This window comes from Aulonocara stuartgranti (genome assembly GCF_965226115.1).
Source record: "Aulonocara stuartgranti genome assembly, chromosome: 2".
NCBI classification, from domain to species: domain Eukaryota; kingdom Metazoa; phylum Chordata; class Actinopteri; order Cichliformes; family Cichlidae; genus Aulonocara; species Aulonocara stuartgranti.
Window position 1 is genome coordinate 26,850,455 of NC_138940.1, and position 221,885 is coordinate 27,072,339.

The 221,885-nt window shown below is 41.1% G+C and overlaps 13 protein-coding genes across 24 annotated transcripts; 7 read left to right on the forward strand and 6 right to left on the reverse strand.

The window, feature by feature from the left end:
* The first annotated feature begins 17,169 nt into the window (after positions 1-17,169).
* atoh1b (atonal bHLH transcription factor 1b) lies at positions 17,170-18,425 on the forward strand. The gene has a single exon (XM_082558237.1). The coding sequence runs from the start codon at positions 17,626-17,628 to the stop codon at positions 18,409-18,411; it is 786 nt and encodes a 261-aa protein (XP_082414363.1). The 5' UTR covers positions 17,170-17,625; the 3' UTR covers positions 18,412-18,425.
* Positions 18,426-18,447: 22 nt separating this feature from the next.
* Positions 18,448-24,471, reverse strand: dok3 (docking protein 3). The gene is made up of 5 exons (XM_082558228.1): positions 24,125-24,471; positions 22,938-23,240; positions 22,553-22,643; positions 20,569-20,756; positions 18,448-20,174 (listed from the first exon to the last, which is right to left on the reverse strand). Exons 1-5 carry the CDS (start codon positions 24,179-24,181, stop codon positions 19,302-19,304), a joined length of 1,512 nt encoding a protein of 503 aa, XP_082414354.1. The 5' UTR covers positions 24,182-24,471; the 3' UTR covers positions 18,448-19,301.
* Positions 24,472-24,541: 70 nt separating this feature from the next.
* On the reverse strand, positions 24,542-33,040 carry ddx41 (DEAD (Asp-Glu-Ala-Asp) box polypeptide 41). Its single transcript, XM_082558215.1, has 17 exons — positions 32,840-33,040; positions 31,111-31,206; positions 30,741-30,891; positions 30,558-30,632; positions 30,374-30,434; positions 30,149-30,285; positions 29,981-30,053; positions 29,747-29,900; positions 28,181-28,317; positions 27,742-27,904; positions 27,125-27,256; positions 26,942-27,013; positions 26,756-26,852; positions 25,665-25,814; positions 25,496-25,567; positions 25,051-25,161; positions 24,542-24,906 (listed from the first exon to the last, which is right to left on the reverse strand). The coding sequence occupies exons 1-17, from the start codon at positions 32,864-32,866 to the stop codon at positions 24,770-24,772; spliced, it is 1,845 nt and encodes a 614-aa protein (XP_082414341.1). The 5' UTR covers positions 32,867-33,040; the 3' UTR covers positions 24,542-24,769.
* Positions 33,041-34,401: 1,361 nt separating this feature from the next.
* fam193b (family with sequence similarity 193 member B) lies at positions 34,402-47,368 on the reverse strand. Its single transcript, XM_082558203.1, has 10 exons — positions 46,532-47,368; positions 44,335-44,613; positions 42,064-42,250; positions 39,315-39,533; positions 38,497-38,908; positions 38,216-38,399; positions 37,873-38,100; positions 35,077-36,136; positions 34,913-34,988; positions 34,402-34,782 (listed from the first exon to the last, which is right to left on the reverse strand). The coding sequence occupies exons 1-10, from the start codon at positions 46,688-46,690 to the stop codon at positions 34,686-34,688; spliced, it is 2,901 nt and encodes a 966-aa protein (XP_082414329.1). The 5' UTR covers positions 46,691-47,368; the 3' UTR covers positions 34,402-34,685.
* Positions 47,369-47,755: 387 nt separating this feature from the next.
* Positions 47,756-51,819, forward strand: mxd3 (MAX dimerization protein 3). The gene is made up of 6 exons (XM_082558251.1): positions 47,756-48,106; positions 48,783-48,882; positions 49,054-49,083; positions 49,210-49,324; positions 49,835-50,000; positions 50,163-51,819. The coding sequence occupies exons 1-6, from the start codon at positions 48,037-48,039 to the stop codon at positions 50,273-50,275; spliced, it is 594 nt and encodes a 197-aa protein (XP_082414377.1). The 5' UTR covers positions 47,756-48,036; the 3' UTR covers positions 50,276-51,819.
* A 102-nt stretch (positions 51,820-51,921) lies between these two features.
* prelid1a (PRELI domain containing 1a) lies at positions 51,922-56,959 on the reverse strand. The gene is made up of 6 exons (XM_082507072.1): positions 56,832-56,959; positions 56,193-56,301; positions 54,472-54,697; positions 54,263-54,376; positions 53,899-53,977; positions 51,922-52,782 (listed from the first exon to the last, which is right to left on the reverse strand). Exons 2-6 carry the CDS (start codon positions 56,282-56,284, stop codon positions 52,661-52,663), a joined length of 633 nt encoding a protein of 210 aa, XP_082363198.1. The 5' UTR covers positions 56,285-56,301; positions 56,832-56,959; the 3' UTR covers positions 51,922-52,660.
* A 611-nt stretch (positions 56,960-57,570) lies between these two features.
* On the reverse strand, positions 57,571-74,843 carry npy7r (neuropeptide Y receptor Y7). Of its 3 annotated transcripts, none has more exons than XM_082508172.1 (2): positions 74,793-74,843; positions 57,571-59,788 (listed from the first exon to the last, which is right to left on the reverse strand). In XM_082508172.1, coding segments are annotated over exons 1-2 (1,152 nt in total). In that variant the 5' UTR covers positions 74,795-74,843; the 3' UTR covers positions 57,571-58,638. The 3 variants fall into 3 exon arrangements, with proteins under 3 accessions (XP_082364298.1, XP_082364299.1, XP_082364300.1); XM_082508173.1 differs by lacking the exon at positions 74,793-74,843 and adding an exon at positions 62,425-62,502; XM_082508174.1 differs by lacking the exon at positions 74,793-74,843 and adding an exon at positions 62,342-62,427.
* Positions 66,075-72,218, forward strand: trim105 (tripartite motif containing 105). Of its 6 annotated transcripts, none has more exons than XM_082508122.1 (8): positions 66,075-66,184; positions 66,272-66,515; positions 66,654-66,973; positions 69,647-69,742; positions 70,184-70,417; positions 70,557-70,570; positions 70,706-70,821; positions 71,046-72,218. In XM_082508122.1, the coding sequence occupies exons 3-8, from the start codon at positions 66,683-66,685 to the stop codon at positions 71,603-71,605; spliced, it is 1,311 nt and encodes a 436-aa protein (XP_082364248.1). In that variant the 5' UTR covers positions 66,075-66,184; positions 66,272-66,515; positions 66,654-66,682; the 3' UTR covers positions 71,606-72,218. The 6 variants fall into 6 exon arrangements, with proteins under 6 accessions (XP_082364248.1, XP_082364252.1, XP_082364247.1 ...); XM_082508121.1 differs by having other exon boundaries at positions 66,076-66,184; positions 66,628-66,973; XM_082508124.1 differs by having other exon boundaries at positions 66,076-66,184; positions 66,272-66,422; positions 66,628-66,973.
* A 1,989-nt stretch (positions 74,844-76,832) lies between the features above and the next one.
* On the forward strand, positions 76,833-129,647 carry flt4 (fms related receptor tyrosine kinase 4). Of its 2 annotated transcripts, none has more exons than XM_082508097.1 (30): positions 76,833-77,273; positions 98,601-98,697; positions 100,028-100,302; positions 101,990-102,111; positions 102,218-102,389; positions 104,973-105,112; positions 105,191-105,362; positions 107,072-107,189; positions 107,327-107,511; positions 107,777-107,942; positions 112,583-112,718; positions 113,251-113,359; positions 115,380-115,739; positions 116,380-116,526; positions 117,966-118,097; positions 118,601-118,707; positions 120,970-121,105; positions 121,563-121,667; positions 121,876-121,989; positions 122,737-122,825; positions 123,081-123,240; positions 123,336-123,430; positions 126,295-126,417; positions 126,564-126,675; positions 126,889-126,988; positions 127,223-127,328; positions 127,416-127,540; positions 127,822-127,942; positions 128,113-128,198; positions 129,054-129,647. In XM_082508097.1, exons 1-30 carry the CDS (start codon positions 77,216-77,218, stop codon positions 129,271-129,273), a joined length of 4,188 nt encoding a protein of 1,395 aa, XP_082364223.1. In that variant the 5' UTR covers positions 76,833-77,215; the 3' UTR covers positions 129,274-129,647. The 2 variants fall into 2 exon arrangements, with proteins under 2 accessions (XP_082364223.1, XP_082364224.1); XM_082508098.1 differs by lacking the exon at positions 76,833-77,273 and adding an exon at positions 82,210-82,274.
* An 861-nt stretch (positions 129,648-130,508) lies between these two features.
* Positions 130,509-151,653, reverse strand: ergic1 (endoplasmic reticulum-golgi intermediate compartment 1). The gene is made up of 10 exons (XM_082553676.1): positions 151,491-151,653; positions 145,072-145,133; positions 139,567-139,639; positions 139,020-139,114; positions 136,053-136,177; positions 135,372-135,476; positions 135,209-135,269; positions 133,866-133,966; positions 133,015-133,137; positions 130,509-131,581 (listed from the first exon to the last, which is right to left on the reverse strand). Exons 1-10 carry the CDS (start codon positions 151,508-151,510, stop codon positions 131,474-131,476), a joined length of 873 nt encoding a protein of 290 aa, XP_082409802.1. The 5' UTR covers positions 151,511-151,653; the 3' UTR covers positions 130,509-131,473.
* Positions 151,654-156,223: 4,570 nt separating this feature from the next.
* On the forward strand, positions 156,224-159,571 carry dusp1 (dual specificity phosphatase 1). Its single transcript, XM_082510299.1, has 4 exons — positions 156,224-156,939; positions 157,170-157,315; positions 157,435-157,654; positions 158,326-159,571. The coding sequence occupies exons 1-4, from the start codon at positions 156,531-156,533 to the stop codon at positions 158,679-158,681; spliced, it is 1,131 nt and encodes a 376-aa protein (XP_082366425.1). The 5' UTR covers positions 156,224-156,530; the 3' UTR covers positions 158,682-159,571.
* Positions 159,572-169,406: 9,835 nt separating this feature from the next.
* Positions 169,407-197,516, forward strand: neurl1b (neuralized E3 ubiquitin protein ligase 1B). Of its 4 annotated transcripts, none has more exons than XM_082550488.1 (6): positions 169,407-170,074; positions 190,138-190,382; positions 190,476-190,809; positions 192,466-193,206; positions 196,113-196,238; positions 196,629-197,516. In XM_082550488.1, the coding sequence occupies exons 1-6, from the start codon at positions 169,978-169,980 to the stop codon at positions 196,874-196,876; spliced, it is 1,791 nt and encodes a 596-aa protein (XP_082406614.1). In that variant the 5' UTR covers positions 169,407-169,977; the 3' UTR covers positions 196,877-197,516. The 4 variants fall into 4 exon arrangements, with proteins under 4 accessions (XP_082406614.1, XP_082406613.1, XP_082406615.1 ...); XM_082550487.1 differs by having other exon boundaries at positions 169,408-170,074; positions 190,135-190,382; XM_082550489.1 differs by lacking the exon at positions 169,407-170,074 and adding an exon at positions 186,089-186,433 and having other exon boundaries at positions 190,135-190,382.
* A 7,050-nt stretch (positions 197,517-204,566) lies between these two features.
* LOC309718493 (melatonin receptor type 1B-like) lies at positions 204,567-213,268 on the forward strand. The gene is made up of 2 exons (XM_082553796.1): positions 204,567-205,485; positions 211,912-213,268. The coding sequence occupies exons 1-2, from the start codon at positions 205,293-205,295 to the stop codon at positions 212,775-212,777; spliced, it is 1,059 nt and encodes a 352-aa protein (XP_082409922.1). The 5' UTR covers positions 204,567-205,292; the 3' UTR covers positions 212,778-213,268.
* The last annotated feature ends 8,617 nt before the right edge of the window (positions 213,269-221,885 follow it).

The window sequence follows — 221,885 nt, forward strand, 5'->3', positions numbered from 1 at the left end:
TGCACTGATTGTACGACACCTCCTAAATAGGTGTGAACACATATTTCATGTAGCAACACATGGCAGGGCTTTATTTGCGTTCAAACTCTGTTGTCGAGGATCTCTCTCACACCTGACTGCTCCGTCTTATCCCAAATGAGCAAACGACAACATCTGGAGGCTTACAGAAAGGAAAAGCTCTGAGGACAAAGAGAAAGACAGAACAAACCCTCCTCCACACACACACACACACGTGCATGTACAAATACATGGGTAAAACACGCCCGAGGCCATTAAATGATAAAGCCCTCCCAGTGTGAAATAACGCACACATCGCAAAACACATCACCATCACAGTGCAAAAAGAAAGTTTTCAGTTGCTCCTATATTAAGCTCACGATCGTGCTCAGAGCAAAAGCGAAATCCTTTAGTAAGAATCACTTTCAGACAGACAAGATATTATACTGCATGACTACTCAGACAGCATTATGCAGAGACAGGGGGCCGCTATGACACCTCCTTTCATTCTGAGCAAACTGTTGAGAAACACAAACAATGTTTATGGTTCAAAGCCCAGGCAAATAGAAAGGCAGAGTGCTTTGTCTTTTAAGTGCACTGCAATTGGACTTCAAACCTGTTCAAATAAATAGGTCTTTAAAATATCATCTGCTCATGGTGCTGTATACAAAGAAGCAATATGTTATCTGTCTAGACTGTAGAGGTGGAAATTACAAATTACATTTCTGATTCAATTTATGCACCGCTTAAATCATGGTTCAAATGCACTTCAAACTGCATACATCAGTCAGCGAACGCCTCGACGCTCACACAGCCTGACATTCAGAGCTGAGTCTGACTGGCTCCAGGTTAGTAGTACGATAGCCTGTTCAGTTCAGCTCACCTCAAAAACGAGTGCGTACCAGCTTGTTGTTTTTGACAGCATTTTCAGACTTTTGTTTATTTGGCTTTTGTGGTCTTTAAAACAGCTTTGAATGAGGCACCGACGTCACTGCTGAGCTGACAACAGCAATCACGCTCGTCAGCAAAGAGCTCCGCTGCTAAAAGCTACTAATTCAAGAGACAGTGGTGATTCAGTATACTCAGTTCACTTTTCAACTGAGATATTTTACATCTATGCATTTGAGAGCTCTGCTTTGTATCACCTATGAGTGATGAGATGGGATGGGATGTACCAGTGATGTGTCGACACATTGGGGCTACATTTCAGATAGTGGTCTTGTTAAAATTGATGAAATTATCAACACAGAAAAGTGCTATCAGATTTTGATCCACCATGCAATGCTATCTGTAAAGCATCTGATGGGCAAGGCTTCATTTTTCAGTATGACATTGATCTCAAACACATTGCCAGTGCAGTAAAAGTATAGCTGAATAGAAAAACACACAGTCGAACACTTTCATGCCATGGAACTCAATGATATTGAGTGTGGGATCATCTTGACAGAGAAAAAGAGGCAGTCAACATGCAAAGAAGTGCTTTGAATGTCCTTCAAGAAGCCTGCAGAACTATTTTTGACGACTACCTAAAGAAATTACAAAAAGGAGCTTGCCTAAGTGAGTGCAGGCTGTGTTGAAGAATAAAGGTAGTCATACTATAGAGTATTAATTTGTTTTTTCTGTTATATGCTGTATTGTATGTTTCAAGAAATCACTATATATGTCTTGATGCATGCTCAATCATCCAGGTAAGTGAATCTCCAAAAGTTGATTCTGTTCATCTGGATGTAGTGTTTTGTGGGTGAAACGTTTTGTCACTCATCCAAGTGACTTCTTCAGTCTCAGCTGACTGCAGGTTTCCCCAATCTTATAAACAGTACATTTGCATAATGACTGAAACCAGCCCACTGAAGGAACAATGGGCCGGGAGGTCAGTTCCTTAATCTTAATCTCTTTGGAGAAATCACTATATACATTTACCACTTTGCTAGCTAAATATAAAAAAATAAAAGGTGGCTAAAGATCTTTGCACATCTCTGGAAAATTTCAGTTTTTACCAAAATATAACAAATTGCAATGTGTTTAATTTAGGCTAAATAATGATGCAACTCTGGGTCTTTAGCAGCCAGGAGTAAACAGCTTGTGAAAATGCATGAATAGTTTTTTAGGTATAAGTGAAGTAAACTTTCCCACTAGTATTCATTCTGACAGGAGTCTGTAAGAAAGTAATGGTTTGGCAGGAAACACGAAAAAATGTTTGCTCAGTCCTTGGTGTCACGCACTCGGTGCCCCTGTAAGCATCATTGTGTTTGGTTGTCAGACAGACTTAACATTGTGAAAGGGTGGATTTTTAATCCAAAGCATGCACACTATTCTAAACCCAAACTGAAACTTTTGTTATATAAACTTTGCCAAACAGCAGCTAAAAATATAAAGTGAAAAGTAAAAAAAAAAGATAATGAAAGAAAAGAACTGAAAACTATCCCAAAGTCCTGTCCTCTGGGTGAAATTCACGTTGTGATTTTTATATATTTGTCAAGGGGAGCAGTAACCTGCAAACTGAAAAATGATGCTAACAAGCAGCCAGAGTATTAACTCCCAAGGTGTTTTGACCGAGTGTCAGTATGTAATGAGATGGAAATTTAACAGTTTCTTAGTGTGCTATGTCCAAAAGGACACTATGCAATTTTTTTTATATTTTATGTTGTATTTGAATAAAACAAACAAAATACTATGTGCCAATTGCTAGGCTAATGCTAATTCTGTTTTCCTGCTTCTTACTACTTCGTACTAAGCTAACAACTTTTCATAACCTGCTAACACCTTAATGGAAACGCACTGGGCTGCTGATGTTCTCATAAACTCTCAAGAAATTCACCAAAATATTGAAGTGTGGTTTTAAACTGTCACGTGACAGGCTAATTATTATTATGCTGTATGACTTGGATCGTAGGCCCCAAAGTTAGGGCCTGTCACTTACTGTAGCATAAATGTTTATGGTTGCCTTTCACCTAAATGCCATGTAGACTCAGTTTATTTATATCTTGATCATTCCATGCATGTTTGTGTGTGTGACAGAGAGAGAAAGAGAGAGTGAGAGCTAGCTAGCATGATGACAGCCAATTAATTCAGCTCTTGGGGACTCTGCGAGGAGAAACAGTGACTCGCGGGTTGCATTAGTCATGCAGCATGGCAGCGCTGGCATCAGGGAGCTCTCGTACACTTTAAAGGTGACTCTGTGTGTGCCCACATTTTTGTTTGCCTCTTGTGCTATCCTGTCATACCTCCCTCACCCATGGGGGCCCAGCATGAAACAGCTTCACGACTTAAGGATAGCGTCGGAGGCGCTGAGTGCATCCTGAGAAGCTGAGTGTCAAACCTCTAACAAAGCATTTAACAAGCACAACAGTGCACACTGCTAACAGCTCGTTCAAAGACTATGCCAGAGTTTACCCCCTACAAGCACACAAACAAACATCTTTATTATAGCTGACTTAAGCTTGAGTCCAAAGGGATGTAAGGGAAGTTTTTGTTTTGTTTTGTTTTTTTAAAAGAGGTGCAGTGCAGCTACAGTGAAGTGATGTACTGATCCATATGAAGTGAAGTGGCTCACAGAGTTCAATATGAGTGATTAAATACTCAAGTATATGCTCACTGTACACCGAACAGCAAGGACATTTATGAAAGAATTTACATTGAGAGTACATATTCTTAGATGTGAGAACATGAAGGACACACAAAGACACACACTTTACTATGCTCATTGAAGACATTTTTTACTCACTATTGATCAATGCTGACCATGAGCAGCCTGTGTAACAGCTTGAGATTTTGTATTTTAATGCCACAGCAGGTTATACTAGATTTATATCGTTAACTTTGCAGATTTCAGTTTGCGTAGCACCTGAGCATCTGCTTTCTTTACTCAAAGGTTAAGAGAGACGTAGAATAGACAGCTTTGGTCTAAATGTAGGCGAGGAAACGCTTCAGTATTAAGTTAGAGACTGTCAGGTTAGTTTACCTTAGTTTTTGTAATATTCAATTACACAAGATGTTATTGAAAATAAGATATCATTGAAATTTGATTGGAAGCCTGAGGGAATGAAGTTGGGTGTGTTACTGTCTTGCCGTGATTATATTAATTAAAGTTTTAAGGCTGTTAAAAGAAATTGCACACTTATTAACTAGAACAACTTCAAACCACTCCCTATCAAGTATTGACAATATATTTTTTTAAATGATTTCATAAATGTTTTATAAGTTTAAGCTAATTCCTTTATTAAAATTTCATGTGTGCAATAATCTGGGTACATATCCTGTATGTAAAAGATGGACGTAGCTTATACCTGCATTCTTTCCAATTGCCAGCAGGGGGTTACTTAAAAAAAAGAGAGAGAGAAATCATACTTCTAAGCTGATTTGTAAGTTCAGTTCTGTTCCTGTGATTGAGTGTGTAGTCGAGATCAAGGTGTCAAACATAAGGCCCAGGGGCCAGAATTGGACAGGCAAAGACTTTAATCCGGCCCAGTGAGTTTGGCATTCCTGTTCTAGATCCTAGGTAACCAATATTTTGACCGATCCAGACCCAGATGACATTTTTTATGGACCCGGAGCCATTACTAGATTTTGATGGACCCTTTCCATTATGCTCGGTGCAACTTGTCTCATAAGGTTAAGGCTACGGTGAGGTTATTTGAATTTCTTTGTCTTTCTGATAGCCAGTGTGCATACACAGACTAATGGCGTGCATGGTAACTCATGCTATGTGATTCAGAGCAAATTCAGTCTAACTGGTCCTCCATACATTTTAATTGAATACCCCTGGTCCAGAGTGTATGGTGTCAGTTTCTAGTTGTTAGCTGTGGTTAATAAATCATGATGCTCATTTAGTAAAGCATTAAGTAGGTTATGCTTTAGAGAGGACCTACTTTGCAACTTTGCTGTGACTGTCCAGGCATTAGACTTATTAACAACTTTTGCAATATTTACAACAGCATTACTGATACATGATTAGAACACGAGAATGCAATAGCTTTCTAACTGACTGACAGGCATACTAATATATAGGTGTTATACCTGTTAGAAACCACATTCAGTGTTCTTGTATCACAGCCATTATCCATTCAGTTATAAATAGCGTTATCATTAATGCTATGTATATATACTCCTCTTTGTCAAATGACTGGTAAAATGGCAAGTTTGTAACCTCCTATAGTCCCAAACTATGTTAAACAACAGCAGGGCCACACAAAACAGCAACTCGAACAGTTGTCCTCTGCAATAACTGATCTTTAATGTTTAAAAACCCTTTGTTAATTTAGTTTCATCCCTCAGGTGATACCAAGCAGTTGTGAGTGCAAAGTAAAGTGTAATTTTGAGTATAGTGAAGCCTGCAGCTCGGTGATCACATTCTGGAGGTTGAAGACAGGATGTCTCCATGAGAAACAGATGATGACGAGAGCCGTAGGTGGTTGGTGTGCTGCCTCAGTCAGTGCTCTGCTTACAAAGGGCCATTAGCCAAGGTCTGTAGCTGACAGATGAAGGCCCCCCTACGGTGCAGGACCACGCTGTGATTTACAATCTTTATATTTAACCAGAGAGAGATTAATTATCACCAGCAAATTGACAGGACCAGGAAGACGAGGGAGGTTTTTGACTGACATTGCCATTCCTCACAGCACTTCATGCCAGAGGTCATTGCTCCTGACCTTGGGATGCCAGGCATATTGGGCACCCTGCCTCCTTTCAGCAGCACCTTCTTATGCATTTTTTTACTTTGACAACCATCATTTTTGCTTTGCAGGCACGCCGCTCACCCCCGGATGAGCTTATGGCCCCACAATGGTTGTCAAAATAAAGGGAAAATTAACTGTCGAGCAGAATTCTCTCATATTTTTCATCGTGGACACTTTTTTGTAGACTTGTAGTCAAGCATGTGTGGGGGAATGAGTGAGTGAGCGAGTGCGAGGGAAAACAAGCCTTGCCCAAAGCAAGAAAACAAAAGAGCCATGGTTCCACTCTGTGTTTCCACTCTCCTGGTTTACTGATGCCCTGCAGATGTCCTGAGCCACTTTTTATTTCCTTAAGTATTGAGTCCAGTGTGAGAGGGGGGTGGGAAAGTGGATTCTGGTGTGTTTTTGATGTGTTTGTGTTGCTATCTAGTGCATTATCCATTGTGGAAGGGATGGGCTTGGCTAGGTCATTTCTTTGTAGCATATACAACAGGGTGCTAAATCAATTTACCTCTCCAGGGACAATAAATATCATGTGTTTAAAAGTCTGTATCGATAAGATAAGATAAGATGAGATAAGATAAGATAAGATAAGATAAGATAAGATAACTCTTTATTGTCATTGCACAGTCATACATAGTACAGTAGTACAATGAAATTGGAAAACTGTGTTACGTCGGCACTACATATAACACAACACGACACGATATGACACATCACAACGCAACAAACAACACAACACAGTATATTAACTTAGTATAAAAAAGAAGAATAAGTGTATGTGTATTGCACACTATTGGGGGCTAAATGCATGCTAAGACCAAGCATCAAGCTCTAGGATGAAGGTGGCCAGTTGGCGTTGGCTTTAAAGTCCCCATATATTCCCTTGTTAAAACAGTACACTGTACAACTGTACAAAGGTGATTGTGATATTGGAGTCATGGAGCTGGATTTCTCAATCAGTGCGTCTTAAGCATACTAAATGCAATTATCTTTCTGATACAGACAATGCAAGCAGTTACTAGTTCTGATGAGCAAAATTTGAGTATTTTATTTAGTTACGTAGCAGTAATTACAATATATCTTTGTCTGTGTGATACAACTACTAAGTCTACACTCTGCCAAACAGTTAGTTCATAACATTGTACTCCATCCTCCTGTCTAAATATGGTCGCTTCTCTTTCCAAGAAAACAGCGTGGCGGGAGCCAGTAACATTAACACTGAAGCTTTAAAACAGGGCAGCTGGTGGGGGCTATATCCACATTTTATATTCATGTTTCCCATGTGACATCATGTTCACATTGCTCAAGAGTATTCTGTGATGTAGGCTGTAACATAACGTATTGACACACCTTTTAATACTGTACTCACACATTGTATAGATAAAAGGCATTGCTGCTTTTCACAGTGCCTATATTGTGCTACGCTGATGGCTGCAGAAATCATCAAGGACAGAAAGAGAATCTTTCTTTTTATCACTTTTGTCCTGATTTGGATTGAAGATGTTGGTTTGCAGTAGATAATCAGTGAACATTTCATTGGAGGTAAGCATTTTGCAGAATATTAACCCGCTCCAGGATCCCTTGCTGCATCTATGACATCCTTGGTCATAGATTTTTGCTATTATATTCTTGTAATTGCTTTGGTCGCTAGCAGACTGCCAGTAGGTTGCATGTTGGATGTTAACTTGTCTGCAAACACTTGCTAACTGCTAACCCAGCTGTAACTTAAAAACTGAAAAACATTCACCTTCAAATTAAATTTTGTGTCCCAGCGCTGCAGCCAACATGTTTCAAAATGCACAGCAGAGGCAAATGGTCTCTGTTACCAGAAAGTTACTGACCTGTGTGACTGAGGCTTTAGCAATCGATTTCACAGCAACTGCAATCAATCTCTAGCCACTACTCACCAACCATGTTTTTCCCTTATGACCAATGGTTGCCGATTTAACCTGTATGTACATGTGTGTATAATGCTGAACAGCTAGTGAGACATGAATGGCGCCAAATTCCTAAGAAGCAAAAAAAACCTCCTGTTTTTCCTTGCTTTTCCGATCTTCCTAGTGAAATTCCTACTGAACTTGGTAGTGATGTAACTCCCGTGTTATGGCTTCCAGGGTAACTGCAACATGGCATGCGTGCCTGGGGGCAGCATTACACATCCAAAACAGTGGATGGCCACATGACTAGAAAACGTGTGCGATCGTGGCTCAAGAGTTGGGAGTTCGACTTGTAATCGGAAGGTTGCCGGTTTGAGCCCTGGCTTGGACAGTCTCTGTCGTTGTGTCCTTGGGCAAGACACTTCACCCGTTGCCTACTGGTGGTGGTCAGACGGCCCGGTGGCACCAGTACGCCCCAGGGGGCTGTGGCTACAATGCAGCCACACCAGTGTGTGAATGGGTAAAGCGCTATACAAATACCATTTTGAAAAATTGAGACTTTTTCTTTTCATCTCACCCAGTAGACTGTTATAATTAATCACATTTTTTGTTTGATTTCATCACAGTATCAAGTGGGACAAATTTTGGGAAAATAAGTCAGAGTACTTGACACGTGGGGATTCACTCTTGTCTCGAGTTAGATGAGATGATTGATAGCCCTCTCAACTCTGTTCATAAGATACGAAGCAGATGGTTATCTTAGTCTAGCACTGCAATCGGGGAGAAGCAACACGCAAGGCTCTCTAAGAAAATTTACCTACCAGTACTTTAAAGACGCTCCATAATTTACAAGTTATATCCAAGAGGGTTTCCTAAATGCCAAACTGTTGCTTTAAAGGGCAACTCTAAAACAGGCAAAGCTCTGAAATGTGTTGAAGAAATATAATAGGCTTCAGAACAAGGCAAGAATTTGTGCATAAGGCACAGAGTGTGAGTTTACTGGTTTCTCGCTACATTTTCAGCATTTGGTTTGTTTTCAGCCACGCTGGCAGAGAGAAATATATTTAGAGAATCAAATTTCATTTCTGTTAGTGACTTCAGTCGACACAGAGGCATGTTAGTCAGCACTTAACACCAGTTTTCTCTCCCCACCTATCAGTTTACCTTGTGCCTCCAGCTGAGTAAATCATACAAATGAAATCTGGCTTATTATCTATCACAAATGTGGATGCAGCAAGATTCTGACACATAAATCCCCCTTTGAAGGTTAATAAAAACACACACGCAACTTTGCAACCTCTCTGACGATAAATAAATAAATAAATAAAACTAAAAGCACAGTGCAGCACACCAGAAAACTGATTCACAGCTGATATCAGATGGTTATTCAGTCTTTGAGGGGTGGAGGGGGGAGAAAGTTGTTCATGCTTTCAAATGATTAAGCTATCAGAGGAATAACAGATGCTTTACACCTCTCATCCCCTATAACAGCTCTCACCTCCTCCCAGCTACAAACTCCAGCTCCTGCAAGTCTCCCTCTGTTTCTCTCTTGCTCACCCCTCACCTTTGCCTTGCCAGTCTCATCCATCTCTGCACTCACCTATGGCACTTCCTCATGTTGCATTCACTTGCACTTTTGCCGAATGAGAATCACAATGAAGGACAAGGTGCTAATGATTTCCACTCACTTTAAGCCTCTGGCATGCAGGAAATATATTCCCTGGGTAAATCCTGAGATTTATGACATCAACATTTTATCTTCTTTTAAGTGCGGGGATGACCAAGAAGAGGGCAGGGATGGACACTGAATGCCATGCAGGAACCATGACCACCTTTGCTAATCCTTTGGCACCCCCACCAGCTTGCATTACAGATGGAAGTCACAGGCGGATTATGACTGCAAATCAGCTCTACTCGCTTTAAGAAGCCATACGCCCTCAGCCGTCTCATTTCTCTCTCTCTCTCGCTCACTCTCTTTACCACCCTTAAATCACACCCACCCCCATCTGAAGTTAGTGCTCTAAAGGGAGAGATCTCACCAACCCCGAGTGTCAGCATGGGAACAATTAGCAGGCAGGTGCAGAAAATTGCTCTTTTCATAATGACGGATATTTATACATAACCCCTCGCAGAGGTGGACACGCTGCTTCTTTGTTACCCAGGCTGATTGTCCAAGGCTCCTTCTCTTTCAACCTCCTCTCACTTCCTTTCCTTTCCTTTTTTTCAGCCATTCATAAAATACAAGCACCCATAAGTCAAAGTGACAAACATCAACATAAAGGCAGCTGCTGCGAAATCTGACATCCGCTCAGATGTCAGTTAAGACTGAGACATCCGTGACTCTCGATCCAATTACGTTAATCAGCCGTGGAAAATCCATACTGAAAGTTGATGAACAATCTCGCGCGATTGTAAATGAAGTTGGTTGTGGCTGTCACTATCCGTCTAATGAAATAATCTCGTTGAACTGACCCCCTGACGGTGATCATGACAGACGTAATCATCAGTTTTGTGCCTTATTGTGCCTTACTCCTCACATCACGGGGACGGGGAAGATGCGATTTCCAAAACAGTGCATTGACGCCGAAGACACTAAAGGTCACCGTGCGTTCTTGAAGGATCACTCATTGAAAACAGCCTTGTTTGATTCTGCGATGATCAGATGACTTCATAACAGCTCCCACTTTGTGCCAGGAGTTTAATTCAGCCCGCAAGGTCAAAGGGGTCAGTGGACAAAGTGTTGCTCATCTTAACTGACTAGCAGCCTCGTGCTGCTGTGCTCTGCTCGGCTCTACACGCAGAGCGCTACTGCTCTCTACTGACAGCTGCACATCACTTGCCTGATGGAGTGATGCTTTCTTATTGAGATCTACCACGTCCCTGAAAAAAATAATAAAAAAGAAAAGAGTACTGGTAAACATGATTCTGTTTCTGTGTTTCACTCTGGAGAAAGGTTTGAAGGATCTTTTTTCCCCCCCAAGCTTTAGAGTAACATGTACTAAGGATATGATCGCATCCCTTCATAGCCTATATCATGATGGATGTAATCCCAAGTGAACTGAGTAGGGCTTTATTATTACACGATACACATCTCTATCCTCACAGTAAATAGCTTTCTGATTGCAAACCATCGCTGAAGCCTCCAGAGATATCCCCTTCTCAGACAACTGCCTATCTCTTACAGGATTTATGTCTGGCAGGCGGCTGGTAAATAACCCTATCAGCACTTAAAGGCTCATTTAGCTTGAGGAGTGTGTAATGGTGTTTATATAATCAGCATCTTTGTTTCTGAGACTGAACAATGAAAAGCCCTTATTTGATTTGAGTGCCATCGTGACTGCCTCTGGCATGTATATCGTGTTGTCTCCATCTGGTGGTAACTGGTGGAAACACACGAATGTGGGGTGTTTTTTCCACTCTCATAAATGTTTTATATTATTAACACATAGCGATTGCAACTATGTGTGTTGTTCACCTAAGATTTTTACATTAACTGTCAAATAACCCATCTGTTCATGTTTGCAATCCTAGAATTCAGTATAGCATGGCCAGAGGGTAGAAAAGAATCCCTCAAATCCCATAAAATAACCAAAACAAGCAGGGGAGACATTTTTGACACAGTACCATTAAATCTGACATATAATTCAAATGCTGCAAGAACTGCATGATGAAAAATTCAAGTTCATATGTGACCTGAAAAATAAAAATATCTGATGTAATGTAATGCAATACAATACACGAGCCACACAATAAATAATATTTTCCTTAAAACCTGTCACTTTTTTTTAGACTGTGTGCATGTGTGTGTTTGTGTGTGTGTGTGAGTGTGTGTGCGTTTTCTGGTAGCTTTCAAATCTGAAGGTGGCATGAAAACCCTTTGCTAGGGTAAAAATTAAAAATTGTTATCATGAAAATGAAAACTAGGTTACTAATTCCTGGTTCCATTGGTTTTTTTAAATCCTAAATATGTTTTCAATGCACTAATTAAAATCAATAACTTTCATAAGGACCCAGTGCTACTTTTGGCAACCACCAAAGTCCTTAATGATAAAAAAATAAGTTGGGACAGTAGAGGTTTTAGTTCACTCGTGTGCTTGTCCGCCCATCAAAACATCATATAATGGTATTATTAAAAGCACAATAGCCTGAGCATCCATTACACACTATAAGTGTCTATCTACTGCTGACAGCTTTCAGAGTCCCTGATGCTCAAGTGTCTGGAAGCCTTTCTTCTTCTTTTGATGGACTGGGTCTTTACAGCCCACTCGGCGTTCGCCTATCTGCCATATGGCGTGCTGGTACATGAAAAGAGTGCACTCAAACACTGCATTTTCAACCCATCATACATGAAGCAAAACACTAACGAGAACCCATTAAAGCAACTCTCCCTTTTTTTTTAAAGATTTATTAAACAATGAAAGTTTTAAAGATGGATTCATCACTAATGAGAGCACACAGCATCACAAGGTGGCAAGAGTGGAAAAATAGGCCTGTGCAAACAGAAACCAAGGTTTTATTTAAATAATATATAGATTTACCAGTAAAATGTATTTATTTTAAATACTTTACTGCTTAAATGTCTCTCATTTTCTTTATTTTTGCTTCTTGGAAGCCAACGTTTCTTGTCATTTTTAATGTGGTCTGTGAGCAGTAGTTCGCCAAGCTTTCTGAAGGGCTTTTTTTAAAGCCACTTAACGCTGAATTGTATCATTCAAGTATATAAAAAAAAGCACATAAATCAGTGGATGACACATAACAGATAATTTAGCAAAGAACTCATTTTAAAATGTGTCTTTAGGCCTGTTGTGAAAACACATAATTTGTTCCTCCTTTAGCTGAATCTACAAAGAAATGCCAACAATAACTCAGTCTGACAGAAATAAAGTACTACTTTTGCACCAACAAGGTGATTTCCAGAGAAATCCTGATATAGCTCAGCACGGTGTGCAGTGTGTCCTTAACAAAGGTTGAGAAAACTAGACAAGCGGAGATCGAAGTGGTGGGCCTAAAAAACAAAACACCTACAGCAAATGAACAGGATCTAAAAGTCAAGTTTTTAAGAAATAGGAAGAAAAAAACAGCATAATCATTTTCAGTTATTGATTGGCTTCCCCAGAGGCTGGGCCTCAACTTCAGCATGACAGAAACCCAAAACACCAGTGTGCCAGTGAACTAAAACCTTTTCCTGAAGACAACCTAAAGAAAATACAAGAAAGCTTGATTAACATAATAATAATAAAGGAAGTCATACCAAATACTGACTTTAACGCTTGTTACAGTCACACACAGTCATATCTATCTATCTATATATATAGATAGAGAGATATAATCATAGGTTAGTAGGGTGGGTGTGATATAGAAATAGTCTTGTAATTTAGTCTTTTAGGGTTTTTTTGGTATTACTTTCAGTCACTGCTCTCATCTATTTCAGTGACAGTACCAAAGCAAATTAGAAACTAAAACTTTTAATGGTGTAAGAAGTAAATAAAAATTTTTTTTACTGCTTCGGTGTGATCTACAGGATTACAGAATGAGAATAAGTGTGCAAATGAGTAATCAAAGTAGGCTAGAAAACACGTGACACGTGTCTTCAGGAAGGTATCCGGTAACACCTGTGATCAGTGGTGCAGGGCTGACTCCAAACCTCGTACTTAAACCGCACCCTGCAGTGACTTTGTCTCAGGTATCGCGACATTTTCTTCCAATTCAATAAGGAACAATTGAGGTCTTCTCGCGATGACAGGGGCGACCACTCAAGTATATTGTTCCTAAATTAGCAGGTATTAAACACAAAGCCCTAATAGTGCTACTGTACGGAGAAAAAGTCTTCTCTCATTATTACTGTCCTTCTCAGAGTTCATCAATTAGCCTTTTGCCACAGATAGCACTGACTTAATGAACCGTTACTTTAACTAGAATATTACTTCCATTTTCCCAAATTAATGAGGCCACTAATTGTCCTAATTTGCGCCTGAAACCCGGGCATTACGGTTTCTCTCTTTGCTCACTAGAACCACCTCCGTAGCTCGGGGTGTGAGAGGATAATTACAGACCAGACTCCGCCGAACATCAAGAGGTTCACTGTTCCTGGTGCACGAGAAAAAAAAAATGAAACAGTCTTTTGTTCAGAAATTAACAGGTCTTTAATTAAAACACAAGGCGAAACGACGGCACACTTTATAGAGCATTCATCCCCACTGAATGCTGGCGACGAGGAAGGAAATCCAACAGCTGAGCTACAGTTTACTAGTGTGGCTGTTTGCATGTTGCTAGGCAACCGTAAAGCACGCTCAACACAGGGTTAGATGCGATTCAGTGGGTGGAGCAAAACAAAGGGGACGCCTGGATAGTAAACAGGAATTCAAAGGCATGCATCAAAAGCACATTTATATGTGTTGATTGTTATTTATTTGTTTATTAAGAACATATTACAATCAGAACTGTGGTTATTATTTTATTATCTTTGTTGGGTCATAATTTCCGGATAATTGCTGGTATTCTGTAATACTAATTCTACTGTAATAATTTGGTGTGTTAGGCAAATAGTTGGGAGGTGAAGTGCACTTTGTCATTTTAGTAAATGGTTTGTTTATTTTTGCACAGAGAGAGAGAGAGACAGATCTAATTTCCTTTATTGTCACCTACCCAGGTATTATTGTATTTGTTTCCAGGAAACAAGAAAATGCATCGTTAAAGTAGAGAGTCATATTTATATGTGAACTTAGTTCACATATAAATATGGTTCACACCTCATTTAAAAAGCCTTAAAAATAGTTTTAAAGATCGGTCGGGGTCACAGTCACCCAACAGTAACAACTGAGAAGATGAGGGCATCCCCAGTGATATCACCATTAGTGTAAATAATTTTAACTATGGCATTTGACTTATTTGTCAGCATTATAAGAATAACCCACACATAAAAAAAAATCCCCAGTCTTTACAAAGTTCAGTTACCAGCAAACACGAACCGGTCAAAGGGCACTTGTACCTTCCACTTGCAATCACCTACAAGTGTAACAACTTAGGTGGTTAGTGCTAATTAAACAGCAGCTATGGGAAAGATGTGCTGACTCAGGTGGAATCTGCTGTTGGTTGGCTGGTTGAGTTTAGGTTGTGGATGATTCAAGGATAAGGAGTAATCGCTGGGATATGTACCAGGGCTACATCACCACCTAACTTTGTTTGTTATTCACTGTTTGCAAAGCAATAAGTGTGCGCAGATAGATCCAAATATCGATAGCGTCGATACCTGTTCCGCTATTGATGTTGGATAGCAACATGATCAATGTTTATTTCTGTCCTCTAAGTTCAATATGATGTCTTAAATGTGTTAAATATTTTTCTCGGAAATGATGACAACACCTGAAGCATGCCCTATAAAAAATGTGTGAAATTTTTCTTTATTGTCTTTCATGTCTATTTTAGTTGTAGTTTATAGCACATTTTAAATAGAAAAAGCTGACCAAAGGTGCTTTAAAGACAAACACATTTATGCCTCTTTTTCCCTAGTACCTACTTGGCTTGACTCAACTCAGTTTGTAGAGTTTTCCATTATGTGGTAGCACCTGGTACCAAGTACTTGTTTAGTACCTGCTCAGCCTGGGTTCCGAGAAAAGTGAGTCAATCTAAAAATGTGCCATCAACATATTGCATGCCACCCATTGAGCAGTCAACAGCATCACTTGACAAGTTAAGAGCAACCGCCTCAGAAAAAACAAAACCACCGTTTTTGAAACCCGGCAACGAGGGAAATGGCTACACAAAAAATGAACACCGTGATCCCCTTATTCTGACAAAAACCATAGACCAAGCAGCACCATCGCCTCCTCATTCTCCATTGTTGTTTTGTGTTTGTGTCACATTAAAATGACATTGTGGAACTTTCGGTCACATTGCACACTCAGTTGTAATGGAAAACAACCAAACCGAGTCAAGTGGATACTAGTAGAATAGAGATAGGTCTCCAAAAACCCCAGTATTAAAATCCACGAAAAGCTGAAAGGTGTGTTTTATCAAGTATTGTGGAAAGTAAAAATCACGATGAATTAGTGGTCATTAGAATGTGGTCAGATGTGTTTTAAAAATCACGATGGTCATCTCATAACACATGACACTGCTCTCCCCTACATACACTGGCTTTACAGGTTAAAAGTAATGGTGTTGGTATCGGTATGGGTAATACTGGCCCTGTGTTTACTTGATATGGGAACATAGCACTACAAAGCAGCAATAGCCACAATGGCCATGAACTGCATTGTGAAATTGCTGAGGAATTTTTTGCAAAACACTTTTGTGCAATTTGAGGTTCATGTTTTTTGCATTGTGCATTTTCAGCAGGAAACAGTTACAGAGTTGATTTGTTTAGTTTAGTCAGGGTCATTGCATCATTTAGTCACAGTGATGTACAGTGGCCTAACACCACTCAAGAAGAACGCATTCAAGTAAAGATAAAGTAAGGCCCCCCTCCCTTCATTCTCGCCTGTCTCCTACAGAAGGTCGCTGCAAGTTGACCTTAGAAATGTTCCTCACACCTCCTCGGCCTCCACTGCCACTCCCCCCCTCACGCCCCGCACCAGATGGGAAGTGTAGCTGCATTTTTTTAAAGCCTGCACGCAGGGTTGCGGGCTGTTGCGCTGGCACTGGGGCTAAAGGAATGAAATATTCATGTAGCCCCCCCCAGCCCTCTTTAAATAGAAGAAAAAAAAAAAGAATGGACATCCCGGGACGAAGAACGTGCCGATTTATTCAAGTAAGACCAGGCCTCATTAAACTGCTGGCGGCGGGGCAGGTCACGGTGATTTTCTTCACTACTACTCGACCCCGAAAGAGAGAGAGAGAGAGAGAGATCGCTGAATGCAAAATTTGTCCCAGTCACTCCTCACTACAACATCTCAGATCTCTCAGCGGACAGGTCCGTCACCGGTGCTGAAGTTGTTTCTCCGCCGTAATTGATGCCCTAATGAATGATTAGCTCTCATGTCAGAGTCAGAGCTCAGTGAGCGCCGTGGGCAGCATATGGGAGACGTGGGTGACACCGTCTCGGAGGTGCGTGGCTTGTGAGCGGTGCCAAGGGACACCAGCTGATAGGCACAGGCCAGGGGCCACGTGACCCTGAGCAAAAATTTGTAGCCTAATTTATCTTCTTCCTTCGAGGCTGGGTCTGAAAGGGGAAAAATCTTAATCTTGTAACGACAACAACGGCAAAAAAATAACAGCAATAAATAATAAATGACGGAGTGTTTTTCTTTTCTTTCCAACTTTTCTTAATGGTTCATAAATCGCCTTCAGACAACTTATCAGTTATTGCGCCTCAGCTATAGGTGTGTCTCGATCCTTGTCTCACACCTGTTAGTTTTATTATTCTTCTGCAAATAATGAATGATTGGGCGCCTTTTACTGTTTGTTTGAGAACAAACTTGGACGTTTGTTTTCCACAACCACAGCTCTCAGCGGGTCAGAACCAATCACGAGTCGGTTACTGCGCTCGTGAGAAAGAGGCCGAAATGCATTTTCCATGGAAAGGATGATGATGACTTTATAGAAAAACACATACTTACTATAGAAATATGACTAACACACTTGTGTAATTAAAAAGAAGACAAACGTTTTCCCATACAAGCTCGCGTTTATTAATATAGACACATAATATAGACTATAACTTAATTTATTACATAATCATTCATTCTCTATACATTTTCATTCATGAGTAGGGTGAGCTTCGTTAGGTAGAGCATAGGTCGGCTATTGCACGCTCTTAAATGATTAATACTCGTCTCCTTTTAGGGATAACAAGGTCGTGATTGAGTTACAATGCACAATAGGAGAAAAAGTCGAGCTTTGTCTAATTGTTCTTTGACAGACAGGGTCAGAGGGGATTGTGCGATTGGCTGCTGCCTCCTGAGGCTACAGTGCTGTCAGGGCTGTTTGCGGGCTGGGAGTGACACCAAGGTGACTACAGGGGAGGCTGTATAAATTGTAGGCGCAGCGCAAACCACTCCAGAGACTCTGGCACCGGCTGAAGCGAAAGTGCGACCTTTATATCCTGCCGTGCACGACCACATCAGGACACTGCAGTGATGGCTGCAAAAGCAGAACTTTCGAGCTGGTCGGAGTACCCAGAGGACTTCACTCTGCTGCAGCAGCATCACCAGCAGCAGCACAACCTGGCCCACATCAGCTCCAAAGCCTGGATTTCCTCCACTTCAATCCGTGCGCTCTCAATTAGGGACGCGCACGCGGCTGCAGAGGCAGCGGGCATCTCGCGGGAGAAACTTGTGCCAGTGACCGAATTCACTGACCGCGTTACCACCAAAGGCATGACAGAGACAGACCCTGCTAAGGCGCCAGATGGATGCAAGACGAGCCACTTCGGCCCTCAGAGACACAGGCGCGTGGCGGCCAACGCCAGGGAGAGGAGGAGGATGCACGGGTTGAACAAAGCGTTTGACGAGCTCAGGAGTGTCATCCCCTCCCTGGAAAACGAGAAAAAGTTATCCAAATACGACACCCTCCAGATGGCGCAGATTTACATCACAGAGCTGTCTGAGCTCCTGGCCGGCGTGGTTCACCCAGAGTGCAGGAGTCCTCGTCCAGGCTCTGGAGACAAGACCTCCAGGAGGAGCCTGATTCACTCTCTGCTGCCAGCAGCCGCTGCACAGTCCCCGAAACCTCTGACCGGAGAGCAGCGAGACCCCTCCGCATCTATCGGTCATCTGATTTTACTTGGACCTACATCTGACATGGAATCAAATAAATCAGGCACTTGTTCCAGCAGCAGCGATGGGGAATATTCACATCTCAGTGACGCAGAGGAGGGTCAAAGCGGGAAACAGTGGCAGAAAGTCAGTGCCACTGACTTTTAACTTGTTTGGAGCTCTTTACAAGGCAGAAGATATCAGCTGACCAGCAGAGACGCTCTCAAAGTCCTGTTTTTAATAATAGTTGAGATTCTGCACTACCTGTACAGGTAAAAGTACAGGTAAAACTCAGAAAAACCTGCTTGGATGTGATGGACTCTTGCAGGCCCTTTTTATGCACTTTATACTCTGAACCATTACTAGACACATTTCCAGTTTCATTAGTGACATTTGTCAAATAAAACAAACAAAAACAATAAACAAGTATTTTTCTATTTATGTATAGCGTATTTTATGATGGCTCTTTTGGTACAATAAAGATATACTTAACATAAGAGTGTGCTTTTTAAGTGGTTTTTATATGGATATTGTCAGAAAACACATGCAGTAATTACAGCAAAACACAATGTGGGTTATTGGTTTTTCCACTCTGTTTTACAGATACTGACAGTTGATGTGACAAATCCCTCCTCACTCTGCTTAAGAAACCAAACTGATTCCAGAGAGGATGATAATGAAGATGATGTGTAGCGCATCAAACATAACAAGGCGAGGTCGTTTGTTTTCTCTCCCAGCTTTCCCATTATGAAACGGTGCGGGCAAATGCTCGCCCACCTTCTCAGTTAATGTCACATTAAAGGTATTCGCCTAGCATTCCCGCAGAAGAAAACAAAATAAATCTCTCTTTTTGGCAACAGCATTTGCAGATTAAAAAGTATTCCAGATGCATCTTTCATATAACAAGCTGCAAAAACAATCAAACACTTGTGAGCCAGAATGCCTAACTGCATGTTCCCAGTGGAGGGGATTTTATAGAAGTAAAGAAACTAATTGTGTTTTATGACAATTTATCACAGATAAAATTGTCCTGTCTAGTCTGTCTGTTAACTGATAGTCTACTGAGAAAATGTGAGGCTGCTTGCTCCGTAGGGAAGAGGAGGCTGGAACTTTGCCAAGTCCTTAGAAATGATTTCTGCCAGCCTGTGTTTAAAACTGCCAGGCACCTCTGAGGGGGTAACTTGAGCAGAGGAGCTATTGGCCTCCTCAGTCTCATTCAAATCGTCTTCATCGTAGTCTGCTTGTGTATTGTATTCTGGCTGGAAGGAGTTATTCACAGGGAGCGCATGCTGGTTTTGGGGTTTGGCTAAGGAGTAAGCGGATGATAAGGGAGGAGGTGGGGGTACAGGCAATGGTAAGGGGGGATAGGAAGGCTCCTGCTGAAGATTTGTCAGAGAATTGACTTTTTTTATCCCTGAATAAATGCAATCTGAATTATCTGCCTCGGCTTTTCTCATCAAAGGAGGCGTGCCTCTCGGTAAGTTGCAGTAAATGCTGTCCTCAATATTGTTATCCAGATTTAGAGCCTCCAGGGAATAGCACCATTCCTGCTCATCCTCATCCTCAGATTCCTCTGCCACAGCCTCGTTGCTGCCCAAGAGAGGAGGCTTGAGTGATAGCTGTTTTATCTGCTGCACAGGGTCGTCATAAATGGGGTAATCGCCGGTAAGCTTGTCCTCTGTGTCGGCTGAAACATCTGGAAAACTGTAGATGGAAGGGTCGACGAAAGAGTGAGCTGTGGCAGGCGGGGGAGCAGGAAACGGGTCAATTAGTGATCTTCTGTTGGCACTGGGAGGCTGCACTGCTGTATTCCTCTCCACTGTGCACTGCTTAGATATAGTCTGAAAGATCTGGGGACCATGCTGGGTCAGAAACATGAACACGCCTTGTCCCGACTTGCAGCGACGGCCTGCTTCGATGCTGAATCCCCCCTGCAATCACAGCCAAAGATCCTCATGTTAGGAAATACATTTGCCATTTTATAAAATATGCAATACTTCAGCTTTGAATTAAATTTTTTTTTGCAGCAGCAGCAGAATAAACAAACGAGTAGCAGCATGTTAATTAGTGAGCTTTAGAGATTTTGCTGCCTTTGAACAAAGCCAGAGTAGCTGTTTTCCTCCGTTTCTGGGCTAACAAGCTGCTGGCTGTCGCTTCATATTTAGAGTACAAACAGAGTGGTAGTAATTTTTTTCTTCCAACTCTTGGCACAAAAGTCAATGAGTGTGTTTTACAAAGCTTTTCCCTTTGAGAAATTCTAAATAAACCCACTGGAATACCTGGTTTATCATCAGCATAGGGACTGCACAACATCTAGTGCTTTACCTCAATCTGACCAAATTTGCGTAGGAGCTTGTATGGCCAGTCGAAGATGATGTAACGAGTTCTCATGTCCAGCAGCTCTATTGCCTCCCCTTCTATGGAGACCAGGTACTTCCCAGACAGCTTGCACCTCTTGGACGCCTCTGTGCTCTGGATGGTTACTTGGTACTGGTTTGGAGGAAGCGTCAGCTCTAAAGACAGGAACACATGACATCACACAAGGGTTAGTGTTTCGCAACTACACACAAAGGGTTGGGTTTTTTTTTCCCCACAAGAGGTCTGAGCAGCACAGGAAATAAATGCACACCAAATACTTTTTAATTTTGAAAAATCTGATTTAAAATTGCTTGCCTTCTACTAATCTCTCTGTGAGGCTGGCTTTTCTGGATTGTTGAGAAGTGTAATCCATTAGGAAATGAAGAGAAATGCATTTGTATAAGTCAGAGCTTGCTGACGCTGATACATTCTGGCTTTCATGTTTGAATAAATTAGCGGCTGTAGCGCCCGCTCCCATATATATAGGGGATTTCTGCTGATGTCTTGAATTTATGATGCTGTGAAATATTTCCATCCATTTTCTTCTCTGCTTATCCTACTGAAATATCTCTTTTTTATTATAATATACTCACAGGTTTAGGCTTATTAATGGGGAATTTACAAGTAATAATAATAAATCAAATTATCGCCCATTATATCCTTTGGTTGTGGAAGCACTTCAGTCACCAAGTTACCTGCTGACGTCAGCTGAGTAATTTTGCTACAGTGTTGGAAACCGGAAGAAACGTCACTGATCAGAGAGTCAGACAGACTGTTAAAGGATTTGTTTGAAGGTGATCTATCGTTAGTGCTTGTAAAATCTGTGGGAAGGCAAAAACACTGGGTAAAGCGGGCTGCCTTTGAAACAGGAAGTTGGTCTTAAGCTGTGGTTTTGCTTACGATGAACCCTTGTGGTGCATTTTTTAACCTGTCTGAGGTATATTTGAGGGCTGTACAGTGATGCTGAGCTTGGTGGGGGGGACGCAAACGTATTCATCATTTTTAGAACATAACTGCCCTCGCAGGGGTTGTTTATCTTTTCATTTATATCACTTCCTGCTTAAAAAAAAAAACAAAAAAAAAAAAACCCCAACCCTGCAAGTACCTTCCTCAAAACATGCGATAAAGTGGCACAGGTCGTTAAGTTTTGTAAGCTCATTAAAGCCTTTGATAGTTTAATGTGAGCTAGTACACCGCAATAAAACCCTGATAAAGAAACGGCTGGCCATATTTATAACTGGGGAGTAAGTCGAAGTATTTTTGTAATGTAACTTTTCAAATCTATTAGCAGTGTAGCAAAAATGGGCTAAAATGAAACACCAGTAAAATGCAAGCTGATTGCTGGAGGAGGTTGGCGTTGACGAAGGAGTCAAACACCATACTTTTAGCTCTATAGTTATGCTTATTATTGGGGAATTTGGAAGTAATAGCAACAAATGTAATTTTTAGCTATTATATCCTGACTTTGAAACTAGGTTTCTCAAAACATGTGATAAAGTGGCATAGGTGTGTTATTTTAATTAAAATAGACCCTTTCACAACAATAACCTTGAGTTAATATTACTTGTATCAGAAATTCTGGCAACGTGTTCCTGTGTGCAAATAACATTACTATGGACACCTGATTGCTTCTCTGTGCCATGCTCCTGGATGTAAATAGCCACACTGGCTCTTCCAACCTGGGTGTGAATAGTAAATTAGTAAAATAAAGAAAAGTCTAAAATAGTTCCTTGTATATTCGGGGGGGGAAATTACACCAACCTTCCCCTTTTTCTTACCTCATCTTCTAAGACTAGTAGTTTTCACGCACTCTCTTATTAACCAGTACACAGAGTTCAACAGGTGTGTGTAGGACGAATAGACAAGCTACAGAAATAAGACCTGCACATTTTTATTTGTTTTCGATTTCTTGTGCCTGATCCCTAATCATGTGTAGACGTGCTTGCATTACCGCTTTTCCAAGATGCGTAAAGATCATTGTCCGCCATGGTCAAGCCATTATCTTGCTCAAAATCCCCTTTGTCTGATTCTCCAGGATCCTTCTGTAAACAGTGGCATGGTAAACATTACATGGAGTGTACAAGTACCTCTTATCACTGTTTTATGGCTTTAAAGTGGTAAGATGCAAGAAGGTACATAGCTTGTGCAAGCACAAGAATTAGAGAAGTAAAAGGGACAGAAGTTACAGATACTGCATTAACTTCCTTATTATGCTACTTGTCTCTGGATGTGGGCAGAGTCTGTCCTTACTGACCTTTCCCAAAAATTAAAACCTAACCAGTGACATAAAAGGAAAGGTCATATTTGTACTGTTCAGGATTGGAGATGTGTGATACCTGGAAGGCTAGATGACAGAGGGCATTCACCCAGTCCTGGCTTGATGTGGAGGCTAAGATGTAGGTTGACTGTGTGGTGTTTAGGTAGAAGGCTGTGCAGCCAGCCGGGCAAGACTCCTTTGGTGCAAACGTGACACTGAGACAGTCAATTAGACGCACGACTTTTCTTTCTGGTGTTTTCTGCCGGCACATCCTTTTCTGCTCGGTAACACAGCTGCTGTCAGCTAGAGCATAGAACTCCAATCGGCCAACCCCCTGAGAGCTGGGTTTATAAAGCACCATCCACATTTTCCGCCATGTTTTCTGATGAAATGATAAAAAGTGACTATTAATAAGTGGGAGGTAATAAGATATTAAGCAAGAATGGCATCTTTCCTTTGTGGCTACCAAGTGGCTACACACACACACACACACACACACACACACACACATATATATATATATATATATATATATATATATATATATATATACATACATACATACATACATATATATATATATATATATATATATATATATATATATATATATATATATATATATATGTGTGTATCATTATTTACTATCTGTAGGAGATCTTAAGTAGAAATGGTCCTCTGTCCATCACAGGTTACTTTCACAGAACAAATGAGCCGCTGTTCAGTGATGCCAGGATGTTCACAAACCACAGCCTGACATATACAAAACAGCTGTAAGACTTAAATACTATGATACACAGGTATAGTAAGTTTTGGTTATTGATATTTAACGCTGTTTAGTATATAAAAGAACAAATATAAGATCTTTACTACTTTATCCACATATCCACGCATGACTTTTTAAACATTCAACAGATTTAGCTTCACACTCGCCTTTCTCTTACTTAATGTAGCGGAAGGATTATTCATTTTCATGTAGGTTAATGTTCCTGTGACTCTACTGCTGCCAAACTGGGTTAAAGGATGAAATACTCACACTGATCTGAGTGCATGAGCGTTCGGTTATACACTAAAGTTTTAGACTTTCATGAAATACTAAAAATGATTTTGAGATACAGCTATTGGTTATGTCAGCGTTTAACAAATTAAATGGGACTAAACATTTCCATTAGATTTACTACTAGAGTCACTAACGCCTTTTGATCAACTAGCAGGTAAGAAACAAGTCGATATATTCCACATGTGATGAATGCCTATAAAACTTACTTTTCCAAATTTGACAGCTTGAAGGTACAGCATTCCCTCTTTGAAGATGACCTCCATGCTTGTGAGCGCTGACTGTGAAAACCTGTAGTCTCTTACACCAGTCGCTGCTCTGTGGCCAAGATGAAACTGCCAACGAAGTTAAAATTAGGTTCCTTTGGCCACAAGAATAAATGTTTCCTTTACGTCACTAACAGCCTTTATTTTCTTGCATACTTTGGTGTGTGATAAAGTATCTCTCTGATCTGCGTTTTAGCTGTTGCAAAAGAAAGGACATGAGTTGTGTGCTGCTGTTGTCTTGTGTCAACTTCCCTTTGCATTTGTCTATATCTTGTAGCAACTTCCTCACCATACCACACTTAAGCCACACCTGTCACTTTTTCCAGAAGACACAGACAAAAGAAATGTACACAAAAGAAAAACAAGAACAAATATAGTGGTTTTATTTACAGAGCTGCAGAAATCTATGCTACAAAGTGAGAAAACTGACGGAAAGGCGAAGCAATCGGTCATCTCATCTACAATGTTGGGAGGGTTATAATATCCACTTCCTTTCTTCGGTGATGTGACACATTGCTGTACAGTTTCCTCAGAAATGCTTTCAAGTTTTGTTCAGCACTGGAGAATCTTGCCCCTAATGAAAGACTCTTAGAAGTCCATTGAGCTATGAGCCAGGTAGTCTTTCCTTCCAATGTTGGTGACCTGCTTGGTCTGCATGGCCTCCAGCTTGGGACAGTCTGTAATACGATGACCAAGACCACCACAGAATGTACATCCTCTCTCGCCTGAAGAAAGAAAGAAGAATCTGATGTAAGGAAAGGATTGTAAAGAATGCAACTGGCTTCAGTCATATCACACGAGGCAGTCAATATTCAAAAAGAAACCAAAAAACATGATTAAGAAGTAGCTATTGAGGTGGGACAACTCGCCTCCGATGTCCAGCATGGTCTCGTCTCCGGTCTGGAGTACCTGGAGGACTGGAGGAACTTTCTGCTTGGCTTCAACAAGCAGAGCTTTCAGATCCATCAGAACGGATTCATCTATAAACAAACACATAGACTGGTTAAATTTTAACTGTACTTAAACACTGATCCACCTAACTAAATTTATTACAATAAGTTATTTCCCATTAAAAAGCCGGCACCACTTCAGCTATGCCATGCCTGTATGAGTAAATTACCATGTTTAAAACCATACAGTGGTGTTTCAAAGACATCCAGTATCTGTAATTACTGGACAAACCTTAACGACGTTACTTTTTTACTTTGGTCAGCGACATAAATAGAGCATGGCTTACACTGGCTAGCATTCTCAGAGAGGTTACTCTCCCTCCTTAGTAATCAATCTAATTTTATCTTTAGGTTGTGTCCTTACCGCAGCCTTTATTGATGAAAGTTGTGGCAATTCCAGTTTTGCCCGATCGTCCAGTTCTTCCTATTCTATGGACTGAAACGGGAAAATTTTGTCAAATCAGCCTGAGAAATTTTAGAAGAACTAACAAATACGTGATGAAGGTAAAGCCATATGCATATTATTCTCTTACCATAGTTTTCTATCTCTTCTGGCATGTCATAGTTCACTACATGCTGAATAGCTGGGAAATCCAGACCCTTGGAGGCAACATCAGTGGCCACTAACACATCTTTTTTTCCTTCTTTGAATGCTTCAATGGCTTTTGTTCTTTCCTCTTGATCTGGAAAAATACAGAAATTTATCTCAATAAAAACAACATTTTCTAAGAAGCAGAAACAATTCTGCATCACCGGAACCCATGAAGCAGAAACCATGAAGGTGACATTTGCAAGAAAGATGGCATCTAGTGGTGATGATGAGCAACTACAAAACAACAAAGATATGGCTTTGCACATACTAAATACATTTACCAGCCACTTGATTAGGTACACCTGGCAGAATTTCAATGCAGTCAGGCATGCAGACATGGCCAAAATTACTTGCTGAATTTCAAACTGAGCATTATGTAAATGACTTTCCGCATGAGATACTTACTGGTACCGAAAGTGCTGACTTACTGGGATTTTCTCACACAACCATCTTTAGGGTTTACAGAGAATGCTGCCATCCTGCCTTATATCAACGATTCAGGCTAATGGTGGTTGCACATAGAGACACAATTTGGGCCCCTTAGTGCCAACTGAACACTATTTAAACACCACAGCCTACCTAAATATTCCTGCTGACCAAGTCTTTCCCTTTAAGACCACAATATATCCACCTTCTACTTGCTGCTTCAAGCAGGATAAACCTCCAGGTTGCAAAGCTCAGATTATCTCAAGCTGGTTTCTTGAACATAACAGTGAGTTCACTGAACTCAAATGGCCCCCACAGTCACCAGATCGCAATCCAACAGAGCACCTTTGAGGTGTGGTAGTACAGGGGAGTCACATCATGGATGTGCAGCCGACATATCCGCAGTAATTGTGTGATGCTATTGCAATCACGTCAATATGGACCAGAGTCTTTGAGGGATGTTTCCAGTAGCTTGTTGAAGTTGCCATAAAGAATTAAGGCAGCTCTGAAGGAAAAAGGTTCCAAGGTTTCATGGTACTAGCAAGGTGCACATAATGAACTGGCACTCTGACAATGATTTAAATGAAATATTTAGACTCTGCATACCTTTTCCACCATGTATGGCCACTGCCTCTACTCCTTTAAGCAGCAGATACTCATGGATGGCATCTACATCCGCCTTTTTCTCAGCAAATATCAGCACCTGTCAGAATGAAAAAGGACTTGTGACGTGTTGCTTTAATTCTTTATAAGAACTCTTTATAAAAGTGTCAAACACGTGAAAGTACGAACTGGAGGAGATGTTTTCTGGAGACACTCTAAGAGGTACACCATCTTAGCCTCTTCTTTGACGTACTCCACTTCCTGCACACACATAAAAATATTTATTTCATTAATATTTTTACATATGCATTTGGAAGGCAAACCATATCTGTGACTGAGACAAACGACTATTTTAGTGAAAGATAAAGTCACCTGGATGACATCCAAGCTGGCAGCTCCTGCTCTGCCCACGTTAATAGTAATGGGTTTGACCAGTGCACTCTTGGCAAAGTTCTGGATTTTCTTGGGCATAGTGGCACTGAAAAGCAGGGTTTGTCTTTGACCCTAGATTAGGAAACAAACAGAAAGCAAATGTTTTCATGAAAAAATTGGCATGAAAATAAAAAATCCAGCATCAACTGGAAGAAATATTTCTTTGCAACTGCTAGTAGAGCTTATATTATGAAGAAATGTATTACCTCTGAAAGTACTATGACTACCTGGAAACTGATGTCTCAAAAGCAGTTAAAGTCAGACTGAATAGAGAACTTTAGTGAGTGCAGTAACAACAAAAAGCCTATTGTACTCTGCCAAGGTGTGGATTTGTGAAACAAGAAAAAAGGAATTTATTGTTATGTTTGAGAGAAGCAGAGGAATCTCAGTTCTCTAGTGTAATAAACATTATGCTGTCTGGCCTTGGTAGGCTGGCTTTGTAAAGCTACTTATCTGGTGAAGGATAGAGCAAGCACAACACAGAAAAATGGATGAGGAAAAACTACTGCAATAGTGCTGTAACATTTAAAAGCTAGAGCCATGAAGGACTGCCTCACCTTGAAGTAAGAGAAGATGGTTCGGATGTCTTCTTCAAAACCCATATCTATCATCCTGTCAGCTTCATCCAAAGCCAAGTAGCGACAGATGTCCAGACCCACCATCTTCTTCTGCAGCAAGTCCATCAATCTTCCAGGTGTAGCAACCATCATATGGACGCCGCTTTAACCAAGACAGAGTTGGAGAGAAAATTAGTCCACAACATCACATGACATTTTGGCTTTTTAAAGTGTAGTAGTGTAGTACTATCAGTGTTTAGGTAGTAATGCTTTTGAGCTTTATGCATGCTGTACGTTAAAGCACTGATTCAGGAACACGTCACTTTTTTTGTTCCTCGCTGAACGTTAGGGCTGAATCGTGCAATTTTTTGCTTGACACTGAAATGGGAATTCTGGTTGAAATCCAGATTTTTTTCACAACACCTTCAGCTGTACTTACTGTTTTACTACCTCCATCTGCTCCTTGACAGACATTCCTCCGATGCAGAGGGCTGTGCGCAGCTGAGGAGCTCCCTCCTCCTCCAGCAGCTTGCAGTAATACTCTATGATGCCATGTGTCTGCCTCGCCAGCTCTCGCTGCAATAACACACCGGGTTATAAAACACACATACAGGATTCAGGAGTCAGAGGGATGAGAAAAACAGAGGTTCTCAAAGCTAATGTCATCTTTTCCAAAGGGCACGAAAAATTCACAGTGCATGAATATTTGAAAAGGCTTTGTTTCCTCTATTTAGATCATAGTATGCTACAACTGCCCATAATTAACAGTATTGGTAATTACCTATATTATTTTTTTATGTTACATTTTATGTTACAGTGGAACCCCGACTTACGAATACCTCATTTAACGAAAAATTCAAGTTACAAAGGCACTTAACGGCAATATTTCTGCCCGTGTTACGGCAAAATGCCTGTGTAACAAAATCCGTTGGCTCTAATTGGCTGAGCCCAGAATACCCACAATGCCTTCCGAATCATGTGACAACCCCCTTGGCTTTCGTACTTGCGCTTCGCTGTTCCACTTGAACGATGTATTGTTGTTGCAGTTAGCAATTAGCCTATAGCCCATCGTTCACTCAAAAGGTGCGATGGGTGCTTCGACTTACGAAAATTTTCGACTTACGAAAGACCCTCGGGAACGAATTAATTTCGCAAGTCGGGGTTCCACTGTATCATTTATTAATTTGGCAGTATGCACAAGTTCATTAATCAAAATGATATTTATACAGCTAATATATAATTATTGTTAATGATCAATTTCCAAATTTTAAGTTTTACAAAAAAGCAGAAACATTAGTAAACTACTTGTTTTGTTTTTTTAAATTGAGATGCCAATTGTAGTGTTTTCTTACATTCCTGCACAGAAAAATTAATTTTGTGGTTCAATGTTTTTCTTTGTCCAGTTTCTCAAATTTTTCAAGGATGTATTTTACATCATGCCGAGATATGTCAGGTTTTTCGCTAATAGCTCTTTCGGAATCACCTCATTGGTGCAAAAATATAATTTTTATGAATGTCAAACTGTCATCTTTGGGAGTTATTTGCAGGCACTGTTTTATTTGTATTGAATTAAACCTGCCTACGACAGTAAGCACTATCTTCAGCTATAGTTTAGCTAAGGTTTCTTTTTAGTAGCAAGGCCTCTGGAAAGAGACTTTGCTGCTGAAATATACACTTTGAGTATTTGATTTTGAGGAGATAGCACTCCTAGAGTACAAACATGAAAGTGGCCCCACATGAGGCCATTTTCTCTGAGATTTCACCCTGAAGCCCAGAACAGCACAATGAAGGTGAACATTTTTTAATGTCCATTAATCAACATCTTGAACTCTATTTTTAAAAATATATATTATTAGTAGGTAATTTTAGTAAAAGTAATAGTTTTGGTCTAAAAACCATGAATGTGCATCAGTGGTACATTTTAAGAAACGAAGGAATACATTTATCAGATATTTAAATTTATGTGAAATGACCGATATAAATGTGCTGATTATGTTTTTCTTACTGAAGGACAGATGATAAGTCCATACGGTCCCTCTCTCTTAAAGAAAGGCAGTCTTTTCTCTTGCTCCAGCGCGAACATGATGATCGGCAGAGTGAAGACCAAAGTCTTTCCTGATCCAGTGAAGGCGATTCCAATCATGTCTCTACCTGAAAGACTACAGACAAACAGGGTTCCTTTAAATGTACTTAAAAAATAGAATTTACATTACAGCCTTTGTATTCTATTTATACATACACTGTTGGGATTCCTTGTATTTGAATTGGTGTTGGGTGGATGATTCCCTTCTTTTTCAAACCTTTCAGAATTGCTGCAGGAAAAACAAACACAGATTTGTTGTCAGTTGATGATCACTGTGAACCATGAGTCAGTGTTTTTGATGTACTGGGCAGAGTCCGCTGTCACCTGGTGGAAGCTTCATCTCTCTGAAGCTTTTGATAGGAGCTGGAATGCCGTCGCCATCAACCAGGATGTGAAATTTCTTCCTGACGCGCTCATGTCTGGTGTCTGGCATATTCAGGATGTAGCGTGGTGCTTTCCAGCTATACAATATATTTGGGACGAAAGAATATTAAAAAAGAAACTACAAAGAGAAACTGACTACATGGAATTCTGTGATAAGGAGCTTACCTTGTTTTTATAGGATCATCATATATGATACCTTTGGCCATTTCCTTCACAGACATCAGAGCTGGCAGAAGAAGAGAGATGAACGTTGCCAAAAGAACTTGTGCAAATTCAGATAGTTTACCACACTTTTCCCATGCCTACCAACATCTAATTCAAGAAGGCTAAACAGAAACCATTAGTTTACCTCTGCCCTCTGCAACACTCTCCAGGATCTTCTCCTCCTCTTTCAGCTGCTTCTCTTTGGCTGATTCCTTCCGAGCTGTAGGTATAAAAATAAAAACAAGTTAAGGTCATAAAAAACTTAAAAACTGAATAGTTAAACACAGAAGTATCAGACCACAGAATGGGTCTACTTTGAACTAGATACCTTCTGCCTTTTCCTTGAGGTGTTGATGCTGGTCGAGGAGACTAATATGGGAGCGTGGACCAAGAGCCTCATCTTCATCCCTCTGTTCCTCCCCACTGTCCTTCTGTTCTTCATCCACCGCTTTCCCTCGCAAGCGCAACATCTTTTGTAGCTATAAGTCAGAAAAGTTATAAATGTATTTAATTTTGATACATGTCACATTTTTAGAAGTTTCATTTATTAGAAAAAAAACTGCAGTCAATGTGGATCAACCAGATCTAGTCAATTTCTCCAATCTACTCAATAAGGTCAATGTTTTCCCACTATGAAAACAAGAGTTGGCAGTTACTACCTGCATAAAACTCAATCAGAACAATGTTCAGTAACTCACCATTTGCTGTTTTCTGATTTTGACTGGAACATATGGAACGTAGTCGTCATCCTCCGATCCTTCTGAGCCAGTCCTTTCATCCTCGTCATGGGATCTCTGTGAAAATATATATACATATGCTAATTTACATGTTATCAGCTACACAGCTGCCTTAGTGTGTCTCTGTTATTCTCTAAGAGATATTGGCTCTCCACAGATACAACCAGGACCTTTGAATAAAACTTCTGCCACACAGAACATTATGGAGCACAAACCTGATGATATAAAAGCAGTCTGATGATGGTAGACTATTGATAGCATCCAAATAACAACCACGCTCTTATTTCATAAAATTATATTTACTGAACATCAATAGACACTCAAATCATATGCTTGCGACTAGTACATGTATGTCAGCGGTGTTGGGTACAAGGCATTATTGTAAGCATATTGTATCACACTACTATACTAACCTACTAACAACTTTTTAAACAACAACAACACATTAATGTGCTTGTGTTTGCGTGTCTCTGTAAGCAGATGAGCAGCAGCATTCTGAGCCACTTGTAAACGTGACGGTGAAACCTGGTCGATAAAAACATAAAGTGCATTACTATAATCAAAGCAAGTGGTCACTAATCCATATTACACTCTCGTTAAGCCACAGAGATAAAAGTCAGGATGTGGGAACAATTTAACATCTTTTTCTTCCCTACAATAGACCGATTTCACTTCCCGTAGGGAGAAGGAAAAAGGTGTAGAAGTCTACAACTTTACAGAAGTGGAAATGTGAACATTGTTTTTATTTTATTTCACAAAAGGACAGGAGCACGATGGTAATCTTGCATCAACTGCATTATACTGCTATCACAACACTTGCAAACATCTGCACAGCTAGCATGCTAACATGAAGCTAGAAGAGAACCCAGAGTGATGTCTTGATGCATGCTAAGTCATCCAGGAATCCCAGAAAGATGATTCAGATGAACAGAATAAACTTTCTGGCAACTCAGAGTTATGTTAAAGTGGAGTGTCAGCTGATCCCAGCTCAGCAGCCAGAACCTGATCGTCAACAGGTAACAAAGGCAGTGATGAGCAGTCATGCTTTGTAGCATCCATTTCTACATGCATCTACAGTAGAAGTCTCTTTCTTATTGTTGAATCATGAAGACTGAACTTAACTGAAGCGAGGCCTACAGTTCAGCCACACCTAGGAAGGTTCTCCACCAAGCTTTCTCCGTTTCACTATAATGCCTCTCACTGCGGCTGGCTCTAGTAACCCTTTTCAGACTGTTGGACGTCAGTGACTTTCTCTACATCATAGCATGATGCATTTCTTGTTTTCTTGCCCCAAAAGCTCGTTACTAATCATAATTATTAAAGAATGAAATCTAATTTTTAAAATATTTTCAAGTTTTATCCTAATTTTACATCCACAGGGCCACATTTATGCTGTCTCTTACTATAACCACTTGATATCGCATACGTCAACTTTACGTCTTTATAGTAAATGTTTTAGCACTGCATCATGGCTAATGCTAATAGTAGCGATTTAATAAAAACGATTGTACAGAATTAATATGAACCGTCTGTTATTCAACCACTTTAATTTGCTTCTATTAAGGTTGCCAAGTGAGCTCGACTCCAACAGATAGCAAAACGACTCGAAGATTAGGTTAAAGCTAGCTAATGTTACCGTTAGCTAACCCTGGTTAGCGTAGCATCTTTAAAGTATGGCTGTTTAACTTACCTTTTGAGGTCGGTTTTCGGTCTCCATTTTATTTAAGAATAACCTAACGTCCCTTTAAATGCCTTTGCTTCGAAGTTTTTCGGGAAAATACGAAAGCATACAATTTAACAAAAGTATCTAATCCGCATGTTTACACAGTACGCAGAGGAGAGGAAGCCTTGATACCGGACGGAGGGCTGGAAGGGTCAAAACTTAGCGAGCAATTTCCCAATCACGAAGCGCTTCAAGTAAATGCAGTAAAAGAGAAATGTAAAAAGCAAACACCACACTTTTTGTCAAAACTGTATTGTTTTTAATCTTTCCGAACGAAAGATTTTTCACAGTATCAAAAGTGATTTTTTTTCTTAAAAAAAAGAAGAAACAAGCCAACATACACTTGGCTATTACTGGTATAGTATAAATCTACATTCGAAACATTAAGATAATCTTCTCTAATTGAATATAACCTGGAAAGCATCAGAGATATTATATTAAAACAAAATCTCAGCACAGATTCAGGAAAAAAACAAAACATCATTCATTTCAATGAAAGCCATCAGCTAAAACATTGATACTGATGTGAAACTCAAGGCCGGTGTCAAAACCAAAGGTCTCCTTTGTGATATTTGCCATTGTAACATAGATCAAGATTGGGGTCTCACTGGGTTAGCTGAGGTGGAGGGTGCCATCGAGGTCACAGTAAAGGGAAAGTGAGTAATATGGTTGGAAAATGCATCCCAGACAGAGCCCATGACTAGGGCTCAAGTGGGCAAAAATTATTCATTCAGTATGTACAACAAACAAGGTTTTTTGTTCCAGTGGCAGAATGAACATTTCACACTGGTGTACTGTTACTGCTGGGATTCAGAAGGGTAAAAAAGTGTTTGAGAAACCGTGTTCAAGGGTGTCCTTTTAAAGATATACACATACAGAATGTATACTGGATATCACTTATAAGAGATAATTGTTCAAGACTAACATCACAGGAGGACTGACACTGAAGCGACAGACACTGAATTTTGGGACAGTGTTTAGATTTTTCTTTCATGCACGTCATGCATGGGGATGTATCTGCAGGGATACTTAACTGGATTTGTTTTTTGGATGTATTCTGTTGGCCAAATAATACATTTAACAGAAATGTATTTTAAAACATTTTAGTGTTGCTGGTGTACCAACTGCCAAACATTCATTTCATAATAAAACAGGTTGGCAGAAAAATCATGCATTGTCACTTTTCGGTAATTGATTTTCTTTAAAATGAACATTAAACATTATTCCAATTCAAAACTGTGAGCAACCAGCAGAGGTACTGCGGCTTCTCTGCAAGTAATATAATGTAACTGTCTCCTCTGCTCCAAGAAGAGAAGACTGGTACGAGTGTTTATAAGACACATGGCCTCTAGTGTCTATTTCGACTGGTGGAGTGGATTGGAAAATAGAAATGTAGGACGTAATGGATGAGCACCAAATTCAATCAAGTGGAATTCAGACGTTTAACGACGTTAAAATGTCTCAGATTTGTGATAAAAAACATTTATTTAATGTACGGTTGCTGATTACATACTACATACTTAAGCACATGGATGCAGTTGATTCAACAGACTTTTTTTTTTTCCACTTTTGCATCTCTTACTTAGTGAACATTGCAAATAGTAGCAGAGGGTAGAGTTGGCTTTGAGTATGATCCCTGGCTTTGTTAGCCACACGTTTCAGTCTTCTGAATGGAGAGTATGATTTTGAACCAGGGTCCCTTGGCTTAGTATGGAAGAGAAGAAAACTGGGAATGAGAGATGGCCTTGGGCCAAATAGGGCTCTACCGAAAGAGTTTGTGGTGGGAAGTTTTTTTTTCTGGCACTCGTTCAAGTTATTGAGCTGCATTGGAAGAAACCTTTTTGAGGCTAAAGTTGGACCAATTCACTGCGACCTTCTGGCGAGTTTGCTTTGCAGAATCCAGGCAAAACCTACAGGGAACAAAAGACAAACAAGAGAGGGGAAAAGGTCATGTAAATATAACAGCTGAGCTAAAATATATAAACCCCCCCCTCCCCCAAAAAACTCCACGTATCTGGACATTTATTGTGATGAGCTTACCGTTTGAAATATTCCACTTCCCGATCGATCTCATCCATTTCTGTTGGATCCACATCTTTAGGGAGAAATACATCATCTACAGTATAAACATAAAGAATTGAACATCAAGATAATTTAAAAAAACAGTAGTGATTAAGCATGCAATTACAGTTACTTTTCCATACCAATTGCACTGTTGGATTTTTCACCCTTGTTCTTGCTCTTCTTATTTTTCCCCTTGGACTGTTGCTGTTGTCCATTCGCTGGAATAGCGGGTTGTGTTTTGCTCTCTGAATCCTGCTCACACCGGCCTCCTCGTGTCTCTGGGTCGCTTTTCCCCCTTTGTGCACTCAAGGGGCCACCGTTTGCTCCATTTGTTGCATATTTGGATGGTCTGCCCTCTTCAGATTTCTTAGGCCCATTTTTCTGGTGGTCTGCGATAAGCTGGGGCTGTTTGTTTCCAGACTTTGAGCCACTAGATGCCGTTTCTTTAGACTCATTGGTTTTCTGTGCCTCGTTACCAGAGCCGGCTTTGGTTGGTTTGTTGGAATTTTGCTCTGACGCAGACTGTTCCTGTCTCTGCTTTTTATTCTTTTTTGACTTTGCACCATTGCTCCCAACAGTTGTGTTCTTAAGATCAGAGGCGTCCTCTTTTGATTTAGCTGTCGCTTGAGCTGGCACCTGTGGTAAATTGTCAGATCCAGTGGAAGTGCATCTTTCTGGTGAGCGAACTCTTATGAGCTTAGAGAGACTAGGGGTACTGTGCAACCGCTGGATGTCCTTTGTAGTTGCACTAACCCCTGATGCAGTGGTGGTGCTGGTGGTGCTATTAGAAGATGAGACAATGTTTGTGTCCTCCCATCCGTTAACCAGGTCCAGGTGGCTTTTAAAGGTTCCCAGCGAAAGAGGAGAGAGGTCAAGGTCTATCTGCTGCAAGTCAGAGGAACCATTCAGATGGGACAGTAAATGGTTTCCCTCCAACGTGGCTGCTTTCTTTGGGAAGTCATTGACATCCAGATTGAGGTCGTACATACTAAACGATGCCCGGATTGAGTCTTTGATGGTGTTTTTAATCTCTTCTAGCCGACTTGTGAGAAAACTATTAACGCGTTCAAGTTCCAGCTGAGGCCAGTCTAGCAACCGACTGGCTTCAGAACCATCAGGGATGGGCTCGTCGATAGGCTCAGATGGATTGGAGTGGGGGTCACTGCCTGCAGCGCCCGTGTTGCCCTGCTGAGCTTTTTCCTACAACAGACATGGTACAGGTAAGAAAGTGAAAACGGTACCCACATAGACACTAGGACTCTGTACTGAACACTTGCATAAAGTTAAAATATATACCCTAAAGGACTTTGTTGATACTGACCAAAATGTATCTAAAGGACTGAGTATTAGAAAATACCCAAGCCTGAAATCAAATATCTGTAATCTGTTATTATATTGTCACTTACAGTTGCAAGAATACTTAATTACTCAGAGGCGGTCTTATCTCACCCAAGTCACAACAACAGAAAAACATATTCTGACAAAACTAACCACACAAAAAGCAGTAGTGTTTATGTCTTCATAGAAGACGCTGAGTAATTCTCAGTTCAGTCTGAAAAAAAGTCAATGGACCTTTGTGCTAATGAGTTCTTGAAAAGATAAGACTCAACGGTTCTAATTAAGGAGGGGAGATTGTAAGCATGGGTTGTACAAGTGCCACTAATGGTAAATAAAGGCATACAAAGTCTGGTTATCAACCACAGTGACCTTTTAACAAGACCTTAACCTCCTAGGACCTGGCGTCCACATATGTGGACATCACATTTTGGGTTATGTAGACCCAAATACTCAATTTTGCTCTACAAGGGCCTGATATCCACTTACGAGAACATTATACTGCCACTGTTCTATCGAAATTTTAAACAAATATCCTCATATGTGGCTCTCATTTTTCTTAGAAACAAAAATCAGGTTAAAAAAATCTGGTAATTCTTTGTTTTTACATTCATCAGGTCCCAATCAGCCCAAATATCAAAGAGAAATTAAAAATGCATGCTGTGGAAGAGTTCGGGCCTTAGGAGGGAAAAGGAAGAATTACAGTAATGTACAATGCTAGAAAAGGCTAAAAACTATATCTAGAGTTTTGCTGGAGTTACTCAATCAACAGTAAGGGCAACAAACAGAGGAAAAGCAGACCATTCTCTGACATTTAGGAGAGGTTAAGCAATACAACAAGACAATGAAACATTGTGCATATTTATATAAACCAACGAATGGTTGAAAAAGAAGACAGTTTTTTGGAAGAAATCAGAGTCCTCAAATGAACCCTGCTGAGATGGTGCATGTTCAATTAATATGTCCCAGAAATAATGAAAGTTTGGTAGCAAGGGACAGTCCAAAATCTACCTCATCATTCCCTGCTCCACAAAACAAGTACATTGTGTGGATTTAGTTTAATCAAACTGATTTTGTCTATTGACTGAGAGAAGGATCAGACCACATTTTATGAATATGCAAAGATCCTGGTCATTTCAAAATTTTTAGCTGCAGTGTCTCATCTAAATTTAAAATATTTTCAATAAATCAAACTGTCTTTGATGCTATCTAAGAGGAAATTTTCCATCATTTGCTTCTCCATCAATTTGCACTTACTTCTTTGCAATGTGCTTTTCATCACTTCTTCCTCCCACATATAATTAATGAGGCCCACCTACCCATGAGATTACACAGGATTAGCATGTAACTAATCCAGAGTAAGTGTTTGCAGATTTCTCCTGCTGTTTGCACTGAAATCTCATCTGAAGTCTATTATTGAGCTGCTAGTGTCTAGTTAACCTTTCCTATTCAATAAGAGGAAATGTTATTGACATGGGTCTAATAGATTCCATGTTAAATATTAAAGTTCGCCAAATAATCTCAGCTTTAGACGTAAATAAACATGACTGAACTATAACTGAAAAACAGAAAACAACACACATTCAATAAAATTACCACACCTTTTTCTTTTGTTTGTGTCGAGCCCTTTTGGCAGCCTTGGCACTGTTGACAGGTTTGGGCTCAGAACTGTTTATAAAGTCTAGCAGCTCGTCCACGTCCCGGTTGTCGATGGCACCAGCCACTGTCAGTTCTGAATCTTGGCGCTGCTCCTCTTTACGCCGTGTCAGTCGTGAGCGAAGCTTCTCTCGGATCTCGGCGTAGTTTCGGCTGGTCGGTGCAGCTGGAGGCTGTGAGCAAATAATATTTCACAATACTGAGCTCTTCTCACAGAGTCACATTTGATGAATGAAAAAGCATACCTCTTTGTTAGTAAAACTTTTAAAGTGGTCGATCAAACCGTACCGCATTGTGTCCAAAGAACTCGCAGTAGCAGCAGTCGCAGTACTTCCCGTCTTTCTGATTTGTGGAAGAAGAGGCGCAGGAGCTCCTCTCAGAGCTGCTGTCTTCATCCTCACCCTCCTCCAGCTCAGACGAAGGGTGGCATAACGTCCCATTAGTCACCTTGTGCCCCTTACATGCTTGATCCCTACAAAAAAGAATGATAAACCCTTAGGATATAATTGTTCTCTGAATAAACACAGCTAAATAAGTGACAAAAAACAAGGCTGATTATTAAAACTCACCTGCATGCCCCAGGTGTTACATGACCTACATTGGAGGTGGCTACTGTTCCCGGATTGTGCCCATTACAGGAGTGGTTACAACCCACGACAGACGTGCCCAGTTTGCTGTGTTGTGCGTTCACAGCGGGAATGTGGGAGTTTTTGCACGGGCTGGGTTTATGGACAGATGTTGGGCTATCTGGGCTCAGAGAATTGATTTTGGCTGCGGGGCCGTGGAGGTTTGGTACCAGAGGGGAGAATGGCGCGTGCGCTGCGACGCCAGTGCCACAGGAGGAGGTCACGTGGCCGTGCTGCCCAGAGTTCGGCTTTGCGGGTAGGAGAGAGGAATGCTGGGAAGACAGGCCGGTGGGACTGTTGGGGGGTACCGATAAGTCTGTATGTTGATGGTGGTCACTGGGGTGGAAGGCTTCACCTGGACAATAACAAACCATGAATATGAATGAGTCACAGGTCACACATACAGAATCATCTCTTTCTAAAGTACATCAGTTAATTTTCAGGTCCACTAATCTTTTGACTGTAAGCTAAAGTATCCTATTAAAGTTCACTTCAAAGATGAGCTCAGAGCAAAATACAACTACAGGCTTGCAAAGTCTGAAAGAACAGTTACTGTGTTTTCTACAGTAATATATAATTAGGTGTTTCTATTAAAGGACAAAAATAAAGAAACAATTAAAATAAAAATATCTTGTTAAACCTAAATCATTCGCCTATTATACACTCTTAACTTTAATGCTGCACATTTTGATTTGAAACTTGAGTTTTCTTCTTTGCTGGCTTTAATAAAAGCTCCTGAACTCATTGAAGAATAAAATTACCTGGTGGCGTTGGTCGACGGCACATGGTCTTGAAGTGCTTGGGAGTGGTCTTACAAAGGTCTGCTGAGGTAGAGAGTGCGTTCCCAGCAGAGGATCCACTGGAATTCTGGGCTGATGGGTGACTGTAGGGACATACTTTGTTCCCTGACGTTTTAGCCGATTTCCCTGGCGCTTCATTAAGTCCTCTTTTCTCATGACAGGTTGAAACTCCTGTTATACCTGCAGACATTTAAAAAAGACCGTTACAAATAAAGGGGAACAGTGCTTTTAACTTTCACCATGGGTAAATATGAATTTACCGCCTATGAGCAGTTTGTGTTTTAAAAAAATAACTCTCTTTTCTTTGGAGACATGTTTTGACATTAAAAAGGAAAACAGCTATGTAAAACATTTTCAGTCCCGAAGCATAAATCCCTTTCTGCTAGCTAAAATAACATCAAGACAGCACTAAATTTTAATAATTTATTTAACATGCTTATTTCTGCTGTGCAAAACTGACTGCACCTATTACTGGTAATCACACACACTTGCCAGGAGAAGTTACAAATCCGCGTAACATAATGCCTGCCTAAACATTTTTTGCTATATACAGCGAAATATAATTGGGATGCCAATTAGGATGCGGGTAGTGTATTTCACAGCTAAACACCTCTCCTACAGCTTCATTCTTTCTTAATTAATTTAAGAAAAACATACCAGTCTATTTTAGAAGGAAACAGCCGCCTTCACAAAGGGCATGGATCATTTAACTAGTCTTTCACTTACTCCTCTTTAAATGCCATTTGGTGCCATGAACCATCCAAATATTTAACTAGAAATTCAATCACATTTACGCAGCAGGGAAAGGGTTTTGAAGGGAGCAAAGAAAAGTGAGAAATCAGACAAAAACAAAGTCATCTTAGTTGTTTGTCAGGTCTAAGTAATAAATCACAGCCTAATGATCCATTCCCACTGAATGCATCATTCATCATGTGAAATGGGAACTTTAAAAACAGTTAATGAGACTTCCTGTGAATTGTGCATAACTCGCAGCGTTAGAACTTTAAAATTGAGGATTAATCCAGTTGGGAAGCGAGGCTGACTCTCAAAGTTTGTTAATGTCAATATAACTGAATAAACATTAAAGTCTGTGGCTTGTGTCACGTGCACAAGTCTCTGCACGTGCCTCCTTGGATTTTTATACATGGTTATACATGAGAAACTTGCTGTTCAGCGCTGTTCACTGTTGCATTACTGTGACGTTACACTTCACCAAGCTCTTGCGCAATGGGGAATTGTGGAGTTTCTGTCTGTTATTCTGAAGTCTTGCCCTTACTAAGGAATTAAAAATAAATAAATAAATAAACTGAAATGAATGAAATATTTGTTCCTGCTAATCATCATAAACCCAGTTCACAGTATGAAACTCTTTTATTTATCCTGTTGTTTAAACAATTTAGTTAACACACTTGTACTGTGTTTGAAAATTAGTATCATTAAACAGTTTCTTACAATTAAGTAAGATTTATCCAATCAAAAATCGCCATGCACCTTCCTCTCTTGATTTCTTATATTCAGATTTGGGGATTTTTTTGTGTAAAAATATAAATGCAATATTTCCTAACTAAATATTTTGCATTCTTCTCGGGAACAGAAATGTAAAAACTGTATAAAGCCTGATTAATAACTTGTGTTTCATTCTGTTTATACACTTGAGTTAAAATGCTATACAATGCATATTTCTACTTTGAAATAAAACAGGCAAGGTGCTTGCAAGTGTGTAAGTGCTAATGAAATGAAGTAAAAATGAGCTATGATGGATGTTTGCGTTCCATTAAAAGCAAAATAAAAAATGTTATGGGAGCCAAGCAGCGTGGTCTACCTGTCATGTTTCGCTGATGCGCGATGATGCATTAACCCATGACGACATGTTCCAGGATTAACACTTGAGTTTTGGACTGTGAGGTCTAATAATAAATGCTTCTTTCTGACTAATCAATATGATTAAACTGAACTCGAGTTTTGCCAGCATAACTCTTTCACTTTGGATTTTTGACTGATGCTGATATAACATTACTATAATATTACAACCAAAAGATGTAAGTAATTCCTTAAAAAGAAAACTATATACTTTGCACATAATAGATGAAATCCCTAAGAATGAGCCATTCCTCTGACATGTGGCCTGAATACCTGCACATGTATCGATGAAGTGTGTCTTCCAACTGCTTTTTTTACAAACGTATTTATAACTTTCTATTCATTTACTTTGCTTTAGCTGTTGTTAATCCCACCATCAGTCTTTCCTACTGCTGAGCCATCGAGCTGTATAACCCTGTTTTCATTCCATACATCTTTCCTCTCTCTTGTTGTTACACAAACTAAATAGTACCCATGATTTCCTTCTCAACATTGTATAAATGATGACCTTCACAGGCAACTGTATTTTAAAAACAATTTCACAGTCTTTACATTTTTTAACATTAAAACATTACTGCACGTCCTATAATGCTGACTTTTAATGAGTGTAATCTTTTACATCGTGCATTTAAGTTCTTCTATGATCATTTCGATTAACAGCTGAACAAAGTGACCTAAAATGAACCTCACACACAGTACTGCTAAAACAGCCAAGGAACTAAATCTAACCAAAATTCTGTCCATTTGCCAAAACTGAAGCTTGCAACACAGCCTGAAATTCAGGATGGTGATGTTTTCAGCGTTTATTGTCAGTCGCTGCATGCTTTTCTTTTACTCTGTGACGACAGACCTTGTTGTGAGTGTGAAGAAGTGCTGTGGTTGCAGTGTTCCCCTCCGTTGGTGTGGGCAGAGTTCCAGAGACCCGACAGTTTGTGAGCCGACAGGAAAGAACTCGGGTCCCAGTCCACAGTACTTTGCTCTGGGTAACCGTTCCCACAGCTCTGGGACTTACAGGAGGAAGAGTGTGACAACGGTACCTAAATAAATAAACAAACAAAAAGAAAACACCCCAGTATAAATCATGTGGCTGCAAACAGTGTCTTGCAGTTTGGTAGCAGCTGCAACTAACTTGCAGATAAGCAATGAAAATCATTTTACTTGCGTGTTTTGCTTTAATACTTAAGAAAAAAAAAACACATATTAAAGAATGCTTTAAGTCACCATAAGTCACTTTTTTGCAACTCTGCCTGCTGTTCTCATTTTGAAACTTTTAACATTTAACCCACATGTCAGCAAAACGTCATGACCACGACACTCATCAGCAGTCCAGCTGAAGTATTGTGATATATTAAGTTTAAAAAAATGCTTTCCATGTAAATTATTTACAAAAATAACTAACAAAGAAAGCTTATTGGCTGCTTCTGTCTTACATATGCAGCAGAGATTACAGAAAAACCAAAGCAGACAATTACTTTCCTTCATTGCAGGCTTGTTTCTGTCACATTAGGAAAAAAACACCAGAAGAATCATTGACCTTGGTAGACCTTGTGCTCTCAAAGTGCCTTTCTGATCACAGTTATGGTTAGAGGTTCATATAAACTCATCCTAGACATGAATTACATGGTAATTCTGGGGTTTTTAATGACTTATTTGAACTGTTCTTTTGCCAGGATGTAATTGGGTGCATAAACAATAACTTCGTGCACAGCTTTAATTTATTTTGAAATTTTCTCTAATCCACACATGGTCAAATTATACATACAGTCACTTAAATCTTTTAAGGAGTGAATGCTGAAGCTTCTACAATGTGTTTTAGCTTGACAAGGCCATGGCTTATTAATTTCTCGTTAGTAATCACTAATCACAGTTGACTACAACTTTACCTTTGTCAGAATAAGAAGGATTTGTTCAACAAAACTCAGAACAATGGGAAAGTCCAAAGAACTCAATGAAAATCTAAAGCAGACAATTTTAGATTTACACCTCATGCCTATGATGAGTGTACGTAAAATTCTAATCACAATTTATATATCTAGCAGATATGAACAAAATTTTTTAAATATGAATGGGGGGGGGAAGCACCCTTAGTATCTGTCTCCTGAACTGCAGAGTGCAAAGCTGGGTTTCCAGCAGAGAAGTTGTTAGACCAACTGCTGCTGCAGGGTTAACGGAGCATAATCCACCTGCAAAACTGCATATTGGTTGGCAAAGCTGGAACAGCTGTGTGGTGTAGATGCGTGCTTCACACTGCTGCAGGTGCAAGAAAGGATAAAAGTGACTGGTTTAGCCTACATAATGAGGGAATATAAGTGGGTGGATATCAGCTAAATGGTCTCAAGCCATAAAAATTTCTTGTTTGTTTTTTTTTTTTACTTGTTAAAGGTTGTTTAGTTCTACCTGGAGTTTCAGACTGTTTTATATGTGTACAAAACTGTTAACAGTAACAGCAGGCAAGTTAGGTTAGGTCTGTTTTGTTTTGGAACAGATCAACAGTAAGGATGCCATAAAGGTGACAACCAAACGCAAGTCAGAAAGATCGATTTAACACTTGGTGTCCCATTTGGGAATACTTGGGATTTTGGTCTGTAGAAGACCAAGACTGTGGAACCTTAACTGTCCTGACTGATTAACAAATAATCCAGAGATAAAAGCTTCACGTCATAGTTTCCTAATGGTTTTATTATCTTCACAACTCATTCTGAGGAAAAGATCCTTGTTGTTCCATGTTACTGAAAGCAGAGCTCTCTCAGAACCTCAAAGGTTCATTCAGTAAAACTTAATCTAATAATTATACTTGCTTATTTTGTCAGTTGTAGGTATTTAGATCTTTAGTAACAGGTTTATTTGTGGTATTGGTTTGCCCTCTTGTGGTCATGATGTAATATTTAAATAGTTCCAACCTGTGTGGCTCTTTTGAGCAAATAAGTGACCTCTGGCACCTTTTGACAGCCCTAACAGCAAAGGTGAGATTTAGAGAGATTTATTTTGCAGAAACAGTGTTGATGACTAATAATGAGGTAACCTCAGTAGGATAAAGAAACATAGTTTAACTAAACATTAGTAAACAGAGGCTTTGAAAAGTACTCAGACATGTGACCCAGATCAGTCCTGTTTTATTTACCGGTGTTGGCTGCTCCTGTGTGCTCCGCTTCTCCTCCTCTTCTACACTCCTGCAGCAGCTCTGACAGATCCACAGAGGCACCTCTCCCAGCAGGGACTGAGATAGTGAGGGCACAGCATCAGCGAGCTTACGCCCTGGCGCCTCCCGCAATAAAGCTTGGGAGAGCGCAGGCACGGCGTTGGCCAGCTTCGTTCCATGGCCCCCGGGAAGCCCGTTCACAGAACTCGCTCCCCAGTCCTTAAATTCACGATGGCACAGGAGACAGCAGGTGTGCATAGGCTAGGCAGAAAAAGAGAGAAGAAAGCGTTCCATATATAAGATGTGTTGACTGATTGATGCATATAATCGCAACAGATATCACAGACTAAAACATATATTAATTAAGCTCATAATACTGTGCACGCAATACATACCAAAGTGCTAAAAAGCAATGACAAAGATCAAATTATTTCCTCGCTGGACCTTTTGCAAGCATTGTGTGACAGAACCATCATAAGAAAAAACAAAACAAACAAAAAGCAAAAAGTAACACCACAAAAACAAATAAAAATAACAATAACAAATAAATGTAATTTAACCATCATGTTAACTTTAACACATAGTAAAATTATGTAGTAGATTCACTCTCTGCAATGCTCCACGCTTAATCAATCAAGGTTTGTGCCCTAGATCAAAGCCTGAAAAGCAAACTGATTATGCTTGTAATTCATGGTTTAGGGGGAAACGATTCAAAACACATTCAGTCAGCTCAAAATTAAACTGCATCCTTAACGATCAATGTCAAGAAACTTTGGTGTTTTGGTGATTTTTCTAGATAAATGTTTAAATGTTCAATGAGGGTGGATTACCTATCTTTAACCCTTGTGTATAACATTCACAACCATTCTCTCACCATTACAGTAGGGGGATATTTCATTCAATACTCTTGCACCCACAGTCCCTAGACTTTGATTTAGATGAGGGAAAAGTTCTCCTTAACAGGAAAAAGCAGGTGAGAAAAAACTAAAGATCAATTGGAATAATATGTCTTTTGCAAAAGGGACAAACATCTAGAATACCAGATTACAAACATATTAGAAATATAAGCCAGAGCTAAGCAACTTTCAGGAGACATCAAAACATGTGCTTATATGACTGTAGAAGTGCTGTGTTGCCAGTTTGAAGGTACAGTTGGCTATATCCTATATAGTGTGGTACCTTAAGAAATCATGAATAGAGCTTCTCCATAACAGTTTACATAAAAATGAACATTCACTGTTATGCTAGGACTTAGTTCGATTATTTTTGGTACAGTACTAAAAAGCTCTATGGAAAAAAGCTGATCGATCCGTTTAGGGGCTTAAGTTTGCGTTATAAAAATGTAATTAACAGGTCCCAGCTGCAGCGGACAGGTTGCAGGTTATAAAGCTCAGGCCAGGTGTAATATCAGCTGGTTGTTAATAAGACAGTTTTCCAGCCTGCAGATGGATAAATTTTATTTATTTATTTTAAGCGGTTACCCTCAACATCAAAGACACTTCTGATTCAGCTAAGCATCATTAGCTCACAAGTTAACTGCTTATACTGAAACTTTTTTACATTAGCTCCTGTTACAGATTGATACTTGATTCTGGTACGACAAAAAACTAATAGGAACTAGTCTGACAGCTCCCCTAATTGATAACCCGTTATGTTTCAAGTTTTTAAGCTAATTAACTGGTTGATTAGCTAGTAGCTGGTTAGCCTCTGCTGGCTGAGTAGGTCCTGTGGAGGGGATCAAGTGCAGGCAGCAAGCACGTTTGCAGCACGCTAGCTGAAGATGATAGCTTGGCTAACGTTAGCTGGGCGGATGAAGTCTTGTAAGCGATGGAAATGGGACGACCCTGCCCGAGGTACAATGTCACCTGTCCGGTATAAGGGACTGGCTGCAATGGTGATCACAGTGCCTAAAAATGCGTCTGGTGGGAACTATTCTACTCGGTAAGTTGAGCTTAATATTTATTTAATTACAATTCACACGACATAAAGGTATACATACATCGCTGCTAAATTACAACTAAAATAGCTTCCCACCAAGAAGCGGGTGCATATAATTGCACCTCTCCATGATTGAGCTGATAGAATAGAAGCACAATGGAGGATGCTTGGATTAGCTGAGTAGTGCTAGCTAGGCTAGCTAGCCTATTTTAAAGGCAGCGTTTGGCTCGCAGCTAGCTACCTGGTTCGCCTTGGTAGTGGGAAGCCTATCCAGCCCAGCATCTCCGCCGCCACCGCCAGCTGCATCGCCGGGAGAGACGGGGCTCTTCGGAGCGGTCTGCTGTCCAGGCACAAGCTCCTTCTGGGCGACCCCTTGCTGCTTGCTTTTCTTCCTTGCCATTACGACCTTGTTTATAGTACGCTTTGACCAAGTTTGCACCAGTTTCGGTGATTTTAAGAGCACACTTTCGTTTCTTCTCGGACCTCAAAATGTTCTCTATCTCCTCCAGTCAAGACAACAGTCAATATGGCGGAGGACTCGCACACTCAGGAGTTCAAAGGTTAAACATACTGCTGGCAAAGAGGCTTCACTCCCGCATGGAGTATGCGGCTGCAAGCATATTCTCGCGGTGAAGCCAGGGGCCGCCATATTTAGTTAGGCAAACGTCTCCTCCCACTTTCCATTGGTATATATAATGTTTATTGAATTTTTTATTATTTATTGTCTTTATTGAGCAAACTGTAACACGTTTGAGTGTTTTCTATCCTTAAACATTTTGTTATCGAAATAAAATGTTTAGACTTGAGCTGTTTTTAGACGTTGAGGGAGACAGTGAAACTGAAATATATGAACTGAAATAAATGTGTAAGAGTTGGTTTGGTAACGGGAGCTACCTCACAAACAATCATCTTGTTGTGAAATGTTATCATTGACAATGTCGATAAACAAAATTAGAAAAATAGTGCCGTGTGAAAGACTTTTTTTTCAATAAACTTTATGGAAGGACAGGGACCAATCAGTGTTAGGTGCTTTCAGTGCTTTCGGAAATATTTTGATGGAGGTATAACACAGATATTGTTTGTTATATATAAAGAGTACAATTATAGCATTATTTCTTGGTTTATCATTTGCATAGCATAGGATTTTACATAAATGCTAACATAACATTAGACATATGGCGCATTCTAGGTTGCAAACAACGATTGTACAGATTCCACCAAAACCCAGAATTCCCTGGATTAAATGAGCAAATTTGCCATAAACGACTTTTAGAAAAACAAACAGACAAAAACACCACTACTTAGCAATGCAAGTTGAACATGAAGGGAAATATGAAAAATAATTTGAACAGAACAAAAAGCGCTGACGCTATCCTGCTGACCATTATTTTTCTGAAGTTCAACTTTGACCCTAATAAAAAGACTTTTCAGAAGAAAAGCATATTGATTTGGATGAATCGATAGATAGTGTGGGGCATGTGGCGTGATAAGTTTAATGATAATATCCGAGTGGTTAGAGAATTTAGTCAAAATATTACGTAGAACGGTATAACCTGGAATGTTTATACACAATTTATTGAAAATGTCCGAGTTTGCGTGGGGCTCCTGAACGCACCACCGGTTTAGCGTTGTGTGGATTGAGGACGTAGCTCAGACACTGCTTCATCCACTTCGGGCTCTTGACGCTTGTACCACAGTAGCTTGTTTACCTGCTGCCGTTTCATTTGAGCAAAAAAAACCAAAACAATGGAAGGACAAGTGTGCAACATCCAGGTGCTTCTTCGGGCTGCCGAGTTTCTGGAGAGAAGAGAGCGGGGTAAGTGCTTTATGTCAACTGTCAGCCTAGAGAGGGGAGTTGATTGGTTATTGTTAAAACAACGATGAATCCACAATAAACCGGCGGCAAGTATGCACCTACACATAACGTAGAAACATCATACCGTGCAGCTGTTTAAGATTTAACCTGGATTCTAGGTGCAAGGTTATTTTTGGGCGGTGTTTTGCCATTTGACTCTGACCTACATATCGGTCGCATCTTTGTACTCAAAGGCGCCAATCTGGACCAGTTTGAAAATGAATCCGGGCGCCGCTGAGCGTTCGCTCCGGTGAATGAAAGGGGGGGGGATGAGGAAAGCCTATAAAGTATAACTTTTATTCATTGCTTACTAGCTGTAGACGCTATCCCGACTCCTTTTTTACGCGTGAGGTTGTAAGGCTGGTTGGATAAAAGCGAACAGATAGTGGATGATGGCGCCAAAAGCAAAACGTCCAGCTGATGACAACGGTAGACTGCGTTCAGCCTCCTTTTCTCCCACCTCCCCCACAGCACGGATAGTATATCACACTTTAATTACGCCGTAATAAAAGTTGATTTGTCCCACCGGCATTCGCACATGTTAATATGAGGGCACCTTTAACGTCGCAGCCAGTGTGCACTGTGATTTTGCCGGCGATTGTTGTGTAACACAGCTGTGATGCGTCTCCCTGCGCAGAGGCAGAACATGGGTATGCTTCCGTCTTGCCTCTCAGTCCAGCTCAGTTCGACAGGAGAAGCAAGCAGAAGAGCAAGAAGATATCTGCTGGTGGCAATAGGTGAATGCATTACATAACAAATAACTGACGACAGGGTGTGGCTCGGTCTGACTTTCAGTTTTGATAAGGCACCCTTTCAACCTTGAATACCTCTCACGCAGTAGCTGCTGAGTAGGAGTGCACTGTTGTGAATGTTTGACCAAACTGTCTGTTTGTTTACTTTGTTTGCAGGTCTGTTCATAATGAGCTGGAGAAAAACAGGTAATGGGCTTTTCTTCGTAATGCTACAGTAAAAGTTCATGTGTGTCAGATCAAGAGATTAAAAAAACCCCAAAAAGAGGGAAGTGTGGATTTGCAGCTTCACTTCTTTCTCATTGTGCTTTGCAGACGGGCACAGCTGAGGCACTGCCTGGAGCAGCTGAAGAAGCAGGTCCCACTGTCATCGGACTCGATGAGGAACACCACTCTGAACCTGCTGAGACGAGCCCAGCTTCACATAAAGGTGCGAGATGTCTGAATTTGCATTGAATCTGACTCGAGTTTGGTTTACTTGTCATCCCAGCCATGTTTAAAATGTGGTGCTTTTCTCAGGGACACAATACGTGTTAAAGGGAGACCGCACAAGACAAAACAGAGAACAATGCTGAATCATGAAGTGGGGTAACACTGTGGTGTGGTGGTTAGCACTGCTGCCTCACAGCAAGAATATCCTGTGTTTAAATCCAGCCTCTCTGTGTGCAGTTTGCATGTTCTCCCTCTGTCTATGTGCTCTCTGCGGGTAGTTCGATTTACTCCCAAAGTCCAAAGACATGCATGTAATTGGTGTTTCTAAAGTTAAGCATTTAAATTAGTCAAGAACATTAAATATTCTGAATATATATGAATACTGTGTGTATAGAAAGTGGCTTGTTTTGTGCATTTTACAGAGCTTTTAGCAATCTCAATTTTTGCTTTTGCCTGTACTGTTTATCCTTTCTTCATTGCTCTGCTCCTGCACCTTTTTCCCGTTCAGAAGCTGCAGGAGCAGGATGAGCGTGCAGAGCAGCTGAAGGATCGTCTGCGCTGGGAGCAGCAAGAGCTGCGGGTTCGGCTGGAGCAGCTGCAGAGGGGCACGGAGAGGATGAGGAACGACAGCCAGGGGTCAACCATGTCCTCCGAGAGGTCGGACTCAGACAGAGGTAAGCCCCTCGGGTTTTTTTTATTTCACGTTCAAATTATTTCAGTCCTATTAGGAGCTGGCTGTCTCCTCAAAGGCAAATTGCAAGTTCAAGCTTAATGTGACGAGCGAAGTTTGCCGTATTTCTGCTGACGGATCGGATCTGTGCTCGGGTTTGTTGCAGAGGACGTTGAGGTTGATGTGGAGAGCATTGTGTTTGTGGACTCTGATGGACTGAGCATTACGCACACCGGCGCGGACCACTGTTACTCCAGCCTGGAAAAGGCCTGGCTATGACGGCAGTACACGAGTGGTAACTGGTTTATTGTCACCGGACGGACAGGAAGAGGAGGAAAAACATTCCAAAAACAAAGGATGGGGGAGAATGGAAGAAGATGTTACTGTACAACTGAACATTTTTTTGGCATTCTCTTGTCAGCACACGTCGGACAAAAAGCTAAAAGCCAACCTTTGGTTATGAAAGAGAAGTGTCCATTTGCACTGAATAGCAGTAAAATTCACTGGGCCGTGTCGTCACCAAACACATACTCGTGTGTTCTAGCATCAGTCATTAATGCTATTTTCCCCCAAAGCCATGAGGTGTCAAACTTCGTATCATTCATGCAGCTCTAATAATTCATTTTTTTAAGGGCTTTTAAAATTCAGATAAGGGCTTTTATTCTAAACTTTTAACTTATTCTTTACTACAGAATGTCTGTACTGAATTCTGCCTTAAATCAGATCTGGTTTAGTATACTATTCAGCTTTTACCTAGCACTAAGCTTATATCTCAGTATGCCACGTTTAGCATGCACTTAAACATTAATCTTGCTATGTCGGGGTTTTTTGTGTTTGTGTCCTATTGTATATCTAAGTGCAGTCATATACTTTGCTCCTTTTTATTCTATTGCACATAATTTCCAAATGTTGCACTTGTTTTGTCTCAAAAAGATTTGAAAGCAGCAAACAGAAGCAGGTCATATTTGCACATCGACATCAGGAAAATTCAGTAACATTGCCAAATATGAATTAGTTCACAATTTAAGAACTTAAAACTGTGAGAGGAGCACTTGGGAGCTGCTCACCGAGGCCTAATGGCAGTTTTATTCACTGCTAATGTTTCCTAGAAGTCTTTCCTACCTTCACTTGTGCATTTATCAATTAAATTGTTAATTATACACATAACAAATTCACCAGTCAGGTAGGCAGTTTGTACTTTTAATGATTATGTAGTTAATGCTGTATTACATATTCATTTCTGTGTATTCAATAGGGGTCGACCTATATTTTTTTAGTTTCAAAGACACCGATAACAGATATTTGAAACTTTTAGATAAACCTAACACTTTGCTGAAATGCCTCTGGGCAAGCTATGGCTACATAAACTGTTAATTTGTTTTAGTAAATTGCATCAATGTAAAAAAACAAAAAAAAAAAGGTGCATTGTTCGATTTTTCAGTGTAATTGGGAAAAATCGCCGTGCTTGTAGTCATAGAAACACATAACATCGCAGTGTTTATTGCAACTTCTGCCGCTTCAGCATGGAAACACAGCTTTGCAGCAGGTGCCGGGAGCTGCTCCAAGCTTGCAGCTGCACTACTGTATAACATTGGTGTTGATGGGCTGTTATTTACAGTTTATCTTCAAAGGCCTTGAAACTCTGAACACTGGTCGACCCCTAGTATTTAATAACTTAAGGTGCTTTCTACCCCCTCAATTCACTTTTGTATATGCAAGAGGCCTTATTACTTTATCCGTCTCTCCACCCAGTAATATTATGTAGCATTTTTTTACTGATGTAAGCTTCCTTTTTTTTAATGAATAAATATTTTCTGTATTTATTTGCTGTTGTGTTTGTTATTAGTCATTTTAGAGGTAAAAATCCATTCACCCCTAACTCGAGCAGGGCTGGCGCACAGACATACACTTGACAGACAGCAAAGTGATTAGAAAGACAAAGTCAATTTATTGACAAGCTGATAAAGGACACATTTTTGCATGGGTTGCATCACCAGAGCTTAGATGAATGTACAGTTCAAGGTAGCTTTTGTGCCTTTTTTTTTTTTTTTTTAAATGCACAATCACAATTCAAGTTTTCAGAGGTTTCTTCTTGAGCAATGACACCAACTGTACCAAACTCTTCAGTCCAACTTGAGGCAAGGAGATGATCAGCTGCAGTAATGCGATTTAAGTGTTGTAGAGCGAACTAAACCAGCAACTGTATGCAAGATTAAATAAAACCAATCATAAACGAGAATGCCTTAATCACAAATTCGGTGTGACCTTATCTACTGGAGCTTTAAAGACAACGTGACTTGCTTTAGACGAGGCATACTCAAAGGAACGGAGTTTAAAAAAAACAAACAAAAAACAAGACAATGGGCACGACTGGAGCAAAGGTCGAACAACAGCTTCAATCATTTTATGGCAGCGCCAGTAATAACCAACCATTCCTGTCTAAGACCTGCATCTCTGGTAAATACTGAGGTGATGTGGCGTAGATACGCTCGGCAATATATTTATAGTGCGGCATGTAGAGGGAGGCAGGAACAGGCTGTTTAACCCAGCTCAGGTCTTTTATGGTCCACCCACCATTTCAGTTGGATGCGCCCTCACAGAGGTGTCTAACCATGACTGGGATCGGTGAGTTCTGCTGCAGAATCACTTTATTTGTGTAGCTTGTCACACGTATTGCTTCTTCTGGGCATGCGAGGCGAGGTCTTTGGCTTTCTCTTTAGCAGCCAGCGCCGTCTCTCTCGCCCTCTCTGTAGCCGTCTCCGCTAAAGTTCTCGATGGAGTTTCACCTACACGGGGACAAAACACAGCTCTTCATTGGATTCATCCAGGTTTTCGTGCCTAAGCAGCTAACACTTCCAATTATTACTATAATCAGTTTTCCAGATTCATGAAAAAAGCAACAGTCACCTTATTTTAGAAGAATATGCAGTTCCATGCACGAATTACTGATGTTATTATATTATGCTGCTCAGAAAAAAATGAATAAATAAAAAGGGAGACACTTGATCACCACAGTTTAACACAGAGTCAGTTAAACTTAAGAGATATCCATCTGTCCTATTAGGAAGCATCAACCACTGACTCCATTTAACCTGCTTTGGGATAAATAAAAGCGACAACAGGTAAAGTGGGAGGCAAAGAGAAGGCAACCATCAAAAAGAGAATACTTCTGCAAGACGATGACCACAGACCATTGTTCTCACCTTTCCCCCAACTGATTTTTCTCTAACTTTACGTTTTCTTTGTGTCACTAGTCACTACTGATACAATAGCTGCAATCCATTCAGCATATACAGGTAGTTCAGTTCCTCCAGTATTCCAGCCATACATGCCATTGCAAGAAGGGTTGCTGTGTCTCCCAGGGCCATCCACCCCAGTAGCAGCCCCACTATGTGACTCTGTGTGAGGGGGAACATGTGGAGGGCTGCCAGAGCCCTAAAGAATGAGCTCCAGAGGGCTACACGTGTTAACCTCGATGCTTCCATCAGAAACAGACTCCATGAAAATGGCATAAAGTCCCAGTGTCTTTAAGTGGGACCTGTGCCAGCAGAACAATGCTATACAGCCTCCGATAGTGCCAATTCTCTTCAAAGGACGCAAACTGACACGGAGTCCATGTGACAAGCATAAAGGTGTCTGGAGATGCTGGGAAGCACTATGTCGCCTGCCGCTCACAATTCTAGTGTTCTCCAGGAAATGCCACTCCAGCAGCACAGTGTTGGTGTGTGAGCACAAATCCTGCTAAAGGACGTTGGGCTCCAATCCTCATGTGTTACACTGAGGCGATCAAGTGTTCCCTTAATTTTTTTGAGCAGTTTGAACCGATTTGGAAAACCCATATTAGCATCAGCCACAAACTTACAATAGGAATAAAATGGGAATAAGAACCAAGAATAATTTACCTTGCATTTTGGCAAGCACATACTCGAAGCCTTTCATGGTTTTTGTCACACCGGTCTTGAATCTTGCGAGCCCAAATTCCTGGAAGGTGAAAAACAAAGTTATAAAAGATGCATGAGGCATAACAACACATGACTCACATCCTCATATATGGGCTGTCAACAACTACTGTAATTCTCTGTCATAAGTCATTTACTACTTCAGGTCCTGGCCGACAGCTTCAGCTGCTCAGCTGTTGCATCTTAACACTGTATTATGTTTCTAAATACAGAACAAATGCAAGGTGGGCGAGTGTTACTCTCGGTCACCCCCGACTACTTTCCCTCAGCTGTTATGTAGCGCAGCACTCTGCTTTACTCCACTGACCTGAATAGCTCTAGAGAGCCCGTAGACATTGGAGGAGACCCAAGCTTCTCTCTTAATCTCGGTCCAGCTGCCATTCTCAGGGTTAATTCTGTAGTGACACCGCTCTTCTACAGACTGTCAGCGAGAAAAAACAAAAGCAAAATGAGCCAAAGGTGCCACTTTGTGCACTGCTGATGAATGCTGCTTAAGGCACACAAACGCCAATGTACCATTAGGCGAGCGTGGCTGATGTTCCACGTGAGCGTGGTCATGGTCCTTTTCTGAGGGTCCACGATGGAGTCCTCGATGATGTACGCCGAGCTGGCCATGTGCTTTGGAAGGTAGCGCTCCATCCAGCGAGGGGCACGGCTAGTTTTGGTCAAAAGACGCCTGGAAATGAGGCAGTTGGTTGGGGTAACCTCTCGGAAAATTATATCTTCAGTCAAGACATGGTTACTGTGAAAGAAGAAGAAGAAGGACGGATGGATTATGATGACGTGAAACCTGGATTATTTAGGTTTATGATCCTGAAAAATCTCTATTTTTGCTTCAGTTCAATAAGAATTTACCGTTTTTAATCCACACAACAGTTCAAAATTGAAATATATTACATTTAAACATTCTATGAAACAGTGACAAACACAGAAATACTAAACTAGACACTGTATTTTTAGCTTGACAAGAACTATTAAGCTTCAATTAAATGGACAAACTGATGATTCAATTAAAAGCACAACTAACATTTGCTTTCACACTCATTGTGACTTGATTACGGTGATTTTTTTCCCCCTTTATTACCCGAATGGTAGTTCGGCTGGTAAAAATGGCAGAATGATGAAGAAACTGAGCTATTTAGAAACTGCTTGGTCCCCTAAAGTATTATTATTATTATTTTTATCTCCATTAAATTTTTTATGCGAACAATCTTCAGCAGAAAATTGGCAAAATAAAGTCAAAACTATGCGTTTCCTGAAAATGACTTTCCAGGATCTTCCACTTAACCATCTCAGTAGGTGAATGCTAAAATGTAATCTAATCATGTTGTTCTTGTAATGTAAAACTAAAAAGAGATGTAAAAAGAATCTTGTTCACTGAAGTAACAACAACAAAAATGTTCTTAATAATAAAAATAAATAGACTTTAGATAAAAACAAAAATGAACCAAGTGGAAAAAATGCCGTGGGAATACACAAACCGTCCTATGAATCAGCAGAACAAGCACGAGGAAGTGTTGGTGAATACTCTTACCGAGTCTGGGAGATATACCTGACTGTAAGTCACATGACTTCTCTGAGCGTTGCGTTTGTAAAACATAATGTCTCAAAAGTTGTCTCATAAGAAACTAAAGTGAAACAAAATTCATTGATCATCACACCATGACAGTCTCACATTTATGCTAAAAAAAAAAATGCTTAAACTGGAGTGTTTACTGAACATTTGGATACATAAAATGTGTTTTTAATTTTATCTTTTTCTTTTCTATATCGCTATATCGGTTTGTTTATCTTAAACAAAAACATATGAAGGGGAAGTTTAAAAAAAAAAAAAAAAAAAAAAAAAAAAAATCACACTGATGATGTCGCATTCTCAAAACACTTGGCATTTAAGCGTAAAGATTAGGAAAACTATGATAATGCAGACTATATTCCATCCCTGTGTCTTTGTCTCCTTTTTTCTCCCTTCCCCCAACTAGCATGGCAGAGGAGTCTGGACCTGTTAGTCTCTTCCTGTTAAAATGGAGTTCTTCCACCCCACAGTCATCTAGTGCTTACAGAAAGAGGCGATCAGCTGGGTTTGGGACGTTGACTCTAAAATTGTAGGCTCTTCACATTGCAAGGTGACTTTTTGTTGCCTTATTGGGTGCAGTTTACAGTCCATTAAAAAAATATTACAGGCTATAATAAAGATGTTTGATACGAATGCGTATCCACACATAAACCCCTCACCTCACCTGTAAGGGTTGGGATATCGTTGCCAGAAAGCAACACAGACTTGGTCCCAGGTGTTTTTTAGCAGACCTGCACAGCAGAAATATTTCACCATTGTTCCCTTGGTTTACCCTGCAAACACACAGAACAAACAGCGTGATAGTTAGCCAGATGTGTTCAGATAATTTTCAGATGCCACATCAGGACGAAGCCGTAAATAGCGGTGTCAATGTGATAAAACAACTCAGCGATGACAACCCTTATGTTCCAAAATAAATCCAAGCCATTGGTATTTTCAGCTACAACAACAGGTGTCAAGTTCAATAAACACCTGAAGGTGAACACTATAGCGTTACCTTTAACACCTTTTTACCTCACAACTCCAGCTGTGTCCAACTGTGTCTCGTCGCGTGACTGACAACAAACAATGTAAGCCTCATTAAGACCGCAGACTGTGACATATTTCAACAACGAGAGGCCTAACGTGAGATAAAACACTGCTATCCTGTTTTATCACGTCCGCACTCTTTAGCTTCCCCTTTAGCATAGCCTAGCATGAGGCAAGCCACATGAATGAATGGCACAGCGTACCCCAGAACATTCTACTACTGACATTCAATAAGCACATTTTTTAGGGTCAGCTCAGATGAAAAGGCGATTACCTGCACGGCGATACCATTTACAAAATGAGAATTTGCATTTTACGCTCCCATCGGGAAGAATTTCACCGCGGATAAAGTCCGAAAATCATGTCAAACGTAACTGGAGCAAAAAAGGAAGGTCAAACGAGACGCTATATCCGGTTAGGTGGGGCGTGTGCAACGCCTGCTTGGGACACTAGAGGGCAGCAGGTGACCGCGCAAGACACTACAGAAGAGTCTCAAAACTTTCTGTCTGAACTTTATAATGACGTGTGAGGGGGAATTTTAATGTAACTCTGTCAGCTCTCAACAACTGGAACTGGCATCTTTAGGACTCCCTGAACAAATATGCATCCCAGAATCCCAAATAATGTGTTCCTGTTTAAAAAAGAAGTGTCCACACGTCCACCGTAATGGTGTGTGATGCAATGGATACAAGCTGAGTGCTGTTCTGCTGGTTGCACTGATAGCACTCACAGCTCTCATAATAATTTAGAGGACTAAAAAGGGATATAGGTCAAACAAGGGAATAAAACAGCAATGTGGGTGTCAGGAGCCAGTAATGCCAGAGCAATAGGCATTTTCTCTGCTGTATAATGAATCACAATGTGTAGGCCATATACAAATGCTTCACTGGAATCACTTGACCCACTTATTTTTTTTTCTTTTTTAAAATAAACAAAAAAATATGTGAAAGACTCATAAACGTGTGACTTGTACTAAAAAAGATCTCCTATTCACCTCTTTTAATTTTCACATGGATATTTCATCAGTCGGGCTTACCATACATGTGTGGAGTCCCTGCATGCTGCCAATGTTCAGTACATTTTCAAACTATGTCACAGAAGAATATAACAGCCATTTACTTGACTTACTTATATTTATCCAAACCTGGATCTCTTTATTTGACAAGGACATGCAAAACATAGTTTCTCCCCATAGTCAGATCAGGTCCAGGATTTGCATGTGTAATAGGGGCTCATTATGTCTACCAAGAGGTGCTGCGGTTGATTAATATTCCTGTTCATTAAACAGTCAACAAAGGGCACTTTATCAGCACTGCAATAAATGTAGAATCACACATTCTGACTTCTTCCAAAAGCGTTTCTTATTTCTAAGAAATCTGCGAAGCAGCTGGCTGCATTCTGTGCTAAAGACATCAATAATACACTGCTCTCGCTCTCGCTCTACAGAGTCCCATTCCTCTGGAAACAGGGTCCTGCTGCTTCATCCAATCAGGAACAGCTGGTTGCCAGGTGAGGACAATTAACTTCCTGTTTGGACAGTAATATATCGATCGCCTCCTCTGGATTCCTTGAACTAGGGTTGAATGTTACGCTGCCAGAACACTTATAATTAATCCAGAATGTAGCAGTTGGATTAATTAGCTGAAAACCATCCAGATATTTTTTGAGCAGACATCAAGTAGAAAAAACAAAACAGGTGTGAAAAATGAAACTGTCACTGTCACAGTAATAACAGTCTTCCCTTAAGACTGTGTCATAAATTTGGACATGACAAACGAAAGAGAGCTCCTCATTTTACACGAGAACACATTATACACTGTACCTAGTTAAATAACACCTAAGTAAACACCTTAAACACATTTCTTAATAGTTGTTTTTACTAGTGCTGTTAGCAAAGGAAAAAGAACTTCACATGAAGCAATTTGCATGCAAAGCTTTGGGTCTTCTCCAGTGACACAGATACTCAAGATCAAACCATTAAAGTTAAAAAAAAGGCTACTTTTTGAAAGACAAACTCCAACGGAGCAGAGGGGCGCGCATACGTTCATATACTACAGATGCCTTGAAACGTGCAAATCAAGTCACACAGCAGTGGGAGGGTGTCCGCCGTTACGGCCGTTCAGAGTCATCCTCCTCAAGGAGCGAGTCCTGAATGAGCCTTCCAGGTGGAAAGTATCCGGCTTGTCTTCGCACCGGAACACCATGAGGAAGCCATTCCTGTAGTTTTTATTCATCCATCCGTACAGGAGAGGGTTGGTAAAAGTTGAACACATAGCCACAATGTGGAACACGGTGTATATTAGTTTATACTCCTCGAGCCTGAGCACCAGGTCCAGGTCGATGGCCAGCTGAAAGGCATGGAAGGGCAGCCAGCAGATGGCAAACACCACCACCACAAGCGCCAGCATCTTTGTGGTCTTTTTGCGGCGGTTGATGCTGTCATTGCGGCTTGATGGGCTGATGTGATTTCTCAGTTTGACCCAGATGCAGATGTAGGCGTAACTGATGATGGCTAGAGGAATGATATACTGCAGGAGGAGCATTGAGAGGCTGAAGATGAGCCCATCCCTGCTGGTTACTTGGGGCCACTTTTCAGTGCAGACGGGAAAGCGCTGGTTGATCGACGGGATCTCTTCGTAGCGGAACTCTCTGAAGATGGCGAGGGGTGCTGCCAGGACAGCAGACACAGTCCAGGTGAATGCCATGATGAGGAAGCTCGAGTGCCACGTGAGCCGCATTCCGAGGTGGAACACAATGCAGCGATAGCGCTCCAGAGCTATGACAGTCATGGTGAGGATGGATACGTGCACACTCAGAGCCTGGGCAAAGGGCACCATGTGGCACAACACAGCCCCAAATGTCCACTCTTCTAGAAGAGTGTAAACCAGCGTGAAGGGCAAACAGAAGGTGTTCACGAGAAGGTCTGCCAGGGCCAGGTTAGCTATGAAGAAGTTGGTGACTGTTCGCATGTTTCTGTAGCGAACTATCATGTAGATGACGAGAGCATTGCCCAGCAGCCCCAGCAGGATGATAAGCGAGTAAGCTGTGATCAGGCTGATCTGGACTCCAAGGTGCTTGATGATGTCAGTGTGGTATCCAGGCTGGTGCAAGCCCATGCTGTCGTTAAGCAGAAACAAGGGATCGGTTTCTCCAGCCTCGTCTTCTCCCGTGCTGTTGGATATGTCCGGTGGGCTCATTTTGGAAGATGCTAGATCAAGGCTGACTTTACACCTGAGCAGAGAAAATAGAAAATAACTGTTTAAGAGAATATCCCATCAGAGGTTTCTCATCACGCCTGATCAACATTTCTTGAACTCTTACCTCCAGGATGTACATCAATTAAGCCCTCACAGACTTCTCATGCACACTGGCGTTTACACACCACTCTGTATTTAAATATTAGTTATTATTCATCTCTGTCTCTCTTCCAAGGCATGTTTTTTGCCCTGTCTTTCTCCCCTCACCACAAAGCGGTAACGGCTCCCTGAGTCTGGTTCTGCTGAGATATTGTCCTCTTATAAGGGAGTTTTTCCTTCCCACTGTCAAAAAGTGCTTTCTCAGAGGGGGTTGTCTGGCTGCTGGGGTTTTTCTGTATTATTGTAGACTCTTTACCTTACAATGCTAAGAATTTTCTAAATAAAATAAGTCAAATTGAATTGGATACTGGCAGTACAACTATGGGAATCTGAACATTAGAGCTCTTTGATCAAGTGTCGAGGTGTGTTACTCTTCTATCCATTTGTTTCGTGTCTTTTATACGCTGTAATACCTTCTGTCACTCACAGAAGTGAACTGCAGACATTCCTGTCAGTGTATTAGGACAGACAAGTGGCATTATTAGTGATGCATTGTACTTCAAACCATGTTTTTTATTTTCAGGGTGTTTTCCATGCTCTGCACTGCAAGAGAGCTAAAATCCAACTTTCTTAAAAAACATGGCTCCACAGTTATTTCTTTGTTCCCTTTACATCACCTGCAAATACCACTCTGATATTAAAGAGATGTAGTGTTTAACCAAAAGATAATGAAACAATTTAGTAGATATGAGACGCCTCTAATTCGTACGGCCTCATTATTAGAACACTTGTCCACGACTGTGTTGAGGAGGTAGATGTTCTGAAAAAGTAAGAAAATTAAACATGAATTTTAATGAATAGATCGACAGTTAGAATCAACTGAAGAACAGCTTGCTTTGTAGCAGCTTCTTGAAAGCCCTATGCAAAAATAGAACCAGATATCACGAGCTATTTACTGTGGAATATTGTCTGGGCTGTGCAAAAGAAAACACAAAAAACCCCTCTAAGAGACATGAAAACCTGTACTATTAGAAAGAATAAAGAAAACATGATGGAGGAAGCAGTGAGATCAAGAGTGAGCCAGTTCAAAGCTGCATCATTAGAGTTGCAGGCAGGTTGCATGCATAGTCTGAATCTTATAAAGGGAACATTGTGTTTTTGTGCTTAACATTAAACAACCTTTCATAAGTAAAAATATTCTGTAGTTCATCATCTAGTCATTTATGGCAGTTTACCTGTGTACAGCCAAGAGCCGCTGCTGAGTGCAGACAGTGCATGTTGTAATGACATGTATAACTACAGCTGCAGCTTGGCTCTTAAAGGATAAAAGCCAAGTCTCATCCTTATTAGGCAAATGCATGTAAATTGCATTATGTTATGTTAACCACAGTAAGATGCTTTGAGGAAATCCATTTCCTAGGGATTCTCAATCATAAAACCTGGACCTGCCCTTATGGGCCTGATTAAGCTTTGCAATTTTTATTGATTTTTATTTTTATTTTTATTTTTTTTTGTGGCCATCACTTAATGCTTAAAGTTTTCTGAGACAAACCAGGTCACCCTTTAGTGAGAGGTCATGTCTTTGGTGACAGACACTCCTTGATTTCTCGGGGGATCCAGCCTATTTCCTGAGAACCACTAGAAAGACTATCTTTCACTGACATCATCGCTTTTTCCACGATTTTACTAAAACAGTAAAACAGTGAAGCCAATGGCATTTGGAAGTATTGTGTTCTCGCCCATAATGTTACGGTTAAACTAAAGGTATTGCATTGCAGATGTGTCGTGTCTCCAAGCTCCTGCACAATTCCCTGATATTTGAAACCATTCATACGTGTCGGTTCCTTGAAATATTAGCGGTGAAGAGAAAACAGAGACTCTTAGGACATCGGACAAAATAATCTATAGTTGACTGATTTGTAAGATGCCTCGAAATCCATATGTAGGGATCACCGAAGATGTGATCATGGTGCTACAACAGGTGTTGCAGTGCCAGTAACCCGAGGAACATGAAAACCCTGCCTTAACCTGCCTGGTACACACCGCTGCACCAGGCAGGTTAAGCCATGCACTTTATAAACCATTATTTACCCTTTTTTGTTCAATGATAGGAACCTTGTGCCACTACACCTGCTCGATCAAACATCCTCAGCACAACCTGATTCAATTCAAGCTAACTCTACATATTACTACCAAATAATAACGAGGCGATTTATTTCTAATTGAGTGTGCATCGGTGCGTAATTTGTGCCAATTTGTTCAACTTACTCAGCAGTGCGCATTCAAACATCTCCAACTGAGCTCTGAGAGATTAGTTAACCGACTTGACAGGTGCAAAACGTCTCTCTCCAACGCAAAGAGTCTCAGGTACGCAGTCTGGACTCTTTTCATCCAGCACGTTTTCTTTTATCCAAATTACGCACATTTCATAGTTCTATCAGCTACAGGTTACGCTGTCACAAAAGAGCAGAGAAATCATGTCTTGCACCTCAAAGGGGGAGTCCATGTATGTCCCACAACTATAGCTTCGCAATATCCATTTTAAGTCTATCCACACATTAATCGACTCACCTGTCCCCCTATATCTCCTTTGTGCAAACGTGTCTTCACCGGAGAGTGTCATGAAACAAGTGGGAAAAAATCTCGAAGCTCCTCCCAGCGTGCAGCGCCTGGTGCGCATCTTGTGGCTCGACTGTTTTGTGTGTTCCTGTCAGGTTTACAGGGTGCAGTGTAAGCCTCCACATCTGTGCCAGCCTGCCAGAGACAGAGACTGGAGATCTGCGCAGGGTTTGCGCTTTGCAAATCACATCACACTTTTTTTTGTAATGTTTTCATTTATTTTATTTACTTTCACCAGGCAAAGAAATCAAATAAAACACCATAAAGCATCCTTTAAAGTGCCAAAGCACACTCAGTCTACGTCACTGGGTTTTCCAAATTCATCTCCATTTGTTATTTCATTTATTTCCTGCCAAGTATTCCGTTTTTCCCCTCCTCGAAGCTTTGCCCTTGTTCATGTGTACAATATTTGATGAACTTTGGAACAAAACATGGCTTTAAAGCAGATAATATTAAATGGCTGTATATTTGATTCTCGGGATCACTGTCTCAACTGATCTAATTTCTTTAATGAAAAACATTTAAAGTGCAGCTTAACGCAATTTTCGTGTTGCTTTGCAGAGAGCCATTGTTAAGCTAACTGTCATATTGAGTTGATTAGCCCGGAAAACAATACAAGACAACAAGGAGCCTCTCGTGGGCTTTTTTCCCCTGTGAGCTCCCACGATACCTAAAATAGATTAAAGTTCATGCTGATGGCACAGAAAGTCACTAAACTGTAGTCCCTTTGACCCTGCAGTGTCGTGGGAGATGTCAGTCAATAGTTTAGTATTCAGAGTGTGTCATTTACCTGGATTATTTTCTATTGGGAGGGGCGCGGGGGGGGGGAGGGGGGGATGGTGACTTTATTGTGCCTGGAGCAATTCCCTCTGTAACAAGATGACAGTAAATAGTCATCTGGGACAAAAATTACTTTTTGTTTTGATTTGGCCAGTTTTTGAGGAACTTCAAAAGCAAAGTGAAACGCAAAAAGCAACAAAGATCACAAGGTCCCTAGAAATAAATGGGATTAAAAGACTTTAAAAATGCCCTGAATTTATTTTTTTTACTGTACTTTCAACCTACATGATTGTTTGAAAGGAATTCACCTGATCAGAATCTTAATAGGATCCTTGAACCTCTTTGGTTTTAGTTTGTGGCAGAATAATTTGATGCACCAATTATCTCAGCACCGGAGATTATACTTGATTGGCTCTTTCTCTTTCTCTCTTCCACTTCTTTTGCTTCCAATTAAAAGAGCCATCCACCAGCCTCCCCATGCCTGGGTCACTCAGCCAGTGTTGAGAGTTTTCTCAGGCTGCTGTGTCATTGATTCACCTGGAAGGGCTCAAATTAATCTTCATAAAAGTGGTTAGTGAGCTATTTGGGACTGAGAATGGTTGAGATTCACTTCTTGTCTCTAGCTCACAAACTGTGGGTGTCCTCGCAACTTGTTTGTCTGTCTTTCTGTGTAATTAACCCAAGCTAAGAAATCCCTTTTGTGCTTTTTTCCCCCTTTTCCTTTTGTTATTTCCTACCGGGGATACACACTTGACAGATGGTAACCGTACAATGCGGATTAGACCATTTAGTCATTTGATTTTAGATATTGATTTTAAAGGATACTTTCCTTTTGAAGCTTGCAGATTGGATTCCTCAGAGAAATATTTGTGTGGGATGTTCCAGTCGTTCCTGCTGGTGAACATTTCTTTTATAAAGGACTTGGTCACCATGTCCAAGAAGGCAGAAGTGGTCCTGTATCTCCCCTATTAAACTGAAATTTAATAGCCACATTCCTTGCAAGCACGCCTGGAGCTAACATTAATGACACCGAGGTCGTATCCTTGGTAATGTTTCAGAGAGTTTGGAGGTTTTTAGCAACTTGTGACAGACTGTAGATTTTTGCAATAGTGGATATCAAGCAAATTTCATTATAATTCCACAAACCATCCACTCATTTTACACACTGAGTTCAGTTCACTTATCGCAGCGAGTAATGTAAAATCTTTTGTATAACGTCTTTTGTGGCTCCGGAGGAACCTTTCAGAAATCTAAACAAATAGCTATCTACGGAATCTAAGGAGCTTGGAAAGAAAAGTGACCGGACTTCTATAACTTTCTTGAAGACGTTTCACCTCTCATGCAAGAAGCTTTTTCAGTTCTAACACCAACTGATGGAGAGTCCCAGGTGTTTAAGCCCTAGTGGAAGTTGTCTCTTAAGAGGACCCTCTTAAGGCACAACTCCCACTAGGGTGAAACGTGGGCAAAACTGTTATGGGGGCCTGACCTTTACATGAGACTAGAGTCCAATCCTATTTTATTAGATGTTTGCTTTACTACTATTCATGGAGATTTAATAGTCATTTATAAGGGATTTGTTCCATCAGAATTATATCTGATGGAGGATGAATGGACAAATATATCTGTGCAAATGACCTAGAAATAACACACTTTAATCTATTTTTTACAGTAAAAGTAAAAAGATGCAACTTGACTGTCTTTTCGGAATCAATATTAGATCCAGTATTCTTAGTCTTAGTCTTAGTCCTTCCCTGCGTTTGCAACAGACATTGGAGGAAGTGAAAAAGGTAGATTGAAAATAAATATTGGTCGACTGGCAAAGGTGCTGGAGACATTCCTCTGAGATTTTGGTCAATATTGACATGATAGCATCCCAATTGCTGCAGATTTGTCTGGTACACATCCATGACGTAAATCTCTCTTTCCACCCCAACCCAAAGGTGAGCTGTCGGACTGAGATGTGCTGAATGTGGAAGCCATTTGAATACAGAGACCCCATTCAAGAAACCACTTTGAGCTAATTTGAGAGTTTCACTGGAAACGGCTTTCAGAAGATGGGTACACTGTGATCATAAAATGATGGATATGGTTATCAACAACAATCAAGCAGGTGTGGTGTATAAATCATGATCTGGTACTTAAAGGGCCCAATGTTTGCCGAGAAAATATCACCAACAGTACCCTGAACATTTGATACAAGCAAGGATGGAGCCATGCTTTTATGTGGTTTTCCATATTCTAACCATGCTTGCCTAATGTACCAGCAAAATCAAGACTCATCAGAATCTTTCTGATCTTTTATTGCCCATTTCTGGGGCGTCTGTGTGAATTCTAGCCTGAATTTCCTGTTAAGTGGTCATTTGAGTTAATATTACTTTCCTATCAGCTTTATGCAGTGTGGTTATTCTTCTCCGACCTTTAGTATCGACAAAACCCAGAAAACTGCAACTCACTGCATATTTTCAGTTTTTCAGACCATTTTCTGTAAACCCTAGACATGGTTTTGTAGGAAATTCCCAGTCAATCAGCAGATCTGTCTGGCACCAATACCCATTTCTCAATGAAATCCCCTTTCTTCCCCATTCTGATGCTTACTTTGAACTTCAGCAGGTCGCCTTGACCTTGTCTGTATGCCTATAAATGCACTGAATTGCTGCCACGTGATTGGCTGATTAGATATTTGTATTAATGAGCAGTTGAACGTGTGTACCTAATAAAATGACCAGTTAGTGTATATCGAAAATTGCTGACAAAACTCGTTGCCATCTGCTGTTCACCGTCAAACACACTGACCAATCAAACGCGGGCTTGTGGCGCGCGCATGCGCAGAATATAAGTATTTGTTCCCAAACAGTAGCAGCAGCAGGGAGTAGAGAGCAGAGGGGCGAACTTTGACGTATTCGGTTTTGAATTTCTCCGAACAACAGACCACGTAAGTTCATCAAAGTATTCATTATGTGACGATTATAGTCACTTTATTGAAGTTCCGAAATGTCTTTTGTTTCTTATTGTTTTGTAGAGGCTGCTACACGTAGCTAAACGCTAACTGGCTCCAGGCAGTTAAGAGCAAACACGCTACCTGAGTAAACACTGCCTTCACAATACAAATCACAAGCTAGCTCGCAAGCCCCGTGATATAGCACCTGATTTCTACTGCTGAGCACCATCAAGTAGGTGCTTAGTGCTAGTATTAAGATGTTTGCACTGCTTTGTTATCAGTGATGGACTTCAGACTGTAGCTGCACACTCTGCTGTGTTTGAAGGTGAACTATTTGTTTTTCCTTTCATTTGTTGGCAGCTGACAGAAAAATCGAAGCTATCTCCTTGTAAAGTATTTGCAGAAGTGGATTGGTAATCTTTTCTGTTTGCCTTCAGACGTTTTGCTTTCACTTCCTGTGAAGGGATCTCAAAGAGGACAGCACCCTTCATCATGGCTGCTGCTGCTGCTGCTGCTGTTCAGTCCACCAGAGGCAGTCTGAGAGAGGACCTGACATGTGCCATATGCTGTGATCTGTTCCGAGAGCCTGTCATGTTGGCCTGCATGCACCATTTCTGCAAATCTTGCATATCCAGGTACTGGAGAGGAACGCAGGGGCCTGTCACCTGCCCACAATGCCGCAAGGAGTTCAGCTCCAAGCAGTTTCAAACTAACTACCTTGTGGCAGCCATGGTGGAGAAGGTCCGTGCCACTACCTCGGATGCTTACACCAAGAACCTAGAGGTTTGTATTTCAGTCTCACTTCATGTTTAACTGTCGTGCTGGCGGTTTTCCAGACAGTTTCTTTGGGTCAGCAAGAAATAAAGTCTTCTGCGATGTTATACAAATAACCTTGTGCTCTTAAGTAGACCGATCAATAGTAATTGACCAGCAAGTAACATCTGGGTTCAATACAGTTATAATTCATGCTTCAGTCCGCGTCCACGTTTGTTTTATTGTTGTTCTGCACTCAGCCTACCTTATTTGAATTTCTCAGACCAAAGTTCACTCTTCACTCACCCTTATGATACTTTGTATAACAGGTTATGCAACTTAAGCACAGCAGAGGCATTAATATACACTGACAGAATAATAAAAACACTTGTAAGGTTTTTTGTTTGTTTGTTTTGCTGGTTTTAGCACAGACAAAAAAATCCTTTTCCACTTTTCCTAAGAGAACAGATAAGAAATTGATCTGTCGAGCAAATATAAGGCTCGAGGCCTCAGCTGGTTTCTTTCACTTAACATAAAAAGTACAGGTACTTCTAAGGATTCCCGATTGACAAATTAACTTGTCAACTTGTCCCCCTTCTTTTTTTTTGTTGCTTTTGTTTTTTGGAAACCATACAAAATATAAAAAGCTAAAGTAACAAACCACAGACCACGGCAGCATCAGCCACTGGTTTGTAAAGTCACCTGAATTTTAGAATGTATTTATTTAATTATTTTTTTAGGCCAAAAGACACCACATGTGAACAAACTACTTGATTACTAAATTATCGGCTGTGTGCCTGTGTCGGCTGCGTAGGTCCATTGCGTGCAAATGGAGCGCAGGCCTCCCTTGAGCTGTTACACCAGCTAACAGCATAATAACCCATAATATTGGTAAGATAACATAAAATAAAAATAAAATAAAAAATGGATCATGACCAACAACACAAACATGGTTGAGAACTCCAGCTCAGTGATTCCAATTAGGTAATGCGGCTCACACCCTTTATAATTCTGACTTTACATACCTTAACATGTGTTTCAGGCTATAAACATTTAAGCCAGTTTTTTTCCATAATAATGATCCCATTTCATATTAGTTTGAACTTCAGCTTAATCTAAGCTTTATCACTATTATTAGCCAATGTCAGCTATTTGCTGATTGATGACTATCAGCATTAATAACAGCTGATTTATCTGATTTTTAAATCACAAAATATCAGTATTGGTCTTAAAAACCTATATTGGGTTGGCTCTAATTAAGATGGCACAGTCATGTTTGCAGTAAAAATACCTGTTTTTGTCAGTTCAGTCTGAAGCAGAGCAGTCAAAAAATTTATAATGTAGCTTATATTTAACAAAAAAGGACATTTTGGCTTCAGTGTATGTTACTACTGTCTTCATCCTTGGCTGTACATTCTTTAGCTTTCCTGGAAGTCTAGTAGTCGGTACCAGTACCAGCATAATTACCTGATTCTTAAAACTCAATTCAATTCAAATTAAAAAAGAAAAACACAGACGTTACCCTAATCCTTTGACTCAGTGTCATTTCAGAATGACACGAAAATGTTACCAATATATTTGGTTACCAGAAGTGTTAGCATGGTTGCTAAGTATCCTGCTAACGTCACAAGCTCAAGCATTTAACTTTAGACACAGTTGATTTCACAACAGCAATGCTGTTGTGAAATATGAATGTAAGCATATGTAGATGTCTATCTTTTAGCCTCTTCTCTGAAGCATTTCCACACTTGGTGTAAAAGTCAAGATAGCATCGTTTGCATATCCATCCATCCATTCGCTTCCGCTTATCCTTTTCAGGGTCGCGGGGGGCGCTGGAGCCTATCCCAGCTGTCATAGGGCGAAAGGCGGGGTACACCCTGGACAGGTCGCCAGTCTGTCGCAGGGCCAACACATAGAGACAGACAACCATTCACACTCACATTCACTCGCACATTCACACCTAGTGACAATTTAGATTAATCAATCAATTAACCTATCCCCACAAGCTGTGGGGGACGTTTGCATATCATCTTTTAAAAATGTAGTTCCAACCCTTGGTCATCTACCTCAAGTGCTTCCGTACTCGACTCTTACTACTTTTCTTCGCAAGTCGGGCTGGCACTATTACTGCAACTGCACTAGCCGCCATCTTTGGTGTTGTAGTTTGTAGTTATGCATCCCCATGTTGGTACATACTCTGCAAAAAATGAGTAGTATTCCAGATTTTGCTATTGGGGTTTTTTGTGTAAAGTTTTTTTTTCTTCTTCTGATGACATCACTAGTCCAAACTTTAGACAGGTGTATTTTCGCAGCTTTTATGTTACATATGCAAGTGGATTAAGAACATAATAAAACACAATCAAAATGCTTTTCCATAATGTGGGACCTTTTAAAATGTTGTGTTCTTCCTAGGCTGTGTTTTGTGCTGTAGTTGTACTAGATTCCGTTAGATTGTAATGTATTATGATGTTTCCTCCTCAATACATGCAGAATATAAGAAAAACCTCTGAATGTGATGCAGATCAACTCAACAACAGCACAAAAGCAAAGTTCTCAGATGGGCCTGTGTCTTGAATAGCGTTTACTTCTTGTCGTTAATTATTCCCCCCTTTACCGTTATCGAGTTCCTTCATTCTCTGCATAGTCTCTTTTCTTTAGTGTTCCTATCCCCCACGCTGATTAGATTTGCATACCACTTTGCAGAAACAACTGAAGGAGGCTTTGGAGAGCCACCGCCTGAGGAAGCAGGACTTCATCAACAGCATTCACAGAGACAAAGAAAAGATGAATATTATAAAGGTACGCTCATGTGGGAATCCAAAGGAATGGCAACACTTAAGAAATAAGAACAAGCACGGCCGTCTCTAATGGCTGTTTACAGCATGTTAATGTGCATATTTAGTGGTGCAGAACATGACAAACTGTGCAAAAGCAGGAGCGACGGAAACAAAATGACAAAGTAAGGCAGACAGATGTGGGATAAGAGCTTAAATTTTAGCCGCACACGCTGGGCTGAGATGATGAAAAGGAAATCGTTTCCTTCTTTATGCAGTACTTGTCAGACACATGGAGCTTTTATGCTAATTGTGACTTCATTCCCATCTGTTTGTATCTCTGGAGATGTGTGTTGTTCCGCAAGCTTTTTAGAGCTTTAAGCAAGCAAGCCACGTGTTCGGTAAACGCGTGGCACGACACGGAGAGTCCCGCTCTTATAACGTTAATCATCCCTCTCCCTCGTAGAGTGTCGCGGCAGATCTCCAGGCGCGTGTCAAAAGTGAGTTCCAAGCTCTCCATCAGATCCTGCACGATGAGGAAGCCTGTACGCTGGAGCAGCTGAGGAGGGAGCAGGAGGAGGAGCTGGTGAAAGTCCAGCACCACCTGGAGGTCACGGAGCAGGCAGCGAAGGAGCTGGAGGACAATATAAAAGCGCTGCAGGAGGCCAGCACTGCCACCCAGGACATCGTACTGACTGAGGTGGGAATTGAAAATGATGTGACCCTATTTATATTATTGTCTGATATTATAAAATCATCTAATTGGGAATTAATTATTTTTCACGAACCCGTTTCAAACAAGCTGTTAACGTGACTTTTTTTTTTTTCCTTCTCATTAGCTCCCAGCACTGAGGTGAGCGTGCATTTCCGTGTTGTGACCAATTAATTGCTCGTGACAGTTTTTGCGCACATTGTGCTCATGTGACATTTACAGTAATTTACGCTGAGAGCAAATGATCCGAACTCTGTGTTCTTTTTGTTTGCACAGACCATGTGCGCAGGTGGATATCGCCCCGGAGTTTGATATAAATGCTTTCAGTAACAAATACCTGGCTCCCTTACAATACATCACATGGAGGAGGATGTTCAAATCTTTGAAACCAGGTAATTTCCCCCCGATGCTTCATTACACACAAAATGACTGGAGCTGAAAACTGGTTCTGAGTCAATAATGGGAGTAATTAAGGGAAAATGAGTGTAGTGTTATGATAAGCTATTGAGGTGGAAACAGGAGTGGCACCATTATCATGCTGTAAAAGGGTTGTTTTGGAGTTTTGTGCGTTAAAAATCTGTCATTTTATCTCCCAATGAATTGTTTCACCCCATAGGTCCCTCCCTGTTAACGTTTGACGTCGATACAGCACACCCGAGCATTCAAGTCTCGAGAGACAAAACCGTAGCGGTCGAATCTAACGTCATGACCCACCACGTGAACCACAACAAGCGCTTCCTTCAGTGCGTCAACATTCTGGCTGCCCAGGGCTTCCAATCGGGTCGACACTACTGGGAGGTAGAAGTGGGCACCAGCCCTAAGTGGGACCTGGGAGTGGCCTTGGAGAATGTCAACAGGCACGCTCGGATCAAGCTGAGCCCGGAAAGCGGCTACTGGACCTTGCGGCTGCGCAACGGGAACGAGTACTCGGTGGGGAAGCAGCCGTGGGAGAGGCTGCGGGTCAGATCTTCCCCGCAGAGGCTCGGGGTTTTCTTGGACTGCGACGAGAGGAGGGTCTCCTTCTACAACGCCGACGACATGAGTCTGCTCTACTCGTTCGCCAACGGGCCGAGGGGCAAGGTGTTCCCCTTCTTTAGCCCGTGCATTACAGACAGCCGCCACAAACCTCAGCCCATAAAGCTCCTCCACTACCCTCCTGCCGCTCTGTCCGGCTGATATCGCTGCAATCAATCAATGCTTTCTCACACAACACGGTTATCAGCCATTATTTGAATGAGCGTGACGTAAACATTCTTTTCACAAATTCTGACTTGATTTTGCCAGATGCTGTTTTCTATCTTAAAAGCTTTAAAATGTTCAGAAAATTGTCTTACTCATCAAAGTAAAAAAAAAAATCCACTTTGTAGTAATCATCGTGCCAAGGCTTATGCACCAATTAGCTTAAATGCAGTATTAAAACGCTGTGCTCTAGCTTAGATGCATCAAATTACATTAATGGCATACTCAGTCTTCAACACATAATGTTTAATAGATGTAGATAAATGACTTTTGCTATGATAATTGGAATAATTGCCAGGTTAGACTCTTTAGACTGACTTGTAAAATCACCAAATTCAGTCAGGGTGAGGTTATTATGCACTTTATTACAAGATTTTGTATGTGATTGTGTAGGAAATAGAAAGGACTCAATCTGTTTATTCGTTTCTATTCATTATGTATGTGTCTAATTTTGAAGCCATGTATCATGAGTTTAATTTTCTTAGTAATTTCCTTTCGTCGTGTATAAAGTGCTTACGCAAATAAACCGAATCACTTTTTCTTCCTCAAACACTGCCTTTGATTCTTTTCTACAACGCCACACGCTGTGGAAGTGCAAACCCAACACAACTTGAAACGATCAAGGATGCTATTAAACATCATCAAAGCAAAGTTCGCAACTGCACACTGCAACTGATGTGAATCCAAAGCTATCCTAACAGGAGACACAGTGGAGGGTTGCTGACTCGCCTGCACCGGAATTTTTTATTTTAATTTTTTTTCTTTAAACGCGTGAGCCATCGCTGACACTTCCACAGCGAAAACAGGCGGGCTTTTGGTTATCTTTGCAAACACACGACAGCACCGACGTCCTGTTTCCTCCCGCCAGGTGAAAGGTCAGATAAACAGAGTGACAGTGGGGTTGCCTGTGGGTCTCCTGGACAGGCCTCAGGGGGCTGCTGAAGCAGGATGCTGCTGCCTGCGCCTCCTGATTGGGGAAAGTGGCACAATAAACTAGACCGGTGGGGGAACTGTTTTTCTGCACAGCAGCTACACGGAATATGCATTCATCATGCTTTTATCACACACTTTCTTTTATGTATGTGTTCAGATTTAGCAAAATTGCCGTAAATTATGAAGTAAACCTTTTACATTCTTGTTTTTCTCTTCTTTACAGGTCATTCTGTTTGACTCTGTGGAACACATTTGTGCCTTTTGGGTGTGATATACATCTATATACTACAAGATGTTTCTTATTGTAATTAAAACATGTTAAGCAATGTAATGGTAATAGAGCTAAACAGTGGCCAGTCTGTTTAATGGGACGCTCAGCTCTACAGAGCCTTTGGGTATCCTATGTAGCTCAAAGTGACACTATTTAATATTTTATTATTAAAACTTGAGAAATGCAATTATGCAAAAAGTCATTACTTCTAGCTTTCCTCGCCATTTCCTCTTAAATCTGCTTCAGTTTTAGTTTTGTGAAAAAGGAAGTACACCCTCTGGAAATTATTGACCTTTTTAACATATTCAGTTGCAACTGAATAACAGTGGTGTAAAAAGTCAAAACATATTAATATTAATAAGTCCTTTTCATAACAACTTGAACTATCTAACCTCTGCTGTTCTCTTAGCTGTTCAAATCTGTTCATATCGACATGCCAACATCTAAAGAGCTCTCCAAGGTCTTCAGGGAAAAAATTTGATTGTGAATGCCCTCGAGCAGCGAGGGATTCAAAAATAATTTGAAATAAATCATTCCACTGTAAGAAAAATCTTCCACAAGTGGCGTAGCTTTCAAATAGCTGCCAGTTTCTGCGTCAATGACCACTCCAAAAAAGGAAAAAGAACAGGAGAAAAAAAAAGGGAACACCGACATTGATGGGAAGTAAAGCAGAATCTGAAAGTACTGTAACTCTTTCTAGTTGTTTGGTGTCAAAGGGCATTCACGAGAAAGACTACAGAAATTTGACCTTGGATTTACTGTCTAAAAGGAAGATTAAACCAAAGCGACAATTTGATAAAGGGAGACAAAGGGAAAGAAAGATGTGACCTGGACACTCAAATCAAAGATAAGAAGTGCTCAGTCACAGTAACAACAGGGATGTTTGGCGCAGACCAAAGAAGAACTTTATCCCCATCATGGTGGAAACGTTTACGCCTACTTCTTATATTTACTTAAATAGAAGCACTAAAACCACATGATGAAATCAATCTGTTACAAATAAAAGTCTGAATTTAAAATCTCACTTAAGTATTGTTAGTTAATGAGAGCAGACCCCTAAATATAAATAATCTCCCTCAAGCAGGATTATACTGCTGTATTAAAAACTATTTTCTTATAGTTTTCAATGATTAATCTGCTGGTTGTATGTGATATATGGTTGTGATACATGTAGTCAAGTAAAGAGTGGAGAAGTAGAAAGTGGTATAAATACTAAACACTAAAGTCAAATTTCTATTAGAGCACATCTATCAGCTGTTTTCCTTTATTTACCAGATTTAGGTTGGGTGTCACAGGGCAAGAAGCAAAGTATACGCTGGAGAAGGCTACAGAGGTGACACAGAGACTCAGACCACCACACCTACGGCCAATTTTGGACTGTGGGAGGAAGACACATAATAGACACAGGTGGGAGAACATGCAAACTCCACACAGCCATTGCACCACAGTGCCATCTTAAATAAATATATCCAACATTAGCTGCATACCTTCCATGTCTCCTCATAAAGAACGGGAATGATTATGGAGTGGCTAAGTCAAGAGAAAGTGTAGATAGGCCGTGGCAGATTGCTGCCCCTCCCTGAGCCTGGTTCTGCTGGACCGTTCTTCCTGTTGAAAGGCAGTTTTTCCTTCTCACTGTCGCCAAGTTCTTTGTCATAAGGGCTTGTCTGATCGTTGCTTAATATAAGCGCCAAATCACAAGTATTGATAAGATGAAACTAAATTGAATGATTTGGGGAGGTCTATGCATGAGCCTGTGTGATTTGTATCAAGTTGTCTACAAGAAGTTTCAGCAAAGAAGGATAAAAGCTGCAAATAAACAAATCTGAGATTGAGATTCAAACTTAAGTTTGGATCTGCCTTGAGCTGTGAGAGTTGTCTTGTCCCACTGCTATCCTGATTACATAGCAAATAACTTACATGCAAACCGCGCTGCTCCTACAGTCAGGAGGGCACCGTAACTCGGCATGATCTACAAATGCTAAGAATGGTGGCTACCACAATCAAAAGAAACCCAAAGGAACTCTGCTGAACTGTAACAGCTTCTTCAAAGTAGCTTGGCAAAAGTGCAGTGTAGCGTGGAGGCCCATGGGCATGAACTTCGGCGAAAGAGCGAGAGGGTTGCACGCTTGCTCCACATCCTTCCTATGATAGTAGTTGTAGAGCTGTAATCTGTTTCCTGACCTGAGGATGGGCCGGATGGAGTGCTGGCACTTCAAGGACGAGTCCTTGAGCCCTCGGTTGTCTCTCAGGGGTCGGACGAATTATAAACTGAAACCTTTTCATCTGACACAGCAGAGGCGATTGTGCCATCCTGCGTAAAGCCTATTGTTTGCTATCGCTGTTGCCTGAATGGCTTATGTGTGCGGATTTCTTATTGAGTTGGCTGTTCAAGTGTTTTTCATTTGTTTATGACATTATCTGTTTTATATTCGTAATGAGATTTAGTAACTCCCTGGACAGCGCTTTGTTAGGCTATCATCACAATTTAGTGTGTTTATTTTTCTGTGAAGCCGAAGGCTCTGCCGGCCTGAAACCGAGGGAACATTTTAATTACAACCATTCAATCACAACATTGTGTTTTAAGGTCAGAGAGGTGGATTGCCGTAAGGGCTCCGGAGTGGAAACGCATGCCCACAATAACAAACAATAATCCTTTGACTCCCTGTTATTCAGCTCTCTCCCTGAGGTCAGGCTCTTCATAGCTGAGGAATCACACCATGTTCATATCAAGGAAAAATATTATTTCTCATATGTCTCATCAACAGCTGCTGCTTAATGTGTGGACTGTTCTAAAGGCACAGCAAGGGAGGAGTCCGGAGACACTTTAATGCTGTAATGGATTTCCAAGTGGCGAAGCAGCACATTATTATATATATCTCACTGGACTTGCGCTGATTATTCTGCACTTTCCATACGATGTTTGTCTGACCACCGCAAAGGTGACCCTGACAGTTCACAGATAAAGCACACACCTGCACCCGAAGGCCCATCTCTGTGCGTGCGCATGATTACACAAGCGCACACCCCCTTCTGCCCTCTCTGACTTATGGTACACAGGTTTTCAATTTTCCAAATCCCTCCCTGTACGATAAAACGGGACTGATAGCGGCTCGCTACGGGCATGTTGTGCTCCTAGTACATGACTTTTATTCACACTCTGAGGACTCCCCGAGGAGGATGGATGAGTGGGTGGTGGGGGTTAACAGGATTTGGTCAAGTCTGGAAGAAACTCTGTGCAGTTTAGTCTTGGAGGCATCATTACTTACATCTGACCCGTTGGATGAGTTATTACGGAGACTTAATAGAGAGGCACTCCCTCAGCTTATGTTTGTTTAACGTGAGGAAGAATTTGTGTCCAGAAGCATGCCAGAAGAGATCTTTCCTTTACATCAAATTAACAACCAGCATTTGACCTAAACACATAAAACTGCATTGACAGTTTGGTGTCAGAAGGATTTAAAAACATTTTTGAAATTTGAGCCTATTTTTGATACATCAAAAATACCATTCCTTCTTACATTCTTATATTTGTCTGCAGGCTGCCTCTGTTGCTTTATCTCGCAGTGGCATTTGTTTCCTTCCTGTGGTGACTACAGTGCTCCCGTGGTGGCTTTGTAAGAATTTCTGATGGTATTAGGATTACCTGCTAAGCTATTTAGGTGTCAGGACGACTTTAAATGCTTTGGGAAAAATCCATGACAGAAAATCAATGCCAAACGGTTCTGCAGCAACGCAACAAATGGGAAAACCCACAGCTCCAATATTGCAGTGCTCTTATTGCACGTTTTTATTATCCTCCACAGTTATTATCCGCAGTTCTAAAAGTCTTTAATACAGCGGGATGAAACGCAAGACTTTGCAGGAAGGAACTTTGTCATGGATGTTTGGCTGACCCTCCACACCCCACCTCCCTAGCCCGTACACACCACCTCACACGCTCACACCCCTCTCCAGCTTGTTTTATGAACTGGGTGGGTGGATGTGGATGCGCTCCCGTCACGAGCAAAGGAAAGGGAAATCGTTGAAAATCCCATTCAGTGCCTTATGCATCCTTTTAAACTAAACGAGGGGGGAAATTGTGTGTGTGGTGTGTGTGTGCTTTTCCTTTTCCTCAGCACTTCGGCTATGTCCTCTCTGCGCAAAGCAGCCCACAGACAGACAGCGTTCACCTGAGTTTCCCCCCCTTAACCCCACCCAAGGACCTTCATTGAAACCAGCTTCTCCACTAAGAGCCTGTTAAAACCAACCTGTCCTTTTTCTTTTATTCTTCTAAAAAAAAAAAATTTAAAGAGAGAGAAACTCAGCTCAAGCTTGTGCACTTCTGGACCGGAGATCTGGAGATGAAGACAGACTTTATGCTGTTCTGTCGGACTTGGATTGGACTAGCATACGCCTCAGGTGAGGAGACATCTCATAACGCAATGAGTCACGGTGGAAGTTTTGAGCGCAACTTTATTTAAACGAAAAACAAAGTGAGGTGTTGCACTCTAGGTTTACACCGGCTTTCCTCTGCTGTGAGGTGGATTGAGCTTTTAATTTAAGTTGCTTTAAGTTTTACTCGAGGTTTGAACGAAGCCAGGTGGATGTTAATTGTGCGCATTTGTGCGTAGGGGCTACTTCCCGTGTTATCAGCGTGTTATTAGCTGCAAAGTTTATGCGTAAAAACTTTAACCCACTTTTAATCAGTCCTTTTGACAAACACTAAGAGTGCACATCTTTTGGTAGAGTGTAAGACTCAACAAGTCTACATGCAGATAGGCACTAGGGGGAGGCATGTTGTTGTTCTGTTTGATGAAGATGTAGCTGTTAATCGATGGTGCCTTAATCTCAGGAGATACAAAAACACCAGAGGATTCAGCTGAGCTGACTTTTAGTGACTTTGCATCAGTTGTGTGTGTAGAGCTCACTGGGCTCCCATATGTCGCTGAGGGTCCAGAGCTTTTCTCTGCAATCTTCTGGTTTTTGGTTTTTTTTTTGTGGCAAGCAAAAAGCTCTGCCTGCACATGTCTTCCATTGTCACTTGTGTGTCTTAAAGTCAAACAAGTTCAGCCAGGCTGTGTCTAAATAATCTAAAGCACGCTGGTCCTCTATGCACGGTTTAAATTAGATGTATGAAACATCTACAGCCGAGAATGCTCGCAGCTTTCCGTAAATGACTGCATGTGGATGTGGATGAGCTGTGCCGGTTGGGTCACATGAATCCACTGAGAACAAGAACCAAACCCGAGTTTTCATTCCCATCAAAAAAAATGTGACCTTTGAATTTTTAAAGCTCTGTATAATGTTTTTCTCATCTTACGAGCCTACTCTGCAGGGTGTTCATCCATACAGAGGCCCTCTGCTTCTCAACTGGTACAGAAAGCATAAAAATGAAACAGAATGTTGAAGAACTAACCTGGAGGCATTTTTCAAGTCTCACAGTGGGAACTTACGGGATTGATTGACACTCTGAAGCGGAGAGGTGGGAGAAAGATGGCAGTTTGAAGCTCAGAATTGCTGCTTTTTGAAATCACTTCAGACTGGAATCAAGTCAAGCGTCATGTTATGCTCAGCTGCTTTATATAGGATCCAGACTTGCTGAGGGCTAAATATGGTCTTGAGGTGTTGGAGATGTGGAGTTAAAGCAAAGTGTTTCTTGTCTTTTTTTCCCACTCGTGAAACAGCATCCAAGACAGAAACATCAGAGATCTTTGTCTGTGTCTGCCTCACTTATAAAATCTCTCATCAAATAAATTCAACAAAACAAAGTCTTGTGTTTAAAGATTATGCACGTCTTTGGCCTGAGGGATTTTCTTAACCCTCCTAACCCCACACTTCCCAGATTTCTTTCTTTCTCAAATGCGTGACATTAAAAAGCCATTTCTGAGTTTGATGTAACTGTAACTAGATCACAGACTTGCCCTTATTATGATCAGAGGGAGAGATTAAAGGTGAGTCCATTGTAGACCCGCCAGCCCAGAAGTCATTGTCATAAGATGGGGAGAGCAGATAATCTACGCAGCAGCTGCATTTAAAAAAGCTCCTGCCCGAGTCATTTTGTCCCATCTTGCTTTCACGCTCTGCCTCTAGTTTGAATTACAGCAGTGCAAAGACATTCATCAAAGAAATTCTGTCTTATTTAAGAAAGACATCACGGGGGAAACTTCTGCTGCTGTTTGACAGCGTTGGAATGAATAGCGAGTCACTGATTCCTTCATTCTCCCCTCATAATTTCCTTCATTTTGTTGCGCCGTAAGTGGCTTTTTAAACCCTTTCCAGTCAAAATGAGCCACATATGAGAAAAAAGAGAGAAAACAAAAAAAGAAAACCTGAGCTCCTGAGCCAAATGATCTTTGGCTTGCTCTCTGTCTTGGGTGCACAGTGTTGATATTGCTTTTAGCAGAGTGTTTTCTGTACGCATACCTCTGCTTGATCAGATCATCCCAGAAATCTGACTCTCAACTTTGGGTATTATTAGGGCCCGAGCACTGAGAGTGCGAAGGCCCTATTGTATCTGCTCCGTTTCTTATTATTATTATTATTATTATTATTATTATTATTATTCACCCCAAACAAGGGCCTTTTTGAGGGCCTAAACATGCTCAAAAACTCATGAAATTTTGCACACATGCCAGGTCTGGTGAAAAATTTTGTATTTTAATGGTTTTACATATGAGCACTGGGAAATGGCTCTACAGCGCCACCTATGCCTTGTTAAATGCAGCCCTACGACCACATCGTTTGAGCTACATGTATGAAATTTGGCACACATGTGTATCATGCCAAGACGAACAAAAAAGTCTGTGGGCCCATTGACGCAAACCCAACAGGAAGTCCGCCATTTGGAAGAGAAGGTGACATTTTGGCTCTAATTTTGCCATTTCCATGCCTCGAACTTTAACGAACTCCTCCTTGGGATTTGGTCCTATAAGCTTCAAATTTGGACAGTGTCAACTACACCCTTGTGCCATGTTAAATTGCGGAGCTTTTGAGTTTTCACAATACTATGAGGCCGTGGCGCCATGGCGAATTTCGATGACTCGCCATGAAAATCTTATTGCCTCTCATTTTGTCATACATTTTCTGACCTTGACCAAAGTGAACACATATGATAAGGCTCCACCCCTGAACATATTTCAACTGCCATATTTGACATCAAGGACAGCGCCACCTAGTGGGAACAGGAAATGTCATGTTTTACACTTTGGGGTACAGTATAGTGATGGGTGACATCTGCAGCCTCAAATTTCTCCAGGAAAGCCTTAAGGAGTTGGTCTTGGGTTACAGTGAAAACTGTGAGTTTTCGCGAAAGGGTGTGACCCCAGCAGCATGGCGAACTTTGATGTCACGCCATGAAGAAACAAATTAGTATAACTCAATGAAATCCAGTCTGATCAGTACCAGACTTTACAGGCATGATGTCAGACGCGCCCTGAACAGATTGATGTGCCCATTGTCGGTAATACGGACAGCGCCACCTAGTGGCAACAGGAAATGTCATGGCTTTAATTTTGTTGTACTGATTTTCACAGGTTCATCGTGGCCACCTCAAAAGCGGTGAATGTCACCATCAGTCCCTCGTGATGCTTCAGTGCAAAAATTGTGACTTTAAACTGAACGGCGCACCCTGGTGGCAACGCTGTTCACGATGAAAGATGAAGTGGCTTTTGAGGGTCTTGGAAAGTTTATAGAGGCTTGAAATTTGGCACACACCTCCAATGTGACGAAGGCTTTGTTGTTATGTGATCATTTTCATTGAATATCCCAAAATGGCTCCACAGCGCCCCCTACAAAATTTCAAAACATCAGCCCCTGCTCTGTGTTTCATCTATGAGTCTGACACTTGGTAAGCTTGTGTAAGATATCAAGATGTACAAAAAAGTCTCTTGGAGCAATATCCCAAATCCAACAGGAAGTCAGCCATTTTAAAATTAATGTGTAATTTTGATGACATTTTCCCCCCTTTTCAGGCCTCATACTTTGACGAACTCCTCCAAGGGATTTCATCATATTGAAGCATTCTTCAGTGTGTAGAATCTAAAGACCTTTGTGATGTTAAATTGCGAAGCTTTTTCCGTTCAGGGAAACGGGGTGGTCATGGCGGCACGTAGAGTTTCAATCACTCGCAAAAAGCAGTAATCTGCTGTCACTAAAAAACAAATGTCCAATCTCTCCCAAAGGTCGCAGGTGTGATGAGACTCGAGCTTGGAAATGTTTGTTATGCTATTTGTCAATAATGGTTAGAGCGCCACCTAGTGGCATGACTATAATCCTGGTTGAATAAGATGAAATGTTAGCTGGTGATTAAAAGCATGAAATCCATCAATGTGACATCACATCGGACGTGCCGGTTTGAGGTGTTGGCAGTGGCTCGACGTGCCGGGGGTGCGAGGGCCCTCATAACGCTGCTTGCAGCTTTAATTCTAGTTGTACCCTTATAGAGGTTGAGTTGTTTTAGCTAACAATACCCCCTCCTGGTTCTCAGTGCTGATCTCAGGATTCAACCTCAGGACTCTGCGGTCCATGGTGTCCGTTCTTGAATATCTTGTTCTGTCAGCTACAGAGCCTCCTCTGAGAGGAATGCTGCTGCTGCAGTAAAGTCCAAATAAATAAGGAGTCCAGTGGCTCACTCATCGCTGGCATGGAGCAGTGAGGCCCCCTGGGCATTTGGGGCTCTGGTCACTCACTTTCTCATTATGCTAAAGCGCAAATACCCCAAATACAGCTAGAACTGAGAGATAAGCTCTTTCAACACCAGGAATCTGAATCAGAGGCCAAATATGTGTCCAAGTTGGTGTTAGACAGTTGATGGAAACCATCTGTGGTATTTTTGTTTTCAAATATCTGACCCCTGCATGTTTTCAATGCCCAGTTTCCAGAGGTGTGGACTCGAGTCACATGACTTGGACTCGAGTCAGACTCGAGTCATTAATTTTATGACTTTAGACTTGACTTGAAAAAATGTTCTAAGACTTGTGACTTGACTTGGACTTTTACACCAATGACTTGGGACTTGAATTGGACTTGAACCGGTTTACTTGAAAAGACTTGATATTTTACCCCAAATATAAAATTTAACATGCATATTATATAGAGATTGAAAATGTGACGTCATTCACGGGTAGAACCGCAAAGGATTCTGGGAACTCGTGGCAAGCGGTACTAGCGCATGCAGGCTTTCAATTAAAATCAGTTATACAGCGATAAAAAGAAACACAAAAATGTCAAGAAGCTGTTGTATTATTAACTGCAATAGCCGGTCGCATGACAGCCACGGGAAGCCGACGGGTAAAGAGATCAGTTGTTATCGGATTACGACGTTGAGGAGAAATTGTTCATGTTTCCGAAGTAACAAAGACGCGACTGGATTGCAGCCATTCAAAGGTCAAATATAACGTCCCAGAACACTCCAGCTCACAGGTTAGTCTGCTCCAAGCATTTACACGAAGGTCAGTATTTTTTAATAGTTAATACGTCATTTTCATAACATAATTGGTGATATAGGTTACAAGCAAGAACAGAAATTGTCGCGCTATGCTCCTTTGTTTATTGTGCATAAATAGTGAATTGTCCTGACACAATATTGCGTTTCGCTTCTGTTATTATGGTACATTGACAAAAACATATACTTTTATTCACAGGATAAAACAGGTTGTTTTGTATCACTAATTGCCCAGTACGATTACAGCATACAATGTTGTTGTCACTGCTACATTTCTGTGATGGGTACCAGAAATTATTTCCACTACTAATTAATTACCGTTGAGCTCAAATGTCCTATTAATAAACGGTTAAGGAATGTGTATTTATGACGACAATTTGTGAGACTGGTAAACTTATGATACGTACGATGGTCTTTCGTTCTACACGGTGCATTTCAAGGTCCTGCACCCATCCGGCGGTAAACTGTACCTGGGCTTGTTGCAGTGACCGGAAGTTACTAAACTTCATGAGTGTATGCACTCACTCCAAGAACCGTATGATTATAAATATGCATATAAATATGCTAAGATGAGATAGCTGACTTCATCTAACTAGCAAATGTTGTCCAGGCTACGTTGGTGATACAGTTTTTTTTTATGTGTATGATATTTTTGTCATGCGATTTTAAAGCCGGTCCTACAACCGCATCTAAGAATAACATGCAGCTTATCTCAGAACTGTCGGTGAAAATTATTCTTGCAGCTAGGTTTAATTGAGCTGCATTTTAAAGAGGTGCAATTTCACAATTTGTGTATATTTTCTAAGTTCACTATTTTGTCATGTGTTGAGAAAAACACAGATTTAAAAATTACATGGTCTAATATTTACATTTAGCATAACTGCAACATTATTTTTTCGTTTGTTTTTTTTAAAGACTCGAAAGGACTTGAAATTCAAAGTTTCAGACTTGTGACTTGACTCGGACTTTTACACCAGTGACTTGAGACTCGACTCTGACTTGCCTGACATTACTTGAGACTTGACTTGAGACTTGAGGATAAAGACTTGAGACTTACTTGAGACTTGCAAAACAATGACTTGGTCCCACCTCTGCCAGTTTCTAGTCATGCTAGTTGCATTGCTTTGCAGTATCCAGTGGCCACCATTCTGGTCCCAATGTAAACATCTAAATAACTAAAGAGAACCATTAACTTTTGGAGAGGCGCCACTTTTCTATTCAACTATTTTGTCTCTTTGTTGATATTTTTGAATTTCATTCGTTATCTTCTCTTGGATCAGCTGTCATAGCACAAAATCCCAAGAGCTCTGGTGATACCCCGACATTTCTAATACCACCTTAAGAGTGACGTTAGTGGTTTTGGAGGCAACATCTCACTAACAACCGATCACAACCGATCGGGATGCCATGAGATTTGATAAAAGCTCCGTCTCTGTGAAGATGAGCTTTAGTCACTTCAGCGATCCCCACATGCTTTTCATGTAAAAATATAGTATAGTAATGCTGCTGTGAGATAATACAATGACCAGCCTCACCACCCATTTTGAATGTTATTAGCCACTTTTGAATTTTTCCCTTTTACTCTGTATGTGGTGCACATCTTCATTATTAATTGGACATTTGCACACATGGGGGCGACTATCGGGGGTGGCAAAAATGATTTTCTTAAGGGCCCACATGAAAACCTGGGCCAATAAGCTGAACTCAGTTTAGCTCAGTGTTAATGTTATCTTTTTACAAGTTTATTGGTGTAGCCCTCCACAACAATACCAGTTTCTCATGAAGCCCAGTTGGGAAAATGAATAGCCCACTCCCACGTGGCTCATGAAGTAGTTTGATCGCCTGTCCTCCAATGTGACAGGGGATTAATGGGGGATTTATACCTCTATTTTAAATTTACACCACAGGTGGGTCATAATCGTAGACCCCTTTGAAACCCTACAGCACTACTTATGCCACAACCTGATGTCCAGCTCAATGGAAGAGTAACTGAGGGAACTAAGGGAATCATAATCGCTGCCTTAACATAAGGACTCACGTTTCATCAAATTCCTGGAGGGAGATTGCAGAACGGAAATCAAAAATTGGAACGGACGTGAGGAAAATGACAAGGAAGTGGAAAAAAGTTGAGAGACAAATATGTTTGCCTCCAAAAAAAATAAAATAAAAACAATTTTAAAACCCATCAAAAACCAAAACTAACCACAACAAAGAGCGGGGGCCCGGGAGGAATAAAACATCCCAGTATTTTATTTGTTTCTATTGTGGCTGGCATATAAAACACCGGAACACAATCACAAGGAAACTAACATATCACACACGCACAAGGATGAGTGCTGGCAACAGCATTGGCCATTTACGTAGGTTATGTCGTAGGCTGTCCAAAGATTCACTGCACAAGTCTAAATCAGCCGTGGGAAGGGCCTTGAAGGTGGGGGTGCTGAATTAGGCAGGCAGGCAGGCAGGCGACGGGGTACTAGAGTCTAAGGTATAAAATTATATTATATTATATATATTGCAATTATTGCTTAATTATAATATTAAACTGCTCATCAGCAGCTCATAATAAGCCAAAAGTTGCCTTCATCTGGGTGCAGGTTATAAACCTCCAAATTTACACTCAGAAATTAATTTTACCCTTGAGGCACACTCCTGTTCAGAGTCTGAGCATATTTAGCTGGTTATGGGCAAAGCCTCTGAGTAAGTCAGAGTCATGTTAGCAGGGGGTCAAAGTTCACAAAGGTTTAGTGGACAGTTGGAATGTGTTCTGATAACAAGCAGACTAGTTTTTTAACTTGTTTCTTACGTTTTAAAAAACGTCTGTGCTGCTATATCTCTATGGTGCAACTAGCGTGTGTTGCTAACTTTTGGAACTATCGTGAGACTCCATGATCCGCCATTGCTGTAAGAAAGAGAAAGGCCCATTGGACCTTTTTCTTCTTTGTGGTACGGACTCTTCCATTCAGTGGCTCTGGTGATGTCTGCCTTTTGCAACAGGGGGCGCCCTAGCATCCGCAGCACCCCTGCTGCCTACAGTCTTGGCTGTGAGTGTGTTTGGGCAAAATATTGAACCCCAAAATGCCCAAAAGCGTTTATCAGTGTGTATGTTTGAGAGATAAGCATGCTTCATATGTTGTATAAAGCACTACATGAATGTCTGTGAATGTATAAATGTGGCATGGAGATGTTAATAATACTATAAAAACACTTAAATGTCAATCCATTTACGAGATGGGAAAAGACTTTGCCATTCCAGCTTCCAAATTGCCAATAGAGTTTTAGTTCAGTTGTTTGCAGGCATAAAAAAAGGTCATTAACATATTAAAATGTATTTAAACAAACAACAAACCCAAATACATACACAAATAGGCCCACACGGACAATCTAAGGAGCAGTCTACAGCATTCAGTCTGCAGTCTGTAGGCAAGGGACGAGATTTTTGGTACCAGAAGCTTTCTCTGGTTTTAAAGTACTTGTCATTTCTACATGTAGCTGTAATCGTCACATGTGCATGCAGAGACCGACAGATGGAACAGGAATATGAATCAGCCATCTGGTGTCCACTGTCCGGACATCCTGATACATTGGAAGCCCAAAAATATTGGCTGTTGCTCCCAGAGTCAGCTAGCTGATGGGTTAACAGATTGCCTTGATAAGAGGGAGGTTGTGACCCACTTCGTAGCTAAATAATTGCTACAAAGCCACAGGTGATGTCAAAACAGTTCAAAAAGAAAATTAATCAGTACTTTCATCATGTTGCACTCAGTTGGTGATGTATAAACTGACAGATAATTGTGTGTTAACAATCAAAAAAGAGAAAAATCAGCCTTTGTCTTGTTGTATGAATGGTTCCATTGACCCACCACAAGAAAATAATGGTTATTCTTGGTTATTCGGCCCTTATTGTAGCACCTTTTCAAAATCAATAGAGTTGTCGTATGAAAAAGAGAAGTTATACAAATGGCCATGAAGGGATTTTTCAGAACCATATCTCCATGGTCATTTCAGTGTCCCTGCTGTGCAAATGAAATGTTTCAGTGGGCTCTATTTTCTTTGCACTCTTTAAAAAAAAAAATCTCACCACACTTTGAATAATTACTGTGCAGAGGAGGTTTCACCTATTGATTTTCCTCCTGTCTCTCATGTTCACCCAGGCCTGAGTTTCATGTTGCAGTCCATCACAAGGACAGCATTTTAGCGACGCTTTGATGGCTGAATACTTGAACTGTGAGTCTCTGAGTGTACAGAGCCACCCATGGAGGGTGAAGAGCTTATACAACTGCACGAGTGAGTGCTGTGTCACTGCCGTTGTTAATCGACATTAAAAAGAAAAACAATTGTGAGGAGTCGTGCACAATCTGTCGTGTCAGCTGGGTGTCATTCTACGGGGCGACAGGTTGATGATCAAATGAGAGAGTCCAGAATAATCAGGGGGTTTCAGTTCACAGCTACAAATGTGTTGACTTCACAAATTGTCATGACACGCTAATGCAAAAGTAATTGCATGGGATCCAACAGCCATACGAGGCAGTGACGACATTTATTGTAAGTTATGTTGTGAGGTGCAGGAGGAAAATTCTTCCTTTGTGGCATCCGTGGCCTGATACCTCTAAAGGCAGAGACCGGCTCCTCGGACGCAGTGCCTGTATCGCAGTTATATTACAGCACTCCAAAGTGCCTCTGTTGCTTAGAGACAAACATAATTTGGAGCCCTCGTAATTCTAGCTAGAGTCGCCATCGCTATTACTTTCAAACTGCTGCTCAGGCTCGGGCAGCTGTGTGGGTTTAGGGTTGTGACTTGTCCGTGTAGCATATTATTGGTCACTCAGAGTACTTGCTGTGCATTGGAGGTCACTTGAGGTTCATGGGAAAGGGTCTATTGGCAAAGCCTGAGGAAATTGCCAGCTTCCCTCCCTTTAGGCACTCAGCACAATAATTGCTGACCCAGTACTCCCTACTTTGCCCTTCTTTTCTCCGGCATCTTAAGCTGCCGCGGTGATTTAGTTTGCCGGGAGATCTGACACGACAGCAGCAGAGACTTGTTTATGGCCCGAGTCTGCACGAATCAGGTAACGAGCACAGCAATGAAGCTCCTTAACATTTGGCTTCTAAAGAGGCACAGCGTGATTTTTATGAGCATGCAAGCCATCACAGCAGGGCTGGATTGTGCTAATCTTTGGCACTAATGTTGGCATTCTTTCTTTTTGTACATCTAGTTGTAAAAGGAACATTTTAGATTCTTCCACACAAAATCATCATTGCCAGAAACAGGGGCAGAGCATTTACCAGAATGTACTTGCTTCCCTTCTCAGTGGAGGAAGCAATATCTCAGTTATAATAATGATGACAAGCCAAAAAAAAAAAAAAAAAAAAAAAAGAGTCACTGCTGCAAAGGAAGAGTTGAGCTGTCCGGTGTGCCTGTGTGGCAGGTACAGGAAGGTTTAGTCAGGGTCAGAGGTTTTAAACATAGGAAGCTGGCCCAGATGGCTTGCCGTGGCATCCTTATGTTTGCAGCCCTCCTCTGGCAGGATGTTGGAAAGGCTTTTTCTCCCCCAGCAGTGGAGAGGACAGGGATGTGGTGGATGTCATCCACCTATGTAGTAACAATGAAATCAAAGCCAGGCTGCCAGTCAGCCAGTCGCCTGGATTTGGCCCGGCCTTGTGTCCAGATGACAGAGGAAGCTGGGAGAGAGAGGGAGAGAGGGAAGCGTGTCAGAGCCCGTGGCTGACTGACTTCACATCCAAAGTGCAGGTCTGCTCCGTGGCCTGCTTGGCCTCCCGTCCTTCGGCAGATATATGGTGCTATTTCAGAGCCCTCTAGCCTTGGACCTCAGCCAGTAACACAGTAACAGTGTAGCTGCATCCTCAAGCTGCTCTTAATTTTAACCCTCGCCACCAAAAAAAGTTGAAACATTTTGTACATTCTTTTCATGTGTGTTTCGCTTTCCTTTTTTTATTACTGTAATTAAATCTAAACTGAATTTCCATTGGAACTTTGCTCATGGATATTTTATATAACCACACAGCGACTCCGCACACGCCTTACCATAATCATTATATCTGTGAAAGACTTTATTTTTAAATTCCCTTGAGTCACTCCTGTGTGCTAAAACTAAGAGTCTGACAAGTTATTTGTTTGCAAATGGTTCCTCTTTTCCTGTTCCTGTCATGTGACTGATCAGAAACAAAACTACAGAGGGGAGAGGAAAACGCTGACGGCAAAATCATCTTTAGTGTCCATGAAAACGGGAAGCGGGAGACGCGTGAATATGATAAAGAAAACAGGAAATTTGCTCGCAGTGAAAAACACCGCTCTGCTTTTCACACGAGCGCCCTGTGTCGCTCCTGAGGAGAGAGAGCGAAAGAGAGAAGGGCTCATCTTCACGCCTACTCGCCTTTGATGCCCACGAATCCCGCTTGCCTTGCATCCGCCTGATTCTCAGAGAAGCTTTACATTTTTAACTGGCTTAAAGTGCCCTATGGCACTGAAGCTTTCTCTCTGTGTGTGATTTATCTAGTCAGCAGGTGTCCTTCACAGACTATAGGAAGCCCACATTCAGTATTGCGTAAATGTGACAAAAACTCCCAATGTGAGCCATGCAGAGAGGTCAGCAAATAAAATGTGAGTGCGCATATCAAGAGGCTTTTAAATGGGTTAAAAATCCAGTGTGTATGAATCACCGTAGGTCCACTAACTTCAGCAGTTCTGCAGTTCATCTTGCAAACGTAGTACATTTGGATGTAATGTTGCCCCTGGAACTTTGATTATCTGGAAATTCTTCTTGTTTTCTGCACGAGAAAGAGAAATCACACTGATGTACTGCTTCTGTTGAGCTCCCAGCCATCAGTAGGGGAAACACAAATGGGAACAAGAGATTTGAAACACACATTTTTTTGATTTATGGATTTCTGCTGTGCGCACAGGTTTCCTCTTAATAAAAGGGAATTTTTCCCCCCGTTGTTGCTATAATCAAAGGAAGCCGTGCAGTAGGCTTCTCTCTGAAATATTGTGAGAGAGCTTGACCTTATTATGTCAAGTGCCCCCTGAAATGACATCTGTTGTGATTTGGCATAATGCAAATAAGATTACATTGAGCTGAATGATATGGGTGAAAATCAGGCTGGAAATGCGAAGGCAGGAAACAATTGGACCTGGCTGGCTCTAGCATGCTGTGCATTCAAGCATGCATATGATTTTGCTGTTCTAATGTAAACCAAGCCTAATAAGCTTTGCTGTGCATCTGCAAGTGTCCCAAATAAATTAAACTTTTCCAGCATTATTAAGATCCTTTTTCTTTGTATTCAAAGCTGGAAATTGCTGCAAAACACTGGGATGCAGACGTTTTATGGCCCGTTAGGCATTCTGAGTCTTTCGAATTAATAAAATGCTGTTTACAGATTTTATTTGACAGGAAACCAGTTGCACTTCTTTCCTCCCTGTCAACCATTTAGGAGGCTGGCACATCAAAGCGAGGCCCAATGGCACTTGTGGAGTAAACAGACACAGTTGTCCTTGCAAGTGTTTGACTTCTGGCACAGAGCTCACATATATACATCTGGGACTTCCATCTTGTAGAAAATCAGAGGGGCCTGCTTTGGGAAGTCATCCGGCCGGTGTAACCATATCCCTTTATATGGCTGATGTCAAACATGGATGGAACTTTTTTTGCTTTTTTAATATTTTTTTTATGCCTATTATTTCTTCTCTTTTACAAATCTTTTAAACTAATCTAAGAATGGGTTTTCACAAAACAAGAGAGAAATTCTATTTTCTCAAGAGAAATGTTAGGTTTCTTTACAAGGACATGTTGAGTGAGCTGCTTCTCTGTTACAAAGCCATGTCAAATGACTGTCAGTGAGGAGGTTAAATCTTCTGCAAGTCTTGAAGACAGAATTTAATTATTTTTGACAAGCCCTGGTGATCAGAGTGTCAGATACCGAGAAGTCGGTGAGCCGAATCACAAGGTTTCTAAAGTCATCGAGTCGCTGTCACTTCAGCTGCTTCAGACATAAAGGAGGCTCGGAATTAGCCTGTCTCTATGAGAGCATGTAAACACAACACTTAAGTGCCTGAAGTCATTTATAAATCTAATGTTATGTGTTTATATCATGTGTAATCATTAGATAACAGAATCCAGCATGAAATTACTGTGATATTTGTTGGTCGAGGCTAATCTCCCGAAGCTGCTGCTTATCTCTGCACCACCAGCTGGAATGCATGGGAAAGAGGGGAACCAGGCTTGAAATATTTTTCTGGCTCTCTGTCCGTGTTCACATTTGTAAGGTGCTTGTAAATGGGCCAATCACCACTCATTTTGCTGTTTCAGGCCAGGGAGTCATTCCGAATAGGGTTTCGACATACAATCATCTGCGAAAATGATTTATACCAATGATTTGGCACGATCCAACACATTTTCCAGCAAACCTACTAAAGTGTACATCGCTGTTAACCATTCTCTATATGTCTGTATTTAATTTTGTATGCCTGTGTGGGCGGCTGCGGTTTGGGAGGGAGTGCACATTGTTCACTAATTGGAAGGTCAGCGGTTCAATCTCCAGTTTCTGTAGCAGTTAGAAAAAAAGTGTTAACATGTGTGTTATTGTGTTTTACATTTAAAATATACACGCACTGGCCTCTTCATCAGTTACGATGTGTTAGTGCTGGTTGGTCCCGAGTGTTCCCTGAATTCAAGAAGGTGCTGGAAACATTCCTCGGAGATTTTTGAAAGCATCACACAGTCGATGCAGATTTGTCAGCTGCACATCCATGAAGTGAATCTTCTGCTCCAACACATCCCAAAGGTGGTCTGTTGGATTGAGATCTGCTGACTGTGGAGGCCACTCGAGTACACTGAACTAACTGTCAGGGCAGGTTGGATCCACGCTTTCATGTTGTTTATTCCAAATTCTGACCCCAAATCAGACCAGGCAATGTTTTTCAAATCTTCTACTGTCTAATTTTGGTGAGCCTGTGTGAATAGTAGCCTCAGCTGCTTATTTTTAGTTGACAGGAGTGGGCGCATGGTGTGGTCTTCTAGCCCATCTGCTTTAAAGTACAACGTGCTGTGCATTCAGAGATGCTCTTCTGCATAATTTGGCTATAATGAGTTCCTGTTGCCATCCTATCAGCTTGAAGCAGTCTGGTTATTCTCCTTTGACCTCTGATATCAACAAAGAATTTTTGCAGAGAAAACTGCCTCTCTCTCTCTGTATTTTCTTTTTTTTCAGACTCCGTAAACCCTTAAGATGGTTGCTGGGAAAATCCCAGTAGGTCAGTAGTTTCTTAAATACTCAGACCAGCCCCACATCTCACTTAAATGGCCTTTCTTCTCCATTCGGATGCTCAGTTTGAAGTTAATCAGGTCCATGTCTGCATGCATAAATGTATTTCGTTGCTGCCAACTGATTGGCTAATTTGATAATTGCATTAACGAGCAGCTGAACTTGTGTACAAGTAGTTGGACTTTATGAAGCTCCAGGTGTTCATCAGCTAATGTGACTTCATGTTAAATTTGGAGATGAGTTAGCTGATCTGTAACTTGAACACCACATTTGCCTGACCTTTTTTTTGTCAGTTACACTGACATTATCAAGCAATGCAATGTGCCCTGTATTAGTTGCTGTATTACAACGCAATGACACAGGACATAAAAGACTGTGTGTCTCACACAAATGATGAGAAATCAGTGGCTGCATTTAATGTCAGCAAATGCATTATACATAAGCCATGACTTAAAAAAGAAGTGGCCAGAAACAATTTAAAACTAATTTAAACTGTCGCCCAGGTGCTAACACCAGTTAAATAAAAGCAAATTAAAGACAAACTAGACATAACTGAGACACTCATTTTTCTTTAGGAAGCTTGAAGCCTTGTGTACTGAAGGATAACTCAGATTACTCACTGTCCACCCACCGACTGTCCTCCAGCTGAAGCTCTTGTTCAGGAACACAGCCCTTGCAATACACGGTGACCATTAACCTTTCTGTTCTTCACAGTTTAAGGCATACCCAGATAAATGAGTGATTGTCATTGCAGTCTGCCATGAAAAGCAGCATGTAAGCTCAAACCAGGAAAAAGTGTTTATTATCATGACAAGACACGTTATCAGCCCCAAACTTTCAGGATCCGATGTGTTCGGTTTACTTTGGCATTCGCCTCGTGTGTTTTTAATTGTATTTGACAGAGTGCAAGCAAACACTAATGGGATTATATATATGTGCTGAAACGCTTTGTGCAGCTGATGGAGTGACAGGTCTCCATATCTGGGGTTTCGCGGTTTGGAAAGAGAGCGTATACATTTTGAAGCACATCCATATGGAAGATATTGACATCTGGCACAAAAATTTGCCATCGCTGTTAAACACGGGGTGAAAGAAACAGCAGCCTCTGCACTAACATGGATGAGAGTCACCTACAGTATATACTCCCTTCCGCCACTCATCAATCAGCAGAGAGGTCAGCGGTGCTTCGACCTGCAGTCATGCGAAACCCAGCACAAAATAAGTTCCGACTCCTTCAGCAGATGCGAGATAGCCACTTAGGATGACGAGTGATACACAAGAAATCCAAATTATCGAGTTGGTGCACGTTATTTTCAGACTGCCGCTTCAGAGGTGCTGAGCTCAGCAAACATCGGCGTATATGACATTAATTCTGTCAGTTTGAATGATCTGTGATTTCTGGGAGCTTTTAGCTCAACTCCGTGTGGGTGTGATGCTGCTTTTCCCTTTCCTGTGACACACACACATCTACTGCACGCTGTAGCTTTTGTTTTTAAAAAAAATCCACAGCTGAGGTGTTCACGGTAATGGTAAATGTTTGTGTTGTAGCTTCCCCTCCTTCAACAACCTACACCTCCAACAGCTTGGCATTTTATCTCTCAGGCATGCCAGTCATTAATGACATTTCAAAAGTGATGTAAAATCTGCGTGTGGCTTGCCAGTGTGTGATCTCCCAACAGATTTTTCTCAGGGAAGCATCCATCACCGAGACTCATCTACAAAGGGGATTTAGGACCCAGTTCATCACTCAGTCTGCACGTCTAACAGCTGTCACCATATGTCAGCCTGCGTGCAGGATTCTTACATATTATATATTGTTTGTATGTCAACTGTATCTCTAGAGTCAGAGATCGATATCATTTTAGTCCAACACTATTGTACAGATTGCTGTAATGAAGGTGGTTCAATTTGTGGGGAATAATTAAAAAATGGCAGAAATGAATAAAGTCAGATGTGTGGGTGGCAGAGTGTGCGCTGTTCACTGCCACCTCTTTGATATTATTTCTGTGGCGGATCTGCTTAGTGAATTAATTTGTCATTTGTACTTTCTTTTATTGTTTTTGATGCAAAATCTCTTTAACAATAGCTCTTTAAAAAAGTTTATGCACCTAAGTGGTGCTTAAAGGGATGTAAACAGTAGACTTCATTGTCCAAGTGTGACATTTTGTGCACCCGGTCATCCATACTGACCTCCTTCTGGACATAACACCACCTCTACCTTTAATTTTTTTAGAACAGCTACTACTCACAGAGGCATGAGAGGCCATGTTCAGAAAAATGCACGTCTATAAAGCATTTTTTTCTAAGTGGTGGTAACAATTTTTGGTATCAGAAATTAGCATTTTTTTTTATGCCGCTCTGATTAGCACCAATTCACAACAACAGTCAGCTTAAGGTGGTTTATATTCTAAGGTAAAGACTGAACAATATTAGATAGAAACCCCAACAATCAGATGACCCCCTATGAGTAAGAACTTGGAGACAGTGGGAAGGAAAACCTCACTTTAAACAGGAAGAAACCTCCTGCAGAAACAGGCTAGTTTAGGGGTGGAGCTGGGAGTGAGGGGAAAGCTCTGCCTCCCATTCTACTTTTATAAACTCTAGGAACCACAAGTAAGCCTGACGTCTGAAAGAAAAGTGCTCTGTTAGGATAACAAGGTACCGTGAGGTCCTTATGAATACGATATGGCCCAATTCTTCAAAATTATGTATTTGAGGACAAAAGACAGTGAATGAAAGTTTGTGGCAGGAAAGATAACAAAGAGCTGACAAACATAAAAGTGATCCAAAGTGCTGAAAGGCACAGTTGGCAATTTTCGCAAATTCGTCACAATAAATGATTCATATCTTTGTGCACATTTTACTAGCACACATCATTTAATCTACTGTTGACATAAAATGCTGATGCGAACATTAAGGTGATCAATAAAGAAAATAAAGTTTATTTCTATTCTAAAGCTACCTCATTATTTTTTCAGTCATTTGAATGTAAAAATTCATGAACTTGATGAAATATTGTAGGTCTCCCATTACACTCTGCATCCAGGTCTGTGAATGGAAAGGTGTGGGTGGTCCAGAGCTTTGCTGGAGCTATCTGCCGTCCTTAAAAAATGAGCAAAGAATCTTCGAGATGATCTTTTTCTCCTGGTGCCTGTGGGAAGGAAATCCACGCATCTTAAAATAGAAATTTGGACTTGTCCTGACAGGAATTTCCTTTCTCACTTTCCCCTGGCCTCTGTGTGTGCAATTTTCACAGCCCGCTGTTTGGCTTTGCAGCATCTCAAACGGTGATGGGACTGAATCTGGTGGCAAGTTCACATGACAGCAGAGACAATACGTTGGGGGAGTCTCTGCTATTCCTCCGAGGCAAAGTAAAGATCTCGGAAAAAAGGAAGGAAGGAAGATCCTGCTGGGCACCAAACTGGGAATGATTTATGGACTGCCACCGACTCCCACTGCAGCCTTCAGCATGTTTGTTTTTGTTGAGAATGCCAATATTAGCTCTGAATAATTCACTAATGTCAGTTTTAACATCTGTGAGAAGATGTCGGTGACAGTTTTACTGTTAACAGTTATTATCTCCTGCAGCAATAAATCAGGATAAGTTAAAGGGGATTATTTTAGCTCTCTTTTTTTAGTGGAATAATAACATAATACAACTTTCAAATTTATAGGGGAGATGTTTCTTTGCTTTCTTGGCCAAACTACAGATAACTGCTGAGGCTGAGGTAGCCGTTTATCTAAAGTTAGCATAAAGACTGGAACCGGTGGGAAACAGCTAGCTTGGCTCTGAGTAATCTGCCACCTACATGTCAAAAGCAGCTCACTGCAAATATACAAAACATAACCAAAAATAGAAACACTGCAAATAAGACAGGCTATAATAAAAACCTGGACACATCTGGGGCATTGTTTTATTGTAATTTTTGCCTATTTTTACCGTGCTTTGCGACACAGGAAGTTACAGCATACTTCTGCCTGTTAGTCAAGCATCAGATGTTTCAGCTATTATTGCAGATTTCTTCCGTTAGTCCACTTTGTTTCTGAGCTTTATTGTATTTTGTGTATTTGCAGCTCGCTAGGCAGCCTCAGTTTTCGCCTTTGTGATAAGCTCAGTTAACCGCCTGTTGATTGCAGCTGCATGTAGATGTGAGACTGGCGTGGATTTTCTTATCTAAGTCACAGCAAGAAAGCAAATCAGCATATTTTTCGAAATCGCTTATGATTTCTTTAAGAAATTATCATTTGAAGTTTTTAAATCTTTGCAGTTTTGAAAGGAAGCTGGGCTTACATTGTAAAAATGAAAAATTTACATATGAATAAATTGGCTCTGTGATGCTCCCTGGGCGGCGGGACATGTAGGAGGAACGAGGCTGGTGTTTAAGATTCGCAGCTGTACAGATCTCTGACTTTTGATTGGCAGCAGGTCATGACTGGCTGCTGTGAAACCATTGCTGGGCACTTCAGCTGCTGTTGCCTAGACCTAGAAGATGTGTGAGTCAGTAATATAAAATGCGCATATGCAGCTCCATTGTACAAATGTTTTGACCCCAGATAGATTTGTGTGCTTATAAAAGAAAGTATACTGATCCAATATATGAAAGGTATTTGTATAGCCTTTCAGCTGCTTGCATAACTCTATTTGTGCATTTGTCCTGCTGAATTTGTAGCTTTGTTCACATCTAACAAAAAATGATCAGTCTCTAGTTTTTACGACTTTTTCATTTTAATGGAAAAAGGCACAATATCAACTAAAAAATTCAGAAAAAAAAACACATACCTGAAAATTGTAAATTGATTTGCTTATTATTGAGTGAAATAAGCATTTTACCCCCTACAACCCAGCCAAAACTCTGGCTCCCACAGATTGGTTGTGTGCCCATGTGACACGCAGATTAAAACCAGTCAATGAATCAATCAATTACAAATACTCCTGATCGCAACTCATCATGTGGACATGTGTGCTACATGTCCACAGAATCCATTTCTTCCATTCCAACCTCTCCACCACCAAGGGTGAGACCAAAGAACTGTCAAAAGACGTCAGGGACAATCTGTAGACCTGCACAAGGCTGGAATGGGCTACAAGACCATCAGCAGTAAGCTTGGTGAGAAGGTGACAGTGCCTCATGGCATTGAAGATGATCAGGAGAAAAGCTGTGGGTCAGTCCAAAACTATACGGGAGGAACTAGTTAATGATCTGAGGGCAGTTGGGACCACAGTGGCCAAGGACACTACTGGTAACATAATATGCCGTAATGGACTGAAATTTTGCAGGTCTCCCTACTCAAGTCTTGGGTGAGAGAAGCGGCCCAAAATCCCAACCACAAGAAGCATATTACCACTGTGGTTGCCAACAGAAGTTTCTTCACCAAGTACCACTTCATGTTTTGCTTAAAGATCAAATACCAATTTCACTCAATGCCTTGCAAATCACTTTCTAACTTTCAAGTAAGGTGTTTTTCTGGATTTTTAGATGATATTCTGTTTCTCTTCATTAAAATGAAACTACCATAAAAATTGGAGGTAGTTCATTTCTTTGGAAGTGAGGAAACTTACAAATCCAATAGGGGATAATATACGATTCTTGCTGTTCAACAGTCCTGGGTCTTCAGTGTTGTATCGTTTGTTTCATAATGGGACAAAATATTTTGAGATGGTGAAAGATCTGGCCTTCAGGCAGATCAGTTCAGAAACTGGACTCTTTTGCTATAAAGCCAAGTTGTTGTAATAGCTGCAATATGCAGTTAAGTATTGTTTCATGCAAGGCCTTTCTTAAAAAAGACACGATGGATGGGAGCACATGTTGCTCTGAAACTTGTATTACCTTTCAGAATTGATGGTCCCTTTCCAGATGTGTAAGATACATTGGCACTAATGCACCCTCATACCATCATAGATGCCATATCCATGTTTTCCAAAAAGAATTCCACATTTAAATTTTTCTGAACACAGATCAGTTTTCCACAAGCTAATTTCAAATGTCCTCAGTCCATTTTAAATGAGCTTAACCCCTTAGAAAGTGTTTCAGGATTGTGTTCGCATATAGCTTGTCTTTGGATGATGGAGCTTTTACCTGCTTTTATGGATGGCACGGTCAACAGTTTTCACAGATAGTGGTTTCTGGAAGTGTCCTTCAGCCTATGCAATGACTTCCACAACAGAGACATGTCTGTTTTCAAGGCAGTGGCACCTGAGGGTGTGAAGATCTTAGATTTCAATACTGATTTTCAGCCTCGTCTCTTGTGCAGAGGAAATTTTGAGAATAAAAATCATTGCTTTGTTTTTATTTACATTTTACATATGGAGTGCAGGGGTTTTTATATTGTAGTCTACTGTTTATTATGCTTATCCATGCATATTTTCTCAGTTTGTTTTGATGTTTGTGCATCGCTTTGTAACAAAGTGCCTTGAAGCACACTATGTATTTATTTATTCAGTCTGATGTGGGAAAATGGTCATGATTTGTTTTGTAAATGCTCAGAAAGCCTCTCCACTACCGCACAGCCACTCAGTCCCTGCAATAGCACAGTGTGTGTTTTCATCTCTAATGATATCCAGGTGGAGCATAAGTCATGGTGACACTTTTATATATGATCGACTGTAGGTGCAGAGTCTGACTAAGCGCTAATAGCACCCTGAGGGGACTCTACTATGGTAATGACATTCTAGGCCAGCTATATTAACCAAGCACCGATGAGTGAAGTGAATGCATTTGTAATAAATCAAGGGCAAATGGTTTGTGTGGCTGTTTCAGAGGCGGAGGTAAAGAGATCACACCAGCATTGCCTCACGAGCGAGCTGTAATTTCTCTATCTGGGTGTTTTTCAGCATCAGGGACCAGTTCCTTTAGCCGCAGATTGCCTTACAGCTTGTAAATGTAATAACCACTGTGTCAGATTTCAGATTCCCGATGTGTTTCAGAGATTTGACAGCTTACCAGCAGCTCTGTCAAAAACACTAGGTCTTGACTGACCTGTGTAACATGATTCTAATGCAGTTGGCTTGTTCATTCCCGCAGGTCTGGTGATAGGCTATTCTATGACTCCACCCGTCCTCGACAGCCCCAAAGACGAACTAGTGATTGCAGCCCACACAACACTCACTCTTACATGCAGGTATGTGTGTCTTCTCGTTTTGGACTGACTACATGCACTTGTGCATGACAAACTGTGTGTTTTTTCAGGAAATTACAAAAAATCATCATTGATAGATTAAAAAAAATGTGTTACTTGCAATCAACAAATGAGAAAAATACATTTCGACTCTGCTACAGTTCATTTTTCAGAAAAAGTTACCAGTTTTATTGCATCTTTCGTGAACAAAGGATCTGGACACTCATGCATTGCTAATAGTTTTCATAGCATTTTATACGTCTTACATTTGTGATGCAAACTGTCAGTTTAAATAAGAAAAGTCTGCACTTGTTTTACTCTGCTTTTTCTAAACCATATAAACAATGGGCCATGTCTTATAAGAAAGAGATTTTTTTTGTTCTAAAGCAAAGCCAGATCCGATTTAAACTGAGCCTCTGTCATATATGAATCAACTCATGATAATGATCCTATATCCCTATAAAATCTCAGCTGTGCTGTCTGCTGCCCCAAGCAGTCCCTCCTTTAACCATTTTGTTTTTGTGGTGAACAAAAAAAAAGAAGAAGAAGAAAAGCTGTCTTTGCTAAAGCTGATATTATTTTTGGTCTTTTCCAGATTATTTCTCAGATAAATGTTTTCATCTTTAAAAAAAATAAACCTCCCATAAGGGAAAATTATTCACTGAGGCTGTAAAATACTTAAATTATCATCTGTCATGTTTGTGTCATTTCCAGCCATCACATTTTGGCACCATGTGCACATTTCTGTCATTGCTGTTTAGTGGAGCAAGGTGATGAAAGCATAGCTATCGGTTTTCAGGCAGCAATTATGGTTGCAATCGTAATGCCTCTGGGTTAACATAACTGAATTTATGTGACAAAGCTCAAAGCAAACAAGGATGTACAGATGCTCTGGAAAATTTATAGCACTACAAGTGCAAAATGCACACTCACAGTCACACAAACACTGTCGTTTTTTTACTTAACATGTAACAAAAATGTAATAATAATGTCTTTATTTAGCACAGAGTATTTTGACTGATAAGCAGAAAGAAAGTTTTATGCAATCGAATAATTAACATCACTAATAAACAATCTAAGAACAGGTAGATGTCAGCTAATGCATATCTGCATATTGTCTGCTTGGAAATGAAGAGAGACTTTATGACATTGGATACTTTGGTAAAATGGAATCATGTAAAAAAAAGAAAAAACTAAAGGACCTAGGAGTGTACCTTGTGGTACACCACAAGTAATGTGACAATCTGAGTGTTAATTCCAATAATACAACTTTTCATTTTAAGTACTAAGATTAAATCTGTTCCGTGTCCTTTGACTTTTCACATCTCTTCAGGGGATCTAATACTCTGGCCTGGGCCTGGCCTGATCAGACTCTGGTTGGACGAGACCTAACCCAGCGTCACTCCCAGCTGGAGACCACCTCAGCCCCCGGGCAGAGGGTGGCCTTAGTCAGCGAGTGTCCGGGGAAGTTGGAATTGCCGTACTGCAAGAAGCTTGTCCTGAATGGGGCACAGGCCAAAGACACGGGGTACTACCGCTGCTCATATAAGGATGCCAAGGCCATCATTGAAGGCACCACTGCCACCAGCATTTATGTCTTTGTCATGGGTGAGTCACACAAGCCTGCAAATGTGCTAAAATTTCATCCCCTTGCTTGATCTGGTCCGCAGCTCTTTGGCTTGGCTATGTGGAACCTTTAGTCCTTATTTCTGTTTTCTTTGGTAGCCATCCTGTGGAAGCAGATCTCCTGTTTTGAATATTACTCTAATATCAAAGCAGACGCTCTGTTACTAGAAGTGGAAATTGTTGAGTTTGCCTCGGTCACACCCTGGAAGTTGGCAGGATTCAGATATTAGCCATGCAAAGCTTTTGATAAAGACAGGAATGGGAAGCTAATTAAAGCATTAATGCGCTATTTGTTTTTCGTAATATCGAAATGAATAACATATCAAAGAACACCAATGAAATGTGTTTCGCTATCAGTATTTTTTTGCCATATACAAGTTTCAGACTAGCTCATAGTTTGAACTTTAGAACTCAGGACTTGTCCCTAAGGGTTGTCTCTTTACTTTTCCTCGCTCCGTGTGCTGAGGGAGAGGAGGCACATGGAGAGACAGATGATTGTCATGGCGGGGAATCCTGCTGACCAGTCCACTCATGTGAAACGCCTGTTTATCCCCTCAGACAAGGTGCCAAAACAGTTTCCACAGATCTATCCGGGGGGCTGATCATAAGCAGATGGAATTGCAGCCATAAATTAGACCCAGTGTGTTGAAGGATAAAGGGGACACATGTGGATTCAATTAGACGGGCAGATGTCAGCCTTTTACTCCTTCAGGGCTCTAACGCTATGCTCTAAACGCGCATATGAGTGCAGACGTTGATCTGAATACATGAATATACTGTATTTTTACATGTGTAGAATAATGCAAAGCACACAAACACCTGCTCAGCCTGCTCTGCAACCTGTCCTCGCCTCAAGTAGCAGATCTCTTCCTGCAGTCTGATACCTACGGGTGATTTATTGAGAAGACGTTAAAGTGCGAAACGCTGTCTATTATTTCTGTTGCTTGTGTGTGTGTATTCAGTCCACTGCAGGGCAGAAATATAAGCCTCTTGATATGACTTTTTGTTTGGCCTTGCAGAAGCTTAAAGTGATAGGTTTGAGTTGTGCAGAAAAAACAAGAAGTATGGAAATAACTGAAGGCTTATCATGCAAAACAAGACGTAAGAAGAAAAGCTCGGATGTCATATAACATATTTGCTGCTGCTCAAACATCGCCGGTACTGACAGCAAAGCGGGAGAGATAAAGGTTTTTATAATAACATAATCTCTTGCTGAGGGAATATTAGCTTTTATGGTGATAAGAGCTGCAGTGTAAATTGCCAAAACAATTGCTGCGATGCCTCCCAAAGTCCTGAGCATCGGTAGCTGCAGCAACAAAAAAGGGAAGTATCAAGGTGTTAAGAATGAAACACAGTGGAGAGATATTTTCCATCACCAGAGAGCCTGAGGTGAAATTGTAACACTGTTTAGAGGATGATTAAACCTCTTGGCTGTCTGTCTCTCAGTTGATGTGTAATAGAGGTCCTTACCGCTATTTGCTAGGCGGGGACAGACTGAGCTGTTGGTAATCATGATAAACTACACATGAGGTGTGTCCTTGGGGGTCATTATCAGGATGGGGGAGATCTGGCTGGCCATACATGAAGTTAACTCAGTAATAGCTGCCATTACCCCAGCTGCTATCGGGGTTAACCTCCCTGCTCCCTGTCTCTCTCTGTCTGCATCCAGACCCAGAGCAGCCCTTCCTCAACAGCGGCAGCGTGCAGACCATTTTCATCAAGAGCCATTCCACGGATGTAATAGTGCCATGCCTGGTCACAGTGCCTGATCTGAATGTCACCCTGAAAACGGTTTGTGCCCAAAACATATTTCTCACACTCTGTTCCTCCAGTTAAAGTTTTCAGCTGGTGCTTAAATTGATGATTTTAACAGCAGCAATCATTTTTGTGCATTTAGATGTGGTACAATCCCTGGCCACTGGAGAAGGAGAGGCTGAGATGGGACAACAAGCGGGGCTGGTCCATTCCCAAAAACATCATAGACAAGGAACCTCTCCTGATGCTTTTTTGTGCTGCTATGCTGGGAGGCAATTGGTACAGTTCGGACAACTACGTGTTCCACACTACAGGTAAAACAGTATGTTTCCTCCAAAGGTTTCAAAAGTATCCTTAGGTATTTATCACAAAGTCCTACCAAAAGGCAACAGCTGAACTCTTAGCTGAACTTTTAACTTCAAGCATTAAATGACACACCACAGAGCTTTGGGACACAGAGAAGACTGGGTCATTACTGTAACTGAGAACATTAAGCTAGTTAAAAATCTTGGGCAGATCCCTTGAGGTGGATGAGATCCGCTCTGAGTTTCTCATAGGTCTGGATTCGAGCCTGAATGATATAGGACTTCTAAGACTGACACTAATATTTGTTAACATAAAAATCTGATATATCAGCCAATATCTTTTTTTCTTTCAAGTACACGAAACAAGATAATGTGTCCCTGCTAAGATAATATAACAATGCAGGGTAAAAACAATCTTGTTTTTTTGTCACACGAAGTTGTGGATTACTTGTTTAGATCAATCGGTTGTGTTAATGGCACTCTAAACACCTGCATTGCCAACAGGGAAGTCGCAGAGTATGCTGTGGTGGACAGACTATGCAACACTTGTAACATAGCTCAGGGGTGTTTCTCCAGTGTTTTTTTTTTCCTGTTTTAATTCTCATTGTTGTAAAATAAATGTAAATTATTTGCTCATATAATGTATCTGCAAATAGCTAATATCGACTGATAATATTGGCTGGGCGGTATTGAGCAACTTTCCTGTATGACACAGTTCTGCAACACCAAGTGCAAGTTATTACCTTTGGATTTGCAAACTAGGGTGGTGGTCCAACTTCGGGAGGGATCACACTGCTTATCCTCGCTGGGAACGTTTATCCCAGGGGAGTGCTAGGATTTAGGAAAGATAACACAGTTTACTTCCTGGTTATGGAGCAATGGCCCAGCTCTTTTCTTGCTTTTCCAGTAGAAATATTTGGGAGTTTGCCCAACCAGTCAATTTTTATAGACTTGGAGAAAGCATTCAACCACATCCCTTGGGATGTTCTGTAGGGTGCTTCAAGAGCTTTTCAGTCCCTGTACAATTGACATGGTTGGTTCACATTGCTGGCAGGACATCAGACTTATTCCCGGTGGGTACTGGACTGTGGCAGTGCTGCCTTTGTTACCATATCTGTTTCTTGCTGAATTTCTAGGTGCAGCCAAGGGGCAAAAGGTTTCAGGTTCAGTGGTTTCAGGATCATGTCTGTGCTTTTTTGACTTCACTGAGGGATGATTGCAAACTTGCACTGGGGCAGTTTTTCAGCAGTAGGGATAACAATTAGCACCTCCAAGTCCAAGGCCACGGCTCTCAGCTGGAAAAGGGTGGATTGCACATTCTGTGCTGGGAATGATTTTCTGCCTCAGGAGAAGTGCTGTTATCTCATGGTCTTGTTTACAAGTAGGGAAGAGTGGAGCAGGAGACTGACGAAAAGATTGGAGAAGCGTCTGCACTGATGCTGATGGTGTATCAGTATGTTGGTATGCTAAATTAAGAATAAGATGCAAGGAGTAGAAATGAGGAGCTCACGCTATCTCTGCTGTGGCTCAAACTGAAAGATTATTTCTATGTGATCTTGGGAACACCTTGGCGTCCGCTCCCCCTCCCCAGAAGAGCTGGAAAAGGTGACTTGGGGCAAAGGAGGTCTGGGCATCTCTGATTAGACTGCTGCCCCTGCGACCCAAACCCGGATAAAGCAGCAGAAAATTGGATGGATGGGTGAACAGAGTTACAAAAACACTCCCGACCCAGGACAAATATTTGAATTAGATTTGACTCTCTGCTCTTGTTGAAAGAGAAATTAGCTAGAAAATCAAAGGTGGTGCTAGACTGACTGCCCTGTCCCCATAATTTTCCATGGCAGTCGACGAGCCAATTAAGCCTTAATGCTGACAATTTTGAGGCTTTTATTTAATTATGTAATTTCCTCTAAAACAACTCCATTTTTATGTAAGGATGGAGTCATTATGTCACAAGCACTAAAAGAAAAGAAGAAAAGAGAAGCAGATGGAAAAGGAAGGCATAATCACATTTTGAAAAACTAAGCTGAAAAGGCGAGAGACTTTATGTTGAGTTTCCCTCTCATAGCGCGTGAACTCAGGGTGATCCAGATGCTCTACGCTCTGTTGTATGAGCTCATTCACCTCTGTCTTCAGAGGGCAAATGGAAACTCATATTCACCGCTCCCAGCCAAATGTAATAGCCACATCAGTCAGAGGAGAAACTCGGAGAGGCTTCACTCTTCACACTAATGGACTGCATAAACAATCAGTAATCACAGTCTGCCTTTTTTCTTTTACGTGCAAAGTCATTTCCATGCAGAGAGAATGACCTAAACATCAGATACACTGTCCAGTGTGCAAAACGGGATTGATGCTTCACTTCAGTTTTATTCACATATATAAACAAACACACACACACATCTAGATATATATAAAATTGTGTGTGTGTGTGTATGTATATATAAAGTTTTAGAGTAGCCTGGGATGGCTTCTCAGGTCCAAAGGAAAGTCATTTCCTCAGGAAAAACTGCTGACAATGTCACTCTGACCTCTCTCACTGTCTCCCTACCTCTGTCTGGGTCTACCTCGCCCTTTTATTTTCACGGACAGGAAGTCAGGTTTACGATGTCAAGCTGTTTCCTGAGGAGCCAGTACAGCTGTTAGTGGGGGAGGCCCTCACCCTGAACTGCACAGCGATGGTGGAGTTCAACGCAGGGGTGGACATCCAGTGGTCTTACCCAAGCAAACAGGTACTAGCAGTGCATCGCACGTTGTGTTAGTAAGAAGCAAACCTGAATTTACAATCACAGTTTGTTTCTCCTCACCAGGCGAATGACTTGGTGCAAGTTACCACCCTCCGTGAATCTCTGTCTCAAGCCACAACGGCTTCTAGCGCCCTGACCATCCACAGTGTCAATGTCACAGACACCGGCCGATACACCTGCAATGTTACCAGCATGGACGGGACTTACACCCAACAAACTCAGGTCGTAGTTTATGGTAAGACTTTCTATTTTTTTGTCCATACATTAGTCTTCTTAAAGTTTGCATTAATCATCCAAATCTACAGTTATGCTGGCAAACATAGCAAATAATCCAGCTCTATGTGCAGTTATGGTCAGTCTCCACAATAATCCCTGTAATGAAAAACTTGACCAAACATCTGCCTCCATCTCACCCTGTCCTCAGCATCCTCCTCTGTCACACCAATCAGTTGCATTAGATTGTGTTTGATGCTACCTTCATGACAATTGTAGTTTATAGTTAAGTTATAGTTTTAAGTTATTAATGAAGTCACATATTTAATAGAGGTAAGAATCACCCCACGATATTATGTTGGGATTAAATAATTTGCAGTGCCTCAATAATGCTATGCTTTTTATTAATAAGTGTTATGTCTTCCATCGGATGCCTCTGTGGAATCAAAAGTGAAGTGTTGATATTTACAATTATCATAATACTTTACTCACACTATGATATTATTGTGATTTTTAACTTTTTGCAACATGCCGAGTATTCCAATAACATATATTGCTTTCTGTTATAATATCTGTTTTATCCAATAAGCTGAAGTTATCTCGTTTCATCTGTTATTTTTGCTGCAAATGAGATTGTATAACATGCCAACATCAGCACAAAAAAACTGCCATAAATGTTGCCACTTAGCTGGCAATTACATGCAATCTACTCCTGATAATGCATTGGTTAACTGTGGTAAATCATCTGTTGCTCTCTACACAGACAGAAACATTTACACTTCACACAGAAATTCACATTTAACTATTATATTTGCACTCTGCGACCTCCCAGGTCTGTAGGAGTATAACCAGAACACAGGCAGCTGGCAGCCAGTTGAGTCGAGTCCCCTCGAGTTTGGCTCTAACGCTGCCTCAGGATTTCTGTGCATGAGATGAGCCATCTTGCACTTGCATTTACCAGAGTAGTTGGATTTATTTAATAAAATATCAACATTTTATTTCATAAAATATTAAATCGATATTTGGTATCGATTTGGTGTCGATTTTTTAAAAATCAAAATGAAACATATTACATTCATAAATTTTTCCTGCCACACATGGTCTTTATCACTGTAAAGCTTTATTTTCAAACATTTTGGTTTGTGATATTATGTGTGACGTGAAACAGACCAAAGTAAAAGGAGCATAACTAAACACAGAAAACATGAAAGGCGAACTCTGACATCTAAAGGTGCACCAAAGGTGTCGTATGCTCTCTCTTTGATGTTTTTGAAAAACTTCACTTTCAGATTTTTTCCAGAAGGAAAAAGGCTTTAAGGGCTTGCTCGAGTCTGCCCAGAGATCTGCTTGAGCAGTGTCTAACTCCAAAACCACGACACATGCAACCCAGCGCACCATCCTTACCTCGTGGACAAGCGCTAGAAAAATACCTTAGAATTTGGAATTGAGCAGTGTTTATGGATTAAAGGGTTTTTTCAGATGAGGCAAAATAATTAATGTATTATTTTTCCTTTTACCAAAAATCAATCGAATATTTACTGCTGAAGGCTTAAAAAGTGACTTAAAGTCAGAACCAGAGGATTTATTCACTGAATCCAAGCTGACTACAGTGGAGACACGTATAACGCTTTTGATTGCCATGTTTTAAGCTGAGAGAAGGCGAGTGTTTCGTACTCTGACCTTAAGATTTTAAAGCCTTTTATGTAAACAACTGAATGCCTCTGATTCCAGAAGGACCATTTATCCACCTCGACTACAGAATTGGACCGATTGTGGAGATAACTGCTGGCCAGAAGTCATACAAATTACAAGTAAATGTCTCTGCCTTACCGGCACCCGAAACGCAATGGTAAGAGGAGTCTCATTAAATGTAATTGGAAATGTCCAAAAGCATAATTAGGCCTCGCAAATCTGAGATTTGTAGCTCAATTAAAGAGCAGGACATCTCAGTAGGAGCACATTTTGTGTATTTGTGTGTGCCACCAGGTATAAAGACGGAAAGCTAATAAACCAGCGCCCAGAATTCAAGATGAAAAGGATGAGGATGCACCCTAAACATGTTTTGGAGATTAAGGATGTTTGTCAGGAGGACTCCGGGCTGTACACGGTGGTCCTGAAAAACAGCGATGCTGGGCTAGAGAGGAAGCTCAACATAACGCTTGTCGTCAACGGTATGTGTGTGTTGCTCTGTGAACCTCCAGTTAAAATCCCTCCAGATATTTTAGGAACAAAGCAGCAGTGTAAAGTTATAGAGATTCCCTGCCTTCCCAAGTGAGGAAAGTCGAATTTTTGTAGATTTAATTTGAAAATCTTACAAAAGAAAGGAGCAAAAGAGTAAAAACGTTGCATGAATCAATTATAAAGAGACCTGTATCTAGCATAAAAAAGTTATGACTTCCTGGAAAAATTGATTTATTAGCTCTCTTCTTCCCCCAGTTCCTCCTCAGATTCATGAAAAAGAGGTGGCAGATCCATCCAGCCCTTACCCCAGCGGCAGCAGCCAAACGCTGACGTGCACCGCCTACGGTGTCCCTATTCCCAACATCAGCTGGCAGTGGAGGGCCTGGGGCCCCTGTGTCCTCAACAGCACCCAAAGCAGAGTGTAAGAAAAACCTCAGCCCCAGACTCATTCTTATATAGCACTGGTAGTTTTGCAACTGTGTGTGTGTGTGTGTGTGTGTGTGAAGATAAGGTTTCATCAGACAAGACAGGAAAGGCGGGAAGAGCTGTGCATGAAGCGTTATGTGAGACCAAATAACAAGAAGAGGTCAGTGTGAAATTATCCACTGGCTCTGAGTGAACAAGAGAGGGAGGAGATGATAAGAAGAGAGAGAAGGGGGCAGCGGGGCGGGTGGCTGTGGATGAAAAGAGCTAATATATAGAGGAAGGTAGAGGGGAGGTAAGGAAGGAGGAAAGAGGAGACTAAAGGAAAGTGTCTGCTCGATGTCCAGCCAGCTTCCTCCCCCACACAGTAATAATGTGCCTGTCACTCTCCTGTGCTATGGTCCAGCTTTGTGCATAAGCAAAGACACACATACAGACACAACACACATGAAATGCACATAAATCTCTCAGGTGTGATTGAAGCTAACTAGAGTGCTACACAATACAAATACACACATAAAACATGCAATCATACTCACTTGTTTCCTATTTCTTTAGCCCCTGTGTTTTGTGCGCTTCCACTGAATATTGCTCTAATATCCACCTGCCTCTACCGTCTTCCTCCTAGGCTTAATTTTGGAAGATATTGCTGTTCTGACCTTTCCATGTCAACATGCAACATGAGTGCAGCTGCAAGGTTTCGATCCTGGTCTAAGAGGCAGTCTGAAACTCACAGCAGTGGCAGCTTTGGTTTAATTTTGGCTGAAAGTGCTCAGTTTTTATTTTGTTTTAGCCACTGTGGATCTAGTATGCCATTTCATGGACAGTGAATTCTGCCTCTATTTTTTTTTTCAATTTTCTTTGAATATTTTGAAATTCCTTGTCCATTGTGACGGTCCAAAATACAGCAAAGGACTTCCAGCTAAACCTGTCCTTCCTCACAGGCTCCTGTTAAGTGTAGCAGCACAGTGTGTTCCTGATGAAGTGTGCTTGATGAAAGAAAGTAATTTTACACTATCAGGCGTTTGCTTTTGTAATCTCGGTGGTGCTGGTCTTTTTCTTCAGAGCCTGAGAAATTACTTTCAGGAGAGCAATGTCTTGTCTGATGTTATCTCTGTATGTGTGTGCTTGTTTGTTGCATATACAAATCTGCTCATAAAGCACATTGTGGAGCTCTCTCATTCATGTGGCAACAGAAAACAAGTGATTGATTGATTGGTAATTTATTTCAACATGTGAACAATATACAAGTACATTTAGAAAAGAAATAAGAGAGAAAAAAAATATACTATACAAATTACATACAAAAAAACATTCTGATTAATTTACATGTTGAAAGGGAGTGGGAAGAAGTATACACTTATTTAATCCCACCCCTGTCCCATAAATTATCAGTGAATATTTAGTCAGCTTCCTTACTGATATAATTTGTAATAAAAATAGTGAACAGATTTCTGATATACTATATACTATAATATCACATCATGAATTTTTTGTTTGTTTGTTTTTAAATAGAGACATTCACTTAATTTAAATATTTTCCTTTTCTTTATAGATCGAGAAGATCATATTTTTATAACTCTTTTTGAACAGTTTTATGTTTGGACATTGCTTTAATTCCATATTCAGTTTGTTCCATAGTTTCACTCCTTGAACAGAAACACAAAAGCCTTTTCTTGTAGTACGTACCTTCATTGTTTTGAAGTTACAAAAACCCCTTAAATTATAACTTCCTTCTTTCAAAAAAAACATACTCTGAATATTACCTGGCAGTTCTTTATTTTTTGCTTTGAATAGAATTTGTGCTGTTTGGAATTTCACTATATCGTCAATTTTCAATATTTCAGACTGCAAAAATAGTGAGTTTGTATGTTCCCCATAACCTGCATTGTGGATGATTCGAATTGCTTTCTTTTGAAGAGTAAAAAGTGAATGTAATGTGGTTTTATAGTTATTGCCCCAGACCTCTGCACAATAGCTTAAGTATGGTGAAACCAGTGAACAGTAGAGAATATGAAGTGATGTTCTGTCGAATACCTGTTTTGCCTTGTTTAGTACTGCAATGCTTCGTGATACTTTGGAATGAATATATCTTACGTGAGCTCTCCAGTTAAGTTTTTCATCTATTATTACCCCCAGAAATTTATTTTCACTGACTCTTTCAATATCAACACCATTTATTTGAATCTTTGCATTTGTATTTAAACTACTATTTCCAAATAACATAAGTTTAGATTTATTCAAATTTAATGATAATTTGTTTTTATCAAGCCAGAACTTCACTTTACTTATTTCATTAGTCATATCCTCCAATAAATTCTTCAGATCATCACCAGAGCAAAAAATGTTTGTATCGTCAGCAAAGAGAACCATTTTTAATACTTTGGACACTTTACAGATGTCGTTAATGTACAAGTTGAAGAATTTTGGACCCAAAACTGACCCTTGGGGTACACCACAAGCAATGTCCATACATAAGGAGCAACCACCATTTATTTTCACAAACTGCTTTCTGTCACTTAAATAACTCCGGACCCAATCTAAAACTACCCCTCTGACACCATAACGTTCCAGTTTTCTTATTAATATATCATGATCTATAGTGTCAAATGCCTTTGTCAAGTCTATGAATAACCCAGCCACATATTGCTTTTTGTCTATGGAATTTGTGATGTATTCTATTGAATCTAATAGTGCCGATGATGTTGATCTGCTTGATCTGAATCCGTACTGACTCTCAGTGAGTAGTTTATGTTTATCTATAAATTTTTCCAGTCTGTTTTTAAACAGTTTTTCAAGAACTTTTGAGAATTGAGGTAGTAAAGAGACAGGCCTGTAGTTTGTGAAATGGTGTTTGTTTCCAGATTTGTATAGAGGTATAACTTTTGCTATTTTCATTCTGTCTGGAAATCGACCAGTTTGAAATGATAAATTACAGATGTATGTAAATGGTTTTATAATAGCCTCAATGACTCTTTTAACCACTATCATATCAATATCATTACAATCCAAAGATTTGTGATTTTTACATTTTTTGACAATTTCAAGAACTTCATTTTCATCAACGGCTGTGAGAAACATAGAATATGGATTTCTGTCAATCAGTGTATCGGGTTTTTCCTGTGCTTTCCCAGGATGAGTGATTGTTCTTGCTAAATTTGGTCCAGCAGTTACAAAGAATTCATTGAGACTATTTGCCACAACAAGTGAACACAAAAAGCAGGCCCTCACACAGTTTTACGATTGTTTTTAGTTAAAAGGAACGGTCTGCTATCAATATCTGAGCTCAGTGACTTGTTAAAAGTGCTGCTAGACTTCTATGCGAAATATGAAGCCTCATCAACGTAGCTTAGCATCGAGACTAGAACTAGGAAAAGCAAATAATCCCCTGGCTCACAAGTAGGTGGTTTTAAGGCGGCACATCACTTCTTAAACAGTATGGATTAGACAAAGGAGGTGTAATATCCTAATTACTGAGCCATAGACGTGCCAATAAGAGGAGTTTGATAAGTAATTTAGGAGTAAGAGAAAAGGCTAAAATTATTCTGCCTATGGTCCAAATGCTGCATGCGAACTCTTTACGGTCAGTAAAAGGATATTGTGTTTTATAAATTAGTAAATTTCTGCCTATCTACAGTCGTTTTGAATTGCACCTCAGCTTTTTGTATACTGCTAGGATAAAGGGAAATAGGTGTACCTATTTATTGAAATAAATATGGTATCTAAGGCAAACACAGAGTTTGTACCTTTATTCTTCAACACAGGCTGAACTCTGTCAGGCAGCTTTCTTGACATTTCTTTAAGTAGTCTTCAGGAAAGGTTCTCCATGCATCTTGAAGGACATTCAAAGCACTTGTTTGGATGTTCACATATGGAAAAGATATATATAAATCTTATAAAGTTTGTATCTGTCTTGTGTGAAACTTGTATGAAAAGCATACAAGAGTGAAAACAGATATAAGATCCCTTTTCCATATGGGTTGGCTGCCTTTTGTTCTGTTGCCTGTCAAAATAATGTTGAGGTCCGTGCTCTGGGAGGGCTGATAAGTGTTCCACAGGTATGCTTTTCATGCTGAAAGATGAAGCTGCTGTCAATCAGACACTCTTCAGACGGCTCAAATGAAAATCTGATGGTATTTGATTTCTGTGTTTATAATCCCCAACACCACTGGCTGAAATGTGTTAAGTACAAGGGCTGGGCAAGCATCCAATGTGCAAAGTACAATACTGTAAATTGGTATTTACAAGTTATCATTTTTTCGTATGCACATTTACCATCAGTAAATTATGTAGAGAGTAAAATAAAACTGACCCCTGTGGCCTTCTGCTAATGCAGAGTAGTGCAGATGGGTGAAAATACTAAATAGAAATTTCATTAGTTTTCCTGTGATGTTCGCACTGCGGATAGTCATAATTGATAGAGTAATTTGTCCATTAACTGCTAGGACACTTAGGACATAATTGCATTGGCTCAGGGCTTCAAGCTGATGTGAAATGCTATACAGTCTGCGGGAAAAGACTTCTCATAAAACATCAGGATATCGTTCAACGTGCTCCTTAATTCTCACCCACTGCCCACTCTGTGCTGCACATGTCAATGAGGCGAGGTGTCATGAATGTGTTTCTGCTTCCCTCCAGGGCCCGACAAGACCGGAAGAGCCGGAGTGACAGGATTGCAGAATGTCAGAACTGGCAGGACATTAACTCGGAGAATGCGATGAATGAAATTGAGCCGATCGAGTCGTCTCTCGAAGTTGTGGATGGACGAGAGAAGGTTCGTCAGGCCTCATTGCGATTGTTACTGGTTTTCTGTGGACAGACATGCTCTGCTTATAAATTGATTCTCTGGGGTAAAGGATTACAGAATATAATTACGGCCTAACCCATAAGAAGGCCTTTCTGTAAGTGGACCTATCTGTGACCTGTGATGTTTTTATGTAAGTGTCCCAAATTCTAAGCTCCATAACAAAATTTGTCAATCAAGAGCCATTTCCACAGTAGAAATATTTAGAACAGTCTTCCTCTGCAGACTTCCTGCAAGTTCTAGTTATAAACACATCCAGGCACACATGTACGCGTACCCACGCCTGCACATTTATAAACCACAGCTGTAAGAGGAAATTATACATACACACGCTCACGCTGCAAACGCCCTATTTTTTTCACTCACACCTGAGCGAGTTTGTGTGTCGTTGGTCTGTCAGCAGAAAACCTGATTTTTACACGACAGCAGATTGCACTTTCTTTTAAAATGTGCGTCTCCACGACATGAATTAAAGTCTCGTCCTCCTTTCCTCGCCTCGCAGAGAGTGAGCAGACTTCTGATTCGCAATGCCAGCGTGTCCGTCATGTACAAGTGTTCTGCTAAAAACAAAGTGGGCAAAGATGAGCGGCTTATCTACTTCTATGTAACCAGTGAGTATGTGTGGTTAGATATCTCTCAAACACAATGCGAAACAGGAGCACTCACAGAGCGCAACTCCCCCCAAAGGCCAAGGGCTATACTAAAACTTTGATATTCTTTGCTCATGTTAGCATTGGTAAGGTCATAATCGAGTGTGCTATATTATATTATATTTTGTGTCATTGTGAAGTCATATTATGTTGTATTGAAAAAAATACGGTTTTGAAGAGCTTAAACAAAGAATGATGACTATGTTGCTTCAAAGTTTGGAGAGGATTGAATGGAAACTAAAGCTTTTTTCCTTATTTTTGTGACCCTGACCTTTGACCTTGAAGTATTACATACTAAAATTGTGTATTTTATTATCTTTAGTATATGATTGGAGCATTTTTGGCTTCTATAAGCTATAAAAACTCGAGCTTTAAGACATATTCATCCAGTGTGTGATTCTGCAAAACTTTATAGCGTCATTGTGACATCATAGGGTGTCATATTGAAAAGACAAAAAGTGTGTTGCACAGATCTATCATATGATATATTACTTGACATGGTTTCTTTAAATGTTTTTCAAGATAAACTTTGACCTTGAGCACTAACAATGAAGGTCAAGGTCAAATGCTTAGCCAACCCAAGCGCTCATGTCCCCCGAGGCCTAGTATATTGTTCTGAAGCTTGAAGACGATCCATAAAGAAGACAAACAAACAAACTGCCTTTCCTCAGCTGGGAGAAAAAAATAGGAGCTTGGTTGGTTTTAAAGCCAAAGGTTGATCAATGATGATCCAAGTTTTGCTGCACTCTATTACAATAAAGCTGAGCAGAGTTTGTGGTGGAAAATTAGATTTGAAAAATTAATTACCTCGAAAAATAAAAAAGGTGGAAAGATTTTCAAATTGATTTCCCGGGCACAAGAGCCAACGGGTCATTCTGTTCTGTCACAGGACTCAGTCAGCTCTGATCCTCTGCAGGAATAACAAAGCTACTCAATGTATGATAAGCCTACACAGAATGCGCACTGCAGTATGTAGTATGATCTGTGCTCAAATGTTCCAGTAATCCAATAAAAAACAAAAAGCATGTCTGATTTCAATTTGGCACATCAAGGTTGCTGCGCCGCTTCCAGCACCCCAACTAAGCTTGGATTGCGCTCTGGAAGTCACGGTCTGACCACTTGCAGGTGCCCGTTTGCAGCGTGTGCTGGATCACATCCAGCGAGTCAAAATGACAACACTTCAACTCGAATTCCCCTTTGAGAACATGAGACGCAGGGGAGCAAATGGGGGTGGATGGTGAGCTGCAGTTTTGTTTGTGGGGACAAAAGAGCTCCATGATGGCACATGCCACAGTAGAACTTTCTGTCCAATTCTGGCCCAACTCTGGAGGAGGAGTATAGGGTACACTCCCCACAAAAAAGCCAGGGGGAAGGGTTTCTGGCTGCACACATGACTTAATGTGCCTTCTTTTGACTTGGGCACTGCTCACTTTAAAAGCGATGATCTTCCATGTGAAAGTTGGTTTGGTTTGACGCAGCAGGCTATGTTCGGGCTGAAATCGCTGGCATCCGTGCACCGGTGGCCAGAACAGGACATCAGGGCGCAACCAAAAAAAAAAAAAGTAGAGCTCCTTTGTGATAGCAGCCCAACTCAAAACACTCAAAGCAACTTGTGGGGTTGTTCTTTTAGAACTATTAGAAGTCTGTGCCCAACACCCTGTTGCCTCTTTACGCTTCCATGCCAAAGAAATAGTCCTTGTGAAAATAACTCACACTGAGGTTGCCCTGCCATTAAGGGCCTAGTGGCAGTGTAACAAGGCCTAATGTTGCTGCAGAATTTCTTAATCCTGTGAGCAAGCACAAACAAAACTTCTCTTTCATTTTTGCTGGGATCCTCATAACAAGGCCGTCCTACATGCATTTGTTGGTTTATATTTTATATAAATGGCATTTTTTGAGGAGTATTTATTAATGTGTAATTCAAAGCCTTTCTGTGTAAGGGTAACATACCAGCCTGCCTGTTCTTCTCTCATCTTTAAAGCCATCCCCGAGGGCTTCAATGTAGATGTCCAGCAGTCTGAGTATCCCCTGGAGCAGGAGAAAGTGTCTCTCCTTTGCAGTGCTGATAATTACACCTATGAGCAGCTCCACTGGTACCGTCTTGACCCTCGGGCCCTGCAGGACGAGGAGGGTAAGCCCCAGGAGCTGGACTGCAAGAGCGTGCACCTATATGCTGAGGCTCTCCGTGGTGGGCTCTCCTTCCAGGAGCCCTCCAACAGCTGGGTCTTGGACTTCACTATTAACTCCATCCAGCTGCAGGATGAAGGGCATTACGTATGTGAGGCTCAGAGCAGACGCAGTGGGGAGAAACAGTGCCTTTTCAGATACATCTCTGTCAAAGGTGAGCAATAAGGGGGAATTAAAGCTCCAGACACAGAGATGCAAACACACACACCGCTGAATGCAGAAAGCAGAGTCACTCTAACTCCAGCGCACTAGGCTGCACCACTAATTATAGAGAAAAACTCAACTTTTGGCAGTGGCAACACACATGGGTCGCAGCGGAACTGGCGCTGAGATGCTAGAGGCTTAAAAATACCCACACTCAAAAGATCCCACGCAGCTCGATACCCACATCCACACATAATGGAGAAAATACTTGATGCCTGCACAGCATCAATATGTAGGGACATGAAAACAGAGCTGAGATGCAGCAGGGCTGAAAAGCACAAACAAATTCCTGCCTCGCTCGTGCTGTTTGCTGTGTAAGCTTGCGTCAGTGCCTGGAGGACATATGTACGCTTTAATGGGATCTTCTTCCTTTGAAGCACTTTGAATCACCTTGTTGTTGAATTGTGCTATACAAATAAACTTGCCTTGCCTTGCCTTTTGCCCTGATTTTCAAACCCACAAGAGTGCATCTTGTACATTTGCCCTCTTTGAGTTGATATAGTGTCGATATAGTGAAATAATTTTGATTTCACCTTCTCCATTGCTGATCTGTCTCTGGCTTTTGCTCTCCCTTCTCTCTCCCATCGCAGCCCTGGAGGCACCACGCTATAAGCGCAGCCTCACCAACCAAACAGTGAATGTGACCGAGTCTCTCACGATGGAGTGCGACGTGGAGGGCAGACCTCTGCCCCGATTCTTCTGGTTCAAAGACAACCAGCCTCTCCACCAAATGTCAGGTGCATGAATAAATCACAGCAGCTCATACACGTGTTTGTAGGACGGGGCTTTCGCATTCACACACGCACGCCGACAAGAAGTCAGAAAGCCTGCCCCTGTGAGGCTTTATTTGATGGGACTCGTATTATCCACTTTACATCCCAGTAGGCTTTGTTAATGTTTACACAGATACATCGACTCAGTGTGATCAAATGTCAGTCCAGCTATTCAGGTAAACTTCTTGTATGTTTAATGTTGTGCTTTATTTTCTGTCTTTTCTGCCTCTGAATGATTGATAGGCGCAAAAATAGCTGAAATCTATAGCTATAATACTGTAGTGCAGTTTTCCAAGTGGAAACATAAGTAGCTCTTTTTGTGAGTGACAGCCTCGGATTGTTTTTTCTCAGTGTGTGCGATTGCTTTTGACATTACCCTCTCATGTTTTTGCAAGCCTGGTCAACAACATGCTAATAACGTTGCCGTCACACATTCTCTCCAGCAAGCCTGCACTCTTGGAACAATATTTTTCCTCATGTAAATTGTGCCTCGGTGTAGGATTTCTTCTACACTTTCTTCCTGGTCAGCACAGTCAGTGCAAACACGATGCACTGCAGGTTGCTGTGTGTGCACAACAAAGTGTTTTTCAGTGGTATTCAGTCATTTTTGGCACAACCGGCTGCAACTTTATCACGGCCCCCTTGTCGAGTCTGTGACATTGCCATTTCTCAAGATTACACCGTTGTCTTCTTGGAAAAATTCACCTCCCGCGAGTGTTCAGATTTAGGAGATTAGTCAAATGCAGATCAAGCATTCCACTGTCATGGATAAATGGTCTTTGGGATTAGATTGCAGTGTTTTTGCTAAACATTGGACCACTTCAGAATGTTTTTGTCCTAGCTATCAATCCAGAAACCAAATAAAAAGGAAAGGTCTGGTTCTAGGATACCATTGCTTTCCTTTACAAGCGCACATCAATCCCACACACTCACACTGTGGAACAAGTGGGTCAAATAGAACTTGTATCAGCAGTTCCTGTCATGATGTTTTTGCTGTAGAGCTCCTCACACATCCACACACACCCACACACATAAAACCCTCTCAGGCCGACACAGCTCATTAGCTTTTTAGTCTCTTCTTAATATCTGAAGGTGATGAGCCTGTAGGGTGGGTCAATGCAAGTCTGAATAACAGCTGATGCCCTGGGATCACTCAGAGGGGACTGTTTGGGGTGCGCGGCGGGATGATGGAATAATAAATGAATGCTACAAATGGAGGTCCAGAGGTGTGACAAGAATTCAAAAAGGCGCTGTGGAAAATGGTGCTGAATTCACAATGCGAAAGGGTGAAAAAGTGGCACTAAAGTCACAGCACACAGCACAGGCTTCGAATATGGGTTTGACTGCGTGTCACTAACAAGTCCCCCCCATCTCCACCCCATCCCCCGGTGCCTCCTTCGCAGGGATCCAGCTGCAGGATTCAAACCGCACGCTGAGTATCCAGCGGGTCAGAGAGGAGGACGCCGGTCTTTACACCTGCACCGCCTGCAACCAGCGCGGTTGTGTCAACTCCTCAGCCGCCGTCAGCGTCATCGGTGAGACAGCCGCACGCACACACAGTCACAGAGACACCTGAATCTATTCACCATACGCTCTCCCGGCTCTCTCCGTGTGCTTTTTCGAGTGCACTCAGGCCTGAAATCGCAGTTGTCCTTGAGCTCACATCTTCACCTCTCACACTCTCACCGTAACTCTAGTTTTTGTGCTTTTGTTATGTGCGGCTCTCAAATCATAGTCATCAGCCAGTGAAACACTGTGTTTTCTCATTCAGCTGGTGAATGAGTTTGCTGGAAGTGGTTTTATGGCCAATGGCTGAAAGTCAGCCCAGCACATTTATTTAACTCTAACGATTTTATTTAAGGAGTTTACTAGAAAGCTGTGGGGCAAATACTTTGTAATTTAGTGCCCTCTATAGTTGGTAAAAGACCAGTCCATGTGACAGGGCTGAATAATTTTCAGCAGTGTGTGTGTGTGTGTGTGTGTTTTTAAACCCTTTGCATCTAACACTGACTTTCTTCCTTTCTTTCTTTCCGATAAGGATCAAGTGACCGGGCCAACGTGGAGATTGTAATTCTTATCGGGACTGGAGTCATCGCCGTTTTCTTCTGGGCCTTGCTCATTCTCATCTTCTGCAATGTGAAGCGGGTCAGAGGGCGCCACTTATCACTGTGTCTGAGTTTGTGTCTGTGTGTGTTTCGAGAGGAGCCGACAGGCTGTGACGGAGGCACTTTGACCCCTGACTCCTGTTTTGTCTATCTTTGAGCACAATCTGTTTGTTAGAGATAAGTCTGTCATTTACATCCAGAGACAGTTAGTGATATTTTCTTGGAGCGCATAGAGCGAATCATTTGCTGCTGTTAGCAACAGCAACAAACGTGGTCATAATGAGAATCCATTTGCTCTTTATTTGCACACTTGGTAGGGTGAGTCTCTCTTTTAATTAGAGATGGCTTTCCTTTTTTTTCTCTCCGTCTTGCTTGCAGCGTCTCAATGTTTGTCTCTCCACCTTTCGTCTGTCTCTAGCTCTGCTCCTCTATGCTCCATTTTTCTCAAATACCTTTCTAATGATGTGTATTATGGTCAGACATCTCCAATTTAGTCTTGTCTGTCCAGAGCACATTGTTCCAAATGCAACCTTTCAAACCTAAACCTAACTTTTCAAACCTAAGCTGTGCTGCCATGTTGGTTTTATAGAGAGATGAGGGTTTTCTACTTAACTGTAACATTTAATCTCCTCACTGAGGCCTATAGAGTCTTTGGTGTAGCTCTTGGGTTTTTTTGCAGCCTCTCAGAGTATTGCACGATCTAACACTGGGGCGGATGTGCTAAGGTGCCCAATCCTGGGAAGATTGTCATTATGTTAACACACACCTGAATTCTCCAGACCAACAAACTTCTGCTTTTACAAGGTGCTCACTGATGTGCCGATGCACTTAACTTGCTGATAATCAGTTACTCGAGTACATTTGATTTCAGCTGTGGTTCAGGTGGTAGACTGGGTCCTCAATCAATAGGTAGGTGGGTGGATTGATTGATCATCCAGTCTGTCGAAGTATCCTTGGGCAAAGTACTGAATCTCACACTCAAATGCATACATTTGAGTGTGAGTGTGTGTTTGAATGTTAGATAAAATTGCTTAGGCATGAAATTTAGTGCTTTATGAATGTGTATGACTGGGTGAAGGCATTATAGAAGTACCAGTCCATTTTACCATTAGCAGCACTTGTCTACCTCTTAATTCATGTGGAAGCAAAAAGGATGCACTTAGTTGTTTACTCTTTGCTTCTGCATTAGTGGTTCGATTTTTGTTAAATAAATAATGACGCAGTGTCACCTGTCAGGTGTAAATGTTCATCTCAGATTGTATTTGCCTAATGTTATGACCTGCTAAAGACCAAATTATTTTTTTATGATGTCCTGTTATATAAAACCTTAAAATTGAAGAAGGCTGTACTTTGTACAGGACATATTTGACATATTTTATTTGGATCAGCACTTTTAATAGTAACAATTGAACAGAATACTTTAAGGTCTTCATCTTAGCTAGTTAGATTGCATTGCAACTTAACTGCAACCGTAGCATCACACTAACACTAACAAATGCCAGGTCATGACAGGAGGCTATAAAACATATGTAAACACAACATGAACATACCACATGTAACTACAGTAATAGGCAGTAAACAAAGGTGTTGCTCTCACTCCTGAATAGAAAAGAAGCTCAGTTAATGACATCAGCAACACCCGTGTTTACCTTCTGTTTCAAGTCAACATGGCTGCTGTTGCATGTTGGGCTTTGAAGGCTGCCAAACAAACAAACAAAAAAAAAAACAGGTGTCCTTTAACTAAATACACATCCAGAGACAAACACAGAGCACAAAAGCATTTACTTTTTAAAAGTGTGCTTTTAATGCTTTGTACACAGCACCGCAAATGCACACGGTCTGTGCTTAAGCCACCAGACAAACATTCACTCCCTAAAAGTGCATTACTAATGTCACTTTGCATGCTAAGTAGCTACTAAGCTTATCAGCTGCAGCATTTAGTTAGTGATGAGGTCATGAAGACTCCTGCTAACAATGCCTCATCCTTCGGTGGCTTTCAGTGGCTGCTGTCAGTCAAGCGCAGATGGGCCACTTTATTTAATATTTCAATACAAATCATTTTCTTTGCTTTCAGCAATAAAAGAAAAACACTAAATGTGCTTTAAAAGAGCATGCTGACATATTTCTAACTCTAATAAGAGCATGACTAAAGGTAATTTCACTCGTTTGCAGTATACCATCGACCTTTCCTTCTTTCTGTCCTCGTGTTATTTACGTTTCACATTTGCGCTGCGTGTCCAAGCGCTTCCTTTCCAAGATTCCCTGTTATTCAGCCCACCTCTCGTCTCACCTTGAACTTCAGGTTAACCCAGCAGACATAAAGACAGGTTATCTGTCAATCATTATGGACCCGGGGGAGGTGCCACTGGATGAGCAGTGCGAATACCTGCCCTACGACTCATCGCAGTGGGAGATCTCCAGAGACAGACTCCGGCTAGGTGGGTAACAAGGAACAGTGAGAAAAAAGGGATGGTTGCTAAAGTAGCATAGGAGCCTGAGGTATGTGTGAGGACATGAGCAGGAGTGGATGAGAGGCAAATAGATGGGTGAAACTGTATTACTTTTCCATTTCCACAATCCATAATGGCATGATTCTGGATTGCTGCCAACTGGATAGAGCGCTGCCAGCAATAGTGCTAATGTTAAATATGTGCTCATTCCCAGAACAGCTTTTTAAAAATGCCCAGAAGAAAAGCATCTGTTCCACGACAGCAACTTATGGGAGCATGTTGTCTAATGTCCCGTTGCTCCTCCTTGTCTCCATGGATGCCATCTGCAATTTTTTTCCCATTGCAGATGGAACTGTTTATGTATTCCAGTGAGGCTAAAATCAAGCACGCATCAATCAATAAGCATGAATATCTTGTTGATTTTCTGCTCTTTCTCTTGACACAGGAAAAGTTTTAGGGCACGGTGCCTTTGGAAAAGTAATTGAAGCATCAATCTACGGCATTAGCAAGAGCAAAGGTTTGGACACGGTGGCTGTCAAGATGCTGAAGGGTGAGATTTGGCTTTGTGTGTTTATGTTCTTGGAAGGTTACCCAAAGTGAAGCAAATGCTAAACAGATTTGATGCAGTCAGAGTAATCAAAGTTAGGAGAAATTGCAGTGCAGTGCAGCCCACGCAGTTCATGTTTGTACAAGATATGCACACGTCAAAATACACAATGTGATGTGTTTTATTTGGAACATTTCACTTTGTATTGCAGACGGAGCCACGGCCAGTGAACACAAAGCCTTGATGTCAGAGTTAAAGATACTGATTCACATTGGCAACCATCTGAATGTAGTAAACCTCCTGGGAGCCTGCACCAAACCAAATGGTGAGGCCAAAGAATTACATGGATTATGTTTGCAAAATCCTATTTTTAGAATGTAATAAGTGGTATTAGTAATATTAGTACAAGTGTTTAGAAACCACATTGATTGAACTTCAAAGTAGCAGACCATATAGAGTGACAGTTCCAAATCTGCTTTGGCATTAACATCAGCACAAATACTGTGTACCAATAGCTTCGTAGCTTGGGTTTCCATGGCCGAAGAGCACCTGTAGGTGTAATCTGGAGGTGGCCCAGTACTCGTGTCCATATAGTGTATTAAATACATTTGCACACAGTCACCTAACAAGATAAATGAAGGTAGGATTGTTTTGGTAATGTTGTCACTGTTTCAGCCTTTGATCATCTATTTTCCTCTGTCAGTATTTTTGGGAAAGCTTCATGTTCCGGCTCTGCTCTTTTGTCCTGTTCAGTGTAAAAGTCCTTACATCATTTTGTCCACCCCCCTTTCCCTTATAGCCTGTAACCAAATGAGAGGTAAAACAGATGCCTTCATTCTTTTCCCTTTCACCCATGCATGATTTTGACCTATAGAGAATATTTTTGAGTCACGGACATCTGAAAGTGTTTATCCTAAACAAAAAGCAGCCAGGCAGCTAATCTCAGGCGGGAAATGGTCCAGCTCAAGCTGCAGCGTCTCTATTTCAGATACGGTGCGAGAAAAGACAAAAAAAGAGCTTGTAGACGAGCAGTGAACATGTGCTGAAACATTTGAAACATCTCTGTTACCAGGCCCGCTGATGGTGATTGTGGAATACTGCAAGTATGGGAATCTCTCCAACTTCCTACGAGCCAAGAGAGAGTTCTTCCTCCCTTACAGGGTAACACAGCGCTGCAGAACTCAAGCAATTTATTCAAGCACTTTCACATTTGTTCTCTGATGGCAGCTCAAAGCTCAGAAAGACTATCTGTAATCATGTTTTCATTTTTACCTTTTAGTCTGTCTCATTTTTCTACCTCTGCTTTGTCCCCTTTATGTAGTTTCTGTTCACAAACTCAGTTATCTGCCATGTTCTGTAAGTCTTAAGCCCGATATTGATTTTTGAGATGATTCATTGAAACGCTTCCCCACTTAGGATCGCTCTCCAAAAACCCAGAGCCAGGTGAGGCGGATGATTGAAGCGGGTCAGATTGCCCAGAGGACTCGTCAACCGCCCTCTCCATCCTCCTCCCCGCTCACCGCTTCTCAGAGTCCATCATCCAATACGTCCAGTCAGACTCCCGCTGTAGAGAAAAGTGAGTCATTTTATGTGATTGAACTCCTCATCCTGCACCGCGCTGTTTTCTTTTCTCGCCGTGACTGCCCTCATCCTCTCCTTCTCTCTCTCCAGTGGAGGACTTGTGGAAAACTCCTCTGACGATAGAAGATTTGATTTGCTACAGTTTCCAGGTGGCTCGTGGGATGGAGTTCCTGGCTTCCAGAAAGGTTAATTCTCAGCATTACAGTGTGGACAATTAATGATTAAGCTGTGATGAATTGTCACCGGAGGTTAGCTTCAGAGGCAGCGGCTTGTAGTTTGGGGCATTTATGAGGGGTCCACAGTGGCTCAGGTGGTAGAGCAGGGTCAACCGCTAATGCTTGGCATCTCCGATCCCTTGGCTCAGAGTGTCATGTTCTGCCATGCTTCCTGTGACAGCTCCACTGGCATAGAGTATGCATCTGAATGGGTAATTGAGCGGTTAAGTGTTTTGTGCACTAAGGTGGAAGGACACTATGTGAGTGCATTTCATTTACCATCAACTTTTCAGTCCTTTGTGCCTAACAATGATCCCCAGTTTAAAACTAGCAGAAGAATATGGATGTTTTTGCATTGATGCCACAGTGCAATACACAAATTAAATTAGAAAGATTTTTAATGAAGAAAAAAAAAAAAAGGTTTAACATTGGCATTTTGAATTGATTGCAGTTACGATATTAGTGGTTTTCTCAGTCCAACATACAACAACTCAGACCAACTGTGATGAAAGCACAAATTACCATTTCAGAGTCAATAACAGAAAGAAATTTATTAATTAAAAAGAAAAAAGTTGTCTTTAACAGCTGATATAATCTGGAAATCAAACTTAAGAAAAGAAACAGAAATAACACTGATTCTTTTCCTGAGGTTTAAAATATGATGCCGAGGACACAAAATATGAAGACGTTAGGGGATGGTGTAACTGCCTGCTGAATCACTAATTACTCTTAAGGTTTTAACATCAACTAAAGAACAGGTTAAGGAATTGACAGAGGCATTGCTTACCAGAATTGGCAAGGGTTTATGTTACAAATATAGCCCCAGTGATAGCATAACAAAGGAAACTGGACCCAGAATGGAACCTTGAGATACACCACAAAAGAAGAGTGTAGTTACCATTGCTGATGGAAAAAGACTTGAACCTGGGAAGTACTACCATAAATACCAATACATTGTATACAAGAACAATAAAGTCACCAGCATCAACACAGCATCAATACATTAAATGTCATTTAAAGGTACCATTATCCGTTGTTTTCTTTTGAGTTTAAAATATTGAAACCATTAAAAAATACAGACAATGCAACCGGCATCAGAATAAAATGTAATCCTGTTCATCCTTACCTCAAACCTCGTCGATGAACTGAACTCATCGAAGCAGATTCGATACAACCCTCCCATCTCCAGACAGCGCACAACGCTATAAGCTAACAGTATGCCAGCTAATGTTAGGCTGTTCAAAAAATTGTCCTAAATATCACACGTTCCATCCGACAAACACTTTGATTAAATTCTCACATCGTACAAGAGTTTACTCACTAAGCGTCACTGTTCAGCAATGTTAGTTACACCAATGTAAATCTCGACAGCTGGACTAAAGCCTAGACTCGCTACAGATTACTTGTCCTACAGTGGCCACCGTAGCTAGGCTTGTGCATTTCATTTAGCTGCAATCTACTGACATCTAGTGGTGAGACTTTATACACCGTAACTAAGATTTGTTCTCTTTATGAGAGCAATTACTGGTGCGTGTTTAAAGTAGACAATCGTTGTGTACTAACTGCATAGACAACATGAAAAAGAAACTAAATCCCAGCTTAGAAATAGCACAGTTTGTAGAGGCGCTTGACGTGTTATGGTATTTTATATATTCTGTTACCCTGTATGATCACTATTTTATTATTACCGGTATTGTTATATTATTATAGTGCCTTTTATGTTCAAATTTATTTTAGATACTCGAAATACATGTGAGCAGGTTAAAAACAGTAGTGTATTATGATTAATGAAGCGATCATTCAATCTGTTCTGCAGCAACTGCATTTGTTGCTCTGGTAATGTGGAGAAAATACACAGTAGTATAAACTGGGACTACTCAATTTAAATATTAAGCACAATTCCTAAGTACTTGTCATTTCTTATAGCGACTCTGCCACCTGACCTTGACACTGGAAGTGCATCAGGAGTGTTATCACAAAGTATCTAGGCCTCCTGAGTTATACTGTCTAACGAGCAAAATCTTTTGACTTAAGAGATAAGAGGTGAGCTTTTCTCAGAGCAGTTTTTATTGAAGTCCAAGAGATAGGACTAAACTGATTTAAAATTATATGACTTTTTTAAAATTCATGAATATTAAAAAAACATGAAATCAACTTAGAATGGAAGTTTTGTCTGCACATAAAATGACATTAAAAACATTCAGGTACAAGTAAAGCAATAAAATTAAGATTGTGTTTTAATTTTGAGGAATACTCCTCGCAAACAGCAGAGATGTTTCAAAGCACTTCGATGCAAACTGAATTCTCACATTTTCCAGGCGTTAGAGAGGTGTGTTATTGGATTGTTTCAGTTTGACGGTGAGCTGATTTGATCCCCATGAACTCAAAACACTGTCAAAATAAGCTTTTAAAAATTGTGTTTTACCAAAACACTGATACGCATTGCTATGGTTCATTGCACTGTAACTGGATAAACGATTAAATCGGAAAAAAGGGAGCAGCTGCAACTTGTAATGAATGTGATACTGAGACTTACAACAGCAGACTGGCTGGCTTTATTTGACTCCCCCAAACCACTCAAAGCTGTGTTTGCTTGCCAGGTTTGTGAAGGGTGCTGGAAGAGATACAGTTCAGCCCCAGTTACAAACTGGCACACGCAGACACAAACACACTCCCTGGTTTTAAAAAATGGTCAATGGTACACTCTCCCAAATAACACTTACGCAGAGGAAACAAGGCGGACACCGCGCATGCAACCACTTAAAAATCACGCACATACTCAAACACCTGTCTGCGGAGTTATGATGTATGCGTGGTCCTGTGTGTATCCACAGTGTATCCACAGAGACCTGGCCGCCCGTAACATCCTCCTGTCAGAGAACAACATTGTGAAGATCTGTGATTTTGGGCTGGCCCGAGACATTTACAAAGACCCCGACTACGTCAGGAAAGGCAACGTATGTCACCACTTTAGCTTCCCGGGAAAGAATACACTTTTTAATTGTTATTATTTCTTTTTATCCACCCACATAAAGATTACTTTTAATGGCGAGTCTCAGCTGTGTTTTATCTGCCTGTCATATCTGTTTTAATGTTCTCTCAGGCTCGCCTCCCTTTGAAGTGGATGGCCCCAGAGAGCATCTTTGACAAAGTGTACACCAGCCAGAGTGACGTGTGGTCCTTTGGAGTTCTCCTTTGGGAAATCTTTTCACTCGGTAAGAAGTCGGAATCATAACACATGCACACGCATCTTTTATGTCATCTGTGCAGAACTCAGTCTCTTGTGATTGAAAATATCTATAAATGTCAGCCGGTGCCAAAAGCAATGAACTTTTACTAGCAGAACGAATCAGCATCCCTATTATACAAGTACTCAGTCATTTGTCTTCCTGTTCCTAATGTGGTGGTTGATGTTGGTCTTTTCTTAGGTGCATCTCCGTATCCGGGGGTACAGATTGACGAAGAGTTTTGCAAGCGATTGAAAGAGGGCGTCAGGATGAGAGCACCGGAGACTGCCTCTCCTGAAATGTAAGCATTTAGTTTCTCTCTTTCTTTCCGCATCTTCGAGAAAAAAAATGCTTCTGCTTTCAGGAAGAAAATATTGCTCTTAATGTCTTTAACTAGGTAAACCAGTTAGAAGAATGACTTCCGTTTTAATGTCATTAAGTTGATTTGCACATCTAGGGAACAATGTAGGATGGCATTTGTAGATGCATTTGAGGCTGTTATGCTTGTTAAGACTGCGCTGCCCTCTGCTGGTAGATATGGCATCATGCTGGCCTGCTGGCAGGGCGAGCCAAAAGAGAGGCCCACCTTCCCCGCCTTGGTCCAGATCCTGGGAGACCTGCTGCAGGACAACAGTCTACCTGTAAGTTCTGCTGGAGAGATAATGTCTCCAACTTTCTTCTGTAGTTTTTCTTTCTTGGGGTCTGGATCTTGTTCTTATTTCCTTCAGGATGGGAAGGACTACATCCCCCTGAACCACTCACAGAACTCTGAAGACGATGGTTTCTCTCAAGCCTCTTCGCGCCCGCCATCTGAGGAAGAACTGAGACTCGCTTGCAACACTATGCCCACAAGGTACAAGAGAGCAATCCCCTTTTATCCACCAGACCCCATAAAACGATATGAATGATACAGCAGATTGTTATTGTTGGATTTATCAAACTGTCACTTTTTGTCATGAACATAATGCATCATAAATACAACATATAATGATTCCAATAGCTGTGTAAAGATTCCAATTAATGTCCAAAAAATGCTGGTAAACTGAAATTTGTGTTTCAATTATTAAAAATAGAAATGCAATATGCAGCTCAAGTTTGTTTGCGATCATTGCCTTTTCTCTGTCTTTCGGTCAGGTATTATAATTGTGTGCCCTTTGCTGGCTGTGTGTTCGTGGGGCCGTCCAAAATATGCCAGCCCAGAGTGAAGACCTTTGAAGAGTTGCCTCTTGAGATGCATCCACAGAAACCTCCTCAAGTAAGCTTCTTATCCTCTTATCAGCTGTCGGAAAATGTGAACTGACTGGTGACATTTTCTGAAAGCTTTTTCAGACTTAGACATTATCACCTATGTTTATTACTAAAAATGGTCGTTCTTGGTCGAGACAGATGTAGCACCTGCGTCAACCTGTGTCTTTTTTCCTCTAGGACAACCAGACGGACAGCGGGATGGTTCTGGCCTCCGAAGAATTTGAGAGAATTGAGCACAACCACGGGGGTGTTGTCTTGAAAAGGTTAAATGATATGAAAGCAAAAATCTGAATATCTGTGAAAACTGGAATCGAAGCACTAGACGTACGCAGCCAGCTGTTTAGTCACACCATCTGACATTTGGACCGCTACACACTAATTTCTCACCATGAAACAGCACAATGACTGTCGAGTTAAAGAAAAACTTTAGAAATGAATGCCTTTATGCTCCACATGTTTCAGAGTCAATACGAGAAAACATTTGCTTTCTTTTGCTCGGAAACTGCAGAATAGTCACCCGCTGCTTTATGTGGAACGAAACTAGATTTGCAAAGGAAGTAAGCATCAGTGCAGTCTCGATCTATGCATGGGTAAGTGGGAGTAAACAACTGTCTGAGTCATTCAAACCTGGGTATTAGCAACATTTTGAGAGTTGCAATGTTGTAAAAAGCCAACATAAACTAAAAGTGAAAAAAGCATGTTTTTATGGAGAACTTACTCCTACAGTAAAGTGTAGGAGGAGCCTATGTGAGCAGATGCTCTGATCAAAAAGGAGTCAAAAATAAATAAACTATCCCATTCTTTAGAGGATATATTACATAATATATAATATAGTACGTATATTAAATCAGTGTGTCAGTATCTTTGGTGCCTCTGAAAGTCTTTTGCTTAATAATGTCTTCAAGCAGCTGGGCTCCATCATTTTGCACAAATATTTCGTAAGTGTACATGCTGGGGATTGGTGTATTCGGGACTGTCTTGCAATAATAAGCTCATGGTAATAAACAGGGGAGTTCAACAATGATTATCTAGGTTATAGAGAATTGTATCAATCAAAGTTCACAGAAAGTTGTTTAGCCTGAGTTGGGAGTCTGTAATTTTTTTCCTTCTTTCCTCAGTCGTATAAACAGTAGCAGCAGCACGGAGCCTCTGACAGCCTCCCACAGTTCCCCAGATCAAAGCCATGCCACAGGCAGCTCCAGGCTCCGGCCCAACTTCTTCAGCCAGCTGTCAGGTCAGACCTTCTACAACAACGAGTACGGACACCTGTCCGAGGAGGGCTTCTGTGACTTCTACTCCTCACCGAACACCACCTCCCCGGCCTCTTCGAATGTGTAATTTTACCAAAGATGCATAAAAAAGGGGTTTAACACAGACAGCTGAGGTTGAGGATGGTTTGCAGTAACATCTCAGTATTGACATGTAACTAGTCTTTTTTTTTATATATTGAAGATCAGGTTTTAGATTCTCATGATTACTTTCTCATCTCGAAATCCTTCTTCTCTCAGACTGTTGCCTCAACAAATGGACTGAGCTACATGTGCCTGAAGTTCCTCTAACCAGCCACTGCGTGGCAGCATTATGACAAAAACAAACCACAAGTATTTTCTAGTCACACACATATATATATTTTTATCTTTTATATGCAGAGAATTCTTTCTTTATTTGTGCAAATTATGACTCATACAAGAGGAAATAAAGAATTTTATCTCCTTCTGCTTGTTTTTTCCCAATGATGAATATGAATTTAGAGTTGGATCTGTCGTAAAAGCTGTACTTCAGTGGAGTAAAGTGTCAATTTGTGTTTTGGCCCACAATGAGAAAGAGCCACAAGATCTGTGATTTAGTCAGCGAAGTAAACAGATATTTGTGGCATCTGTGTCATTCAGTGGAGGTGGACACACTTAGACTCACAACATTGCTAATAAGTGATGGAAGTAAACAGAGGGATGGAGGGGGAATAAAAGGAGTGACTCACGGTAAGCACCTTTATCAGAGCTGGACGCTTGCACGATGATAGCTGTAACAGCTTAACGCCCTCTTACAAGCTCACATCACAAATGACAGCCTGCAGGGTGTTGTCCCAGGCTGCCAGCTGAGGGAAATGAGAACCGGCTTGGTGCAAAGTCCACTTTGTGACATTTACAGCTAGGAGAGTGAGCGTATACAAAGTCAGAGACACAAAGGTGCCACTTTCAGCTTCTAAGAATAATCGTTACCATGTTGTTCAGGTAAAAAGTCATAATATGGCCTTCATAATTTGACTTTTTATTACAAATACATTTCTTGCAGTTTAAAGAAGCTAAAAGAAATAAAAAGACACCTAAAATTTTTAAAGCCAAAACTTGTTCACAGATCACTTTCTGAGGTTTTTTTGGAAACACGAATCATACCAGAGTAACCTTTATCGTAACCTCTGAGGACAGCGCAGGGATTACAGTAATTTGAGCGTTAAAGAGAAAAGGATGGTACTCAGAGTAGAAAAACAGGTTTTAAGGTGCTTTTAACTCAGCGATGATCACTGACATAACAGGGAGTGTTGTAATGACAACAGAATAAAAGGAAGCAGAGGCCCTGATGAACAGGTTTGTCCCTTTTAAAAACAAACCTTTATTGAAACCACACCAAAATTATTTTTTGAAAAAAATCATGTACCATGTAAATAAACAAACAAACAAAAAAGAATAGAAAAACAAACAAACACAGACATTCACTATATTTTTGCCATCACTGAGACTGAGTAGAAATAAAGTGGAAACTAGAGACTGTAAAGTAAACAATGATAAATGCTGCACCGATACTGAAACAAGCAGGAGAAACTGAAAAGCTTTCAGTGGCACAAAGAGAGCTGGTGATGATCCTGTACGGTTTAACAGTAAGCCAAAAGGCACACAGGTGGAATACGGGAGATAAAAACGACAGACCACGCTACATGACACAAAATGCTATTTGTACACACTACGCTTTAGATTTCATCCCGTCCTCTGCACGTTTTATGAACCCTGACAATACTTCCTTCACACGAGGACCAAAAATCTAAATTGGTCTCCTAATTTACAACACATCTGGCTGAGATGATCCTGTTTTGATGCCATTTACTCCCTGAATTATATCATTTCCTATACCCATGATTAAAAAAATGTTCCTTTGATTTAATATATTTAATATATTCTTTCGTGTCATTCTAAATATATCAGCTGCAACGTTTAAAGAAAAAAAAAAATACAGAATGAATCCCTGGCACACTCAGTAACAAAAGATATCATCTCCTCTCCTTTCCCCTCCTGACACTGAAGATGGAGGAAGCCGACATGTGATAGTCAGCATTCTCACGTCACTGGAGCAGAAGGAGCCCGAGAGGATCTTTAATAAAACAGACGCATCCCTGCAGCCTGGTAGTTAAATCAAGTGCCCGAGACTCTTATATGGACAAGGTGATACAATCTCCTGAAGGAGGTCGTTTCGGACTGGATTTAGCTAACAGGCTAGCAACTTTGCACTTATAAATAAGATGTGAGGAGAGGGTTGGAAACAGTCATCATGACATTTTGCCAATCTGTATCTTCTTCCAGGCCTCAGAAGCAGTGAAAATACAGGAGTCGATGATCCCCGCGACTGTGAACGTCCCTCCGACGATGGCACAAATCTACAAAAAAAAGAAAGAAAATGAAAAAACGATCCTGTCAGGCTTCATATTTCAGAGCTTTGATGTCTTCTTCTTAAGTCTCAATATCAGCTGGGCCTAATCCTATTTATCAAAACAATGCTCTGCGCCAACGCCACGGAATTTATAGGAATCCAACAAAAAGCCCTGCTGTAGGCTGACTCACAATCTTGAGCCGTGACTCATGATCACATTAAAAACACAGTCATCTCCTACCCATGCCTTAAGTCATGATAAACCTAAACAACACACAAGACGAATAATGGTGTAGCTCATCAGGCAGGCTGCCAACTCAAGCCTGACCGCATTATCAGTCAACAGGAAACTTTCTGATCAGGTGCTACAGGCTACGCCAAAATTCCACCGATGACAAAGGGAGTTGAGGAAGACAAAGGGAGTTCAGTGAGTTAGGAAATGGTCATTAAGTTTCATACCAACACCACGAAAGCTTCATTCAGAAGATGGTTAGACTTTGGTTAGCACAAAAACTAGAAAAAGGAGGGAACGGCTAGCCAGGCTTTGATCAGAGATCAACCCAGCAGCATTATTCTTAACCATGTTAGCAAACATTTGAACGGCTTATTTTCTATCTGTTACTGGGCAGTGAAGATGTTCAATCACAAAGCTGAGATATTTAGCTAAAATGCACGAATTTGTCTCCTCATTTCCCTTCCTTAAGAACAGCTTCTTGACCGCTACCCTTACACTGAGATCAAATTTTAATTCAACTTTAGCGAACAGCAGATGAATCAACTGAAGGGCCAGATGCATCTCTCAGGTCAATTTCTTCAGAACATGCCTGACACGTCTTCTGCTGTCATCTATTTCTACAGTTTTCTCATTTTTTTTTAAGTCTCCAGCTCTTTGGGAATCACTTTGTTGTTGCGCAAATCCTATTTTATGCCACACGGCATAAAAACTGTTATCTTTGACATTTTTCATAGACTTAACTAAAGAAACTGGAATAAAGGTGTTTTTGTGATAAAAACAAAGTGCCTAAAGATACGATTTAAAATATGTTATTTGCCGAGTTGTCTGTTATGTGTAAATACAACACTAGTTCATTCACTGAGTCAGGTGCCTTTTCTATCCTTGAATGATTCATAGGTGGTATAACAAACAAACAGAAAAGGTCACGTACACGACTGAAAATGAGTGAAAAAGCAGCCAAAGTCCAGAGAAAAACTGTGAAAGACTTTCAGAAAAGCTGGAAAATTATTACTTAAGCCCTTTAAAAACAATTCAAGAATATCTGGCTCATTGAAAGCAAAATATAATGAAATAAGGTGTGGTTCAAGACTTTTGCACAGGATAGTAAAAAGTTGATCTTTGGACTTGAACTTGAAAGACCTGCAATTCAAATAAAAGCGGCTTTTGTAAACAGCTTTGGGGCCGCGGGCTTTGTGTTTACTCACTGTTGTGATGAAGCGGTAGAGGGGCTGTCTCCGCTCCGTGTACTTCACTGTGATCGGACTGAGATCGTACCTGAACCAGATCGCTGGGATAATTCTTCCCGTGTGGCTGTAAGCAACATATTCCTGTGTGTGGGGGGAAAAAAAAAAAAAAAAAAAAAGATTACAAGTGAGGAACTTAATCCCATTACGTTTATAAAATAAATCGGCACATATTCTCATCTACAGCGGTGGCAGTGGTGTTTGTGAGTCACTACAGAATCAGTTTCGGAATAAGTCACTCCACAGTCATAAATGATTCAATAAAAATGAATCTCAGCTGAATATTATTCCAATGAAGCAATCTCGAGGAGGCTACAATGTAAATTGAATTATTGTTACGAGCTGACAACGTTATCAGGCGGTATATATAAATCCATTTCTCCAAAATCAGTGCTGCAGTAACTGCCCGACACAATAATGTTGACCACATTTAACACAACGCAGAAGAATGTCGCAGTCCAAGCTCGGATGCGGGCCTCAGCTGGACCACTATTTACGCTTTGGAAATTAGGTTTTGGAAATATTTTGCTCAGGCCCTTATTGTCCCTTCTTCACAGCTGACCTGCAGTGTTATTATTCCACACTCCACTCCCAGCTGTCTTCCTACACAGTTCCAGGAAGTGTTTTTTCTTTTTTTCCTTTATGGTTTGTTGACATCTTGAGAGTTTTTCCAGTCACTAGGATTGAGCTTTCACTTTCAGATGAGTGCAATGTTAACACGAGCTATACGTGCTCCGGCCGTATGCCGACATGGACGCGCTACCTCTATGATGAGAAAAGGTCATCAGCTAATGAGTGCAGGGATGCGGTACCTTATTGGCTACTGTGTACTGATAAGAGAACCTCTGTCTGCCTGAGAGGTCTTCATACACTGTTGGTACAATCTTCAATATGTAGTCATGTGAAGCAAGAGCTGCAAGAGACATAACATTAATTAAATAAGACAAACAAAGCATCTTCAGTATTCAAGATGAATGCTGTCTTTGTAAAACAAGTTCCCATGTAGTTCTGTCCAGTGAGTGTCTTGTGACATTACATCATCCTAAGCTACATTGCCAAAGGTATTCACTCACCTACCAACCATTGAATTCAGGTGTTCCAATCACTCCCACAGTCATAGTTGTATAAAATCAATCACCTTTAATGTTCTACAAACATATTTTAAAAATCGGTCGCTCAGTGAATTCAAGTGTGGTACCTTGATAGGATGTTGCCTTTGCAATAGGTCCAATCGTGAAACTCCCTCACTACTAAATAGTACAGAGTCAGCTGTTAGTGGTATTATAACAAAGCGGAAGTCACAAGCAATCAACCATGAAGCACCTTGTAAGGTCGCCAACTTTCAGCAGAGTCAATCGCTGCAAACCCCCAAACTTCATGTGGACTTCAGATTAGCTCAACAGCAGTGTGTAGGGAGCTTCATAGAATGGGTTTGCATGGCAAAGAAACCACATGAAAGTCTTACATCACCAAGCTCAATGCAAAGCATTGGATGCAGTAATGTAAAGCACGTCACCACTGGACTCTAGAGCAGTGAAGACTTGTTTTCTGGAGTGACGACTCTGGCAATCTGATGGACGAGTCTGGGTTTTTGTGCCAGGAGAACAGTACTTGTCTGACAGCACCATGCCAAGTGTAAAGTCTAATGAAGAGGGGATTATGGCTCGGGGTTGTTTTTCAGTAGTTGGGCTCAGCCCCTTAAGTTCTATTAAGAACTAAGGGCCCCTTCCTGTTCCAATAAGACTGCGTATCAGTGTGCAAAACAAGGTCCATAAAGAAATGGATGAGCAAGTTTGATGTGTGAAGAACTTGACTGGCCTGCACAGAGTCCTGAACTCAATCTAACAGAACAGGATGAATTAAGAGCGGAGACTGTGAGCCAGGCCTTCTTGTCCAACATCCGTGTCTGACCTCACAAATGTGCTTCTGGTCAAAAACTCCCATAAACACACTTCTAAACTTCGTGGAAACTTCCCAGAAGATTTAAAGCTGTAAACGGTGGGGCAGCATATAAAACCCGATGGATTAAGAATATGATGACACTCAACTTCATGTGTGTGTGAAGGCAGACAAGGGAATACTTCTGGCAATATGGTGTACGTAAGCACTGTCATAAGTTGGTCATAATTATTACATTTGCTGTCTAGATACATACGATTAGATGACATCTTGTCTGCCCCTCCTAAAGCATTAAAGGCTCCTTGGACTTTCTGTACCTGTGTGACAATGAAGAGAGAAAAGATCTGTGTTAATATGGCAGTTATTCTTCTCCACTTTCTCCATCTAAAAAAAATAAATAAATAAAAAATGTGTCCCACCTGGAGCTTTTCTCCAAAGGCAAGCTTGTGGATGGTGTGGGTCATGTCAGGGCTTTGAGGCTGTGCTGTGGCACTATGTGTCGACACGTGGAAGTTTCCCGGTACCTGAACACAAATAAACACATTGAGGTGGGTTTGTGCCTAACACCACAAGCACCTGCAAGACATTTAGTTAGCTAATGAGGGAGCCTGAATGCATTTGGTTGGAAACTAAATGTTCCTTGCCTCCCAACCGCGCGTGTTTTACATATTTCCAACTACTCCCCCAAGCATGAGTGTCAATTGTTCAACTGCAGGGTTAATCACTGTAAATGCAGTGGAAAGACTGACGCACAAGATGCAGACGTGAGACAAACACAGCTTCATGGAGCCTAGATTATACGGATAGGTGTAACTAAATCCAAGAGCAGCCTCAATTTAGCGTAACTCAATTTAGACCCAAGAGGTTGGTGGGGGCAATCTCCATTTTTAACTCGAGTCCAACTCAAATATACAAACTGACATTCAATCCAAGCTTGCTTGTCAGTAAAATACAAATATCAGCCCGACCCAGTCCATCACAGTGTAACTACTGGGCACAGAAAAGCAGAGTTTTGCAATTTCCTGAAGGGAAGCAGTAGTATAAGTGATTCACACAGCATGTATGGATTAGGCTTCTCGCACTCTCAGGTGAGATCTTACTTTGTTGATGCTGAACTCTCCCTCAAAGCGACAACCATCACCCTGGTTGAGGGGAATCTTCATGGAGTTCTCTATGTGACCGACCTCGTGGCGTCCCATCTCATCTTGGATGTCCAAACCCACCACTGAAAGCAAAGAAACAAACTCAGACGAGTGCGAGGACGATCGGCCAATAAATCGTTTCGTTAAACAACAGAAAGGAATCAACAAAAAGAAAAAAAAACAAACAAACAAAACAAAAAAAAAAAAAACATTGACAGTTTTTCTGAGACTTGTTTTAGTGATTACTTTAATCTCTAAGATATCCGGAAAACAATGATGAACTCAAGTGATTTTTTTTAACTCTATAACAAATATTTGCCTATTTTATTGATGAGTTTCAGCAAAAATCAGCAATCTGGGAGCATCACCACCTTCTGGTTAAATATGAGCAGCTGTTTGTTGTTGCTGTTTTATTTATTTTATTTTGAAAAACCAAACAAGCACTTTTTATTCAAAAAGAAAAAGAGAATATCTGATTATCACTGCACAAAGTGACCCACAGAGTAAACACACAATCAGACCATTTACGATACCCAATCACCCCCGTCTCCCCGTGTCGGTGTTTTTCCATCTAGACTTCACCCCTTTCTTTTAGGCGGCGGTGGCACACATTGGCAGTGGCCTATTTTCAGAGCCTGCCTGCATTTTATGTCACCCACGAGTGCACAGAGAGAGAGAGAGGGATGTCTGCTTGATCTGTGCTAAAAACCTCCACATGCCGTCTGTCTGACCTTTGACATTCAAGACGGGATTCTCCCCCCTCTCCATCTCTATCCAGATCTCAAAATACAGTGCATAAATATAAGTGACGTGTGTGTGTGTGTGTGTGTGTGTGTGCACCAGTGAGAGATGGTTGTTTCTCCTTTTTAAGACATTTCGGACTGGAAGCAGGTTGAAAGAAAGTGGAGGTTAGTATAAGGTTATTTACACGCGGATGTGCTTTTCCATGAAGTCACAAATCAAGGCGGGGCAACCGGTAAAGGTCACCGAAGAGAGATGATGTTTAACTCTGGAGCAGCAGAGCAGATAAACGCTAAAACCAGGGGATGGAAATGTCAGGTTTTCCATGATGAAAGAGCCTCTTCCTTGAAGTAAATTTGCAGCGGATGACAAGCTCTTTGGAAAATTGACTTGTGTAGAATATTAACTCGTGAGGAGAGGAACATTTCTGCTCATTACGTGCAGCTGCACTGTGTGGTCAAACCGACGTGTTTGAGCTGGTATTTAAATGGGACCCAAACTTGAGGGGGGAAGGGAAAGGGCTTCAATTTTGCAATTAAACAAAACGACCTATACATACAATCATCAAGAGCTTTCATTAGTAACGGCAGGGGGACGGCCTTTGTTTAGGCATGCCATGAGTGAGTGAGCTCGTCTGAACACATGGCCAGCAGCTGTGTGTCTGCGTGCCAAAGCCTCTATCGCACAAATCTGGACTTAATTTTCACACAAGCAAGTTATAAGCTTTTCCATTTTTGGATATCGCCCGAGCTGAATCGATGTGTGAGTTTTCTGCGCTGTCCCGAGACCTGCCGGTGTATTTGTGCAAGCGATTTGTCATTTGGCATAGTTTTAGAGGAGGGGCTGGGGGAAGGCACGAGGAGCACAAAAGTGACCTAGTACCCTTCAATCGCACGTTACACAGACATCTGAGCACAGGGTACGAGCCAGTAGAGGCGACTTAATGTGAAACACAGATCACATCTGTGTGGCAGCACGAGATTCAACAGGAGATACAGAGGATGCTCTCGTCTTATCTATGAGCATGCCAGACCAAAACTGCCAATGCAGTATTGTGAAATGTTCTAAAGCATGCCTCATTTCTTTACATTTTGCTAGGAAAATGGAAAATAGATGCAGCAGGTTACTGAAACATATATGGAAATACAGTATTATATGGCAAAAACAGTTCTAATGAGGTGGGAAGTCAATATTTAGTAAGGCCCCCATTCATTCACACAGCCTGAACTCTCTTAGACAGATCGTCTAATAGTTCTCTTTTTTGGATGTTTCTACCTTTTGTTCTGTTCTCTGTCAAAATGATCCCACGCTGCTTCAAAAATGCTGAAGTCCAGGCTCTGTGGTGGGCAATCCTTGACTGAAGCTGTTTCATTGTGTTTTTTTCTTTCCACCTACACCTTTACTGCACCGACAGTGTGTTTGGGATCACTGACATGCTGAAATATAAAGCTGTTGCCAAACAACACTTTGCAGATGATACTGTATAGTAAATCAAAATCTTATGAGACTTTTCTGCATTTATAACTCCATCAATTTTCACAATATCCTCAAAATAATTCAAATTTGGATTCATCACTCTATAAGACTCGTTGCCATTGATTTTCAGTCCAATTCTTGTGCAATTTGGTATACCTCAGGCTTTTCTCCCTCTTTATCATCATTAATAATGGCTTCTTGAGAGCACACCCTTTCACCGAGCCCGTTGAAGTTTCAGTGAAGAGTAAATGGATCAACTGAAGGTCCAGACGCATGCTGTGTCAGGTCTTTGATGCTGATTAACCGCTATTTTTAAAGCTAAAAATTTAAGTTTCTGTTATGCCTGGACACAAAATAGCTGATTTGTCCCTTGAATTGTTAAATTGTGCCTTTTCTATACTTGAATGATTCATAGGTCAGCGCTAAGTGGTTTTAAAAAAAAAAAAATCATATGAACTAATAAAGAACTGAGGGCTTGCTCAAGACATTTGCACATCACTGTAGTTTTGAGAGTCTGTTTCTTTATCTAAGGGATAGTTTATCCTTTGCTAATATGACAGGTTAAATGACAGGGCACACAGTAAGCATGAGTCAGATAAAGGGGAAAACAAACTGTTAAAAGAGGCCTTACAAAGTGTGGAAGAAAAAATACAGAAACAGAAGATGTAATGCAAAGAAATAGATATTTGTATATATGTATATACTCACAATCACAGTGTAAGTTTGGCAAACTGATGTTTAAACTCACTTCTATCTTCCCACCACTGTCTTTATCGGGATCATCCACATACAGTTCATTTACACTGCAATGGATGGAGAAAAGAAAAAAAAAAGGTTAGAAATGGTTAGAACAGAAAATCAACTTTTAATTTAAAGAAATGTGGTATTTTCATTAGAAAAAGACACTTTTCTCCCTCGACGTCATGCTATTGTGCGCCACTTTAATAGTAGGGGACTCATCTTCTGCCAAATTGCAAGGAGAGAGCATTTGTGTATCTCTGCCGGTGTAATTTCCTTTCTGTCACACCCTTACCAAGTCATTGCTTATTACACATTGCCAAGAGGCTGACGCATGCACAAAGCCAATTTCCTGTCACAAATTTGACTCCATTCATTGGTTACAACACTGGCTGGGCAGAATACATCATAATGAGGGCATTGACATTCATAATTAAGTCCCTGTTTGTGCCTGCGTGGTAACCAGGGAACTGTGCGTTTCAGCCGGAGGATATTACAGACGAGCGGCAGTACCTACATTTCAGTGGCTATGAATCCCGTCAGCTCAGACAGGAAGAGGAAGAGTATGAAGACACAGCAGAGGATGGAAACTGTGGGCAAAGAGGAAGAGAGTCAGAATGAAGACACTGTTCAAACCTAGGTCACTGGTGATGTCTCATATATCACTTCTTTCACATAGAAGTTACACAAGCTTTACACAGAATGATGCAAGTCAAATGATCTGGACTGACTGGGTCTTAAGGAACGGCTGACGTAAGCTATTGGTATTAATGAAATCACAGCAGCTAAAAAAAATAAATCCCTAAATAGCAGTTTTACTGACAGTGTTAGCCCTCCCATTATGTTGTTTTTTCTTTCTTTTAAAGAACCTCCTACAGTAATTACACATTAAATACCAGCACAGCAGGCGGCCATTACAGCATTTCTTCTTTGAGAGAGGTGATCTCATGCTACGCCTTAGTAAGCCCTACAAACAACATTTTAGGCTTCCTTAAACTCACACACTGACAGTCACCCAGACCAAAAATGGCTTCCACAAAAGAGGCTGAGCAGACACCAAAGTAGGAAAAATTAACTTTAACTGTTCAGTGTCTTTGTGCCGACATAAAGCCTAAGCTTAAAAACACACTAAAGGAGAAGCAGCCAGGTCGTCCGCTTCCCTCCATGTGCCAAACTAATCAGCCGAAGAGTCAAATAAAAGAGTGGCCATGTGTTTACTAAGATAAATGTGGAAGGAACTGATCTGTGTCTGTGGTCTATCTGGTATGGTGAGAGCCTTGGTTAGAAAGCTCTCGCTCAGCAGGTGAGGCATGTTTACGTGGCAACCGTCTCCTAGGTTCGCACAGTCACGTGACCTTGTGGTTTAGCAGGGCGTCACAGGCGGACCTGCGGCTAGAGGAAGCTTTACATAAGGTAATATTTAACCAACAAACAAGGGAGTGTCACTGTGACACATAGATTACGAATTCAGGTTCATTAAAAAACTTGTACAGTAAGTTTTCCCTGCCTTCAAAGGATGCAATATAGGACGATGATTACTAAAGATGAGTGATTTTTAATAGTCTCACAATGGAAATACTGACACCCCGAAATGATTTACAAAGACATGACATGACTGTCTTCTATTTACGCTCCAGCTTATCCGGACAGCTCGGACATTCTTTGGACTGTGACACAAAGGAATCGGCTACAATAACACCATGAATCAGTCACTGACATTTGAAACTAGCCCTATTTATGCAATCAGATGTGGCTTTTTTGTTACATCTTTGTTCCTTCTAAGGCTCATTTTCCCCACATAGCACAGGCAAATTTGATTTTTTATTTTATTTTTTTCCACATCAGCCCGGGCAAAAAAACCCACACAAATACTAAGAGAGAAAAATCTGACAAATAAGAGACTGTTACATTAAATCCAAACCATGAGTAGTTCCAGAAACCACAGTGGCCAAACAGAGCTTTTGTTTAGGGTAAACTGAGCCCTGCAGAATGTGCCCTGGGGCAACAAAAGCAGATGAGGGTCAAATATTTGGCCTTTTGTGAAAAGGCAGGCTCTGGTTCTTTTTTGCCACCGTGGCCTGAATGTTATTCGGCCTGCTGTGGATGAAGCATTAACAGGTTTTTAATATCCCAATCTAACCAGTGGCGTCATCCCTAGACAGCGGATGGAGACAGGAAGGGAGTTAACTGAGTGTAGGAAAAACTTATATCCATTTCCTCTTGGGTGGAAACGTTAGTGTATAACTTTAGTAACTTCTTTCTGCTGTCCATACAGAAAATTATTTTTCTCTGCCTTAAAAGGGTCCAATACTGAAATAACACTTTTAGTTTATCCACTGTGTCATGAGTTTTCCTACTATGTGTCTTTGTCAGCTGACTAATGAATACGACTGCTGCCAAAAATGTGTCATCAGAGCTCTTGTCTTCTATCAAGCAGTGAATAATCAATATAGCCCCTGATTACACAATGACTTATTGATGACAAGTAGGAAAACTCATGACCTGACAGGAAAAAGCAGTCAGATTTCCACTGAGGACTCCTGAGGTGCCAGTGACTATGAGACAGCATGATTATTAGCATTTTTGTCATACCAGATGTGCTAAAACAGGTACTGCTCCAAGCTGTTTGCTTTTTACATAAGAGCATACCTCTGTGCTGACAAAAGGGAAGTACTTGAATCACAATTACTTGTCATCGTTTTCCTAAACATCTGCCTCCCAGAGCAGGGACTGGCATCTGATTCTATTTACTTTTTATGTTCAAGCTGAAGAAGAAGGTTACAGACTGTGAAGCCCTGCTAGGACTCAAATGTCATTTTGAGTTAAGAATGAGGCGGTTTAAAGACAGAGTAATCAAAATAAAGTACTGTGCAACAGTCTCGAGTCACCGTTAATTTCTTTGTATTTTAACTCCAAGGAGCCAGACTTTATTGTAAGAGAACAATAGTTCCTCAGGCTTTCTGAAGGTCTTTCTATGCTTTTCACTGGACATTGGCTGCACATTTGTCACATATTTTCAGTCTACTTCTCGCACCCGACCGTTTGGAGAGAGGTACAACAGTGAGTGTCTCGTTAGAATTACTGCACCCACTTTCCATGCAAAATATAAAGCAATGTGTGGTGGATTCAGAGCTTTGTACAGTGCTCTATGTTAAAAAAAAAATACAAAGTCCATTATGCCTCCAAAAACAAACTTTGGATTAAAGTGTGTGTGTGTTTTGACTAGCTGGTGTATTGTATGCCAGAGCTAGAATGTAATTAGCATAAAGATGGGCTAGCTATAGATGAAAGTTTTTTTTTTTTTTTTATTTCTGGTTGATTCAGTCTGGTTGATTAATGACAAGCAAATGTTCCTGTTAATATACTTCAATTAACTATTGCTAAAAAAGTGAATCACTAAACAGGTGAACAAGCCAAGAGGATAAATGATGCTAGGTTAGCCCTGCTTACAAAGCTTAGCTTAAAAAAATAGTTTTTAGCAGCTCTGATATTCAATAATTAGTATGTTTCTACTTTTTTTTTTTAATGTAAAGTTGAGCAAGTTCTTTTTATTATAGTGAACAAAAATAGTATGTTGTAGTTCTACTTTGTTGCATACCTTTATTTCATTTGAGATGTCTATAATTGTGAGTCAACTATAATCAAAAAGTGCTGTGTTCATTTTGCAACACCCATTCTGAACTACTAAAATATTAATACTAAAGTTACTAAAAGCTACACTGAAATTAAACACTGACATTTACACTAAAGTGAACTGATTGACTCTACTATGGAAATAAGCTGAGGCCTTTAGACTACGTCCACACTAGCCCGGATAGATTTGAAAATGGCGTTTTCTACTGAAAACACTCCGCGTCCACACTAGCGTTTTCAGTCATTTTCACAGAGTTGTGCGTCCACTTTGAAACGGCCGAAAACGCTTACGTTCCAGTCCTGCGCATGCGTGAAGCGCCAGATGATTCGGCCTGCCTCATTTCTGTCAGCCGTTTATTTACTTTCCGGCTCTTTGAAACGTCGCAGCAAAAGGTTGAGGAAAATTTTTTAAATGGACTGACAATGAGGTGAAGTTGTTGCTGCGAGTAACACAGAAGTACAAAGTAGCAAGAGCGAGTGAGAATTAAATAATTTGAAGAAAAGCTAATAGTTTTGCAATCTTCATTAGTTTTTATTTTTATTTAGTTTTGACTTCAGATTTTCAATTTTATATCAGTTTTAATTAGTTTTTACCATTTGTTTGCTAGTTTAGTTTTTATTTTTATCTTCTGCTTATCCTTGGGTATGTTGCTATTCCAGCTACCATACCCTGCACACTGGAAAGGTCGCCAGTCTGTCACAGGGCTAACACGCAGTGACAGACAACTCGCATTCCCACCTATAGGGAACCTATGGGTTATTAAAAAATAAATAAAATTAGGGCAGATGAACAACCATTGATACCAGGCAACTATAAAAGATTTATCTTGGCCCCAATGAGACTATTAACTCTTGCAGCACTGGGTCTTCGTAATTTTGGTTCAAGTGATTTGCTAAACTTTTGGAAGGCAACTGACTCACACAGTTGTGTGGATATCCCAGGCTCAATAAACATATTCACCAACGCTTCCTCTCGCTTGTGATGTTCCTGCGAATTGACCAACTAGCAGCCATTGGGTCGCTGTTGGAAGCACTGCATTAATGTTTTTTGTGGAGTTCACTTGGGATGCATCACGCTGCCTTGCCTGGGGCAAGCTTCTGTTTCTGGGGATGAGGATTGGGCGTGCTCCTTTACCTTCTCAAGGTAAGCTAGGTTAGCCTTCTTGTGCGAGCTTTTCAAGTGCACTTTAAGGTTTGTGGGATTTTTTTTTTCCCTTTAGAAATGCACCACATAATTTGTCTCATTCCATTACAAGACACTTGCTTTTATCTAAAACACAATCATATTCAAAGTAATCTGAAATTGGACTGTAGCGATTTCTCCCGACTTTTGCTGACACGATTCTGCGTGGGACGGAGCAGCAACACAGACGACTCGACTAACGTACTTGCCACCTGCTGGCATAATGAGACACAGCAAGAAAAAAAACCTGGAAACTACACTTCATTTTCACCCTAGACTATTGTATGACACACACACATCAATGAAAACTAAACACATTTTTGCTATAAATTCAGTTAATTTTAGTTAGTTTTGTGAACACTCATTACAGTTTTAGTTCGTTTTCCTTTTTTTGCAAAGTCTTGTTTTAATTTTTATTTCCGTTAACGAAAATATTTTTTCACTTCTAGTTTTTGTTATTTCGTTAGTTTTTGTTAACGATAATAACCTTGGTACAAACTGATATTAATCTTTAATAGGGCTGTGAAAATTGAGAGCAAACAAAACAACCGCTGTATAATGCCCTCTGCTATCTTTGTTTAGTTGGTCACATAACTGCATCACATGACTAAAATGCATCATCATTTTTAGAAAGTCTACGTTTTCACTGTCCACACTGCGACGCAAACGCACAGTCTTCAAATGTATTCATTTTCAAAAAACCGTCTCAGTGTGGATGGGAGGCTAAAACGGAGAGAAAACGAAAACGCATTAGTGTAGACGTAGCCTTAATCAGCACAAAGATAGCCCATACACACAAATCTAAGCACCTATGGCACAAACATTAACACATGCCATCTTACTTGTTCAAAATATGGTTTATCGCCTTTACACTTTGGTTTGTGTTAATTCTCACTCTAAGTCCTGCAGAGGCAGATTTTGCTACCAGCAGCCAGAGCAGTCAGAACGAGTGTTTTGGCTGATGTCAAACTACTGCAAGCAGCTGTACAGTCACGAAGGATGACCTTTTCAGTTAACTTTCACTGGAAAAAGTGATTACGTCTCACATCTTATTTTGCCACATTTTGCATCTTCCATTTATAGAAGCAAGATTCAGGAATTCCTTTCACATATGTGGAACAAAATCCCCCCCAAAAAAATTACAAAAAAATGAAAACCTTAAAGTAGATGCTCATAACTTTGGCCTGTGAGTGAAGGACTACTCACTGAAAGCTCCTGTGTATGTTGGCTGGGTGAGATCCTTTGGCACTTTCCTGTAGATATCAAATCTGAGGAGAGACAAAAAGAAATATATAGCAAATGTAAATATTATGTGCTGAAAAACGTTGCACATTCTGTACCCATCATGCCTTGCGATATTACAGAAGCGCGGTGGAATGTTAGCTTTGGACGTCCACCATTATATATAACAGATCCAGACGGCCAACCGCAACACATACAAACACACACACACGCACTTTTACAGGGTTACAACCTCTTCCTTTGAATGTCTGCTCTGTAATTATGAACTGACCCCAACAAAGGTCTAACACTCCACACATACACAAAGCCAACAAAAACACACACAGAAACATAAACACAAGTTCACCGACAACTTTAAATCATATGGTTTCATCTTCTTGGCAGTAAGTGGATATAAGAACTGCTGATTTACTCTCGGTAAAATCCTCAGTTTAACATTTTTGGATATTTCTAAAAATACCTTTCTTAAACTGCTCGTAAATCAGCGTTTAAGAGATGGGAAGATCATTTCCACCTGACACAATCGACTCTGCTTGTGAAATACTGTTCTTGCCAATTTTGGGAGCTAGAAAAAGGAAGGAGAAAAAATCTGCTACTCAACACCAAAACTATTTCGGTTCAGGACTTCTTGCGCTTGTCCTTTTTGGGCAGTGAAAAATCTTTTGGCTGACTGTGCAAACTCCTCCCACACCCCGATCTCCCCACTCAACTCTCCTTAGCAGTTTCCTACCAAAACAATCACATCTGTCTACATTTCTTCCACTTAGAGCGTCCAGAAAAATAATCACAGCTAATGCAATGCAGGGCCGGGAGGAAGTATGAGGGTGGGCTTCAAGTAATCCACCTCTGTTTCTTCTCTCGATGTTGCATAACCTCCTGCTTTAACGCCTTTGTTTTAATGTGAAGCACTCCTAGATCCCAAAACTCTCATTCAGCATTCCTCTATGTGTATATCATCACAGTATACATCCATACTAATGTAGATAGATAATGTGCACTGCCTTTCCTCACATAAAACAACCTGACAGGTGGAGCAAAATGATATACATCCCCACCATGTGAAGGCCTTGTAAGTCAAGTTCTAGTCTTTTCCACGTCTTTGGAGTTTATTCAAGTATTACTTACGCATTCTGCGGTGTAGATGGTATGAGTAGACTAAGGCTGAAGGCAGATTGTGGTCATAGTGGTATTATTTGGAACAGAGATGTTCGAGATATGTATTCAGCCACTGATAAGAACGTAAAACAACTGAGCTCATTTTATGAATATGCGAGTTGTGCAGTTTGTCAAGTTCAGCATTATGGCAGGAAAGGATCATTTTACATAAAGGAAGTTCATCTGGAATATATTTGGATTATTCTTGGTTATACAAATACAGGTTTTTTTTTTCAGCTTAATTAGAGAAACAGTTCAGCTACATGCACATGTATTTTAGAAAATTGACCTTTTTCTGTGCATTTTTGCCTTCTGTACACATGTAAACTGAGCTTTTAAAATACTCCTTGTTGTCTTTCAGTGTCAAATGTGTGAGCCTTTACCATCTTTTTTTTTTTTTAAAGTCAGGCTTCTGATTGGCTAGCATTTCCATACAACTAGTGTTTTATCACTACTTGTGTGCTCCTGACAATGCATGACATTAGTTCTTGTATTTTCATAAGGCCTGAGATAGTTTCCATAGCATTGCTTACGTGGACAGGATTTTTTTTTTTTTTTTTTAAACAAAAGCTATAAATTCCCTTTATAAAAACTACATGTGTATCTGTGGATCTATACATATACATAGATACACACATAGAGACAGACAGACATATGCATATATACATACATATACACACACACACACACACACACACACACACACACACACACACACACACATCTTTGTTTTTAACAGTTGAAGGTGTTGGAAAAAAAAAAGAAAAAAGAACAATATGACATCACTATCACTGACTCCACATACAATATTGGCTCAAGTATTTCGAATTACACATCATCTGATTTTAAAAGGTGACCCATGTAACCACACTATTCACTAGTTAAAAGCAATGAGCTGCATGCAGACACGCTTCCTCGCTCACATACGTCATTTTGCTTTGACATTAAAGTAAAAACATACTGTGATCATGTCATCCTACTGGAATAACACCGCTGTTTCACAAACAGTGTCCCGCACTTCAAACCAGGGGTAGGTAAATAAAGGTCTGATTTAAGATTATACCACAAAAGGACAATAATAGACAAGGCCACAACACACAACTTTCACTTGACAGTAACCAAAATGAGTTGTGTTTACTGCCTCACAGCTAAACTATTTCCTTTTTTTTTTTTTAAAGAGACTTATTGTAACATTTTTAAACAGTCCTACAATGTGTTCACTCTGAGGTGACAAAGGTTAATGAATTCATTAGTAAAATTAATATGTTCATTACACTAAACAACAGTTTAGGAGAAATGTCAGACACTAGTAAAGCTTCAACAAGTATTAAACAGTTAGCATAAATGTTAACCTGGTTGTCACACATGTTAACTTAAGCAGTTTAATGATTTGTAATTAGCTACACTAGCCGTCTGTTATCATCATCGTAGTGGCTAGCAGAAGTAATTACTGCCGGCTGACTGGATGGAATATTGAGTAGTGACAGAGCAGGTTGTGGACACATGGAAACAGGTGGGTCGCCTGCTGTGCAGAGCAGCGGGGGAACCGTAGCTGAACTGAGTAGAGAGTCCAGAGTGTGGAGAACTAATCCGAGAACATAAAGAGTGGAATCCAGAGCAGAGCAGAGCTGCAGGCTTTTCGACTTTTAAAGTAACTGGTTAAAAAGTTTCTTATTGCCTTGATCGCAGCTTCAAAATGTAGTCAGTAACTTTATTATAATAAAGTACAATTTATAAAGTTAAACCTTTTAAAGTCAGCAATTTAAAAAAATATTTAAAAGATCCAGGAGTTATTTAAATTAAAGAAAATATACTTTAAAGAAAAACATGACTATACACCTACTGAAGTGTAAAAAAAAAAAAAAAAAAGACTGACATAAACTTTCACTATATGTATTTTTAACCTGTGCGACACTGTGGTTTTATCAAACTATCTCTACTCAGAACACTTCATGAATATTTATGATGAGGTTCAAGGGTTCACATCTCAGTGTACCACTTACATTCGTAATTTCCTGAATTACAGTCAACACATCTCCTTCCGTCACATCTCACTGCTCAGATGTTATGTGATTAGGGAGGACATGATGTACCAGCATCTAGCTGTTAACACCATGACACGAAAACACAAGCCTACTTTTCAAGGGTCTTAAATAAATAAGCCGAATCTCGGCAATGACTCACGGTGAGTCAGTAGTTTGTTCCATGTATAGCCGAGTAAACCCACATTACAGACGATCAAGGTTCTTCTTTTCACATCTTACACCACAGAATATAAGCAATACTTCTCTCTTTACGTAGGTAACCCAACTGCTGTTACGATAAAGTCATTACTGCAATTATTGAAAAAACAGGGAGAATCCATATTAAGCCTCTAAAGTGACCATGTAATAAACACAGCAGATCATCGGGTTGGCTAACACAAAATGTCCTTGTGCCAATAAATGACATAATCTAAAGGACATTAAACTTGGGCATAAAAGCCTTTCGGTGATTCACTCGTTCCTTCAGTTCGGTCATCCTGAATGAGATGATCCTCATTGTTGGAAGTTGGCATTTGTGGAAGAACTTTATTACTGTTGAAATGTCAATCTACAGCAGCTGAGAAAGATACGCATTTCTAGAAAAGACCAAACCTAGAAATTTACTACCACATATTAGAAGGGGAACACAAGACCGTATATGTGTACACCATCCTGCTGCTGGGGAAAAAAAAAAACAAAAACCTAGAACACCAACTGTACATTAATCCAGAGCTTAAAATAGTCCCTAACAAATACACAAGTAACTCTTTGAGGAAAGCTGTGTGTCTTTTTTTTTAAAGAAATGAAAATGTGTACATGCAATTAGGTTTTAAATTTTAAATTAGCACCTTATTATTTTTGCTCATCAGATTTATGAACATAAAGGCAGAAAAACACCAGCTTCGCACTTTAGCTTATTTGTTGTGCGCTTTGAAATAAATAACATGCACATTCTGGGAATACATCCTACTTTTGTGGATGGTGCAATCTATGGTAGCCAAAAAGTGTTACACACCCTCACGCTGGTGACTAACCCTGCAGTATTTTTGAAAGGACAACACCTCGAAACAGTTACTCAAGCCTTTTCTAGCTGTTGCAATGCGGGTTTTGTATGATCGAGGCATCAAGCAACGCATCCAACGATGAGAATCTGACCTCTTGTGACACACAGTTCATCCAGAGTGTTTTTTCTTCTGTAGTAAAATCATTCTGTCAGCACAACACAGCTGTAATCTTTGGAAAAAGATGACAGACACTGATTTCCAGTTTGACCGTGCTGTTGATCATTTTCATCAATCTGTCCGATTTTTCTGCGTTAACATTCAGCACAGCTATACAGCTATCTGAAAACTGTGATTACTTCACATTAATTAGAGCTGGAGGATTATCTGAAACATTGTCACATATGAGCCTTGTTGGTTCCTATTGACCTATCAGCAAATGACATCACATTTACTAATGGAAGCTGTGGCTCAGGACCTGGGATGGGCAATTGATTTTTCCTAGGGTCCATGTGAGAAACTGTAACTGTTGCGCTAGTAAGCCAAACTCAATTCTGCTCAATATGAACTTTCTCTCTTTATAAACTGCTACCAGTAAGAATTAATGTTACAATTAGGCCCTAAATGTGACTCCCTGGTAAGATTAACTGCACAAGCTCTGCACAAGAGACAGAGCGGGTCATCTGCTATTCGGAAGGTCATGGTAAAGTTGCGAAAACGTCCTTGGGCAAGGGAGTGAACCCCATACTCCTCCAGATGGTATAGAACAAAGCACTGTGTGAATGGGTGACTAAAGCTTGTAGTAAGGGACGATCGTGGCTCAAGAGACTGGTGGTGGTCAGAGTGTCTGGGAGCCTCGCCTCTGTCAGTGCGCCCCAGGGCAGCTGTGGCTACAATGTAGCTTGCCATCACCAGTGTGTGAATGGGTGGATGACTGAATGTAGTGTAAAGCGCTTTGGGGTCCATAGGGACTAAGTAAAGCTATATACAAATACAGGCCATTTACCATTTACAATAAAAGGCACTTTGAGTGCTCGGTTAGAACCAGTCCATACTCAAATATTGTGCTACATTAATTGTGTGTGTCAAAGATAGTGTTTTGAGAATTTTTTTTAAATTTAGATGGTAAGAAACCAACAGACAAACAACTAAAAGGCACTTGAATAAGCCCAAAATGTAACAATGCAATCCACAGGCAGGAAACATAAATATTATTAACAAGTACAAGCACTTTACAACTTAATTTGCTGTCAAAATAAAATGCATAGAAGATATTTTGTTTATGACTTTGCTAAATGTTTTTCTTCAATATAGCAGCTGCGTTGTTAAAATACTGTTAGGAAATGACTTTTGTTGGGTCTGGTGAGCAACAGGATAACTGCAAAAGTAATACATTACTTATTCAGAGCCTCTGAAGAGATACGTTTTGTATGTGTTTAATTAGTTTCCAGAACACGCTGCAGTTGAGTTTATCAGATACCATTTTAGACTCTGTATAAATGTGTGAAGTTTCATCTCTGTGAACTTAACAGTTGTGACTGTGGATATGGCAGATTTCCATTCAAAATCTAAAGGCTGGCTCAAAATGTGTTCTTACTAAATTTGTCTTGGCACTGGCAAACAGGATGAAGTGAGCATTATGCAAATGGGCAATGCAAACATCCTGTTTTTTATTCTAACTGGCCGTACTCTATTGATAGGTTTAACAGCCCTGTAGAGAAAGTGTGGCAAACAAGTTTAAGTTGCAGATTAATAGCTTGAATGGCTCTGCAATGGCTGTGTTCCGGTTTCACTGTTTATTGGTGGCTAATGACTGAATGTTTTGATGTTTGTGTACTGAACGTGCTACACAGTTTCTTTTGTAAACCAAACCAACCGTGCTGATTGTAATCGGGCTCACGTCTGGCAAAGCTGGTCGAGGACATTTGCACATGCGCAAAAAAACGAACCCACACAAAAACCCGAGCATCACTGCGGCGACTTAACGAAAAACCCGTGCATAAAAAAAATGTTTCTTTTTTTTAAAAAAAACTGAGCTCGCTCATGTCAAACGCAACACATCATTGTGATAACTTTGGCTGCCTTAGTAGCATGTGATGCTGAGCCAACTGTTAATTCATCTAGAGCTCACAGACAGCAGACCACCACCACCACTTTCCACTTCATATCCCGCCACAAAGAACCGGAAGCCCCCCGTACTCACCTCCTAACATCGAAAGTCATGATGTTTGCACGTTGGACAGGGGCGTTAAAAAGAAGAAAACTACAAACAACAGGAGACCATACTATCTTCAACGCTACCGGTTGTTCATGGGTACCGGGCTGACGTCAGCTTAGGACGCTTTGCAGAAGCTGATTGGCTAAGATGTACTTCCTGTTCACTATGATTCTTCTTCCTCCGAGTGATGCAGCCGTATTATAATGGGCCGAAACATGAATGGGAAAACGTTTTTTAAATTAAGAAATAATTAAAAATTAACATTAAGATTAACAAAAGATGAACTTGTGCAATACGATCACATTTTTAAAAATAATTTTATTGACTGAAAACTATAGTGTTTTTTTTATTTATTTAGTAACGTGAATTTTAAGAGGAAAAGGAATTATGAATTTTATGACAAAAATGGGCAATACAAACTGCTCAAAACTCAAATTTAATCCAGTATTATCCATGTGTTATGCTCTTACTCTTATTTTTCGCTTTCTTTTTTAATATGTGCAGCAAGAGAACAAAAATATTTTAAAAATGTTAAAAAAAAAGTATGTACTACTCCAAGTCTCATTCACCTACACATTTTAAAAGTAAATATTTAGCTGACATTCACATACACCCTCACTGCAGTGATGGATGAATTGTGGGTAACTCAGGGTTCAGCATCTTGCCCAATAAAACTTTAGTTCATTCTTTGATTTTCCCAGTTGGTCTGCACTGATACTTGTGTAGCACTTTTCTGCTCATTTTCTTACAACATGCCTCAATATACAAATTCATACAAGCATTATGTCATCATGAGAACATAGCAAGCCAGGAATTAACCCACCAACCTTCTGATTAGTGGCCAACCAGCTCTACCACCTTTGCCAAATTGCCATAGAGGAAAAGGTTCTCTTCCCCTTTTTTTAAAATAATGCTAACAACTCCTTCTTACCAAGAAATGAAAATTTATAAACATAAAACTCTGCCACCTCAGTGGCTGTATCTAAGGAGGACTCTATCAGAAGGTTGGTGGATGAATCCCTACATTCTCAAAGTATCCTTATGAAAGAATCCTTGGGCAAGATCCACAACACCAAGACGCCCCCAATGCATTGTGTGTGTGTGTGTGTGTGTGTGTGTGTGTGTGTGTGTGTGTGTGTGTGTGTGTGTGTGTGTGTGTGTGAATGCTGAAACAACAGCTGTATGAATGTGATTTGGTGAGTGAGACTAGGAAGTGCTTGTAGTGCTAAACTTGAGTAGAAAAGTGTTTTAAAAGTACCAGTCCATAAATTATGAATAGAAAACTATTATGCAATTGTACATATGACAGGTAAAGGTAGTTTTGAGTAACTTTTTAGGAGTCCAAACAATAGATTGTTTTAAAGAAAGGTGTTATTTAATAAAAGAACATGGGTTTTTATCATTACTGTTATTCATGTTGTTCTTACTTCTAAAAGTAAGTAAGACACTTTGCCCTTCTCCCCCCCCCCCCCCCCTCCCGCCATGGCGAGTAACTACGCACATTTGATCTGGCAGTTTTACATCAGATGCTCTTCTTGACGCAATCCAGAGAGGGTTTTATGTCTTTAGCTGGAATCAAATCAACAACCTTTACGCTTGCCAAGCAGCATGTGTTAACTACTACTTTGCTCGAGGCGTCTATGTGATATAAATCATATTGCCATTCTAATAAAACTAATAGAGGTATTACTGTGCTAACATCTAATCTCCCACGTTGACTCCAAGTACATCAGCTGTGCCTTTTGGCAAGTAAACAAAAGCCTGCACATTATCTGACCAACACAGATTACCCTTCACGTGCAAAAATGAAAAAAAGGTCACCATGAAAGAAAATCAGCTGATGTGTAGTAAAAATAGATTTTTCAAGCAAAACAGCCCTCGGCTAAGCTTTTCCAAGTCTGACAAATGAATGGAGAATATGTGAGTTTTTACAGTAACATTACTTATGAGTTTGGTTCACATCCATTGCGATCATGTACAAATTTCTAGGGGACTAAAATAACACCACAAAACTGAAACTGAGACCTATACGTCAGGCTGGTATGGTTGAGAAATGCATCTGCTGCTCTCCTACCAAAAATCCATCAAATCTATCAGTTAACGTTTTTTCCACTGTAGGTATTTTCGTTTTCTTTCCTTAACACACACACATATACTCTCATATCAAGAAACAGAATATTTTTGGCTTAAAGAAAAGTGGTCTGTTGTTGAGACACTAGAAGACAGGATAGGCCCTGTGTTTTCCCAGTGATGTCTCAGTGCAGCCCGTAGTGACAATGACAGTAATCAGGCACAGATGTCAGCAAGTGACAGAGCGGTCTGACCACAGGAAATGCCACTTTGTCATCCTCTGTTTCACTTCCCTTTCTGCATGGGAACGCTGGTTGGTTACAGGCTGTTATTATGGGAATGAAAACAAAGCAATGGTTTCAACTACTTACAGTGCTCACTTTTAATATTCAGTTTCACACATACATCAAGCCGTGCTCACAGCAAAGTCCAGCTTTCTGGTCATGATGACCGCAGAGAAATTAGGCATATTCACACCAGTCCTAAACCCATCATCTCCTGGTTTCTGTTTCAATCTCAGCTACTTGTTCAAAGGTCCCCTGAGTCATGGGCTCTTATTCATCCCCTAACTGAATATCTTTACTTTGTACCCAAGTGACAACCACACCCACGCTTCATTTCCTGATCTAGCATGGCTGCAACACAAAAGGCAAAAAAAGAAAAACATTCACATCCTGACATACATAAAAAAAACACCTGACTTTGTAGTATTTCCCACTGTATCCTTTGGGTCTCGTTTTGCAGTGATGACGCATAATACAGCCACTCATGCAGCTTCAAAAGGAGAAAACTATACCAGCTTCACTGTTGCAGATGGTGAAATATGATACTTGGCTTTTGCCAGTAAAACTTGAATTAATATCCGAGAATATTTTGTAAGCCAGTATCACACCAGATATAAGTGATGGTGTGTTTTGCTTTTTGGGGGTTTTTTGGTTGTTGTTTTTTTTTTGGGGGGGGGGGGGGGGGGGGGCACCTCTTACTTCAAGAAAGTACAAAACTGATTCACAGGGTTGCTTTTGTTTTGTTCTGGCTGTCTGTCTTAACCTCTTAGTCAGGTGTCCCGTTTCTGCCTTAACTATAACGCCTGTTGCTTCATAAGTGGAAGGAAGGCGGATTTGCTGCAAGGACAAAATGTTTGGGTACAGACTGTTTTTGGAGACTGTTTGACCCTACGTCCTTGTGTTGTGTGTAACATTCCTGCTTTGTTGCAAGCTCCTCACAGGCTCACACTCGTGTGAGATGTGACTCATCTCACATGAGTGTGAGGTTAAACCGGCTGGAGAGTTTTTCTGCACTCAACCGTGACTGGTTACCTTCCTCTGCCTCCTTCCGTTCTTAGATAACAAATTCATTTTTTCACCCCTCCTTGCTTGAAGTCAAAGAGACGCTCAGGAACAGGACAGGTGTGAACTCACCAAGCCTGAAAGTCCACACTTAGTCAGGTTAAAGTCATAATGACATCATGACCTATTTGATAAAACAGTGTGACAATTAAAGAAAAAATGTAAATATGTTAGGTGACCTAATTTTTTTAATAAGCGACTGTTATGGTATCCTAAAGTCCAGTGTTGTAATATCACACGTTCACCTCTGCTTGGTAAATGTTTGTTTCACAACCAAACAACCGTGACGTGTGTCTGCTGTTCAGTTTCAAGACAGTAGGGCTAGTCAACAGACACACGGTCTCTAACAACAGTGATCTTCCAGCTTCCTTATTATGAAAGAGAAGTGTTGTCCGTACTGAGTCAGCAAACCACAACAACAAATGAAAAGGGTTTCCCAGAGCTTTTTGTTTGTTTTGTTTTTTTAAAAACATACTCTCATTTTGACTTAAACAGTTCATCATGTCACCCATCTTTTCCAGTTAGATCACGGATGAAACAAAAGTAGCTGGTCAAGAGATCTCCATCTGCTGTTGCCTTCCTGGCAATCCACTGTTTTGTTTCTAAGCATGTGGAAATTTACTGGACTTCAGATTTCTATATAGTGATTAACTTTTATGGTTAGCCGTTGCTCTCGGGGCATTGAACACTATGTACCGCTGACTAATAAAAACAATGTGTAAACTTTTATGGCACCCGTGGCAGATATCTATTTATTATCTTGTTATTTGTCAACTCTCAGATGAAGAGGCGAATTTAAAATCTAATTAAGCACTAACATCATGGAAAGGTTTGGCAAATTCCTCTTTTTCCTGACATGCAGATCTTCAAATTAGGACTTTACATGAACCAGAATTAAACAATTAAAAACCTTTAAGACACTGGCAGCGTGCACTGAAATAAACAATCATAAAGCACCTATTATAAATTACTGCATAGGACAAATAGATGTGTAAACACTTAGAAGGCTGTAAATTGGTGTTGATTGTACTTTTAATTTGGTGAATTAGCAGCCTAATGTATTAAAGTAGAATAGCTTTATAACAGTTTAACGTTGACACACTGAAGAAAGAAAACACATTAGCCGCTAATGATTAAAGTTGGTCAACATCGCGTGCCCGCGTACGTGCAGGACGCATGTACAGAAATGTCCTGCTTGTGCGCGAGCCTTCTTTTTCTCTCGTGCACGCGGTACGGTCGGCGATGACGTTCGCAGAATTGGCAGACATCCAAGAGGGCGGTCCCCTTGACGTCATTGAGCTCTCATTCACAACCACGGGTTTATAAAAGCGGGCTGAAAGGCACTCGCAAGCAGACGCGCTCACTATAACATTTAATTTTTTTTTTTTAACTTAAGAAGACAAATAAAAGTCCGGGGCTGCCGAATAGGCTACTCTAAAGAAGAAGAAAGGACCAGTTTTAAGATCGTCTTAAAACTTTTTCATGTTTTTGATTTTTTCTTTTTAAACAAGCTAACCGGAACAAAGGACTCCGCGCTTCAAATAACACTTGGACGAACAACGTTTGTCAAGTCGGCTCAAACCTAAGTTTTGTCTTCCGTCGTAACTTTATGTTTTTGGATTTAACATTTCTCCCCCGCCGTACTACTATGGTCATAATGGAGGTTCCCACTATCGACTGCGCTTCCCTCCGTGGTTTGCTGGAGGGTGAAGTCCTGGGCTGCCTAGTGCTGGACTGTCGCTCTTTTCTATCCTTCAACTCCTCTCACATTTCGGGCTCCACCAACGTGCGCTTCAGCACCATAGTGCGCAGGAGGGCCAGGGGCGGTCTGGGACTTGAACACATCGTCCCCAACGAGGATATCAGGAACCGGCTCCTTTCCGGGGAGTACCAGTCCGTGGTACTGCTCGACGATCGCAGTTTGGACTTAAGCCAAGTGAAGAAAGACGGCACAATGATGCTTGCTGCTACAGCCCTGTGTCGTCACGCCTGCGGTGCCAGTGTTTTTATTCTGAAAGGTAAGAAAACTCCGAGTTTTAAGTAGTTTAAAGAGTTGTTTTACTGTTTCCTGACAACGAGGTCAATAAATGACGATTACACCTGTCACCATAACAGCTGGTGCTTGGAGTAAACGATGTTCCAAAATAGCACCATGAGCAGCTGTCACCTTTTTGGAGAGCTGTATTTAAAAACGTCTTTGTTGAGATGTGTGATCTAACCTTGGTGGTTTCTTTTCTGTCCTTTTTAGGCGGATTTGAAACATTTTCTACAGAGTATCCAGAAATGTGTACCAAACCCTCCCCTCCACAGGGACTTAGTTTGCCTCTAAGCTCCAACCATCCTGACAGTGCTGGTACCAACAGTAGCCCTTGCAATACACCGCTATATGACCAGGTTGGTATTTTATTGTAGTCAAAGATTAAAAAGCAAAAATAATCCCAGTTTCTGTCACTTTCTGTCTGTTGGACTTTTATATTTATGACTGATTTTTTGTTTTTGTTGTGGTTGTCTAGGGCGGTCCAGTGGAGATCTTGCCTTTCCTTTACCTTGGTAGTGCTTACCATGCCTCTAGAAAAGACATGCTGGACATGCTTGGCATCACCGCTCTAATCAATGTGTCTGCCAACTGCCCCAACCACTTTGAGGACTCCTTCCTCTACAAGAGCATCCCTGTCGAGGACAACCACAAAGCTGATATCAGCTCCTTTTTCAATGAGGCGATCGAATTTATCGGTGAGTACATCATCACGTTTACTCTCTTCGCACGCCCTTTCTGCTAAATCAAAGCACCTAGCATAGTTGTTGATGAGGAGAAACACAAGCACCAAACCCCTTCCCCCAGATTTAAAAAAAAAAAAAGTTCCCTCCAAAATCGACCAGCTGGCTCGGCACAGGCTCCCTGCTCAGGCACAATGCGGTTACATCATTGCCACCTCCCAGCCATAGAAAATAGGATGCCCCCCCTCCTTTTTTTTTTTTTTTTTTTTTTTTTTTTGATCAATTGCGAAGCAGCAGCTCCAAGCTAGTTTGTGGTGGGTAGACTGGCTGCTTGAATAGCTCCCTCCACACTGCTCTTTGTTCTGGCCAAACAAAAGGCAGTTTCTCCTCACTCAATGTCAGTTTTCCTCCCAGATCAATACAGCCAGCAGGGGTTTATCCCCCTTCTTTTGTGCATTCAGTCTGCCTCCTTTGGTAGCGGCCCCCACTGGCTCGCACCCTGCTCCGCCATTTATTGTGTTCCTGTGTCGTAATGAGCACTGGCAAATTTTAATAGAATATCAAAGTGTTGCAAAGACTTTGGTGCTTGTGGTTTCCTGTCACAGCCAGGAGTTCAGCCCTGATACAACCTCGCAGGTGTTTACACTCCACTAACTTTTCTTTCCCTTTCTCTTTCTCATCTTCAGACTCTGTGAGAAACAAAGGAGGCCGGGTGTTTGTTCACTGTCAAGCCGGCATCTCCCGCTCCGCCACCATTTGCCTCGCCTACCTCATGCGGACCAACCGCGTGAAGCTGGACGAGGCCTTTGAGTTTGTCAAGCAGCGCCGCAGCATCATCTCCCCAAACTTCAGCTTCATGGGTCAGCTCCTGCAGTTCGAGTCCCAGGTCCTGGCCTCGTCGACGTGCTCGTCAGAGGCTGGCAGTCCAGCTATCGGCGGCAGCAGCACAGTATTCAACTTCCCCGTCTCCATCCCCGTGCACACTTCTGCCGGTCAGCTCTCATTCCTCCACAGTCCCATCACCACGTCTCCCAGCTGCTGAAGAAAGGGTTTGTCAGCAGACACTTTGTTTGGACTTGAACGGCAACTCGAGCGTGACTTCACAAAACTGCGCTTCTGATTATTATCCATTTATGGTGATGCTGGTATCGCCTTACAGAATGGGCACCTATTGTTTTCAGGGTCAGATCATTTGGCTATGTGATCTGCTGGTCAAATCTCTGTAGCCTGGCTTTTCATCATTTCAAAGGGATGTTTGAGAACCACCATTTGAGTATTGATGTTTAAACTGAGAAATGTGAAAATTAACCACACTTTTTAACCTGAATTACTTGGGGAAACAACTGACAGGATAGTTGTGTTTAGTCTTATATGGGAAGTCCTTTTTTTTTTCTCCTCCATGAGGCAACTGCTTCTGATAATCATAATCATTAAGAGACAGAGGGCTGTAACAGTTGTCTCAGGAATGTTCATTTACCCTCTCATATGTTCATTTGCTTTCTATACTGGTCAAAGAAAGCAATATTGATCTACTCCCCAACATGGCATGGAAGTCTCTCCTTCCTTTGAACAATGAATGTATCCCCTTCTTTCTAGGAGTAGATGTGCCAGAAATCTTCATAGTTAGATTTAGAGTTGAACAGGGGGCCGTTTCAAATGCAAATACTTGCCTCACGAGACATCATGAAGCCATGGCGATCCTGACATTTTGGGGAAGCTGACCGTGAAATACCTCATGTATGTGTACTGTGTGCTGCAGCACGAAGATGGACGGAGCCCCGTAAGACTACTAAAATGGGGCCACATAGTCCTCTTTGACTGCATTATGACGTATTTATTAACTAAAGTAATATATCTCTATCTATTTTTGGAAATGTTTGTTTTAATGTTGTTTTTATACAAATGAATAAATCTCATTTGACTTTTTTTAAACATGGTTGCAGTGTTGCATTTTCTCCCCCCCCCCCCCCTCCCCCACACACACCACCATTTAACACTCATCTCTTCCATAATGTGAATCATAACAATAATCAAAGATTTCCAGGTCACTAACGCAGGGAATATCAATTCAACAGAAAAATACACACTCCCCGGCCTCTATGTTATGTACACCTGAACTGCCTAATGCAAATATCTCATCAGCTAAACACATGGCAGCAACTCAGTTGGTAGTAAACAACATGAAGACATGGATCCATCCTGCCTTGGTGGTTTCGGGGTGTTGCAGAGATTTTCTCGGCCCACTTTGGGCTCCCAGCCTACCTACTGACCATCCCCATCCCATAATGATCACAGTGCACTCATCTTTGGCCCTCTGACAAAACCTTTTCATCATATTATTTAAAATCCCTATTTTTTTAGTTATTTATGGTTATAAATGGCCTGTATTTGTATAGCGCTTTTCTAGTCCCTAAGGACCCCAAAGCACTTTACACAACCTGTCATCCACCCATTCACACACTGGTGATGGCAAGCTACATTGTAGCCACAGCCACCCTGGGGCGCACTGACAGAGGCGAGGCTGCCGGACACTGGCGCCACCGGGCCCTCTGACCACCACCAGTAGGCAACGGGTTATGACTATCTATACAGGGAGCCATCCACACATCTTCTGATGGCTTCTACAGCCATGTAAACAAGTTCAACTCATGACACAGAGTTTACTGCACTCAAATGCCCTCCACATTCACAGAGTCCAATAAAGCACCTTTGGAATGATGGTGGAACAAGAGATTTGTATCATAGATACAAACTGTGTGATGCTATCATGCCTGTATGGAGCAAAATCTCAGAGGAATGCTTCCTGCACTTTGATAAATCTATGCCAAGAAAAATGAAGGCAGTTCTGAAGACAAAAAGGATGTCAAACCCACTACTAGCAGTGTGTACCTCATAAAGTATCCAATGACTCTATAACTCATTTATAAACATGTTTGCTTATGTATGAAAGAGCCAGTTTCCCATTCTAGAAAATCAAACTCTACACGTGTGTTTGTGTGTTATCGTTTTCATTTATTTCTCTCAAATCATTTAGTCCATTAAAATTTCAACAAATCAAGAGTTAAATATCTTTGCGTTAATAAACCTAACCTAAAATAAAAAGTGTCATTATAAAGTGACTTTTTTAGCTGTACATAAGTTTGTTTTTCATAGTGTGAAACTACTTTATTTTGGATGAAAAGAACAGTAGAAGAGGAACATTTATATTCCACCTAAACAAAGCTGATGGGAAGTGGTCAACTGCCGTGTTCAAATTATTTTTCTACCACCCTTCCCTGTTTTGTTCCATGTGATGGAATCCTCTATCTTATATCTGCATAAGGATTCGACCAAAATAAGAAGCATGATGTCATGGCGTCAGCCATTGTTCAGGCCACGCTCCCCGTCTATGAACCCCTCTGAGGCCGGGGCAACAGCAGGAGGCTCAAAGAATCAGCTAAGGAGCACCTCCCTCTGCTGCCACAATAGGAGCAGCTGCAAGGCGTTTGGGAAAAGTGTGACAACTAAAGAGCATTCAGGGCTCAGTCAAGCACAGCCCTTGTATCCCCTGCCTCAAACTCAAATGAGGAGGTGGGGACTAAGATAGCCATGAAAGGGAAAGGAATATGTTTGGTTTGCAAATTAGCCAAAACATTGGCTGTAACCCACGGCTGGGGTGTGAGAAAAAGGAGACAAACTTCCTGTGGAGGTGATGATGGTGATGGTGATGATGACGATAACGACGAGCCCCCTGAAGCCTTCGATACAAACTCACTGTCTGTATTCATTGAAGCCCAGGTTTCGGGGGAGTGTGCACTGATGTCTTATCTAACAGCAATGCAAATGTAGTCTCTGACAACAACCATTACCAGTGACGTGATGGCTCTGCGATCAAAGGCTCATTCATTACCACACCACCACCATCAGGAAAGCGTTGGGGTTTTTTTTGAGAGGGGGGAGACATATGTGAGCCCCCTGCCCTCTCCCCCCATTCCCACAATCACCTCCACACCACACACACACACGCACATCTCCTCCAACAAGCCCCCCACCCCCCGCTTTTGCATCGTTAGAGTTGCCGTTGTAATGTGGGAGGAAGGCAGGAGCGTGTATTTTTGCATGTGTGTGAGTCGTTGTGTGTGATCTGATGCAGATCTCTGGAGAGTGGGGGAAGCAAGGCCCCAGTCAACTGCAAGGTCAGGGACATTAAAGCGCTGTGACTTTTGAGTGTGGGTGAGAGCGATGATTCAAATGTGAGAGCGAGACAATTTAAAAGAGCTTTCAAAACGACACAATTCGTATAAGAATAGAAAGCGCCACCTTGACTATCGTCTTCATTGTCTTTTCACACCCTCTGGTTTTAGCTCGGCATCAGTCGGACAGAACCGGCCATAACGTCATTTGCCATTTCCACTAACTTGCCAGTTGACTCTCCCATTTAGCAGCTGGGCTCTGACTCACCTTCAAAGTCGTTTTAATGATCACAATCCCAAGAAAAAAAGAGAAAAAAGTAGTTATGTAATTTGTCAGACACAGCTGCCATGTTCAAGAAGACACAGAATCCCAGCCCTCCCTATTACATCAGTCAGAGCAGATCACATCAGTGAGACTTGACTGTTGCTTCCACACCACTTGAGAGCGTATGAGTGTATTCATACCTTTAATAAATGACAGTGAAGTCTTTGCAGAAAGCCTATCCGAGTGAGTAACCTATTGGTTAATGTCTTATCATACAAACCTTTAAATTCAGTCAAGTATCGTCTTGATGCATGCTCAATCATGCAGGTAAGTAAATCTCCAAAAGTTGATTCTGTTCATCTGGACGTAACGTTTTGTGGGAGAAACGTTTCGTCACTTATCCAAGTGACTTCTTCAGTCTCCGCTGACTGCAGGTTTCCCCAAATCTTATAAACAGTACATTTGCATAATGACTGAAACCAGCCCACTGAAGAAACAATGGGCTGGGAGGTCAGTTCTGCAATCACAGCATTGTAAAATGGTGACAGATGTACCCTTAGGCCCCCTCCTCGATTCAGAGACGGTCTTTCCCTTTTCATGTAAATGGCCTCCTTGACTCTTCGCTCAAACCAGCGTTCCTCCCTGTCCAGGATGTGTACATCCTCATCCTTGAAAGAGTGTCCACTGGCCTGTAGGTGTAAATAGACTGCAGAGTCCTGGCCTGACGAGGTGGCTTTTCTGTGGTGTGCCATCCACTTCGCCCAGGGTTGTTTGGTTTCCCCAATGTATAAATCCTGGCAATCCTCCTGGCACTTAACGGCGTACACAATCTTACTCTGTTTGTGTCGGGGGACCCAATCCTTGGGGTGGACCAATTTTTGGCGCAGCATGTTTTGGGGTTTAAAAGCCACAGAGACCCGGTGTTTAGAAAAAATGCGTCTCAACTGCTCCGATACTCCTGACACATACGGGATCACTACAGGTTTCCTTCTCTTTTGGATCGGCTGGAGCTTTCTTTAGGTGCCTTCCCAGCTTTGACAAAAGTCCAACTGGGCCTTCTTGATGTGCTGCTGTAAGACTGGGGAAACCTGCAGTGAGCTGAGACTGAAGAAGTCACTTGGATGAGTGATGAAACGTTTCTCCCACAAAACGCTACGTCCAGATGAACAGAATCAACTTTTAGAGATTCAGTCAAGTAGTACCCTCTACCCTCACAGCATCATTTGCTGGTTTGCTGGGCTGCTTCTATAGAAGCCAACCGAAGAAATTAAAGTTTATTTTGGTGACATACATCCACCCATTGTCATGTTAATGTCACTGGGAAATGTTGTTCATTGATAGCTGGTACTGGAGAATGAGAAGGTTTACCATTTGCTCTACATAAGGTTTTGCTTGACCACAAAGCACACATTTGTCTTGTAATTTCAAGAATAATCCATAAGGTAACTAAATAACTCAGACGTCCCAATCACCGATCTTGTGTTGAAGACATATAAAAGAAAATTAAGGTTCTTGATATTAGCTTCTCTTCATTTGCTACCCATTAAATCTGAATATATACCAAATTTGTGCTGAATATATTAAACCATTTTAGAGACCTCATAGTACCATATCTCCCACATAGAGCACATTGTTCTCAGACTTATTTAAGACTTATTTTGTGGTTCTTAGGATATTTAAAAGTAAAATACGAGGCAGAGCCTTCAACCCTCAGGACCCCTTTCTTTGGAACCAGCTAGTTTGGATTCAGCAGACAGACACTCTCTACTTCTAAGATCAGGCTTACAACTTCCCTTTCTGATAACGCTTATAGTTAGGGCTGGGTCAGGTGATCCTGAACCCTGCCTTAGTTACACTGCAATAGCCCTAAACTGCTAGGGGCTTTCCGCCAAGCGTTTCTTCTTCACTCACCTTTTTTCACTCTCTGCGTTTATACACCACTCTGCATTGAGTCATTAGCTATTATTAAACCGTGGCTCTCTTCCACAGTGTGTCTTTTGTCCTTTCTTCCTCCCCTCACCCCCCACCAGTCACAGCAGATTTCAGAGAGCTTTTTCCTGTTAAAGGGAAGTTTTCCCTTCCCACTCTCACCAAATGTTTGCTCATATGGGGTTGTCTGATTGTTGGTGTTTTCTCTGTATTATTGTTCGGCCTTTCCCTTACAATATAAAACGCCTTGAGGTGACTGTTGTTGTGATTTGAGATTTGTTGTGTCATTAATAATACTGAACTGAACTGGATTGAATATTGCTGTGACGTGCTTTGTTGAAGAGAAGGTGACCACAGAGGAAGCCCAAGAGCAAAAGGAGGAACAGAGAAATGCTGGAACATTAGGGGGACTTTGAGATATCCATTAGAGCACTTCTCTTTGGAGTCCACCAGCTCCCCTGCTGTTTTTTAGTGCTTTGTAAAGAACATTGTAACTTGTGTTAAAAGGAAGTAAATACATGTATTAAGACCAATCAAACTGCTATGACAAAAATAATATTATTCATCTAATCACCATTTTTCATGTTTGGGGACACAGACATGCCACAGAGTGAAGATACTGGAAACCACAACCTTACCCACATCTTTAGAAGTGACTTTTAGTGTGTCAGGAGTCTGTAACGTGAGTAATTACAGAGTAATTACACTTCTCACTCTTCATCACACCTTTAAACTGGGTTTCGCAAGTGTGTCTTTGTAACAGCCGGCACGCTCACAAAATCCCAAGTGAGAAGATTTACTCCACACATTGATGTCACTGCATAGTATGCACCTGCAGTAAATCAGTAAGAGGATTGCGACTATGACGGGGTGGCCTCTGAAACATCCTGTGTCTGAGGCATTGTAATGCCTTGCTCTAATCTTTACGTCAGCGCCCACAGGCCCCATCTGCTGGGTCAAATCTTTTACCGAGACACTGTCGAGGAAAGGCCGCATAAAAGAGGCCAATGTGCCAAACTGAAAAAAAAAAGAAACTGCTTCAATAGCCACTTAATGGACAGAAAGACCCAGCAAGAGGGAGATTTATGTTGTAAAAGCTGCTATGCTTTTTTAAACTTCCAGCATCCGTGACATTCCACATCATAGAGGTCAGACAAGCGGCTGTTGCGTGACAGGAGAGGAGATAAGGTCAGATTCCTGGCATGATAACCAAACACTAACTCAAAGAATTTAAGGACATTATGTATAGCTGCACTGAAGCCAGCAGGACTCCCCTTCCTTTAACTGCCCCTCCTAGAATGTCAGATAAGAGAAGTAAAAGATGTATGCGGGATTTTTTATTATAATAAAACAATTATATGGAATAAACGAGGGTCAAAACATTGCCTCATTTTAAAGTCCCCCATCCAGAAAAATAAAGAAAGAAAACCAAATCTGCATATCTGCCAACTTTTAAGCACTTATTAGCACAAAAACTCATCAAACGCAGGCAGGAGGAAGGCACCCATCATTCCACCCTCATTCACCCCACAGGCACTGAACAGAGGCTGTATTTTTCCACTCACTGAAGCGTCGTCAGGTCTGTGTTCACAAGCAGAAATGAGATCCTGTGTTGGTTATTCAAGGAATGCTCGGCATCCTGTCTTCTACGCTGACTGCACTCTGGGTGGATGATGTCACACCCAAAGAACATGTAGGTGTAGATAAGGATCTCAGAGGTGCACGCAGATGTGTTTGCCTGTTAAAAGTATGCCCATATTTCAGATGAGACTTAAGAGAATTTTGAGGCCGGTTGAGTCTTTGCCCATTTGCGAACAATGAGAAATCTGATGAAAACAAGTCTTTGCTTAAAAACGTGTGCAAGTATTGGAAAGATAAATAAAGCTTTGAGCATTTGGGCAGAATATGGTACTCACTGAATCTAAACCGTGGCCCTCTCATGCATACAAAAGCTGTAGAAGGTCCCACGTGACTGAACTATGAAAACTTAACTGATGATGCAGTTTGCTGGAGGAATAAGAAACTGATTTTCAGTTCCAAGTCAAGTGACAATACTTCATGTGAGGTCATACAGAGTGCTGTAAATGGGTCAAAATGTGTTCAGTTTTGTCCTAATAGTTGATCTTAGTCTTTTAATGAGCAACCTAAAAGTTCAGACACAACAAGAAGCATCCCAACTTTAAAGGCAACCTGTGTGTGACGGTATTGTGTAGGAGCAGTACAGCAATTCCTATAAATCCAAATATCAGCTTTCTTCCTATACATTATTTGCAGTTACAGTTATGCTTTCCAGTCATTGTTAAGCTTTTTTTTCCCAATCACGTGTTCCCACATCACACGAGCATGTTTGAAAGTGGTTGCAGATGGACACATGATCTTTGCGTTGTATTAACATGTCCTCTTATTCACTGATGACCTGTTAAAAGCTGTCTTTTGTCATCGGTGGGATCGTCTGTTCAACGACGTTCGTGAATTTGTGTATTCAGGAATTAGTCTGTGATAGTTGACTAAAGGAAGTGAACAAAAAGTATGTTAAAACACAAGTCCAGAGAAGATGCAGAGGGGCTTGTCACACAAATGAAATGAAAGGATACTCAAAAGGAGTTCTGATTCTCACTGAGTGTGTGCTCATTGGGTGTGAGCGCCATCTTGAGGAAAACACTGCGTGTTTCACCACTAAGACACGCAACCTGTAACTGGACTAAACAGAACGTAGGAGCGTACGAGTTTTTGCCTTCAGCATAAAAGTCATATTTTCATTTTGACTTAATCATCCCACATGATCTGAAAGGTTGAGGTTTCCAAGGGACCACAGAGGTTTTAAAATGATCAGTGTGGGTGTAGAAAATCAATAACCCACTGTCTAACACAGATGTGGCATTCATGAGTCTAACCTGGGGATTCACACTAACATGACATCATTGTCATTATGCAATTTTTTTAATTTTTACTTTCATTATTCAAATTGAAGTTAAAATTCGGAAAATACCCCTGAGCCCCACAGACAGAAAGTGTTGAAGTAAGCTGGATAAAGCAAGAGACAGACTGAACTGCTATAGGTCCAACTCAAGACATTTCCGTTCAAACTGTAGACTTTTGAGCAGTTAATGAGTAACTGTGCTGTAAGGCTGCTGATGAAGGGCAATGTGACCACTTCAGTAATCTGTATTGGGTAGAGTTAATGATCAACTAGAAATGAAACATTGATATCTTAAGGTTAAAATAGGAAAGGGTAACAACACAGAAGATTAAACAGAAGCCTAATATGCTACTATTCCAATGTTTGGAATAGTAACATTTTTTAAATAAAAAACACACCAAATTGATTAGGAATTTTGAAAACATGGATTATTTATAATTGGTATCATTTACACATGTATATACTTTTAGTAGGAATCACTCCTGTGTCCTAATGGCAAGTTTAGCAAGTTATATGTTTGTTATAAGTATTACTATAGGCAATCCAATACAAAAATCTACCAAAATATAAAGATATAACAGAGTGATGTATAATACTTTATAACGGGAAATAGAACGGAGAAATCTTTGTTTAACTACAATAGAAAAAAATATCAGAGAGTCTGGTGGAAAACTGATTAATAGGAAAAATATATCAGAATCTTTAGTTTGAGAAATGATATTTGCCACATGAGATGTGGAACAGCTGGCACATTCATAAGCCCTTGGAAGTCTAACTCAAGTGATAACCCTACCTTAATGACAGATTTTGTCCCGTCTTCCTGCCCTCACTACCAACCAGATACGGCAGATGGCTGCCCCTCCACGAGTCTGGTTCTGCGGGAGATTTCTTCCTGTTAAAGGAAAGTTTTTCTTCACCGCTCTCACACTTTAGGGGATTGTCTGATTGTTGGGGTTTTCTCTGTATTATTGTAGGAACGTTACCTTACAATACAAAGCGCCTTGAGGCTACTGCAGTTGTGATGGGGCATTATAAATAACACTGAATTGGACTGAACTGAACTGAATTGAAAGGCAGAAAGGCAAAGCTAAGTTTTTGATGTTTTTCAGTAACATCAGGGGTGTAATGTTACATTGTGAGCTGCATACAGCCCACTTTAATCTTGAGTGGGCCAAACCAGCAAAAATCCTCTTTCTGTCAGTGTAAAGTTGTTTAATTACACATTTATTCCTCTTTATTATATAAAAAATTAGTTTTAATAGTACTTTTCAGTTTTTCTACAGGATAGATAAATACTGCTATAGCAAATAAGTAAACTGTTGTTTATCTATTGGGTACTTTGGTGTAGTATGAATGACAAGATCGTTCTCAATAGGAAAAGCTGTAAAACCCATGGAAATACAGTTAAAGGTAAAACATCTGTGCACTCATTCACGTTTTCCAAAGCTGTCTATGCTGGGTCTATTCTGGCCCCCGGGCCTTGTGTTTTACCACCCTGACTTAAAGTCATCATTTTCTGTTTTGCTAACAGTTTAACAAAAATAATTAAAAATAATTTTTAACTCTAATAAAATACTATATATTATAAAAACAAAATCAATATAAAACCAACAAAAAAATGGAAACAGTTAAGATAGGAATAAGGAAGTTTGGACCAAATAGAGCCCCACTTATTTAGACCCACAACTTCACACAGATGACCTCACCCAGATGTCAGTGAACTTCCCCTAATAGAAAGAAAAGAAAAACACACTGGCAAAACAATAACAGGATGCAGAATGATACACAACAGAAGGCAGTCAGTCCATTTCGCGGCACAGTGTCATACCATGTGTCTGTCGCTTGATAGGACCCAGTTTATTTCCATAGCAGGACACCAGCCCAAAGCACAACTTCAAACTATGTAAGGACTCTTTGGAGAAGAAGTAGGTCAGCTGGTGTTCTTCAAAGTGAGAGGTCAGCAGTGACATTACTGGAGCTCAGCAGCTTGTTCGTATGATATATAAACAAAGTTTGATGGAAAAAATAATGTATTGACTATCGGCTCACTGATTTATTGATGAAAAAAGTAAATTGTAAATTGACTTGTTCTTATATAGCACTTTTTACTTGAGCACTTAAAGCCTTTTATAAAACATGCCTCCTTCACTCAGTTAGTCAGTATCTTGCCCAAGGATACTTTGGCATGCAGACTGCAGCAGCCAGGAATAAAACCACCAACCTTCCAGTTAGTGGAAAGCCCCCCCCCCCCAAAAAAAATGTAATACAGGAAAAACAGTTCGCTTAGCTAACAGAAACCCTTGAGCTTTCAGCTTTCATACATGGCTTTCAGGTTTGACGATAAATGCTGCTGGGGTTCTTGTAGCCTTTACCTACTTACTAGGCCTTCTTTACCTTGGCAGGAGTTACAGACAACATTGACAATTAAGCTCAAATTTTAGCATTTACTCCTCATTTCTTCTGCTTTTACATATTTAAAAATCCCTCACCATGGCAGCTGTGTTTAACAAAGTATTAAACAAACTTGAAGTCCAGTATCATAGCAAAACCAGAGAACACTTCTAACATGTTATAAATCCACTGAATCTAGTTTTCCATTATTTGCCCTTTGGCAGAGCTGCTTTTGAAAACAAATAATTTTCCCTCCAAACATTAACACTGTCTCGCGCCCACCTTTCAAGGTCGGGGTTACTGCGCACGCCCACTTCCCTCTTTTAGAAACTGCCGTTTGGGCTGCAAAAGAAAAAAAAAAAACAGAAGAAGAAAAAAAAGCCTCCCTACCACGTGTGTATAGCTAACGGTCCGCGCGCGCATACTCACACACCTTCCGCACGTGCTAACGTCCTTCCCTTCCCGGCTGGGATTTTATTGGACCAAATAAAGAGACAGCTAAAGCCACGTGGCTGTGTTTACTCCCTTCAAATTTCTGGCGGGATGGTTTTAGCAATAAAAGAAGCAGACTTTCACTATCCCGCCAGTCTGCAGAGACTGTACACGACAAGAGAAGCTCTGTAGTGATAAATGTGAAGTGTTGTTTTCTGGGGGAGACAACATGGGAAATAACCACTCTTCAAACTTGAGCATTCCCTCTGGCTTGTTTGGTTTGCCCCTCTCCAGCAGAGAAAAGAAGCTGAGCTGCAGCACAGAGGGTAAGCCTTACACTTTATTTCTCTGTGTGTATCATTTCAATCTGTTAAATCTTAGTTAAAAAAACAAAACAAAAACAAAAAACATCTGTGGCTGCTCCCTTAGCCATGAGTAGGGGCGTTTTCAGGATTTTTGGAATGGGGTGTCACAGGGGAGATCAAGAGCACAGCAGAGGTACTGCAAAGGAATTTGATGTAGAAACTGGCTTAAAAAGACATGACTTACAGACTCATCTATGGCTCTGGTTCTTGTTACAGAACCAGGACAAAGTGGTTATTATGTGACAATGTGATGATTATTATTAGTACTGCCAAAGTGTGGGCCAGTGCCCCCTGGTGGGTTGTGAGGGTACTGCAGGTGGGCAACACTGACCTAAATTTACTGAACCATAATGAAGTTTGTGTCCCAGTGGAAGGTGGGTCACACGTTGGCCTTATCTGTTTGTGTATGACTGGATAGCATTAAAAATTTGCATTCAAAAACCTGTTGTTTTATATGTATATTCAACAAAAATTTCAAGGAAATGTATCACTTTCTCTTGAATTTTGATTAGAGTTTTTAGGTGGGCCTAAAAACTAGTACTCCTTATGTTGAATGACTTTTCATAATCTTATTCATGATATAACTGGATCGTTATTATTGCTGTTATTATATAATTGTTGTAGCTTTAGCTATAATAATACAATTACTTTACAAAATAATAGGCAACTAAAATGTTAAACTAAACAATATTGAGTACAATGAGTAAAAACTGCATCTGAAATATAATGGAGTAAAAGCAGAAAGCAGAATAACATGGAACTACTTAGTTAAAGTAGAAGAATATTCAACCTGAATAAATGCACTCAGTTACATCCCTACTAGCCCTATCCATGTGCTCATCTAATGGTGTTTAATTGTAAGATATAATAGCAGTACTTTAGATATAAGTAGTGCTTTAGTTCATATATCATATCTTTAGTGGGGGGCATCAGTTATGGGTTAGGTGGCACTGGTCCTCCCCACGCCTCTCTTTTGGACACGCCTCTGTTCACCAGCATGTTTTGATTTGGCAGGTCTTTAGACCACATGACCTTCCTGACACAACCATTTGTGTCTCCTACTGGGATCGTACTAGGAATGTTTCATGTGTTAGGTGAATGTATAAGCCACCGTACAATGGAGCCTTAATGAATGCAGGGTTATTCATAGCACCACACGCAATTGTCCCACAATAATATGAATTCCAGTCATGTTTTCTGGCTCTTTTTCATATACTTTTAACATTAAACTTTGTACTTTCACATAAAACAAAAAAACAACACATTTTGTAGCTGAAACCCTTCTCCAGTGTCTTCACGTTTTCCCCACACCCTAATCAAACTAAACTTCTGTATTTGCTTTTTCAGACAGACAGGAAATGCCTGTTGCTCATATTGTTGCTATATTGAGGTCCATGTGGGCTGAGAGAGGTTAAAAGAGGCCACTTCATAGCTTCCCCAACACCCCCGAGGGGCTGATGAGAAACACACAAAAAAGCTTGTGAGAACAGACAAGGAAGTGACTGGTGGAGAACTAATGTAATCTCGAAGCAAGGAAAATATACAAACTGACTGTGTTTTCAAATTTTTGGTCCCACTATTGTTTCTTTCTTTTTCCTGTATTTATTTATGCCTCTATACATCTACACAGTTTTTTTATTTATTTTATTTTCAATAGACATTGGCATCTTTTTTCTCTTTAATCACGTACATATAAACATTCTGTACTTGCTATGATCGCAGAGGAATGCGTTTTAGAAATGCGCATATGCGCCGCTAGGTGGTGCCATTGTATCATATTGATATCGCTCTATGGAGGGACCCTATTAGAGGGATCAGCACTTCAGGATTGAACTGGCAAGTCGAAGTATGACTTCATTGGACTTTTGTGGACAAGCTGAACTACATCTTTCATCGGAGTCTTTCCCTGGATTAAGTCGCAGCACTGGACAGAAACACTTGTTTCTATTTAAGCATCCATTGTTCATTCTGTGAAGCAGCTGCATGCTTATTCTGCAATGAAGTGCTTCAGGCAACAAATGTGACTGTCTAATGACCGCTCATTGGGTTTTTCCTATATTTAAAAGCTTCACAGAACAAGAGGGTTTCTCTTTATAGGACTAATGGTACTTTTAAAGCATTTAAATCAGCAGAAGACCTGATAGCATCTGCCAGGCTGGTGTTTCAAATTACAATGAGGCGGAGGAGAGAAGTGGTTGTAGAAAAAAAAAGAGCAGAATTTGATTTGTTGTCTTCAGATCTCATGCATGTTTAGGTTGCATGCTGTAGTATGTGTTACAGATTGCCTGCATTTTATATGAATATCAAAATAAGAATGTCCTTTGTGTGAACTTGTTCATTTCCCTCATTCATAACAAAGCTCTTGGGTGGCAAAGAGGGATTCAGTTAAACATTAAGCAGCGCTGACTTTATTTATGACCACTCGGCTGTGCGTGCGCCTGTGACAGAGAGAGGCAAAAGAAGAAAGAATATGAAAGACATTATCATTTCGGCAGTAATATTCGGTGCATATATATCACCTATTAATCATCTTCATTGATGGGAAGTCACGCTGTAAGCAGTCGCCATACATTTTTAATACTGATTTCAATTTTATAAATAGGTCCAGTCAGTTGGTTAGAGCTAATCCGTTTGCGGCTGTTCAGAGCAGTTCCCGGCTCTCATGCTGTGTGGTCTGTTTTCTGTTAAAACACTGGCAACAAACCCCAGATCTCCCTTATCGCAGCCTCAGCTTCCTCCTCCAAAGGTCAAATTCAATTATCTTTCCACTTTATTTTGCTCCTTGTCTTGTCTCTTCACTTCCAAACAGGGGAGAAGGTTTGACTACCTTCTGAACCGTGTGCTGGGATGGCTCCATAAATCTTGGGGTGAAAGCCTAATTTCAAGTACTGCGTTAAAGGGCCTACACTGTAGAAGGGGTTTGCATTTATACTTGCACGCTTATGAGTCAAGGTGTTGGCAAAACGTAAAAAATGATTGAGTCTAAACTTGGATTGTGAGAGCTGCAGAAAGGAGAAAAACATCATAGATCTGCTTTTTTTGCAAAGCGCTACACAACAATGCACCAACATGGATGCATACCTCGTCGAGGCGGAGTCCAAGCAGACTTAAAAAAAAGTATAATAAGGATTGCTTGTCTTTGATGTCCACAGCTGTCTGCCCACCAGCACGCTATAATTCTGCCTTTCACCCTGAAGTATGCATTTGTTGTTGGTGCATTGTGGTGTAATGTCTCATGGATGAGTCTTGGCAGTCACAAAAACATCAACAGGACTTGAGCCTCACTTTCACACTGTGATGATGGACTCTATGTCTCTCTATGACCTAAGTGTAACACTGCATAATACGTGGAAGTGCCTGAAAATGCTATCATACAGACAAAAGGATTTTGTTGTGCAACTTGTAGGCTAGCCTTGGAAAAGGGCTGGTACTGTGGATCTCTGTCTTATCAATAAAACATAGAGAAAAGCAGAAGAAGCTGCACTCTAATTGATAACAGACACACAGTAATTATGTCTCTTGTTGTTGCTAATCCCCTGGGATATTAGATATACTTTAGGAAAGGAAGTTCTCATATTTACAAGCTCCAAAAATAGCCCTGTCATCCAGCACTCTCAGTATATCAGTGTCCTGTCTGAAGCAGGGGCCCTGCAGAAGTTTCCCACACGTGTCACATGAACGATGTCATGACGAGAGAGCGAGGGAGAGAAAAAGAGGGTCATGGAGTAGGAAAGGAAAGAGGGGTTGCTTTAAGGAGAGATAAGAAAAATAACAAGTCCAAAAAAGCCCACCAAATGATGCTAGAAGGGGAGGGGGGTTACGATAAAGGGTGTGGCTGGTGATTGACCCATTGGCTGCAGAGAGAGAACAGGAAAAGGGGAACAGATGGGCGGAAGCACTCAGCAGTGTAGAAGTGTTATAGGGGAACAGAGTGTCTGTGAAATTGACTCGGTTTTCCTGCTTCAAATAAAAGTTTACGCATTGGGGTTTTCTGGCACCCACAACTTCGTCTTTCCTCTCCTGGATAAAATAAGAACAAATTCCAGAGCTGCAGTCTTTACCTGTTACTGGGCCCTGTTGTTTACCTGAAAATTTTAACTGCATACTGTACATTGTAACATCTCACAAGGTCCTAGACATGATATCCTCTTACAGAGTTCCCGCTGGTGCGTGCCTTTCCACGGCAGTTGTCTTTGATGTCCGACATGCAGTTTGTCTTTGGAGTTGGGCTTGCGGATAGCAGCTTGTGTCCAGTTCAGCACATTCCAGCTTTGCTAGATTTTTATGACAGTTGAATTAACAGCTACATTTGAATGTCAGATGCTGGCCACCTTTATATGATTTAGAGAAAAGAAAATCGAAAATATTTTGTACAGGGGGAAAAAAATCAACATGTTAGTCATGAAATCTACAAAAACACAAGATATGAGTAGCTAAATTGTATATATCAAGATGTCATCAGTTTCTCCAAATATTTTTGTTCAAAACCATGAGTTTACTTTGAATAAATCAAAGCGGTCCTTTGCTTTCACTCTGAAGTTTAGAAAGTTCATCATTCATCTGTCTTATTTTGCGATTAGAAACAAACAAAAAAGTAATTCTCACAAAAAAAATAATCATTCTTGCACTTCTATGTGAGAAAGGTGTTTATTTTGGCATTGAAGTCTGATTGGGTCAACCAAAACAAGATGATCTGAATCGCAGGAAAACTTTGGCTGCCTATTTGTCTTAGCGTCATGTTTGAACTACAGTCACAGTTTTGCAAATCTGTCGTTTATTTTTCTTCTGCTTTGTCTGGAGAGACAGTGATAAGATGCAGATACCCGGCTAGCCAGTATAATTTTCTGTCTTCATATTTCCTGAAAAATTCTCTCTGTTTGTAGAGTATCAAATATATAGTTGTAAGAGAAACCTCTGTATAAACACCTGAATCACATAACAAGAGGGGTGCCATGATTTTTGTGTCATTTGCTGACTGATTTGATCATTTTTTATGGACTCACCATCACTGATCTGTTATGCTGTGCATCTCACTCGTTGATCTTGAAGTTATATCTCAAGCAGCAGGAAAGAAAACAGCCTAAATGTGCTCAGTGAAGTGCATCCGTCCCAAACAGCATGGTCGCTAGCAGAAGAGTCAGTACGCACACCTTAGCTTCAAGCTGCACCATGGGAACTAGGGATGGATGAAAGCTGTTTCCCTGGAGACCTGGACAATACGGGACCTGCTCTGTAATTAGCTACACCCACCCGAGTCAGCAGCGAGGCAGGGAGCATGCCTCAGCTCAAGATGTTTCTCTGACTACATGTTGCTGCTTTGTTTTAAAATAGTGGGGGGGGAAAAAACATGCAATGAGGCAATAGGGTAAAAGACAAGGACATAGCAGCAGGAAAGGAAGCAAAATGGGCAGCTAAGATTACAGGTAAAATATATAAAAATGTACTAAAATTGTTACTTTTATTGAAAGCAGAATGATGTGATTCTCCGTTGGACTTTAAACAAAGACTTGTCATGGACTGTATATAGACGTTAAACACAGCAACTGCAATGTGACCAAATGGTTGCAATGTCGTAGTTTGAAGACTTTATCATGAGTCATTTGAAGACTGTCAATATTTTGTTGTTATAGAGCCAAATGTGACCATATTTGGACAGGAATGTGGACTTCTAAGTTATTTGCTCTTTAATGCTAGCAAAAGTATTAGCCTGATAGCATTAGCCTCACATAGACAAAGAGATGTGCTAGATAAGTAACATACAAGTAAAATGAAAATAAAATTGGACTCTCTGTTCATCTTATCAGATGATTCCTTTAAATCATGCTTTGGTCTTGTAACTGTAAGCATGTTTATTTATACTTTATGGAGATTGACTCAGTTTTGGAGTAAGCCTCAAGTGGCAATTTCAGGAACTGCAATTTTTGGCACTGGTTTCCAGTTTTCCTCACCAGAGGTCTCTGCTTGATGCTGCCATCCGCTAAACATTTTAATGATATTAAATTTGCTAATTAAACTTTACCGTTAAAGTAAAGATGTGCTAGTTGGCATGATATGTGTTATAAGACAAACTCGAGCCTCTTCATTTAAGGGTCAGTGAGCAGAGCTGCGGGCCTTCAAACTGGCCTAGATACCAAAAAGAACAGCACGTTATTACTGAACCTCTGGTGCTGCTAGTGGCTTGAATTTCTTTTATGACAGTTGACACAAGTGACTCATGCACCCAGAACTAGGGAAGGAGAGGCCTGACTTATGTGCCCCCTGGAGTTTCACTTATATGTCCTTCATGGTGCACAGTCCAGTGGAGAACAAAAACTGCTTTGTGTTAGAGCCTCTGTTTTAGTTTGCTCAGATGTTTTTGATCGGGGGATAATTTTTTTTGGGAAGTGGTTAGAATACACAAACTGTGGTGAAATCACAAAAATAATAGGCATCTATCATCAGCCATAAGGTGAACCCAGAGGGAGTTTTACTATTTTGATAACATTTAAAGCTCAGGCGCCGATAAATTAGGCATTGACCGGAGCAACAAAGTAGCTTCTACGACTTTTGACATGTGCAGAACACTGTATTTTTTCTGCCTTGTATGGGAAATTTTCAGCAGAACAGTCCTGCGTATCACTCCTAACCCCCAAGAGAGGGCCAGAGAAGGGGCAATTAGTAGAAAAACAGGAAAGCTAGAGTTACAGGGAGGTTACCCTACATGCAGCTTATGTCTGTCATACTGTCTCTGGCTACAAACTGCAGAGCAATGGAAAGAGATGAGTGCTGAATGGAAATATGCATTTATGTAATGCAGTAGCTGTCTGCTCCTCCATATGCCCCTCTCCTTTTGGACTGTGAGACAAATCAGGTGGACCTTAATGGTCAAAGAAATGCAATTCCAGTAAGCTGAGATGCAGTGCCAAATGTCAATAAAAAAAGAATGCAGTGATTTCCAAGGGAAAAAAAACATAAGCCCACTTTTAAAATTCACAATAAAACACTTATAAAATGTTTAAACTTAGAACAGTTACTATTTTAAGAAAACAACAAGGTCATTTTCTATTCATGGCAGCAATATGTCTCAAACAAGTTGGGAGAGGGCCATGTTTACAACTGTATAGGATCTCCTCTTCTTTTAATAACTGTCTGTCATCTGGGAAGTGAGGAGATCAGCTGCTCGACTTTTGTGAGAGGAATGTTGTCCCATTCTTGTCTAACATAGGATTCTAGCTGCTCGCTGCTCCTGGGTCTTGTTGGTCGTATTTTTTGTTTCATGATGGGTCAAATGTTTTCAGCTGGTGAAAGGTCTGGACTGTTGGCAGGCCACTTCAGTACCCGGACTCTTCTACTACAAAGCCATGCTGTTGGAATAGGGGCAGTGTGAGGTTTGGCATTGTCTTGCTGAAATATGTAAGGACTTCCCTGAAAAAGATGGAAGCATATGTTGCTCTATGACTTGTACTTGTGCCTTTCAGCATTGATGGTGCCTTTCCAGATGTGCCAGCTGCCAATTCCATAGGCACTGATTTCCCTTTATAGCAGAGATACAGGCGTTTGAACTGAGCACTGATAACAACAATTTCAAATTCGAGTCTTCTAACCACGGATCGGTTTTCCAGTTTGCCTCAGTCCATTTTAACTTCGTTTACGTACGGCTTCGTATGTATTTCTTTGCATTGCCTGGAAAACTGGGTTCACAGGCAGTGACTTCCATGACGGAGTGCTTTCATCGCTTTTTTCAATGCAGTGCCATCTGAGGTCCCGAAGATCACGGGCACCCAGTACCGATTTTCAGTCTTGTCCATTCCGCACAGAGATTTCTCCAGATTTTCTGAATCTTTTGAAGATATTTGACAATACACGATGAAATATTCTTTGCAATTTTATGTTCTGGGACATTATTCTGAAACCGTTGGACATTTTGTTCTTTGCAAATTGGTGAACATCTGCACATCTGCCTCACTAACACTCTTTTTTTATACCTAATTGTGTCACTGACCTGTTGCCAATTAACCTAATTAGTTGTAAAAATGTTCTCCAGCTGTTTGTTTTTAGTACCACTTACTTTTACAGCCTTTCGTTGCCTTGTCCCAAGTTTTCTGAGACGTGTTGCTGGCATCAGATTCTACCAGACATGAAATTTTTCTTATTTTTCTTAAAATGAAATAGCATAGCAGTTTATTAATCCCACCGGGGGTAAATTGTTTTGTTGCAGGCATAAAAATGTAAACACAAAAGATAGAAAATGCAGACTCATAAGTCCAACTAAGGCACTCAAAGCATAGTTTTAGATTAGATATTCCAAAGTTAAAGAATACAATGTACAACAGTATAAACAAGATAATGTAAGTGAAAATAGTCCAGCCACAGTTTGGACGTAGCTTCTGGTGAATGTCCTCCTGTGGCTGTCCAGCGTGAGATGTTCCAGTATCGACAGTAACCTCTACCAGAGAGTCAGACTTCACAGCCACAACGTTACTGGCCTTGCAGATCAGTTTATTGAGTCTGTTGATATGCACTACTGTCAATCTGCTGCCCCAGCGCACCAAAGCACATAGGATGGCACTGGACACCACAAGAAATCCTGAGCAGATGGCAAAGGACCTCAGTCGTCTCAGAAAGTAGAGGCAGCTTTGGCCTTTCTTGTAGAGACTCCGTGGATGGATATAGGGGTCACTGGTGCTCTGGTCGACCTCATGTCCACAACCTTAGCCCCTTCATCTTTTTATCAGTTTTAACATTTGATATCTTTTCTATTTTCTGTTATGAATAAATTGAGAGTTTATGAGGTTTGCAGATCATTGCATTCTGTTTTTATTTGCGTCTTACCCAGTATCCCACCATTTTCAGGATTGGGTTTGACGGCTGCTGGCTGTTGTTCCTGTGTCTTTTGTTTTGTTTTTGACTTCATAGAAACTTTTTTTCTCGAACTGAGAGCTTAGCCAGGTTTGTTGCTGAACCTGGGCTTAGATCTCATGTACACTGTGACCGACATGGTAATAATAGCAAAAGTATTTTGTGTCATAACCTCAGGGTCTGCCCTCGGTCATCGAGCCCTTTGTGGTCAAGGTTACTGGGGGAGCGGTTTGCAAACAAATGAAAGGAAATATCCAGCTCTAACTGTAACACACAAGCCTGTATGTCTCCTATAAAGTCCACATTATTCTGTCATGTCATTTAAAGCTTACCAGCACACTTCAATGCTTCACAAACTGAACGCTCCACTTTTCAGGAACATTAACTTTAATAAAATGCTGCTCCGGCTTTAGCGAGACATTATATTACGTGATGAACACATGAAAGGGAAACTACATAAAGGCATGGATTAAAATGGCAAAATGGTTGTAGCTGAAAAGTCCCTAAACTTGGCTGCTCAGCAGTTTAGTTCCCCTCAAACCACTTGAGTTTCTCTAATGAGATTGTGAATTCTTTTCCGCTGAATAGTTGAGAGTGAATCAATTTAGAGGTTCGAATTTGGGACCCGGAAGGCAAATTCTGACAAGCCTTAAATTGCTTGGGAGGTAGTTTGCTTTTGAATGGTGTCATAAACTCTAATGATGTTAAGAGGCTTAATTGGAATTTTCTTAAATATAGCTTTGTTGTTTAATACAGACCACAAGAATTCACTGCCTCACTTTTGTAGCCCTCACAGGATTAATGTGAATATGGCACGGGACTTTACACAACTGCGGTGCAGCAGTGGAAGGCTGCGGGTTGACAACATCTACCCGGCCTTTCAAAATATGATCCCTTAAAAATATATTTACACTGCGGTGAGACCGGGTTGGTTATAAACGCACATATTTACACAGACCTCTGTTTATTGGGGCATTATTTACTTTTAATCTTCACGAGATCCCCTTTTATTTTTCACCGTTCTTCAATGATGATTAAAAATATATGGCTTTAGCTCGTAAATTTTAGTGCTCGACAAAAACATCTCTTTCTGGAGCATGCCTGACAGACTGTGTGGAGTGAGCCTGTGGCTGTTTGTGTGGAGTCATGTTAAAGATGACAAAGACCTTGACCCGGGCATCAATAAGCCTTCCTATTCCTCTTTAGACTGGAGACCAGTCTGAGATCCGATGAGCCCTCTGACAACTGTAGTTTTCCACTACATCAAATAAGCTACAGTCTAGTAGATTAAAAGATGAATGCATAAGGAACACATTAAGATTATATGTCTACGCAACACAGTGTGTGTGCTTTTGAAGACTTCTCCAACTTATACCGTAATGGAAATTTTTTGTAAGGGTATGAATTTCGCATTAGGCAATACCTTAATTCGACCACCGTCTTGAGCCACACCTGAATCTGAAGACAGTGTGCGAGAGGCTAGAAGACGTTCTCGGCCAAGAGTATTTCCTGCATCTCCTCTGGTGGTGCATCCGCTCCTCATCCCAGAGAACATCGAGACAATAGAACAGATGGAGGAAGAAGACTGTCTGTGCATCTGGTTAAATGCATTGAAAGGACATTTTTAGCAAGCCTCCCACTGACAGTGAGGCCTGAAACAACATGGAGGAGCCATGACACAGCTTCATGTTTCACTACCAGAAATTAAAATTTAGTAAGATGTAGCAAATTTTTGTGCATCTAAAATGCTGAATAACATCAGATTTTGTTTTTCTCTCAGTGCCGCCTTGCTTCTGCTTCCATTGTCAGAGTAGCAGAGGTCATTTAAAGCTAGGGCCTGACATGTTACATAATGTCATGATTTAGACTCCCTCAATGGAAATTGAATCAGGAAATCCCCCCCATACCACAGTTACTATGTCCTTTACCATTATTAACATTACTGTGTCATCCACTCTTCGCTTCCAGCTGTGGATTTCAGCCATGTGTAGCCCACCTTTCAAGATTTGCATTCCTTTAACTGTCATCTTTCACCCCTTTCTTCATATATATGTATAATTAGGTTTTAGTTTTTTTAAATTATGTATAGATAACATCATTTTTAAAAAGCTCAGATTGTCAAACGACTGCATTACACTGCATCATCTTCTCAATTTACACCACTCGTCAGTGATTCACTACCAGTGGTGTTTTTAATTTACTGAAATGTGAAATTGCAAAAGTGAAACCAAGCATTTTGTCTTCTTGAAACTACCACAGCATTCAGTCCTATGATCTGAGGATTTTGCAAATTAAAACAGTCTGTGAGGGCACCAAGCACATGGCAAGAACTCCTCCTAAAATGGCTCCAATTAAAGGCAAATGCTGCACAGTTGCTTTGATTTATAAAACAAAACAAAAAACTGTATCTTTCTTTTTTTTTTTAAACGTTGAGTGTTTCATCATCTACGTGAGAGGCTTTTTACTGACACAATGGCCTTGGCAATAGTTGAACTCTTACTGCGTTTTTTGAAAAGCAGGTGCTTGACTCCAGTGGCCCGTTAAGAGTCGACCTAATGAAAAGACAGGAGGACACATTGGAAACAGATGTGAATGCACCGTAGTAGAAAACAGTGCACAAAAACAAAAAAGGTGACCAGAAAAACATTGTTGTATGAATGCGGCTTATTGTGCTGGCCCATGTGTGTTTGATGGAGATGGTTGTGTTCACATTGAAGGTGGGTATGACTCACTTCATCCATTAGATCAGTGGCTGGGGTTTGGACAGCAGCCCTCCCCCTGATACTGAGACCACCACACACAAACCTTCCCAAACAGCCATCTGCTCAGCATTTCTACACATGCCTTTGAATCTTTAAAGAGATTTAAAATACTGCAAACGTAACACTTTGCTGTCCAAGGACCAGTCACTGCGCTGCTCTGCATGGCAGCAGTCGCGCTGCCGCGGGCCAAGTTTCCTTGAGCAAACGAGGCATGTCTGCCCTCCTCCTCTGGAAACAACTTGATTCGCTGTAGGAGCCATTGATATCACTGCATTACACATGCTTAATATCCCATTATTATGTATTTTAGAGCACACCGTTGCTCTAAAGATGCAGCTTTTCCTCTGGACTGTATGTCGCTTCAGCTGGCTTTGCTGGTGTTTTCCGCTCTGGATTAATCCACGTTCGCACCTCGCACTCACTAATCACACCAAAATCTCAAAAGCTTGCCAGTGTACATGGCTCCTTAGTGCCACAGGAAAGTGTATTGAAAGCCAGAGCTTAAAATAAATTTGATGTGAAACAGCACATCACCTCCCCCCAGTTAAAGCACTTCTGTTTGATGGGCCAAATTGTGGTTTATGCCAGGTGTGCGTGATTAAGGTTAGACAGTGGTCTTTGAGTTAATAGGGAAATGAACAACAGTCTTACGTGTTAATATCTGATGTTCGGTTAATGCCACCTCAGTTCCTTCTTTGCCCCATGTTATAATTATTACACCCCTTAGAGGACTTTGTCACTTATAGTTAAACCAAACCATTTCCAAATGCAATAGTGCTGTTTTGTCAAATTCTAACACTGTTACCAAGGAGAATGTGATTTATGCCCCTTTTGGGACCACAGTTTTTTCACTACATTGATTTGGTTTAGATTATTTTTTTTAGCTCTTTAACAAAAATATGTTGCTTCATTGATTTTAGAAGCCACATCTTTTTTTTTTTAGAATTAGGAGAAGGTCATAGTTTAGTTAGAGTGTAACTGGTACACTAAAAACTACACTGTGGGAATACACAGTGTGTTTACTCGTATGCAAAATCAAGTAATATGTATATCGCTAAATACAAATACACCACTCGGGCATAAAATTATGACATCCCGCCTGATATGGTCCTGGTCTCACTTTTGATTTACCGCCCTGACCCATTGAGACATGAACTCCACTAGACTCCTGAAGGTGTGCTGGGGTATCTGTCACCAACATGTTAGCAATAGATCCTGCAAGTCCTGCAACTTGCGAGGTTGGGCCTCCGTTGATTGGACTTGTTTGTCATCCTAGAGAGATGAAGGATTGGATTGAGATCTGGGGAATTTGGAGAACAATTCAGCACCTCAAACTCATCCCTGTGCTTTTCGAACCTTTGCTGAACCATTTCTGCTGAAAGAGGCCACAGCCATCCATGAAAGGGTGTACATGGTCTGAAACAATGATTAGGTACATAGTATATAAGTGTAGCAGCACGAGGTGGGAATAAAGTAAATACTCTTCACAGTTTAAAAGACAACGCCACCCTGGGAATTTCACCCAGAAGAATACTGGAAGTAATACTGATCACCAAGAAGGCACTTAGGTTTGTTATACTCAGCACAGAGACGAGGTTCGATGATAAAAACAGTTTGACAATTTATTAATAAGCAGCATGCATATGGCCGCTGTCCACGCTGACTTCCACTTTAAAAGGCTGGCAGCAGCAGGAAAAGAAACCTCGCGACAGGAACAGACAGTAAAAGCAAAGCAGCAGCACTTCAGTTAGCTTAGCGTTCTGTAAAACTAAGGCCCACACTTCCTGCAAAGCATAGTAAGTATTTACTATAAAAGAACAATAAAAGGCAGAGATCGTAACAAAACTGAGTAAACAGCGTCACGAATCATGAGCAGAGTGGCTCATAGGAGGCTTCTACAGCTACGACCTAAAAACAATACCTGTTTACCACCAAGTAAGGTAATGTACGCACTACAATGACAAAACACCTTCCAGCCGCGATGGAGGCTTCAGAAGGGTAACCCGCAAATGATCTCTGCAACACCAAGGGAAGTCAGGTGACCAAAAAGGAGATCACAGGTAAGCGATCCAGGAACGCTCAAATGGCCGCTATTTATAGTAGCGCCCCCCTAATGCGTCAGGCCGAAAGTGGGTTGAACCGAGAAATAACATTCATCCTGCCACATGACATAAGTAACATCCACATGGATGGCAGGACCCAAGGCATCACACTGCCTCTGCTGGCTTGTCTTCTTCCCATAATGCATCCTGGTGCCAGGTGTTCCCCAGGTAAGTACAAACACCCATCCATCCACATGATGTAAAAGAAACAGTCATCCATCAGACCAGGCCACCTTCGATTGCTCCACGGCATGCATCATAATTGGACGGAGATCAGCATGGGAACCCTGACTGGTCTGCAGCTAACTAATTTACATCCTTATATTATGCCTCATTGGTGTATATGACATTGAGAAGGGGCATGTGACAAGTTAAAACAGTGACCTGATGGCTCTGTTATACTCTGGGAAGCAGTTTGCTGATATGCTTTGGGTCCATTTCTCAGTTATTCAGTGGCTAATTATCCAGTGCCAGTGGTCTCTTTGAGGATGACAATGCTTCCATTAAAAGGACACGAGGAGTCGCTGCATGACTTAATGAGCATTAAAGTTATGTAAATTATCTCTTATGGCCTTCAAAATTACCAGATGTCAACCCAAAATTGGACACCTGTGGCAGATTTTAGACTGATGTGTCAGATGACGTTCTCATCCAAACACCAAATGAGGAAATATCTTTTGCAAGAGCGGTGTTTAATCCCTCCAGTTGAGAGTCGGTGCCAAGGCTCATTGAAGTTATCCTGGCAGGATGTGGTGGCTCAGCACCTACTAAGACACTTTGTTGTTTTTTCCCTGTAATTTATCATCCATTTGTATTAGGGCCCTGTGTGGAAAGATTGATGATGTCATTTTTTAGGAAGGCAGTTTCTAGAAAGTGTATTTCCCCAAGTATCGCACAGTGGATATTTGTGCAGATGCCCCACTGTTTCTGCAATGATTGTGCAAAAAACGATCCTAAAAAGTACAGTTCTTTTTCTTTGGAGCAAAGTGAGCCTAGTAATCATGATGGTTTCATTAACACCCTGTAGTCTGCACTCACACAGTACATCAAGCATCAGGGGGAAGTAGCAGCACTTGTTCCTGCAGCTCTGTTGTGTTTACAGTTAAACTTGATTGCAGAACTCATTGCAGCCTCATATTCACTTCCTTTGTTAATCCCTTTGCAGTAGCAACTCTTTTTTTGGAGGCAAGGGTGAGGGCAGGGGGAATTTCACTTCTGCTTCGCTTCACCCCCTACACCATTCACCAAGGCGCTTATAAGGAGCCACCATATCCTGCTAAAACAAACAGCATTGAGGAGCAAGAAACAAACGCTTTTGTCTTTGAGTTATATTTAGTTACAGTCTGCCTTCACCCAAACACCATCTCACACAAGGCTTGCTTGCCCTCAGATTGAGTTAGATCAAATATGACCATGTTGTCATCTACCAGAAACCAGCGGCACTTCTCCCCCCATCCCTTTGCAAATTGGCGGGTTGACTGTGCTGACAGTCAACCCGCACACACGAACCACCTAATTCTGCCATGCTTTCCAATTAGTCACTGCCATGATGGTGACGTCTAGGACGTATCATTTGCGAGCATAAATATTCATGCATTTCCATTTCTTCAAGAACAGATTCTGTTCATGATATTTGTCACACTGCTGCTGCTGCTGCTGCTGCTGCACCTCGGGCTTCTGTAATGCTCATGCTTTCCTAGCTCCCCCTTCACTGATGTTCTGATTCCTACAAGCCCTGCAGGCCATGGCTCCTCAGAGAGCAGTGCGGTCCAGAAGACAGGAAACAGCTTGAGAGAAGCACAGCAGTCAAGGCTGTGGGAGGACAGAGGATAGGGTGGGGAAAAAGGGGATTTCCTCATACAATGCTTGGACTTTTATCAAAAGTGTGGAATCCTTATCTGCCGTGCACTCTATGAGTGAGTGATAAAATCTGGGTCGCTCCCCTTGCCATTGGTGTGTATATTGCTTTAGGGTTCTGTGATTTACAGTTTTGCTATCTATCAATCTATCTGTTAACTTTATGTAGATTAATTCACCCCCACCCCCTGCCACTACTACCGCCACATCCGTTAAACAGCCATGATGGAGTCATTTTATTGTTGCCAAACTTTCCAGCATGCAGTTATTATATGCAAATATCTCAACAGACTCTCCTTTTGCATCTCTATCAAACATACTGTTTGTCTTAAAGGCTACACGCCCACGGGGCTTCATTATAGCGGTGATTAAATCACGATTAATTATTAAGAGGCTCTGAGATGTTTTTGAAGAGGTGGGGGGGGGGGGGGGGGGGGGGGTCTATGCTCGCTGTGTCTTTAAAGTCGTGCAGAGGGGAGCCCGTACTAAAGAAAGGAGGGGGCTGCTGTGCGCCAGTTGGAGGTATCTGCCTGTCGCAGCGCTTGCTGTTGACATTAAGAAGAGCGTGTCGGTGGTCCAGCGGGGAGGTACAGAGCGATCGGAAGGCACTGATACTAAAGACTGAAGCAGGTCCAGGCAAATATTCAGCAGACCCGTGATACATGGATGGACAGAGAAGCACTGCAATCGGGATTAAGTTGTCAGCCGGCGCGAGAAATTTCTGGATATAATGGGAAATTCAACACCTAAACCTTTGATAGGTGAGGCTCATTACTGATTTATCATTAACGAGGCTGGTAATGTTTACACAAGATAGGGTGTCTGTGCGGAACGGTTTGATACCCAGTGATACACATGGCTTGTCCTACTTGTGTTCGCTCTGCGTACAGACGCGCTTCCCATCACGGGGGCGCAGAGCGTGATTCCCAGGGAGCGAGTCCAAGCGAGCGCTCCAGCAGCAGCAGCAGTCGCGTTTCTCCTCATAATCACTTTGAAAGCATCATTTACGAGGTTTATACAAAGGGATGTGGCCTCAAAATTTTGAGAGCATTAGCATCGAAAATAGTCAGAAAAGTGACTATTTAAGCTAATGCTGGGGATCTGATGCTTGGGCATTAATAAACTGTAGCTACATAAATAATATGGCAGTTATTTAGCTCATAAATAACTACAGAACATACAGTGAGGAAGTGGGTAACCTGCCCTCAGTTATATTTCTGTTTGCAAATTAGTTGAACATACAACACTTACATTAAATTGATTTAAATTTTAAGCATTTTATTTATTTATTTTCATTTTTTTAGTGTCATCATTGCTATGATAAACAAGGATTTAGCTTTCCCCCCCCTTTTTACTTCCCGCTTCCTTTTTTTCTCTTTATGTGTGGCACTAACAGCAAATATCTGGCTGTTTATTTGCCTTAGATTCTGGTATGATTACAGACTAAAATCACCAAGGGCACGCACTACAAGGACACATCAAGAAGCAAAACAAGAAAAATCACCACAAACAGTAACTGAACAAATATGAAACTAGGCCACATTCTTAATATATGCAACTATATTTGCTGCTGATCGCTTCCAGTATCTCCGAGTATCAGAGGTGTTTTATGTAAAGTACAGTCTCAAGTGATTGCCAGTGATTTGCATGTGGGTTGATTGTCAGCCCCTAGTTTTTGAATAAAGCTGCTGTAATGAGCTCTCAGAATGCCTCCTTCTGAGCCACTTTATGGTGACACCTAGAGCACATTACTTGATAATCAGTTCCACATATCACTTTGATTTAATGTCTGTCACCCTCTCACGCCCCCAACAGACCCACTCACTGGCTAAACGATGTGGTTGCTGCCAGAGCAGCTGAAGTGGGGTTTGGCCTGAGAATGTTTAGTCATAGAAAAACAGGAGCAGCCTGGATCCTATTAATGTTTTAATCAAATATCTGCATTTATGCAATCCATATCACAGAGTATATCTTCTCATCGCACAGAGTTATTTTGTTGGCTTTAGAGGTGATTACCAGGAAATTCCCTTAAAATCCATATTGTCTTGCTCACTGAATCATTTACAATGTGATGAACACATACGTCTGAGACATATGAGTGACTAAAGAGCCTGATTATCTCGTGGCCAAAGATAACTCTGATGAATGCACATAATCAAATTTACTATCAAAAAGCTCTCTTTGGCACGGCAGTTTGTCTTGTGAAGTCTTATGATTGCATCTATTTGCGCTTTTTTCTATTCATCAAGAGCAAGACAACGTTCCCATGCCCCAACTCTTCTCCAAAGCCAACTGATTCATGTACGGTAGCAGATACTGAATATGCTGTATGCAAGGAATTTGTCTGACGGCAATAACCTCCACCACCACATTAGCTGAACTAAAAAAAAAAAACAATTTCTGATCAGCTGCCTGGACTTTGTTCACTGTAAAATGGCTCCAGCTCAGATTAGATTGCACAGATTTCTGATTTTGAATCTTAATTTAAGCTTCTTTCCAGAAAGCTGCAGATGACTTAGAAATGAGTGACAGATTGAAGGAATAACCAGTGGACAGAATCAGTCAGAACAGAAAAGTGGATGGCATTTTTTAATGCGCTGGTCCAAAAGGTCCTATAGCTGTTCTCTTGGGTTTATTTCTGGCAGCTATGAAGGCCATAGAATACCTCGCAGTGACCCATTGTGCCTGTCTTCTAGAGGGACTGATGACCATTTTTTAAATATATTCCCCCACATGGTGTCGTGATTAGGACAGTGGACTGCGTTATTTAACATCCTGGTCCAAAAGGTCTTACAGCTGCTCAGTTGGGTTGAAATCTGGCGACTATGAAGGCCATAGAATACCATGCACTGATCCAATGGCTCAAACACTGATCCAATGGCTCAAAGCTATGACCTCATTCTCACACTAGCAAAGTAGTTTTGGTGTGGATTGTTTCAGATGGTAGGAATGAACAACTAGAGTGAATGCTCAGCAGAGGATTCGCTTGTTAAAAGATGTTTCAAAGATGACTCTGCCAAATGGTGGCAGGTTTACTAAATGGCATAGGGACATTTTGAAAGATCACTGGGTACTTATTTTTCAGAAATAAGTACCCAGTGATCTCTGTGGCGCCAATGTAATGTGTATTCATGAGAGAAACCAGCTAGGGCTAACACAGACCTTGCTGTGAGCTGTCCCTTGCTGCATGACCTGTTGTGCTATGCCTTTCATCTAATAATGGCAAACAAGTGTCTATATCAGGCTTGGTCCTTTAACTGCAGACTCCCACTATGTCACTCTGTCAGCAAGGCAGATGAGCTGAAGGCCTATAGGCTAAGCCCCAACATAGTCTGGCCAACTCCATTTGACCAAAGTATATTTTACTCTTTCAAAAGCTAAATTCCTAGAGTGGAAAGGGAAGGGGCACCAGCACATCATTTGAGATGTTACAGATGTTCTTGCTGCTGCTTCATAGTTTAGAATATAATCAGTGATAATGTCTAATTTAGGAAATGTACTGTGGAACATTTCACTGAGTTATTGTCTTTTTCGCTGTGAATTTTAAACAAATGTAATCACTCTGCGGCCCCGGTGGAGTGTAGAAACCCAGCATCCCTTTGAAAATTGAATCTGAGCCAATCTATACCTTAAACAATAGTCTAAAGCTTTAATGCCATTTAATAGTTAACCCAAGCCCCCCCACCCCAGCTCTCTCTTGAGATACTTTATGGTTTGTCCTGTTTGATTCCTGAACATTGTTAATTTGTTTTGCTCATAAAGAAATTCCTTTCCCCAGAAGGGCATTGACTCCTATGAAGATGAGATCAAAGATTAAGCTTTTTTTATTTGGGTATTTCTATACTGACTAGGCACTGTGTGATTCATCCACCACTTCTGAAGATAACTGTGGAAGAATCAAATGCGTTATTCAGGGATTTTAGGCCACGGATGTGTGTACCTCATAAATAGGAGGAAATGTTAAAATGATTATTATTATTCTCTCTCTCTCTCTCTCTCTCTCTCTCTCTCTCTCTCTCTCTCTCTCTCTCTCTCTACATACATACATACATATATATATATATATATATATATATATATATATATATATATATATATATATATATATATATGTGTGTGTGTGTTTATGTTACTTTTAGCCAAGCCCACTACTTTTTATGTTTCCCGGTGTTGCGTGGACATGGTTTTGACTAAATTTACAGTATTTCATTTTGAGATATAAATACCCCTTACGGATGTGGTGAGATGACTGATTTGGGACAGTTTGCCTTTTTATACTGTAAATATGGACTACATGCTAAAAGAAACTCCTTGTTGGGAAGAGCAGAGTTTTAAAAAACTTATTATGGGGAATAGAGTATGCAACTTTGGGCTTACCTCTGACCTCTAAACCAGCTATATACATATAATTAGCAGGCTCTTTATTGCCTTTTTTCTCTATTGTACCTCTTTTCTCTACTAGTAGATACAACTCTGCAACCCCGCCCGGTGGCTACTCGGCAGTACTACACCCTGCCTAACAATGGGGCAGCTGTTGAGAGAAGAACGTCTGCTCCCCCAGTCAGTATCAACATGGAGTCACCTCGCTTTCACCCACATGCTAAAGGCAAGAACATCAGGCTGGATGGGCAGCTTCGGCGTGCCACCCGTAAGAACAGTTTCTGCAACGGCATCACTTTCAGCCATCGGCCTGTGCACCTTTATGAAAAGGTTTGTTTACTTTCCTTAATTAGTTTTGAGACTTTTTAAGGAGGTATTCATTTAAAGAATCAAAGTAAAAGGTTATTTCACTGTGTCATTCAGGTGCGTCTTCGCTTGACTGGTGTGCACACTGGATGGAGTGGAGCTTTACGTTTTGGTTTTACTAGCTTGGATCCCAGTGAATTAGCTGCTGCTGATATCCCCAAGTATGCTTGCCCAGACCTGGTGACTCGGCCCGGTTACTGGGCCAAGGCTCTGCCCGAGAGACTGGCCCTGAAGGACAACATTTTGGCTTTCTGGGCTGATCGCCATGGAAGAGTTTTCTATAGCATCAACGAAGGCGAGCCCATCCTCTTTCACTGTGGACTCAGCATCGGCTGTCCACTGTGGGCCATCATAGATATCTACGGCATCACTCAGGAGGTCACACTGCTTGGTAAGCATCTTCTTATGTTGTTGTATTCTCACCCTAATCAAATGCTTATGTTTTCTGTTGGGACTGCAGCTGAGTGAGGCGAGCCGCGAACTTTTTGGAAAAGGATGAAAATAACTTTACTCAGCTTCATCAGTCAGCTAGAACGCTTTAACTGCAGTGACATATTTTTATGGTTTTAACACATTCACAGCAAATTCAAGCAGCTTCTTGGGAGTTCTACAAAGCCCTGCAGCACCACAGGATGAGTTTGTAGGAGTAGTCAGTTTGTAGTGAGTAGTCGGTTCAGCCTGAGCACTTCAAACCACTCTTCTTCTCCTCCTTTCAAACTTTCTTACTATCAGTTTCCTGCACTTTATTACATTCTCCCTTGACTCTGCCATCATTCCCATCACCCTTTCCCCTGCGCTTCCCTCTCATATGTACTGGGTGTGTTTATCTTCAGTCTGACAGGAGCTCTGGCCTTGTTTGGTCAAGTCGGCAGATCCCAGGAGCTTTGGTAAGGGGCCAGTGTGCTCAACTGTTCCTGCATCACTAGAAATAGTAATAAAGGAATGCATCATAAGTCAAAGGAGGACTACTAGCGGCAGACTTGTTTATATCAGTCTCTAAAACAGACAATTTCAGCTGTGCTGTGGATTCTCTGCATGGACTGCGGCCGTTTAGAGAGCACACAATGGCAAAGAAAGGAAATGAAATAGGGAGGCAAATAAAATATTGAATGACACACGAGCTCAGGACCAACAGAGCTTATTTGTTCTGAGAGGGAAGGTTTATTTAACAGCACAACAAACATCATAACAAGAGCGGCGTATGAAGGGCTCTAAGCACAGATGCTTAGTCTAGCTCTCTTTGGAGTGTCCGTCAAGAGGATTTATCAGAAAGGATGTCAGCAAACTGTTGTTGCTTACTGTGTGAAAGTCATGTTTGATTTCTTATTTCAAAGCTGCTTGCTGTCAGCAACGGTAAGAATAAGCATTAAATACCAACACGGATAGACAGAAGTGCTTTTGCAGAAATGTCATAGATGCCAACATGTCTTTTTTTCTCTGTCTTTTTTTAACACAATGCTCAAGGCGAGAATTGCTTTGCACTGCTAAAAAATACAGGAAATCCTCAAAAACCTTAATGTACTACTTTTCATAGTTGTTTATTAATGAGCAATGTGTCTGAAACAGGTCCATTTATTTGTTATTATTTTTTGTTTGTTCTCTTTATAGCTAAAAAATACCAATTATAGCATGATTTCGAAATCTTAAATCTAATTATTTTCTGTTGTTTTATTTTGAAGCATTTATTGCTTGAAAGAAAACAACTGAAAAAGTCAAACTTGTATTAAGGGCCTTGTTACCATTGTTTTCCTATAAGAATTCCCACAGTATGTGATAATCAGATCAATTATTGGGTGCTTACCTCACCAAAAAAAAAAAAAAAACAACAACTAAAAAAGCACATTGCAAAGACATCAAAGAGTCTGCAGTAACACAAATAGGATCCCAGGGCTTACTGCTTTCATGTCATAGTTTTACTATGAAAAGGCATTCCTAGAACAAAGAGAAAAGGAACACCAAGAAAGGAAGTGACCTGAGCTTATCTGGGAAGAATCATGTAATTCTATGTCCAAGTCACGTACTTGCTTTTCCATATTTTCCACCACAGACAGCACGTTTGCTGAGAGTGTGGGATCCAGCTGCCTGAGTGCGGCCCGTCTGAGTGCCTATCTCCCCCAGAGTAGCCACGACTCAGCCAATTACAGCAACAATCAGTTGGAAAACAACCAGGCGGCTGCTGCCAAGATGGCCAACCTCCAGCTCAATAACTACACTCAGCTCATCCCCTGCTGCTCCTCCACCTCTTCCTCCTCCACATCATCCTCATCTGCTTCCACTGGATTCATTGTCCCAAGGGTGGTCCGGGGTCTCTCTTCTCCTCTGGACAATGATTTGCACTTTCACCTCATCCGTGGCTCTGATGTAATACTCTCTGCAGACCGTTCAGCTGCTTGCATTCATTTTCTGGACAGCAGTCGGACTCTGGTGTTCACTGACAGGCCCTTTCACGTGGGTGAGACTTTGTACGTGGAGGTTGGCCACCTGGGCCTGCCATACTTTGGGGCGTTGTCATTTGGTTTAACATCCTGCGACCCAGCTAATCTACATGCTGGGGACCTTCCAGCAGACCCTGAAGTTCTTCTGGACCGCAAAGAGTATTGGGTGGTGCACCGGGTCTTCCCGATGCCTTGCTCTGGAGACGTGCTCAGCTTCAGTCTGCTGCCCAGTGGAGAGGTGCACCACGGGGTGAACGGAGTGGGACGTGGCAGGCTGATCTGTGTGGACTCCTCTCAGGTCCTGTGGGCCTTTTTCACCCTGCATGGGGCTGTTAACAGACTCAGGATACTTGGTACGTGTATTTAAAGCAGCACACAATCAATATCAAGAATCAAACCCCGATATTTATTATTCCTTTTTCACTGTAATTCCCAATGTCCTTGAATTTTATTAAGGTAATTAGTCCAATTAGATCAGAAGGAAAACCAGAAAGAAAAACAAAAAGTACTAAATAAAAAAGTTACAGGTCTTAGGTAATATCACTGCATTACATAAAACAGATTGCAGTGTTTCGTAATGTGCCTCAATTGATGTCACTTGAGTCAGTGTCATTCAAGGCTAAGGACTACTAGCATGCAGATGAAATAAATATCTAAGGGTAAGGAGTTTGAAAGAAGTTGCCAGACCTCTGTAGCTTACTCCTCATCTCTTTGAGGCTGCCAGTTTCAGACTACATTACCATAGACTGTAGGGACTTGCCCACCACAACTTTACCAGTTTGTTTGCCAGCATGCATTTGCAGCCCTGACTTTAGCAGTACCCAGGGTTAGACGAAATACATTATTTTAAGTTAGAAGTTATCAGCTAATATTAGCAAGCTTGGTGAGCAAGGTATACGTCTATGGTATCCATATGTCTATGGATCTTAACAACAGTCACCTTAAGGCACTATTGTAAGGTAAAGACCCTACAATATTAGAGGCAGAATTCTAATAATCAGTCGGCTGTTGGCAACAGTGGGAAGGAAAAAACTCTCTTTTGACAGGAAGAACCAAGCTTAGGCAGTGGCAGCTATCTGCCATGCCTCGTTGGGGTTGAGTTGAAAAAAAAAAGACAGCATAGGGAGACAGGACTAAAAACACACTTTGGAGAGAGAAGACAAGATTTAATGACATACAGCACTGGTGTATAAACACATGGGAAGTGGAGGAGAATAGCTCCAACATCCTGAGCTTATAGCAGCATAACTAAGGGATGATTCAGAGTCACCTGATTCAGCCCAAACTCAAAGCTTTATTATAAACGAAAGCTTTAAGCCTAATCTTAAAACTGCCTGTTGCCTGAGTCCAAATTAGGAGCTGGTACCACAGGACAGGGGCCTGATAGCTGAAAATACTTTTAGAAGCTCTAGGAACCATAAATAAGCCTTCCCTCTGAGAATGAACTGGTCTATTAGGGTATCATGAGGTCTTCAACATATGATGAGGCCTGATTTTTAAAAGTTTTGTATGTAAGGGGATGAGTTTTAACTTCAGTTCTCAGTTTAGCAAGCGAAGAGAAACCAATATTGGAGAAATATGATCTCTCTTATAATGAAATATAACAATTCAGCCTTGAAGTAATGAGTGCAAGAATTAGGTTTTTCAGCATCACTCTAAGAGACGGTGTTCCTAATTTTAGAGATATTGTGCATTTGAATGAAAGCAGTCATTTTATTTGTTTAATGCGCACGCAGAAGGACAAAGATGGACTTAATTTTGTCTGAATCTAGGAGAAGAAAATTACATGACATCCAGCCCTTTACGTATTTAAAATGCGCCTGTTGATTAACTAATTTCTTTGATTCGTCATCTGACGTCACACATAAATAAAACCAGGTATCGTCCATTAAGCAAAGAAAATATATACCATATATTCTAATAATATTGCCTCAAGGAAGCACTCATAACATAAAAAGTAGTGGTCCCAGCACACAACCCTGTGGAACTCCATAATTACCTTTGAAGTCTTGTTCACATGCACAAATAACTCCACAGCTGGGCATATTGTCAGTGAGGAATTTGCATTAAAACTGTGTCACAAAACATCAACAGCAACTCCAAAAAATGGTTAAGGCCTCCATTTACAAGTGCAGTGTAGCAGATAGCCACCTGCTAAGCTTGTCAGTTTTATATTAGCTGCTACTAGCAAAAGACACATCTATTGTAATCAAAGACAAGAAGACTCTTTGGTACACTCTAGCTTTGAATTACTTTACCTAAGAATTTTTGGTCTGATTCTTTTATAAACTTGTTTACATTGTGTTTAAAAAAAACTGCATTAAAGAGAAGGCACAAAAATAACTGAGATATCATGTGATCAAAATTCCTCTTGTTCAGTCATGACTGAGAAGTTGCCTGTTGTTTTCCCACTCAGTAAATAGGTTACGCCTTTAGCCTGGGCATGTGTCATTTCCCGTGTTTTGTTTTTTTGTAAGCGTATTCATTTGGCCTGAGTGGATTTCCAGCTAATCCCCCAACAGCATGCCCTTACTTGTTTCACTGACTCTCAATGTTTAAAGTTTAAAAAGGAAACAACTTTTAAAGTCACATGTCTCTTGAAACAAGCAGACTAATGAACAAATCCATGCAGAGAGGGAAGTGAATCTAAGTCTATAGTTCCTGCCCTATAATCTCCAAACAAAATGAGTGTGGGAGAGTAAAAAAAAACAAACTATGTGATACCTTCTTCTGTGCACAGTGATACTGTCTGTGGCATGCAGTTCTGTATATGTGGAGACAAGCTTATGTAATGTACAGAACAAGAGTGACATCAATCTTCATATTCATCTCTTTGACACAAAACAAATGAGCATATTTCCATAAAATGTTTTGCTTTAGTACTAAAATAATGAAAGTCTATTCTACCCCCTACAATTCATTTTTTCCCAGGCTGAAGGAATTTGAAGGCATTTGAATAGTTTACGTCTATGTGAGCTTGTTCAGCCTTGAGCTGTGACCTCTCTTTCCTAGTCTCATTTTTAACGGTTTCTGATCCCCCGATTTTCTCCTAAAAGAAAAAGTAAAATCAGTCCACAAAGGACACGTGCATATCTAATCTGACTGGTTAGACATGGTCAGAATAAATCCCAAATCTCTAGTGTTACTGTCAAACATTTCAAGGGCACATTGCCCCAGAACATACCAGCTACACAGCTCACCTTTAAAAGCCACTACATTATATGGAGTTTGTTCATGTGTATTTATATTTGCGACACAGGAACATTGCAGTCCAGTCCTCCTTCTACATCCCCCACCACTTCACAGAGCAGCAGCCCAGATGACAGTGACTCAGACCTGGCATTCAGTGTCAACAGATCCTCCTCTGCCTCTGAATCCTCTCTGGGTAAGTTGCCAAATGTTGACAACATACCCAAGGCTACAATGTATATAGAAACCCTCTCAAGATCACTGTAATAAGGGTTTGTGTGGGTTCTTGTATTATGTATGACCAACAATCAGTTGATTAAGCCCCAGTAAACTCTGCTGCTGTATTAAGCATTGATAATTTAGCAAATATTTTGGTCTCAGATTAAGACTGGCTCATAAATTAAAAAGGCATGTAAAAGTAGACATAAAACTAACTCATTCACAAATGAATAAAAGTAGTAGTAGTGCTGATCTGAACCTGGAATTTTCTTCCTATAACAACATGACCTAAAGGTATCTGTCTGCATGCACCCATGTCTGCTCTTTTTTAAAATACCCACATATGTTTTCTTGCTTTTTTCTCCAGTGACTGCTCCCAGCTCGCCTCTCAGTCCTCCCACCTCTCCGGCTCTCACTGCCTCAGAACTGCCCTCTGCAGGAAAAAACGGAGAATGCACCGTTTGCTTTGACCAAGAGGTCGACACAGTTATCTACACCTGCGGACATATGTGCCTGTGCAACGACTGCGGGCTCAAGTTGAAAAGACAGATTAATGCCTGCTGTCCGATATGCCGGAGGCCTATCAAAGATGTTATCAAAACATATCGGCCGTGATGGCTCAAAAGTTCAAACAGGTGAGGTGACTTCCGCTGTGGGATACCACCTGTTGCTCCTTCTCAGGCTTTGCTGTACACGTGTACATGGATCTTGATCTCAACTGGAGATTAGCCACACTAGGACATAACTGTGCCTATCAGATTTTATATCTTGAGACAGACTGAACTGTGTTGAGGCTCATTTTTAATACACAGTATCCATACATGAGCACCTGGGTTCTGGCTATGAAAGAAGAGATGAAACCCGTGCTCCCGTTTTGTATTTCCCATGTGATGTCACATCTATTCGTTGAGCAGAAAAAGCCACTCCTGAATTTCTCGTTTGTCATCGTCATCGTCCTAGAATTATGTGTGCTTTAGCAGAATATGCGGACCATCGTCTATGACTTCTAGTGCCTTAGATTTTTGTCACATAATGTGTCCAAGTAATTATACTAACAATCCTAGCCATATTTCCAATGTACAGTACTAAAAGTTTGTGGTGGGAAAGGGCACAGAATTTATGCAATAAAAGTTGTAGTAGTAGGTAGAAAGAAGGTTCTAGTATATATGAGTGTGTTGGATTTGAATGTTTGAAAAGTGTAATAGAAAGGACCCGGCTTTGCACAACGTGAGATTAATAAAATGATTTAAGTGTGTTTAAGTGTGTCGCCTTTCTTATTAACACTTATACAGAACTTTAAAAAGCACCCATCATCTGATGAGGTTGTGTAATCAGAGTTCAGTTTGTAGAAATGTAGTTTTGTATAGCATTACATTATACTTTTTATTGTTTAATATTGCAGAAACGTTTATAGTATATAGAAATTTTTATGATTTTACAAATTGTTGTACAAAAGGTCTTGAGACACCCCTAATTTCTTTATATTTTGCTAGGAAAATGGGAAGTAGGTGCAGTCATTTATTGCTATAAATCTATTGATTTAAACATGCATGGCAACACAGTACAGAAGGCAAAAACAGAGCTTGTACAGTTCTAACAGGCTTGAAAGTTATTATTTGGTGTGACAACCTTTATTCTTTAACCCAGTCTAAACTCTTAGACAAGCTTTCTTGTAATTTCTCTGAGTAGTCTTCATTCCATCAGACCTGTTGCCACCGATATCAGTCCAGTTCTTGTAAACTTGGCATACCTCACCCCTTTCTCCCTGTTTCTCTTCCTTGTGAATGGTTTCTTGACAGCCACCCTTCCACTGTGACCATTTCTGATGAGGCTTCAGTGAACAGTAGATGGATTACTTGGATGGGTCAGCTGGATCTCGCAGGTCCAGCAAATCCAGGCCTTTGCTGGATTTTGCTGTTTTCTTAAAGTCATGACTTTCAGATACTGTTCATCTGCGTAGTTTTTATGTCCGTCACTTCTACTTGTACAGTTTCCTCCAAGTTTTTTTTAATGACATACTGGACACAATGCAGAGATTTGGGAAACACCTTGTTGGTGTAAAAGTACAGTTTTATGTCTGTCAAACTGTCTTTGGCAGTTTTTGTACCTTCAACTAAACAAATTGGAACAAACTGTGTTTTTTGCGACAGACTGTTAACAACAAAGTGCCTGTAAAGCTATCTATCTATCTATCCTGTCCCATCTAGGGTACACCCTGAACAGATCGCTAGGGCCAACCATTCACACTTATAAACAATTTAGAATTAACCTAATCGCACTCACCGCATGTCTTGGTAGGAAGCCAGAACCCACGTAAACGCAAAAGCATGCACACTCCACACAGAAAGGCCCAGGCCAGATGGTGGATATGAACCCAGGACATTCTTGCTACGAAGCAATAGTGCTAACCACTGCTCTACCGTGCTGCCAAAGGCCAAATTATATTATTTAAAATTGGTTCTTTGAGTGACACAACACTGGTTCATCCATTGAGTTTATTGCAGCTTTTTTCATGACTGATCCACAGGTCAGTGTGTGGTGCCTTAAGAAACCAAACCAAACATTCCTCTGAAATGGTCAGGTAGAAGGACTGGACAGAAAACGAGCGAAAAAGGAACCAAAGAAAAACTTTGAAAAACTTCAGAAAGCCTGGAGAACAGCACATGTGTAATGCTGTGGTTATACTGTGGACATGACATCAGTGAGATGCTAATTACTCTCCAGCTCTGTCATGGGTATATAAATATGAACCTTGTTGGTAAGTGGTTAGCCAGAAGCTCATAGTTTAAAAATCACAAGTTTATGGGTTTATGGTTGTGGGTTTGTTTTGGAGTGGCTGAAAATCAAATGCTGTAAGTTGGGCCAAATGTTCATGATTTTCTCAGAAGTTGCCAGAGAATGTAGTTACAGTCAAGCAGCTCACATCAAATAAAAGCTAATGTTGCTGCAACTATATGTTAACCAGTGATCAAACCAGACAGAGAAGCTATGGTTAGGGTATATTCAAAGTATAAAGGCATTTTAGAATACACAAAATATCTACATTTATAGATAGATAGATAATATGAAACAAGATATATGGAAATAACAATAACTTTAAATATATTTATATATTAGATTCCTCAAAGTAGCCACCCTTTGCTTTGTTGACAGTGGTGGAAACCCTCGGCCTTCTCTCAATGAGCTTCATTATGTAGTCACCTGAAATGGTTTTCACTTCACAGGTGTGCCTTGTCAGGGTTCATTTGTGGAATTTCTTGCCTCCTTAATGGGGTTGGGACCATCAGCTGTGTTGTGCAGAAGTCAGGTTGGTACACAGCTCACAGCCCTATTTGACAATTGTAGGATTTATTTTATGGCATGAACCAAACAGCTAAGTAAAGAGAAACGACAGTCCATCATTACTTTAAGAAGTGAAGGTTGGTCAGCCTGGAAAATTGCTAAAACTTTGACTGTGTCCACAAGTGCAGTTGAAAAAACCATCAAGAACTATGCTGAAATGTGCTCACATGAGGACGGCCCAGGAAAGGAAGACCAAGACACTCTTTTGTTTTGTTTTTGTAGCCATTTCTCCTGTTGCTGGGTTTTAAAAAGTGGGGGTTTTAATTTTTGTGAACAAGACCTTCTCATGACTCATCGAGTGATGCCACTGATCAGCCAATCGGTGGCATGCAGTCTGATGATGTCACACTTTAGTACCTGCCCATATCACTTAGAACCGAGCAGCGGTGAGCAGGTACTAAAAAACTTTCTTGGTACTAGTAGGGTGACTAACGGTCCTCTTTTTTTTTTTGCACTTCTTGACTTGTAAAAGCCTATATGACATTTTTTATTTCACCATTCATTAACCGCACAGAGAAGATGTCGTTTAAATGTGTTTAACTGTTTGTTTAAAGAAAACTTTAAGTTCTTCATGACTGGGCCAAGTGTCCTCTTTTTTTGGAAATCAAATTTGGTCACCCTAAGTTCTAGGTACTATAACCTAAAGGAAAACCCTAAAAACTGTGGTGAATGGTGCCAAGTCGACCTGAGTCGGTACTAATGGAAAAGAGGCTAAGGAGTCACCTCTGCTGCTAAGGATTAATTCATCACCAACCTCAGAAATCGCAAGTTAACAGCACCTCAGATTAGAGCCCAGATAAATGTCACACAGAGTTCCAGTAGCAGACACATCTATTTGGCCTTTATGGTCAAATAGCTACTAAGAAACCACTACTAAGGAAAAGCAACAAGCAGAAGAGATTTGTTTGGGCCAAGAAACACAAAGAATGGATATTAAACCAGTGGAAATCTGAGCTTTGGTCTGATGAACCCAGATTTGAGATCTTTGGTTCCTCCTGGCGTATCTTTGTGTGACGCAGAAAAGGTGAACGGATGGTCTCTACATGCATGGTTCCCACAGTGAAGCGTGGAGGAGGAGGTGTAAGGGTGTGGGGGTGCTTTGCTGGCGACACTGTTGGGGATTTATTCAAAATTGAAGGCACAGTGAACCAGCATGGCTACCACATCATGCTGCAGCGACATGCCATCCCATCTCATATACTTGGACCATCATTTATTTTTCATCAGGACAATGACCCCCCAACGTGTGTGTGTGTGTGTGTGTGTGTGTGTGTGTGTGTGTGTGTGTGTGTGTGTGTGTGTGTGTGTGGAGAGAAAGAGAGACTGTAAAGAGGTATTTGTCTTTTTAAAGCCTGGCCTCTCTTAATGGTAGTGGGAGCCTTTTATTCCAGGCTGAATTTTGGCTTCCTCCTCTATAATGAATGACACTGTAGAATATTAAAATATGTGATGACTTTTACAGTCAAGCAAAACAGACTACCAAAAACTTGCTTTGATCAGACCTGCTGCAGAGCCTGAAGCGTTTTTGGGGATGAAAACAAGTCTGACTCCTGAAAGTCCACAGTGTCAGCTTCTCTGACTTTTATTTGGGGAGTTGATGCCAATATTATTTTGTGTGTCACATTGGCTCCATGGTGCATATTATAGTCACATTCCCTCTCTTTACCCCCCGCAGACCTGACATTTTTATTACATTTTACCTGACCCTACAGCCACTCTCTTATTCTTCCACTTTCAGCTGCTTTTTTAGGGGTCATCATAGATCATCTGCCTTAATCTCATCCTATTTCCAGCATCCTCCTCTGACTCATCAACACTCCGGATGTCTTCCTTCTCTACATACAGGAGTCTTCTCTTTGGCCTTCATGTCCTCCTGGCTGGAAGCTCCATATTTAATGTCAATATTATGTCTCTCAAACTTTGCCTCCAACTGCCCTAGACCTGACCTGTCCCTATGATGTACTCATTTCTAATCTTGTCCATTAGAGGAGGGCAGATTGATAGTATCAATACCAAAGCTGGTACTGGCATGATAGACTTGATAGTTTCTTTCTATCCTCTAGGTTTGGTATCCAAAGTCCTTTAGAGACAGGTACATTTCCAGGTCTCAAAAAAAAGTCCAAAAAAAGACAGTTTAAAAATACACAAAAAGCAGAACGGTGTGTTTTGTTGTTAGCTAATTATTGTGGAAAGTAACATTACAGTTATTTAGTGGTCATTAAAATGTGTTCAGAATTGATGAATCGTCATTAATTTGCAAATAAAAAATGATTATTCATCTCTTAAGTCATGACACATGCTGTCCCCTACATGAGCTGCCTTTATAAGTCAAAAGAATCTGTAGTGTTATGAGCAATACTGGCCCTGTATTTACTTGCTATCTGATTGATATCATAATTTGCAGTATGGCACAGCACTAATAACCCCTTCCAATAAAAACCTTAACATCATCAACTCTGCCACCTCCAGCTCCTCTTTTTCATCACAGCAGGTCTCAGTAAAGTCTTGTAAACCTTCCCTATCGCTCTTGCTGTTCCAGATCACCCCTGACACTTGTTTCCACCTACTCCACCCTGCCTACACTCTCTTCTTCACCTCTCTTGTGCACTGTCTCTAAGTGCAGCAAATATTTAAGTGACCACTGGAGAACATGTTTTTCTTTCTTTCACTTTTAGGGCAATTTTTTCTGCAGTCACACAGATATAGTTCAGGCTTATAACTCAGAGTCTCCATACTGAGACATCATTGTTAATTTCAGCAGCATCATATTGGGAGCTTCTCACGTCAGTGCAAGTGAGACACAAAGCCTCTATGTTTAGGAATTTGAAATACTTTCAGCTATGAATCCTAGATTTATTCACATCTATGGATATAAAGCATTATTAAAATGTTGTCATAAAAGTGGGTAGTATAAATCCCTCCACTGAGTCTGCATTTTTGTTCTGTTTCTTTTAAGTAAATGCTTCACAGTTGGCTTAAAAGCATCACCATTCATACCCGCAACATTCACGCTGATGCAAACTGTCAGTTCAGAAGTACTTTCAGTCTGCCGCTGCATCAAGCTGACACATTCAGTTCAGTGCAAAACTAGCCAGTACAGGCATTGCACAGAAGGTTGATGGTTCAGTAGTGGATATTGGATATACGCTCCAGTTGGACTGAGAAAGAGGCCTCGGCCTTACTGAGATTGCAATGTTTCCAAGTGCACCTTGGGTCCAATCTTGTCCCCATCCACCCCAAGTGGAAACTCCTTTTGTGTTACTGACTCAGATGCTGAACACCTCATCTGCTTGTCGCTTCAGGAATTTCACTTATAGGAAAGGGTTTAAAAAAGACTGACAATCTGTTCAACCCTTACTGACTGACATTTCTCAGGTGTGGAGATGCTGTGATTTTATATCTGCGTAGATCTCTCTCGCCTTCTCGCTGAGAGTGTGTGGGTGTTTGTGTGTCTGATGCTGAAGCAGGTGGGGCGCTGTGATTGTTCCATTTTGAAGAGCTAGCTGCCTGTGGATTGAAGAAATGTAGGACAGCAGCCTTTTTAACTCAAGCTGACTTCCACCGCAGCCCCTCTCCTCATCCCTGCCACTCCCACCATTAAGCCAGCAGTTAGTTGAGTTCACTGTCATGAGAGATTTTCTGTCACGAGCAGGGAAACTATGCAAAATGTGGATTTGATTGGTAGTCGAGACTTTAGCTTTGTGTAGCAGTACACTGTAAATACGGAGCATCTCATAGTGGTTTAGCAGAGGTGAGAAGTTTTTTTTGGTTGAGGAACTTGGCTTATAAAGTTTTTTTGTTTGTTTGTTGTCCTTTTACTGTTCAGTAGGTTTGTAGCTGCTGAGTGAACTTTTGTGCTGTTTTGGGCATTGCTCATAAATCCATCACTTTGAACTCTGATTCGCATCTGGCAGCAGATTGGGGACATGTGCGGCGAGTCACACAGCATTTTATATGAGCTATACGGTTTTCCCCAGGCCAGTCACATAGCAATGACATATCTGAGGTCTTTTTTTCGATATGGTTTTGAGAAGGAAGCGACACACCTTGAATAAGAATGAGCTGAGGAGAGTGAGGGGAGCTCCACAGCCAAAAGCTACTGATTAGTTTAATTATAATCTTGAGGTGGGACAGACTGTTCTGTGATAAAAACATTTGGTGCTGCAGGTCTCTGTGTGTGCATGAACTAAATGCCTCTGCTACTGGTTTTGTAGAGGACCAATAGCGGTGACAGAATTTGTAAGGGGGCTTCCAGTGCTTAGTTAGGCAGTAAAATGCATCAGCGTAAACAATAACACAGGTTTAAAAGCAAAATAATAAAATGCAAATATGAAAAACATGACATCATGTATATTTCCTTAGCTGGAAAAAACAAGAAGAGTTGCCATTGTGTGGTCAGCGTATGGTCAGGACAGAGCTCAGCCTCAGCTGCTCAAACCTCCACTCTGCACCCTCTGGCATCCTGTGATCACCTCATGCGTACAGACACACTGATCGCAAACTGCACCCGTTCTCTCCACATCTAAAGGGACACAAATTCAAGTGCACTGCAGGGGAAATGTGACCAAATGTGAGACTTTGTATACATTATATATATTCATTCCACTTTTATGATACTCTTCAGAACATTCTATAGAGCTCTTAGACTATAACATAGGTAGGCTACGTCAATGCACAAATGGATGTCACAAATCGATTTGGGCAACTAAGGGCTGCATGCATATATATATATATATATATATATATATATATATATATATATATATATATATATATATATATATATATATATATATATATATAATGAAATCATTAGCTTCTGTTTCTCTGTATGCATCTGACTGTAAGAATGTCTTCTGGACACATGAAGGCGCCATTTCCATGCACATGGATGTTCTCTCGATCCTCTGGATGCTCTCAAAATAAAGGCTCTTACAAATCATGTGTCACATTGGCTCCACGATGAATATGCTAGTCACAGTTCCTCGTGTTTTCAGATTAGAAAATAAGCAGCACTTCCCTGGCCACGATTCTCCACAGCCCGCGTCTCCATTTGGATCACACGAGTTGTTATTCAGCAAGAATGGCACACCACAGCGGTTAAGGAGGCAGAGTATATTTATAGATTTTGAAACAGACCCCAGTCTTTATTCTGGCAGCTTTTTTATTTTTATTTTTTTTAAGTGGTGAGCTTCAGTATTTAAGTTGAACGCAGGTTGTGTTGCTCACAGTGCTCTCAGAGCCATCAGACTCCGTGTTGCTCTGTGCGCGCACGCTTTTGCATCCTCGGATTTCCATTACGCACAGGACAGCGCTCACATGCCTCCTGGAAGAGCTACCCTGTCAGATTGGAGCGGCGCGCAGCAGGAGCCTGTGTGACTGACCGCACTCAGAGCCGCCGTGAAACTCGAGCTTTCCCAACCTTTCTCACCTCATACTTCCCCTAGGATGGGCAAAGCGTGTGACTATTCTAAAGATCATGTCAGGACTCGCGTCCTCTGAGCCTCCTAGTATTCCACAGTCAGAGGAGTGTGGTTTCATGCGCAAATAAGTTCAAGACTCCCTCCCGTGAAGTCATTTTGCCTTTTTGGTTTGTGCTTCTTCTTCTTCTTCTTCTTAATTTCAAATTTTCATCTGAACACTTGTAAGCCCACCATGGCAGCTGCATCCTGAGGAGGTGGTGGAGGAGATGGATGTAGAGGAGAAGGATGTGAACGGTTCGAGCTGTTTGCGGAATGAGAGCGACTGCGGGCTGAGCGCTACCTCGGCTGGAGTGTCCACTGCGCTGGCCAGCGTGCTGATCTTCACCATCGTGGTAGACATCCTGGGAAACGTCCTCGTCATCCTGTCCGTGTACAGGAACAAAAGGCTACGGAACCCAGGTGAGACGCACAGAGGATTGCAGGAAGTTATTCCTTATATTGATGCTAACTATTCAAAATAAAAGAACCCGTGTGAAAGGAAAAGATGATATGCAGAGATATTCTCATGATTTGCTCCCACTTTTTTCTTGGATGACAAATAATAGTCTCTTGTTAGTAAATGTTGGCAGTCATTACTAGTTTGTCGTGTCTCTCTGTAAATAAACTTGTAAAAGCTGTATAGTAGCCAATATTGTGTGGCATAGAAACACATGAGCAGTAATCGACCCACCTCCTCAGCCACAGGACAGACTGAGCAGTAAAGATCCTGAAACCCTACAGAGTTTATGGCATGAGAGGCAGCTGTGCAACAGATGCGTGGACACAGGAGCCTATTTTGCTTTGATTGACCGGATCTCGTGATTTTTTTTCCCTACTAAAAATTTTAAAAAAGTGCAGAATAGAACATCGAGATGTCCTGCAGAGGCTGACTACATATCAGAGAGCAACGCACGCGGTGCATCTGATACTCTGCTGTTTTTGAACTTAAAGGTCTGGAGGAGAAAGCAGCGTGCACCCAGGCAATTATACCCAGCAGCTCCGCGGCTCAAAGTAAAGCGAAGGACGCCCTCTGAGCCCGAGCGAAAAAACACAGTAAACCTTGCGATCACAACAAAATGCTAATGGAGCATGCTAATGAGGCAGCGGGATTAGGTCAGTGTTGGGGATAACAAGGCTTTAATTACAATTTCAAATACATTACATAACATACCCGTTTTACAGCAGCCCAAAGCCATTTTGGCAAGAAGTTGAGGATCCCAGAGAATAATTTGATTATCTGCTTGGCAAAGACAAATAAATAAATAATGGCACAGTCCACTGATCTCAAACAACAGGCCAGGACTAAATGGCCTGTTCAAGAGTCCACCTTGGGCTGGTGGACCATGCGCACTGCACTGATTACAGACCTCGCGCCGGTGTTCCCCTGCTCTAATTGGGCTTGCTGACATATCTAGTCACACGCGAGTCCTCCCCACAGTTGTGCTGCTCGGTTTGTTCGCATGTATGAATAGAAACCTGAAACTCCAGTGGAAGCTCAGAGCCCATCCTGCTATCGCTTTGCTTTTTTTTTTTTCCACGTGTGTCCTTAAGTGACTGAAATTGTTGCTGCCGTTAGCCTATCAACAATCTCCTCTCTGTTCTTAACAAGCTATTTATAGGTTTGGCTCGCTTTGTATGAATGTTTAATTGTACAGTTTCCAAAAGGGAAGCATGGATACAGCTAAAGAACAGCTGTAGCTTTATACACGGGCCCCTTCTTGTTTGCTTGTTTGCGCAGGGCCTGCATATACGATTTCATGCAGCGTCACTCTTTAGGCCTCGCAAGGAGTCTAAGTTTAAGGTTTACATACATATATAAAAGCACGCACTCAGATATAGATGTGTCAGGCGGGGTGCTGAAAACATCCTATCTCTCCATTACACATTATTCAGACAGCTGGTTCGCTTCCTCACACAGCAGCAGCAGGACCTTTCCGCTCTGTTTCATTTCAACACACTCGCTTTGCACGCTTCCTCGATATACCCCCCCCCCCCCCCCTCACACACACACACACACACACTCTCCACCATTTAACCCCTCAACACACACCCAAAAACAAAAAACAAACAGTCATGTACATGGAAGCACGAGGTTCACATTCTAAGTGCTGAAACATCTTGGGGGCGAGATCTGGTACCTTATGTTTCATTTGTATCAGGTTTCCAGGGGGTCTTTCAAAGTGCGCAAATGTAACAGGGCGTATCCACCAGATCCTCAAAGTGTACAGCATGGCACTTATAGGACTGCCAATGGGGTGTTAACACTACGCTTCTCCACTGGGGGTTAACCATACTAAAAATACACTCACAAAATGCTTTCGGGAGAGAGAAAGAGTAGTGCGGCACAGACAGAAAGAGAGAGAGCGAGAGCGAGAGAGAAAGAGGGTTGGAAAAAGAAAAGGATGAGAGGGAAGTAGATGGAGGAAGAGATCCCACGCTGCGCATGCGCGTGTAGTTTGCGCCCTGCCGTGCCGTGCGAACTCTAGGTCGTGTGTGTGTGTGTGTGTGTGTGTGTGTGTGTGTGTGGGGGGGGGGGGGGGGGGGGGGGGGGGTAGTGAGAGTTGAAGATGGACTTGAGTTTTTGTTAAATCATGCATTGCACCCTCCTCAGCTGCTCCACAGTCATGAATAAAACCTAGACACTTCAGCGTCCACAGGAGTAGGGGTGGGTGGGTTTAATTGAGTCAGTGGACTTGAGTGACTCAAACCAGAACCCAATTCAAATTGACAGCACAGATCCACGGAGAATATCACTTAGCACGCTCCATTAAACATGCCCCCCGAGCAGATGATATTAAGTTTTCCAGCATGGTCGTGGGGCATTGTTAGATTATTTTAATCATCTTGCTAAGCCACACCTGGAAATGTAATCTCATATTTGCAGCTCATCCATCTCGGACAGGAAGAGGCTTCTTTAAAATGACCACTTTTCACCCTACCTTAAAATCCTGTTGCACTGGACGATGTTTGTGTACCAGTGATCCTCTTTTATGCCCTTTTCAACTCCAGGCTGCTGCGTTTTTTCCTATCTCAGACATACGGCCTGTGATTGGTAGATGGGCTCTGGCGATGATGATGATGATGATGATGATGATGATGATGATGATGATGGTTTTGACCAGGCTCATAGCGGGCTGTATCACCAAAAGGCAGCTCATGTCAGTTTAATGTTAAGTTTCATTCTGGGGCCTCTCTGGCCAGAAAAGCCTCACGAAAACGAGGTCACGAAGTCGCCACTACTAATTCATCAGCGCCCGTGTCCTTGCCAAAAGGTTATTCTTGCTTATTTATGATTACGACTTACTAAGTTGAATGCAATTATATTCGGGGTATGCTCTGGCAGTAATAAGCCTTGCGTTGCTGACGTTCAGATGGATTCAGGCACTGCCAAACCCTTCTGCATGTCTTGGTGAATTCCTCAGAAGGTGTATAAATATAGTCGGGTGAATTAAAGCTTAGTAAATCAAGTTTCCAGTATGAGCAGTGAGAGTGATGGGGTACAGATGGTGGATTTGAAATAGGAACACGCACCCCAGAGATTCACATGCGTAGCAGTGAGATTGAAAACCAAATCGACCGGCAGCCCTTTTTTGTTTTGTCTTGCGGTTTGTTTGCTTGCGTTTGCCCGCATCTTCATAATGTAACTCTGTATTGCTCCAGCTTCACCCCCCCCCCCCAGACACATACACACACTCTCTTTTTAAATATATATATATATATATATTGTTTTATTTCCCACGTTGTTTTACTACTCTGAACCGCCAGGTTGGAACGAAGCGATGACAAATATCCAGTTTCTCTCTGACACTGTGCCCTGTGATGCGCTGTTTCAATTTATGTTTCATTCACCAGAAAAATATGACAGAGTCTCACACTGGGGAAATTCACTGGGCGGTTGCGCGGCTTTCTCGGGACAGAAGTCTCAGTTAATCTGATGCAACATTTCGCTTGTTTCACAAGTTTTTTGTGCGCGCATAGTGCAAAATCAGATCACTGCAGAGCGAGCGGTGTAGGACAAGTCGAAGGCTGCGTGTCAGCTGTCCCTAATGGCCTGTAACCAATCAGCATTCAGGTTAAGGTCTATTCAACACTTGGTAATTATAGCTCCCAAAGACGTCGACTCCGTTCTCGTATCCATGTGTGAACATCTCTGTTTGACAGAGCGGTCTTGAGTGCTGTGAGTTTGGGTGTCATGAGCATCATCGCCGGCCAAGTCGGTTAATTAAACCGAGGTAGAGAGGTAATGGTTCGTCCAGGGTTTGAATAATCGATGCCAACAAAACAGAGACAGTCATCTGGCCGCTCCACAGCGATCCTCTCAGCGGTGTTTTAGCACTTACCTCATCCTCCTGATGATAAGCGAGTAAGAGGGTTCAGCCAGAGTGAGCTGGCCGGACCGTGCCCCGTCCAGCCGGCGCGCACACACACACACACACACACACACACACACACACACACGGAGGAGCCATGTCAACGAGGAATCAAACCTCTGCACAATGACAAGAGCACAGAGCGAGCACTGGGAGCATCACAAATGCAATCTGACAGATTTGCCCACTGAGCTGACTCAAGGATGAAGAACAAATGCGTTTTATTTTTGTCCCAGCAGGCTTGAGCGACGGCTGGTGCCGTTTTAGTGACTTGGAAAATTGACTTGTCTGTAAAAACTCCAGATCGGCGGGAAATGGTGAAATCAACCATCTGATTTTCTTCTTCATGAAACTTTAAATATTCTGTGCCCCTGTTTGTTTTGTCTGCTTCGTTAGCACACCGTTTGAATAAAGTTCCAGGAGTGAAATGAAATTAGACCGGTTGCTAAACAACATAACGCAGCCATGTTGGCGTGCAGAGATTACAACAGGACCTGAATGCGGATTGATGGCCACATGTGTTTCAAATCCACTTCCAGCGCTGTTGTTTCAGCTGTTGCCTGATCAAGCAAGAGCTTTGCTCCTTTTACATTCTGGCTTCATAAGTTGTCACTCAGCATTTTAACATACACTAAAGCGCTTAATCTCTAAAAAAGATGGACCAACTCGATCTATTGGCTGCAAAACAACAGCTTTATGTTGTCCTTAACATATTGCACATTTACTCTAACCTCACACAAGGTTAATCCCTATTTTGCAAAACCAACACAATTGCGTTATGGCGCCAGCGTATCTTGTTCTTATCTGTCTTCTTATCTGACTTTACAATTTGATTTATTGTTTTATTCTTCCCCACCCAGAACAGCTGCACTGTAACAACATCACATGTCATTTTCTATAACTCATGTTATCTGAGGAGATCCAGTGTCACACCAGAATCAGCTCTGACCTCGGGAGGATGGGGGCTTGTTTGGATGTAGTCGGACCCCGAAACCACCCGCGTCCTTGTTGATATGTACTTTAACTGCGTTCTAAGTATGTGACTGCATTTTCCCAGGAGCGAGGAAGCATTATTATACTGCGAAGAGCATATTATTGGGATGGACCTGCCCATAGGGAGATAACCTTTTGCTCACACTAGCTAAATTGACTAAATCTGGGCTTAATCAAAGTACAGGACAAAATAGGTTGAGCTGATGATGGGGCTCCATGAAAAGTCAGTTATAATTTGTCTTTGCAAGGGACATGAGTATCCAGAGAATTCACCGAATATTTGTTAAAATAAAAACTATATATACTAGGGAATGTCTTGCTAGTACAGCTTTGGACCCTATTTTGTCTTAAGAATTGTTTTAATGCTTTGTGGCATAGATTCAACAAGGTTCTGGAACATTTTAGTTTTAGAGATTTTAGTTCATATTGACATGATAGCGCCACAGATTCAGGATAGAAATCCCCTGTTCCACAAAGGTGCTTTGCTGGATTGAGCTCTAGTGACCAGTTGAGATGACTTGAGCTTTGTGACATGGAACGTTGTGGCTGGGAGCAGCCTTTGGAAGATGGCACACTGTGCTCATAACGAGAAAGACATGGCTAGCAACGATAATCAGGTAGGCTGTGGTATTTTGATGATTTTCAGTTGGCACTAAAGGGCACTAAGTGTGTCAAGAAATAATTCCCCACACCACTACACCAACACCATCAAAATCATTAAAATTGCCTTTCTTTTCCATTCTGATGCTTGAACGTCAGCAGCTTTCTTGACCATGTCTAAATGTGTAGATGTAGTTGCTGCCATTGACCATATATTTATATTTATGAGCATATGAACAGGTGTGCCTAATATAATGACCAATAAGTGCCAATTAGGAAATATTGCAGTGTGACAAATTTCACAGCAATCAGCTTCCTAGTAGTTAAAATATTTTTCCAGCTGGACCCATTTAGACCGCTCGTCTACACCTAGCAGCATTAGCATACACAGAGAATTCAGTATGGGCCTGGATCCAGATTGGGGCAATAAAAAATAATGTAGTATGAAAAGGATGTAGAGATTCTTGCTCCCAGCTCATGAAATACTAACATCAGGATCATGTTTTCATGCATGAAGGGTTATACCCCTTAAGCATTAACTCCCAGTGCACCTGGATACCTCTCCAGCTAGGTTTCCTAACATGGGGAATGTGCAAAAACCAGATGCATGTATCGCTGCTTTTATGCACTTTTATTTGACTTTGGTTGTGAATTTGACCTTTTCTATCACTCTTTGTTTGGCTAAAATGCTAAAACTACATGGTTAGATTAAGGAGAAAAACCCTGTTTACTGATGAAACACATTATTAATCAAGGGAAAGTCACAGTCAAGCCTCCACTGTCCCAATAAGCAAAGTTACAAACATGATCCTGCATATTTTACCTTCTCTTTTGGTCACATTTTGTCAGTTTTCATAACCTCCTTTTTTTTCTTTTTCTTTAGGCAACATCTTTGTGGTGAGTTTGTCTGTGGCAGACCTGGTGGTGGCGCTGTACCCCTATCCACTGGTCCTGACAGCCATCTTTCACAATGACTGGACTATGGGTGACCTGCACTGCCAGGTCAGCGGCTTCATCATGGGCCTCAGTGTTATCGGCTCCATTTTCAACATCACGGCTATCGCCATCAATCGCTACTGCTACATCTGCCACAGTCTCCACTACGATCGTCTGTATAGCCTGAGGAACACACTCTGCTACCTGGGTCTTACTTGGCTACTCACCGCCATTGCCACTATTCCCAACTTCTTCGTCGGCTCACTGCAGTACGACCCTCGCATCTACTCCTGCACCTTTGCTCAGACCGTTAGCTCATACTATACTATCTCCGTGGTGATTATTCATTTTCTGATCCCTCTGCTGGTGGTGTCCTACTGCTACATGAGGATATGGGTGCTCGTCATTCAGGTGAAACACCGAGTTAAACCGGAGCAAAGGACCAAACTGAAACCTAGTGATGTGAGGAACTTCCTGACTATGTTTATGGTGTTTGTCTTGTTTGCTGTGTGCTGGGCCCCCCTGAACCTCATAGGCCTGGCTGTAGCCATAAATCCTCCGAAGGTTGCACCCAACATACCCGAGTGGCTTTTTGTCACAAGCTACTTTATGGCGTACTTCAACAGCTGCCTCAATGCCATCATATATGGACTGCTCAACCAAAATTTCCGCAAAGAGTACAAGACCATTCTCCTCGCTCTTTGCGTTCCTCGTTTGCTCCTCACGGAAACTTCAAGATGTGCCACAGAGGGACTGAAGAGCAAGCCTTCACCAGCTATAACAAACAATAATGTGGCGGAGATAGATGTATGAACTTTTACCGGGAACGTGGGTGTGTCCTGTGATTCACAGAATGCCTTTTCAGGATCTGTTTCTTTTTCATGTTGTAAAGATGCATTTGTGTTTGGTGAGGACACTGCTGCCATCATATTCCTTCCAGCTTGCTGGACACTTTGCACTCCTGTTGAGAACAAACATCGATTGTATAATTATAAGTATTTTGTGTTCAATAGTGAGTTTCAAGACAGATTAACAAACTGGGAGGAAAAAGTGCAGAAAGAACAAATTACTGGGAACATTCAGATTGTATATAGTGGCCAGCTGTGAAAATTATTTTCTTAAATTCTCAAAATCTTTCACGAACACTTAAGGTCCGATACTCTTTGGGTGAGGGACCTACTTTTAAAGCCAAGTCCCAGCATGTGTATATCACGTGTACGAGAATGACTCACTGCCTATTTGCACAGAACAATTACGAGTATGTCAGCACCATGGTGATAATGAAATAAATGTATTTTCTATGGCCACAGTGTCTTTGGGGTCTTAAATACAGTAATAATTATAGAAAAGCCTCAAGGTTTTATTTTCATTCAATAGAATCCTTAATCTAATTTTAGGTTTAAACAGAAGCTGTTTTATGGATCAATTACCAAAGACTTAATGCTCTTATTTGGATGGTAGTGACTCAAGAGTATTAAAACTGGGGCAGGTGCCAATTCCAAAACACATTTCAGTTTCAGTCTAACTCAAACCTCGTATTTCTTCTTCAGCCTGAGTGAGCATCTCAGCCTCAGTTTCACTGGCTTATTAATTCACCGTGATGCTGTTTCACCCTTGGGTTCATCTTCTGAGCAATGACGCGGTGGAACAAATTTTGGAAGCTTTTCTTCCGGTTATAATTGAAGAAATGAGGGGGGAAAGCAAGTATATCACAATGGGTTTTTATTTGTTAATGCAACAAAGCATGTCTTGTTGTTTGAAAAACATTCTCTCATAGCTTTTTGGCAGATCTTTGTCAAACACGACTGTTTATTAACTATTTCTAACCATTGCATTCATATGCCTATCAGACTAGGACATTTAAAGCTCTGGGCATCGCCCTTTAGACCCTAAATGATTTAAAGATTGGGGAGACTGTGCAATGAGGAAGAACAAATGGTAAACAAAGCTAGGCTTCTTCTTTATAAAACGCCTGGGGGACCTGATAAGCATCAGGAAAGAGGAGATGTAGTTCGTGATAGTGCAAGGGTGCCTGAGCACATGTCACCCCAGCCAAGATGAGCTCTGACAGCCTCCCAGCACAACTTCCACCCAGCAAACAAACTCTGAGCAGTTCACCTCACAGGGAGGCTCCGAGATGTCAATGTGACACATTTTTGATATGATGCACTGTTACTGGAATATTAAAGAAATTACACATGTGTAGCTCGGTATTTGTAAATATCACCGGCATGTTTCACATTTATCTACAGGTCGACTGTCCAGCTTTTGCATTCTGCTGTGCTTTGAGGCAGCTAACCTTGAATAGTTTTCCTGATGTCTGACTAATTTAAATCGTCAGTGGAGGATTACAGATGCAGAAATAGGAATCTGAATTCACGAGGGATGTTGGCTCAGCACTCAAGCTGTCTTACAGAGCCAGGCGGCGTCAACTCGCTCAGGAGCAGCAAAATGACACAAAACTGTACAATTCTGCTTCTAACAAATCAGTGTGTGTGATGTGGAAGAAAAGAAGCAGGCCACATGGCAGCGCAAGGTCGGCCACAGATGAGTGACTAAAGGGGCTTGAGGGGAAATGACAGCATTCACTACGGAACCAAAGAGTCACAGACGGATGGCTTGGTCACCCTTCTTCCCTCTGCTTTCACCTTCTACTTTTCATTCTCTGCTTTTTCTGCTCCTTTGAACCTGTGCTGTTTATTTTCTCTTCTTGTCCCCTAAGGCGTCTTATAATAGTGTCACATTTTGTTTGAAACAAAAGGTTAATAAAGAGAGAGAGCTTAAAGAAGAAAGGTTGATCACTGCGTCACACTGGTTAGCCAATTATGCGTCACATCACTGTTAAAGAGCAAGGCAAATACCCAAGATTTTTTTGTTTAAATCAATTTGCAGATTTTGCTCACTGTGACATAAACAAAGTGCATCACCAGGCAATCTCTGTCCATCAAAATGAGACACAGTTACAGGAGTGTGAAAAAGTCTTGAGTCATTTGTTTTCATTTTATGAGAAACATGTGAAACAGGTACATGGAAATACAGTACATAAGACAAAAGTAGCGTTTATACAATTTAACAAACTTGAAAGTCAGTACTGGTATGACCACCTTTATTCTTCAACACCGCCTGAACTCTCTTACGCAATCTCTCTTGTAATTTCTTGAAATAGTCTCCAGGAATAGTTCTCCAGGCTTCTTGAAGGACATTCAAAGCTCTTCTTTGGGTGTTGGCTGACCTTTGTTCTGTTCTCTGTCAGGATGATCCTACACTGCTTCATTAATGTTGAGGTCCAGGCTCTGGGGAGGCCAATCCATGGCCTCTTGTCACTGATTTTCAGTCCAGTTCTTGTGTAATTTGGCATGCCTCAGCCTTTTCTCCCTGCCCCTCTTATTGAAGACTGGCATCTGGACAGACGCCTTTCCCTTGAGACCATTTCTGATGAGGCTTCAGCGAACAGTAGGTGGATCAGCTGAAGGGTCCTTTGCAGGATTTTTCGTATTTGTGAAAGACATGACTTTCAGATACTGCTCATCTGCTGGATGTAGGTTTTTTTTTCCTGACACTTCTTTCATCCTCCACTTGTCCAGTTTCCTCAAATCTTTTAAGCACACACTTCACACATGCTGAGATATGCCACAGTTTTTGGCTAATAGCTCTTTGGGAATCACCTTGTTGGTGCAAAAACATTGTTTTGTTACTGTCAAGCTGGGTTATCTTTGAGACTTTTCATAGATTCAAGTAAAGAAATTGGGACAAATGATGCATTCTTCCAAAAGGCTGCTAGTAACAAAGATACAAAATGTAATTTATTATACAAAATGAATTTTGCTCTTCTCTAAGTTGTCTGTTGCATGCGGACACAACACTGGTACACAACCACGGTGGATTTCCAATCTATCAAGATTTGATTTCCAGAGACTCAAAACTAATTTGACAAACTGTTACAGGAAAAATGTTTCTATGTTTCTTTACCTTCTTTTAAATGTGCAAGCATGCCCTTTTGTCTATGGTTAGATTAGTTTAGAATTATCTTTTTAGACTTTCTCAGCAAAGACATACTGTTTTGGGACATATTGTTTTAGATTGTTTTATCTCTCACAGCCTTCTCCCAGCTCTCTGCTGACGAGACTAGCGCCACATATGGAGTTGTTTATTTTATTTGTTTTGTATTTTCTTATCCTGTTCTCACTGTCTTTCCTATAAAAATTACCAAGCCACTGTGCATGGTGTGAGTTGTTCTTAGCAGCTCACCCGTGTACACGTTTGATAAAGAAAGTAACTTTGTCTCATTGTGTCTTTATTTCTCCTGGGTCTTTTACAGAGTTTTCCCCCAACATTTCTTGGTCCTTCGACAGCCGGAGCACCTCCATCGTGTCCCATCTCCGTGACCAGTCCACGTTGTTCGCCTGTCGACAGCCCACACACCAGGTGTGTGGAAAAAGACCAAGAGCGTTAAATTCGGGTCTTGGCCAACGTCTTAGAAAGCGACCCACGGTGGTGGGGCCCGATCGAGGTGGACCAGACCCGGCGACACCGACCAGGTAGATACAGACACACTGACACAATCTTGCGTAAAAGCGTATTTTAAATTCAGGGAATTTAAAATAGCGAAAGTAGCTCGTCGCGACTGGAAGCTCCCCACTTCTGTGGGTTAGGTTTGGAGCTCTGGGTAGCTCCCCCAGCTGGGTCTAGACAGGGTCTAGGGAATAAGTAGCTCGTCTACAGAAAGACTGGCAGCTCCCCTTATGATAAGGGTTCCGATCGTGCAAATAAGTGTGAATGTATGTGTGTGTATTGTTGTAATTAATGGAGCAAGCTGAATTTTCACGGTCCAATAAGAGACTGAGCTGCTCCTACTGTGTTTTTCTTTTACTGCTATTCACTGACGTGCTGGTGAGTTGAGAGAACGGTCGAGTTCCGTCTCGTAAAGTTCACACCGCTTTTGGAAATAGTCCGAAAGTAGAAGGGCGTGTGAGCAACCACTCTCGTCTCTAATACCAGCGAAGGTGATAGCAGCTGTATTGTGTATATATTACTTAAACAAAAATAAGTAAATACATAAATAAGATGGGTAATCAAGCAAGTGAAATTAAAACTCACTCCTGCTGACGAGCAGTGGTGAGAAAAAAAAAAGGTCCAGACGCTGGACAAAAACAGTGTCTGTAAACTGAGAGATTTAAGAAAACAAAATATAAACAGTCAGAAGACCAGAACTCAACTGCCAGTTTAGTAAAACCAGAAGACGAGACACTGCAGTCCCCACAATCCTTTTAGTAAACCATCACTCACTCCTGCAGCCGCATCTGCAGCACCACCCATATCAGGAAGAACTTAATAATCCCTTATTAAGTGAAAACTAGAGATCACAGTAGTTTGAAGTAGTTTAAAAGGGTTGAAAACAGACCCCACTGAGTAGATATAAATATAAAAAGTACGAAATAAAGATGAACAAAGGGAAAGTTACAGTAGAAATTATCTTTAGAGTATTTGAAATTAATAATCGCAAGGATAACAACCTGTAAAGTGATATTATCAATGAAACACAGTTGGCATGATGACCATGCCCACAATGTATAAAATGAATATAAAGCAAATAATTCACACGAAAATATTTTAATAAAATAAATAAGGTATATTAAGGCTGTGTCACTGTTCAGCCAAGGACAGTGTGTGAAAAGGTAACTGTCTCCACCTTGGGAAAAGGATGATTCTGCAGGTCATCTGAAGCCCTTGATGGATACAAAATAAAATATAAATAATACATTATAATAGAACTGCCTGGTCAGCCATGTAACAGAGAGAACAAATGTGACCGCAGATTGGATGAATTCTAAATTATCTGTTTGCTGAATAAGATGATCCTAACTAACAAATTGGCTCAGTAGTAGTATAGTGGTACACACTGATAAAATATTATAATATGCTATTGCTGTTATATAAGACAAAGAGGATAATATTAACAATGACATAATATTAATATGAAGAGGCACCTTAATCGGTTATGATGTGAGGTGAATAATTGTTAAGCAGTAGTCTGCATCAAGCTTAAGGTTTGCTGAAACTCAGTGTAATGACATGTGAGATGAAGACAATACGGAGAATAACTAAACTAATGAAGTGCATAGAGGCACTTGACCAGCTTGAAACTTATCATTCTAGAATGACACATTGCTGAGATAGAGCACACCTATAATAACAACCAATAAGCAAAACCCTGTAGACAACAGCTACAACTACAGGATTGAGAAGCTGAATTAAATATGTAGACACTGCTAAGCTGATGAGCATGTTCCACATTTTCTTTTCTTTTTATTTTTTGTTTCTTTTAGAGCAGAAGCTGCTGTAACACACCCAAAGAAAGACTCTAGGTCTGATCAACCGTCTCAGTCATGGGCAAAAAGATGTCAGTCAATAAAATTCTAAAAGATAATTTATTGACAAAAAATATATCAAGAGATAAAAGATAAAACAGTCCAGTGTCCCACTTAAGAATTGTATAAAAACACACAGTCCCAAGGCCAGAGCCAGCTATGCCACACAGCCAAGTTGCACTCCACATGTTGCCTTTAACAGGGTTAGAAGTTGTCCTTGGAGACCCACCACCCTGCAAGCATATAGTCAGTGGTCACTCAAGCCTCTGCAACCCTGCTGCCTTTAGGCTGTGGCATATAATAGGCCCTGGCCTGCACAGAGAGACAAAACGACACACCTAATATAAAATTCATAGGGCAAAACCCGTCCATCCCAAACATATCTGATTTCATCACATTACATACCTGCACAGAGAGACAAAACAACACAGCAGTGTTTGTAGTGTGGGCTATAAGAAGACCGGTGTATCAGTGCAATCAAGTACACCTGCCTCTAATTAGTCCAACCTCATTCCAGCCATTGGCTCACCAAAAATGTGACAACCACAAAACCACTCCCAACCCAGTGCAACTTCACACAATAATATGGAGCTGAATTAACACAGGCACATTAGTCTACCATGTTACAAGCTGCATGCTATTAAAAGCCAACATATGGAGACTTCTGCCTTGTTCGGGTGGCAGCATTTTTCTTTTTTCTTTTGTGTCCTGACACGTTTATGTTTTTTGTTTTTGTTTGATTATTTTGTTGGTTTTGGAAACGAATTTAAACGAACTTGTGACAATACTTGAGAGTCACAGTGACACATAGTGATTAGGCATATGATTGAAAAATGCCTAGGTTTAGAGCTGTGAGCTATGCAAAGTTAAATATATATATACATATATATATATATATATATGTATAAATGGGAAACAACCCTAACTTGAACGTTTGAAATGTGTGAGATCCATGAATTGTTTGAAAAACTAGAAATTATTCAAAACTGCCTTAAGTGAAAATGTAGTGTTGCATCTATTCTCCCAAACCAAGACAAACAAAAAAGAAGAAGCTTTCTGTAACTTCAAAATAAGGCTGACTGTTGACAATAGACTAAAACACTAATCCGCAGGTGGCTATCAGGAACAGAGAGGCGAGCAAAGTCACAAACACCAAGGCTGCAGACAGCCACGCAGAAACAGCAGATAACATAGAGACAACGCCTGCTAGAACCGTGGAGAGGGAGGTCACTTCCCACGAGATTGTAGGAGTAAAGGACAAATTAGTTGTAAAGTCAGCTTCAGGCCACACAACTGTACAACAATTAACTGCCCTTTTAGAACTAGTACACACAGCAAGTGGCCGCAGGTGCTTTATTAAATGCATATATGACCCGTCGTGTCCAGTAAATTTGCTAGGTAGAGACGCTCTGACAAAACTTAAGATAGCAGTCATGCCATTCTTTTCTGGTATTACACCTGAGTGCCAGAAACCGACCGAGTATCACAACATTCTGAGATTTAAACAAACTCCAGGCCCAGATCCACCTTATGATCAGCAAGTGTGGAAGCTAGGAGAACAGCATTTGACCTTACAGCACAGGCCGAAATTGTGTAGGTTATGCAGTAACCACAGATAGTAAAATAATAGAAGCAAAACCACTTTCTTCTTCATGTCCTGCACAGAGCGCTGAGCTGATAGCTGTGATACGCGAAAGCTAAATACACAAAGACAAACTAATAAACATACATACAGACAGCCAGTATGTTTTCTCTGCTGTGCATCATTTTGCAAAAAATTTGGCATAACAGAGGAATGATTACACCAACTGGCAAACCAGCATGCCAACCTCTTACAACGCCTACTGACTCTTTCATTACTACAGGCAACAATTTTGCTGACAGAGCAGCAAAATAGGCGGCACAACAGGCAAACATGACATTGATGGCAGTAAACACACATCAGATTCCACTGGATGTGTTGAAAAATGAACAAAAAGCAGCAAGCACAGCAGAGCAGGCAAAATGGCTAAAACACGGTGCAGTTCTGACAAACGACTTAATGATGTGTTATGGCAAGCCAGTGTTGCCAAAAAATTCCTCCACAAAATGGCGGCATTAGTGACTCATGGCTGTACGCATTTGTCAACGGGGGGACTGACCAGTATTGTCAACTCTCATTTCTACACTGTAAATTCTACACTGTAAATTTTGAAACCTCAGCAAAACAATTTGTCAGAACGTGCATGACGTGTCAAAAATATAATGCTCAGGGAAACCTGAGACCACACAATCCATATGGACTTTATTGAGCTAAATGAATGCCAAGGGTAAAAATACACCCTAGTGGTTATAGATGTATTCTCAAAGTGGCCAGAAATCTACCCAGTGAAAAAGGCAGATACAATTTCAGTAGCAAAATGTATGTCTAAGTTGTAGGAAAATAAAGAGATGATTGTAAATGACGAAGAATGTAATGATGTCTATCAAGTGTCTTGCAGATCAAAGCCCGGTGACTGGGTTCTGATCAAAGTGCTCCAAAGGAAAAACTGGAGCACACCCAGGTGGGAGGGGCCATACCAAGTCCTCCTCACTACACCGACCGCTTGCAAAATTGCGGAACGACCATCCTGGATCCATCAGAGTCACTGCAGGCGAGTCAGTGAAGCCATCTAAACACAGCTGACGGCAGGCTTGCCCACTTGTTGTGATCTCGCCCGGTGGAGGGGTCAGCTTTCCTGGCCGGGGGGTCTACTCGCGACAGGAGGGTGTGTCCCGTCGTCATGAGGTGGTGGCTCTTAACAACTGCAGCGGCCCTGACCATGGCCGGGCTCCTCACCTTTGCTTCCGTGAGGGACAACAAGTCACGTTATATGGAGAAAAGGCAGACACTGTATGACAAAGGAAAGTACACCAAGTTTCCCCATGGCTATGCCACTAACTTCTGGTGGCAGTTTATGAACACTACAGCTTACTTGAATAATAAAACTGACTGCTATGCAAATACATATACACTTTCTGCCCACCGAGGAACGAGAGGAAGTGTATGGACTGTTCACTCAACGAAACCTGTGCCAGTAACGCGACACTGATGAGCCTCAACTGTCGCTCCAACTACAGCTACCGAATGATACTACAAACAAAGACTCATTACCAGACAGGATGTGCACGGACGGCACCAAGCAGTAAAGGAACCAGAGTTTCGCATCTGAGGAGGAAATTCTTACAGAGCTTGATTGGAGTTGCCGAGGTGCGGGATCACGTGGAAATCAACCGATATGCTCTGCTACGACACATCAACTTGACTAAGACCCTGGGAACCGCCTTAGCAGGAGAACAGCAGGCCATCAGAACGATGGTGCTGCAGAACAGACTGACACTAGACCTGCTAACAGCATCACAAGGAGGAGTTTGCAAGCTGATCGGGGAAACATGTTGCACTTTTATCCCTGATGGATACGAAACTGGAGGAGACATTTATGAAGCTTTGCAGAATTTGACCGCTCTGCAAAAATATGTCACTGAACACACACCTGGAGCAGCTACAGCACAAAGCTGGCTGGACTGGCTGTTC

Bases quoted from the DNA above. Each gene is read 5' to 3' on its own strand.
- atoh1b (XM_082558237.1), top strand. From the start codon at position 17,626: ATGGCTGCAAAAGCAGAACTTTCGAGCTGGTCGGAGTACCCAGAGGAC.
- dok3 (XM_082558228.1), bottom strand. From the start codon at position 24,181: ATGGAGGTCATCTTCAAAGAGGGAATGCTGTACCTTCAAGCTGTCAAA. The intron at 23,241-24,124 runs GTAAGTTTTATA...TCATTTCATCAG, and splicing joins AAGCTGTCAAATTTGGAAAA to AAAACATGGCGGAAAATGTG. The intron at 22,644-22,937 runs GTATCACACATC...CACTGTTTACAG, and splicing joins TCTGTCATCTAGCCTTCCAG to AAGGATCCTGGAGAATCAGA.
- ddx41 (XM_082558215.1), bottom strand. From the start codon at position 32,866: ATGGAGACCGAAAACCGACCTCAAAAG. The intron at 30,054-30,148 runs GTGACAGCGGAC...TTTTTCCTGCAG, and splicing joins AGAGATGAAGCTTCCACCAG to CAATTCTGAAAGGTTTGAAA. The intron at 28,318-29,746 runs GTAAGAAAAACA...GTGTTATTGCAG, and splicing joins GACTTATCATCTGTCCTTCA to CGAGAGCTGGCGAGGCAGAC.
- fam193b (XM_082558203.1), bottom strand. From the start codon at position 46,690: ATGGCAAGGAAGAAAAGCAAGCAGCAAGGGGTCGCCCAGAAGGAGCTT. The intron at 42,251-44,334 runs GTAAATAAAACA...TTATTTATTTAG, and splicing joins CACAGGAGCAGCCAACACCG to GTACCGTTGTCACACTCTTC. The intron at 39,534-42,063 runs GTCTGTCGTCAC...AAATGTCTGCAG, and splicing joins TTCTTCACACTCACAACAAG to GTATAACAGGAGTTTCAACC.
- mxd3 (XM_082558251.1), top strand. From the start codon at position 48,037: ATGGAAGGACAAGTGTGCAACATCCAGGTGCTTCTTCGGGCTGCCGAG. The intron at 49,084-49,209 runs GTAATGGGCTTT...TGTGCTTTGCAG, and splicing joins AATGAGCTGGAGAAAAACAG to ACGGGCACAGCTGAGGCACT. The intron at 50,001-50,162 runs GTAAGCCCCTCG...GGTTTGTTGCAG, and splicing joins GAGGTCGGACTCAGACAGAG to AGGACGTTGAGGTTGATGTG.
- prelid1a (XM_082507072.1), bottom strand. From the start codon at position 56,284: ATGGTGAAATATTTCTGCTGTGCAGGTCTGCTAAAAAACACCTGGGAC. The intron at 54,698-56,192 runs GTGAGGTGAGGG...CTTCTTTCACAG, and splicing joins CGATATCCCAACCCTTACAG to TAACCATGTCTTGACTGAAG. The intron at 54,377-54,471 runs GTACATTGGCGT...TCTCGCTGACAG, and splicing joins TCAGCCACGCTCGCCTAATG to TCTGTAGAAGAGCGGTGTCA.
- trim105 (XM_082508122.1), top strand. From the start codon at position 66,683: ATGGCTGCTGCTGCTGCTGCTGCTGTTCAGTCCACCAGAGGCAGTCTG. The intron at 66,974-69,646 runs GTTTGTATTTCA...ACCACTTTGCAG, and splicing joins CTTACACCAAGAACCTAGAG to AAACAACTGAAGGAGGCTTT. The intron at 69,743-70,183 runs GTACGCTCATGT...TCTCCCTCGTAG, and splicing joins AAAAGATGAATATTATAAAG to AGTGTCGCGGCAGATCTCCA.
- flt4 (XM_082508097.1), top strand. From the start codon at position 77,216: ATGAAGACAGACTTTATGCTGTTCTGTCGGACTTGGATTGGACTAGCA. The intron at 107,512-107,776 runs GTATGTGTGTGT...TTCTTCCCCCAG, and splicing joins CATAACGCTTGTCGTCAACG to TTCCTCCTCAGATTCATGAA. The intron at 122,826-123,080 runs GTAACACAGCGC...TTCCCCACTTAG, and splicing joins AGTTCTTCCTCCCTTACAGG to GATCGCTCTCCAAAAACCCA.
- ergic1 (XM_082553676.1), bottom strand. From the start codon at position 151,510: ATGACTTTCGATGTTAGGAG. The intron at 135,270-135,371 runs GTGGGACACATT...ATTGTCACACAG, and splicing joins CCTTTGGAGAAAAGCTCCAG to GTACAGAAAGTCCAAGGAGC. The intron at 131,582-133,014 runs GTGAGTAAACAC...TTTTTTTTGTAG, and splicing joins TCTACCGCTTCATCACAACA to ATTTGTGCCATCGTCGGAGG.
- dusp1 (XM_082510299.1), top strand. From the start codon at position 156,531: ATGTTTTTGGATTTAACATTTCTCCCCCGCCGTACTACTATGGTCATA. The intron at 157,316-157,434 runs GTTGGTATTTTA...GTGGTTGTCTAG, and splicing joins ATACACCGCTATATGACCAG to GGCGGTCCAGTGGAGATCTT. The intron at 157,655-158,325 runs GTGAGTACATCA...TCTCATCTTCAG, and splicing joins TGAGGCGATCGAATTTATCG to ACTCTGTGAGAAACAAAGGA.
- neurl1b (XM_082550487.1), top strand. From the start codon at position 169,978: ATGGGAAATAACCACTCTTCAAACTTGAGCATTCCCTCTGGCTTGTTT. The intron at 170,075-190,134 runs GTAAGCCTTACA...TTTCTCTACTAG, and splicing joins GCTGAGCTGCAGCACAGAGG to TAGATACAACTCTGCAACCC. The intron at 193,207-196,112 runs GTACGTGTATTT...TTTGCGACACAG, and splicing joins TAACAGACTCAGGATACTTG to GAACATTGCAGTCCAGTCCT.
- LOC309718493 (XM_082553796.1), top strand. From the start codon at position 205,293: ATGGATGTAGAGGAGAAGGATGTGAACGGTTCGAGCTGTTTGCGGAAT. The intron at 205,486-211,911 runs GTGAGACGCACA...CTTTTTCTTTAG, and splicing joins CAAAAGGCTACGGAACCCAG to GCAACATCTTTGTGGTGAGT.